The 243793-nt window shown below is 46.4% G+C and overlaps 1 protein-coding gene across 1 annotated transcript; it reads right to left on the bottom strand.

Moving 5' to 3' along the window:
• Positions 1–8048: 8048 nt before the first annotated feature.
• On the bottom strand, positions 8049–196100 carry LOC126518710 (nose resistant to fluoxetine protein 6-like). Its single transcript, XM_050168475.3, has 15 exons — positions 195636–196100; positions 119702–119934; positions 117585–117699; positions 92796–92886; positions 89990–90090; positions 88900–89082; positions 70194–70287; positions 67903–67995; positions 59012–59177; positions 53078–53157; positions 50553–50675; positions 39187–39307; positions 13259–13445; positions 10806–10948; positions 8049–9543 (listed from the first exon to the last, which is right to left on the bottom strand). The coding sequence occupies exons 1-15, from the start codon at positions 196027–196029 to the stop codon at positions 9337–9339; spliced, it is 2331 nt and encodes a 776-aa protein (XP_050024432.1). The 5' UTR covers positions 196030–196100; the 3' UTR covers positions 8049–9336.
• Positions 196101–243793: the final 47693 nt, after the last annotated feature.

Raw genomic sequence — 243793 nt, 5'->3', positions numbered from 1 at the left:
CCAAAATAAAAAAGAGACCTCAAAGGTCACCGTTTTGATTCCATTGCTGAAGTCGAGGGTGAATTTCAGAAGGTGCTCGACTCATCGTACAGGAAACAACAATATAAAATTTACATGATATACTTGGTGTATATCCTCCATTCTGGAGCCAAAGCGCCCCCCCCCCCTCCCCGCGCTGGGGACCGCCGACGATGTGGCAAGGAGGACACCCCCCCCCCCCCCCCCGATGCGCCGGACACTTGATACCCCTCAAACTGCGTGCATTACTGGCGTGCTGATCTACGAACAGCGACCGGCGGTGCGGTGGTGCCTTCGAGGTGTGCAGCGGGTTCTTGCACGTAAGGGGTGCAAGAATGCCGGTTTGGCACGAGGTTTTATGACTTTCCCCTTCTCTTTACTCTTTCCCCTTTTCCATACCTTCTAGTCAAAAATAAAGGAGTCTTCTTGATGCGCTCGAAGCGAACGGGCGTCAGTCATTTTTTCATAAGTTAAAAGTTCTCCGTCTCTTATTCCACTACCTTTTGGTGCCGAAACCGGGGAATAGGGACGTCAACAGATGGATATCGACAGAATCAAGCGAAGAAGGGCCATAGTGCGAACATCTACAACCAAGCTGCTCAACGAAGCATCCACCATGGACGGCAGCGCTTCAATCGGTGAGCTGGAAAAAAAATAAATCTTCTTACTCTTAAAGAGTACTCACTGAAAGAGCTAGATCGGGAGATAGAAAAAGGCGTTGAAGGTGAAGCTTTCGAAGAGGAAGTTGCATGCTCCTAAATGTCCAGAGAAAAGATCAGCGTGGCGAAAAGAAAGGTACAACGCATGCTACGCGACTTTAGCTGCACAAATGCTTCATCAGATCGCACACTAAACTCATCAGATCAAAAAGAATCTAGCGCAAACGATTCGCAAATACGCCCCACCGTAAAGCTGCCGAAACTCGAATTAAAAAATTCAACGGAGAGCTTCGAGACTGGCAAGGGATCTGGAGTCAGTTTGAGTCGAATATCAACGCTAACCAGAACCTCTCAAACGGAGACAAATTCACGTACCTCAACAGCTACTTGATAGGAAAGGCGGCGGCTGCGGTAGCAGGACTACGATGTTGCTCTCTCGCAAGGAAGTATTTATACAAGACCACATGTCACGGCTACTTAACATCAAACCAGTGCGTGAGCCAGGGAATCTTGGTCAACTGCGCAGCCTCGTCGACGAAGTAGACAGGTGCACGCCGCCTCACTTCCTTAGGCGTGAGTGTTGGCACTTATTGAACTTTGTTACTGAACGTAATAAAAAAAGCGGTGCCTGCCGACCTTCGTCTGGAATACCAACGAAAAAACGAGGCTACGAACAAGGGAAGTGAGCTGGAGGACCTCCTGCGTTTTTTGAGTAAAGAGGTTGCGACGCGCGAGATCATACAGCGGGCCGAAGCTCCGAGAGACAACAGTGCCGAATTGGTAAAGGAAAGGCGCAACAGCAACATTAAAGCGGCGAACATGCCTACTGCAGCGGCACTGCACACCACGATCAAGGATAGCATATGATGTCTATTTTGTAATTCGAACGTCCTTGAGACCGGCAACTGCAACGCAAAGATGTCTGTGGCGGATAACAGAGAGGTGCTGAAGCGTGACAATCAGTGTTTCCGGTGCACAACAAGGGGGCACGCGGCAAGAGAATGCCGTAAAGCTAAGTGGCTCCGATGTGCGCATTAGAAGGGCAGACATTTAACGACAATGTGTGACCCTGACTTTAGAAGACACCGCAACACGGATGAAGGGGATGTATCTTCGTCACGGGTGATTGAGCAAGCCACAATGTTGAAGCCCTTATTAGGCACGGGAGATAACTTGATGTGCACTGGAGAGCAGCAGTTTCTCCTACAGACAGCGCGAGCTTGGACAGAGGGTCGACATGAACGCACACTTTTCAGGCTTCTCCTCGATGGTGGCAGTCAGCGAACCTTCATTCACCGCAACCCATCCGAAAAGCTGCAGTTAAAGGTGCTTGGGGAAGAGGACCTTAAAATATTTGCCTTTGGTGAGCAATCAGCCACAACACGCACAAAAATGCGTCGATTGCAGCTGGGGCTCAGAAGGCAGTACGACGGAGAAGGGGTGCGAGTGGAAGCACTGGAAGTTCCTTGCATCTGTGCAGATATCATGGCTACTCCATCAAATTTTGTTCTACTTCCACTTTCAAAATTTCACTTCCAAGTCAAAATATTGACTTTTTCATAGGCGCTGATCATTACTGGGAAATTGTCACAGGATCCACTAAGCGTCTCACCTCCAAACTGATGGCAGTGGAGACTGTATTCGGATGGAACGTCCAGGGCCAGGTCCACACAAGGAAGTCAACAGGAGTCTGCTCCTCGGCTGCTGGTGTGACGCGGATAGGAGAGAGTGAACAAATTGACGAGGAAATATCAGCACAGCTAAAGTTTTTCTGGGAGCTCGAGCACATTGGTATCAAGGAACATGAGCCAGTTTGTCACGAGGACGCAGTCCTTCAGCACTGTAAAGAAACCGCCAACTTTGAGAATGGCCGCTATTAAATTATGGGTTTTACGTGCCAAAACCACTTTCTGATTGTGAGCCACGCCGTAGTGGAGGACTCTGGAAATTTCGACTACCTGGGGTTCTTAACGTGCACCTAAATTTAAGTACATGGGTGTTTTCGCATTTCGCCCCCATCGAAATGCGGCCACCGTGGCCGGGATTCGATCCCACGACCTCGTGCTCAGCAGCCTAACACCATAGCCACTGAGCAACCACAGCGGGTTGAGTGGCCGCTATAAGGTGTCGTTCCCTTGGAATTCCATGGTTTACGAGCTTGGCAACAACTACGAGTGCACAGCAAGGCGTCTTCAAGCACACACAACGCGCCTCTTGAAGAAGATTCGTTGATTAGGCAATACAACGCCTGCAGAAGAGACAACATAAAAAAGGGCTATGCAGAGCCAGCCAGCAAGGATTACGGCACGTCGGAAGGTCCGGTGTACTATATGCCACGTCAAGGAGTTGTTCGTCCCGAAAGCCAGACGACAAAACTGAGGGTAGTCGATGCATCATCAAGTGCTAAAGTCGCCTCTCACTGAACAATGTTTTGGGAAGTGGCCTAAACTGAAACCCAGAGCTCATCGATCTGCTGATCAATTTCCACACTTACAACATGGCCATCGTTGCGGATATTGAAAAGGCCTTTCTCCAAATACCACTATCAGAGGGCGATCGGAACGCTGTGCAGTTCCTCTGGTACGCTATTACGCCAAAGAAACGTTAAGAACTTCCAGCTGTGGTGACCTATCGGAAGACTCGCGTGCCGGTGTCACGTCGAGCCCATTTCTCTTGGCTGCAAAAAGTTGCAGCATCATCTTGAAGGCCTGCTGGAACGGTATGCTGAAACTGCGGGCATCCTCTGTAAGCATCTTTACGTGGGCGATCTTGTACCTGGGGTTGGCAGCCTTGACAAAGGTGGAGTGTTGTGCCAGGAATCAAAAGATATATTATCTCTAGCAGGGATGCGGCTACACAAGTAGATGTCGAACGACCACAATCTCGTCAACTTCTTAGAGAATGGCAATGTGGAAAGAACGAACGCTGATCTGGACATGCTGCAGCTACAAAGGTATTGGGAGTAGGTTGGAATGCTCAGGCTGAGCACTTTGAATACAACCTAACTTCGCTCATCGACTTCCTCTCCGCAAGAGCCGACAACAAGAGATTTGTGCTGCAGGTGTCGGCAAGAATTTTCGACTCTTTTGGATTTACTGAAGTACTATAGCGCCAAACAGACGACACAGGAAGAGACACGGACGAGCGCTTACTGACAACTGATGCTTTAATGACGGAAACACACAATATGTATACGCAAATTTGGCGGCGCGACATGCGCATTGTCAAAACATCACATGGTAACTAGGTAAAAGGCGATAGAACGATTGTGAAGGTGACGTTCGTGAAGATGACACGTGGTGTACAGGGCCATATGACCATAAATGATAATGGTTACGCGATACACAAACACCGCCGTAAGGGAGTACCCCATAAAAACTATAGGATTAGGAATATTCACCAGGCGTGGGCGGCGCAGCAACATGCTCAGATTTAACTAGGGGCTTCTAAAAATGACATCTCACTTTTATAGAGAATTTTCGATGGTTCGCTTACGCATTCAAGGCCCTTCCTTTTAATGTGGAAGGCTTCCTTCAGCTCGCGGGCCACGCTGTCTCGACTTCTGTCCAGAATGATGGTCTCTCTTAGGCGAGGCTTGCACCCGCACTCTTTGCAGTGAATGGCCATATTGGAACCAGTTCCTTTTTCCTGTGACCTTTCGTGTTCTTTCAGCCTTTCATTTAGACACCGCCCCGTTTGTCCTATGTAAACCTTTTTGCATGAGAGCGGAATTTGATATACTACCCCTTCCTTGCAACTGACAAGTGGATTGGTATGCTGGGTTCCGCAGGTCGCGCGTTCTGTTTTTTGGTTGTTAACGCGGGCGCAAAATGTCGCAAGTTTTGAAGGGGCTGAGAAAACAACCGGGACATTGAATTTACTCGCGACCTTTTTCAGGTTGTGGGCTACGCGGTGGGAGTACGGTATAACTACAAGTCTAAGTCTCCTGGTGTGTTCTTGCGTGTTTTTTCTTGCTTTCCCTTTTATCTTCTGGAGCAGGCTCTCTACTACAGAACTTAGAACATCCTGTGGAAACCCCTCCTCCTTTAACCTTTCAATCTGCTGATGGAAGCTGCTCCGTATGCCATGCTTACATGACTTCCTGGTAGCCGATTCCAATGCCCCTGTGGCTATCGCTCTTTTTACGATCTTAGAGTGGGCTAACTCATAAGACAAGAGCTCTTTTTGCGCTCGGGGTTGGTACTTCCAGTGCACTTCAGCTCCCAGGCTGTTGGGCACCAACTAGCCCAACAAAAAGTTCTGCTGGAATATCTTTTGGATTTATTGCTCCCACAATATTATGCGTATAGGTAATGTTCCAGAAGTTGTGGGAGTTGGGAATTGGTTGGACGATCCCTTGCCTGAAACATTGCAGCCTGAGTGGGACTGCTGGTGTAAGGAGCTTCCATACATAGAAGAAGTGTCTATTCCAAGGCTGATAGCGGCAGACTTTAGAAACGATGATACGGAGAAAGTGCTGCATGTTTTCTGTGACGCAAGCCCGAAGGCCTATGGTGCTGTCGCATATATCGTCACCAAGTCTACGTTCGGACTAATAAATGTCAGCTTGGTCATGGACAAATCAAGAGTGGCCCCTTTAAAACGCTTCTCGCTACCCCGATTGGAGCTGATGGAACCCTTGTTGGCGCGCGACTGTGCCACTACGTTGCCAAGGCGTTGGATCTGAAGAACGTGGCTACCATCCCTCTGGACTGACTCTATAGTAGCTATGTACTGGATCAAGGGAAACACTGCCAGATATGGAAGCCCTTAGTGGCAAATCAAGTGTCAGAGTTCCAAGGGCTGACAGATCCCAAGGATTGGAAACACTGCCCAGGTTCAGACAACCCCGCTGACCTAATCACCCGCGGCATTCTGCCATCAGCCCTGCGGGAAAGCAAATTGTTGTGGAAATGACCCCGTTGGCTTCAGGAGGATGACACGCGTTGGCCAACGATAAGTGAGCCGAGCTAGACGGTTCGGGAGCGCCAAATGGAAGAGCGAAAGGTGACGGTGATGCCCATAGTACCATCGCCATCCATGGCAATTTTCAATGTTGAGAATTATAGTTAATTCAACAGAGTCGTTCTGTCAACAACTGCCACACTAAAGAAGGAAATACGATCGGCCCATTACGAGCTGAAGAAGTAATCGCCGCCGAAAAATACTGGTTGGCTAAAGCTTAAGAAGAAGATCATTCAGCGACGAGATTTCAAACCTGAAGAACCGAAGACCACTGCACAAGAGCTCTCCTGTTTTTCCTTTCAACCCGTACTTCGACAAAGAGGGCCTCATGTGAGTTGGTGGACGCTTGCGATTCAGTGATAACAACAAAGAGACTAAGCATCCCAGCGTTCTCCCTGACAATCACCACCTCACGTCACTCCTCATACGGAAGGAACACTTGAGAATTCTGCACACGGGCGTACGCGATACTCCAGAACAGCTGCGAGAATCGTGTTGGATTATCCGAGGACGTCAGGCCATGAAAAAGTTATCAAGCAGTGCCTCGGCTGTCACAATGTTGCCCTCCAGCTACTTAACCAGTAGCACCACTTCCAGCTGACAGAGCGACAAAGGGAAACCCGTTCGACATCGTTGGCATCGATTTTGCAGGGCCCTTGATTTGTCAACAGTCACGCGACAGCAAAAAATGCTACATCGCTATTTTCACCTGTTCTGTGACACGTGCCGTCCACTTTGAGCTCGTCAGCGACCTCTCAGCTACCGGTTTTCCTCTTGGCCTTTCTTTATACGCTTTCTGGCACGCCGTGGAATTCCCTCGACGGCGTATTCGGACAACGCGCTCACATTCAAGCGTGCAGCCAAGGATCTAAAGGCCATGTTCATGCTGTAGCAAGTCGATGAATTGCAGTCGTACTTTGCTGGAAACCCGATCACATGGAAGTTTATTGTTGAACGGGTAGCTGGGTGGGGCGCCTTCTGGGAGAGGATGGTGCGATCTGTCAAAGTAGCATTGCGAAAGGTGTTAGATCGGAGCAGCTTGAGCTTCGAAGAACTGACCACCGTTCTTTATGAGGTGGAGGCCGTGATCAACTCATGCCCGTTGACTTTCATATATGATGATGCTCAAGAGCCAGAACCACTGTCACAGGCGCACTTCCTTGTCGGAAGAAAGTTGACGACCCTTCCTGCACACCTGCTGCCGGACGAAATTCCCGACGGTGGCATGCATCTCTCACGACGCTGGATGTATCGGATTGCCATGACCGATGGTTTCTGGAGACGGTGGCGGAAAGATACTTATTGGAGCTCAGGTCGGCACATATGTGCCAACCGACGACATCGAGTGATCTGAACAAAGGCGCCTTGGTGCTCCTGAGGGAATACCGCTTGATACGCCACATGTGGAAGACCGCCAGAATTAAGGAAACATTTGAGGGTAGAGACGGCAGGGTGCGGTCCTTCAAACTGGTATTAAGTGGGGGAACCGAGGTGAAGCGACCGATACAGCTGCTGTATCCCTTGGAGATTGTGTATCAATGAGCTCAATAATAGTTCGCTCATCCGGGGGAGGTTGTTGTACATCTACCATTCTCGAGCCGAAGCCCCTCCCCCCCACCCGCGCTGGTGGCCGCTGACGATGTGGCAAGGAGGACCCCCCTCCCCTCCAGAGGCGCCGGACACTTGATACCCCTCAAACAGGTGCATTACTGGCGCGCGCGATCGGCGAACCGCGACCGGCGGTGCGGTGGTGCCTTCGAGGTGTGGCGCGGGTTCTTGCACGTGCGGGGTGCAAGAATGCCTGTTTGTCACGGTGTATTATGACTTTCCCCTTCTCTCTACTCTCTTCCCTTTCCCATACCTTCTAGTCAAAAATAAAGGAGTCTTCTTGATGCGTTAGAAGCGAACGAACGTCTGTCATTTTTCCATAAGTTAAAACTTCTCCGTCTCTTATTCCCCAGCTGTCCCAAAATGTCAACATGGTCATTTTCTGACAGTTTAAACAAATAACAAAAAAACATAAGAAATTAAGAGATTTTACGTGTCAAAACTACGATCTGGTTATGAGGGACGTCGTATTGCGGGGATTACGCAAATTTAGGCCACCTGGCGCTCTTCGACGGGCACCTGAAACAAAATACATGGGCGTTTTCGCATTCCGCTCCCATTGAAATGCAGCCTCCGTGGCCAGGATGCCGCGACGTCGTGCTTAGCAGCGCAACCCCATAGCCGCGAAGCAAACGCGCCGGGTCAGTTGAACGCAATGAAACTCCAGCTTTACTACCTCCTCCCTTTCATCCAAATACTGCGTAATCGTGCCAGCGCTTATACAGTTCTGATATGTCTTAGTATCTCGCCACTCCTAAGAAAAAGTGCTTCACGATGAGAAAAGCTAAACTCAGAAAATGCAGTGTAACAATATTTTAATATAATTGAAATGCGACACATACAAACACGTCAGAAGACAAAGATAAGTAAAAATGTCTAGAGAAGCTGTAATTGAGCACGTTATGGCAGCATCAAAAAAAAAAAATTACTCAGCACACTCTTTATTCCTATCCCATCCTGTCGTGTTTTCATGTCAAGTTATAGAAAGCGTGTCGAGTAATATGGAAAGAAACGTGCCTAAGGCAAGTAGATGCGTCCGGCCAAAAAAAGTAGCATACTTTCAGTACAATACTATGCTCGCAAGAAATTTTCTGTTCCCGAGAACCAGTATTATAAATACGGAGGTAAAGATTTCGAATAAGTTTGGAAACGAATAGAAGCATCCCAGTTCGTAACAATAGGTGGTATCGTAAATGCATTGGAATTACAGATGATGTGGCCACTTTAAGTGCTATGTCGTACTGGGTTACGAGCGAGCGCGATTTCTATAGGATATTACTCCACTCAAGGTTATGCAATAGAACACTCGTGGAAAACATGTCACGCACATCTAAACCCTCCATCTGTTCATCGCTACCTCAAAAAGGATTTTACGCGAAGGTATTTGCAAACAAGTTGTCTGCAACTGCGAAGTTTGCACGATATGGTCGAAAATCGTAGGGGTCGTTCGCAGCATCTATGCTGGTGGGATACTTCTGAGTGACGTGAAGGCTTGCGATGCATATTGTCGCGTCTGACGATATGGGGAATAATTTGTGGCACGTTAAAGCCCGATGCACCATCATAGACAACGCCGACTGCACTATAAGTGTTTCGACAACACGGGCCACTCGAAGCGTTATCGCAATCCGTAAAGAGCGGCGTCAGGGGAACTTCGCGTGAGAGATGCTCATCAGCAACTTAAGGGAATACTTCTGCTTGTCAATATTTCAAGGCAGAATGCTATGGCGTGACCGTCTTCTCATACTGTAACCCGTGTTTCCTATAGTTTGAGGTGTGTCAAGCTTTAAGGTGTTCAGTGGGCTTGATGTTGCTGAAGTTCGAAAGGAAATGAAGCAGCGCGCGCACAATACACATATTTGTGAAATGTGGGCATTTGTTGGTGCAGTCTGGAGCATCCGCTTCATTTATTTTTCTTGCTTTTGCTCTAAACACAATGCGATTGGCATGTCGAGTACTTGGCGTCCTAGCACATAGAGGCGTTGTGACGTCCACTGAGAACAAAAAAGGCAAAACCCGAAACATCCACAGTAGCACCACAGCTGCACACTGTTCAAGCACTATTGAGTAGTTGAGAGAATTTCTTCTACACGGGCTCCTTCTTGACACCGTTCGTGGCCGGGCTTGCCGTTTCTTGCGGCGGCTGCTTGGTGACAACGTGCTGGCTGACACGGGGCGGCTTGTGTGAGCCGGTCACGTTGTCCCAGAACCAGACGATGGGCTTTTCGACCACCACAGACGCCACGAAGCCCAGTATTACGGCCACCACGAAGTTGGAGATGGCCGACATGAACTGTACGTTTCAGGAGCCAGGCAAAGAAAAAAAAAAGGAAAAAACATCACACTCTTTCATTTCATGAGCGCTACAGTAGCAGCGTCCTGGACGACCAACTACAATTTCTGGGACGAGTAAAGATTTCCGTGAGCCACACCTTCAACCGCGCATAGCAATATGTTCAAGTCTTCGAATTTAGCTTCAAAACTTACTCCTTCCAAGGCGTAGAGCACACCTCGAAACAACCGTTATCTCTGACTACTTTATGTATTTTGCTTGTTATATCTGCCAAATAAGTGTTCAGAAGGAATTAAATCAATATACAACCCCGGTTTTCTTTCAAGGAGACTGAGCATAAATGTCCCCAAGCTGTGGAATTGGATTTTATATGGCGACGACGTCCACAAATGTGCCGTTGTATGTAAACCTTAAAAACTGACAACACTGCTCTCTCCATATGCTGGAATGCAAGGCGCAGGCAGAATACCTGTGCCATAGGCGCCTAATGCATGTATACTCAGCAGAACTAGCATATCTACACACCAGCTCAATCATACCTGTGCATTTCACAGATTGATATTTCTTTCTTCTCGAGATTAAATGAAATGAAAAACATCGAATTTAATTTCAGAATAACAACGTCTCATATTATGCAACCCAATTTTGGTACAAAGTGTTGTTTGTTTCGGGCGTACTCAAACGGAAATATTCAAACGCCTAATTGTTTGTATATCGACAAAACTCACTCGTAACTGACGGCTATTTCGTAACATTCTTCTTGATAATACTCAGATCAGACACTGAATTCTTCAACAATATTCTCAAAACAGCTTTCGGCATAATTTAGTTGGTCTCCTTGGTGCGGCAAAAGTCATTTCAAGGAACTTACAACAGCGCTTAGGCAACCACAACTTCCTACCCGTGAAAATGCTGTAGGACATCTCACTGTGATATTTGAGATAATCGCGCATGCTTTTGCTATTTAGGAGGATTTAGAACCAATATACTTCATTATAAAGCAATATCAAGCTAAATTTCTATTTCTTAATGCTACGCGGACACTATCGAATGTTGTACCCTGTCGTTTTGTCTGTTTGCACATAGCGCATGACTTTCCTCAGTTACGTTCTTGCATTTTTCATGTCTTTTTCACATTACATTCTGGTGGAATTTGGAACTTCTATTTGTTCTTTTTTATCTTGCCATTTGTTTTGCGCTGCCTGTAGCCCTAACTCATAGTTGAAAGCAACGTCAGTTACGGAGCACAGTTAGGTACTTACCACATGGAAATGGTCGGGGCTTAATCGTTCCCGAATGGTCCACAACTTGAGGTAAATAACGTATATGTGTACAACATAAATAGTGAACGAGATACGGCTAACTGGAACTAGAGGTTTCCAAGAAAGGATGGTGTTGATGATCCCTGCGTAAATAAACAAGAACTATAAATGTTCAAGCATGATGTTCACCCAGCTATGCACTAGCGAAATTGAACATTTTCATGGTGGCATAAGCCCTCCTCGAAAAAATACCTAAAGCTTTTACTTGAGTTCAAGCTGTAAGATCCTTATGAAGAGACCATTTGAAGAAATAGGTAGCAGAATAATGGATAATAACGAGTACGGTGTCTTTTAAGAACAATAACTCTACAGACATTTCTGCCACAAATTACAGCAGTCAGAAAGCAAAAGTTTCGCCTGTATAATATGTGCTTTCAGAAAAACAATATGTTATCCATCACCACAGCTTTAAACTGGTTGTCATCTCTGCAATGCTACAAGGCTTCGAAACGTTACAAGCAAATATGACTTGCAGCTGACTTTGGCAAGGTCGGTCCCGAAACGGCTACCCTAGCACTGAATTGTTTTCTGCAACGAGGTTGTATGGCAGCAGCTGAGAGCGACAGAAAATTTGTCCCGGATAATCCGTTAATAGGCATTCTGAAACCAAGTCAGATTCTCACGTTTGCATAACTTTTATTATATCGCCTACTCATAAAAAAATTACATACATGAAAGACAAACGCTCTGGCTGCTGGAACTACATTGCAGCTTCAAGAAGGGCGCTTTCAGCATCGAATTATAGAGGCTTATTTAATAGATATTTATGGTAATGCGAATTTAGTAAGTTTCATTTAACATCAACAGCACTGTGATTTGGTCGGGAACTGCTTTGAATTTCAGTGCGTTTGCACGACGAAACATTTTAACTTCGTTAAAACTTTAGTATTGTTTGCCGAATAGCTATGCGAACAGTTAAATATTAAAGAAAATACAGAGTATCACATGAAATCTTGACTGGTTTCTCCAATAAAGAATTTCTTGCAGAGTGAACTTGTTGGACTCGTTCATTTCTAACATATACGCGATATTCTTCAATTACTGCTGTTGTTTTCAAACGCTTCAGGATGTCCACTGTACGTCAAAAACGTAGTTGACTTCTGGAATAGATGCATGAAGCGGCAACGAAGCATGAATTAATGTACAGTCGTCAGCAATATAAAAATGAAGAACAATATATTGTCAAGCGCTCGTTCCAACACACATGCTCGCTAGAAAAATGTTCATTGATACTAAATGTTCCAGACGAAAGTAATTGTTATGTATCGAGTTCCCAGATTTTTACTCATGTATTACGAGTTATCGTTCCTTAAAAAAATCACTCTTTTCATTTTGGGTTAACGGAAAGTTTGTTTTATCATAACCATTCTTGGATTCTTTTTCTGGAGAAGCATACTGCATTAACGACAAGTAATAACTGTGTCAGACTAGCATGACAAAAGCTGTGGTCACTTCGTACTACTCGTATATACGCAAGGACGAAGGAGGTTGAACATGTATTTGATACATACATATATATATATATATATATATATATATATATATATATATATATATATATATATATATATGCCATGGTAGCTTAGTGGCTATGGTGTTGGGCTGCTGAGCACGAGGTCACGCGATCGAATGCCGGTCACCGCGGCCGCATTTCGGTGAGGGCGAAATGAGAAAACTCTGTACTTAGATTTAGGTGCACCATTTGCCCGCTTTGGCGTACCTCATAATCAGAAAGTGGTCTGGGCACGTAAAACCCCATAATTTAATGTAATCTATATATATGCATATAGAAGCTAAAGGAAGACACGGCGGTTAACCAGAAGATATCTCCAGGTGGCTACCTTGCACCGGGGAAAGGGGGGTGCGATGGATTTATAAAGTAACAACCTTAACGCTCTCCTCTTCATTCCGTACATTATGCACGCTATATATCTTGCATAAGATTACAATAAAAATTCATAGTAAATACACGTAAATGTTCACTAAAATGCTGTCAAGCGAATTTGTTCTGCTTTGTCCTCAATATTCACACAATATCCACGCACACAGTTTCGCAACACCCGAAAGCTAATTTTCCATAGAAGCTGCCTTAATCCTTGCCGAGACATACTAAACATAGCCGCTTTGCATCGCGCCAATTCAATAATCTTGCCAGTTCAAACAAGAGATTTGTTTTTAGAAAGTTCTTTTAACGGAAGTGCCAGCCAGTCTTTCAATATTGAGTCAGTATTAACAATCACTGGGCATTGATATTGCTCCCCCGCGCCAGTGGCAGTTGAACACATTCAATGCGCGTTGCTGTATTGCAGTTCCTATCTGTCGCCTTTTCACGCATTGAACCACGGGCCGCGCCCGTCCGGCCATCACATGTCGACTTGTTGCGCGCCTCTCACCTCCCCTGCCGATGGCGCACGCGTAGACCACCCAGCCGAGGCAGGCTGCCCACAGCACCCGGTGAAGAGCGGCGTAAGTGCTCGACCACAGAGCACTCGGGTAGCGGCCGTCTTCCCAGGCCACCGTCACCAGGTTGACGTAGGCCCCGGTCGCCACGCACGCTAGCCAGCCCAGAAGCTCCAGCAACTGTGCCGCAAGAGGCAGTTGGCGCAGCGATGACAGCATGCAAGTTCGTCATGAGGCCACACAACAGTCTTGAAAGCTATGCGCCATCCTCTAAAACACCACCGATACTCATTCACAGAAATGCAGCGTCCTCAGTAAGGCACGCGTCCTCGCTCATTATACCAATTCTTGCTATCCTCGGCTTCGCTTTGTACACGCCGTGCAGCGGACAAGAAAGCTCTTCGCGAGGCGCAGGTTGCGTTCATGTCTCTCAACTTGGCGACGCCACCTTGCCGCGATGCATCTCTCTATCGGAAAGCGCGCGTCTTTTCTAGCAGTCGGCAAAAGGAAAGCTCCCGGTGTTATTATGGATTTGATCCTGCGGTGAGCTGCCAATTATAGTGTTCCTGCTGTTGCGTGGCCGTGACACGTCCCTTGTAGAAACAGTTGGAAACGAAATTCAAATACCTTTCGTTTTTTTTTAAGAGAAGCCCGCAAATGCACACAAAGTGGATCGAGCGGCTAGTCGCGCGGCAATGTTTTGCCTTTTGGCGGGCTTATTGCATGCTTGGAGAACACTTTTTGTAGCATTATTGAGCAACAGAAAGCTGTGTCGGGAGGATTTTTCATGTTGCTTAACAATTTTCTCATTGACACTTTTCATCTACTTATAATATTTCAGAAGTTGATTAGCTAAGTAAGACAAATTATGTAATTAGGCGGAATGCAAAAAAAAAAAAGCTGCGTATTTCCACGCGACGGAAAACAACACATGTTGGTTTTGTCCAGCTAAGTGTCATATGCAGATTTTTAAAGTTTGGCTCAAGCTAAGTGGATCCGTGGGACACGCTATATAAGTAAACGAATAGCTTTCTTAGGCCGCGGAATGGTCCATGGATGACTGACATGCAATAGATGTACAAAGGCCATCCATTTGTAATGGGAGGTCCCCTATACAGTCTGTTGACTATGGGACCTCCCTCTGTATATATGTATAATCCCCATTTGCAACCTTATTATTATGCCCAATAAACAACTCTCGAACTCTTCGGGGAAACACACAGGCGCGTGGATGGATGGATCGATGGATGGATGGATGGATGGATGGATGGATGGATGGATGGATGGATGGATGGATGGATGGATGGATGGATGGATGTTATGAGCATCCCCTTAGGAACGGGGCTGTGGGTTGCGCCATCAAGCTCTTTCTATTATACCGCATAATGTCTCACCTAGGTCAAAAAGGAAAGAAAAAAAAACGCACAATGAATTCCCACAACCAAATTTCCTGACCCCCTATTGCGAACTTTCTTTTTGTGCGTCTCCGTCTGCTGTCGTTTTCCTATTTTTCTTCCACCAGTCTTCCAGTCGCCTCTTACTAATCTCTATTGCAAACATGTTTACTTTACCCCTGCTCTCGCTGAACATAAGCGCTTCAAGGAGTCCAGTGGTGCCTAAATTGACCGCTGTGTAGATATCTCCACATTCTAACAAAATATGCTCCATCATTTCCCTGCCGCAGCAAGCACATGCTTCTTCTTATATGTAGCTTTACAGGTGCGTGTTCTAAGGCATCCCGATCTCCCTTCAAAAAGTAATGAGCTTCCCTTTGAGTTAGCACAAATTGCTTCTTTCCTGATTTCGCGAGCGCTCCGTGGCGCGCCGCATGCTGCCGCCAGAAGAACTACTTGCGCAGGCGCGTTGACAGCCAGAGGCGGTGGCGTGTCGTCTGCTACTCTGGCGGCGTACGCAAAGACTCGCATGGTTTATCATCGCGGTGCACGAACGGCCGCTTTTCGTGTAGGCCTTCGTGAAGCACTGAGAAGTGTTTCATGGTACACGGCACAAAATAACTGCTTGATGTGGTGAACAAGTAGTCCGAGGATAACAGCTTTTAATGCGTAAGCATTATAGGGCTTCTTCATTCGCAAATCTGTACTCCCCTCTGTCTGCAACGTGGAACACGATGCGCTCCATAGGTGTACATAGAGTGCTATGAGGGTATATATGCGAATGCCTCATTACTAAGTACCACTACTGAGATTTATGATTATTTTTTATTTTATTTACAGATACTGCAGGCCCTTCTCCGGCCCATGCAGGAGTGGATATTAAGAATACAAACAGCAGAAGTAAATTTACACTAATTACTTGACATAATTGCAAAGATATAATACATACAGAAGTGAAAAAAAAACGGCAGTACACTGGACATAGATGACATGAATGAATACTCGAACAAGGTAATATTATCAACTCAGAGTGTACACCACTTGGACTCGAATTTCAACAAAAGTTGATATTACTAATACATTCAACAAATTATTCAAACGAGGCGGAGTTCGCTGTCTCCTCAGATAACGGATTCCAATAATAAATTGCGCGAGGAAATAAAGACAACTTGCGAACATTGATGTGGCTGACCGGCTGTCTAATAGTTTTACTTTGGTGCGTTCTCTCTGATCACTTGAAAGGATCCTGAAGATATCGTCCCCGTGATAGCTTAAAGTTCTCGTGATAAAGGTGGTAAATAAATGTTAATCTAGATATTATCCAGCGCTGCTCAAGTTTTTGTAGGCTGTCCCTATTACGTAAGTTGCTGACACTAGAGTGACAGGAGTAAACAGAATAAATAAAACGCAAAGCTAGATTCTGCACTCTTTCGATATTGTTAATCAATTATTGCTGACAAGGGCTCCAAATAACCGATGCATACTAGAATTTTGGTCGTATTAGCGCTTTGTATGCATTTAGTTTTACTGCCGGAGGGGTATTACGCAGTTTCCTTTTCAAAAACAACAATTTCTGTAGTGCACCCCGACAGACATTTTCAACATGCGGTTCCCAATCGACTTTACTGGTAAGTGCGATGCCTAAATATTTGACTTTGTCAGTTCTAGTGATGGTAACGTTACCTAAAGAGTAAGTAACGTCAAGGGGCTTCTTTTTGTTGGAAAACGTAATGGAAGATGTTTTCGAAGTGTTCATTCTTAAGCCCCACTTTGCGCACCATGCATCAATGGAGTGTAAAGAATTGTTCAATTTAATTTGGTCATCTCGGTTATTTATGGCTGTGTATACAACACAGTCGTCTGCAAATAGTTTAATCTGAACTGGTGGTTCGACGCAAAGATGAATATCATTAATATATACGAATAAAAGTAGAGGACCGAGCACCGAGTCCTGCGGAACACCTGAGTACACATCCAAATCATCGGAGACACTCCCATTTATGGCAACACGCTGCTTTCTACCTCTTAAGTAAGATTCAATCCATGCGACTACTTTCTGTTCAATGCCAATTGCCTTTAGTTTTCGTAATAAATCTTTATGAGGAACAACATCAAACGCTTTTGAAAAATAAAAAAAATAGCGTCTATATCGCCTTTTATATTGAGTGTACCAATTAATTCATCAGTTATTTCAGCAAGTTGGGTTACAGTAGATAAACCAGATCTAAAGCTATGCTGTTGCGGATAAAGCAAATTATTATTTTCTAAGTTAGTAATGATGGCCTTAAAGATAAGGTGATCGAACATTTTACAACAGGTACTAGTATGCCTATATATATTGAGTACTGAAGAAGTATTAGAAGTAATTAAGGTTCAAGACTAATAAGATTAATTACGAGGAATAGAGACTCCTTTATGGTACTGAGCTGTTGCAATTTGGCAGTTACAACAGGTCGTCGCGATACTTGCAGCACATTGCGTCATACTGAGTAAAAGCTGATCGACTGGAAATCTGAGAAGTTCCCTTGGGGAATTTCTGAAGTAATTTTTATAGAGGTGTTACTTGAATATTTCACAGCACGCCGTATGCATGGCGGGTGCGCCTATGTGCTACTCGTCTGAACTTAACATATGAACTCGTAACAAAAATGAGCACTGTTCACTTTTTGCCAGTAGCGCTATGTGTGAAATGGGGAGAAGCGACGTAGTCGATGACAATTTTCCTGAAGCTAGTCAGTCGCGCACGTAGAACGTGCTAACGTCTAGTTCTGTTTTCACGTTGGGTCGTTTTCCTGCTGAACGCAACTTATCCGTCCGTTCATTAAATCGGCCCTGAACCAATTTTCACCGAAGTCGAGAAATGCATTTCAGGTTAAATTAGACTATTTCACAAATACCTTGCTAGCCAAGACGTTCAGAAGAAGCAGAGTTATAGGCAATCAAAGAATGCGTTCGCGGTGCTTCCGCTCCTTCAATGATTTGCATTGCGCAGGCTACGGCGGCATGCTGCAACGCGGGATGAACGTCACTGTGGTGCGCCATCCAAATGTGATCGTGGACGTTTACGTGGACGCCACTATTTCCTATTTTGGCGCTTCGGACGCGCCAAACGTGCCCGACGCGGTCGTCCTCAGCGAGCCGTAGCGCGCTCAGCCAGTGGACTCATCGCAGCACCTCGCCGCGGTATTTACGGTGCGATGCAGACGGCAGCTGCTTTGTGCACGACAAGGCTGGAGTGCGCGCTTTCGCTCTGGCTCTGCTACGTCGGTTTTGTCCTTTACCACCTTTACCGACGGATAGTAGCCACATCAAACTTGCGCATCTTGAAGCGAGAGGAATAACTCATTGTGAATCCAAGTCTGCCAACGCATCTAACCAGGCAGGAGTCGGCGCGAGCTGGAAAGCGTGCGTGTGGTCTGACCTTAAGAGGACGCTCGGGCCCAACTCCAACGCGGCCTATTCAAATGCATTGACACGCAAAAACGTTTTTCTGAGATAACCTCTGGGCCAATTTTAATGAAATGTGTTGCATTTGAGAGAGAAAGTTAAATTCTAGTGACTGTTGGAAGCGGAATCTCCATTTATGTCTTGAATTTTGTAAAAAAGAAATTCAAAAATTCGAGAGTTTGAAAAACATAGGAGCACGAAGTTTACAAGTTCATAGCTCTGCATCAAGAACAGATCTCGCGGTTCTATAAACGGCATCCATTAGATCATTGAAGGCGGACAAATTTGATACGTCATTTTATATCTTACGTGAATTTTTTACGTCGTTTACAAAGGTTCTGCAGAAGCTTAATTAATTATGGGATTTTACGTGCCAAAACCCCGATTTGATTATGAGGCACGCCGTAGAGGCGGCTCCTGAAATTTGGACCTCCTGGGGTTCTTTAACGTGCACCTAAATCTAAGTACGCGGGTGTTTTCGCATTTCGCCTCCATCGAAATGCGGCCGCCATGGCCGGGATTCGATCCCGCGACCTCGTGCTCAGCAGCCTAACACTATAGCCAATGAGCAACCACGGCGGGTGTCTGCAGAAGCTGTATTTCCATATTACTAACTTTTTGGAGATTCATGTGTAACATACAAATTTTGCCCGTTTTTGATGTACTATTAGTTGCAATTCACGGAATTGTATTATCATTTTCGGTTACTAAGTTACAGAGTTGTAAACTTGATAGTATCGTTTTTTTGAAAATTTTTGATGTTTGCCAATTTTTAATAAAACATTCACGACCTTAAGGAACAATTCGAAACCAGCAGTCACTAGAATTCAAGTTTTCGTTTAAATGCAACGAATCTTGTCAACTTTCGTGCTGTCGTTGCCGAGAAAAACGAATTCTCCTTTTACATGTATTTAGATAGATGCACCCGAGCTAAAGCTTCCTCTTAAGTGGCTCGAGGGTAGCTGAGCGCTCAAAACTTGTCGAAATTAGCGAGGCCTGCTGCAACGCCGATACGCATGGTGACCTAAGTTTATTTTCTACGCCGAGCGTGAGCAGACGACAGTCGGCTCCCTCCGGAAGTACGTAATTATTATCGAAATTCGAGACCAGATTTTAGCTTACTTCAGCCTTTTTATTAAACTGCGTCATGCACAGTAAAAGTAGCAAAAAGCGCACTGAGCCAAGCAACCTTCTTGATTGATATCACCTATTGGCCAATAGCAGCCGCGTATGGGAATCCGCTATATTACGAAATAAAGCGTCCATATAAGAGTGAGGCTTCTGCCGAAAAGAGAGCGTTTGAGAGAAAGGTGACTTCGCGCTCCGCTTCATAGACCCGCACGACTGCAAAATTTGGCTGAGATGTTCAAGGCAGCGTGTGCTATCCGCAGGTTGCGTTTTTTTCACCAAGCCCGAGGGGTGGTTCAGGGCCGCTTTAAGACGGTGTGGTTGCATTGCTATAGCAGCCAAGTTGTGCGCGTTTACGCTTCGTGATTCTACAATAAATGTATTGGTTGAGCAGGAAAAGTATACTAAGCCAAGGATGGCAGCTAGAGCGACCATGCAAGGAAATGGAACAAGGAAAACTTTGTACGAAATACACGCCTCGGCTCCTCTGACTTTGGACGTGTTATTAACACAGTCACAAAAATGCCGTTCCTCATAAATGCACAACACGTCAAAAAGTACGCATTCTGTGAGCACTTGTTCGCTCTTTTTAGCAGTTTGTTCTGCGACGGGCGATAACAGCCAGGGATTTACGTACGGTGCAAAGAACTGCCCGTCGAGCACGCTGCGATGTAAGTGAATTTACGACGCCAGCATCAGGCAAGGTCTCGCGCGCGGCTTCACAGTAGGAGACGACACGCCGTGGGCGCCTCCTTTCGCTATCAAGGCGCATGTGCAAGTTTTCCAGCGGCCACATTTGCATAGCAGTACGACATCATCGTGCCTTTTCGGCGGTCACTTGGCCAAATTTTCGCTGAGGATCGTTTAGGGACGTTTTTTAACACCACGTCGCCGCAAGTGTGGATGAGCCACCGCAGCCGGAGCAGACGCCGCTCTGCGACGTGGGCCTGTCGTCAGCACCGCCCAGGGACGCCTTCCTCCCCCCCAGTAAAGCACGAACGTCTCGTCAATCTCTATCATTGATCCGAACGTCAACGTCCTGAGGTCACGTAGATATTACGTTCTCGTACGTACCTTTTTATAAGGAAACGCGTGGATGTCTATAAGGCGCACTATCTACATGAATAGTAGACTACGAGATAACGTACTATGGATGTACATAGGATATCATTCAAGCACCATAAAATTAATTGCATGGTAGGTCATATATATAGTTTAATGAAATTGGTATATAGCACTCCTACGTTTCCCACATCTCCTACGTTTTGTAGGCGTATATGTCTGTATGTGTGTAGGTAATAAAGCTAAAGCTGTACGTTATTATTATTATTATTATTTATCTCGCGGAAGTTTTATTTAACGAAATGCTTTATTTGCAGAAGCAGCATATAAATACATCATGAAGGTGACATAAAGAATAGAAAAAGAAGGATTCTTATCCTTCTTTTTCTATTCTTTATGTCACCTTGATGATGTATTCATATGCTGCTTCTGCAAATCAAGCACTTGGTTCTCATCCTTCTTTTTCTGTCCTTTATGTCACCTTGATGATGTATTTATATGCTGCTTCTGCAAATCAAGCATTTGGTTGCTAGTCAGCGCTCTGTCCTGTTTACTCGCTCGTCCTGTGTTGTGCTGTTTTTGTTTTTATTCGAAAGATGAACCAACCAGCCCCATTGAACACACTGCTAACGTTCATTTAACACGAAATTACGAAGTGATATGTTTTTTAGATGTTTGAGTAAGCATGGATATATGAAAATTTCAGGCATTATAAATGTGCATATTTGAACTTCAAGGCTAACCTGCAATCCACTTCGAACTGTAAGCATATTCCCCATGCAGCCTCGTAATCTTCGCACACGACGCTACAGGTCTAAACTGCTACAGTGTAATTGCTGTTGTACTACCTTTTATTTCTTCAATTCGATGCATTATTTTATTACGATTACCATGTTATATTTATTTTGTTGCTTTGTTAATGTTTAAATATTGTTGAAAAGGCAACACTTCTTTGAAGTATATCAACAATATTACATAATTCATAACTTCCTTTTATTGGCGTCACCGCCGCTGGGAGGCGGCTCTCAAAAGTCCGGAGCTGGAAGACCAGCTCTGGGCAGTCCGGCAAGATCCCGCCTGAGTACAAGGACTTCGAGCCGCCACCTGAGGCCACCACAGTCAAAACTGCCGGACCAATCCTTTTATTAACGTTTATTTTATTCTTCTTGTTTAGACCCGCGCTATAAATCATTGCGTCGAAAGTTTGCCGTTATCTATTGTGTACCTCAATTCTATAACTTTTGGTTGGTGCACTTGTAGGTTTACAATAGGTATTAGTATTGAGGGAATTCTTTACTTCCTGAAATAACTTTTCCAGCAAATGAATAGAAAACTTCAAATTTTACGCTTATATCCAGAAAACTGTCCTTAACAAAACATGGTGCCGTAAGAGCCCAACAGCATTTAGCTCATATATTTCAAACAAGACGTTGTCACTATGCGTTTTGGTATAAATAATAACATATACAATTTCGTGTAATATTTAAAGATACGAACGTAAACGTAGCAGTAAATAACCAATATGCACCACTATCGTCTACTGGCAGCATAGTTGCGGTCCACAGCTCTACGCCCGGTGGAAGGGGTGCGCGCCCACACAAGCGCCAGCCGAGCGAGTTCCGGGGGCCTCGCGGTCACCCCTCCATCGACAATGCCGCCGTCCGTTGCTCCGCAGACGCTTGGTTTCGCGTTACCGTGCGCCGCTGGTTATTGCAGCCGCGTGGAAGTCGCGCAAGATGTGTCTCCATTCAATCACTCGACGGACGGCTGTGTGCGCCTTTCACCTTCGGCCCTTCAGCTGGCAGAACAGCGCATGTATCTCACTCAAGCTTCGCGGGCTTTGTCAAGTTGTGCGGCTAGCCGCTGTGAGACCTTCTTTGTTTGCTTAACTGTCATCCTCATCGCAACACAGTAATTTAAAAGGTGCTCTGTAATATCTACTTTGTGCTCCGCACACGGAAATCTAATGCTATGCTTATCAAGCATTTAATCAATGGTGAGGTCAGAAACATCAGGCTTTTGAGCATGTTTCCGCAAAACTGCTTCGACTCTCTCCAGCATTTGAAATATGTGAGCAGCCGGGTGCAGCAGCGGGCCTCGTGTCTTGAGGTTGCAGCCTACGATCGCGCGTCGTCTCTCTCGCGCCGGAAATGACAGTGTTTTGACAGTAAGCGGCATGAAACCTTCCGTCTGAATTAGGCGTATGAATAACGAAAAAATCTTTAGGTATGGTTCTTTCAATGCTCACTTAGGTCGTAAATTATCCAAGCTTGCGCCAGCAGAATCGGCGGAGAGCGAGGCCCCCTAAGGTCCCCTGATAATTTGAAAGTACCGCTACACTTGACCTCCTCGCCTCCTCCTCGCCCCTTGCGCGTCCCCCCCCCCCCCCCCCCGCGGAAGCCAGTTTTGCCCCCGTTTTCCTGCACGACTGGTCTCCCTGCCGTTGCCTTTGGAAACGCGCGGACCTTGGGTTTGGCTTGTGTTTTTCTTTTTCGTTCGCGCCATCTTTCTCCTCAGCTCGGCTGGCTCGCCGCTTTAGCTCGGCGTAGCGAACGTCGTACGCGGTGTTTCCTGCTCTATGTGCTAGCGCTATGCCTTGCTGTTCCGCATATAACTGCAGTAAGAAGCCTGAAGGTGGTTATGCCGTTTTTATGATATCACAAGGAAAGTGTGACGGCTTGCGCAGGAAGCAGTGGCTGCATAACATTGGCCGAATTCACTTTGTTCCAACAAAGAACAGCGTTGTTTGCGAGGTGAGAGGTCTTTCTTATTGCTAGTAGCAAAGCATGCCATAATGCTGCGTTCTTTTTTTTTCATTCTTCCGGCCGGATCACCAGCATTTTTGTTGCGCCAATTTGTACATTGCATAAAAATGGGGTTATCCTCAGTATGCTTAATATTCTGCGAGGGCTCCATCACCTGTCACGTCCTCAACTATTCTTATTCAGTCGGAAACGCAGCACTATAGATTGTCCTTTCCGCTGTGAACAATTATGTGGGATGATACAGCCTCTCGATCGCACTTTTAGCGATTGTTAGGATCCGCTGCCTGTTTTACTGAAAATTGAAATAGCGGCTTATAGAGGAGCTATTATTTCTACCTTAGGTCGATCTGTGCGTCAGTGAGATACAATGAATGCAACCCCTGAAAAAATTAGTGGCAAGTATACTCGTGGTATTGCAGGTGATGAGTGCTGGCAAGTCCACATTGCGTTTAGGTTTTAAGGCGAAAGCCTTTAGATCTCTGTTTCAAGGTGGCGCTGTGAACAGAAAATATTACGTGACACAAGGAAGGCAAGAGGCGACCCAAAGCATGTCCTCCCCTGTATAAGACAATGATTAGCCAGGTTAACTAATGATTCATTAACGATTGAATTTAGGAGAATTAGGGACGCTTAAGGTGCATTTGTGGGCATTAAGGAGGATTACAGTGGGTTAAGGAGGATTAAGGAGTATGAAAGAGGATTAAGGTAGATGAAGAAGGATTCAGGCGGATTAGGGTGGATTAAGGTGGATTATGGTTGATGAAGGAGTATTAAGACCGATTAGGATGCATAAACAAGGATTAGAAGGATTAAGGTGTATGAAGGAGGATTAAGGTAGATTAGGGTTGATAAAAGAGGATTAAGACCGATTAGGATAGATCAGGGTATATTAAGGTGGACTAGGTTTGATAGAGATGAATCACGGTTTATTAAGCAGCATTCATCATCTTCATCATCAGCCTGGTTACGCCCACTGCAGGGCAAAGGCCTCTCCCTTACTCCTCCAGCTACCCCGGTCATGTACTAATGGTAGCCATGTTTTCCCTGCAAACTTCTTAATCTCATCCGCCCACCTAACCTTATGCCGACCCCTGCTACGCTTCCCTTCCCTTGGAATCCAGTCCGTAGCCCCTAATGACTATCGGTTATCTTCCCTCCTCATTACATGTCCTGCCCATGCCCATTTATTTTTCTTCATTTCAACTAAGATGTCACTAACTCGCGTTTGTTCCCTCACCCAATCTGCTCTTTTCTTATCCCTTAACGTTACACCTATCATTCTTCTTTCCATAGCTCGCTGCGTCGTCCTCAATTTAAGTACAACCCTTTTCGTAAGCCTCCAGGTTTCTGCCTCGTACGTGAGTACTGGTAAGACACAGCTGTTATACACTTTTCTCTTGCGGCACCCTAATGCTGAGGCACCATAATGAGGCACCCTCATTTGCTGTCTAATCCACACAGCTCTCTTTCTGTCTCGCGATGCTACGCTTAGTATTTCTTTTTAGCTTAGCATTTTTTATGGTAGCTGACTGCCTTTGATGAATTCAAAGCGGTGACTTTGTGTGTGTGCCGCTAAGCCAAAAAATGTAAACAAAATATGCACCTTCCTGCCTCTACCCTGAGATCATAATCTCAACTCTCAAGGGTGTTTAAGTATTTTAATGAGCTACTACTTACAGTTTAACACACTTTAATAAAGGAGTACGGGCATATTACTTAATACATAATACAATCAAAACCATGAACTCAACACTCCTTTAATGTGTAGTGTTACAATGTAGTATTTATCCTGTTCTCCTGTAATAATCTAAAAGATATGCTATTTTTGTTAAACTTTCTTTTTCATATTCAGGAACTGGCTAACAAAGGCAGAACAAATGCGACCACCTGCACAAAAGGAATAATTGTTAATATTAAAAAGTGAATAAATGTTATATGTGAATAATGTTATCTGTGTTATTGTATGTTCCACTCCCCTCAATAATGCCCGCAGGGCCATAAGGGTGTTTGAAATAATTAAATAAATAAATAAATAAATAAATAAATAAATAAATAAATAAATACTACACCATATCATGACAGACTTTTTTTGTTGCCAGTTTTCGTCGCAAGGGAGAAAGGGCAAGCATTCTTTATCTCAGATGAAGCTCTCATCGTGCATTACCTTTAAGTAATTCAGTCTTTCAATATAAGCAGTTGATTATTGAAGCGAAAACATAAAATGGCCTATTGAGCGAAACAGCCGCTATTTCTAGCAGCGAAAGGACACCTAAATTCTCATTAGCTGCAATACCACGGCGGGTGCGTGCCTCAACGGAGTAGAGCGGATGAGAGGTGCCTCACCAGATGTTGCACGAGAGGAGATGTCACGCTACCCTCGCTCTTGCCCTCTCATGCCAGTGTTATCTACGCGTTCCTTGTGCGTGCAAGCTCTCACCGGCGTTCTCACTTTGCCTTGGTAATCGCTATACAGAAAGCAATGTATAAAAACTCAGAATTCGAAAAGTAAAACGTTGGCAATAGTTTCGAACCTACGACCTCACGCTAAACACTTACCCACTCTGCTAAACCAGCGCCTCCTAGGTAGCGGGCCTGTGCACTCTGCTTTATGGCATTGTGCTACGTGAACCGAAATTGTCATTACCAAGCTCCGCGTGACGAATGCGATGACATCAACATCGCCACGGCTCAGCATCCCCATGAGATTGTTGGGCAGTCGCGCAAGGTAGCATGACGTCACGGATCGAAGTGCACCGGCCTTGTGCTGTCTAGGAGGCATAGGCCAAGTGTGTCAACATGCTCGCTTGCCCCTGAAGAGTTCATCATAACTCCAAGGAGCGCTCAACGGCATTGACTTGGACATTAATGCTTTCACATTCACAACTCGTAAGAAGTGCTTAGGTGTCCTCAGAATTTTTTTGTGTGACTCCCGTAGGACCTGTCAATATTTCCGCCTGTAAGAAGTAAAAGCGTGCAGTCTTTATACATACATTCCCTTCCAGGCGTTAGTTCGTATCATGTAAATGGAAGAGCCGGCAACCATACTGTTAAATAAATAGACAAACTCATTTATATTCATTTAAAATTTTATGTCCTAATTCAGTATGCCTCACTTCCATTTGCTAATTTTCGTTAAAATAGTTTTTTATTGCATCTGCAGTTTAATAATGGGACTATATGTAGGTGGAATGCCGTAGGAGTGGCAGATTGCATCATTTGCATAATGTATAGATCAGAGTAATTGGAGTACCACCAAATTCTTTTGTATGATTTTTTTATTGACTTTGTTGTTAGCATAGCTTTATTGTGAGAAAGCGTGAGATATAGTAACTTGCTTACTGCACAAATAAGCAAATGTGTTTGAGTGTGAATAGATTTTTTTTCATATAATGGCAAGATCTTTATGTAACATAGGTTCCGTCCAGACTGGCCATGAGACAAGCGAGTTTGCTGTAGAAACAGCCATCCGGGAGTGGCGGCATCACGCTCCTGCCAGGCACAGAAGTGCCATTGCCAAGGTAATTTGTCTGCATATGTGTCACAATGCTTTAAACAATTTCCTCATTTGAAGCTAGCTATGACAGGAATTCCTACGGTATGAAAGCGGTGTTGAAAATTAACTTTTCCTGCACGCTCACTGCAGCAGCAATGAGGTACTCTCAGCAATAAGGTACCCTCTCAGCCGCATAGCATGAGAGGTGCATCGCACTCAGGCTCCCCAGTATTAAGAGGCAAGCAAGTATCATACAATTGTCTAACAGTAATTCTTTATAGAGTTATATGAAAATAACAGTGTAAGCTTAGCAAAATGCGCACTTATTTAGACTAGGCGCTCTGGAGTAGCCTTGCATTTGAAGAACTTATTTAATGTAGTCTTTCTCGATGAACTTGAAGCGTAGAGAAATATTTGAAGGAGGCTAAGAAATGTGCAGCAAGTTGTAGACTGGACAAGTTTAGTGTCATCATCATCATCATCAGCCCGGTTACGCCCACTGCAGGGCAAAGGCCTCTCCCATACTCCTCCAACTGCCCCGGTCATGTACTAATTGTGGCCATGTTGACCCTCCAAACTTCCTGATCTCATCTGCCCACCTAACTTTCTGTCGCCCCCTGCTACGCTTCCCTTCCCTCGGAATCCAGTCCGTAACCCTTAATGACCATCGGTTATCTTCCCTCATCATTACATGTCCTGCCCATGCCCATTTCTTTTTCTTGATTTCAACTAAGATGTCATTAACGCGCGTTTGTTCCCTCACCCAATCTGCTCTTTTCTTATCCCTTAACGTTACACCTATCATCCTTCTTTCCATAGCTCGTTGCGTCGTCCTCAATTTAAGTAGAACCCTTTTCGTAAGCCTCCAGGTTTCTGCCCCGTACGTGAGTACTGGTAGGACACAGCTGTTATACACTTTTCTCTTGAGGGATAATGGCAACCTGCTGTTCATGATCTGCGAATGCGTGCCAAACGCACCCCAGCCCATTCTTATTCTTCTGATTGTTTCACTCTCATGATCCGGATCAGCAGTCACTACCTCTCCTAAGTAGATGTATTCCCTTACCACTTCCAGTGCCTCGCTACCTATCGTAAACTGCTGTTCCCGTCCGAGACTGCTAAACATTACTTTAGTTTTCTGCAGATTAATTTTTAGTCCCACCCTTCTGCTCTGCCTCTCCAGGTCAGTGAGCATGCATTGCAGTTGGTCCCGAGTTACTAAGCAAGGCAATATCATCAGCGAAGCGCAGGTTACTAAGGTATTCTCCATTTACTCTTATTCCCAATTCTTCCCAATCCAGGTCTCTGAATACCTCCTGTAAACACGCTGTGAATAGCATTGGAGAGATCGTATCTCCCTGCCTGACGCTGTTCTTTATTGGGATTTTGTTGCTTTCTTTATGGAGGACTACAGTGGCTGTGGAGCCGCTATAGATATCTTTCAGTATTTTTACATACGGCTCGTCTACACCCTGATTCCGCAATGCCTCCATGACTGCTGAGGTTCCGACTGAAACAAACGCTTTCTCGTAATCAATGAAAGCTATATATAATGGTTGGTTATATTACGCACATTTCTCTATCACCTGATTAATAGTGTGAATATAGTCTATTGTTGAGTAGCCTTTACGGAATCCTGCCTGGTCCTTTGGTTGACAGAAGTCTAAGGTGTTCCTGATTCTATTTGCAATAACCTTAGTAAATACTTTGTAGGCAACGGACAGTGAGCTGATCGGTCTATAATTTTTCAAGTCTTTGGCATCCCCTTTCTTATGGATTAGGATTATGTTAGCGTTCTTCCAAGATTCCGGTACGCTCGAGGTCATGAGGCATTGTGTATACAGGGTGGCCAGTTTTTCTAGAACAATCTGCCCACCGTCCTTCAACAAATCTGCTGTTACCTGATCCTCCCCAGCTGCCTTCCCCCTTTGCATAGCTCCCAAGGCTTTCCTTACTGCTTCCGGCGTTACTTGTGGAATTTCGAATTCCTCTAGACTATTCTCTCTTCCATTATCATTGTGGGTGCCACTCGTACTGTATAAATCTCTATAGAACTCCTCAGCCACTTGAACTATCTCATCCATATTAGTAATGATATTGCCGGCTTTGTCTCTTAACGCATACATCTGATTCTTGCCTATTGCTAGTTTCTTCTTCACTGCTTTTAGGCTTCCCCCGTTCCTGAGAGCTTGTTCAATTCTATCCATATTATACGTCCTTATGTCGGCTGTCTTACGCTTGTTGAATAACTTCGAAAGTTCTACCAGTTCTATTCTAGCTGTAGGGTTAGAGGCTTTCATACATTGGCGTTTCTTGATCAGATCTTTCGTCTCCTGCGATAGCTTACTGGTATCCTGTCTAACGGAGTTACCGCCGACTTCTATTGCACTCTGCTTAATGATGCCCACAAGATTGTCGTTCATTGCTTCAACACTAAGGTCATCTTCCTGAGTTAAACCCGAATACCTGTTCTGTAGGTTGATCTGGAATTCCTCTATTTTCCCTCTTACCGCTAACTCATTGATCGGCTTCTTATGCACCAGTTTCTTCCGTTCCCTCCTCAGGTGTAGGCTAATTCGAGTTCTTACCATCCTGTGGCCACTGCAGCGCACCTTACCAAGCACGTCTACATCTTGTATGATGCCAGGGTTTGCGGAGAGTATGAGGTCTATTTCATTTCTAGTCTCGCCGTTCGGGCTGCTCCACGTCCACTTTCGGCTATCCCGCTTGCGGAAGAAGGTATTCATTATCCGCATATTATTCTGTTCCGAAAACTCTACTAATAACTCTCCCCTACTATTCCTAGTACCTATGCCATATTCCCCAACTGCCTTGTCTCCAGCCTGTTTCTTGCCAACCTTGGCATTGAAATCGCCCATCAGTATAATGTATTTTGTTTTCACTCTACCCATCGCCGATTCCACGTCTTCATAGAAGCTTTCGACTTCCTGGTCATCATGACTGGATGTAGGGGCGTACGCCTGTACAACCTTCATTTTGTACCTCTTATTAAGTTTCAGAGCAAGACATGCCACCCTCTCGTTAATGCTATAGAATTCCTGTATGTTACCAGCTACATTCTTATTAATCAGGAATCCTACTCCTAGTTCTCGTCTCTCCGCTAAGCCCCGGTAGCAGAGGACATGCCCGCTTCTGAGTACTGTATATGCTTCTTTTGGCCTCCTAACTTCACTGAGCCCTATTATATCCCATTTACTGCCCTCTAATTCTTCCAATAGCACTGCTAGACTCGCCTCACTAGATAACGTTCTAGCGTTAAACGTTGCCAGGTTCATATTCCAATGGCGGCCTGTCCGGAGCCAGGGATTCTTCGCACCCTCTGCTGTGTCGCAGGTCTGACCGCCGCCGTGGTCAGTTGCTTCGCAGCTGCTGGGGACTGAGGGCCGGGGTTTGATTGTTGTTTTCATATAGGAGGTTGTGGCCAAGTACTGCACCAGGGTGGCCAATCCTGCTCTGGTGAGGGAGTGCGTTACCGGTTCTGGTCACCGGGATCAGGCCACACTCCAGGGCCTGTTTATGCAATTTTATCAACACGCGGACTTTTTCTTTAATCCGGTGGAAAATTGCGCGGCACCGGGATTCGAACCACGGACCTCTTGCACGCGAGGCGGGTGTTCTACCTCTACGCCACCGCTGCACCCTTGTGTGGTGTGGTGTGGTGAGTGTGGTGAGACAGAAAGATTGCTTCACCGTATGTGCCAAGGTACACTGTAGTTTATCGGTGAAGTCACAGATGCTTATTTCTGGCCTTTTATTTTTTCCTTTAAATGGAGGTTTTCAAGACTTAAACCCTAGAAAACTCGCAAGCATCATTGTGTCTTGATTAGTATACTGCGTAGCTTTTGCTTCAACCAGCCTCGCCAAAACCAATACTGGTTCTAGAAAATCTATATAGTGCATTATTGAGGGCGCTCTGTGCCTTTCTGGTGTTCTTTCAGGGTCCGGAATCTTCACTTCAAATAAAAAATTGAGTCAACAGTATCCTGTCAATATTTACATACCTGTCAGTGGCATGTAGACAGTGTAGCCGACACATTGCTTACAACACTAATGTTTTGCATGAATGAATTGCAAATAAACTGCACATATAAATGAGTATGTCACGGTATAGATAATTTATTGAGTGGAAATGTTAGCTTTAATTATGAAGCAATAATTTTGAACACACAAATAAAATCTACAAATTGTAGTAGGGTGGTTGCTTGAGCTAGTTGGCAATTCATGATCAAAAATAACGTACAGCGCGAAGGACAAGGACTGCGAAGGCTACATACACAGCGCTGACTTCCAACAATAGTTAATTGCGTTGCCACATCGTGTGTATATATACAAGAAAGGGCATGCGCAGAAAATCAAAGGCAGTCACATGGGGTGCTCTAACAGCAAGTCACTGAACTAAAAGCATGGTCACCAGAAAAATTAAAAGAATTAAAAACGTTACGACTCGCGTTGACCCCTGGTGAAGTCACGTATCTAAACAGATAGAAATCGTAATGTTTTTAATTTTTTAATTTTTCTGGTGACCATGCTCTTAGTTCAGTGACATGCTGTTAGAACACCCCATGTGACTGCCTTTCATTTTCTGCGCATTCCCTTTCTTGTATATATACACACGATGTGGCAATGCAATTAAATATTGTTGGAAGTCAGCGCTGTGCATGTCGTCTTCGCAGTCCTGGTCCTTAGCGCTGTAGGTTATTTTCGACTACAAATTGTACATTTGTTTGCTGACTACTGTATGCGTTTACACTTATGAACTGCCAGCTTTATGTTAAATTTCACGACCTTATGTCCCCATGCTTTCTTCAGAGCCATGCCACTGAATAAACCGGACATGTGTGACAATGGAGTGATGCAGAGACTTGGTCCTCTTGGCCTGCGCTGTGCTTTTACCGATGACCCTTGGCGGCTCCAGTGTGCGAAGTGGTACAATACTTCCAAGTGCTTTACGATGTCGCCAATGTGCCAAGTGCTGCAATACTTTTATGTGCTCCGCTGCTCCTCCAAGTGCTATCCGCGTCTCCAGTATACAAAGTGCCCCATAACGTCTCCATTCGCCAAGTGCTTTACCAAGTCAACAATGTGCCAAATGCTCCAATACTGTGCTATTTGCTCCACCGCTGTGTCAAGTGCTCCCTATGTCTCCACTATACCAGGTGCCCAATCACATCTTCATTTTGCATTTGGGCTAAAATAGTGTCAAATGCTTTACCACGTCTCCGGTGTGTCATGTGCTCCGCTGCTGTGCCAAGAGTATTCATGGTAAATGAGATAATGTCATAATTAACAAGAGTTGTTCAGCAAATACCTCTATTGCAAAACATTATACATACAGGTAGTCTTCACATAGGCTTCCATGTCAGTATGTGCATATATTGTAGAGCTGCGGTCCTGTTCCTGTAAGGTAGACGTGGGTGAACATGTTTTTTTTTCTGTCACTGTCGTTACCTGTGTGCTGTTTCCTATATAAAGCGGCCAGTTTGCTATGAAACTATCGAGACTTCATGCCAGCATGACGCAACCATTTATGTACTCATTGCCAATAAAGCCTTCATAAGAGCACAAGTTCGGACAATATAATATCATCTTTAAATTTTTGCTTCATGCTAATACATAGAGAAGACTGTAGTTCTTTCTATATTTCCACTCCCATTCTGCGGATATCACAAGGACCATGCAGTGCGTTTAATATTTTACTCATACCAGATGTGCCTGCATCACTCTATTGATGTACACCAGTAAGTTTTAATGTGTGTATTTCTAGTCGCATTTTATGGGTTTTACTTCGAACAACTTTCTCATCACATTTCGCAAATTTTACGTAACGTCAATTGATATTCTTGTTTTTACTTGCACTACAACTGCTGGCATTCTGGTAGGTTGTGCCATGTGCTACAATACTGCGTTCTGTGCTCCCTTGCTGTGCCAAGTGTATTCAGTATAAATGTGGTATGTGTCACAAGTAACAAGAGTTCTTGAGCCAATAGCTGTACTGCACAACATTATGCATACAGTCGTCTTCACATAGACTTCTATGTCAGCATGTGCACATACTGTTCGTGCGGCGTTCGTGTTGTCCACTTCTCTTCTCTTGTGTCCTGTCTGCACTCTTCACATTTTTTTGCATAATGAACACATACTGTTAATTTGTGCTACTGTTCCTGTAGAGTAGGTGTGAGTCAACGTGTTTTTTTTTTACTACTCTCGGTACCTTTGTGCTATTTCCTATATCTGTGCAACCGCCATACTGATGCCGTTGTGCAGCTGTCATTTAAATCCTTATTGCCAATACAGCCTTCATAAGAGTACAAGCTCGGACAGTACAATTTTTTTTTAAGTTCTCACTTTATTCTAATGCATAAATAAAATTTTACATTATGTATTTCTACTAACATTCGCAGATATCACAAGGACCGTGTACTGCATTTAATGTTATACTTATGCTAGATGTGTCTGCATCACTTCATTGAAGCACACCAGTAAGTTTGTAGCTTGTGTACTGCTAGTCGAATTTTGCTAATTGTACCTGCATATCAGTTGAGATTGTTGTTTTACTTGCACTTGAATTATCATCTACGTTTTGACAAAGTTACAAATATTTCTGAGAAGATATTTTGTGCTGCCAGATGTAATGGTAGTGTATGTAGAGAAACTTTTGTTAAAGTTCACGCTAGTCATCATTCCGACATTTCAATTGTTGCTGTTCATATTAGTTGTTTGTATGCGATATTTGTGATGTTCATTGGGGGAATTCATTTGGGATGTTTGACATTGCGCTCATTTTGTTAAAAGATCCTCCATAAATCCTTGAGCGACGCTTTGAGAACACACACTGAAAATCGTACTGTTTGTTTTATTTAGTTCTGTTTTTACTATGAAGGGTTACTTTACTGCTACATGAAATATTTATTCTAAAATAAAGTCTTGTTGTGAAAGTAAAATTTCAAGGCTAGCGTAATGTTTCTATCAGGTGAAAAAGACGCTACACTATTCCCCCACATCCTGGGGAATGTGTAAAATTAAATCTTGGTAACGTATTTATAACGCATTTCAGCTCAAAAATAATATCCAAACTAGGTAGGAAAAGTTCGGCAGCGGCATCTATATAATGTCTTTTCAGTGTTTTTACACTGAGGACTTCTGACAGTACCACCTACGTTGGTTTAACTTAAAATTGATCTATTTGAATCTGTACTAGAGGTTTTAAAATATTATTCTGATATATATAATGGACATCCAGGCAATGTTCGTGCTTTACAGGGCTGGTGACTCGCTACTTTCGCTCCGCTGCTCAGGCCCATCGAGACCCACATCTTCGTGCTTCTCCCCTTTGGTCAGCAGAGACGAGAAGCCTGTCACGGTTATTCGCTTCAAAGCCAGATAAAATGCACCTCCTGTAAACCACGAAAGCGCTTCATTGGGTTATACAAAAAGGGTTGCCGTGCTCCGCATACACTTGAGCCGGCAATTAGGTAAATTTGACGCCAGGAGATTGCAATAAAATTACAATCGAATAGATTTGGATTATCGTGGCCCTGTTCCGTGCAGTATTGTTTTTGCTCGTAGGCTTATTATGTTGCTTGCAAATAGCATCTAACATCAGCGCCCCCACACTCCCTGGCTTTCCTTACTGGACTGAATTATATCATTACTCAATATAACATTAGCGCTTGGCCATTGGTCATTAAGGGTTACGGACTGGATTCCGAGGGAAGGGAAGCGTAGCAGGGGGCGACAGAAAGTTAGGTGGGCAGATGAGATTAGGAAGTTTGGAGGGTCAACATGGCCACAATTAGTACATGACCGGGGCAGTTGGAGAAGTATGGGAGAGGCCTTTGCCCTGCAGTGGGCGTAACCAGGCTGATGATGATGATCATGATGATGAACCCGTGGCTAAAGCTCGCTAGCCTGCTTCTTTGTCAGGTTCATGTATTCTGTGAAGCGCAAGTTCACGCTTAAAGGGCCCCTGAAACGGTTCGGAGAAATTTTGTAGACGCGTAGGGTACAGCTTAAGTAGAACATTCGCACCACAATTTCAGTGAAGCGTTACGTATTAATGGAGCTACAAGCGATTACAAGTTACGCTCCTCCCTAGCCATGTTTTTCCTCCTCAACTCGTTCGCCGAGCGATCGGGGCTAAGCTCCGCCTTCTCTGGTTCATCATTTGTTTACCATAAAGTTGGAAAGGTTATCGATCACACGCCCTGGTCAGCCAATCGGATAGCTCGGTCCACAGACATCACATGATTGATTTGCGTCATATGGGTAGGGGCGGCTTAAAATTCCGCCGCGCAGTGTGCTGCGATCGGCAGCAATGTGTATCCTTGAAACCTTATAATAAATTACACGCTTTAGGCGGAGCACTTAGATGCGTGAATTAATGATCAGAAGGACCTACTCTAACGACTCAGTACGTTTGTAGAAAATCGTCAAAGTCGTTTCAGGGTGCCTTCAATTATTAATTAATTAATTAATTGATGGATTAATTAAATAAATAATTAATTAATTAATTATTCGCTTTATTTATTTATTTATTTATTTATTTATTTATTTATTCATTTATTATATACTGCAGACCCTTGGGTCCAAGCAGGTGGGTTGTTTTAAAAACAGTAATAATACAAAAAACGACAATACAAGCTGAATAAATAACAAAGATAATAAAACACGAAATATCAACAATGCAATCTGTTTCAAGATTAGTGCAATAAGATATAATACAACCGAATACAAAACAACAAGGGAATCTGTTTCTAGATTAGTGTTATAATAGCGCTACAATAAAAGATGTGAAATGGTGCAACAGGGATACTTCGGAGTGGTAGGAGAGACTAAGAAGATGTCTGGATTAATTCGCTCCAATGTAAGACCGTGCGTGGAAAATAGGAATACTTATAAGTGTTCGTTCTAGCAAAATAAGGTGTTAAAGAGATAGGCTGATGGTGCCTTGTGGGTCTGGTTAGTAAGGGTGATAGATACGGTGATGGATCTATCGCAATTTGTGGTAAAGAAGCAGTGAAAGGAAGTCGATTCGGAACTATTTTCGACGCGTTTTAAGAGGGGGAATGTTATTGGCTATTGTTATTTCGGATGGAGAGTCAGTTCGTGAGAATTTGTTATAAATAAACCGGACTGCTTTCCTCTGCGTTTTTTCAAGACACTTAACGTTTATATGAGTATACGGGTCCCATGCTGCACTGGCGTATTCTAATATGGGTCTGATTAAGGAATAATAGCATAGTCGTTTAACATTGCTTTGGGTGGTTTGAAGTTTGTGTTTCAGGAAGCACAGCTTTCGAAAGGCGGATGAAAAAATATTGGTAACATGTATATTCCAGGATAAATTAGTTGTTAATGTAACACCTAAGTATTTGTAATTATCGACTTTTTTCAATGACGATGGGCCAAGTCTGTAAGTAAAAGACAGAGGCGTTTTTTTACGTGTTATGGGGAGGAAAACAGTTTTGTCGGTGTTAACAACCATCCCCTAACCTTTGCGCCACTTAAGTATGTTATTGAGGTTGTTATTTAGCTCAATTTGATCATCGGAACAAAAAATTTCTTTGAAAAAAACGTAGTCATCTGCAAACAGCGGGATTCGCACACCAGGAGGTATTACATTTACAATATCGTTAATATAAACCAAGAAGAGCAGGGGGCCCAGTACACTACCCTGCGGTACCCCTGACGTGACTGGGAGACTGCCAGAAAGCTGTCCTCCAATGTCAGTGTGTTGCTTCCTGTTAGTCAGGTATGCAGAAATCCAGTTGACAAAGATTTCAGGGATGCCAAAGCTTCTAAGCTTTAAAATTAGTTTATCCTGCGGGACCTTATCAACAGCTTTACTAAAGTGAAGAAATATTACTTCTATTCGGCCGTTACGGTCAAGAGATGAAGCGAACCAATGAACTACCGTTATCAGCTGGGTTACCGTAGCACGCCCTTTTCGAAAGCCGTGTTGGTACTCGGTTAAAGCAGCATTATGTTCCAAAAATTGGTGTATACAATTTGCATATATATGTTCTACAAGTTTGCAGCATTGGGAGGTTAATGATGTCGGTCGATAATTCTGCATAAGTAACCGGTCGCCTTTCTTAAACACAGGAACAACCCAGGCAGTCTTCCAGTCATTTGGCAATTGCGCTGTCATGAGTGAGACGCGGAATAAAATCGCATGAAATGTGGCAAGAATTTCAGCATATCGCTTGAGAAATACGTTAGGAATTTCGTCCAGAGCACATGAGCTCTTCGTTTTCAAGTTAAGCAGCATATTAAATACACCAGCATAAGATGTAAAATGTACATCTGCTAAATGGGGCAGTGTGACATCGCATGCGCACACCATAGAACCAGAGAACACACTTTGAAAGTAATTGCTGAGAAATGGCACTCCGATCTGTCACTGCCTTCCCGTCAAATGATATTTGCCAAATTGGTTTCTTCTTTTCTTTTATGTACTGCCAGAACTTAGCAGGATCACTTTTTATAAAGTTAGGAAGCGATATCTTGAAATAATAATCTTTCGCGGTGTTAATTGCACGTGCAAGAGTGTCTTGCACCTGTCGTAATTTGTTGCACTGGCCCGCATGCTTCTTTTTAAATATTTTTATTCTGCGTTTCAAATGAATGATATGCCGATTGATCCAAGGCGTTTGTTTGTTAACTTTCCTCAGTTTGCTTTGGACGGAGTTAACCAGACAATAAAAACACATTTCCTTGAACTTGTTCCATATTAACGGAATATTGCTGCTATCGAAATCAACCAAACAGGTTTGCATGTATTCAACAACGCTTGCATTACTGGCATTAGAAAAATCTTTAAAGTAGAGCGCAAAGGGGTGTTTATAGTTATCTAGAGGTACTAGAGGTAGCTATATATTTACGAGATGGTGATCGGAGAGCCCTTTCTCGACTTTCACATTATTATCAGAGAAATCTCGACTGAGAAATACCAAGTCTAACACCGAGCTGGATGCATTTTGTGCCCGACTTGGTTCATGGACTATCTGCATCAAGTTGTATCGTAACATAATTTCAAACACAATGTTCGCATGTTTGTTATGTTGACTACTGGCAATGAGGCGTTCCCATCTACTCCCGGCAGGTTAAAATCACCAAGCAAAACAATCTTGTTTCTTTCATGCATGGACATTTCTATATTCAGTCTCTCTAATATATCTGGCGAGGCATCCGGAGGTCTATAAAAAGCGTATAACGTCAGACTGTGACCCCAGTAAGAGACTTTGACACGCAGGCATTCGAGGTCGATAATGTCGTCCAGCAAAACAGCATGAACCCTATTTTTAAATAAAATCGCTACACCACCACCCCTAGAGTTCTTACGATAAACTTTGTAAGAAGGAAGAAAATATCTCATATTTCCTCGTTCAGCCAGGTTTCTGTTAAAACAGTTACATGAGGATCGTACTTATAGTAGCAAGATCTCCAAGGCCTCGGTTTTGTTTTTGACACTGCGAGCGTTTATATTCAACATTCGGAGACGCTTATAAGCTTCGCAGGCATCGTGTCAATTGCGAGACAATACGGCGGCATTATCTTGCTTACCTTCCACAGGCGTGGATGATGCGTTCTTTTACGGCTTTAACACGTTTGTTAAGCTATTCATCCCAAAAGAAGAATTCCTTGTCAATTCTTGGTCTGTCGTGGATAAGCGAAACCCTTTTTTCCCAGCTGCTTTAAATTTTTTCGCACTTTCCCAGAGCAGTTTCCGTTTTCTTAAAGTTGACGCCGAATAGTCATTTTGGATAAACGTTGTGCTGCCTTTTAACTTTTTTGACATTGGCGAAGATTGCCTTCGTTTCATTGAAATAAGCATGGATGCGAGACGCGCCGTACATCAGCATTGTTCTTCTACTGGCAAATATTTTTTCGTTGTTGCTGTTGCTACGCGCCTGTAACAGGGTGAAATGCAAATGGCTTCAGCCATTTAGAGCTTTATAAGCACTTGCTTTTCTCTTTCTCTATTAATTTATTTAAGACAATATACAGATTCTCTCAGGGGACACAGCTTAAGGCAAACATTTTCATGACTAGGCCGTGCCGCACGTACATTGTTAGCAATATGGCACTGGCAGGCATTCAGGATGCGCACATGAAATTAAAGTAGTACACATTTTTGAACACTTGAGTACGCAATTTACGCAAAAAGAAAGAAAAAAGGTTAATATTACACACTTTTCTAAGCACTTCAAACACACACTTCTCCCATTCACGCGTAACACTTACTCCTCCTATTCCAAGAGAAATAAAGTTGATTGATTGATTGATTGATTGATTGATTGATTGATTGATTGATTGATTGATTGATTGATTGATAACAAGAACATGTACGAAATTTTTTATACTTGTAGTTGAACATTTGTATTAGTCTTCGGATAGTAATAATTATTTTACCGTCTTCTTAAAGCTTTGCTTTGAAATTCCAGAATTCAGCAGGTCCAATACCGTTTTGCACCTGCGGCCCCCAAGTTATCCCTTCGTCCCCTTTCAACTTCTTCTACCTCATGTTTTCTACATTGCATTTAAACGTAACAATTAACTGGGTTAATTGCCGATCATTTCAAAAAGAAAGGCGGTGATGTCGCACTTACGGGTGGGAGGCGGATGTGTTGGCGCTTGAGGTACAGGCAAGCCACCAGTGAGCCTATCAGGTATGGACCAATGTGCACGTAGGGCCGGAAGTAGATCTCCGATAACAGTTCCTTGGAGTATCTGCAGTGCCGTACGCAAATGCCGCCATTTCAGCCTTTCAGATGCCGCCACATCGAAAAGACGGGAATAGCATCAAGAACAAGTGGTCATTGCAAATATTCTCGGAGCAACGGAATCCCAGTGTAGAAGTTACCACCTCCGTATAGTACAGCGGGATGGACGCTTCACTAAGTATGCCACTGATAGGTATACTAAGGATTGTTTGCTTTTTTTATCAAATTGATGAAGGAAACTGTACGTAAAAGCTGTTCTTTGTAGAGGCCCATGTAATTCTTTGTAATGGCCCATGGCCACTTTTGTACAAAGCAGTCAGAAGTGGCAGTTAGCGCATGGGCGCAAGATGAGAAAAGTACAGAAAGAATTTCAGTAATTCGCGTATGGCACGGAAAATACGGAGTACATCTTAGTTTCACAAGCAGACAAAGCACTAAAACAGAAATATAAGGGCGAATACTGAGTCGATGTCATTAGAAACGGAACATGTGCAATTCTCTCAACTTCATCGATATACAGAGTAGAAAATCTATGCCAATTTTCCCAAATTTTTATGTACTGTCGGCAATATCTAGAGCTTTATGTTTTAAATTATTTCTTTACAGGTACCACTTTTCTTCATTCCTTTATACCGTGTGTTTGGTGACGTGACGTTTTGCTGTAGATGAGAATGATCATGCAGAAAATTGCATTTTTTTTCACTTCGCGCATTATCGCTACTGTCAATATAAAATTTCACAGGTTAACAACGATCGGTAAGATTTCAGCCTGTAGAAATAACTCACCGGTGTAAGCATCATATTGCAAAATAAAAAGTATCTTGATATATCTTTTTGGCATCAGATGTAGTGTTCGCAAGTTTGTGAAAGTTGTGGAGCCGAGTAGCAAAGAAGGATAAGAGGGATGCGAATAAAAAGCTAATTTCAACGTAGGAGCGTTACTTTAATTGAGACAACTGTTCCGCAGTTACGTCATACCAGTAACGCGCGATAAACTATTCAACACACTGTCGATGTGGTCGTTCCAAGTAATATTGTTTGAAAACGTAACTTTCACAATTGTAATATTACTTACCATCTGTACTTCTGTAGTGTCATATACAAGATGCAAATTAGCATTTATTGGCTTATTTATTGGCCTGAAGCTTGTCTTTTACTTGACTTTACGCTGAATTTGTTAAAATGTTACCAGTCTCTCAACTTCGCTAGAAGCTGGTTCGTTCTTTCTTGGAGTGCCGCACTATCTTCCGCTGAAACAAATATTCTAACATCATCGGCGTATAGAACGCAAGTAGCATCGGGATAAATGCTCAATACGTCATTTATGTAGGTTATAAAAAGAAGAACCCGCCGCGGTTGTTTAGCGGCTATGGTGTTGCGCTGCCAAGCACCAGGTCACGGGATCAAATCCCGGCCACATTTTTGAAACGCAAAAGACGCCGTGTCCCGTGCATTGGTGGACATGCCAAATACCCCCTGGTGATCAAACTTAATCGAAATCGAATCGTGATTTTGGCACGCAACCCCCCGGAATTCATTTCAATAAAATCAATAGACCTGAAGATACTTTCCTGTCGAACGCTTTTAAAATAGCTTTCAAGTCCGAGCGATTCCTCTCAATCTCGACTAAGTGTTTGCGATATTTCAGATGATATTCCATTAAGGCTAGGGGATGACTACGAACTTGTAGCATTCTGATTTCTGGAACTGCGCAGAATGCTGAATATTATCGAAAGCTTTGCTGAAGTCAACATATATATCGAGCACGAGATGTTTCTTTTGAAACTGGGATAGAATCAAGCCATTTTGCTTCATTAATGCCATTTCTGTAGATCTCTGTTTCGGGAATCCAAAATGAGTAGGTGAAATCACATTACGTTTTTCGCAGAATCGGTAAAGGTAACGGTGTATGACGAAAACACTGGCTCTACAGATATAGGTCTATATTTTTGGATGTTCAGTAAAGTGGAAAGTTGGGCTAGTTGGTGATTGATCATCATACCTTGCTGGTGAAGCAGCACACTGACACGGACACAGAGAAGACACACAAGACGACACACGCTGCAAGTGTTGCCTTGTGTGTCTTCTCTGTGTCCGCTTCAGTGCACTGCTTCACCAGCAAGGTTTTTTTTGACACCATTTTGATCATCTTTTGCAAACAAAACACTGGCTTTCGAGACCTGCATTTTTTTTCGGAAGAAGTGCATTTTAAAAACAAAAGTTAAGTATTTGAGAAACTTAAGGGAGAATAATGTCCAACAATTATTTGATGAGTCTAATCTGCATGCCTTCAACATCCCAAGATCAACTGTTCTTAAGCTCCACAAAAACGAAATCGACGCCTTGTTCAATAACAGGCTCCAAAAACATAGAACCAGAATTCGGATTCGGAAGAAATTAATAAATCCACGAGACATCACAATCTCAGTAGCATTCACCAAGTAGTCGTTAAATGGATTTGCAAGTTCAACTTCTCATATTGTTCTCCCACTGATTGTAATGTTTTCCACACTTTGCCCTGATCTATTCTGGTTTATCAATAAATTCAATTTTATCCATAAGACATATCAGTCTTAACTGCGCTGGCCTCTATTTTCTGTGTGAATAAGTGCAATCCGCACTTTCTAATTTTGTTATTTAATCTATTTCGTAGGTCTTATATTCTTTAATAATTGTAGAATTTCTATTCATGATGATTTTATGATGGAGCTAATTCTATAATAAATCTTCCTTAGCAGAACAAGGGTCATCCAGTGCTTTCGGATCTCTTTACTAAAGTAGATTTATTTTTCTGGAAACTGTCGTTTGTAACCCTTTCAGACTTTTTTATCGTGAGAATGTTGTTTACATTACTACCCAACAACTCGTTTGTAAAAGCTTCTGGACTGGACCTAGATGTAGCTTGAATGCAAACCAGATATTTCTTACGTTCTCGCAAACTGTACTTCTTTAGGGGGTAAATATAGGAAGAAGATTGTTCATGTCTTGCGAGAAAACTCTAACAAAAATATTACTACTGTTGCTGTTGGCAATAACCAAGTCGAGCAAAGTTACACTCTTTCGTGTAATTCTGGTTGGTGAAACAGTAGTGTTAGCAAAACCATTTGATACAATTAGTGTATCCATAACTTGCTGTAGCGCGGAGTGACCTAACGTATCTATGGTAAAGTCTCCCGCAAATACAAAAAATATGCGTTGTCAGACGCAAAATTTGAGAACTTATTATAGAACGAAAAACATCTAGGGTTGCCAGTTGGCTGCCAGTAACATGCAGAAATCAGATATTTACTTGAGCAGTAAATATTTCTAAATCATCACACGTGACACAGAACTCAAGAAGTAATTGACACTGCCTAATTTCTTAAACGGCAACATAACACTGCACCTACGGCGCATTGGACGATTCAAACAGAAAGACTGATCAGAGGTGAAGCTGAGCATGTCATAATTTGCAACACTTTTCAATAGCATTCTGACATCAAACATACGGTTCATTCATACCGCGTATCGGGCCGGAAAATTGTAAGCAACGTCGTTCGTTTCATTTATTAGTATTAATATTATTAGTATTTCATTTTAATTCTGGGTTGTAACATACTTCCAGCGGGTGATGCGATATGGTGCCCGCTGAAAATAAAATGTGAAAATGCCGAGGCGCTAAAAGAAATTGGAAGTGGAACCTACAAAGCAGGTGCACGATGACACTAAGATTTAGGTGAAAACGAGACAACCCTTACAGAAGCAGCAGAGAGTGTCTTGGATAAAAACAATTCAGATATGGCTATATAAAGAATTAACTATGGCCAAATAAAGGTTTTTTCTTTAAAGACAGTACAGACAGTACAGCGAACGTGCCATTTGCAGCCGAATTCTGGGAAGAGGCGGACATGCTTTGCCGCTAATAATGTGACCTTGAGATGGCTAATTAACAAAGCTTTATTAATTATCTTTTCTTTGGTACCTTAGGGGTACGTTTAAATTGCGAATTTGAAGGCACTCACATTTCGCAGCACCCTAATTTTCAGCGGTAAACCCCGGCAACATCGACACCGAGCGGTAGCGCAGCAAAGGCGGCCAGACCGAAACGCCGTGTGGCGGCAGGATGTGGGTGGGCCTGTTTGCTGCAGCATCGTTCAAACTTGGCCCCACGCTTGATCACGGGGCGTTGCCGTCTGGCGCGTTCAGTATCGAGATTGCGTCAACTAAGCTTTGGAATTTGATGATTAGTATCGAGAATTAGGTGCGATCTTGAGGATTCTTTCAAAGAATAGCTGTGCATGAAACTGTCACTGCCTCCAAATTTGGCATTTAGACAACTGCCCCCAAGGCACTGATAAAAGTTAATAATTCTTCTTGTTATTATTGTGAAGCTCATATTGTTATCGGCAAAGTATGTGCGCCTCGCCTAGGAATTCGTCTGCAAAAACGCCACGTTCGCTGCTGCTTTTACTTTCAGAGCGCAGCTCTTGGGCGGCCGTTCCTCCGGCGAGCGTCAGCGTAACTGAGTGAACAGAGGAAGAGCGAGCGTCGAGCGAGGGACGCGAGGCGCAAATCAGAGGGAAAACGGGTGGAGCGTAGGGCGGAGATGGCGCGCATCGTCTGCTGCGGCGTCACCCATCTCGCCATCTCCCGATTAGCGAGGCGGTCGCGCCACCTTTTGCTGCGTTTGGAACGTGCCACGCCAGCCAATATATCGCGAAATGTACATACGTACACAGCCGCGCTTCAATTCTGCGTTAGGGAGTATCGTAATCGTCGGCGATTTTTTTTTTAATAAATAACATCTGTACGGTCTAAAAAAACACTCGGTATAGTTACATATACAGTGTTCTTATTTTTAGTTTTGAACCCTTCAAAGAAAGCCTACAAGCTTTACCCGAATTTCTTGACTACAGATGAATAATCTACCATGGCGGAAATAATTAGCGAGAATAAACTAAGCAATCGGTTCACTAAATAAACTGATAACATTAATTACCTTTTTAGTTACTTACGTTTGTATTGGAAAGTTGAAGGGAATCGTCATAACAGGACCGTTCAGCGTTTATACGTTTCAATATGGCGATATCGACCGAAATAACGCGTCAAATTATTCGTTCAATGTACCTGATTTCGCGCGCGGCTCCGCGAGAGGCGGCTGGCGTCGCAACCCCCCCCCCCCCCGTGTGCCCCTGTGAGCGCAGCCGAGTAGCATAAAATAAGGTTTCGCCATGCTGCGCGATGAAGCGCTCTGCCCCTGCTGCCGCAGTGACTGCGTCCAATCGGCAGTTGCGCCATTCGAAACCAGGTCTTGGAAATGCGACGGAATGTTGGCGACAGTTGGTCAGTTGGCGCTTCACTGTCTTCTTTTCTTCTGTCTCTTTTCAAGAAATCTATTTTGCGCCACAATGTATACCTAGGAAATCTAAGCACCAACTTGCCCAAGAAGAAGTCCTTTTGGACGGCAGCTTCATTTCACGCCGCACTTCTAAGCCACAAAGGGTGGGATGGACAGTCGCACTTCGTGGTACCGGGTGCGTAATTAGGTACATTGAACAAGTAATTGCCGCCAGTTATTGAGGCCTACGTAGCTGTTTTTAAATGTAGAAACACGTAACTATACTCTAATGACCATATTATCCCTGCTTTGTAATATAAACGTGTCCTAAAGTTCGTTGATAAAAACTGAATTACTGCAATTATTGTAATTAGTGAATGATTTATATATTTATTGTTTCGCAGATGTCCGCCTGCACAGAAAATTTAACTGTAGTGACGTAATTGAGATTTCTGTTTTATATTGTTCGAAGTAAAAAAAAGAAAACCGCGGTCCGGCATACTAGCCATATGGCATAATTCTTTGTCCAGCCATACATGGCACAGAAGATAACGAGCCTCTTGGACGTGCCCGCCTGTCCCAGAATGTGATGTCCTCGTAGCCGAAAGGCCGCCTGGCGAGCGCTGCTGCTCACCTGAGGAGCTCACTGTCGGACTTGAGTGAGAGGAACGAAAGTGCTGCAGCGATGCCATGGTTCTGCCTCGACTAATAGCCACTGCACGCGGTTTGTAGCTCGGTGGGCATCTTGGGGTCCTGTAACGCATACCTATTCCTATCTGTTTTATTCCAATCTCCTGACGCCAAATTTACGTAACGCCGACGCAGGTCGAGTGGTGACGTGCGGTGTTGTTTCAACAGTCATGTCAAACGCTCTCCTCGTGTATACGAGGTCACTTTTGTTTGCTTTCAAACGGAATAGAATCACCTACCTTGGAATGTTTTCATTATGTAATTGGTTGACAATAGGCGAGGAGCATGCGGAAGGGGACAGGATTTCAGTGAGGCCTAGGTAGTGCAGTAAAGCAGAAGGAGGAGGCTGGTGCGAGCGTCCATGATTGACCCGGCTCTCCTTGATTAGCTTGCGCGGGCTAGTCAACAATCGTGGCAGCATGCCGGAGAAGGTGAAAATTCCCGTTAAAATGGCGAAGAAGAGTTGACAAAGCAATATTGTATACGTGCCAAAAGAGCTCGACAACGTTATACAGCGAAGGAAATTTTCTTTAACGCGCAAATAATTGCATAATATATCGGCAGCTTCGAGTCGTCAGTGCCATAGAAATCAGCTGGCAGGCATTTTATATTTTTGGGGAAAAAAATACATTTATGTGCCGATATTGTTGCATTTTTACGCCTTCACGTTACTTTGACGCCAGGAGTTCTCATGGTTTTGTGCCGTCGTGTGACAAAAAGGCCGAGTGGACACTACCCGAAAACTTTTGAGCAATAAAGGAGGACTCACCGCGAAAAAGGCTAAGAATTGGAAATAATTATTTTGCTCGGCCTAATCCTCCATAATCAGTTGCACATGTCATATCAGATGGGGAAGTCGTATCATATGTCATATTTATATGTATATACGCACAAATGGATATGTCATAAAAGATGAGATGCGGATCAGATGGAGAGCAGATGGTTCTCGTGGTCTTCGTAAGTCCCGTTACAGAGAGGTGAAGTGCAGTTGGCCCGAAAAATGTTTGGCTAACATTGGAGGGCTGATTGCGGAAATAGAATAGAAACCTTTTAGAATAGCGTTATGTTACCACGCACATGGTGTACGATTACGCCGCGTCCACACCTATTGTTGACGTTTCTTCGCAACTTGACATCACTTTAAGTTTGTCCTGGATATAAGCGTTCCACCAAAATGGGCCCTGAAGGGCATCTTCAACATTTCTATCTGGTAAAGCAATGAAGGGGGCTAGTTGGTGAACGTTCATGGTTGTATTGCGCTCAGTTTTACAAACACGATATTAAGGAAGGACAGGACGTGGACGGATGTAGCGCAAACTACCAACTGTTTAATACTGGTAAAGAACGCGCTTATATACAAGGAGATATGGAGCGGGGGGGGGGGAAGGGTTACATATAAGATATGACAAGGTGACGACGTGTGATCATAGTTCGGGTCAGTCATACATTGTTCACATGCACCCGTTCGCCCTGGCAAACTCGAGCTCAGCTTTGATAAGCGCGATGGACGGAGTGCTTACGCACATCTCTTTTTCTTTAGCTATCGCAAGCGCCTCCCATATTTCTCGCTCCGTTTTTGTTTTTGATGTTCCAATGACTGTGGTGCTTTCTATTAGCGGGGAGCATTTGCATTGTTTGCAATGTGCGGCCAAGTTGCTAGGTGCTGTCAGAAGCTGACACGTGTATTTGTGCTCCCGTAGCCTATCATTTAGACAACGTCCAGTTTGCCCAATGTATACTTTCCCGCAATCTAGTGGGATTTGGTAAACAACTGAAGTAGCGCATTCCACGTACTTTTTCGTGTGCTTAGTCTGACAGACCGTAGCACTAGGGTTGGCCTCTTTGGATCCTGCGTTCACCCTCTTGCACATGCCTTTTAGTTTTTGCGGGGCGGAGAACAGAACTTGAACATCATGGCGTTGGGCTGTCTTTCTTATCCGATGTGACAAGCCATGGATGTAAGGCAACACCACGCGTTTTTTCAATTTTTGCTGTGTTTTCTGCCTTTTCCTGTTGGCTCTGATTTCGGGCAACAAGTTTTCACAGATTTGCACCACCATGCTGTTCGGGTACCCACTGTTTCTTAAGCGGCTTACTTGCAAATCGATGCTCTCCCTCACAGCATGGTGGCATGATTTTTCAATTGCTTGACTGATGCAAGCCTTGGCGATGCCTCTTTTTGCAAGATGCATCGCGGACTACCTTCAGGCTTGCTTGAACTCTTTACCCTTCGACGACCCGTTCTTGATCCGCAACTCTGACGAAGTTATTGCAACACTAAAGAGTAGCCCGCCGACGTCTTGTTTTTCAATCGACGTGAAGGACCTGTTCTACAGTGTCCCGAGGCAAGCGGTGGTACAAGCAGTAGAAGAAGCCATCGACACGTTGGGCTACACCAAATTTCAGGACGTGTGCAAGTGCAGTATTTCTAGTTTTGTGAACTTGTTAAAACTGTATCTACATGGTGCGTTTATCGAATATGGTGACAGTGTGTATGAGCAGAAGGATGGCATCGCTATTGGTTCTTGTATAGCCCCCGTGCTTTCCGACTTATTTTTGAGTGTGGGAGACAGGAAACTTGCCGCCTTGTTTGGAGAAACGAACATAACTACCTGTTTCAGATATGTTGACGATTATTTGGTGTGCATGAAAGAAAACCAAACCGATCCATTTAGCGTAGAAACCGTCATCAGCATGTTCAAAAAAGCGCATGAAGGTTTAGAGTTCACGTACGAGACTCCTACCGAAGGCCGATTGCAGTACCTTGATATAAACATTAGGATCAGAGGCTCCCACATCTGCTGGTGCTACAAAACTAGAGGAGAAAAAGAAATCCTTAGGTATGACTCTGGCCATTCTAAAATCATAAAAAGAGGCATCGCCAAGGCTTGCATCAGTCAAGCAATTGAAAAATCATGCCACCATGCTGTGAGGGAGAGCATCGATTTGCAAGTAAGCCGCTTAAGAAACAGTGGGTACCCGAACAGCATGGTGGTGCAAATCTGTGAAAACTTGTTGCCCGAAATCAGAGCCAACAGGAAAAGGCAGAAAACACAGCAAAAATTGAAAAAACGCGTGGTGTTGCCTTACATCCATGGCTTGTCACATCGGATAAGAAAGACAGCCCAACGCCATGATGTTCAAGTTCTGTTCTCCGCCCCGCAAAAACTAAAAGGCATGTGCAAGAGGGTGAACGCAGGATCCAAAGAGGCCAACCCTAGTGCTACGGTCTGTCAGACTAAGCACACGAAAAAGTACGTGGAATGCGCTACTTCAGTTGTTTACCAAATCCCACTAGATTGCGGGAAAGTATACATTGGGCAAACTGGACGTTGTCTAAATGATAGGCTACGGGAGCACAAATACACGTGTCAGCTTCTGACAGCACCTAGCAACTTGGCCGCACATTGCAAACAATGCAAATGCTCCCCGCTAATAGAAAGCACCACAGTCATTGGAACATCAAAAACAAAAACGGAGCGAGAAATATGGGAGGCGCTTGCGATAGCTAAAGAAAAAGAGATGTGCGTAAGCACTCCGTCCATCGCGCTTATCAAAGCTGAGCTCGAGTTTGCCAGGGCGAACGGGTGCATGTGAACAATGTATGACTGACCCGAACTATGATCACACGTCGTCACCTTGTCATATCTTATATGTAACCCTTCCCCCCCCCCCCGCTCCATATCTCCTTGTATATAAGCGCGTTCTTTACCAGTATTAAACAGTTGGTAGTTTGCGCTACATCCGTCCACGTCCTGTCCTTCCTTAATATCGTGTTTGTAAAACTGAGCGCAATATAACCATGATTTCTATCTGGTATGTGTTAAGGATCTAGTTAATTCTTTGTCTAACTGATCACTACCAATATTGTTTAGAAATAAAAAAAGCGCAGTTTCCTCAAGAATCCCATAACGTGGCAACAATTGTTATTGTTCTCTTTTGTCAATTTATTCTTTCTCTTTGACCTTGATTTTGCTCCCCCCTTATGTAATGCCTTCGGGCCTTTAAGGGAAAAAATAAATGAAATGAAATGAAAATGAAATAGCTCGTGGTCTACTGTGCAAAGCAAAGCTGTCATTCTAACTATACCCAGGAATTCTAGGTATTCACCCTTTGGCAATCTGTCGAATTTCACAGCATTGCACCAACGTACAGGCTTCGTCAATGGAAAGCATTATCAAAAATGCAGTGTTTTCAATAGATCGGCCAAATTTCAACAACTTCCAGTTGGCAACGTCGAGAGACTACTCCCTCTAACATACTCATTTACTTCCCTTTGTTGCAACTTCCCCACTGTGCTATAGCAGTGTTTCTGTGACCAGAACACGGGCAAATAAACAAATCACTATACCTGATGGTTGCAAGACTCTGGTGTACGCAAAACCTTAAGCCCCCCCCCCAAAAAATGGATGTCTCGCAAGTGGCACGTGGCCGAACGCGGTTGTGCTTGAGGCTTAAAATAAAAGCACCAAAGACATTCGTTTTGGGTTTTCGTTAAGCCGATTCACTTTTTATGTGTGTCCGTGCCAGGTTCTTGCGTTGTCAGTAACGGTCCGTTGAACGTCAGAACTTGGTACCTCATTTTCAGTTTTGGGTGTTCCTATGCCTAGCGCTGTAAGGCTTAAATAACATCATACCAACTCGCCCCAAACCTTACTTTGCTGTAGGCTTGGCATTCCTCTGAGGAACTTCCTGTATACATCGACCGAGCCGTGATCCGGAGATAGCATCTGAAACCGCCGTGAGAAGCCGAATTGAACGGCAGGGTTTCCTCTGCACCATACAGACAAAACTGTTTGAGCTGATCTGAAGCTGACGGCGCGCGTATACAGAACAAGAGGGATGCCTATCAAGTTCACACTTCTGCATCTATTAGAATTTCACGGAATACTGTCGTACAAGTTGGCCGCCATGACGGCGCAGATAAAAGACACGCTATGACACAACGTCCCCAATGTTTCCCAGCAAATGTTTGTTTTGCCCTTGTGCAGTCCTTCTCTGCTACGAGAAAAGCGCAGATTGGCGTACGTGTTGGAAGTGGATTACAAACTGAGAGCTTCATGCATGCGCCCATGGTATACGAAAACGCTGCGTTGGAGCAGCTAGTTTTTGTATATTCTAGCACTTGACTGGACCACTCCAATGATAAAACATTTGGTCGAGGAACATCAAGTTCAATCAAGTATAGCTTAGGGACGCGCAATAAGTGAACATGTGTCGGTGGCATGTTAGACGACAGACTCACAGCACGTCCTTGCCGAGTAGCAGGATGGCCGGTGGGTAGCTGTTGACGTAGGTAAGAGCGCCAACGACCACGACGCTTACGACCAGGATGCTGGCTGAGATGATGACGCCTAGCTTGACGTTCCTGCGATGACGCCAAGTACGGCACATGCAAACTCCTGAGCACGGTCACAACCCAAAACACGAAATTGTGATCCTTATCATAGGCTTTTCGCACGCGCAGTGCACAAATGAGGAGCTAGAAAAATGGTAAAAGTTTCGGGGTCAGCACCACAACCCAGAGCCAGTGACATGACGGGTCCAAGGGTTTGTTTACAATACAGACGGCAGCTACTCTACTAACGCGATTTATCACCTGTGTTTGTTTTTTGCTCCTCATTAGAGCTTAAAGAAGCCTGCGGTAGATAGTGCAATTCTTCGACTATGTTCCAAAAGATCTTTCATTATGATCAATCGTATGTATTTTTGTTGAAAAGTTAATTATTACAATATGGATAATCGTAGTCTCATTACTGCTTCAAGTCATTTTAAAATGAGTGCCACTGGGATAACAACACTGCAGGATAAATCGCTTAATAATGGAATCTTACTTAGATTTAAGGGATTTCGAACGCATATTATGAAACACCGTTTATAATGCAATCGGCCGTGTAAAAGCAGAGTATCTTTAGAGAGAATATATTGGAAAACTGATTATATAAGTACGCGGACTTCGAAGAAAAAATTAGGCGGGCTGCAAATGGAGATTTGCGTTTATAATTACGTCAGCGACACTTGCGTTAGTACACATATTAGGCGCATCAAACTCACTATTCCTGCAATACCCCTTAACTAAGGACCTTTGAGATAACAAAGTTGTACGTAAATAACTGATAATTGCAGCTGCGAAGGCAACAAGGGCCTTAACGTTCTTCGGTAGTACAATCGCCGAAGAGGCGATGCACTCGCTGTATTGCCATGCACTAGCAGGTGCTGCCACAGAATGGATTTTCCCTCCACTGGTCCGAAGTGGAGAACGCGTGGATGGCTTTTGTGGCTCGCATTGGGAACGTTCTAGCTCAATCTACCTTTCCGTTCCCAGATTTTTTTAGCAAGTGAAGCGGTAACGCACCTGCACACTCTTTCGTGCCTTTACTCATGTAATTACAACCAATTATTCGCGAAAAAAATTAATGGCTATTAAACCAATAGTTAATTAATAGCAAGCCTAATCGCTCACTTGCCCAGCCCCGGTTGTAACGTTTAAACAGACCCTGCAAGACGCCTCGCCGATGCAGCTCATTCTTTACTTTCTCATGCACTTTTATTCTGCTTTTCTCATTTTGAATACGCTCCATGATGCCTTCGGCAACCTCCGGCCACATTCCGTGAGCCTTGCATGCTGCATCTAGCTTTTTTTTCTCACCAGTCGTCCAGTTAACGTGTTCTGCTGTCCAGTTTAAGTAAACCTGCTACTAGTGGCTTTTAATGTGCCACGCTGCACTCTTGCTCATACCGACGACTAAAGGCGACATAAAACCGCGTTGAACGCAAATGCAGGGAAGCGCGAGTAAAGTTTTTGTGCAGCCCTTCAACAAACGCAAATCACCCGTTTAAAGATGAACAGTGATTTAGTTTCTTTCCTATAATTGTCCTCTGGCACTGGCGCATTTTCAGTGTTAATAGTGTGCTAGCTACGCTTCTAGCCTGAGAATATGGGCAACTTCAGCCGGTGCAAAAAAAATGAGCTGAAAAAGAAATTACCATCAATCAATTAATCGAGTCTCCATTTATGGACTGGAGGTAGCGTTTCTTCTGTACGGGCACGTTCGTACACATGCTACAGTTACTCTAGAGCATGATAAGTTCAAGAGGCGCTAAAGCGTAGCAAACATTTGAAAAAACTATTCCCAGAACTAAACAGCATAGGCAAACGCAGTAGCCGCAGCACAGTATTCGAGTACTCAAAATGATATATTGAAACCCACGCTATTGAGTGTAGTGCAATAGCGTTTGCTGTCAAACTTGCCACACCTCAGGGCCACCTTTAAGGCGCATCTTGGTGTCAGTCACGATGGCTCAGCGTCTTCGGCCTACTCCGGCCGAACACGATGTGACGGGTTTGATTTTCAACATTTCGATGTTGGCGGAATGCGAAACGCTCGAATACCAAGCACTGCGTCTTGTTAGAGAAAAACCAGTGCTCTAAATAATCAGGAGCCCTCTACTACGGTGTCTCTTAGCCCCAGTGATATTTTTGAAGATTATAAGCCCCATCGAGCCATCCGTATAGCGTAGTGATTCTGTCCTCCCAATTCCTTTCTCATCATCCAGCACTCACGAACGGCCGCGCGGTGATTCTATAATCGTTACGTTATCCGGGATCAACATGGAATCTCAATATTAGTGTCACCCTCTTCTAGTTCGCTCCATATTGGTACAAGTATTAGGGCTCGAAAAAAAAAAAAAACGGAGACGACGAGACACATGAACAGGACAAGTATTCTATGGCATCGCAGTAGTCGTAATATGGACGCTTGGACCCACCTGCCCATAAGTATAGATGTCACAAGCACCACAGGAAATATCTGTAGGTCAGCGCTGATGTACCAGTAGTGGGGTTGACACTGCAAACCAAAAGGGGTAATGAAAGAATACGTTATCATAATAAGGCGGAATAAATGCCGGTAAATGAATATGCCATTGCGACAAAAAATTATCCACCTAAACATCGTACATTGTATTCATCAGAAACAACAAATAGCGCTGTTCAAAGTCTGTCTGTATACCTAATAACGGCCGAGTACATATTCGTCTATTTTTGAAGCGCGGAGGTGGGACGACATAAATGACGATATGGACTATATGGAGTTGAACATGCTGCAATCATACCTAACACTTGGTGCTGGTAAGTTTCACGTCGGAGAGGCATCGGCAGTGGTGACAGACAATAATATGCCACATCCCTTTCACAGTAACGAACGTTCGTGACTTATCTATGGCGCACGTACGCGGCATACACGCGAGTTCCCGAGCACAAATGCGCTGTGGCATAAAGTGAACCTGCGTTACAACAAAGCGAAAAAAAGACGCTTTTCCCGCAAGAGCAAAGAAAGACACGGAAGCCTTTAGTTATGTAAGAAAGAGAAACCGGGAAAGAAAGGCAGAGACGCAAACTGCCCCCACGTCCACACTGCCACCCTGCACAGTGAGAACAGGATCACTGGATGAATGATGGAGGAGAAAACTGCGCGCGCAGCTGGACGTGAAATCTATGCCGGCTGCCATGGTGGCCACTTCAGGAACTGCATTGATGCGAGTGCCGCTTCCATAGCTAGCGACCGAGGTAAGCCGCAATCTAAGCACCCTTGGTGCAGTGAATGTCGTCGAGTCCAGGTGGCCTAACGCTGTCTCGAGGATAAGGCGACGGTCGTGTAAAGCAGCGGGAACAGAGATGTTCGAAGGACGCTCACGCCTGTGGATCAAATGTGTGTAGCCCCTTGAAATAAGCAACCAAGAAGCCTTTTGTGAGTGCTGCTCCCGTCCAGAAGAAACAAAATGTGGCACATCAGCGAGAGACAATTTGTTGTAGCTGCAGCTTCGGATAGATATAGAATACACAGCTCGAGAGATAGCGGTAATTACAGTCAGTTCGTGTGACTTTAGCAGCCGGTGTACCGAGTTCTCTGGCAGCGTCTACTCTACCTAGACAAAAGGTGTCAAATGTGTCCAAGTACCATCCTGGGATGACTGCGTGCCACGCGCATACAAATATGCCGCGTGACCTGGAAGCCTCCAAAAACCAAAGTTGTGTCTTTTATCAAGAGCACAATTGTGAGGCTCTCAAAAGTTCGGATAATAACAGTTCATAATTTTCATACCAGAATGTGGAAGTCTAATTTTTAATCGCGTAAGGCTGTCCATTTTTCGGCGGTCTCCACATGTGGACAGACGGCCGGCAAGCTCAACGCCGTTGATGTTATGTGAGACACTGTCAAGTTCGGAAAGATTCGATGCGCTTTGTAGAGGATCACAAGGAAGAAGACAGGAGAGGCGTAAGCTAACAACTGAGGTTTATTCGAGGGAAATACTTACATATCAAATCATGCCAGCGCACGCGCAATCTTTCCAAATACAATGAACCAACTTGCCCAGCAACGCATTCTGCTAAACTGTCAAGTTTGTATTGTCTAACTTAGCCAGCCAGATAATGGCGCCAGAGCATGTGGGCGAAACTACGTCTGTGTAATTATGCATGAAGTGTCCATACGCCGCTTGCAGCACAGGTAATCTCAGGCGCATTGTATGCTGTGCGAGACACAACAAGGAAAGGAACTAGTCTTGCCGAGAGTGAGTAGTTATTCGCTAGAGAACATGAGGATCTGCCGTGAGACGAGAAAATCTTGCGCGGTATCTCTTCATTAGCAAGGAAAGTAGATAAATGGGTGCTTTGCCTTTAGGAGATCGCTAACGTTGCATTCTCGAGAGTGGGCGCTTGTCGTAGTCTTTGGCAATGCCTATCATAGCAGCCGTTATTGCGCACCGAGCGAACGTGCACGAGTCCCGATAGCCGGGTCAATGTCAAGAGTGAAAAGATTGGACTTTCACGTTTCTTACAACACTGGAAAGCTCTGCCATAAAATGTGATAACGAGCATAAAATTGCGCACAAATGCGGTACCGAATTGACTGGCATAAACCATGTTTTAGCGACAAAGAAGTTGGCCAGGAAGGAGGTCCTGCTTGTCTGGTATGCTTATAAGAAATCAATAATTTGCTCCTTCGCTTTCTCTTTTCCCTTTTCTTCCCTTTCCCATTCCCCAACGCTGAGCCTAGAACAATGTAGTTCAGGCCGACCTCTTAGCTTTTCACCCATAATGAATCTCTCTCCCTCTAAGAGAGTGATCGTCAATCGACCATCGAGAAACAATGAGTCCTGTCACATTATTTGACTTCCCTTACGGCTATCATGGTCTTGGCAGTAAACGCCACAAGCGCCCACCTTTCAAAATAGATACGCTGGCCTCATTGGCCGAGAGAGTGTGACATCAACGTGGCAGCCCGTTGAGGTGGTGCGCGCACCTGAAGAAGAGGTAAAGCAGAGGTTTAGAGGCAGATATTGTCTTGGCGTATCGAAAACTGCAATGTGAAAGAGAAAGTCCTTGAAAGTCCGATGAGGACAAGTTTCAGTAATGTGGTGCTGATGGCATGCCTTAGTCAGGAGGTTCACTAGAACTATCCGCAATATCCACAAAGAAGCCGTGATTGCTCAAGTACTTATCCACTTGAACATTGGCACACCAGTTCACACAGGTTTTGGCGTGGTCCAGTAACATAGAATCAAAATGGAAAGTAGAGAGAGAGATTTATTATGATGATGCAAAAAATAAGAGGTCCGCCTTGATTGAAGTTTTGACCTACAACACGGAATTCTAGAAGGCAAATGCAAGTAAAAAGAGAAAGAGAAAACAGTGGTCATCATGAGGACGAATGCACTGGTTCTAATGAACCAAAACAGCAAAGTCCATTAGGAAACTCAAATGGAGATTATTTCGGGCAGCAATATCTCGACATCTTTTATGGTACTTCGCCGACGGGAATGGGCTGGTCAGAGTCCCAAGACAAATGTTCCCAATAAAGGTAGATTGCTGAAATTTTACCTATGCTGTGCTACTGATTGTCTTTCCAGTTTGTGCCGCAGGCACATGCACAATGCTTAAGTTAAATATACAAAAACACGCAACTCTATATTCGAGAAGGTGCACGGTTGATTTCTCAGTGCTTCCACTTGCATTGTTTTTGCAGAATAATATCATTATGAACAAATTAATTAAATAAATGTATTAAAATAAAAGCTCCTAACGTATATCTATACAGGCATATTTTACTTTTACTCACAGGTGTTGATGTGTTGTTTTATTTGTTTTATATGTGTTATTATTTTTATTACCCAGTACGTTACAATAGGTGAACATAGCTCGGCCACTCTCCCAGTCACATCAGGGGTGCCCCAAGGTAGTGTCTTGGGGCCTTTACTGTTTTTAATGTATATAAAGGACATTGTTAAAACCTTAACTCCTGGTGTGCAAATTAGACTGTTTGCCGATGATTGTATTTTGTACAGTGATATAACTTGTCAGAATGATCAGACTGCCCTCGAAAAGAATTTAAATAACATATTAAAGTGGTGTAATGAATGGGGTATGTTTATTAACGCTGATAAATCCGTATTTCTTCGTGTTACTCGTAAAAAAAGCCCACTAACTTTTTTCTTATACGCTAGGTTATTCAGCTCTGCGTGAAACTAACAATTACAATTACTTAGGTGTTACTTTGACTTCCACATTCTCATGTAACATGCACATTAATGATATTTGTTCTTCTGCTTTCCGCAAACTCTGTTTCCTAAGACACAAACTGAAAAATGCCCCTCTTAATGTGAAATTACTGTGTTATTTTACATTTATTAGACAAAAGTTAGAGTATGCATGTATATCATGGGATCCTTACACTAAATCAAATATCGTGCGTCTTGAAAAAATAGAAAGAAAGGCAGTCAGGTTTATATTTAATAAATTCGCAAGACTGGACTCTCCCTCTAAAATTATGACAGAAAACTCCATACCGACTCTTGAATCACGCCGAAAACTGCTAAGACTTGAATTCCTTTCCCTTCATCTCAACAACAGGCTTGAAATTAAACCATCGACTTATATAACGCCTGCGATAACACGGCAAACAAGACAGCATCATCCGGATTCACTAACACCCTATTATGCTCGAACTGACACGTTTAAATTTTATTTTTTTCCCAGAACAGTATCAGACTGGAACGTTAGTTTACAGACACAGTGTGACTAAAATTTGTACAAATTTGTATTTGTTTGTTCTTAATTTGTTCTCTTTTGTTTGTATACGTTCTATTGCCCCTCTGCTTGGACCGAAAGGTCTGCAGTATGTACTAAATAAATAAATAAAATAAATAAATATACTGCTAAAATATTTCTTCAATATAGGTTGATAACTGTAATTGCGCTTACTTTTTTTTTCCGAATCGGCTGTTGTGAAGTATTTTGTTCTTATTTGCACTAATACAAGCTAAATATATTTATACCCCCTTCTAGCCACTCCCTATGCATCTAAACGTATTTTCTCTATTCTGTCATATAAATAGAAAGAATAAAATTGAATTGTATTACAGCACACACACATATATGTATAGTACCTTACTTACACAGCTGCTTGCACTGATTTCCGTGGGGCCTTCCTGTACAAGGAGTGCTTCAAAGAAAACAATGCCACTACCAGCAGTTATAACAGCTCCGTTTATGCGCATCGAACGCTTGCAGTCATTGTGTGTCGTGCGGCTCCACAGAGTATTGAAGCTATCTCGCACGGTAGTAAACGTTGAAGAAACCAAGCTACAGAGTAGGAGCTCACGGCTCTGTGTCAGAATCATGGCTCCTCTTCAGATTGGCACTATTTGGGGCGTATGCGCGAAACGTTCAAAAGAAGAAAACTGACCGCTGTACTACGTAGAGGTGCACAAGAAAAGGCAGAAAAAAAGGTAAAATAGGCGCACGCGATCGCTCAGCGCCAAGGAGAAGCTCTCGGCGCTATGCCGCAAAGTTAGCAAGGAAGGCCCCAGAAAAGTAAACTGTGTGAAAAAAAAAAAACAGAACACTTTTTGTTGACTGCGCCTACGCAGTCGTTTTAAAATTCCGTTCACGTGGGAGCGTTGCTAAGTTGACCAAACAGGCCGATGCTTGAGCGACCGGCTGAGAGAGCATGCGTACTCATTAAAGGGTCATTACCCAGTCATTCAGCCTAGCACCGCAAGAAATGCGGCTGCCATCCTACCTTGCATAAATGCACAATATTAGGTAAATATAAAGAGAAAAAAGCACGTGAGATTTGCAAAGCATTTTTTATAAAATCGCACGGAAACTCATGACGCTGTTTCCCTGCATTGTTGGGAGATTATCTATTTGTTAAAAACGTGACAGCCTGCTTTGACGTCACACGTGGTGTGATTTTAATCCTATCCCTGCGAAGATACCGTGTTTGTGTTGGTCTTCTCCGCTGAGCCAGTGTTTTGTGTATATTACATTCCCCGCAATTAACCAGTGGCCCAGAGCACTAGTCTGTCATCATCACTTCGTCCCCTCCAAGCGATGTTTGTTCCCGTCCTAATGATGTACCAATCAGCACACTCCAGCACACTCCTAAAACTAGCATCATGTGTCCCTAAAATGCTCGACAACGTTTCCCCTTGCTTCTTAAATCTCATTACCGCTCTCATGCATTCTTGCTCGTTTCGCTTTCAGCACAGCTGCAACGTCTGAGGGCAATACTGCGCACTTACAGGACAACGCTTGTCCACCTTTTACAGCGCTTAAAAAAACTTTATACGTGACTGGTTTTCCACTACACCCTGAAGCTCAGTGTTAGGGAGCCAGGGAAAAGCTGACGCATAGCATACCGATTCCTCGTAGGAGTAGAAATTGTGTATGTTGAGCAGCACGGACCACCAGGAGCGGTGGCAGTTGCCAATGGCCCGTGCCACCTTCTCGTTCCAGATGGGACCAGACGCCAGCTCCGGAAGCAGAAACAGCACCGTCATGCAAACCGCAGCCACCGGCACCAACCTGTGAGAGCGCCTCCTTGCACTTTGCTGCTATGCAGTCTCTCCAATGATGGAAAAAGAGCAAAATATACAAAAGACTGCCCGCGCACTTGCAAACTGACCGCGTTTTCTGCGCGTTCTGTTCTTTGAATATTGTTCTTTCTTTATTTATTTATTTCCTTGAAGACCCCACGCGGGGGTATTACATAAGGGGTGGGATTACAACAATAGTTAAAACATTGTTAGTTAGGGTGAGAGAAGCGATGACACTTCTTCCGTGAATGCAGATGAACTGGTCATGGCAGCAATGTGGTAAGGAAGGCCGTTCCGGTCTACAACTTCAGGAGGGAAAAACAAGGACAAAATGTGACAGTGCGCGTTTTGGAGCGAGCGACACTTAATGAATGACCACTACGACGTGATGTTCCTGCCGGCGGTGAAATGTATGGTGCGATGGCGAGCGGACTGTAAAAAAAAATTGTGAAATAATGAGAAGCCGGCGATGCGACGGTGATACGAAAGACTTGGTAAACTGGAGTCTGCTTTTAAGGATGATACGGTGATGTCGTAAGAATATGCTGAGTCAATGAACCTGGCAGCGCGATTCTGAACGGCTTCAAGGGCGTCAATAAGGTAAATTTCATGCGGGCACCAGGTAGCAGAAGCGTATTCAAGTTAGGTCTGATGAACGATTTGTATGCTAGTAGTTTTACGTGGGGAGGAGCTTCTCGTAAGTGGCATTTAAAAAAACGAACTTTTTGTTAGCAGATGTTATAACGTTATCCACATGCGAACACCAGTCAAGGTCGTGAGAAATAGTGATGCCTAAGTATTGGAAACGTTTAACTCGTTCAATAGGCTTGTTTTCTAGTAGGATTAGCCAGTCATCACATGAATTTTCAATATTATTTAGGTCGTTCTGAAGCAATACTTGGTCACTGATGTTAGGTATGGTGCGGTAGACAGCACAATCATCAGCAAATACGCGGATGTAACTAGAGACATTAAGTGGTAGATCATTAATATATATTAAGAAAAGGAGGAGTCCTAGCACAGAGCCCTGTGGAACGCCTCATGTTACAGGAAGTGGGTTAGAAGCACCATTATTGATTTGCACAAACTGTGAGCGATTAGTAAGAAATCCTTGTATCCATCTTAGAACGTCAGGGAGAATATTCAACTGTGAAAGTGTTAGAATCAAGCGTTGGTGAGCTACTTTGTCAAAGGCTTTTGCGAAATCGAGGAAAATTTCGTCAGTCTGTGCATCAGAATCGAGGTTTGAAAGCAGATCACGAAGACAGATGGCCAACCTGGTTTCACAAGAAAATCGCTTGCGCAAACCATGCTGTGATGAATGAAAAAAATCGTTTCAGTCGAGAAAGTCCAATAATTGTGAGAAAATTACATGTGCCATGATTTTGCAAAGGACGCTTGTTCTGGAAATCAGGCGGTAGTTTAGTGGTGAGTTCCTATTGCGTGATTTGTATACCAGAACGACCTTGCTCATTTTCCATTTGATCGGTAGGTTACCTGTCGGTAATGATTGTGGAAACAGCAAGATTAAAAAGGAAGCAGAAAAATTTTAGCGTTTTATAGGAGATTTTTTCAGGGCCAACAGACGATGACATCTCGAGGTTTTCTGTTATGCTGCAGATACCGTTTGATGAAAAATTGATGGCAGGAATTTATGGCATGGCAGGAGCAGAAATGCTTTGAATGGGCGTATCGGATTCCATGGTGAAAACTGAAGAAAACGTTGTGTTAGAAATGTTAGCGCAGTCTGCGTCTGATAAAGGTTAACCCATTTCGTTTTAAATGCTGATAATACGGGGTGTGCGAGGATTAACGATGCGGCACAAATTTTTCCGGGTTACCGGTTATCATGCGGTGAAGGTCGTTCCGATAGAACGAGTGTTGATGTCTGCGGATAGCGTCCAACTAGACACGTTCAGACTCGTAGTATCTTTCCCAAGCGCGGGGGCTTGATTTCATTTTTGCAGATCGAAAAAGATGTTTCTATTTATTCTCGAGGGTTTTAAGTGTTTTGTTAAACTATGGCTGATGTCGGTTAGCGCGAACGGTTATAGTTAGAATGTACCTCTCTGCTTCGGCGTCAAGTTCATTCTGAAGGAGAGACCAGTTGTTTTCCACAGAGCGCAAATGAAAACTTGATTCGAAATTTTCATAAAAGCCGTGTAGTTCTTGATTCATTTGAGTGTAGTTGCCTTTGTCATAGAGGCGGATAGCCTTTTTGTAATAATGGTGTAAGCTGGGAATAAAGGTGAAGGTGGCATGGAATACTTTATGATCGCTAATTTTGCGGAGGTAGTTATTGGTTGACAGACTTTCGGGATGACTGGTTAGTATGAGATCTAAAATGTTCTCATTAGCCTGTGTTACGCATGTTGGTTTAGTTACTAACGGCGTTAAGTTAAAGTTAAGGCAGACGTCTAGGAATTCCTTAGCACCTACGTGGTTTGAACGTAGTTGCGCAGAAGGCCAGTCAATGTTTAGATACTTGAAAACTCCGAAGAGCAAAATACATGCATTCGAGTACTTTTTCGCTAAGTGAACCACGATATTGTTACGTCTGAGAGGAAAATCAGCAGGACTGTTCGGGGGCCGATAATACACACCGAGAAGCAGCAGCTCTGGATTACATTGAATTTTAGCCATATGATTTCTAATTCAGATGTTACGTCAATCACACAGTCGGATAGCTGCTCATTCACAGAAATAAGAATACCTCCCCCTCTAGACCTCTGCCTATCTTTGCGGATCACAGAAAACTTAGGAAAGTCGGTGAGGATTTCTACGTCAGAAACGTCATCAAAAAGCCATGTTTCGGTGAGTACGAGAAGATTACTTTCAGATGACGGCAGAAGGTTTGATATGATAATACATTTAGGAAGAGAACTGCGTATGTTAGAAAAAATGACTGATAAAGAAAAGGGCGGTTCAGGAATAGGTGTTGAACGTTGAACTGTCTGTCGGTTGTTGCGCTGTCGCGATAATTCCTTGACTTGTTGGGACGATTCGTCAAAAAAGAATCACTTGGGCCCGATATGCAAGGTTTTATATCGAAGTGAAAAAGGTACGGCTTTGCATATCTGATGTGCATATGTGATATGTGATTTGCTTTTCGCATATGGGTTGAGGTGCTTGCGTGCGGCATGAGTTTATTTGGAAAAATCTTCGCCATTGCTGAATGCTGTACCCTTCAACTTTCGGCGGTTTGCCAAAATTGCGTCTTTGTCTAAAAATTACAAAATCTAATGATAATGGGACGGTTTCGGCCGGGAATTTGGCGTCTAAGGCCAAATTCCCGTGCTCAGCAAAGTGAAGCGAACAGTGTTCGCTTCACTTTGCTGAGCACTTGTAGCTTGAGCCTTATTGGGGTATGAGCCACTGCATTTGTTTGATTGCTTACGGAGGTATGAAAATTAGGAGGTATGACATGGTATAAGCAATTGCGTACGGGGGAGTGATCCATTGCATTTTTGCTTTCTTGGGAGGTTATGAGCCATTGCTGATGATTTTAGATGCTTGTTATGCGCTTGTTCTTCATTTAAACGCACGCTGTTCTGCAGGCTGTATGCATGATTCCAATGAAAGTATGCACTGTTCGCTTAACTTTGCTGAGTGCTTGTAGCGTCTGCATTACGACAGGGATGAGCCATTGCAATTTCACTTCCTTGAGGGGGTACAAGCAATTGATGAGGATGATAATTTCTGCTCGCGGACGAACAAGAAAAATGCCGACCACCCAAAGGCTAACAGCTTCGCTGTAAAGTAGGACAGTACGTTTGTTACGTACCATATGGCTCTTCACGCGTTGCATACCTTTTGAGTGTCTTTGTAAAGAATGCGCAAGAAATTGCGTGACCACGCCCAGCAATAAGTTCTTCTTTTTAAGAGCATTGAAGTTCAGTATACTAGAACCTCTGCAATTTTTTTGGAACATTACTTTTGTCCAGTTTGACCTCCGGGCGTAATCGAGTGCTTGCACGCGTGTGACGCACAAAAAGGCCGTCTTTTATGCGAAGAGTATAGAAAGCGATGCATGCATTTTATTCTCTTTAGTATTGTTATAAGGCGCAGCGCTGTCGTAGAGGTAGAGCATCTACCTCACATGCAAGAGCACTGTGGTTCGAATCCCGGTGCCGCGCAATTTTCCACCGTGTTAAAAAAAATCCTCGTGTTAAAATTGCATAAACAGGCCTGCAGTGCGGCCTGATCCCGGTGACCAGAACCGGCAATGCACTCCCTCACCAGAGCAGGATTGGCCACCCTGGTGCAGTACTTCGCCACAACCTCCTATATGAATACAACAATAAAACCACGGCACTCAGTGCCCAGCAGCTGCGAAGCAACTGAGCACGGCGGTGGTCAGGCCTGTGACGCAGCAGATGGTGGTAAGAATCGCTGGGTCCGAACAGGCCGTCATTGGAATTTGAACCTGGCGACGTTTAACGCTAGAAAGTTATCTAGTGAGAGCAAGCTTAGCAATGCAATTGGGGGAATTAGCGGGCAGTAAATCGGATATAATAGGGCTAAGTGAGGTTAGGAGGACAAAAGACGCATATACGGTGCTAAAATGCGGGCACGTCCTGTGCTACCAGGGCTTGGTGGAGAGACGAGAATTACAAGTTGGATTCCTCATTCATAAGGATATAGCTAGTACCGTACATGAATTCTATAGCATTAACGAGAGGGTGGCAGGTCTTGATGTGAAACTTAATAACAGTTACCAATTGAAGGTCGTACAAGCCTACGCCCCTAAACCCAGCCAAGCTGATCAGGAAGTTGAAAGCTTCTACGAAGACGTGGAATCGGCGAGGGATAAAGTCAAAATACAGTATACTGATGGGCGACTTCTACGCCAGGGTAGGCAAGAGGCAGGCTGGAGACAAGTCAGTGGGGGAATATTGCATAGGCCCTAGGAATAGCAGGGGAGAGTTATTAGTATAGTTTCCGGAACAGAATAATATGCGGATAATGAATATCTTCTTCCGCAAGCGGGATAGCCGAAAGTGGACGTGGAGGAGCCCGAATGGCGAGACTAGAAATGAAACAGAACTTATACTCTGCGCTAACCCTGGCATTATATAATATGTGGACATGCTCGGCACGGTGCGCTACAGTGACGATAGGATGAGAAAAACTCGAATTAGCTTAGACCTGAAGAGGGAACGGAAGTAACTGGTACATCAGAAGCCGATCAATGAGTTAGCGGTAAGAGGGAAAATAGAGGAATTCCGGATCTAGCTACAGGTATTCGGCTTTAACTCAGGAAGGGGACCCTAGTCTTGAAGCAATGAACGACGACCTTATGGGTATCATAAAGGAGTGTACAATAGAAGTGGGTGGTAACTCCACTTGACAGGATACCAGTAAACTATCACAGGTGACGAAAGATCTGATCAAGAAACGCCAATGTATGAAAGTCTGTAACCCTAGATTTAGAATAGAACTGGCAAAACTTTCCAAGTTAGTCAACAAGCTTAAGACAGCTGACATATGAAGTATAATATGGATAGAATTGAACATACTCTCAGGAACGGAGGAAGCTTAAAAGCAGTGAAGAAGAAACAACAAATAGGCAAAAATCAGATGTATGCGTTAAGAGGCAAAGCCGGCAATATCATTACTAATATGGATGAGATAGTTGAAGTGGCTGAGGAGTTCTATAGTAATTTATACAGTACCAGTGGCACCCACGACGATAATGGAAGAGAGAATAGTCCAGAGGAATTTGATATCCCACAAGTAACGCTGAAAGAAGTAAAGAAAGCCTTGAGAGCTATGCAAAGACAGCTGGGGCGGATCAGGTAATAGCAGATTTGTTGAAGGATGGTGGGCAGAAGATTCCACAAGAACTGGCCACCATGTATACGCAATGCCTCATGATCTCGAGCGTACCGGAATCTTGGAAGAACCTTAAGAAAATCCGAATCCATAAGAAAGGGGACGCCAAAGACTTGAAAAATTATAGAACGATCAGCTTACTGTCCGTTGCCTACAAAGTATTTACTAAGGCAATCGCAAATAGAATCAGGAACACCTTAGACTTCTGTCAACCAAAGCACCATGCAGGATTTCGTAAATCCTACTCAACAATAGACCATATTCACACTATCAATCAGGAAATAGAGAAATGTGCGGAATATAACCAACCGTTATATATAGCTTTCATTGATTACGAGAAAGCGTTTGATTCAGTCGAAACCTCAGCAGTCATGGAGGCATTGCGCATTCAGGGTGTAGACGAACCGTATGTAAAGATACTGAAAGATATCTATGGCGGCTCCATAGCTACCGTAGTCCTCAATAAAGAAAGCAACAAAATCCCAATAAAGAAAGGCGTCAGGCAGGGAGATACGATCTCTCCAATGCTATTTACAGCGTGCTTACAGGAGCTATTCAGAGACCTGGATTGGGAAGAACTGGGCATAAGAGTTAATGGAGAATACGTTAGTAACTTGCGATTCGCTAATGATATTGCCTTGCTTAGTAACTCAGGGGACCAATTGCCATGCATGCTTACTGACCTGAAGAGGCAAAGCAGAAGGGTGGGTGTAAAAATTAATCTTCGAAAAACTAAAGTAATGTTTAACAGTCTCCGAAGAGAACAGCAGTTTGCGATAGGTTGCGAGGCACTGGAAGTGGTAAGGGAAAATGTCTACTTAGGGCAGGTAGTGATCACTTATCCGGATTATGAGACTGAAATAATCAGAAGAATAAGAATGGGCTTGGGTGCGTTTGGCAGGCATTCTCAGATCATGAACATCAGGTTGCCATTATCCCTCAAAACAAACGTTTATAACCGCTGTGTCTTACCAGTACTCACGTACGGGGCAGAAACCTGAACACTTACGAAAAGGGTTCTACTTAAATTGAGGACGACGCAGTGAGCTATGGAAAGAAGAATGATGGGTGTAACGTTACGGGATAAGAAAAGAGCAGATTCGGTGAGGGAACAAACGCGACTTAATCACATCTTAGTTGAAATCAAGAAAGAGAAATGGGCATGGGCAGGACATGTAATGAGGAGGGAAGATAACGAATGGTCATTACGGGTTACGGGCTGGATTCCAAGGGAAGGGAAGCGTAGCAGGGGTCTGGCAGAAAGTTAGGCGGGTGGATGAGATTAACAAGTTTGCTGGGACAACATGGCCACAATCGGTACATGACTGGGGTAGTTGGAGAAGTATGGGAGAGGCCTTTGCCCTGCAGTGGGCGTAACCAGGCTGATGATGATGATGATGATGATGCGCATCTTGTAACTGGCTTGAATGTGCCAAACGCTGCATTAAGGGATGCACATCAGCGATGACAACATAGTGTGTCCCATCGGCTGAAGAAGGCCGCGAGCAGAGTACGCTTGTCACTTTCCACTGTAAGCAAACTGAACGCCTTATGTGGAATCGTCCACCAGGACGACCTTCCGAACAGAGAACATGAAAACAGTTATCAGGTAGCCTTCACCAGCTGCATCACGAGGTTCGTTTGTGACATCCCACTGAGCTGTGGCCAATTCTATGTGGGGCAGACCGGGCCTTGCCTCGACTATCGCCTTCAAGAGCCTTGCACTGTCGGTCATGCGGGTGCACGGCAAAACAGGCCCGGCGATAAGCGCAAGATCATCGAGGCATTTACGACTGTCCAGCGCGGCGCTTCGTGCCTCAGCATGTCATTCATTCAACTACTCGATAAGGAGGTTGAGTGCCTACAATATTACGTCTTCCTCTCCCGCGTACAAATAATCCCCTAGTCACTAATGTAATAAGTTTTCGGCCCGTGCTTTGTTTTTTTTCATCTTCGGCAACGTTTTTCTCTACTATATATTTCGCCATTGCGCAATAAACATTACTTGGGGGCTGTCGTCCCTTCCCTTATTCTTATGTCCCGTTTACGCGCAGTTTGCTGTATTATGCCTGGTTACGCGTTAGCTTAGTTAAACGTTAGCAGATGTGTCCCGGTGTATGGTTGCACCAGGTGAGTACTATTTGTACACTGCCTCTTGCTTCGTTGCCTCTACCTATTTCCCATCCTATCTGAAGGCCGAAAATGGTAACGTCGAGCAACTTTTCTCACGACCCCTGCGTCATGTCTCATTTTACGTTCAATCACTATACATGGGAAGCCAAAACCTTGAGTTAGGCAAGTCTCTTGTTCCGTGATGGCATAAGGAATGAGCGTTTCTGACGAAAGAAAGAGTGATATGGAAAACGAATGCATGCAATGTAATGTAGGGAAGGTGATGGGTGACACTACTATAGCTGCATTCAAGTCTAGTGACGTATTTTAAATTAGCATAAGTAATTTGGAGATATTATTACCGCTTTATTTATAGGAAGTGTTATTTTGAAAACGTTTCTTCTGGTTTTTTCATTTGCAAGCTAGACAACTATTTTACAGTCCAAGTGGTCCTCAATGTAAAACCGCCAACTGTGAATCATATTTCTGCAAGAAGAAACAGAAAACGCTTTCACTACATAAACATTTTTTTCTTCCTTCTGTTATTCCTATTTTCGTAACTTCGAAGTCACCGCTATCCAGAAAACCCGGTAAATGTTGTCGTGAAAAAGGCTACGTTAAACCCAACAGCTTCCCGTGAGAGGAATTACTTCTAAGCCACACATACGCATATTTCTGAATTGTAGACTGAAAATGTCTTTCAATTTCTCTAGGCTATGTCGTCCTTTTTATGTGGGTGCCTTAGATGTAGAGCCTGCGTTACTGACCTCCAGTAACGAGCCAGAAGTTTACCAAGAAAGTCAACGACGGGTGCCGTCCTGACGGGGATCTTGCACTGGTTGAAAGTGAGGAGGAATCCACTGGAAAGAAAAAAGCCAGAATAACCTGACCACCAGAAACCACTGATTTGCTTATACTGTTACGACATAGCGTACTATCGTTCCTAAATCTGGGTGCATAGGGAACGGCACCATTCTCAGCTATTATTATTTCCACACCTAAGATATGCTATCTAGAAGTGTACTCCCATATCATTACCGCGGTATACGGGTCGTCTAGCAAAAATCTAAAGTCGCGGGATATGAATTTCAACATACGGTATGCCACAATATCTACTTTCATGACAAGTAGGGGATATATTCATTTCTTTAATGTATTTTCGATTCATCGCGTAAGAACAGCCCGAAGAACATTAAAAACCTTCGGGGCCAGCCTAGAGAAACGGAGCCAGACTTAATGACGTTCACTTAAGTACGTGATGCCTTTCAACAAGTTGTCTCTGTTCTATACGAAAGCGTCTCTGGATTCCTTACGATCTTTCACCTAGGTCAGATCTGGAAAGGACAATTACGGTCTTGCACTTTGCGACTACCATTGCCGTATAACGCAAATAATTTGGACTGAATGAACTAGTAGATATGCCTATTTTGTTCACATGCCATTTCACGTCCTGGAGCGCTATAACGTAAAACTATTCGAAACGTTTCTATTCCGATTCTGCAATCAGCCCTCCGCGATTGGCCGAAAACCTTTTTGTGCCAGCCGCACTTCGCCTGTCTGTCACGCGACGTCACGAAAACCGCGATAGCTCCCCGTCTGATATGACGTGCACACACTGATTGGACCGAACAAAAGAAAAATAGTCATTTCTGATTCGACGGCTGTTCGCCCTTAGCCCGCGGCTATTGGTCAAACGTTTTCGGACAGCACATACTTCGCCTGCCTGTCACGCGACATTACAAAGCTGCGAAAACTCACCTCGTCGAAGGGCGTGCAGGCGTTAAAGATGCATTAATATGCCGAATAAAAGATGGCTGCCGCCGACGATTGCTCAGGCACTGGCTGCTCGCAAGTGTCGGAGAGCATTTGCGTAGAATAAAACCTTTTGCGTGGCCGTGTAGCGTTTTCGAGCATTTTCGGCACGTTTACGACCTGCCAACCCTTCTTTGCTGAGGATGCGTTTTAGCGGCATTTCTAACCTTGCGTTGCATTCCGTCGCATGTCGCCGCGATTTTCGACCAGCCACCGCAAGCTATGTAAGGGAAAGCGGACCAATCGCAGACGCCGGCACTACCCTCTTCATTCGGCTATCGATTTTCAACGCACTGGCTCGGCCCCATCCCTCTCCACTTGAGCGTGCTCTTCACTTCTTGTCTGCCAATTAGATAAGACAAGCCGCTCAGTGTAGGCAATGTTATTCGTTTTCAAAGACAAGAAAAGTAACGTTCTATAAACGGGGAGAGAGTTTGATTGGCCTGTTTAGACAACCCAGTGGGTCACCGCCCGATGCTTGCGGCGGTGGTTATGCAATTTTGACGCCAGGAGATTGGAATAAAAACGTATTGGAATAGTTTTACGTAATAAGGCCCCTGCTTGCTAGACTGCTGAAGTAGATAGCATGTACCAACAAGCCATCCTCGATACACTCGTGAGAAAAATAACAACGTCCAAACTTTATTTAACCTGTCGCTGCAGCTAAGGGGCTATGCCGCTGCACTGATGCAAAGGAGACCACATGTTTGATGACCCCACCTCCCCCGCTCCCCTAATTACTGCGTGTCTCAAAGCCAATCTGTTGATTTGGGTCGCTAAACTCATTCAAGTAATCAGCAAACACTTATCTGCACGAAGTGTTTTTTTTTTTTGTGTATGCTGGATATTATTCAAAAAGCAGAGCACTCTCAGGTAGCACACTCGCGACACTAAATTACGCGTACGAATACGAATGCGAGCCCAATATAATGGAGTCGAAGAAATGCAAACTTCAAGAGAACAGACTAGTTGGTACTGCATAAATTGAGGCAAAGCGCAAAATAGGGCGTAGCAGAACAGAAGGGAACGAAGACATAGCGATGTGTCTTCGTTCCCTTCTGTTGTCCTACGTCCTATTTTGCGCTTTGTCTCAAGAAATGCAAACGTGTCTCTTTCTTTCTGTCTGTCAGTGGATGACAATATCGCGACACTCAGAAAATCTAGAGGCGCTAGCTTCCGGCGTTATGCAATGTAGTTGAAGTAGAAGGCTGTCGAAGGTAACCCGTGACGGTGTTAAACAGCTTACCTAAGAAAAAAGAATGAGTCGACACAGAGGAATGAGTTGATCACGGGCTGGAACAGCACATTTCCAGCCATACTCAGAATGTTATTTCCAGAGCCTGCGCATGAAAAAAAAAAGTCGCACAATACAAGAGGGGGAGGCACTTGTTTTCAATTGTTTCCATCCGAATCACGTAAGAAAGGAAATTGAAAATTTCCATTGTTTTTATATTTTCAAAGGGTCAAGAGAATTCGTACAGTGTAAAGAGAATGGTCCTTTGCAAGTGTGTCCCCAGGCTTACTGAAATGTTCTTTGTCTCGGCAAGGGCCAACATTTGATGGTTGGCCCCTGTTGGGTGTCCAAGTTGTTAAAAGGGACACACCAACACGGGAAGTTTTCTGCGACACTAAGGTAGGCCTCACAAGCATAGAAAACGTGATGTTGCGTGGACCCAACTAACATCTGGTCTCGGATATTCCGTGAACTTATAACCACATGCACAAGGGATGCAACGTACTTTTTCATTATGCAAAAAAAGGTGAGGCGTGCAGACAGGACATAAGAGAAGTGGACAACGCGAACGCTCTGCTCCATTTCTCTTGTGTCCTGTCTGCACGCCTCACTTTTTTGCATAATGAAGCCTTACCAACTAGCTCAGCTTTCTGTCGTTCTTTTTCAATGGCTTCCGGCATAGGCGCCGACTACGGGGGGGGGGGGGGGGGCAGGGGCTCCGGGGAGGGGAGCAGATCTTCTCCCCGGGCGATGCCGAATCGAAGCTTCCCCCCCCCCCCGGAGACACGCCTAAAGTGCCATTACCAAAGCTTTGTCACCTACATCATTTGAGGTTTCCTTTGACTTTCCTGAACCTATTCACTTGAAATTTTATTGTGGCTGATAGATACGACATTTAGTTCATACATTGGTATTATTTCTGCAAATCCTGACAATAGAAGGACACGCGCATTAAAAGCACTAGCAACGGCTGCCTCATCGATATTTTCTCACTTCGACATTGTTTTAAATTTCCACATAAACACCATGCACACACAAGATATTTAAATATACACACAGGACAAAGTTTATTATATTTTTGATAAAGTTCGAGGTAGCCTATTAAAATTATATTTATAAATGTATGGATACCCTATGCCTAGAGAATGATTATGTTGCTGCATGTTCACCACGCTTCAAATTGCTTTGCTTGCTTTTTGGCCATGATAAAAGCCTATAGACTTCAGTGACCTCTTCGGCAGACTTTTATCAATGGCGTGTGAATTGCACGTGAATGTTGTGTTTCTCAGTACTGTTTCTCTTTCCAGTAAGCAATGCTAACGACTCATAAAAAACTCTTGTAATAATTTACAACATTTATCAGGAATGGAAACATCGTTAGTTGCATGCAAAGATAATATAATATACAGGGCGTCCAAATTAACTATCATGCACCAAGATTTAAAAAGACAGTAATGCGTTACTCGAAGAAAACCTAGTGCATATTGTTTATAGTATACTGGAGTAGCTGGCAGCAATTGTTTCGTTACAGAGATTTAATTAGGTAATCGTAATTAATTAATTTAGAAATTACAAAAAGGGATATTATGTCTCAATTAACAAGGAGCTTGAACTATTCTTGGATGGCAGCATTCCAACATTTTTCGATCGTACAGTGGAAGAAAACTGGATTTCCTTTAAAAATAAAGTTACAAGTCTCATTAACAAACACATACCGTTACAAAAAATATCAGGTAGACAACGGGCACCTTGGTTTAACACAACGTTAAAGAGGCTACAGTAGAAAAAACAGTGTCTTTTGCGTTTTGCGAAGTCTACAAACAGTCTTGCTCGCTGGCGTGTATATCGTGATAGTCTGAGCTCCTATCGCATTGCTATCGAACAGGCAAAAGATTGCTTTCTGGAGAGCACACTGCCTTCTGTTCTTTCCACCAACCCTTCCAAGTTCTGGAACTTTGTTAAACCTGCACAAAGCCGTGCCATTTCTCTTGTTGACTCTGCTGGGCACGTGCTGCGCAATGAGAAATGTTGCACTGTCCTGAATGACGCCTTCGCGGGTGTGTTTACAAAGACAACTGCTGTTGTCACGCCGCAGCTTCATAATCGCGACTTCTTTCCCATGGATGCAATTGTAGTCAACATTGAGGGAATAGCTAAATTAATTGAGAAACTAAAGCTTTCGTCTTCATGTGGTGATGATGAAATTAATGCGAAGTTTCTGAAGAACACGAAAGTTTAATCTTGAGTTTTCCTGTTATACCTCTTCACACAGTCCATTGAATCTAGTACGCTGCCATCAGATTGCAAGGTCGGGGAAAGTGGTGCCACTCTTTAAATCCGGGAACACGCATTCTCCTCTCAATTATCGACCAAGTTCTTTAACTAGCATCCCATGCAAACATTTAGAAGATGTAATTTACTCTAATCTAATCTCATATCTTGAATTAAATGACTGTTTTACCTCCTGCCGACATGGATTCCGCAAACACTATTCCTGTGAAACACAGCTTCTGTTATTTACTAATCACACCGCAGCAGCTCTATACCGAGGCTCCTTTCCTCATAATGTTCTTCCTGACTTTTCTAAGGCTTTCGACAAAGTACCTTATCAACTACTTTTACTAAAAATCAGCACTTTGAAAATTTACCCAAACATCCTCAAATGGACGAAATGCTTTTTATCTAACCGAACCCAATATGTTAGCGCTAACAATCACGCTTCCTCTCCTTGTCCTGTTGAATCCTTGTCCTGTTGTGGGCATGGAAGTACAAGCAGGATGACAGTCTCATACCGTATCTTCCTATTTGTGCAGTTTCTGGCGGTGTGCACCGATTGCGGTGGGAATCCTGCAGCCCCCGTCGGTGTCTTCAGCAGCATTTTCTCGACGAACACAGTTTCCAGGCGCGTCAACGGGGTGCAGTCGCACCCACCTATCCGTGAGCATCTTGGCTTTGCCACTTGGAGCGCGCCTGACGCCCTTCCCGGACACTGCCAGCACCGCCACCTAGGCAGAGTGACGTCAACCCAGATATCGCCAAGCATAAAAGCCAACATCTCCCGTGTCGTCACCAGTGGGCATGGAAGTACAAGCAGGATGACAGTCTCATGCCGTATCTTCCTATTTGTGCAGTTTCTGGCGGTGTTCACCGATTGCGGTGGGAATCCTGCAGCCCCCGTCGGTGTCTTCAGCAGCATTTTCTCGACGAACACAGTTTCCAGGCGCGTCAACGGGGTGCAGTCGCACCCACCTATCCGTGAGCATCTTGGCTTTACCACTTGGAGCGCGCCTGACGCCCTTCCCGGACACTGCCAGCACCGCCACCTAGGCAGAGTGACGTCAACCCAGATATCGCCAAGCATAAAAGCCAACATCTCCCGTGTCGTCACCAGTGGGCATGGAAGTACAAGCAGGATGACAGTCTCATGCCGTATCTTCCTATTTGTGCAGTTTCTGGCGGTGTTCACCGATTGCGGTGGGAATCCTGCAGCCCCCGTCGGTGTCTTCAGCAGCATTTTCTCGACGAACACAGTTTCCAGGCGCGTCAACGGGGTGCAGTCGCACCCACCTATCCGTGAGCATCTTGGCTTTGCCACTTGGAGCGCGCCTGACGCCCTTCCCGGACACTGCCAGCACCGCCACCTAGGCAGAGTGACGTCAACCCAGATATCGCCAAGCATAAAAGCCAACATCTCCCGTGTCGTCACCAGTGGGCATGGAAGTACAAGCAGGATGACAGTCTCATACCGTATCTTCCTATTTGTGCAGGTCGGTCATTTTTCTATGCTGCCTACTAAATGTTTCAGGTCTGAAGACGGCTTTATAATTGTGCTTCCATGCCCAGAAGCAGTGTGTGGTTCTTTTTGCAAATTACTGCTGTTGTTGAGTGCCGACATAGAGCAAAACCCTGGTCCCGATGATAACGTTATGGCCGAATTGCTTAAAACTGTAAAAGAAACAAACGCGCGTTGTATTCGCATTGAAACAAACCAATCCAGTATGTCACAGGCGATAGAAGAGCTTAAACTTTCACAGCAGTCCATCACACTTAGCATCACTGATATGAATGAACGCCTGCAAGCTCTAGAATGTCAGACTGCTGGCTTTGAGACGTTGCAGCAAGAAATGAGTGACACGTGTCAAAATATAAAACGCGTGCAGCGAGAAACCGCCACGCTTCGTGGGCGACTTGACGATGCCGAAGACAGGTCACGACGAGAAAATCTCATATTCTTCAGGATAACCGATAGCCCGTCTGAGAATGCACGTCAGTGCGAAGAAACAATTATCTCCATCGCCTCAGACAAACTGGATATACGTTTACCACTTGATAGTATAGAGCGTTCACATAGAATCGGGAAATTTGCCAGCGGCAAAAATAGGCCTCTAGTGGTGAAGTTTACCACATTCAAGACAAAAGAGCTGGTGTTTTCCAAACGGTCGTCTTTCGCGGGAACATGCATCGGCGTAAGCGAAGACTTTGGCGAAGCCACGCGTCACGCCCGGAAGAAACTTTAGGAATTCGGTAGAGCCTTGAAAACTAACTTCAAGTTAAGCTACAAAAGACTATTTTCGGAAGGAAAGTGCTACATGTTCAATGCCGACGAAAATTCCGGTATTGAAGTCAATACTGGCAGACAAACGAGCAATGCTGTGGCCATGTCCCCAGGAGCAACGCGTTCTGGACCTGTCTATGCGGGAAATAAATAGGCTTACGCGAGGGGTGGAGGCCCATCGGCAACAGCATCCGTAATCTTTACTAATATTCGGAGCGTTTTTCCTAAAAGAGATAGTTTGAACAGTTTAATTAACGATACTGGAGCTGATATTGTTGTACTAACAGAAACCTGGCTCTCTGACAAAATAGAGACAGGCGAGCTCTTTCAATGCAACAAGAAATTTACAGTATATCGGCTAGACCGCACCGATAGAATAGGCGGTGGTGTTTTAATAGCTATTAACTCTAGTTTTGAATCATTCCTTTTGAGTGTAACTACTAAGTTGGAATTACTCTGGTGCTGCCTATCTATCGGTTTCAAAAAAATAATCATAGTGGTCTGTTATCGTCCCCCTAATCCCAATTGTGATTTTGCAGAAAATATTCATGACACCCTAAGCGAAATATCCGTTCGATTTCCTGGATCGCCTATGTTTCGTTTAGGAGACTTTAATTTCCCAACTATCGACTGGTCGCGTTCCTGCCCCTTTTCTAATCCGACATCTGCAGAGGCTACAGGATTTCTTAACGTTTGCGTAGATTTTAACCTTGCACAGCTCGTTATCAAACCAACACGTGTCACATCTACTACAAGTTCGTTGCTCGACTTGATTCTGACTACTCATGCTGATAAGGTTTCACCAGGGACCCACGTGCCTGGCCTAAGCGACCATGACATCTTACACTATAACATTTCCATCCCGCCTACAAAAGTAAAGAAACACACCAAATATATTAGGGACTACAAAAAGGCTAACTTTAACGCTATAAAGTCTGAGCTATCGGCCTTTCTTGATTACTTCCTTATGACACATGTAGACTTATCAGTTCAAGAAATGTGGTTGTCTTTTAAAACTACAGTAATGCATCTTATCTACAAATATATTCCACTTAGAATAATTAATCAATCTTCTAACGCCCCTTGGTACAATAACCATCTGAAAAGATTATCCAACAAAAAATGCAGACTTTTTCGTTCCGCCATAAGGTCATTAAACGCTGATCGATGGTTAGCATATACATCCGCTGCGAAAGCCTATACAAGCGCTTTAGACACTTCCAAATTTACCTTCTTTAACTCAACCCTACCGTCTCTGATAAAAACTAGCCTAAAACGCTTTTGGAACGTTATGAAATGTACCAAAGGTAGCGTTATAAGTCTCGTAAACGATTCAGGCGATCAAGTTCCGAATCATCTTTGTGCTTCTGTACTAAACAACACGTTTGCCCAATCATTCTGCACAGAAAATTTAAGTGAATATCCCCCTTTTACACCCGTTAACATTCCGGCGATGGATCCCATTACCCTAGACCCAGCAGGTATCCGAGCCAGAATTTTTAAGATAAAACGGTCATCATCATGTGGTATTGACGGTATTAATTCCAAGTTTCTCCAAAACACTGCAGAATACAGCTCCATCATACTTACCTTTATTTTTACTAGATCACTTAACGACAGTGCCCTACCCATTGATTGGAAAACCGGTAAGGTTACCCCGCTTTTGAAATCGGGAAACCCACATCACGCTTTGAATTACAGACCCATCTCATTAACTTCGGTACCCTGCAAAATTTTTGAGCACATCATTTTCACTCACCTTGTAAACTTTCTTGAATCAAACAATTTTTTTAGCCCTTATCGGCACGGTTTCAAAAAATCTTTTTCTTGTGAAACACAACTAATAACATTCACCAATGACTTGCATGCGTTGTTGGACTCGGGTTTTGCGACGGACTGTATTATTTTAGACTTTTCTAAAGCCTTTGATAAAGTTAATCACCAATTACTTATCTATAAGCTAAGCCTTCTAAATATTGACCCTTTAATATTCAAATGGATTTGCAGCTTTCTTTGTAATCGTACCCAATATGTAACCATCAATGACAATGACTCACCAGAGGTGCCAGTACAATCGGGTGTACCTCAAGGCTCTGTGTTGGCGCCTTTACTTTTCCTCATTTATATTAACGACCTGCCTAATCATATCACTAGCTCTATTTGTTTGTTTGCCGACGATTGCGTAATTCACCGAAAATTAACTAATGATTCTGATATGGTTACATTACAATCAGACCTTGATAACGTTACAACCTGGTGCTACCGCTGGCACATGAATCTTAACACTTCAAAATGTAAATTCATGATAATCTCACGCAGCCAAGTATCTTTTTATAACTACCATCTTAACAACATCCCACTTGAATCAGTATCTTGTTATAAATACCTCGGAGTGCACATTACAAATAATCTCTCATGGAAACGACATATCGAACACATTACATCAAAATCTAGCCGCATGCTGGGCTATCTTAAACGAAATTTTTCACTCGCACCTTCATCCCTGAAAAAACAGTTATATGTCACCTACATTCGGCCTAATATAGAGTATGCATCCTCAATATGGGACCCTCATCAATTAACATTAATTAACAGCTTAGAAGCTGTGCAGAATCGGTCCGTTCGTTTTATTCTTAACAATTACCAGCGCACAGCAAGCGTAACTAGCATCAGACTTGCCCTCAACATATCTCTCCTTTCCAAACGCAGAAAAATCGCTCGCTTTTGTCCCATAAAATATACCACTTAATTACTACACTCAAGTCGCGCTTTATCGAACCAGCCTCTTTTACTTCTGCACGCTTGGACCATGGTCATAAGGTGAACATCCCATTCCACAAAACGTCTACTTATGGTAATTCATTTCTTCCAAAATCATGCCAGGAATGGAATTACCTACCGGAGCCACTAGTCTATATAACTAACACAGATAACTTCCGTAAGGCACTTACTAATATTATCTAGCATGCCTTGATGTGAATGTATAACGAAGCAATTCCGTTTTCTCCTGATCAGTATTGTTCATAAGTTTTCTTTTTTATTATCTACCTAATCTACAAACGGTGTATTTTGTATTATGCTTTATTTTCTATCATTCTGTGCTTATTGTCTCACCCTAACTTGTCCTATATACCATGTATGTATATTTAATCTGTATTACCAAAGTTTTCCGTTTTTCTTTGTACAATTATTTTTTACCGTAATATGCTTTTTTGTGTCGCTCTCGCGTTATTTTTACATTGCACCATGCATTGTCATCTGATTAGTACTTGTGTTTTTCTTTCTCCTTTCTTGCATATTTATCTGTATTTGTTAGCCCCTCTCCTCTGTAATGCTTCATTGTAAGCCCTGAGGGTACTATAAATAAATAAATAAAATAAATAAAATCTGGCGTCCTTCAGGGTTCCGTTTTAGGTCCACTACTATCCCTAATCTACATAAATTATCGTCCAGATAACATTACCTCTACTATAAAGCTATTTGCAGACGACTGCGTTATCTATTGCGAAATAAATATCCCTAATGATACGCTTGTCCTTCAATCTGACCTAAATAAAGTATCTGAATGGTGCAATAAATGGTTGATGACCCTTAACATCAGTAAAGACAAGCACATGACATCGTCACGAAGCACTAATGCCTCAATGTCTTCAGAATACAGAATTAATGGCATCTGACTGGAGCGCGCGTCTGCATACAAGTATCTCGGTGTCTACATATGTGATGACTTGTCAATGACATTGACTACATCATAGGTTGTGCAAATCGCACTCTCGGCTATTTCCGACGCAATTTTTTTCAAGCTCCACAGCGCCTAAAATGAATGCTGTATCAAACTTTCGTTCGTCCGAAACTCGAACACGCGTGTGCAGTTTGGGATCCGGGACACCACACTCTCATTCAATCCATAGAATCCCTTCAGAATCGATCAGCTCATTTTAATATGTCGGAACTATTCACGTACCGCTAGTGCCTCGCAGATGAAACTGTCACTTACCCTTCCTGACCATCAAACTCGGCTCAACATCTCGCGCCTTTGTTTATTCCACAAAGTGTTCCCTCACCGTTTATTGAATCAGCAACTCATTTCGCAGCCAGTGTACTTATCCTCCCGTATCGATCACAGCAATAAGGTAGCTGTTCCTCTTTGTGGCACTGACATGTTCCTGCATTCTTTTATGCCGAAAACCTGTTCTGAGTGCAACCGCCTTTCCTTTTCTATCACTACCTTAGCCGATGCGTCGTTATTCAAGTCCACTGCGACAGATCATTTTTTTAAAATGACTCGAATTTTGCTGTTTTTTTTCTTTTTCTTTCGCTGCTCTTACTGTCTGTCCTTCTTGTCCTTGTCCTTATAGGCTTGAATGCTTTTTGTTTGTAAACCATGTACCCACCCCCTCTGTAATGCCCATTGGGCCCTGAGTGTATGATAATAAATAAATAAATAAATATAACTCGAGACGTACTATTCTAATTATCAGTCTCAATGAGGCATTTGAAGGCACAGCCAATGTATATCTAAATGCGGTATTTTCAGCCACGTACTCATTGCGTACTAATTTGTTTCCGACTGATAGATTAACCCCGCAAAATATGGAGAATACCACGTGACTCCGCTCCCACCCGGATCATAAAGCAGCGCCCTCCAACAGGCTCCCTCTGAGTTATCCAGAACGAAATAAAGCAAATAAAGAAAAACATCGTGATCGAGCCAGTGCCTCATCTACAGCGCTCCGGCCAAAGTAACACGTCGCGTTTGGTGCTAGTTAGAAACAAGCTGTGATAGCTGTTGCCTTAGCGTAGATAAAGTGCGCGGATGTTTTTTTTTTTTTTTTGCCAGAAAACCTATCACCACAAAAGCGAATAGACCACGTTAGTGCAAAGGTTTAAAGATGTGTTTTGTTTCGTCCCAGTCGCAATGTCTTTCTCTGAAGAGCAGGAGGGATACATGATCCTTGCTTTGGGATCTGCAAATGGCAACCAGACGAAGGCCGCAAATATATATATCAGTCATGAAAGTGTGACAGTAGACCAAACGCATAGAATGCCATCAGAAATTATGAAAACCTGAGACAAACCGGCAGCTTCAAGAAACAGCGGCGGATGACTCCATCTTTGAGTCCTAGCCTATACACACGGATGTTCTAGCATTTATGGCCTCAAACCTCATGGTAGCGTGCGGGGACGTAGCCGCCCAGGTATCACTTTCCAAGTCATCAGTTTGGAGGATTCTAAACGACGGATTTTCACCCGTACCACCTTAACCAGCACCAATGCATAGAAGATAGGCACTTGTAGAAATGTCTAGATTTCTCGAATTGGGTCCTCACACAAGCCGATGAGTCAACGGATTTTTTTAGCAACATCATGCGCACAGACGAAGCGAATTTTTGCAGAAACGCCTAGGCACACTTACATAATGCACGCTATTGGAGGGACTCCAATCTACATTGGGTAAAGCGCAGTCGGCACCAGTACCAGCGGTCGCTCAATGTGCCGTTCGGAATTTTTATTGCCGCTGCTATAATCGGTTCCATCTTCTTCGATCACACACTGAATAGAGCATTATGTGAACGAAATCCTTGAATGAGCGCTCGATAATTTACTCAGGAAAGTCCCGCCTCTGAGCAGTCCTGGACGTTTTTCGTCGAGCCGGTCTGCAACTCAACGCATCGAAGTGCCAATTCGGCCGTCGCCAGATTACCGTCCTTGGGCATCTCGTTGACGCGAACGGAGTGCAACCGGACCCAGGCACGATCCATGCTGTTACGCACTTTCCTGTTCCGAAGTGTGTCAAGGATGTGCGCAGCTTCATCGGCCTTTGTTCGTACTTCCTTCGTTTCGTGAAAAATTTCGCCGCCATAGCACCACCATTAACGGAGCTTTTGAGAAAAGACGCCCCTTTCCAGTGGGGCGATAACGAGGCCTCTGCATTCTCGCATCTAATCGACCTTCTCACAACGCATCCCGTTCTGGCCCGTTTCGATCCTTCTGCGCCTACCGAAGTCCGTACTGATGCCAGCGGTCGCAGAATTGGCGCAGTACTGGCACAACACCAGCGCGGCCACGACCGTGTTATCGCTTACGCCAGCAGGCTCCTCTCACCCGCGGAGCGCAACTATTCCATTCTGAGCGTGAGTGTCTGGCCCTAGTTTGGGCGGTTGCGAAATTCCACCCATACTTATATGGCCGACCATTTTCCGTTGTCACAGACCATCACGCGTTTTGCTGGTTATGCTCACTGAAAGTTCCTACAGGAAGACTTCAAGAATATTCGTTCTCTGCCACCTACAAATTTGGCCGACTACACAAGGACGCTGACTGCCTGTCTCGCTACCCGGTAGACGAGCCTGACGACGCCGACAGTAGTACCGCCATTGGCATTTTCACTGTCTGCCTTCGCTAACATCGCCGATGAGCAGTACCGAGACCTATCGCTGCGAGTAATCATCGAGCGTCTGCGCTCTACACGTACCGACGCATCCGTTTGCCGATATGTCCTCCAGGGCGGCATTCTGTACCAAAAGGACTTCCTCCCTGATGGCCCTGATCTTCTTCTCGTGCCAAAACATCAACGACAGACTGTGCTCTTTGAGATGCATGACGCACCCACTGCAGGACATCTTGGCGTAACCCGCACATGCGACCGCGTCCGCCGCCGCTTCTATTGTCCTTGTCTCGCTCTCTCCGTCCGACGATATGTTGCTGCCTGTGATCCCTGCCAGCGTCGCAAAACACCTCAGGTGCTACCTGCCGGTCATCTCCAGCCGATCACCGTCCCTGTGGAACCGTTCTTTCGTGTTGGATTAAACCTCCTCGGTCCCCTTCCCACGTCATCCTCTGGCAACAAGTGGGTAGCCGTTGCAACTGATTACGCCACCCGATACGCTATCACGCGGGCTCTCCCTACCAGTTGCGCCACTGACGTCGCGGAGTTTCTCTTGCGTGACATTATCTTGCTTCATGGTGCCCCGCGACAGCTTTACTGACCGTGGTCCAAACTTCCTCTCGAAAGTTATCGCCGACATTGTGCGTTCCTGCTCCATTCAACACAAGCTGACTACCTCATACCATCCTCAAACCAATGGCCTGACAGAGCGGTTACACCGTACTCTTGCCGATATGCTGTCCAAGTACATTTCCAAGGACCACCACGACTGGGGCATTGCCCTTCCTTACGTAACATTTGCGTACAATTCATCCCGGCACGACACCACCGGATTTTCGCCATTTTATCTACTGTACGGTTGCGAACCTACCTTGCCCCTAGACACGGCACTTCCTCCTGCTGCGATCTCAAAAAGCGCGTATGTGCGCGACGCCATCGCCCTCGCCGACCATGCACGCCAGCTTCCCGTGCTCGACTGACGGCATCACAAACCACTCAGCAGTGTCAGTACAACGCCCGCCATCGTGACGTACAGTTTTTGCCTGGTGCGCTCGTGCTCCTATGGTCGCCCTCTCGTCACGTCGGACTTTCAGAGAAGCTCCTTTCGCGATACACAGGGCCCTACCGCGTGCTGCGCCAGATGACGGCTGTGACGTACGAAATTGCTCTTGTGGCTTCATCCTCGTCCTCTCCTCTGGCATCTAGTGATGTTGTCCATGTCAGTAGGCTCAAGGCCTACTACACTGCTTCCGAGTCAGGCCTTTAGTCGCTCCGGGACGGCGCTTTTGCCGCCGGGGGTAGTGCTACGGAACAGTACTTGCGATCACGAAGAGGCGAGCACTGTGAAGACGACGACGACGATTAGAGGCTAGTGCGGGCTGTTGCCTCTTGGCCAAGCGCGGCGTATTTTCTTGTAAATATACTTGTATATAGCTTTTCATCTGCGTTTCCCTACGTATCAATATTGCTACGGAACAGCCGCCACAGTGTCGCTGCACTGACGAGAAAGAAGACGACGTGGGCCCGCTTGATATAGCGTCGCCATTTTGGCGTTCCGTTAGCTTCCCTGTAAATAAACTGTATTGGGCTTCAGCTACACGTAACATTAATTTGGTGGAGGTGGACGTTCCCCGTACCCGTCATAGCGCTTTGCAGCGGTCGCAACGGCGACAGTGCAACTTCGGCTCCTGCTGGCGGCACTTCATCTACGCAACCGTCACCGCCTGCAGCCCCGACGTACGTCGCCGTTGCCCCCCTCGGGATCCTGGTGTTTTCAACGGAGTCGGCAGTCCTGATGTTGACGACTGGCTCCGCTTATAGGAACGTGTCAGCACCAGTCACAGGTGGGATCCGATTATTATGCTTGCTAACGTTCTTTTCTACCTCGACGGAGCTCCACTTGCATGGTTCCAGACTCACGAAGAGGAGATATCGAGCTGGGATCTCCTCAAAGAGAAGCTCCGCGACCTTTTTGGCAATCTTTTCGGTCGCCAAGTCAATGCCAAGAAAGCCCCTGCCACACGTGTACAGACGTTGACCGAGTCCTACGTGTCGTACTTTCTCGACGTCTTGGCCCTTTGTGCCAAGGCTGACCCGACCATGTCTGAGGAGGATAAGGCTAATCACGTCCTCAAAGGCATTGCTGACGACGCCTTCAATTTACTGGTGTTTGCGAACGTCAGCAGCATCGATACGATCCTCAACGAGTGCCGCCGTCTTGAGCATGCTAAAAGCCGCCGGGTATCCCAGCCCATCACGCGACTTCCCAACACAGCTGCTACGTCATCCTGCGACGACCTCTTCCACCAGCCGTCACGATGTGACAACTTCACCCACATCATTCGTCGTGAAGTCGAAGCGGCACAAACAGCGGCCCCTTCATTCCCGTCACCTGATCATTCTCCGGTGACAGTCTCCTTGATCCAGGCGGTCGTCCGTCAAGAGTTGTCCAACGTCGGCCTACAATCCATTCGATCCATAGGCTCGGAAGCTCTTTCTCCACGCACGCCCCCATCACGCTCTTCTTGCTCCTCTTATCGACAGCGCAACCCCTCTGAATGGCGAACCATGCACGACAAGCCGATCTGTTTTAACTGGCGACGCATAGGACATGTCGCTGGCCACTGCCGCAGCCGCTGGACTTCTCCGATGCACAATTTTCCTGATTACCACCCTTGCCCCTCTAGCGCGTCCTTTTCCTTCGCCCCTTCTATGCCCGCCCCATCATCTGACCCTGCGACACCTTTGACACGACGCCGCTACTCCCGCTCGCCTTCTCCCTCCCGTCGTTAATTTCGTTCGCCCCCGTCATGCGGTGCTCCTTCTCCGACCTACTCGCCGCACCCCCAACCAGAAAATTAGACACTGCAGCTTCTGGAGGTGAAGCTGCAATGACGAAATTGGCACAAAATACTCGCTTCACCTTGCCCACGAACAAGAATCTTTTGGACGTTCTCGTCGACGATGCTCCTGTGTGCGCGTTGATTGCAACCGGGGTGCATGTGCCCATTATGAGTGCTGCTCTTCGCCGTCGGCTCAAGAACGTTTTGACGCCCGCCCCGAAACGAGTTGTACAAGTCACCGACGGAGGGACTGTCGCTATTGTTGGCATGTGCTCTGCTCGACTCACCATTGCTGAGAGACACACCGTCGTTCTCTTCACCATCATCGAGCATTGCTGGATCGGTCTGGATTGCTCGGTCTGGATTTCCTTGCCAATCATTCTGCCCTCATTGACTGTTCGGCCGGCTCACTTCGCCTTGACTTGCCCCTTCTTGCCTACCATGTGGGCCCGCTTCCGAGCCGTTTGAGCTGCATGGATTTTATTCGCCTACTGCCTCAATCTGTGACACACGTCGACTTGTTGTCCTCACCAGCTGTACCTGACGGTAATTACGTGGACGCACCAATTCCAGCAGTTATACTTACACATGGTGTTACCGTGCCGCACACTGTGCTGACAATTACTGGTAACCGCACCTGCCTTCCGCTTGTCAATTTCGCGCTAACCGCGCAAGTTCTGCCTCAGGGGATTTCCCTGGCCATAATTAGTGCTTTGCAGGATGATGAGATCGAGCCATTCACAGAGGAAAATCGTCACAGCTCAACCCATGCCGTGACGTCATCGCACGGTACTGACGTCGACATTGAGAAGAATGATTTCCTCTGACCTTACACCTGTTCAAGCTGAAGCTCTTTGCCGCGTTCTTGAAGGCTATCGCGATATTTTTGACTTTGACAATCGACCCTTAAGTCAAACGTCCGTCGTGACCCATCGCATAAACACTGGCGATGCGAACCCTATTCACCAACGTCAATATCGTGTTTCTGCGTCCGAACGAGCTGTTATTCAACAGGAAGTCAAAAAGATGCTTGCAAAGAACATGATCGAGCCTTCCTGTAGTCCCTGGGCTTCTCCCGTCGTACTTGTCAAAAAGAAGGATGGCACGTGGCGTTTTTGTATAGAATATCGCCACCTCAACAAAATCACAAAAAAGGACGTGTACCCTTTGCCACGTATTTATGACGCTCGACTGCCTGTACGGTGCCACCTATTTTACTTCTATCGACTTACGGTCCGGCTATTGGCAGATATCCGTCGACGACATGGACCGAGAGAAGACGGCATTTGTTACCCCTGACGGCCTTTATCAGTTCAAGGTGATGCCTTTCGGTCTCTGTAACGCACCCGCCACCTTCGAACGAATGATGGACTCTTTGCTTCAGGGGTTCAAGTAGTCCACCTGTTTGTGCTATATGGACGACGTCATCGTTTATTCGCCCACATTTGACACGCATCTAGACCGTCTTTCAGCGATTCTTGACGTGTTACGCCGCGCCGGTCTCCAGTTGAACTCGTCAAAATGTCACTTCGCTCGCCGCCAAATCACCGTCCTTGGACATCTCGTGGACGCCAGAGGCGTGTGACCTGATCCGGACAAAATTTGCGCCGTTACAAACTTTCCTGTTCGGAAGTCTACCAAGGACGTTCGTAGTTTCGTATGGCTGTGCTCTTATTTCCGACGCCTTGTGAAGGATTTTGCGACCATCGCACGTCCCCTTACCGACCTCTTGAAGAAAGACGGCCTATTTTTTGGGGGACCTGACCATGCAGGATATTTTTCGCAGCTCGCTACTCTCCTTACCAGGCCTCCAATTCTGGCCCACTTTGACCCGTCTGTCTCAACGGAAGTTCGAACTGATGCCAGTGGTCACGGCATCGGAGCAGTGTTAGCACAACGCCAGCGTGGACATGATCGCGTTATAGCCTATGCCAGCCGACTTCTATCACCCGCCGAGCGCAATTATTCAATCACAGAGCGCGAGTGCCTTGCTCTTGTGTGGGCTGCTGCGAAGTTTCGTCCATACTTGTACGGACGCCCCTTCTGTGTCATCACTGATCACCACGCGCTCTGCTGGCTATCCTCGCTCAAGGGCCCCACGGGACGACTCGCTCACTGGGCGTTACGCCTGCAATATATCTTCTCCGTGGTATATAAGACGGAACGCTTTCACCAGGATGCCAATTGTTTGTCCCGCTACCCCGTCGACGAACCGGCTGATGCGGACGCCATCGCTTGCGTTTTCTCTGTGTCCCAGTTGCTTCAAATCGGCAACGAGCAACGCCGCGATCCTTCATTACGAGCCCTCTTCGACCATCTGGAGTCAACACCTGGCGACGCCTCTCTCTGGATGTTTCTCCTTAAGGAGGGGACATTATACCGCCGCAATCTCGATCCACACCGCCTTGACCTTCTGCTCGTAATTCCATCACACCTGCGTTCGACTGTCCTCCAACGACTTCACGACGCTCCCTTGGCTGGACACTTGGCGTCTCGCGCACATACGACCGTGTACGCCGTCGATTCTTTTGGCCTGGTCTCGCCCGCTCCGTGCGGCGCTACGTTGCCGCTTGTGAGCCCTGTCAGCGCCGGAAGCCGCCCTCCAGACCTCCAGCTGGATGTCTCCAGCCGATCGACATCCCACCGGAACCCTGTTTCCGTGTTGGTCTGGACCTTCTTGGACCGTTTCCTCTCTCGGGCTCCGGAAATAAATGGGTCGCCGTCGCTACTGATTATGCTACGTGGTACGCAAACACCAGAGCCCTTCCGACAAGTTGTGCTACTGACGTTGCTGACTTTTTGCTCTATGACATCATTTTAGTGCATGGTGCTCCGCGCCAATTACTCACTGACCGTGGCCGCAGCTTTCTGTCGGCAGTCGTCGAGGACATCCTCCGCTCGTGCTCGACAAAGCACAAGTTGAGCACGTCCTACCACCCACAGACCAACGGCCTCACGGAGCACCTCAACCGGACCATCACCGACATGCTTTCAAAGTACGTTGCGACCGACCACCCCGACTGGGATCTTCATTTACCATATGTGACGTTCGCGTATAATTCATCGCATCACGACACCGCCGGCTATTCACCATTCTATCTCCTATATGGCCGAGAGCCCGCATTGCCCGTGGACACTTTGTTGCCCTCGGCCACACGTTCAGCCACTGAATACGCCCGCGACGCGATCGCACACGCCGACCACGCGCCCAGCTCGCCCGCACCCGTCTCGAGGCCTCGCAGGAGCATCACAGACGCCTCTATGATTGCCACCATCGCGACGTGCACTTTACTCCGGGTCCTCTGGTGCTTCTCTGGTCACCCATTCGACGTGTGGGCCTTTCCAAAAAGCTGCTGTCGCGCTACACTGGCCCATACCGTGTGGTGCGACAAGTGACCGATGTCACGTATGAAGTCATCCCCGCCTACCTCTCAGCGTCATCGTCGGCTGCAAGTGACATCGTTCACGTGGCGAGACTAAAACCATACCACACACCTTTCACCGTGGCAAGGTGTGTGGTTTTTAATAAAAAAATAATGACCTAACTCAAAATATCGAAAGCAATAGTCACTATATTTTAAGTTTTTTTTCTTTTAACTGCAGCGAATCTCGTCAAATTTCGTGCAGTGGTTGCCGAAAACACGAATTCTGCTTTTACATGTATTTAGATGGGAGCATCCAAGCTTCCTCTTAAAGCTGCCTTCCTTGGCATCAAATTCCGCTGACGAGCATGACTCCGCTCAGTGCTGCCGAATCATGCCGCACGCAAGGGCACGACAGACGGCCTGCTTGCGGCGCATTTATTCGCAGCGCAACCACCTCGCTGCGGACTGATTCATCGAGCAGTTCCGTTATGCGAATCCAGCTTAAACAGAGATCCTCACGCATCTTGGAGCTGCGTACGAAAGAAGTCTCTATGGGACTGCACCGTTTTCCGCGAATAACTAAACACAAAATTAAAGACCAAGAAGTTTCACGAGAAATAAAGATGTGACATGAGGAGCTGGCAGTCAACACATGGGCGCTACACCATATCTTGTTTCGCCACCGAAAAGCTTTACGTGTTCATCAGGGTCTTAAATTGTCGGAGCTAACAGAAAGCGCTAAAGTACGGAGTCATTTTTGAAGAGATAAAGTATTTTCAAAATAATACCGCACGACCGGGACTTATTTACTGGTTTCATGAAGTTGTCCAGTAGGGCAGGCCAGCTTGATAAAATGTCCTGCAGGTCAGTCAAGTACTTGGCTGGCATGCATGGTAGCGGCTAATAAACACAAAAAGTGAGGAATCTGGTGAAGCAACTAAGGCGGACGCCGTAACACACCGGCATCTGCTTAAAGGGCAGGTTGGTAGGAGGAGTTTGAAGATCATCACTTAAAAATTGTGCTTATTTCGGGTGCCTTAGAAACATTTTCGAAGTTTTTTCTTCCAAACTTGATTATCCTAATAACACTGGTACGGAAGAGCGCTATTGAAGAACAGCAAGCCTACCATGCTCTTGAAGACGACGACGATACAACCTTGCGCGTTCGAGTAACACGCATGCGCCTGTAAATACATCAAGTCTTTCGCTTGCCTCTTTTAAGAAGCAAGCTTTACTAAGGTTATGCATAAGCAATTTTCTGGACTACATTGTGCTAACATTTACCTACACGCCAATAAATTGTTCACGAATCCCGAAGATTTGCACTTGACTATGCCCCTATAGTGGCGATGATTATGGCACGTGACCGTAAGGACAAGCGCTGAGGAAAAAGTACCGGGGAGAACGAAAAAAAAAAAGTGTTTATGGCGCCAAGCGCTTATGGCTAATCTCGATGCCTGCCTTGCGACTGGGAGCCATCGAAGCCTGTTTTGAGCACTTGAAGAAGAGAAAGATTTCTCGCTTGCAAGGAGCTTAATGTGGGAATAAAATAAGGGTGATGTCGTACGGTATGTGATCTGCTCGGCGAAGGCATAGGTGTGCCCGACGACAATCCAGAAGACGTTGAACGTGCGGATACCGTGAACAGCCTGCAGGTTCCTGTTGTGGAGGTCATCAGGGGTGTTTACTGTAAGCAGCTTCTGGGTGGCTCTCAGGAGGGACATGTCCACCAGCGACTGTACCATCGGCTCTGAAACAATACATTAAAACGCTTTGCTATGGAGTCAACATCCGAGCGCTACCGTTCCACACCTTCAAGGCGTCATCTATGCATAGGGCTAACGCGAAAGCTCAGCTGATAGCGAAGAAGGATGGTAGTTTTTATCATACATGCTGAAGAATTTTATTGTGTGGAAATAATTTTCCATTCATCTACCGCTCCCGCACATTATTAACAAAAATATAGAATGAAGCTATGTTATTGTTCTCTCACTGGGAGAAGGTGTGCATCACTAAAGTGTTACACGTATTGCGCGGAATTACTATTTGCTGGTAATTACGCACTACCGTGATTTTGATAGCTCTCAGCAGACTTTTCGGTGAGAGAACGTAGTAGCTTAAGTGTCAGGCGAACGAAGTGGGCTATTATGCACCTGAATGAGCACAATAACTGGCCATAACAAGAACGTGCACTCTTAAAATGTCTACATCCTTTGGGTAGTACGTTGTCCCACAACAATAATCGTCATCTGCCTTGCCTGCCTTTCCTTTCTTTAACGTTGCGAGCCTGGTACTTCCCAGTCACGAACGGCTTGCGCGTTATCAGCGGGACATTGCATTCTCTACAGAAAAGTAGCGAGCGCTGAGTTGTCAAGAATGGAAACGAAAGCAAGGCAGATGACCATTATAGCTGTAGGACAAGATAAGCCCCAAAGGTTGTAAATATTTGTAAGAGTGTGGGACAAAAGAGCAGCTTTCAACGATTAGGTTAGCTCATTAGGGTAACAACAATCAGGGTAACACACAGCGCCAACACTATAGGCTGTCTTGTGTGCCTTGTGTGTCCGTACCGTTCTGCGTACGCTAAAACAAATTAGTAGTTGGCAACGTTTGGCTTGGGTAAAAAGAAACAGCAAGGGACCGCTGCGCGGACTTACTTTTCATATAAGCGTGGCATCTCCAGTTTTCGAACAGCCGGTAGCCGATGTCGGCCATGGTGGCCAGGAAGATTATCACGACGAAGAAGCCAATAATCGCTCTGTGTAAAGAAGAATCCAGGAGAAAAGACGAGAGCGCTGACTCAACACTGACCGCAAATGCACTTTTTTTTTTGTTCAGTTAAGAGTTGACTACGCGGAAAGCATATGTGAAGGCACTGTTTTCTTGAAAAAAAAATTAAATTCATATCTTACGCAAGGGCATACTGTGGAATTGGATACACTTCTCTTCTATTTTTGATTGATGAAATCTTCTTTTAAAGTAAATATTATCGGAATGATTTCTTTACGACTGATAGCAGGAATAGTAGACTGCTTTGCCATGCATGAATGACCCGCTAAGTTACATTCACTGATGCTTTAGTGCTGTTCTCACATCAGATTAAGTCGGACATTTGTGCTGTAAGAAAGAAGGAGGCAAGATTTGTTAAGCACTGATAACTTCGAGTACTTAAATGATATTGCGCGACAAAAAACGACACGGACGTGAGAGAAGACGACACACCAAGCGCAAACTTTCAACTAAGTTTATTGTGCGACTGCGTCGGTTTTATACATAGCCAAGCAGCGTAGATCGCGCATGCGCTTACAAGGAAATGAAGTGCGAATTCATGTAACATGGTTACGAGTCATGTGATGCCGCGTCCAAGAAACTTAATTCTTTTTCTGTGAGAGCCAGAGACGGGAAGCTAACACACCTGTCACCCAATTTCGCGATCATCCGCGCTTCAGATATTTCGCGGATGAGCTGCGTGCTGCCACGTGAAACAATCGTGCATTGATCCTCAAGAGGCTTGCATCATTGATGGCGACAGTGGATCGCCAAGAAACCACCAGAGCCGTTTTTTACATTGTTGCTGTGTTCGCGGAGCCGATCATTGAGGCAACGCCCAGTTTGTCCGATATATTTCTTCCCACATGAAAGCGGGAGGTTATACACTACCCGGTGGACACACTCGACAAACTTTTTGCCGTGATGCTTTCTGCACTTATCAGAAGGGACGGCATTTGGATCCGTCAGCCTGCAAAGCTTGCCGAGCTTGTTGGGAGCAGAAAAAACAACTCTTACGTTCGCCCTTTGGGCCATCTTTTTCAAGTGGGATATCCCGTGCATGTAAGGTATGACACTTAATTTAGGGCGCGTGCCGGGAGGGGCATCGGCAACTGACTTCTGCGTACTGGATCGCGCTTCTCTTAAAATGCGTTCCGCGACAGACACTAGCACCACCCTAGGATATCCAGCCAAGGACAAACGTAAAGTTTGCGTTTCAAAGCTTACGTCCACAACATGACAGCAAGACTTGCTAAGGGCATTCTTGAAGCACAAACTGATAATGGCCCGTAACGGAACACCGGGTTTATGCGTTTTGGCACTGAAGAAATCTTGCAGATGATCTCGCTTGCTGTTTTCAAAGGCCTTGGTTAATTTTTCCAGATTGTCTGTTGCACATGCGCTTTGCGTATGTGCAACATACGTAAGCGTAACAGACGTAAGCTTTGAAACGCTAACTTTACGTTTTACCTTGGCTGGATATCCTAGGGTGGTGCTAGTGTCTGTCGTGGAACGCATCTTAAGAGAAGCGCGATCCAGTAGGCAGAAGTCAATTGCCGATGCCCCTCCCGGCACACGCCCTAAAGTAAGTGTCATACCTTACATGCACGGGATATCTCACAACTTGAAAAAGATTGCCCAAAGGGCGAACGTAAGAGCTGTTTTTTCTGCTCCCAACAAGCTCGGCAGGCTTTGCAGGCTGACGGATCCAAATGCCGTCCCTTCTGATAAGTGCAGAAAGCATCACCGCAAAACGTTTGTCGAGTATGTCCACCGGGCAGTGTGTAACCTCCCGCTTTCATTTGCGAAGAAATATATCGGACAAACTGGGCGTTGCCTCAATGATCGGCTCCGCGAACACAGCAACAATGTAAAAAACGGCTCTGGTGGTTTCTTGGCGATCCACTGTCGCCATCAATGATGAAAGCCTCTTGAGGATCAATGCACGATTGTTTCACGTGGCAGCACGCAGCTCATCCGTGAAATATCTGAAACGCAGATGATCGCGAAATTGGGTGACAGGTGTGTTAGCTTCCCGTCTCTGGCTCTCACAGAAAAAGAATTAAGTTTCTTGGACGCGGCATCACATGACTCGTAACCATGTTAGATGAATTCGCACTTCATTTCCTTGTAAGCGCATGCGCGATCTACGCTGCCTGCTATTTATAAAACCGACGCAGTGGCACAATAAACTTAGTTGAAAGTTTGCGCTTGGTGTGTCGTCTTCTCTCACATCCGTGTCGTTTTTTGTCGCGCAATATCATTTAAGTAATGGATTACCAACTTGCCCAGAATGCTGCTCTCATTAACTTCGAGTACGAGTGGACACAAAATGAGCAACTAGCCTGCTTGTTTATGTTATATGTTGGAAATAGCTTCTCACTCGGTACAAAATGTGCTCAGTGACGAATTAATATTGCTTATCTGTGAAGTGTTTAGACAGAAAATACACAAATCCAGCAGAAATAAAATTATCTAGTTTCCAGTTTACAGACTCAAGACCAACAACATTCTAGCCGGCTCTCAGGGTAATTCGAACGCGGAAAAAGTAACTTCTTTTTTATGCTGAAACGGTCCTGAGCATGTGTATGGAGGAAAAACAATTTTAGCTGTCAAAAGCTTGTTTCAATCATGGAACACATTTGAAAGCAGTCAGAGAAATATACACTGACAAAGCAGAACGCATCCGCTTACATTGCGGCTACCTGGTCTTTGTTCATCTTGTGGTTGTCTTCTCTAACTTGGCAGTTCAGCACCGTGGCGTTGAGGTGAAGGTATGTCTTAACTGCAAAAATGGCCATTTTTATTTCACCCGAGGCAACAACGGGAAAGGTTTATGAAGTTTCTCTCAAACATATGTCATTTAGTGCACCGGCTCTGGTACGATGAAAACGTTTTGAGAGTAGCATTGATATTTTATGAGCGAAGCGGAATGGAGCGGAGTTTAACCGATAAGAGTATGCAAAAATAAATAAACAGGGGCCCAAAATAAAGAGGGGCCCCAAGGTGTTGTGAGAAAACAATTCTCTCGTCAGTGAGTAGTCGAGAAGAATTTGGGAACCGAACAAGACGCAAGTGCTGATCTAAAAAAAATGATGAATATGCTAGATACAAAGTTGCAGGGTACATGCTGCTGAATGCAACAAGGATAAGTGCACGCAAGTTGAACGCAATAAGATTGATTTTCTGTCATAGAGGCTGCATATAGTCTATAAACAGTGAGAGAAGAAAAAATAAACAGGTACTGAATATCTACAGGAGTTACCTTTGGTCGAAATAAACTAAGACCACCCTCTCCACTCCACCACTTCCGTTATAACGTAAGATTGTCACATTGGACTTAGTCTACCGAGCGAAGTCGATCGATGAATGAATGAATGAATGAATGAATGAATGAATGTCGATCAAGGAATGTATCAACACAATCTAAGTATTCATTGAAAAAGTAATCTGGTGCTAAAAATAATTGAATTTAGCAAGCATTCTACACCACCCTATTTTTGTACACAACGGCGAACCCTTCATCTAAGCAAAAACTTATATTTATTCAATAAATTTATCCATCTATCAATTGTCTATTCAAAGTACCTGAGGGTATGAATGCTGGCGCGCAGGTACAGCAACAAAGTTTAATTAAAACAAGAACACCTGGGAGAGACATTATAGAGAAGAAAAAACTAAATTCGAAAAGATGAATTGGGCATAATACGAGAAAAAGAAAACAATGTATATAAAAGTACAATTATGGGATAAGCACCTTACCTTCAACAAAACGCATGGCAAGTTCACTACAAAAACAAGGAAAGTTTAAAAAGACATGGGAAAGTTCCTAAGATGCAACAATGCGAAGCTCGGAAGCTGAGAATGACAGCATGTCCTAAAGATATCTGGATTAACAAAACAAGTATTACAAAATTGACTGCCATCCCGGCCCTGCGAAAGTAGATATCCAGCGAACCTGCTGAAAACGACTACTACAAGTGCTCAGCGGGGTATGGGAATGCTTTATTGCTTTGGAGTAATGGTATGGTAATTGTCATTTACAGTAATGGTACTAATCGTAATTTTGACAGTACACCGCCGCCCATAGCGGTGCTGCAACAACGCTGAAATCAGTTCTTAGGCTCGTTCTTTGCATACGTTCCAAGAAACGTATGCTGGGACCGCTACGTGCTTCGCATCGTTATCAGGAGCGCCTTATCCCCAATTATGTAGTTCGGTTGATTGTTGTGTGCTTGCTCTTTATTGAAACGTATGTTGTTCTACATGTTTTATGTGTGATTCCAAAGAATGTATGCAGTGTTCGCTTCGCTTTGCTGATTGCTTGAAGCCTCACCCCCCTCGGGGGTAGGAGCCACTGATTATGACCCTGTACTGCCGCCGTGATCGGCCCACATTTTAACGCGACAGTGTTAAGGAGCTCGTGTCGCAGAAAAGCCGGTGTCGTCGGCGTCGGTGTCGGCGTCAGCGGCGTTGACCGTGAGCGATATATCCCAGAAGGCACTTCATAAATAAAAACATCTTGCTAGATCGGCTGGTGGGAATCGAACCAGGGTCTCCGGAGTGTGAGACGGAGACGCTACCACTCAGCCACGAGTTCGTTCCTTCAAAACGGGACAAAATCGCCTCTAGTGAATGCGGTGTTGCCTTAAAAGCGTGCCGTAGAAAGTTATACTGCGGTCTACATCGGTAATTATGACCATGTAACTTACAGAAGTCGCAGTTTCACGAGTAGCGAAATACGTTTCCGCTACATTTCTTCTGCGCTCTGCGCACACGCAGAGCCATCTTGCGGCAAACATAGAACACCCCCTTCTCGCAATGTGTGGCGCTGCCCCGGCACGTGGCGCACCACGCACGCATTGGGGCTGTGCGGGGAGCGGTGCGAGGCGCATCGCGGCCCGGACTCCCTCTCCCCTGACGACGCTTCGCCGTGCTCCCCCACGGGTTGCAGAATCAAGCGTCCTTCCTTTCTTTAGATCACTATCTGTCTATCTCTCGGCCCGTGCCGATCACGACGTTTGGCTGGCGTACATCGTTTCCCCCTCCGAGACACCGAGTTCTTTGGTTCGTTCCGCTTGCTCAGGCGCACTTTCGTTGCCGCGCCGAACGCTGCGTTGCTCGACGCTCACCGCGTGATTGGTGGGTGCAAAGTCCGATGCGGGGCGCCTCGTAAGTGATCGCTGCGCCATAGCGCATTGTCTTACACCCCTTCGCGGGTCGACGGCAACGCTGTCGCGTTCCACTCTGAAGCCGAAGCTCAAGCGTCCTCCAATTTTTTTGCTGACGGACGCGAACACGAGTAATACCGATCAACTAGAGGCTAATAGCTCCACTGTAACAGAATTGATATTTTATGCACAGTTTAGTATTGGCTACGGAATTTATTAATGTAGAGAGGCCTATGCCCCGCGGTATTCTTACACGAAAGTCGAAGCCCTATATAACTGAAGAATTCGGGGCAGGCAAGGATACCACGAAGCTTGAACACAAATAGGAGATCAGCGTGGTTACATCGGCAACAAGGTGATGATAGTGGTGATAATTTAACAATGCTAGAAGAAGATGCAGGGGCGGTGTTTATAAGGCGAAGATGGTAGATGCTAAGAAAGCTTTTCAGGATACATTTTGTGGTGTGACTATAGGATTTAAACGTGCCGGCCATTCTAGATCAATGACTTGTATTCGACTTGAAAAGATAGATTCTTGTGTAAAATTTGAGGACTGGCATTGTAGAAGTGAATTCTCTTGATTGTCTGCAAACAGAACCGAGATGGAGTAGAACCCACACCGCAACGTGTTTAGTGTGAGCAGAAAAGTGTAAGGTTGTATCAAAGAGTACACCGAGATCAGTGATCTTAAAGAATTTGCGGAACAGAACACTTGCTGTTTCGCGAGTGAAAGTTATAACTGGGGCTTACGTATGCATGAGGTGAGACCGTTCTCTTCGCACCATTCAGAAAAAGAAAGCAGATTGGACTGCAGGATGGGACACTCATCAACAGTTTCGACATTTTTAAAGGATATGTGAACGGCACATTAAAGGAAAATATAGAATTCGTAACATACAAAGAAGCACCATTAAAAGAAATAAAAAGAAGTGGTCCTGATACTGACTCTTCAGAGAAGCACCTTGTCGTGTGCTAAGAAGATCTTTGGCCATTGACGTTCACATAACATGATATATCAAGAAGATAGCTGGGCAAGAGATTTGACAACTCAAAAGTCAACACGAGAGTACGTAAACTTAACCAGAAGGACTGAGGGAAATTTCGCTGAGGTCGCATTAAGTTGTGTCAACTTTCCCCTCTGAAGCACCAGGGAAGACATCTGTGGCATTAAACTTAAAGAATAATAACATACCTAAAGGTACTTTAACGTATTTAAAGAATAATAAACTGAACTGAGCTGAAAAAAAGCTTGCGGCATTTCTGATAGTTAAGTGATCTTAGCGAAATTCCCATACTCACACGGAATCGAAAAGCTCTTTGTAATGAAAGATATTAGTATGTTGTGAAGTGCAAGCTAAAAAATCTTAGATGTGCCACAGAGAAGAGAAATGACACGATGATTCGAGATATTGATTTTACACTCGGACTTAGGCATAGTGAGAACACGAGCATTTTTTTACATGAGAACGAAAGTGTAAGTACACACAAAGTTATTATATGTGGATCTCAAAGCCAAGGCAAATATATCGTGCATTTTTTTTTTAAATTCGAGCGATTTAAGAAAAAGTACCACATTTACGCGAATCACGCCACTGCATATGAATTATCGGTCCAGGCGGACATCATTTGCTACACAAACAAATCAATTAACTAATTAAACTAATTACAATAGCAAACGTTTTAGTTGCAAGTTTTACGGCACATGTTTGAATTTTGAGGTTTCAAGTTTATTTTAAATCAATTTACATTTATTCAGATAGACATCTTCCAGGACCCAACAATATTGTTTCAGGGCCCAAATCAAAATAAGTGAAAAGCAACAAAATTGTGTTTATATGGGAAAGCTGGATCGAAGCGTCATAAATATCTAGTTAGTTAGTAATGTTTGTATGTATGTCATAAATATCTAGTTAGTTAGTTATGTTTGTCCATTGCACAATGACAATGTACACCGAAATAAATGACACCGAATTATTCCTTAAACTTATCTAATTCCTCACGCGCTAAGCGTGCTCGCCGTGCGATCACCCGGTGACGTAGCACCTTTCCTCCGGCAAATCGTGCGATAAAGCGGCGCGTCACGCCCTAGCTGCTGCAGTGGCAATGCATCCAATTGTTGAACGCGGCAATCGGAATGATATCGCGGGAAGTGCGCCGGCAGCTTCATTTCACGCCACAATTCTACGTCACATGAGGTTTAAACAGACAGCTGCGCTTCGTGGTGCCGCGTGCGTAATCAGATAAACTAAACGAATGATTTGATGCCAGCTATTTTTGTTTACCATGGTCACGTGCACATGCCGAAACACGTAGCTAGACTTTCATGCTGACTCGTTGAAACTTTGTAGGATAAAGATGCGCCGGTTAGTTTGCGACTAAGAAGTTAATAATGCAATTAGTTTAATTAGCGAATGTATTGCTTTCGTTTTTCTTGCAAATGATGTCCGTCTGGGCAGGTATTTCATCTGTACTGAGGTAAACCAAGTAAGATTTACTGTTTCTCTTCAATTGTGTTCGAAGTAAAATAGAACAAACACTGAAAACTGCCAAAATATTTTTTTACACTGGTGGAGGGGAAGGCCATCTGTGCGGTAGGATATTATAATGATAATAAAGCAATAAATAATTTATTTAATGCGCCCAGGAACAACACCGACGTCATGACGCTTGTTCAGAGAAAACAAAAGCCCTAAAAAGGTAGAATTGTAGAAATACGATTAAATCTTGTAGGATGAACAAATGGAATGAGAAAACAGAAACAAGAATTGAATAAACAGTTACAAAAGTAAACAACAATACAACACTAACGCACAATTGAGAGACGGAGATCATGTCAGGAAGGAGAGAGAAACTATGCCAAGTCAGAATAGGAGCGCAGCTAGAAAGAAGGCTGAAGAGAAAGTGCGAAGCTCGGAATGTAGACAACACGTTCTGAAAGCTGTCAAAGTGGAGAAGATGACAGCTCTAAAGATTTTGCATTCTCAGGAGAAGCGAGTGTCTCCTGAAAAAGGCAGGAACCTGGAAGGGCCTATGTTCCCTGGTATTATTCTGCGTAACCAGCAGTAAAACAGAAGCAAGTAGATTCGCATATGTAATAATTGCATGAATTAATTTGTACAAACGTCGGAACGTTCGCAGCCGAGTGACGGAAGTGTAGGGTGATTATTGTTTCTTGAAAGGCTGTGGTGCGTGAGGTCAGAGAACGATACTTATATATATTACCGCGACAAAGTTGGTGACATTCAAGTTGCGCGCCCTTTGTATTGGACACTGTCTGCGCCGTACCGTGGTGTTGTTCAGCAACAACAGGCAGCGATCTTCATGGCACGGGCAGCCGGTTGGACCCGGCTCGCATGCGCCACGCGCACGAGGTGTCACGTGAAAAGAAAGAGGAAGACGGTTCGAGGACAGTTTTGAGAACGCGACTGCCAGGGATTTCTTCACGACCGCAGTGACTTTTACTTGTGGGCACAACTTCGCCCTTAATAAATATCGTTGTTTTAACGCGACTGCATTAAGGAGCTCGTGTCGCAGAAAAGCCGGTGTCGTCGGCGTCGGTGTCGACGTCAGCGGCGTTGGCCATGAGCGATAAATCCCAGAAGTCACTTCATAAATAAAAAAACATCTTGCAAGATGGCTTGGTGGGAATACAGGGTCTCCGGAGTGTGAGACGGAGACGCTACCACTCAGCCACGAGTTCGTTCCTTCAAAATCGGACAAAATCGCCTCTAGTGAATGCGGTGTTGCCTTAGAAACGTGCCGTAGAAAGTTGTACTGCGGTGTATATCGGCAAATATGACCACGTAACTTACAGAAGTCGCAGTTTCACGAGTAGCGAAGTACGTTTCCGCTAAATGTCTTCTGCTGCACTCTGCGCACACGCAGAGCCATCTTGCAGCAAACAAAGAAGACCCCTCCTCGAAATGTACGGCGCTGCCCCGACACGTGGCGCGCCACTCGCCCCATGATCGCGTCCGCCTTCATGGCGCGTCGGGGCCCGGCTATCTGTGCCGATGGCGACGTTTGGCTGGCGTAGCGCGTTTGAGTAGGCGGTGCGAACGGGGTGCGATAACGCTATCGCGTTCCACTCTTGAAGGCGAAGCTTAAGCGTCCTCCAATTTTTTTATTAACATCGTTACATTTCTGGTGGAGGTGCGGGGTCTGAGTCGAAGCCCCACGAACGGAAGTCATCGCAGTCCCGACAACGAGCGAGTCCATCCCGTGGAACTGAGACCTGTACACCAGCGGACCAGCCGCCGTCTTCGAGGTGACTCGCTCGAATTGAGCCCTCTTCTCTTCATGCCAAGAGAAACTCGGACAACGGCCGCCGCCACAATGACTAGCCAGGTAACACCGGCACAGCTATTCGTAAGCCAACCTCGCAAGCAGCCAACGTTCCGTGGTGGCTCGTTCGAAGACGTGGAAGACTGGTTGGAACTGTTCGAGAGAGTGGCGAGTTTTAATGAACGGGATGAGAGACAGAAACTCCGTAACGTATATTTGGCCTTGGAGGACTTCGCAAAAACGTGGTATGAAAACCACGCACCCTCTTTGTCCTCTTGGGAGGAATTTCGACGACAACTACTAGCAACATATGCCAGCACTAATCATAAAGAAAAGGCGGAGATGGCACTTCAAGCTAGGAACCAGCTCACAAACGAGAACGTGGCGATGTACATCGAGGACATGTCCCGCCTGCTCAAGCGTGCTGATACAAACATGAGTGAAGATACGAAGCTGCACCATCTCACGCGTGGAGTAAAGCAGGAACTCTTCGTAGTTCTCGTCCGCAACCCACCGACGGTCGCCGAGTTCAGATACGAAGCAACGACCATCGAAAAGACGCTGGAACAGCGGGCTCGGCAATGCAACCGTCAAGCAAGCTGTGCACCTGCCCATGTCTTGCCTAGAGGCGTGCCTTGAAGCCTTGAAGCCCTGCGACCTTAAAGCCCTGCGGGAGCTCGTCTGGTCAGTGAACAGGGAAGGGCTCAACAAGTTGCAGACATCTCAGGCTCCAACTGCACTATCTTTCGTCGACGTTATCCGGGACGAACTCAGGAACGTCATACGGGATCGAGAGCGTGAGCCACAGCCGATGCGGCGCACCCCAACGTACGCCGACGTACTCAGGCAACCCGCGGTACACAGTAGTGGAGCAGTTGCGACGACCGTTCCCTACCCGCCGACAGTACGCAGTGCACCTCGTCTGCTGGAACCACCGGCTGCCTATCCGCCTTCAGCACATAGTGCACCTCGTTTTGTGGAACAAAAGCCCCGAAAAAGTGACGTCTGGCGTGACCACGAGCGCAGGCCTCTGTGTTTTCACTGCGGAGAAGCGGGTCACCTGTATAGGTTCTGCCCGTACCGTCAAGCTGGATTAAGGGGTTTTCCCTTAAGTGCACTATGCCCCCGAAATGGTGAACAGCCAGCAGAGATCGAAGAATATTTGTCCACGCGCCAAAGCCCCACTACTCCTCGCCAACATCAACCACGGTCACCGTCGCCCATGCGCTACCGATCGCCTAGCCCACGCGCGTCTTCAAGATCGCCTAGGCGTCGTTCACCAAGCCCACACCAGGAAAACTGAAGCAAGCAACTTGTGGAGGTGAGGCCGCTGTTAACCAGAGTTACGAAGATCCTCCAACGCGGTTCCAGTGCGAGGACGAGATAATTCCAGTAAACAGGTACAGGAACGAAACGATTACATCAGATTTGCGGTTGACAATAAATGGATGCGAGCTGAATGCCTTAGTCGACACTGGCGGTGATTGTTCGGTAATAAGTTTCAAGATGGCCAAGCACCTGAAAAAAGTTGTGACGCAGTGGACTGGACCGCAGATATGCACGGCAGGCGGTGATGTTATTACGCCCCTCGGCCGATGCACCGCAAGACTTACGATAAAAGGCTTCACTTACGTTTCTGACTTTATTGTACTGCCAGAATGTTCACCGGAACTTATATTGCGAATAGATTTTCTACAAGCTAAGGGCGCCATGATTAACCTACGTAGGTCCAGTGTGCCTTTCTCGACAAAACAAGCTATACCTGCGGAAGCATCGGAGGAGCGACGTCTTGCTGCACTGCGCGTCGTTGATGATGATGTAAATGTGCTGCCACGTTGCAGTATAATGGTTCTTGCGGAGAATGAAAGATTTGCGACCTCGAAGGCATAGCGGATGGAAACATAGAGCTCCTTTTCTACAAAGGTATTTGCGTGGCTCGGGGTCTTGTTCACTTAAGCGATGGCCGTGCAAATGTCGCACTTCCGAATTTCGGAAATGAATTCCAACGCATCGCACAAGGAACAGCTATTGCCTGTTTCCACGAGTTCTGTGTAGCGACCGAATTATGCAGCCTAACGACAACGTCAACTGCCCTACCAGGAATCTGCAGTGTCGACAGATCAATTACCGTCAACCCGAGACTCACGGAAGCCCGAAAGAAACAGACATATGCCCTGATCAAGGATTTTTCCGACTGGTTCTCCACTTCCTCGAAGGTACGGCGCACGTCTGTTGCAAAGCACAGCATCATAACAGAGGACGCCACAAGACCGGTATGCCAGCACCCATATCGAGTTTCACCAAAAGAAAGGGCGATCATCAAGAAGCAAGTCGAGGAGATGCTTTCAGATGACCTTATCCAGCCTTCCAGCAGTCCATGGGCATCTCCCGTAGTGCTCGTTAAGAAAAAAGATAAAACACTTAGATTCTGCGTCGGCTACCGTAAATTGAACAGCGTAACTAAGCGGGATGTATACCCCCTTCCGCGTATCGACGATACGTTAGATCGGCTCCGATGTGCAAAGTTTTTCTCCTCCCTGGATCTCAAGAGTGGATATAGGCAAATAGAGGTGGATGAGCGGGACCGTGCAAAGACAGCATTCGTAACCCCTGATGGCCTCTACGAATTTAAAGCGCTTCCATTCGGCCTCTGTTCCGCGCCCGCAACGTTCCAGCGAATGATGCACTCTGTGCTCGCAGGATTGAAATGGCAGTCGTGCTTAGTGTATTTGGATGATGTGGTCGTATTTTCCACCACATTTGACCAACATCTAGAGCGCCTGCGACTAGTTATATAAGCTATTCGCGCAGCAGACTTGACAATTAAGCCGGAAAAATGTCAATTCGGCTTCGATGAACTTCGGTTTCTCGGACACGTCATCAGTGCTGACGGCGTTCGGCCAGATCCCGAAAAGACAGCAGCTGTTGCGAGGTTCCCGACACCCACAGACAAAAATCTGTGCGACGAAGAAGATTTCTGGAAAGATTTTCAAAGATTGCTAAGCCCCTTACAATACTAACAAGAGAAGATGAACCTTTTATGTAGAAAAGCGAACAAGACGCCTTTGACGAGTTAAGGAAACGCCTGCAAGCTTCTCCAATCCTTGCCCATTTTGATGACACAGCCGACACTGAAGTTCATACCGGTGCGAGTAACGTCGGCCTCGGTGCTATAGTAGTGCAGTGGCATAACGACCAGGAGAAAGTAATAGCTTACGCCAGCCGTAAGCTCTAGAAAGCAGAGGCAAGCTACTCAGCAACCGAAAAAGAGTGTCTCGCAGTCATTTGGGCAATATGTAAATTTCGACGCTACCTCTATGGTAGACCATACAGAGCCGTCACTGATCACCATTGGCTTTGCTGGCTGGCGAATCTCAAGGATACATCTGGACGACTAGCAAGATGGAGCCTTAGGCTTGAAGAGTATGACATTACTGTCGTATACCGTTCCGGGAGGAAACACAGCGATGCCGACTGCTTGTCACGCGCACCCGTCGAGACAACTGTGTCAGAAGCGGAGGATTTCCCGTTCCTTGGCATTGTTGACGCGTCACAAAGTGCTCAACAACAACGCGATGACCCGGAATTGCTTCCACTTATACAGCACCTGCAGGGACTCGACGTTCAACTCCCGCGTATTTTAACGCGACAGCGTTAAGGCCAGAATACATGGAGCGAACGTTCACGACGAAGTTCGGGCGGCAGAAAATCTGCCGCGGCGCGACGCCGTATGTTCGTCGGGCTGCGCTACATGGAGCCAAGCCGCGGCGGCCACCGCCGGCGAGTCGCTGCGTTGTTATCAGTGTGGCTAAACGAGGCGAATGCGCTGTAGTGAAACACATGACACAAAAAAAACTTTAACGACAACTATTATCGCTTTTGAATTGCGGAATACTATAAAAACACGTTACATTTTGTTTAGAAATGATTTCTAGTGTTTTTTATGTGTTTGAGACATTCAGGTGCCGATGTAGTTTAAAGGAAGCGGCGATGCTATGCGTTCTGGCAACACTGGGCGGGTAAACAACTTTCGGCTCCTCCAACTCCGCGGCTCTGTACTGTACTGTGGCTCAACGTGCGCGCGGCCGAAGCAAGCAGACCCGAAAGTAGCGCACTTGAGATTGTCTAACCACGGCTGTTATTAACTTGTCGTTAAATTCAAGTCGCGCCGCTTCGGATGCCATGAATACGAAAAGCGGGAGACCGGCGTGAACAATAACGGACAAGCGGGGAAGCCTAGACGGAAGTCGGGGTGGATAGTGAGACCTGATTGGCTCGCTTTGGGGCGCCGCTCGTTTGCCGCTTCCGGTATCGTCGACGCCCGACGAACTTTCCTGCGCCAGCTAGATCGGCGGCGAACGACGTTTTCTCCGCCGCCGCGCGTACGCCGCAGGGCGTCGAACGCCGACTATTCGTCACATATTCGCACCATGTATTCTGGCCTTTAAGGAGCTCGTGTCGCAGAAAAGCCGGTGTCGTTGGTGTAGGTGTCGGCGGCGTTGGCCGTGAGCGATAAATACCGGGAGGCACTTCATAAATAAAAAACAACTTGCAAGATGGGCTGGGTGGCAATCGAACCGGGGTCTCCGGAGTGTCAAACGGAGACGCTACCACTCAGCCACGATTTCGATGCGCCAAAAGCGGTACAAAAGCGCCTCTAGTGAATGCGGTGTTGCCTCAGAAACGTGCCGTAGAAAGTTATACTGCGGTGTATATCGGTAATTATGAGCATGTAACTTACAGAAGTCGTAGTTACGCGAGTAGCGAAGTACGTTTCCGCTACATTTCTTCTGCTGCGCTCTGCGCACACGCAGAGCCATCTTGCGGCAAACACAGAAGACCACTACTCGCAATGTGCGGCGCTGCCCCGACGCGTGGCGCGCCACTCGCCCGCTTCTCCCCTTCGGGCCGTGCGGGGACCGGTACGAGGATGCCCCACTACCCTCGCCTTTAATAGGTTTTCTCGCTCTCTCCCCTTCTAACTTCCAGCGTGCATCACTCGAACCCTCGTGTTTAGGCGACGCGGCTCCTCTTTCCGCTCACAGCGCGATTCCTATGTGCAGCGTCCGATGCGGGACGCCTCTGACGTGATCGCTGTGCCGTAGAGCGTCTGGTGGAAAAGCGTCCCCTGTGATGTGTGCCGAGCTGCTTCGGAGGAGTCATGCGTCTGTGTGATGCTCCCAAGCGAGATAGAGGACGATCCCATCCAGGTGTCAGGCCCATCGTTTGGCTCGCGTAGATCGTTTCTCCCTCAGAGACACCGAGTTATTTGGTTCGTTCCGCTTGCTCAGGCGCACGTTTCGTTGCCGCGCCGAACGGTGCGTTGCTCGGCGCTCACCGCGTGATTGGTGGGTGCAAAGTCCGATGCGGGGCGCCTCATAAGTGATCGCTGCGCCGTAGCGCATTGTCTTACACGCCTTGGCGGGTCGACGGGAACGCTTTCGCGTTCCACTCTTGAAGGCGAAGCTTAAGCGTCCTCCAATATTTCTCTAGAGGGCTATCCTCGTTCTGTCTGCGAGGAAGTGTCCTCTACAAGAGAAACTTCGAGAGCAGCGAGACAGTTTTTACTTGTCATACCGACATCTTTGCGAGAAGAAATTTTGCAGGCATGTCACGATGAACCGACATCTGGACACATGGGCGTGAGCCGTACATTCGCCATGATTCGTCTGAAATACTACTGGCCCAAGTTATTAGCATCAGTGCAGCACTATGTCAAGACTTGCCGCGATTGTCAAAGGCGCAAGACTCCATCCGTAAAACCGGCAGGCCTCCTCCAGCCAATAGAGCCACCAAATGCCCCATTCCAACAAGTCGGTATGGACCTCCTTGGACCCTTCCCAACGTCATCTTTAGGCAAAAAGTGGATAGTTGTGGCCACGGGCTTTCTGACCCGTTACGCAGAAACGGATTCCTTGTACAGTGCAACGGCTGTCGAAGTTGACAAATTCTTTGTCCAGAATATCGTGCTCAGGCATGGTGCTCGCACAGTTGTTATTACCGATCGTGGAACGGCCTTTACGACGGACCTAATGAAATGCTTAAGCATTACTGCGAGTCGGCCTAGTTGGAACAGATTCCTCTTAAAACATTTTGTGCGCAAAACAAACAGGGACGAAGAATAGAAGAAACACAAGGAAGAGCGCTTTCTAACAACTCGTTTTATTTGTGAAGAACCACCTGCTTAAATACCCACAGATCTACGCGATCTAGTCAACAGAGCACGCCTATAGCGCATATAATACACACAGATCTGCGCTGTCAAGTCAAGAGTATACGTCTATAGTACATCTAACATTTGTGATAAAAAGACGTGGACCAAAGCCACCCGGTCAACATAAAAACAGCAAGGTGCATAAAAACAACCACTTACGATAAAATGCTTAAAGATGTGATGATAGCAGTGAATTTTGTTTATCCAACAATGAAACAGAAGGACGGCTGATGAATTTTTCTTGTTGTTTTTCAATCACGTGTGCTTCCACAATTTCCCTTGCGGTTTGATTCATATGCCTATACAAAATGAGGGTGCTACTAAGACAAGGTGAGCAATCATGTTCTTGGCAATGCATTGCCAAATGCGTACTAGGGCGACCTTTCAGACTGGACAAGTGTTCCATTAGCCACGTGTTAATGCATCTCTGTGATGCATTAACATCTCGCTCGCTGTGATGCTGGCGTCGTGCGCTAGACTAATGAAACATTTTACCAGGATAAAGGACAATGCAAAAAAGAATCAAAGACGGAAGGATGTAGCTTCCAAGATTTCAGTGACTCCGTAAGGGCACGGAGTTTCACACAGACTTAAAGAGGTGGCTGGTAGTTACGCAGTATAAGTGGTATTTTCGGCAAAAAACAAAATAGGTAGTGTGTGCTCTAACGTTAAAAATAAGTTCGAAAGAAAGGATGATGTAAAAAAAGAATGTAGTGTTAAACATCCGCGCAAGAACCAATTTGTTGATTGCGCGAAGAACGTTGTTTATCAGATCACTATGACGTGCGGCCATGTGTACGTAGGTCAGACTGCGAGATGCATTAACACGAGGCTAAGGGAACACTTGTCCAGTCTGAAAGGTCGCCCTAGTACGCATTTGGCAATGCATTGCCAAGAACATGATTGCTCACCGTGTCTTAGTGGCACCGTCATTTTGTATAGGCACAGGAATCAACCCACGAGGGAAATTGTGGAAGCACACGTGATTCAAAAACAACAAGAAAAATGCATCATCCATCCTTCTGTTTCATTGTTGGATAAAGAAAATTCACTTCTATCATCACATCTTTAAGCATTTTATCGTAAGTGGTTGTTTTCATGCACCTTGCTGTTTTTATGGTGACCGGGTGGCTTTGGTCCACGTCTTTTTATCACAAGTGTTATACGTACTATAGACGCGCTCTCTTGACTTGACAGCGCAGATCTGTGAACACGAGTCGCCCCGTTTGAACTTGTATTCGGCCGAGCAGTAACCACTACTTTGGATGCTATGTTGCCCTTAGATGAAGAAAACAACTCATCTGACCTAGATGATTTCTTGCAAAGAGCCGAGGAGGCACGACAGATGGCAAGGTACCGAATACGCCGCCCACAACGCATCGACTCCAGCTGGTACAACCAGCGCCGTAGTGCAGCTGATTACCAGCCCGGTGACGAGGTGTGGGTATGGACCCCAGTGCGACGCCGTGGACTGTCTGAAAAGCTTCTGTGCCGATACTTTGGCCCTTACGAAATACTTCGTCGTATAAAGTGACGTCACTTACGAAGTGAAATCCGCTGGACACGAGAGCCCAAGAAGGCGCAACTCCACGGAAGTTGTGCCTGTTGTCAGCATGAAACCCTACCAGGAGAGGTCATGAAAAAAAAAAAAGTGAGACCACACAGGAACCCTTACTTCCTCTCACGCATCGGGCCGATGCGGTAAAGAGGGGGATAATGGCACGACAAACTTGGTGACATTCAAGTTGCGTGCCCTTTGTATTGGAAACTGTGCGCGCCGTACCGTGTTGTTGTTCAGCAACAACAGGCAGCGATCTTCATGGCACGGGCAGCCGGTTGGACCCGGCTCGCATGCGCCACGCGCACGAAGTGTCACGTGAGAAGAAAGAGGAAGACGGTTCGAGGCCCGTTTTGAGAACGCGACTGCCAGCGATTGCTTCACGACCGCAGTGACATTTACTTGTCGGCACAAGTTCGCCCTTAATACATATCGTGGTTTTATGAACATCGTTACAATATATATATATATATATATATATATATATATATATATACTCATGACCTTTCTCTTTGCCCGCTCAATTAAAATGCTACTTCAATTGCTTGTGTCATCCCACACCACTGATATATATTAAATGATGTGAGACAAATGGCTGTCAATAAATTGGGGAAGGAAAGTAAGATACGGAAGTCTGCAGGCGGAACTGAGCGCGCGCTGGCCTCGTGATGCTACGCGCTTAGAGTGGACGGAGAAGCTTAACATACAATCAGAAAGCACACTAAGGTCGTTCGTTGCAACTCTCGTCAACACTGGATGACCAAGAGATTAACTTGAGACCGTATGATGGGCTTTTACGTCAATATGAGAAACTTATTGGTTTCGAGGATGTAAGATCGAATGAGCCCATTTACTCGAATGCGTTCACCGAATTCAGATAATAAGGATATATAGGTCGGACTGCAGAGCACGAAACTCCTCGATACTGTATTTCTCCTTAAATATTTTAGTGTCGTCAGTTTAGACAAGAAATGAAGACAGCTGGGTTGCTGAAGAACCTTCACTGATGAAAATTAAAGAAGAAAAGCGGACTTGAAAGGAATACTTGGGGCACCACGACAAGTTACCATAAAATCAAAATAAGATTAATCATTGACGCGCACGAATAAGGACCTATAGAGGAGAAACTGGCATAGTAGAGCTACCATAGTATCTTCAACAGTGCAGTGCGCAGGGTTCTCAAGCAGCAGGGGATAATCGACTAAGTCAAAGGCTTCGCTGAGGTCGCCGTACACCGCATCAACTTACCCCCCTTGCGTGAAGGGCGTGGAAACTATCATAAAGCTGACAAGGTTGGTGGTTGTTGAAAGGCCAGAAAGAAATTCATGCTGGCTTGGAAAATGAATTTCTACACAGAACAACAGTACATTGTGAATGGCAAATTCGAAAATCTTGGAAATGGCACAGAGAATAAAAATTGCCCGATAGTATGTGACATCCGTTTTTATGCCGGGTTTAAACACAGGAAAAATGCGAGCGGTTTTTCAAGAATGCGGGAAAGGGAAATTAATCAAACAGTTATTAAGGATTGGTATCAGCACATGTACAATGATACTGCCCTAGTTCCTGATAATGACAGCCGGGGTGCCATCTGCGAAGCAGGGAAAAGAGGGTTTCAGACGCCTGAGGCATTCGCTGATGAGATTCTCGCCAAAGAGTACCGAGCAGAAATTCCAGCATCAGAGCGCTGGTGGTGGACAGTGCTTTCAGGTGTCGGTTTATAGGTAGGTGAAAAGTACCAGCGAAAGAACCAGCGACTGCTCGTACTTCACAACAAGAGCCGAGCAGACGGATACAATCTACACGTTTACTGGAGCGCATATAAAAGTGGGTTCAAATGTCCAATGGCCAGTTAGAGGCGCGGTTCTCTAATGAAGTTGGCAAATGGCCAAGTAAAGGGTGCGAATATAGTGAGCTTCTAAGTGTAATAACGACAGAAATACGGAAATATAAACAACATGTTGGTTGGAAACGAATAAAAAAACCAAAAAGCTGGTGGAACAGGGACACACGAGAAGCGATCGCCGAAGGACAGAGAGCATACCGAGAGCACAGGCAGGCAAATAAGGCGCAGTTGCCGCAGGATGAAGTAAACAATAAACCGGAAATATACCGGGAAAAAAGTCTATAGTTCAAATACTGGTGCAAGCAAAGATAAAAGGTGAAAGTGAACGTTGGTTTTCAGAAATACGTGAGAAAAAGAAGGCCGCACCTAGAATATTTTGGAACCACATAAAATTATTAGGCAGGAACTCAACAACAATACAACAACATATCCTAGACAAAGATGAAAACAGACTGGTAGGAGAAGCAGCAATAAATTGCATCCAAAAAGTAACAGCCGAATCTTTCCAAGGCAAGGACGAGGTTGTATTTGAAGAAAAAAAGAGCATGAAAGAGACCCAAGTGGAAAAGGAGCTGGTGCTGACAAATTTAGACTGGAAGAAAGCGGAAGAGAAAATTCCTAAGCGCACAGCCACAGGGCTAGACGAGGTTCCCGTTAAGCTGATATATGAACTATGACCAAAAAGTAAGGAAGCTCTGGTTAAAACAGTGGAAAAAACTTTGGAAGATAGGCGCATACCATACAGTCGGCGACAAAGTAGAATGAATTTAATTTATAAATGTAAGGAGGAGAAATGCAGAATTCACTCGTACAAACCGTTGACCATTACACCGGTAATATGCCGGCTAGCAATAGAGGCAATCAAATTAAAGCTGCAAGCATGGGCAGAGAATAATGGCATTTTGGTAGAACTTTAGAATTGCTTCAGAATAAGTAGGCGTTTGGATGATAATTTATTTGTTCTTACTCAGTGAATTGAAATATCAAGAGTAGAAAGCAGAGCGTTCTATGTGGCCTTTTTAGGCATTACAGGAGCGTAGACAACGTAGACCGCAAGATTTTGTCGGATATTCGCAAAGGAATGGCTTAGGTGACGATTGTCTACAGCTTTTGAGAGAGCTTTACCTAGAAAATACCATTTGCGTTGAATGCATCCCTATTGCAAAACCCAGTGCCACTGGGACCCAGTGCGCCCGATTATGGGCCCAGTGCAGCGCGCTGCATGCTGGGGCGCTGGGAAGGCGCGGCGTACTGGGAGGCACTGGCTACTCGTGCCAAAAACAGCTCGAGCGCGTTAAATATCCGGTGCCTGGACACCGCATATATTTTTTGAATACAGAAAGCAACAAAGAACGTTTTAGTACAATACAAAAAAGAAGAAAACACGTAAACATAAAATGGCGCCGACCAGGATTCGATCGACCGACCTACATATCCCAAGCCCGGCACTGTATAACGCTACGCCAGCCAGCAGATGAACATAAACGGACAATTTGCCATGTCAAAATCCAGAAGCAGTTTTACGTCTCGCACAGACATGGTAGATGCGCTATCGCCCAGCAACTAAAACTCATGCCTGTACTACAAAGAAAAGGTTGCTGTTCGTATTCAGTAGCATGCTCGGAAGTGCCATAACATCGATTTTTCCTTGCGATTGGTATTTTAACTTCCAAAAAAGTCCTAAATGAACCGCCCACCCGGGACGCTGTATGGGCTGTTACTGCCGATTTCGGTAGCCGTTTCTTGTTCTTCACGCGATGGATATGCAACGTTTTCTTAGTTCAGTGATGCCTTTCAGTCAACACGCCTGTCTAGTCACATAACTTCGCCAGAGAAGCGCAGGCTAGTGCTGGGAGCCTTCGGCGATAGCACATTACCTCTGCCCATGACGCGTCACATCGGCAGTTCTTGTGCTGGCACTGTAGACATGAAAAAATTGTTTATTTAAGAACACGGATGCGAAAGCTGAAATATAGAGTGATTTACCCTTGTTAGCCTTCTTGGTTCGTGAGTCTAGACGCGCCGATAGCGTGAAGACGGACTCGGCGGATACGCTAGGCCAAGCTTCGGTGGGGACCGATCTCGGCGCGGGTAGTTGGCGAAAGCTAAAATGTGTGTATTTGAGCCTCAGAACTTTTTTTTAGTACAATAGGGAAAGTGGAAGCGCCCGAATCGCCTCAGCTTTGTTATCGGTGCGATAATATCAATCAGTGGTAGGCTTCGAACACGGGGTCCATTCAAGCGCGTCTTAACGACTTCTGGATTTCATGTCCACTCCACAACACTGCGATTACGGTGACAACTCCCAGTCATATATATGTTACGTGCGAACTACTAAAAACGCGGCGTCTTCTGCGGTTGCGTGGTTTCGTTCAAGAATTTAGCTATCCGCCCAGCGAAAAGGGAGAATGAAAAAAAGCGATAGTGATCTTCAGTGTCAAATGTCCATGAATAAACAGCGCAGCTCACGCACTTCTACGCCAACTTCGACATTAAATAGGGTTTTATGAGCCGAAGATATAGCGTTATTTAGGACAAGCGATGAAATTGTATACAGCACTTATTATTTAGCAGCGCTCGTCCTTGCGTACTGGAACCAGCACGGCACAAACACAACCAGCGCAGTTTCCAGTGCGAACAAGCGAACCAACCAACTGGAGAGAGAACCAGGGCCTGTATAGCACAAACCAGTGCGCCCCAGCGTCATGGCAGTGGAACCAGCGTTTCTTCCAGTGTGACTTAGCCTTTATCCAGCGTTCTCACTGGTGTCCCAGTGAGTCCCAGCAAGCACCAGCGTACCCAGTGCGACCAAGTGCCAAAAAACGCGCTCGTTTCACATTGGGAGACGCTGGTTTGGGCGAGTTGGCGCTCACTCTGTTTAGCGCTCACTCTGTTTTCCGTTCCCTTTGATTACCCCTACCTCCTTCCATTTTTGCTCGTCCTGAGCTGCGCTACAAGCCTAAAACAGTCTTACCAGCAAGTATGCGGCCTGTAGGGTGGGCAGCACAGCAACAAATAACGTCAAGCGGAAAGTCAGAGAGGCTGAAATAATCTCATGGGTGGTGGCAATGGAAAAGAAACCTACCCAGAGTAACTACTTAAGAGGGAAAAACGAAATCGCGAAAGAAACAATTTATGATAACTCAAATGGAAGCTCATTACTTTTCGAAGCGAGATCGGGATGCCTTAGAACACGCACCTATAAAGCGAGATATAAGAAGGAAGAAGAAGCATGTGCTTGCTGCGGTAAAGCTAGGGAAACGATGTGAAGACGCCTGCCCAGCGGTCGATTTAGCCACCACTGGTCTCCTTGAATCCCCTGCGATCAGCGAGAGCAGGGAAAAAGTAAACATATCCGCAACAGAGATTAGTAAGAGCCGATTCGAAGATTGGTGCAAGAAAAGTAGGGAAACGACAAAAAACTGAGACGTACATAAGCAAAGTTCGCAATAGGAGGTCAGAAAATTTGGTTGTGGGAGTTCATAGTGTTTTTTTTTTATTTTTTTATTTTTTAACCTAGGTAGGACATTAGGCAGTAGAATAGCAAGAGCTTGGTGGCGCAAACCACCGCTCCGTTCTAAAAGGGACGCTCATAACATCCATCCATCCATCCATCCATGTAAGACTTGTGAACCCTCTTATATAGACGATTACAGAGGCACCGCAAGAGGCGAAATTTTCCTATTCATCTGTTAGAACTTTTGGATTTTCTGTGGGCACGCTCTTTACGCTTTGGAGCAGTTCTAACTTGCGCAGAGAATCCATGGGGAAACGTGCATCGCTTGTAGTGGGATATGTGGCCACGAATACCATCCAGAACGAGATCGCGATAAACCGACAGACCTTTTCGTCGACGTCGCATGTATTGTTCACGAGAGACCAATAAGCTGCAGATAAAAACTTTAAAAAGCCACCACAGTCATTAGACCTTGAAAGCAAAGCGACGAAATTTATTGAGCGCAAGGCTGTCAAGAACACGGATATCTTAAGTGGGGGATGAAACTTGTCAGGATGAACAAGGGAAATGTGAGAGGTCGACAGTGTCACATTCTGTACATTTGAAAGGCACGGGTCTAAAATATTACCGCGAAAATTTTCAGGTATATTTTACTGATGAATGGAGTTAAAAGCCACGAAATGTCCCCGCAAGCTAATAGTAGTAATAAGTTAATAATAATAATAATAATATTAATAATAATAATAAATTTTACGTCCCAAAAATGCAAACTGCGTATGTCATAGGTGTTGGTGGGGCGCACGAGAATAATTCCTGCCATTCTCTAACATGTAGCTAGATAAGAGTGGGCACAAGCTTTTTGTATTTCACTCGCTCCGGAAGGCGGCCGCTGTTGCCGAGATGGCCGAGGTTAATTCAATCCTGCGACATCGTTCTCAACGGCATAGGCGCTGCGACACCACCACTTGTAACGTTATTTTTAGCACACTGCACTCGCAGTGCAGTGGGCCGCTGCGATGGCGTAGAGGTAGAGCCTCCGCGTCTCGTGCAAGAGGACCATGGCTCAAATCCCGGTGCCGCGCAATTTTCCACCAAATAAAAAAAAAGCGCGTGTTGATAAAATTGCATAAACAGGTCTGGAGTGCGGCCCGATCCCGGTAAACCAGAACCGGTAACGGACTCCCTCAGTAGAGCAGGATTCGCCACCCTGGTGCAGCACTTGGCCACAACCTCCTATATGAACCCGACAATCAAACCCCGGCCCTCATTCCCCAGCAGCTGCGAAGCAACTGACCACGGCGGCGGTCGCGCCTGTGACGCAGCAGAGTGTGCTCAGAATCTCTGGATCGGGACAGGCCGCCATTCCAGTCTGAACTTGCCAACGTTTCACGCTAGAACGCCATCTAGTTAGGCGATTCTAGAAGTGCTATAGGAGGAATCAGCGGGCATTCAATGGGATATAACAGGGCTCACTGAGGTTAGGAGGATAAATGAAGCATATACAATGCTAAAAAGCGGGCACGTCCTGTGCTACCGCGGGTTAGCGGAGAGACAGGGACTAGGATTAGGATTCGTGATCAATAATGATATAGCTGGTAACATAGGGGAACTCTGTAGCATTAACGAGATGGTGGCAGGCCTTGTTGTGAAACTTAATAAGAGGTACAAATATAAGGTCGTAAAGGCCTACGCTCCTACATTCAGTCATAAATACTGGAAGTCGAAAGCAAGTCGAAAGCTTCTATGAAGACGCGGAATCGGCGATGGGTAAAGTCAAAACAGAATACACTATACTGATGGGCGACTTCAATGCCACGGTAGGCAAGAAGCAGGCTGGAGACAAGTCAGTGGGGGAATATGGCATAGGTTATAGGAATAGCAGGGGAGAGTTATTAGTTGAGTTTGCAGACGTAATATTTTGTGGATAATGAATACCTGCTTCCGCAAGCGCGGTAACCTAAAGTGGACGTGAACGAGCCCAAATGGCAAGATTAGAAATGTAATAGACCTCATACTCAGCGCGAACCCTGACATCATACAAAATGTGCACGTGCTCGGCAAGGTGAGCTGCATTGACCATAGGATTGTAAGGTCTCGAGTTAACCTAGACTTGAGGGGGGAACCGAAGACACTGGTACATAAGAAACCAATCAATGAGTTAGCGGTAAGATGCAAAATAGAAGAATTAGAAATAGAAGAAATAGAAAGAAGGGCGTCAGGCAGGGAGATACGATCTCTCCAATGCTATTCACAGCCTGTTTACAGGAGGTATTCAGAAACCTGGTTTGGCAAGAATTGGGGATAAGAGTTAACGGAGAATATCTTAGTAACTTGAGATTCGCTGATGATATTGCCTTTCTTAGTAACTCAGGGGACAAATTGCAATGCATGCTCACCTACCTGGACAGGCAAAGCTACAGGACAGGTATTCGGCTTATACTCAGGAAGAGGACCTTGGTGTTGAAGCAATGAAGGGAAATCTTATGGGCATCAATAAGGAGTGTGCAATAGAAGTCGGTGGTAACTTCGTGAGACAAGATACCGGTAAGCTATCGCAGGAGATGAAAGATCTCATTAAGAAACGCCAATGTATGAAAGCCTCTAATCCTACAGCTAGAATAGAACTGGCAAAACTTTCGAAGTTAATCAATAAGCGTAATATAGCTGACCTAAGGAAGTATAATATGGATAGAATTGAGCATACTCTCAGGAACGGAGGAAGCCTAAAAGCAGTGAAGAAGAAACTAGTAATAGGCAAGAATCAGGTGTATGCGTTAAGAGTCAAAGCCAGCAATATCATTACTAATATGGATAAGATAGTTCAAGTGGCTGAGGAGTTCTATAGAGATTTATACAGTACCAGTGGCACGCACGACGATAATGTAAGAGGGGATGATCTAGAGGAATTTGACATCCCACAAGTAACGCCGGAAGAAGTAAAGAAAGCCTTGGGAGATATGCAAAGGGGGAATGGAGCAGGGGAGGATCAGGTAAAAGCAGATTTGTTGAAGGATGATGAGCAGATTGCTCTAGAAACACTGTCCACCCTGTATACACAATGCCTCATGACCTCGAGCGTACCGGAATCTTGGAAGACCCCCACATAATCCATAAGAAAGGGGATGCTAAAGACGTGAAAAAATATAGACCGATTAGCTTACTCTCCGTTGCCTAAAAAGTATCAACTAATGTAATCGCAAATAGAATCACGAACACCTTAGACTTCTGTCCACCAAAGGACCAGGCAGAATTTCGTCAAGGCTTCTCAACAACAGACCATATTCACACTATCAATCAGGTAATAGAGAAGTGTGCGAAATATAACCAACCCTTATATATAGCTTTCATTGATTACGAGAAAGCGTCTGATTCAGTCGAAACCTCAGCAGTCATGGATGCATTACGAAATCAGGGTGTAGACAAGCCGTATGCAAAAATAGTGAAAGATATCTATAGCGGCTCCTTAGCCACCGTAGTCCACCATAAAGAAAGAAACAAAACCCCAATAAAGAAGGGCGTCAGGCAGGGAGATACGATCTCTCCAATGCTATTCACAGCTTGTTTACAGGAGGTATTCAGAAACCTGGTTTGGCAAGAATTGGGGATAAGAGTTAACGGAGAATATCTTAGTAACTTGAGATTCGCTGATGATATTGCCTTTCTTAGTAACTCAGGGGACCAATTGCAATGCATGCTCACCTACCTGGACAGGCAAAGCAGAAGGGTGGGTCTAAACATCAATGTGCATAAAATTAAGTAATGTTTAAGTCTCGGAAGAGAACAGCAGTTTACGATAGGTAGCGAGGCACTGGAAGTGGTATGCAAATACATCTACTTTGGGCAAGTAGTGACCGCGGATGCGGATCATGGGACTGAAATAATCAGAACAATAAGAATGGGCTGGAGTGCGTGTGGCAGGCATTCTCAGATCATGAACAGCAAGTTGCCATTACCCGCCAAGAGAAAAGTGTATAACAGCTGTATCGTACCAGTACTCACGTACGGGGCAGAAACTTGGAGTCTTACGAAAAGGGTTCTATTTAAATCGAGGACGGCGCAACGAGCTATGGAAACAAGAATGATGGGTGTAACGCTAAGGAGAAAAGAAGAGAGCAGATTGGGTGAAGGTACAAACGCGAGTCAATGACACCTTAGTTGAAATCAAGAAAAAGAAATGGGCATGGGCAGGACATGTAGTGAGGAGGGAAGATAACCGATGGTCATTAAGGGTTACGGACTGGATTCCAAGAGAAGGGAAGCGTAGCAGGGGGCGGCAGAAAGTTAGGTGGACGGATGAGATTAAGAAGTTTGCAGGGACAACATAGCCACAATTAGCACGTGACCGGTGTAGTTGGAGAAGTATGGGAGAGGCCTTTGCCCTGCAGTGGGCGTGGCCAGGCTGCTGCTGATGATGATGATGACACTGAACTGGGACGTCCGCTACCGAAAATGTGCAGTTTTGTGGAAAAAAGCAGGCCACGCCGATCATGTATTACCAAGGCTGCGTTTTCGCCGCGTGCCTCTGAAACATCACGTGTATGGAGGGTGAATTTCTCCCTGTGCTTCCTGCACTCCATTTCGTTGGAGCGTTGCCAACAAGGAGCCTGGCTTCGTCACCCCAAAGGCAGCCTTGGTCATGCGGACACTAACCTAGGAAATATACATTTTTTTTTCGCTTTAAATACGGCAGATGAGCGTACGTTGGCGGTGACATCGAAGCACTAGATCTGAAGCATGCTACATAGCGTGTAGCACTTGCACTGCAATGAAGTCACAATTTCTTTAAATGACGGATGACGTTACACCGTTAGTCAGCCGCTACCTTGATGGCGCAGGAGGCTGTCTATACGCCAGAGCAGAATTTTTGCATATGAGGACACAAATACAAACAACGTGTGCACGCATTAACGGTATAGCTTGCAAAGGGAGGCAATTCTGTACTGGAATGCTTACTTGGACTGATGAGTTTTTGTACATCCTCTTCTGTGCAATGACTAGGAAGGCAGAGGCCTAAGCGGATGAAAGTGTGATACAGGGTGTAGGACTTGCGGGCCAGGTACTTGATAACCTGATTTGAGAGGAAATCACGAAAAGTCACGTGAACTAGTAAGGCAACACAGCCATGCTCAAGTTAAATAGGAGCAAATTAAAGACGATAACAGCACTTGACAAGCCCTACACGCCTTTGTTGTTGAACACCGTTATAGTGGGTCTCGCAGTCATTTTCTCTCTCAGAACTTTAATCACAGAAAACAAAAAAAAAAGAAAAGACGCGGTGTCGCACGTCAAGTTTACGCAGAACTGGGCTTATTGAAGAATACTATACAGAGTCTTCGCAGTGAAACTAATTTTAATAAAAACACTATGCTAGCTACGGAAAATCTGTTTGCATGGCGGTTTACTCGCGTTGGAGGACACAACTTTCGCGAAAAATTTGTGAGCGAACAGAAACTTAGCGAAGACTTCGTCATTATTTTCTCTTTGCTCTCACGATTATAATATATACTTATAATTGAAATGCTAACAAAATCGTATTTGAACACAACTTCACTTTGATTACCCTTGAGTGCTTCTGTTCCGAAACATTCATCATCAAATTTGACAGTGAGTCAGCTAATTTAGTCATTCACGTGCGTGGATTTCGGCGCAGCACCAAGCCCCCATTGTGACGTAACTTACAGCGTGGGGCATATTGTTCGCAAGCTAGGAGAAGCAGCTAACAGATGCACTCTTAACACGCCACGACTGAAACAAACAACGACTGACTCTACCTCTCGCGTCGTCGTTCGCTCACAGCTTTACGTTTTGTCCAGATCCACGCCCCTAATGTGAAGTTAGCTGACTGAGTGTTAAATTAGATGACGAAAACCTCGGAACACAAACATTCCAGGAGAATCAAATAAAGTTGTCATGCTCAAATACCATTGTCTTAAAGTTTTAAATATAAACACGTACAACCATCGTGATAGTAAAAACGTTTAATCAATAAGCTTTGCTTAATTACGCGTTCGATGATTCTAAACGTGTGCGAACCATGTATCCCTCAAAACCCGCAAACCGCCAGTACAAGCGCAGTTTGTGTAGCTAGCTTCGCGTTTTTATTAAAATTAGCGTTAGTCGAACATTCAAGACCCCTCATACTTGTTGACGCGCAGTTTTTCTAGTCTGTGAGAGGCAAATATACTATGAATTTCTCGTGGTCATCTTGATTTATAAAATCATTCTCACTGGTGCTGCGTAGGCTGAACAGTTCATCCGTGTCGAGAACTTTTGCTCTTCGTGTGGAAGACTCCCCACGAAGGTCAGTGTAAGCAGTTGATACGCACAGATGTAATGGTACAACCTAAAACTTTTTTGTGCGCAAACAAACAGGGACGAAGAATAGAAGAAACACAAGGACGAGCGCTTTTCCTTGCGTTTCTTCTATTCTTCATGCCTGTTTGTTTGCGCACAAAAAGTTTTAAGATGAATCTGTTCCAACTTGGCCGACTCGCAGTTATGCTTTGGTACAACCTAAATATAACCTTACCTCATCCATGAACTGTTGTTCTTAATTTTTCCACGTTAACCAGAATTTTTCAAGTAATTTTCATCCCTCTTATTGCCTTAGCCGATATACCAATGAAATGGAGTAGCCAGAAGCAGGTGCTTTCAACTACTCCACGTGATCTCCCAGCTAAATTAGTCCACATAAAACCATTCTCGGTCCTCATCATTCTTCGCGCACCGCATTCTTGCCTTCAATGAAAGTTGAGTTATCGGCGCTCTTAAGATAAAGGTTGATCTGCCAGAGTTTTGTCGACATTTGCATGGTAGAAATAACTGTGGCATACTTTACTGAATCACAATGAATGGAAATGTGTGCTCAGCTACATATGATGAAACGTTACCACATCGTTACAATGGGAAGCATAGGGCGCTGGTTCAAGTAATGGTAGCGATTTTGATAATAAAATTGTATATGTAAACTTAAATAAACATGCTTTCTTTTAGTTGAAACTCGCATATCAATGTTTTTCCTCATCTTCTAGCCAATGCTAAGCTCGAAGGCGAAGGTGACGGGCACTCACGCTGGTGTCGGGAAAGCCAGCGGGATTCACAATGACGGCGCCGTGTCGAATGACCTCGGGCTTCTCGGGCAGCGGGAATCGAACAGCTACCCCGCAGTACTGTCCTCGGAAGTCTTCCAACTGGTTCTCGAAGCGGTTGGGGAAGCTCAGGTCCAAACAGGTGTCGTAATCGCCTAGGTCCGTTACCGTGCCCTCCAGAATGCCAGCGGGAAGCTTGCTGGACGAATCTAGCACTGTAAACGGGAAGAGACCACACGCGGAGAGGCAACACGTTTTTAATAAACATCAGAACAAGGGGCGAGTCAGCTCAGTATCAGCACATCACTGGTGTATCGTCATCGGAGTGGTGCTACAAAGCAGCACTGCATTAATATATGGCGATAAATGACACAATAGAGAAGGCATGCAGGAATGGGCTTCATTTATTTCATTCCATTTTCGGAATGGTCAAAGAACAAAAAACAGCGGAATGAAGTGAGCATGGATGTTATGCCTTAAAGTGACAAGCGTTGAAATCGGTTTTCAAATCTGCCATGTAAAATCTCACATACAGTATGAGATGTAGTGTACGAGCAAGTCCTAAAATTTACCATAATGATCCGAGAAGAGCGGTGTGCTACAGCACCAGAGTGGAATAATTCAGCTTTTCGTGCGTAGCCATGAATTCTTATTTCCTGTTGCAAATTTCCTGGTTACGCCCCGTCAGGTGTTGAAAATCCGACTGATGACGTAACGAGGCGCCGTGTACCTACTCTCCCTGTCTTTACTGTACATTGTCGCGCTGTAGTGACGGTGCCAAACCTAGTAGCAGAATTGTGGATCACGAAAATAACTTTTATTAGGCTGACCTGTGTCCAGAAAAAGGACACTCGAAGCGCAACGATAGCGGCGAGCACAGTCCGCGATCGTCGAAATCCGATTCTGCAGGTCAAGCGCGTCGGCTTTTATACAGGAATCGTCCAAGGTTCCAGAGTAATTGCTGGTACCGGCGTGCGTTATAGAAAGTACTACACAATTCGCCTCGCTCATACAAGCAGATTACACGAGGTCAGGTGACAGCACACAACGGGTAGAACCAGCGATAGCATTCCAGAAACTTTGGATACAGAAAGGCGCGCCTCTGTGGTGGGATTGAACATTTCTTGATTTGAAAGTTTGTTGGCCGGTTAAAGACGGTCACCCAGAGACGGTAATAAGTACACGCGCTAGTATAAATAATACTACCTGAGCCTAACCCGCCTGAATGAGCTATAGGAAGCGCCATCATTTTATCTGGCCACATGGGCCTTTAAGAAAGAGCTGGAAGGGAGGTCTGCGCCTCTCTATTGGTCGAATAAAGTCAAGTAAAAAAAAAAAAAAAAAAAAAAAAGAGACCATGCGGGCATGTGCGCGGCTTTCCTTTTTTTTTGAATTCTTAGTTTGATTGTCTCGGCGCCATGACTTTCTCGGATGGATGGACGGATGGATGGATGGATGGATGTTATGAGCGTCCCCTTTGGCGGTGGGTTGCGCCACCAAGCTCTTGCTACTATACTGCCTAATATCCTACCTAGGTTAAACAATGAAAAAAAAACACTGTGAACTACCACGCCCAAATTTTCTGATCCCCTATTGCGAACTGTGCGTTTGTACGTCTCCATCTTTTGTCGTTTCCCTACTTTTCTTCCCCCAAACCTCCAATCGCCTCTGACTAATGTCTCTTGCGGACATGTTTGCTTTACCACTGCTCCCGCTGAGCCCAACGGCTTCAAGGAGGCCAGTGGTGCCTAAATCGACCACTGGGTAGACGTCTTCACATGCTAATAAAACATGCTCCGTGGTTTCCCTAGCTTTACCGCAGCAAGCACATGCTTCTTCTTCCTTCTTATATCTCGCTTTATAGGTGCGTGTTCTAAGGCATCCCGATCTCGCTTCGAAAAGTAATGAGCTTCCCTTTGAGTTATCATAAATGGTTTCTTTCCTGATTTCGTTTTTTCCTCTTAAGTAGTTACTCATGACAGGTTTCTTTTCCATTGCCGCCACCCATGAGGTTAATTCAGCCTCTCTGACTTTCCGCTTGACCTTCTTTGTTGCTGTGTTGCCCACCCTACAGGCCGCATACTTGCTGGTAAGCTTCCTAGTTCTTTTCCTCCACTGTGAATGAATGCTTTTCCTGTACAGATACCTGAACACTCTCCCAGCCCATTTAGTTTCTTCCATATTCCTCAGCCGTCCTTCATACTCAATTTTACTGCGATCTTCCCTCCCTTTAAAACTAGTCCAGCCCATATCACCCTGCACCGCTTCATTTGTAGTCTTCCCGTGAGCGCCCAACGCGAGGCGACCCGTCGATTCCTGATTATACCCCTGATTTAAAGCAAACAACCACATTTCCAAAAGTAAGTCCTGGAACCATTACACCTTTCCACATACCTCGGACGACCTCGTACCTATTGCATCCCCATAGCGCTCTGTGCTTCATTATGGCTGCATTTATCTTCCCCCTTATTGTTATGATTTTTTCCTGTGTTTCCATATATCCATTGCCTTCGTTTATCCGTATACCAAGGCATTTATATTCTCTTACCCGAGGTATTTCTTGGCCCTGTACCTCCACTGTGTGTTCAATGTTTTCATTGAATACCATAACACCTGATTTTCCAACACTAAATTTAAAACCTAAATTGTTGCCTTCCTGTCCACAGATATTAGCCAGACGTTGCAAATCACTTTGCTTGTTGGCTAGCAACACAATGTCGTAAGCATAAAATAAACCTCGGAGTTGCTGCTCCATTACTGTACCCGCCTGTTTGTATGAGAGATTAAACCCGATATTACTTCCTTCTAGCGCCCTCTCCATCCTCACCATGTACATCATAAACAGCAGCGGGGATGAAGGGCACCCCTGCCTCAGTCCCTTGTTGATATGAACTTTCTCCTCGCTCCTCATCTCTTCCTATTCAACGCAAACGGTATTTTCTAGGTAAATCTCTCTCAAAAGCTGTAGACAATCGTTACCTAAGCCTTCCCCTTCCAGAATATTACACAAAATGTTGCGCTCTACGTTGTCGTAGGCTCCTGTAATGTCTAAAAAGGCCACATACAACGGTCTGCTTTCTGCTTTTGATATTTCAATACACTGAATAAGAACAAACAAGTTATCATCCAAACGCCTACCTATTCTGAAGCCATTCTGAAGCTCTCCCAAAATGCCATTATTCTCTGCCCATGCTTGAAGATTTAATTTGATTGCCTGCATTGCTAGCCTGTATATTACCGATGTAATGGTCAACGGTCTATACGAGTGAATTCTATCTTTCTCCCCCTGACATTCATAAAATAAATTAATTCTATTTTGTTCCCAACTGTCTGGTATTCGTCAATCTTTCGAAGTTTTTTCCACAGCTTTCACCAGAGCTTCCTTACTTTTTGGTCCTGGTTCATTTATCAGCCTAACGGGAATCTCGTCTAGTCCTGTGGCTGTGTGCTTGGGAATTTTCACTTCCGCTTTTATCCAGTTTAAATTTGTCAGAACCAGCTCCTTTTCCTGGGTCTCTTTCATGCTCTTTTTTTTATTCAAATACAACCTCGTCATTGCGTTGGAAATATTCGGCTGTTACTTTTGGATGTAATTTATTGCCGCTTCTCCTTCCGGTCTCTTTTCATCTTCGTCTAGGATATGTTGTTGTATTTTTGGTGACTTCCTGCCTAATAATTTTATGTGATTCCAAAATATTCTAGGTGCGGCCTTCTTTTTCTCACGTATTTCCTACAACCAACGTTCACTTTCACCTTTTAATTTTGCTTGCACCAGTATTCGAACCATAGACTTTTTCTGCCGGTATATTTTCCATTTACTAGTTACTTCATTCTGTGACAACTGCGCCTTCTTTGCCTGCCTGTGCTCTCGAGATGCTTTCTGTCGTTCGGCGATCGCTTCTCGTATCTCCTTGTTCCACCGGCTTTTAGGTTTCTTTTTTCCTTTCCAACGAACATGTTGTTTCTCTTTCCGTATTTCTTTCGTTATTACACTTAGAACCTCAACACATTTCCACTCTTTACTTGGCCATTTGCCAAGTTCTTCCTCCACACTAGTGACAATATTTGCTATTTGTTCAGCGTTCAAATTTGGACTGGCCATTTTGTTCTCCTTGCTCTCTTTCCCAACTACATATCCCATTTTGAAAATGATGCGTTTATGGTCACTCCCTATGCTGCTAAACCCTTCCTCATCGATGACCATTTCTCTCAACTTATCATGAATTCCTTCTGTCATCAAACAGTAATCAATGATCGATTGGCGGTTTCCCACTTCCTACGAGATCTGTCCTTCACACTTAGGCCCTGAATTCACGATCACGAGGTTATGCTGCTCACAAAGGTCTAGCATTGACTTCCCGTTATTGTCGGTATAGCCATCTAAATCCTGTATGTGGGCATTCATGTCACCTAATAGGACAATTTCAGCACCATTCCCGAAACCCTTAATATCAGCGCTTATGCATTCCACTAACTCTTTATTCTTCTCTGTGCAGTTTTTTCCGGTCCACAAATACGTAACGCCCAGCCAAGTTTCTTTCCCATTCATTGTACCTGATAACCAATGATGCTCTTGACATTGTGAACTTACTCTTTTCCATTTGGCTCCCTGATGGATGAGCGTTCCGACTCCCCCTCCCTTTCTTTCCGACTTAGTTCTGTTGCACCCTTCCCAAACATAATTCTCAATAACTGGCGGCTCTTCTGAGTCTCTCAGGTGCGTTTCTGTAACCGCATACACCCCTATTTGTTCTCTATGTAACTGCTCCTCAATCTCTGCCCACTTTTCCTTTCTTCTGCCGCCCTGCATGTTTATGTAGCCTATTGCATGGTGAGCTCTTTTTCTCGCTTTCCTCCTTTTTCTGTTATCGACGGCGATGCTCTTCTGATGTTCCGCTAGGGGACCTTCTTCATTACTATCTACTCTGACCTCCTGAGCGCCCGCGGGCCCCTTAAAAAAGCAACAGCGCGACCCCCAAGTCGCCAGGCGACTTCTCGTGCTAGCCTGTAATTGAAGTGGATCCCGTCTCGTTTAAAACCACCACAACTTCTCACTTCCCTGTTTACTTCTACAATCTCGAAGCCTTTCTCTCGGCTCATTTTCCATATTGTCTCATTAGCAGCCACTACGGCTCTTTGTACGTGACTGTCACGCACAGGCACCTCCGGCACCATGCACACCACGATCTGCACCTAAGGGGATAGCTCACGCAAGTCGTCCACCCCCTTCGCCAAGCGCTGGGCTAGTCCTGGCCCTTTCCTGCTTAGGACGTCATTTAGCCGTCCTGCTACTATGACAAGTTTGCGCATGTGGGCATTTTCCGCGAGCTTTTCTTTTGCTCGCTCCAAGACAAAACCCAGTGTCCGCCCCGGAAATGTCCCTCCCGCCACTCTTTTGTCGCCTTGCACCCTCTCCACAATTGCTTTTGAGCACCCAGCCAGGTTTGAGTCGCCAGCAATAATCACCCTTTCACTCTCTTCTACCTCTCCCTGCTTCCCTTTGTCCTTTTCCGCGTGATTCGGACTCGACAAGGGACATTGTCCCCTGGGCTCCTGCTTTTTCCGCGTGGCGGCCTCAAGGTAGGTGCCCCTCTTTCCAGCTAACCCTTCATCACCCTGCAGGCCTTCTAAGTATTTCGCTGACCCTCCCTCGCCTGTCGCGTAGGGGGTCTGCGTTCCATTGTCACGCACATTTTCGGTCACAATGGCGGCCCTGTTCAGCTTTTCCTCGGCTGCTTCAAGTCTCTTTTCAACTACCTTCCGTGCATCACGCTCCCTGTTTAGCTCATTTTTCAGGTCTTGCACCTGTTTGAGAAGCTTTTCCTGGGAAGCCTCCATTTTCTGCAGCCTAGTATCGACATCACATTGTGTGCCGGTTGATTCGACGCCCTCTCCATTCTCATCCGCCTCCTCATGTGCCTTGAGGGACTCCCCGCGTACTGCCTGCTTTACCGGCTTTCTCGCCATGTATAGCACGGCTTTTTGCTAATACTATAATACTGTAATAATGCTACTACTGATGCAAATACTATAACACTATTTCAATGCAGAGCACGTGCCTTTTAGCAAAAGCCGATACGCACAGGATCCAAATCCTCAAAATGTCGCAAAGCAACTCTCACCACTGTTTCAAAAACAATCAATGCCGCGGAGACCGAAGATATGACACGCTCTCGCACGCGCTCAACCACGCGGCCACGCTCTCACTTTTCTACCAAAACACGCACAGTAAAACAACTAATAGCTATTCGTCTTGCCGCTTCCAAGCTACCATTTAAAGACTACAAACACTCAACGTCCCACCCGGCTGCACGTGTTGGAGCACGTGGCACGAAAGTACGCTCTAACCATCCTGCAAAACAAATGTACACGAACTACACCCCCGCACCCGAAATACGAGAGACAAAAAAAAATGAAAAAGAAAACCACCCAATTACTATTTAAAGGCAAAAAACCAGCAAATTAAAAACAGAAGCAAGCTCAAAGCATCCACAAAAAGTTATGATTTCGTCGCCGCCACGGAGCCCCGAAAAGCACGTCTATTCGCCACAAGATCCAAACCAATCTCGTAGCCTCCGTACAGCGCCATACGAGGTAACTTATATACCCTTCTCATGGCGATTTCGTGGGTGTAGCCATGTTTGATCACGTGCACGGTGAGGCGCCCACTACTTGCCTCGGTGACTGGGTGGCAGACCCGAAGCTTTGGCCCCAGCTTGATGACGATTATTGTTGTGTGGCAGAAGGGGCACTACAAAGGGTGCAACTTTGCCTAAGAATGTAGCAACTGATTTAATTTGTGCTAAGATAGCGCTATGGAAAGGCCACGCATAGTTAGGACTGCCCAAAAGCAGCGTGAACACGATGAGGGGCGACGGCAACAGCAGCGTCAATATACACAACGCCGCCGCACTCAGGCTCGGCAGGACCCAGTTCAAGGCTACGTCACGTTGGTCTACCGGATCAGGTGTGAGCACAGCTTCGCAGGCAAAATACCTACCCAGCCTACTACCTGGATTGCAAACTTCTTAATCTCATCCGCCCACCTAACCTTCTGCCGTCCCCTGCTACGCTTCTCGTCCCTTGGAATCCAGTCCGCAGCCCTTAATGACCATCGGTTATCTTCCCTCCTCATCACATGTCCTGCCTGTGCCCATTTCTTTTTCTTGATTTCAACTAAGATGCTATTAACTCGCGTTTGTTCCCTCACCCAATCGGCTCTTTTCTTATCCCTTAACGTTACACATGTCATTCTTCTTTCCATAGCTCGTTGCGTCGTCCTCAACTTAAGTAGAACCCTTTTCGTAAGCCTCCAGGTTTCTGCCCCGTACGTGAGTACTGGTAAGACGCAGCTGTTATACACTTTTCTCTTGAGGCATAATGGCAACCTGCTGTTCATGATCTGAGAATGCCTGCCACCGCAGCCCATTCTTATTCTTCTGATTTGCAACTGCAGCATCATATTATGCTAATTTCTGTAACTTTCGATCTCTTTGTAAACTTTAGCGCGAACGAGACGCTGACAGAAAATAATATATGAACGTTTTTTTTTTATTCTTGTGACAGAGGTCCATTTCTGGAAGGGACAGAAACTGCCTGCATTATAAAAATTGCGTTAAGGTAGTAATTAAAGATATTCCCTAATTAGCTGTGTAATGACCCACTTTAAGGTAAATGTTGGTACTTCAGACTTTAAGCTAATAAGGTTATACCCACTGGACAGAAATTCCGGAGACTAGCACCCGTTAGCGCAACAAGATGTTAAATAGATGCGTTGGTATTGCCGCTAATGTTGCGAATCGCATGAAGAATTATTTGGGGAAGATTAATAGCAGGATCTTCAATGTATTTTGGCACCAATTTTGTAAAAAAAATCATGGGGTTTTACGGGCCAAAACCACAATCTGATTATGAGGCACGCCGTAGTGGGCCACTCTGAACCACCTGGGGTTATTTAAAATGCATCTAAATCTAAGTACGCGGGTGTTTTCGCATTTGGGCCCCATCGAAACGCGGACGCCGGAGCCGGCACTTGACCCGTGACCTCGTGCTTAGCAGCTCGACCTCATAGTCACTAAGCAGGCACGGCAGGTGATTTGGCACCAATATTAAAGGCGTATTTTTTTTTAAACTGATGCTCACCACGAGATTTAATTTCTGCTATATGAATGATACTTCGCTACTGCTCGCCTTCAATGCCGAAATTGACGCACCGGCCCTAAGCGAAAAAGTGAGAAAATTAATTATTGAAATGTTGCCATTTAGCTGACGTCACCAATTGCTGAGCACTTAATGGCCGCCATTTTCGGTAATCTACTTAATCATATATATTGCACAGTATATTGCCGGTGAACTTTTAAAAATTCATTTCGAATATAGAAAAACATGTATAATATAGACGGAGGAAGCTACTTCCAACTCTTGAGTTGAAGGTAGTGCCATGGGTACGGGTTTTATTCTCAATACTTGGTTCAAGCTAGCGTTCACAACTGCATAAATCACCAACTCGCCAAAACCGTGACTCTCGTTTCCATCTTTTTCTTCCTCCTGGCACCCTCTTTCTTTTTTTTATTCTGTGAAATTGCAGATATGTCGTTTAACCGTAAAGAAATTTACGAAAATTATTTCGCGAGCTCCGTCTGGAGCATCGTTTTCCTAAATATCAGTATCGTTTGGCTTGTTCACAACTGCACCGTGCGCCACATCGGTCAGCAAGGTATTTTATGCGGGTAGAGCTTTGTCATTGGCAGAAACCAAACGCAGATGGGCGACGACTGTGTCCAACGCGAAGATGGACACAAAACGTCAGAGTGAGCACATGTGTGCACAACGGGTCACCGAAAACTTCGCGTCCCTAATCTAAGCTATCACGAGTTGTTAAAGAACGGTGTCCCGAAAAAAAGAGGGAAAAAAAAAACTCGCGGTGGCGCAGTCACGGAAAAGAACCAGTTGACTACGGCTGAGGAGGCCAGACGTGTGTAGCATTCCTGGAAACAAGCACCGCGTCCAGCCTAGGAAACTCGGCCGCTCCAGTGGATGGATGTTATGAGCGTCCCCTTTGAACGGGGCGGTGGGTTGCGCCACCAAGCTCTTGCTATTATAGTGTCTAATGTCCTACCTCGGTTAAACAATAAAAAAAAACACTATGAACTACCACACCCAAATTTTCTGATCCCCTATTGCGAACTGTGCTTTTGCACGTCTCTATCTTTTGTCGTTTCCCTACTTTTCTTCCACCAGTCCTCCAATCGCCTCTTACTAATTCCTATTGGGGACATCTTCACTTTACCACGGCTCCCGCTGAACCCAAGGCCTTCAAGGACGTCTTCACATTCTAATAAAACATGCTCCATAGTTTCCCTAGCTTTACCGCAGCAAGCACATGCTTAGTCTTCCTTCTTATGTCTCACTTTATAGGTCTGTTTTTTTTTAAGGCAGAGGCGGTGACAGAGGTCATTGGTGGCGGTAATTCTAAGGCGGAGGCAGTGCTAATTGGCGCCATCCATCGGGAGCGCGTGAAAGCAAATCCGCTTCCCTTTTACGACCTGCTATAGATCGGCGAGAGAGAGAGAGAGAGTAAAACATCTTTATTAATAATATTTGAATGGCGAGAGAAGTGTGGGAGGAACCCTTAGTCCAGGTTCCCTAAGATGATTCCGGCGATGCTTCGGGCCCGTTGTATCACAGCTCGGAGGACCTCGGGAGGTCCGTCGCGGAGGGCATCTTCCCACAGCTCTTTGTTGCGTAGGGGGTAAAGGAGAGTTGGCAAGGAAGGAAAGAGGTTTGCAGTGCACTCAATCGTGACGTGGAAGATTGTGGGTGAGCTGCCACAGCCAGGGCAACGATCTGCATAACAGTGTGGGTAGAATTTATTGAGAGAGACAAGATTCAGAAAAGTTGCGGTCTGTAACTGGCGTAATGCCACTGCTTCCTCCCGCGAGAAGGACGGCGGTGGTGCGGCGTGGGTGCGACGAATGCGTGTATAATGACGGAGTATGTCTTTGTAACGGAGCAAAAGATCCTCCCACTCTGAACTAGTCGCCTCACCACGCCGAGTCGCCCGAAGGGAAATTTCTCGGGCAACCGCATGTGCGCGTTCGTTACCCGGCAGCGAGGTATGACCTGGGGTCCAGTGTAAGTGGATGCGGTGAGGTGTGGTTGGTGTATTTTGCGGGATTTGTTTGAGAATTTGGTGCGCCGCTCTCGGGATGCCGTGTCCTGATAGGAACGCCCGGCATGCCTGTTGCGAGTCCATCAATATATAGACTTCCTCAGGAACACGGATGGCGTATCAAACTGCAAGAGCAACACCGAGAATTTCTCCGTAAGCGGTATTTCTTACGCGCATTGCAGCAGAGTCTCTCAGGGATTCGGTGCCATCAAAAACTACCGAGGTATAGCCCTCTTGAGTGCGTGATGTGTCCGTGTATAAAGTATGTGTTTCCGGGATGTTTGCAAGCATGCGGCCAATGTATCGTACACGGGCTTTGCGCCGCCCTTTGTCATGCTCGGGGTGCATATTACGTGGCGATGGATGAATACTTAGTGCTTGGCGTATCGCTGACGACAAGATCGTTGGACGGGTTTCAGACTCAAGGGGTGGGACAGAGTATCCTAGCTGTGTGAGAAGATGGCGGCCAGTAGGAGTGAGTAGGAGGCGCTTGCGATGGCTGACCCAATGTGCCTCTAGCAGCACGCCTAGTGTGTTATGTGTCCCTAGGTTAAGGAGAGGGCGTTTCGAAGTATAATTGGAGAGGCCATGGGCCAGCTTCGTCGCTTTGCGAATCATTGCGTCTATGCGAAGTTGTTGCGCTTGGGTCAACCGCTGAAATGGGAGATGGAATGTAAGGCGGCTGATCACGTATGCCTCCACCAAGCGCAGCAAGTCCTCTTCTCGAAGGCCCGAGCGCCTGTTGGAGACCCTCCGGATCATGGCCAGAATTTGCTCAATCTGTCTGGATAGAAGGGAAACAGTGTAGTTTGACCTGCCATCCGCTTGGACGTGTAGGCCGAGGATACGAGCACGATTAACCTGTGGTATCGGTGTGCCATCCACGTGCACAGTGATAGGGGGAGTAGAGGAACGGCTCCGGGGGCGAATGATTATGAGCTCCGACTTTTCCGGAGCACATCTTAAGCTGCATTTCTCGCGTACTCGGAAACTGTATCGACTGCTTGCTGCAGTCGGTCCTGGATGGCATACTCCTGAGATTCGCGTGTAATTTGATCTATACGTTTCCTAAGTTTTCGGTTGAGGCGTTGTCGTTTCCATCGTCGTGTCAACCCTCTGCGGGCGTTCCAAAGATGAAGTAAATGCGGGTCTATGTCTGGTGTCTCGGTTGTGGTGCGCAGTGTGCTCGTGGTGGCCTCTAGATCTTGTGCGAGAGAGTCAAGCCAGCATTCGTACCCTTGGCGCTCAGGTGGGTCCTGGCGACGTTCCCTGAATTTCGCCCAATCCGTTATACGCACATTTCGCTCGGGCCAGCGCGCACCCTGTAATGACAAGGTGGTCGCCACAATGTAGTGGTCACTACCAAGGCGCTCCTCTAAAGGCCCGTGCGCAACGACTGGGCCAGTATTGCGCACGAAGGTAAGGTCAGGACAGGTGTCACGAGATACGCTGTTGCATATCCGAGTGGGCTGCTCTGGGTCGGTAAGCAGTGTGTATATCATGTTACAGATGGCATTCCATAAGCGGGTCCCTTTAGCCTGCGATTTAACGTAACCCCATGCAGTATGCGGAGCGTTTGAGTCGCCGGCCACCACACAAACCCGTCCAAACCTATCAAATTCTGTTAGTAGGTGCTGAAAACTGCGTTCGCGAACGGGTGGAGCTGTATGCATTGAGTATAAACAAACTCTCGCTGCGTTTACCTTGCGTAATTATTTCCAATATTTGGTGAGGAATGTCAATGTTAGTGGTATGCATGCGACATTTAACATGTTTCGGAAACTAAGGTTCCCACAAGAGGAGAGACACCCGAGAGCGTGCTGTAGCCGGATAAAGAAGGGGTGCAATTGACTTCCTGTAAGAGGATGACATCGGGAGGGTTCGTGGATGTGGCGATACACTGCTGTAGGGAACCTCGTTTTCGGCGGATTCCCCTACAATTCCACTGCCACACCACTAGTTGCTCCGCGTTACGCGGCGCCGTCATCATCGCGAGAGGACCGAATTTGACCGAACAAAGCAAAATGAGTTATTTCTCATTCGACGCCTTTTGCCCTCGGTTATTGGTCAAAAGTTTTCGGGCTACACCCACTTCACCTGCCTGTCACACGACGTCACAAAACTACAAAAACTTATCGCGTCAAAGTGACGCGTACGCATTAAAGATGCATTAATATACCGAACTAAACTGAATTTTCTTCTGAATAGCCGCAGGCTACCCCGAAAAAAAATGGAATAAAAGATAGAATAAAAGGAATTAAAGATGGCTGCCGCCGATCGCTCAAGCACTGGCTACTGGCACCTGCCGGAGAGCATGGCTTTATTTTCGTATAATAAAGCTTTCTGCGTGGCCGTGTAACGTTTTCGACAACGTTCGGCACGTTTACCACCTCGTTCCGCCAACTCTTCTTTACTGAGGATCCGTTTTAGCGTCATTCTTGCTTCCGTTGCATGCCGCCGCGATTGTCGGGGAGCCACCGCAAGCTAAGTAAAACAAAGCAGACCAATCGCAGACGCCGGCACCACCCTTTTCATCCGGTCATCGATATTCAGTGCAGTGGCTCGGCCCCATCGAATCCCTCTCCACTTGAGCATGCTCCTTGCCTCTTATGAGCCAATTAGATAAGACAAGCCGCTTAGTGCAAAAAAATGTTATTTGTTTTTCAAGCAAACAAAAGTGACCTTCTATGAACAAAGGGGGCATTTGATTGGTTTGTTCGGACAACCCTGCGGGTGACCGCCCGATGCTTGCGTCGGCGGTTATGCAAATTTGACGCCAGGAGATTGGAATAAAAACATATTGGAATAGTTTTACGTTATACGACCCCAAGCGTCCTAAATTCATATTTTTGCCGTTCGTATTTATTACACAAGGAGTGCCCAGTAGGTACGACTTAGCGCCTTAAGCCACGTAATTTTACTGCTAACCATTGCATTCGGGGTGAAAGAAAAGTCGTGTTGTTGGCTTAATTTACCTCGTTTTTGATTGAGGAATAGGCCTTTCTGCGAATCTTTTCAATGTGCTGCTGCAAAAGCCGACTACCTTCTGTTCCCCCTTGCCACCGTTACTCAAGTTGTGGCGAAGTGCGAAATAATGTGACAATGTGTATTTCCGTTTTTAGTACAATGTTATTTTTCTTCTGCCGTGTCTTTTTGATTTTGTTCAGTAGTAATTGACATGTCACTCGTTTCATATACTTTAGTGTAGGTTTATAAGTAAGCTCGTTTTTTTTTTTTTTGGTATGGCTGTCAATCAAACAATCTTGGCATTCCTTTCTATTTTTAGGTATTTTGCGTGTCATTGCTTTCGTCATTACTAGTGAATTTTCCCTTTCTTTAGTTGTCATGACTATGTCATGCACGACGTCCAGTTAGTATATCAGAAGCTCTTCTACACTTTGTTCTTTAGGGCATTATATAAAAATATTTTATATGTGTGTACGTGAAACGGCCTTCGCGTTTTCGTGAGTTTTATATATATATATATATATTTTGCTATTTCACTCTCTGAACTTTTGTGTTGTTTAGTAATAATGTATAGCCGGCAGGCAAAATAAGCCGGGGCACGCGAGCGGCGGCCGAAATCAAGACATCGCGGTGCGCGTCCTTTCAGGCTCGCAGCCATGACCTTTTACTCGCTCGCCGCGTACTAGCTGACTACATGTAGCGTTTGGCGGTAGGGCTCGCTTTCTTTATTTAATCCGTCGCGCACTCACTCCGACGGGTGCATGTTGGGGGCGTAGCGGTGGGTGTGAAGCCTACACTGCTCGCTTTGCCCCGACCAGACAGATAACGCATAGCAGCCAGACCTCTTTTTCTTTAGCGTGCTATCGTTCACCGCTGCTGGCACGTGTTTTTGTTAATTTATGTAACCCCGCGGAACGCGTTGTGACTTCCATGCTTGCTATAAGCGATCACAATGCCTGAAGGAGCGCTATGACATAACATAGTAAGAAGAATTGCATCGTTAGACCTCCTGTCCGAAAGCTTGCAGATCAGTTTTTGAGTTTCACCACGCGAAGTAACGGTTTGTCTGCTTTCAATGACAACTCAATGCAGCGTCAAGTATTGAAGGGGACGATTGTTCTATCAGCGTCCGCCGGCGGCCTAGTCGTTATGGTGCTTGGCTGCTGACCCGAAAGACGCAGGTTCGATCCTGACCACGGCGGTCGCATTTTCGATGTAGGGGAAAATGCCAGAGGCCCGTGTACTGTGCGTTGTCAGTGCACGTCAAAGAAGGGGTGAAACGTTTCCCTGCACTACTGCGTCCCTAATAATCATATTGTGGTTTTGGCACGTAAATCCCTATCAGTCATTAGTTTTCTCTTATTGGGCGCATGTATCGCACTAAATATCTGAAGGCGACGTTAGTCTGCCCGTCTGTTTTATGTCGCTGTGTACTAATAAGGAGGCGATAAAAAAATATGAAAAGCTAGCCAGAGGGGCACCGCACGAACATAAAGATTTATCTACATAGTGAATGAGCTGATGTTCAGTGGTTCGACTAGAAATCGGCTGTCACGCGATTTCTTTATTCTTACCCGCTCGTCATGTGTTCTGGCTTCTCATTGACCAGACAGACAGACAGACAGACAGACAGACAATGAACTTTATTTGATCCTGAGGAGCTTCAGCGGGGGCCCCTATCGGGGACCCGCGGAAGCCGCTGGCCGCGTTCAAGTCGGGGCAGGATTACCGTGATGTACCGCCCTTTCTCGGGCCCTTTGGATTGCCTCTAGTTGTGTCTGGAGCGATTGGCTCCGGAGTGCCTCTTCCCCGTCGGCTTCGCTGGATAGAGGGCCGTTAGGTAACGCGGGACATTGCCAGAGCATGTGCGCTAAGGAACAATAAATTTCATTACAGTCCGGACAGCTTGAATCGACATCTGTGTAGATACGGCTGAGAAAGCCCAGCGAGGGGAATGAGCCTTTCTGGAGCATTCTAAGTGAAACTGACTAAGACCTGTCTAACTTCGGGTGAAGAAGAGGATAGGCCCTTCTACTAAGCCGATAGTGAGATGTTATCTCGTGAAAAGTAAGGAGCGGATCGTTCTGCTGGATTTCATCCTATCCCCATAAAGCCTCCATGCCGCCGCGGCGCGTTAGATCTCGCGCACGGTCATGGGCAAGCTCGTTGAGGTTAGGTATGTTCTGATGCACGTCCGCACCCACATGGGCGGGAAACCAAGAGATGAGTGGTTTGTTCTCTTTTCCAGAATGGAGGCAGCCTCTTGGGCTAGGTTACCCGATTCGAAAGCTTCGATGGCCGCTCGTGAGTCGGCGAAAACGTTGGTGCGCGAGGGGTCGGTCATGGCCAGGGCTATGGCGACCTGTTCCGCGACTCCGCTCGTAACTAACCTAACCGAGGCCGAGGAGCGTAATTCCCCTTTGCCGTCAGTGATTGCCAACGCGAACGTGCTAGAGTTACCGTACTGAGCCGCGTCGACAAAGGCAGTCGAATCTTGATTCTCGCTGGCCTCCTGTAAAATCGCCCGTGCTCGGGCTTTTCGCCTCCCTACATTGTATTGCGGGGGCATATTCCGAGGGCTGACCACAAAGGTTGCCCGTGCCTCCCTGGATAAGGTGATTTTCCGTTCATTGAGTATTCTTGGAGCCATGCAGGCCTCGTCTAGGATGCGTCTCCCTGCCCTGGTGGTTGACGAGAGCCTGACTACCTGAGCGGTGACCTGCACTTCGATCACTGCATCAATGTCGTTGTGCATGCCGAGTCTGCTTAACCTATCCGAGCAAGTGGTTACTGATAACCCCAGTACCTTTTTGATGCTCTTGCGCATGATACGCCAGCAATACCTTTTAATGGTTTCGAAATGCGGAGCGCCGAACAAAGGCACCGCGTGTCGCAGTTCAAGAACGGAAGCTCATCGGCAGCTTTTTCGTAGAGCGTGCACCGCAGAGAGAGATTTGCCAAAGAACTCGCAGGTCGAAGACATCGGTGAGCAGAACTGTCCAGGCCTTTTGAGACGAAGGAACACTTGTGGATGCCAAGAGCCGCCCAAGAGCCACGACGCATAACGACGACATATTGATTGTGGCCGCATCTGTAGTGGACCCTTTCCTCAGTGCTAAAGAAATCCGCGACGAGCTGTCACTGGATATTTCTCCTTCGACAGTTCGCCGTCGTTTAAAAGCCGCTGGAATTTCAAATTGTGCTGCGGAGCAAAAGCTATTCCTTACTGAGCGACCACGCCTGGACTTAGCTCTGGACCACGAGCACTGGAGCACAGCAGAGTGGCACAACGTAGTTTTCTTTCTGACGAGTCGACTTAGTGCACTCGTTGGGGTCAAAGAAGTAGAGTGTGGCGGCCCTTGAATTCCAGGTAACGAATGCCTTCACTTTATTGCCGTGTTAACATATTTTGCTCCTTCGCATATGCGGAAATTTCGCTTGGCTGTAATAATACTGAGGAGTTGTCAAATTATCCCCACGGGTGAAATTATCTGCTAATCTCAATTGAGAAATAAATACACGGCAAGTAACATAAATGTCCATAGGTAATTTCTGTTAGCAGCACCTCGAATCAACGTGTTTCGTTATTTGCACGATGCTATGGTTTCAAGGTGTACGTAGCACCACCACCTGTATTGTCACTTTTCTGCATATTTTTTTTCTGTCCATTCTGGTTCTTTTACAATTGAAACTGTCACCCTGGTTATACTCAGAGCGTTCTTTCAAGAGGCCGGTGTGCAGCTTCCGTGTGGGGTGCCATGAGCAAATATGGGCGTCTTGTCCGCATTGATGGGAAATTCACGGCATCATCTTACAGTTTTCTGCTTCGAGACACCCATAAGTGCTGGATGAACCCCGACGGTTGTTTTCTTTTTCAGCTGGACAAAAGCGCCGTGCGCATGGCTCGTCAGGTGACCAACGTGCTTGAGAACCTTGGCGTGCGCACGTCGCTGTGGCCTCCGAATGGCGGGTACGCAAACCCCATCGAAAATGAGTGGGCGCGCATCAAGTCGGCTCTGTCCAAACACAACTTGTCCAGGGCGGACGCACAGTGGAACGCCATTCGGGAGGATCTCCTTCGATCTGTCAGCGAATACGTCGCCTCGCTTTACAGTTCGATGCCAAGGCGGATGTCAGAGATAATTTCCGCGGGCGGTCACTTCACCCACTACTAAATTTGTGCAGCAATGTCGGGGGCGCAGATAATACATTTCGCCGATGCTATATTTTGCGTGCCCTCAGGCTAAGGAGCTTTCATTTTTGTTATTTGGTGGCCAACCTATGAGTGCGCCGATATCTGGTAGCGTTATTTTTTACTCGTCCACTTGCCTATTTTTTTGTTGACCTGCCTGTCTCGTTTCATTTGATTTAAATAAACTGATTCCTTCGGCTCAATGCCTCTTTATTTTCTGTGCCCTCGTTCGTATTTCATTATCACACGGGGCGTTTCAATCAAACAGAAAACACAAACAGGCGAATTAACGCTGTATGTGGCACCGTTTGTCACCGAGACAAGATGCATTGTCTGCTCTAGCAGCGGACGCTTCACCCTCACCGTGGCCCCGTCAGGCTGACCGCTTCACGGATTGCATAAAAAGCGCGACCCCTACCGCGAAGCACTGCATGTGATCAGCTAGTAGGCGGCGAGCGAGTAAGAGGTCATGGCTGCGAGCGAAAAAGGACGCGCACGCGTATTCTGATGTTTCGGCACCAGACGCTCGACGTCAGATGGCGCGGCGATGCCGTTTTATCTGATTTGGGCCGTCGCTCGCGTTCCCTGGCTTATTTTGCTGCCGGGTGCACAGGCGCCGACAAAAGTGGTGCACTCCACGCAGCGGGGTCCGGAGCAACGGCAAACTGCATCGCAACGCCATCTACAGGCAGCGTCTGGGATCGACACAGCCAATGGGTGCCCTTCATTATCTTCAGGCATGTCGCTTGACTCGTGTCAATGTAGATGGCGTCGTGATGCAGTGTGCCGCTGTTCCGGCTCCCACTGCGTGGAGTATACCACTTTTGTCGGCGCCAGCACATGTCATGTATTTTTCACCTTTGTTTACTTTGTGAGCGTATATCATACCACGTTATGCGAAAATATTTATTTTCGGAAACGAAAGTCAGTAAAATGAGGCCACAGAACTGTTGTGTTGGAAGTGGAATTTATATATATTCTGGCATATGCTGGCATACTCAAAGTATGGACAGCAATGCGTGCGTGCTAGCGCATAAAGAACCCACGGTGCACCACGCGCCAGTTCACAAACTATCCTGGGGTAGCGCACGCGCGCGATAAGAATACGCGCCGCAGACAGGCAAAAAGAAAGCAAAAGTAAAGGCGCGCGGGGCATGAGGAAGGGTGGAGAGGGAGCCGATCGGGTCGTCATAATAAAAACAAAGAAAAAACGCAGAGCGCTAGGGTGAGGACGTGCCGCGCGCCTGCTGTTTCTGTTCCCATGACAACGTAAACAATCGTGTGCGCCGCCATTTTGCCAAATTATCGCCCTCTTGCTGGGGCCGTAACTGAAGTCCCGGGACCTTGGCGCTAGCGTCGAAAGAGCGTGTGCTCAAAAACAGCCAATGGCAGCCATTCACCCCTGAGACCGCGTAGCCCAAAGAGGAAAGGAACGAGCGCAACGCGCATGGCACAATGGGCCAACTACTTGCCGACCCAGCCAGCTCAGCACGTTGTATTTGTTGACAGGCTGGACTATGGCGTAAATGATGACACCAACATCCGGCTGTTTGTTAGGCTTTGCATTCTTTAATTCGGAAAGCTGGGCCAGTTCTGAGTAGTTTGACATATTTAGAGCGCTGAAAGAAGCGGAAACACATGACACATGAACGCGTCATACAAAACGTTCTGTCTTTTTTTTTTTTCTTAAGAGCAGTAAATATGCAGTATCCGCTCTTGCTCCTTTATTGGGCAGGATGTCAGAGATCTGTCCATTACGACTAAGGAATTGCGCGCCGCCCTGCATATAATGGACCGACAGTCGAATTCCCCCCTTATAGGATGCATTGTTGACCACAGCCAAGCTCAGACTCGTGTATCTGGAAGTAACGTCATGACACAACCAGTGACGCATGATACTGCGTTCGACCCAGGAATGAGTCACCAATGCGGCGGAAAAGTAACTGAACCAGCGAACTCACATTCGCCGTATCAGAAAACGACGCCGGAACGGCACATAAGGAAAGATTCCTTCCGCTCTTTTCTTCCTTATCATTCACCACTCATGACCGGCCGGTGCCCGCGATAACGCTGTCGGAGCCCTGCTTTGATCACTGATGAGGCTCGTGAATAGGAAAATAGAATTGAATCGTTACATTATGCTGCACCTGCCGCAGTCCAAGTCGCTCGGCTAGCGATCGTCAGACGGGTTTATATGGACATTTCCGCTATATATACATGCGAGACTACGTTTTGAAAACTGCGCTTCAGGAGGCGTGATAATTGAATTTTTTTAATTGAATTTTATTCCGCAAGAAGAAAAAGTTACGAAGACGACAGGTAAAAGCTGCAAAAACAGCTTGAGGAGCCCTGACTACCTATCACACGGGGAAGCATAAATGTGTGCGGCTAAGGGAGTACGACCTACTAAGAGGAAAACACTTACAGGAGTTATAAAACGTCACTTGAAAAGGGGATTATACAGTAGTCAAAGAAATAGAAGATCATCGTATCACATCATTATAAAATATTAAGCGCAGTTGTTTTGGTGATGTATTAGATATGTCACTCTTATTTTGTTTTACTATGTGGTTTAGAAGTGTAGGCAATTGAAATTTTAACATTTGATCTCCGTAATTGGTTCTACACTTGGCGACGCACCACACTTCAGGATGGCGCACATTATAAGCAAGAAAGTTTTTCTCTAGCCTTGCTAGGTTTGTCATGACATCATTATTTTTCAGCAAACCGTGTTTATATAAACGGAATAGCTTGTGATCATACATTGATGGAACCTGAATGATCTTGTGCTTCTTAAACAATTCTGCACTGTGGTAGCCAAATGGGACTTTACAGGCTAGGCGTAGAGCACTTTTTTGCAAGACGAAAAGTTTTCTAATGTTTGAAGCTGTTCTTGTTGACCATACAAAAACGTGTAATTCCAGAATTACAGAATCCACTTTATTTCCAACACATTAGTTGGGGGCCCCCAGGCAAAAAGCTGTCGCAGACAGCTTGACGGGACCTGGGGGCCTACAGAGAGCAGCAGGCAGTTGATTTCACAAATTCCAACAATTGTAAATACATACAGACATTATAAAGAAGAAATGAACTTGTTTCATACAGATGCAGCCTACAAGGTGGACACTATCACATAATGCATAAACAGTGCAGGAAATGTAGCAGCCAGGGGAAAACAGAAAAAGTTCATTGCTTCATCAGATAATCACGCACCTCTGATTTAAACGTGCAGAGTGGGGCACTGAAATTAATGTCGTTTTTTGAGAGGTTGTATAGTGTTGGTATGCAGTAGTCCAGCCTAGATCTACCGTAATTTGTACGTGTACGCGGCACTGGTATTAGCCTGTTACGTATGCTGTAGTCATACGGGGAATGTTCTGTATAGTGTGGGAGTTTATTTTTATACATATAGAGAGATAGTTTATAGTCATATGACTTAGACGCTTTAAGCATATTATGTTTAATGAATAGGGGACCAGTGGATAATAGGCTGGCGTGTTCATTAAAGTTCTCAAAAATTCTTAATACCTTCTTTTGGAGCCGCTACAGTTTGTTATAGTTGGTGGTTGTTGTAGTGCCCCAAACTAAAGTGCAATATGTAAGACGTGAGTAAAAATTAGCATAATATATTGCATTCTTTAGTCTAATTGGAATTAATTCCCTCAGTCTGTAGAGGCAACCAACTGCTTTGCCTAATTTAATCGTGAGCTTAGTAACGTGCATGTTCCAAGACATTGTTTCTTCGAACCAAACCCCCAAAAATTTTTCAGATGCAACGCGCTGCAGGGCCATTTCTTGAAAGTTTAGGGTGAGTTCGAAACCGCTTTGTTTGTTTAGAGGTTTAGAAACAATATATTTAGTTTTTTTTTAATATTTAGGGTAATCTGTTAGAGTTGAACCACTGTTCAAGGTTAATTAGGTAATTGTTTATTGTTGTGTTTAGTTGGGCTAAAGTTGGTGCGGTAAAGAAACTATTAGTATCATCAGCATACATGACCAGTTTGGGAGAATCAGGCACATCACATAAGTCATTGATGTAAAGTATAAACAATGAGGGCCCTAGAATCGACCCCTGAGGCACTCCATGTTTTACCACAGTAGTCGGAGATGACAAGCTATCGACTTTCACACACTGTTTTCTATTGTAAAGATAGTTCTTTATGAGATCCTGGGCGACGCCACAAATGCCGCAGTCATGCAGTTTTGACAGCAGAATATTATGATTTACACAATAAAATGCTTTTCTTTAATCAATGAACAATCCCACAGTAAAAAGTCTGTTTTCTATGTTGCTAAGAATTTCATTTTGATTAGTAATAACGCCATTTCGGTAGATTTCTCTTTCTGGAAGCCGTATTGTGAATCATTCACAAAGCGGTGTTTAGTGAGAAAGTTTTTGAGCCGTGTATGAATGACATTCTCAAAAACTTTGGACAAGATGGGCAGAACAGATATTGGTCGGTAGTTTGCTGTATCACTGACGGCTCCACCTTTGTGAACAGGGGTTATACGTGCCAGTTTAAGGTCAGCGGGAAATATACCAGTCTCTAACATTTGATTAATTATGAATGTCAGCGGTAAGGCTATAATAGACGCCACATGCTTAATAGGGACAGCGCTCAGGCCATCCAATCCGGCGGCGACGTTGTGTTTAATTCTGGAAATGAAATTTGTGACTTCTTGTGCAGTAACCGGTGAAAGAATAATTGAATTAGCCAGTATTGTACGTGCAAACTGTGGCGTTTTAGTACAATCACTATGGCTATTCGGAGACACGTAGTCGCCAACATCGGAAAAAAATTCGTTCATTTCTATTAGGGTGTCTTCATCCATCTTGCCTTGAGCAAAAGCTGGAATATTAATTGAGCAGTAAACCTTAGAGTTATTAGACAAATTATGGATTTCCTGCCATAATTTTCTTGGACTGTTGTATATTTTAGCAAACAGGGACTGATAGAAGGAGATCTTAGCCTTTCTTAAATCAGGGTTTAATTTATTACGATATGACTTGAATTCTGTGAGCAAGGCAGCATCACGTGGCTGAACGAATCTATTGTACATTTTATTTTTGGCTTTTATTCTTTTATGCAAGCTGTTTGTAATCCAAGGCTTGCGTATTCTTTTGCTTCGTTTTGTGTTATGTATCAAAGGGAAATCTTTTTCATAGTAGGCTATGATTTTCTTCAGAAGGATACGGTAGGCCTGATCGGGATCACTTTCGTCGTAAGCATTGTCCCATGCTATCAGTTCAGTATCAGCATAAAAATTCTTGGGCGAAGCGGAGTTAATGTCGCGATAACTTGAGTTGTTATTTTTGTGCTTTTTGGGAGCTACTGGTATAAACGTTAAAATCGGGAGATGATCACTGATATCGAGGGAAAAAACACCTGTTAAGTACTGGTCGCGAGGAAGGCTGGCGATACTGATATCAAGAAGTGTGGCGCTAGTTCCAGTAATACGCGTAGGTAACGTAATCAGATTTGCGCAGGCAAAATGATTACTTTACAATAGACAATAGAGAAGAAAATAAAGAGTTATATATGATTATGTTAACAGAGGTAGGAAAATAGTAGCAGTGGCGGCGCATAATGCCGGTTGTCCTAGATAGTTTATTAATAATGTAGTTCACGTGATCAGCCCATGTCAAGTTTTGTGAAAAATACACGCCCAGTTTGAAGCTTTTTACCACTTCAATTTTAGAGTTATTTAACGAAATGGTGGGTAACTGGACATATGTGTGGCAGAGGTGAAATAAAACAGCCTTCATTTTTTTAATGTTTATTTTTAGGGAGTTCATTTGAGCCCAATGCATTTATTTCAGACATAATGCACTCTATATAGAAGCGCTTCATGAAAGGCAGAAGAACAAACGAAGAAAAAGTAAAACTGAAAGCAGGCCCCTAAACTTCGCCTATATCCTCTGAAAACCCACACCGTGAAGCAACTTTAAAAATTAATCTTTTCTGCTCGATCTATGACTTTGTTCCACCCTTAAAAAATTTGTAATGTGTGTTTTTAGCAAGTTTTTTTGAATTTTTTCTATACAACTCTATTGTGTTTATTTTGATTGCCTACAGAATTTTCCAATAGAGTTCCAAAAATTTTCGCCATCGCATTCTTATAGGAACTTTAAAGACACATTTCTATAGAACATTTCTATCGAGAAGAGTACGCATTTGGGCTGGTTGGTTAATAATTACGAGCAGTAAAACAGCGCTAAACAACAGGAAGAGGGGAGGGACACAGACACCAGCGCTGTGTCCTGAATACTTTGTGGTGGCAGCACCATTTTTTTTTGCCACTGCATTTACTATACTCCTTAATGCCTACAGTCCAGTTCTCTAGAACTTTGGTAAATTGCAAGCACTTTACACACATCGGCCTAGCTCCTATAGGCCTAGCCTCGTCCTGTTGTTTAGTGCTGTTTTACTGCTCGTAATTTCTATCGAGTTGCTTTAGAGATGCTAAAGAGAAATTTCTATAGAATATTTCTAACCAGTTCCTTTAGAGATACTAAAGACAAATTTCTATAGAATATTTCTATCGAGTTGCTTTAGAGATGCTAAAGACAAATTTTTCTAGAATATTTCTATCCAATTGCTTTAGAGATGCTAAAAACAAATTTCTATAGAATATTTCTATCGAGTTGCTTTAGAGATGCTAAAGAGAAATTTCTATAGAATATTTCTATGGAGTTGCTGTGAAGGTGCTAAAGACAAATCTCTATAGAACATTTCTATCGAGTTGCTTTAGAGACGCTAAAGACATATTTCTATAGAATATTTCTATGCAGTTGCTTTCGAGTCCCTACAAGCAAATACCCATAGAAGCTAGGCCGATGAGTTTAAAGTGCTTGCAATTTACCAAAGTTCTAGTGAACTGTACTGTAGGCAATAAGGACTGCAGTAAATGCAGTGGCAAAGAAATTGGTTCTACAACCACAAAGTATTCAGTTTGAAACGTTTATTGCACTTCAGACTAGATACATGCTTCATATATGTTACATACATCCTTCAGACTAGAACTTGCGACACGAAAACTGTAGCTGCCTTCATGCTTCTAGGGTCAAGCTGGTGGTGCAAACGTACGAAACATGAGGTGAAAAAATCAGCGGCAGACTTGATTACAGGTGATACCTCGCAATAAGAGGCTTGACTAGGATAAGAAACCTTTCCATTAACACTGCAAGAGGACTGCCTGTTACAGCAATGAACATTAAATGGTTGGATACTAAAGCCTGAAAATAGACTGATATGAATGTGCACTGCAATGTTGCGTCAGGCCGACGAAACCACACATAATTTTAGTGTTTAAGTGCAAAAATACCACTGGCAGTCTCTGCAAAAATTTGGCAAATAGTGGTCTTCATAGAGAAGTACACCATATATCGCACAAAGTTTAAAAGCTTGAATTTCGACGTAAGGGAAACAATTTTGAGATCAGAGCCAATATTCTAAAATTAGGGTGAGAAATACAAACCAGACCGACACACGCAATGCCTAAAAATGATTTAGCTTGGGAGCTCCTATGAACAGTAAAATCGTTTTTCGCGGCAACTATGGGACCAACATTGATGAGGTTTGATACATTTAAAAATTTTTAAATCATAGTTTTTACATTACGCCATCAAATTTTATAAAGGATTGCTGAAAATAGCAAAACTTGAAGGAAAAGAACTGACTCAGTTTGCACCTGTAAATTTAAAAAAAGAACTAGCACAATTCCGCTAATTCTGTAAGTTTCCCTACTAAATGCATCCAAAACACAGAAATGCGTTTGAGACAACCACAGAACTAATTTGAATTAAGTTTGTGGCATTTCAGAAAGTTAAATTGTACTCGTTACAGGAAGAACTATTTGGCAAGCTTAAGAAAAATAACACAACGAAGCTTAATAATCCGCGTCTCTGTGCCAGAAACATATCGCAGTTCTGCAGACTCCATCTGCTATGTCTAAAGTCAACAAATATGATATATAAATTTACAGCTTGCATGAAATTGTTGTAATGTTTGAGAGTTCTGCGCATCTAGTCACAAATTAGTGATTGTATACTAGAGCAGCATATGGTATCTCAAATTTGCCGGAATAAATTATGGTATTAGGTCCTATAGAAATGTGATCTCCTTTTTTTACTTATGGGTAAGATTTGTTAACCTTACATCTTTGTTTCTTCAAATTTGCAGTCATCATTAATTCGTATCAAAAGCAGACTAGTTGTCTACAAACGTTTCATTATGGTAGTGTGCTACGTGAATTATGATTTTTCTAATAACATGTTCACTTTGACGCAACGACATTTCTTTATTTTACCTGATTCCTTGGTGGAAACCTGTAAAGCATTCATGATATATGAATAGATAAATATTAAGTGAATAAGTAAACAAATAAATCTTGCGGTTTGTCTTAACATTACACCACCACCATGACCTGTATGGAGCTTTGGCTACTGCTCACATGTTGCAAGTTCATTCTTACATGATCACCTGCTATTATACTTCCAAGGAAAAGAACGCGGAAAGGCAAGTTTTTGGCCTCATTTGGTCCGTCTAGTAATCGGCGACCATGGAGCCTGGAAAATACAATTGAAATTAATTTTCAAAAAGTGTATTAAACATTTAGCCATAATGTATTAGCAGGCACAAACATGCCACAAATATATATATAGTTGTAGCACTATGCTAAGTTTTATTTCAGTATTTCAGAAAAAATTATAACAGAAAAGTGGCAGAACGCCCCACCTGCCTCACCACTCTGGCAAACAGGGGCAGTTCTTTTGAGAATCACTTTTGAGAATACTTTTACTTTCCCAAGATTCTGTGACATCAGGACTGAGCCAATGTGCCTGGCACTATAATATCATTGCTAATGACAAAAAGTACCTCCAAACGACAACAGCCTAGTCACACATTAATCTCATCTTGCAGTGACAACACATTCCCATTTAACACATAAGCAAGCGGGAACACCCATGAGCTAAGAGTCCTATATAGACGCCACACTATGCATAGCAAACAAATTTTTTCAAAAAAAAGGGAATGATCTACTGGCTTCTATTGTTGAGCGGTAGACTAAATTATTATTTCATCTACTGTTAGCCTTAGTTGTATGTAGTATGCTTAATATGCCAATAATAAATTTCTCACATGGAGCTTGAGATTGAGCAAACATGATGCATGTAAGTATCCAGTGCCTGGGGAGCAATAACGCTTTAAGTTGTTTTCGCAAATTATGTTGAACTGCCAAATTGTGGTATTTGGAACACAGTCGCAGTGTCACTGTCAGATACAATGGGCACAGCATATTTGTGCTTTTTGAGTTATCGAAACAATTAGCGTCTAATCTAGTACGGGTATGTTGATGTGTATCTTAAACGCAATGATAAGACTTCTCAATTGTAATCGAAAAGTTAATTCAGTTTTAGTTAAAAATTGTCCCTCTTGCAACATAGCATGTCAAAAACAGAAAACAAAGATTATGCTCAGGAATTACATGGCTTTGAAAATTTATTCCATAACTGCTCTATAGGTCAAGCAGAAGATTTGACAAGAATTAAGGTGGCTGAAAGTAGTTGCAACAAACAAATTTGTTACTACGGAGGTTGTGGACAATTGAGTAAACAGATTGTGACCCAGTTTTTTTACGTGGCATTCCTCAGTGATTTTGTTGGTCAGTTGGTTGACGTAGGTGAACAAAACAGATGAACAGTCTAAATCTGGTGCGCAGCCCCGGTCCCATCAGTGCATGGTCAAGTGGGACGAACGTACTGGTCTGGTGAGTGAGTACGGTAGCGCGATTAAAAGACGGGACAAAAGAAGACACATAGGGATACACACAGTGCTACCGTCTTTAAATCGCGCTACCGTACTCCCCTTGAAGATGCATTACCAACAAGCCCACATTCCAACCCTGGTGAGTGAAATGGGGTGCTCTCTTAAGCACGTGTTGAGGCACCGTCCAGTCTGCTGCATGCGCATTTGACGAAATATACACAAGATCACAGGAATAGACTGCACGACCTCTGACAGACACAAGAAAAATATAGTGGTTTCTAGCAAGCCTTTCTTGTCAGGGTGCCTATATATCCAGTGAAAAAGAAAGTATGCAGCATATGCACAGCAGTGTGCAAGTGAATTGAGAAAAGCAAGCAGGCAAGGGAGGCTTGCTCGGTGAAAGATAGCACCAAATTTGTCGTGTGTGTCACAGGCAGTGTACTGTATCCCTTTCACATGTGGTCAAGCGTACTGTGGGCAAACTGGCCGGAATCTTATCCTGTGTATAAGAGACCACCATATTACTTCAAAAGACTATTATGGCCGTCCAACTTGGCCGTACATTTCCACAACGGGGCTTCATGTTGGATTAAAATTGTTCATCTGTTTTCATCCACTGTAAAAATTTACCAGTGAAATCGATGAGGCATACCACATATATAGCAAGACATGTGGGCGAGCCCCCATTTTGAATGCAACAAAAAAAAAAGGCATCCTGTGCAGGTCACAAGGGATGGAAATCAGTCTGTGCCTATTTACTACTGAGGTAAATGCAGCACAGGAATAACTGACCTTCACAGTTATTTTCAAGAAATTCAAGCTCATCAAATGTGTATTTGCCAGTGGCTGTTACTATGGGAACAGAGAAGTAACTGTAAAGATATCAATGATAAACAATGGTGTTCACACTACGTGCTTAGACCTGTGACATATTTAGTCCACTACACTTCGAATTCCTACATGCACAGAAAAGTACACGATATTGTAGCACAAACAGAAAAAATATGCAAATAATGGGTACAGCATAGGAAATAGTTTTCAAAGAATGAAACCACAATAAAAAGTCATAAATATACTACGTACAAAGCAAAATTAAAATTTAACTTGCAGGTAAGTAACTTATGCAAAAGAAATGCTAAACATCAGGGAAGGTTAGGTACAGTTTTATACAGAACACGATAATGTGTGCATACCTATTATGCCTATGCACACAAATAAGCAGCAAGGTCATTAAAGTTTCAGTTTCAGTTTATTATTCTTTAAATACAATGCATTGGTAAGATACAAGTTACAGACGAGGGTCCCAAAGTCAAAGACTGCAACGGGACCCTCGGTTAATAGTAACAATGTAGAGATGTATAAAGAAGAGCCAGCTAACTAAAACAAATGAACACAATCGAGAAAATACAACATAGAAAAATAATATAAATGAAAACAAATTGTATTATATAAGCCTGTAGTGCATAAGAAAACTGTGAATACATACAAATGACAAATATAGTGTAATGAATGACGTAAACTTAGTTACACATATAAAACAGCTTAACAGCATGAGTAAATGTATGAAAGGATGAAGATTTAATGCTAACGGGTAAACCAATCCACAGTTTTATAGCAGCGAATGATGATGTCATTTTTCCATAGTTAGAATGAACCATAGGTAGTAGAAAATTATAGTTATGTGCAAACCTGGTATTATTGTTATTCATGAGCTTCCTGGAATCAATGAATTGGTATGAGAGCTATTTAGTAAGTAATTTATGAAACATAAATACTAGATGATATTTGAACAAGTTCGTTACAACAAGGATGTTATTTTCACGAAGTAGAGGAGTAGCACTCTTAAAAAATTTGCATAAATGTTTAGTCTCTTTAGTAAGCTGCGTTAAGTAATGTGTTGAGTAACTTCTCCATGAATGATACCAAGCCCACTTTTTGGAACACGTAGATTTCATACACACCTTACACGACCATCCAGATCACACGCCATGCTGCTGCAGCCATATTCCCACGGGGTCTGCATTTCTGCGGGCTCGTCGATATTGTGGTTTATGTTGTGGGTCACGTACTCACCACGACAAAATGAGTTCTACGTTAGCTTATGGTAGTTGCACAATAAAGCTGTGATATCGTGAAAACATGCAACCAGCACCAAAAGAGTCATGAAAACAATGTCTGCATATTGTGGAAAGCGAGCAAATGCTTGAAATCATCGAATGTCATGATAATAGAGACCTCTTGAACAAATAAAATTTTGGACACGCCGCAGCAGCTGATTACAATGTAATCTTGTTTTTTTTTTCCATTACTTAGTTTAAGCAACTTCCCCCTGTCATGTTTAGTTAAGTTAAAGTTATGTCAACACATCTTGTCTTGAAAATAAAGCTGTACTAGCAGCAAACTGTGATTGGATTACATTTTTTCCCTAGCACTGTTCGTTAACTGAGAGCGTCGTAAGCAGAGATTGTACACAACGTCGAAGCATTTATAAGCGAGGAAACGTCATTGAAGAAAGAATCGGTGAAGTGGTAAACGGGTGGTTCATATGCAACTTTAGCACAAGGTGAACACGACTTCCGAAACCTTTCTCAGCGGAAGGAAACGCTTATCATGATTATCAATTCCGCACTGTGGCAATATAGTTACGTACACAATTCTGACAACCAGCGCGCAGCAAGTATCAGCACAGGTTTCACTCTTGTCGTGGATGTTCCACTTGCTACGTTCGCAAGGCACTCTGTACACACAAGGGAAGCACACACAACATGCATGAACGCATGTGTAGTTGGCGAGCACGTTTGCTTACCGTTTCAACAGTACGACGAGGTCAAAAGGCGCTCTCCAAATTCCCAGTGCTGCGTCTGCGGTGTTACTTGCAGCATACAAGCCGCTGCGTAGTGGACGAGCTGAGGCACGCTAAAAATACGCATTACTTCTTTGCGACGTCCACCAAACTTTCCCCGACAACCAGCGGAGACAAAGGGAACGCACTCCACGGCATGAACATCGTTCGTCTACATTTAGCTGGCGCGCCACGCATACGGCATGTTTACAGCGAGACGCAAGCCATCTTCTCGCACTTTTGTGCTCGCGAACTACGTGTCATTTCATGGCAGCGAACCTAATAACCCACCATCAAACAAACACATCGAAGCGGCTTGCACTATACCGATTGAAGATGGAGCTATCATAGATTTTCTCACTGTATTACCTAGAGGGAAATGTGGTGCTGCTGCGTTGTGGTATGCATGGGAATGCCGGTATATTGTGACTTCGGATTGGCATCGTCCACGGAGAGCCAGACAAGCACCGTTCCGTCTGTCACAATGAATAATTTCCTACTAAAACAGCACGTAAAAGCTGTTTTAGCTTTATTATTACACGAAAACATGTTTTGTTTAACTATGAGAACTTCTTATTGCATGTACAATTATCTGATACGTAAAAAGTATCAGCGGGCAGCTGAAGTTGGAAAACAGACGACAAGATTGGCGCTCGCTTGGAAAGAGTTTGCCGAGTGTTCTTGCTTTTCTTCGGTTGGTCATGCATTGTAGGTGAGTACAGATGTACTATGCAGAATGGAAACATTTTATGAAGATTTTGCTTTAATAACGTGTTATTTGTTTAGCCTTATCCACGTTCTAGACGAAGCCTCTTACAACTACAGCCAACACGAGCCTCGCAGACACATATACCATCATTCCCATGACGACACGGCGCCCCTTAAGAAACTCCCATAGACGGTGGCGCCAGATTTCCCTCTAGGTGTTATAGTGAGAAATTCTATGGGAGCAGTAACAACACGCCGTATTTTCGTATTCAACTGGTCGCGTAGAATACGAAAATACCGGCGCCGCCAGCGCCGTCGGTATAATTGTGCGGCCGTTGTGGCCTCCGCGATTCATACAATAATTAGCACTACAGCAGGTTTTGTGCCATTTTGGGCCGAACTACATACACATGTTGCCAGACAGGAAGAAACATTGACATGCTCATATTGTATGCTATAGTTTAGGGCAGAAATAAATTACATGCAGTATTCTTGCTTTTGAATCGCTTTTGCCGCATGCAGCCAGCAAAAGCATGGCCTTCAAGATCTGAACAATTTACCCTTAGAAAGCTATCGCTGCGGTATGATTTTAACAATTTCAACTTCGGTCACTGGCCTTAAAGCTAAAATGGCGCTATGCGCAGGCGTTACCTGCACTACCTGCGCCGCCACTTCGTTTCTCATTGAAGTAACTTCCCGCTGTCGTTTACATGTAGCCCAGAAATTGTCGAGACAACCTCGGAGCTACACGTGTGCAGTGTGTGATGTTTCCGTGCGCTTTCTAACTGTGTCGGTCGCACATCAACAGATAAACGATGATTTTTAATTTTACCCGTGAAGCGCAGGTTACGCTTATGTGTTGCGTATCTTCCTTTCGTGGCGGTGTTCTTATTGTGAGCGGATCGCGCTCATGTCGTCCGTGCCTTCTCTATTCATAATGTGACCCGCGAAGATTCCTCGAAAAAAAAAAAAAACTTCACGTTTCTGCAGTGTGCATTTGTCGCATTTGAGTGGTGTGTGCCAGAAATATGCGGCGGCGTTCGATGTGTTCCCGCCCCAAGTGCTGCAGTCACTGCATTCCAGCAAATAGATATGACGCGGCTGCTAAAGCGCAGGTTTGCTTAGTGTTTCTTGGTTATCTTTGTGATTTACCTGCATATGCGATAGAAACCACAATGCGCGCTTCCATTATATTACTTTGGTTTTTCTCATTTCGATTAGGGTTATGTTCGCCTTCGTCAATGAGTGTCTTTTTAATGATGCTCTTGCTTTATAGTAAAGAACTTATGAAATGGGGTTGAAATAATCTGGCTTTTGATTCCTCAAAAAGCGCGTGAGTAGTAATTTTACAATAACTTAGCGATACAGCTCTGTACATCGAACTAAAAAACAATATGTCTAAACGTCTTACAGTGCGTGAATGATTTGTCAATAACTCAGTACGCTCTCAGTGCTAGCTGTGGGCCCATAGCGCTGAGACACAGCCCATATTTGCCGTTCATGTGGTGCGAAGCTGGCCTCGCGCCACGTTAACGGCAGATGCAATTGTTCAATTCTCTCTAAAGTAATGTACATGACTTTTTCATATCATTTGTTCCATGTACAAAATTTTCCATGGGTGCACTGTTGCGTTCACAAGTTAGGAAGACACTTTGAGAGTCTGACAACAGTATTCAACACCTTCTGTCAAATGTTTATAGAGTGCAAATATAGAGCCGTTCTTATACAGGACGCTCTTTAGCTTCTTTATATGTCCTATAAACGTTCCTTTATATAATTCAGTACATATGTCATATGATGGCACATATTTAGAACGGGAATGGAGAGCCAGTCTATAAGCAGGTAGTATTAGAAGTTCTGAAAACGTTCTATCAACATTTTTCTATAGAATTTGGTACATAAGATGTCAGTACGACCTCTATAGAACGTTTATGGATTGTGGATGTAGAGCCATTCTGTACACGGGCCGCATTAGAACTTCTGAAAACGTTCTATAAATATTCTTCTGTAGAATGTTGTACATATGATGACAATAAACCCTCCACAGACCGCTTATAGAGGGTGAATGGAGAGTCAGCCTATAGACAAGCCGCATTAGAAGTGTTAAAAACTTTCTACAGACATTATTTTATAGAGTGTTGTACATATGATGACAATAAACCCTCTACAGACCGCTTATAGAGGGTGAATGGAGAGTCAGCCTTTAGACAAGCCGCATTAGAAGTGTTAAAAGCTTTCTACAGAGATTATTTTATAGAATTTAGTACATATGATATCAATACATCCTCTATAGAACATTTATAGAGGGCAAATTGAGAGCCATTCTATGCACAGGTCGCGTTAGAAGGTTTAAAGACATTCTATAAAAATTACTTTATAGAATTCAGTACATGTGACGTCAATACACACTATTGCACATCTAGTGTGTGTGAAATGACTTGTTTCTATAGACAGGTTTCTTTGGACTTCTTATAGAGATTCTGTGCAGACGACTCTATAGATCGCGATTTCCTATAGAGTCCCTTTCGACTTAATAGGAGCTCATTAGGAGTTCTAAAGGAACTCTAACTCCATTTTCATAAGGGCAAGCCTTCCATGATTCAAGCTTTGCAACCACTCAGACTACAAATGAGCCACATAAACAGTGCCGCTGAACACATGACACGCTCACTACAGGAGCATAAAGCGTGAGACACATGGTGTGATATTGGGTGCGATCCGTCGTACGACCGCATCGCATCTACAGCCGCACTCAAAGGTTCTCAACACAATCCGCCGCATGGGGCGCCGAATCACACGCCGCGTATACGACCAACTTGCTGAGTCACGGCCGGGCTCGACTGCCGCGCGAAATAACTTATAGAATGAAGGGACCTCGAAAGAGTGCGTGTTATAAAACGTTGTGCGAAATAGCAAATCATTGGCGTGATTTCTACTCCGAAGCGGTCAGCTCGCCTGACTGGCGTGTCTAATAATCCCTACTAAAGGCATCGGGAAAACTGATAGTGTTTCCACTTAGGAGCAACATAAATATGCAGACATTGATTGTGCTGACCAATTTAGGCGCTTTGTTACGAGCTGCGGACGCATCGCAAGGGCTCTCGTCCCCGGATAGACGGCAGGCGACCTAGAGCTGCACCGTCTCCCAGCGATCGCAAGCTTGCCTGGCATGTTCGTTCGCTTCCGTCGGCGCCGATGAAATCAAATGTACTGCAATTTAAGCGTGACATAACTGTGTACACAATATGCCGACTAACATGAGCGCTTCGTTATACGAGCTGCAAGCGATCGTGTCACAAGCGCCACCAGTGTCGGATTAGTTGGCCGAGCGAGCTATGCCTGCCGGCTCCTAGCCATCGGCGGCTGTCAACGGAGCCGATCCTTCGAACGCGGCCTTGCGGAAACACGTCTGTGGTGTTCGCTTGTCATCGTTTGTTTAAAACAACAGAGCTGCGCAAACACGTTTGCTTTCACTTTCTGTTCGAAGTAACCCAGCATTTCGAGCTTCCACCCAGGGGCGCCGCTTCCGGGCGGAGCTCATTCGTTCCGCGTCCGAAATCGCCGCATGCGGCAGGTCGCACACGACGCGCCGTATGACAGATCGCGCGGAAAATCACACCATGTGCTTCGCGCATAACAAGTACTTTTTGGGCTACAGTCTATTGTGCTGCGTCTCTTATTAGGTATCCAGAAAAGGCGGCGTTCTTCCAAGATTGCGGCAGCTGAGGACGGCTGTTTTTGATGTCAGTGACTTCTACCGCTATTAAATGAAGTCACGGAACTCTACAGCTTTGCCTGCATACTTCTACTCCGCACGTCAAACTACGTGCGCATGTAGCTGCTTACTGTCCAATACAAACGAAAAAAAAGCTTCTATTTTTCACTACATGCAGGAGTTGACGCTGCGAGAACGCAGAAGCACACGTGGGTCTTATAGTGGAGCTGAAATAAGAACACTCATGCAGTGATGCGCGCGTACGCGATATTTAACGGGCGCTTCCAGCGAAGCTCAACATTAGGGATCATGTGATAAGGCGAATCACGCTCGCTTGCAACCTGAATGTCCAACGAGACATTCAGTAGGGGACATTCAGGTTTGGCGCATATTCCGTCTTCCTTGGGCATTCCGGCTCGTTTTACTTCCTATTTGTCTCTCTCTTTGACATTTCGTCTTGCTGTACAGTTCATCGCGCCGGTTATGTCACCCGTTGGGTATTCAGGCTCTGAATCAGTCACGCTATGCCTTTCAATTCACTGTTGAGCGTGTGAAGCACAAAATATCACTATAGGCTATATCACTCGACCTAACGACGAAACGCAAATCCAGCTGCTCTTTCCTAAAAACTGGATCGTCTGATTATTTGCCCGAGCAGGGAGATTCTCTTTTTCAGATCTGTTGAGAAGGCGGCGCCGGTGAACAGTCAATTTAGACTTTCGTGAGGGCTCTCAGCAGGGGAAAGTGCTTCATTTCTCAATATACCGTGAACTTTCGCATACAAGCCGTATCCAGGAATATATTACGTGAAATAATTTATACGTTGCAAATGAAAAAAAAAATGTATGTTTATATACATTAACACTCAAAAGCTATGGTGTTTTAATATGTATTACGCGAATCGTATTTCACTGGACCCAAATCCAGTGGCAAACCTAACAGACATAACAAGTTCAATACTTAGAGTAATAAAGAGTGGTGGAATAAAGGTACGGGTAAGTTACCTCACCCTTGCCTTACTCTTGCTTATCCCCCTCACCCTTGGGGTGACAGTATGTAAAGGCTGCCAAGCCTGCCGCCCTGACAAGTGGGAACGTCGGTTCTAGCCTAACGCTTCGCTTGCTCGCCCGGCGTTAATAAGATCGAAGTTTCGCAATGCAAGCGGGATTTTAAAATACCCCGCCCCACAGGAAGAGTGGTGAGTCTCGAGCGAACGGAGCCGCACTCAGCCTCGAACCGCATCGGACGGATGCTCGAGCCATCTTCCTCGCTACGCGTGCCCTACCCCGAACATTTACGACGACAAAACTGACGCCGACACAGGTGGCTGTTGGAAGACAGTCATACATAAGCGACGCATCCGTCAAACGCACGCTAAGACGCAACCCTCCGAGAACATCTTGGGCATTCCGGACGCCTCCCAGCCTACCGTACGCAAGCGCAGTGGGAATCAGAACCTGCCTCAACTTCCTTTGCATGACGAAAAGATAATTCTGCGGCCCCACGGAGGACTTTGCCTCGATAAGTGGACGCGCCCAGAACTCGGCAGTGCTCTATGGAGTGCAGCCGGCTTGACCACTGGCGATCGTCAGGACATCCTATTCCGAATGCGACCTCAGAAGAACTTGGCATTCATCAGCACACCCCAGTCACACGTAGCCGACGTCTTGTACAAGGTGAGGGAGCTGAACCTTGGTCAGCGGGTCTATCCCATCACAACATATTTTGCGGCCCCAGACAACTCATGCACGGGAATTGTTCCTGGTCTTTTGCCCGGTACACCGACTTCCAAGCTAGTGGACGAGCTTTTGGCTCCTGGAACTCAAATACTTCAAGCACGAATGATGGGTCAAACCAACGTTGCGTTAGTAACAATTGAAGGACTTAAAGTGCCTCGCTACGTGCGTTTCTATGGTGCAGAACTCCGCTGCTACCCCCATCGACCCCGCCAACTGGTCTGCAAAATATGTCACAAGCTCGGCCATTGGGCTGATTACTGTCCTACGCCGCACGTGGTCATTTGCGCGACGTGCTGGACTGACAACCCCACCCCGTCACATCCGTGCACCCCACACTGCAGATCCTGTGACGGGACCCACCCTACAGCGGATCCAAACTGCCCGCGGCGTGCTAGGCAGACACTGAACAAAGCTTGGGTGCGGAAAGCTCTCGAGAAAGAGCAGCGTGAACTCCAACCCTCCAGCGACCCGACCACTACCACAGGTACGGCGGAGACCCGAACGTCGCGCGCCCCAACGAAGGAGACCAGACAAGACCGGTTGGAGACCCGTTCGAGATCCCGTCGCAAGTTCTGCACCCGCTCCAAGTCTCGGTCCCGATCCCGCGAGGCATCGGCGCGCCTCCCAGAGAGGCGCCCTCCTTCGCCATCTTCCCAACAACCCTACGAGAAGGCCCTGCAGACCAACGCCCCAGCCAAAATTACCCCGGTCCCTTCAGGGGTGCAGCGGACCCCGGAGAAGAAAACAGCAATGGAGGCGCCTCGGGAGGTAGGTCGGGCGGAGGGTCCCCCACAGCTCGCTCCGCCCCGTAAATCTCTCCCTACCCCTTCCCCTGTTACCAATTCGCTATCAAATCCCGATCCTCTAATAGAAATAGCCCGCCTACGTCGTGATATGGAGGCGCGCTGTGAGCGCCTGCAAAAACAAATGGACGCGCTGGTGGCAGACATGAGCACTAGTATGCAGGCGGCTCTGAACAGGATAGAACGCCAAATGGAGGCCCATCAAATAGGGATTACGGAGCAAGTGAAATCGTGTATAGAGTGCACTTTCGCACGCATGCAAGTTCCTGAGCTTAACGGTGACAACAAAAGCGCGCTTTCCGACCAAGGCTCTCCGCCGCAACCTTCAAATGTGGGCACCCGGCGCCAGCATCCCTATGCACGACCGCCTGCTTCCTCTCGCGATGATGATGGCGCCGCGTAACGCGGAGCAACTAGTGGTGTGGCAGTGGAATTATAGGGAATTACGCCGAAAACGAGGTTCTCTGCAGCAGTATATCGCCACATCCACGAACCCTCCCGATGTCATCCTCTTACAGGAAGTCAATTGCACCCCTTCTTTATCCGGCTACAGCACGCTCTCGGGTGACTCTCCTCTTGTGGGAGCCTTAGTTTCGAAACATGTTACATGTCGCATGCACACCACTAACATTGACATTCCTCACCAAATATTGGAAATAATTACGCAAGGTAAACTCAGCGAGAGTCTGTTTATACTCAAGGCATACAGTTCCCCCCATTCGCGAACGCACTGTTTTCAGCACCTACTAAGAGAATTTGGTAGGTTTGGACGAGTTTGTGTGGTGGCCGGCGACTTTAACGCTCCGCATACTCCATGGGGTTACGTTAAATCGCAGGCTAAAGGGACCCGCTTATGGAATGCCATCTGTAACATGAGATACACACTGCTTACCGACCCAGAGCACCCCACTCGGATAGGCAACAGCGTATCTCGTGACACCTGCCCTGACCTTACCTTCGTGCGCAATACTGGCCCAGTCGTTGCGCACGGGCCCTTAGAGGAGCACCTTGGTAGTGACCACTACATGGTGGCGACCACCTTGTCATTACGGGGTGCGCGCAGGCCCGAGCGAAATGTGCGTATAACGGATTGGGCGAAATTCAGGGAACGTCGCCAGGACTCACCTGAGCGCCAAGGGTACGAACGCTGGCTTGACTCGCTCGCACAAGATCTAGAGGCCACCACGAGCACACTGCGCACCACAACCGAGACACCAGACATAGACCCGGATTTACTTCAGCTTTGGAACGCCCGCAGAGGGTTGACATGACGATGGAAACGACAACGCCTCAACCGAAAACTTAGGAAACGTACAGATCAAATTACACGGGAATCTCACGAGTATGCAGAGATCCTTACGAGGAATAACTGGCGAGGATTTTGCGATCGCCTCTCAGGCACATTGAGCACAGTAAAAACGTGGTCGATTCTTCGCTCACTCACAGATCCCACCACAACAAAGAGAGAAACATTTCAACAGCTGCACATCCTAATGCACGATTACAGGGACGATGTCTCGACACTCCTCATAGAGCTAGAGAAGCATTTCATACCCACAGGCCCGCCGCCGCAGTACCCTGACTATCCTTATGTAGGCGAGGCGAACGGATTGCTCGATGCAGACATCACATCTGACGAGGTGCGGGTGGTCCTACAAGACCTACGCCGCAACACGGCACCGGGAGCCGATCACATCCGATTCGCCACCCTTCGTAACCTCAGCAACGCGGATATTAACCGCCTCACCCACATCTTCAATGATTGCTGGCGCAAGGGCATTCTTTCCCAAGCATGGCGACACGCCGACATCACACTGATCCCCAAACCGGGCAACCCTGTTAAGGTTGAAAACTTACGACCCATCTCCCTAACATCCTGCGTTGGTAAGCTCATGGAGCATGTACTCTTGCGGCGTCTGCAGCCCTTTCTCGAAGAAAAATCATTCTTTTCTAACTCTCAATTCGCATATCGGGCTCATCTGTCTGCCAATGATGTGCTTTTACAAGTGCGAGAGGAAGTCATAGGACCTCCGTCGACCGCCCAAACGAGTGCACACATCGGTTTAGACCTAAAAGGGGCATTCAATAATGTTGAACATGACCTCATCCTTCGCAATGTTGCACATTCACACTGTGGAATTCGTATGTACAACTATATCCGCGCATTTCTTCAAGATCGCACAGCCACCGTAGGAATGGGACCGCATCGATCCGGTACGATTCGCCTTGTAGGACGTGGGACACCCCAGGGCTCAGTTCTTTCCCCTACTCTATTCAATATCGCGCTCGCAGGGCTCCCCCGGCTACTCGACCGGATCCCTGATGTCGCCCACGCTATTGATGCGGACGACATTACTATCTGGTCGACACGGGGTTCCAACGGAGCCATCCAGGACCGACTGCAGCAAGCAGTCGTTACAATTTCCGAGTACGCGAGAAAATGGGGCTTAAGATGTGCTCCGGAAAAGTCGGAGCTCATAATCATTCGCCCCCGGAGCCGTTCCTCTACCCCCCTGTCACTGTGCACGTGAATGGCACACCGATACCACAGGTTAATCGTGCTCGTGTCCTCGGCCTACACGTCCAAGCGAATGGCAGGTCAAACTACACTGTTTCCCTTGTATCCAGACAGAGTGAGCAAATTCTGGCCATGATCCGGAGGGTCTCCAACAGGCGCTCGGGCCTTCGAGAAGAGGACCTGCTGCGCTTGGTGGAGGCATGCGTGATCAGCCGCCTTACATACCATCTCCCATTTCAGCGGTTGACTCAAGCGCAACAACTTCGCATAGACGCAATGATTCGCAAAGCGACGAAGCTGGCCCATGGCCTCCCGAATTATACTTCCACACGCCCTCTCCTTAACTTAGGGACATATAACACACTAGGCGAACTGCTAGAGGCACATTGGGTCAGCCATCGCCAGTGCCTCCTACTCACTCCTGCTGGCCGCCACCTTCTCACACGGCTAGGATACTCTGTCCCACCCCTTGAGACTGAAACCCCTCCAACGATCTTGTCGTCAGCGATACGCCAAGCACTAAGTATTCATCCATTGCCACGTAATATGCACCCTGAGCATGACAAAGGGCGGCGCAAAGCCCGTGTACGATACATTGGCCGTATGCTTGCAAACATCCCGGAAACACATACTTTATACACGGACACATCACGCACTCAAGAGGGCTATACCTCGGTAGTTTTTGATGGCACCGAATCCCTGACAGACTCTGCTGCAATGCGCGGAACAAATACCACCACTTACGGAGAAATTATCGGTGTTGCTCTTGCAATTCGATACGCCATCCGTGTTCCTGAGGAAGTGTATATATTGACGGACTCGCAACAGGCATGACGGGCGTTCCTATCAGGAAATGGCGTCCCGAGAGCGGCGCACCAAATTCTCAAACAGATCCCGCAAAATACACCAACCACATCTCCCCGTATCCACTTACTCTGGACCCCTGGTCATACCTCGCTGCCGGGTAGCGAACGCGCACATGCGGTTGCCCGAGAAATTTCCCTCCGGGCGACTCGGCGTGGTGAGGCGACTAGTTCAGAGTGGGGTGATCCCTTGCTCCGTTACAAAGCCGTACTACGTCATTATATACGCATTCGTCGCACCCACGCCGCGCCACCGCCGCCCTTCTCGCGGGAGGAAGCAGTTGCATTACGCCAGTTACAAACCGCAGCTTTTCCAAATCTTGTCTCTCTCAATAAATTCTACCCACGGTTACGCAGATCGTTGCCCTGGCTGTGGCAGCTCGCCCACAATCTTCCACGTGACGATTGAGTGCAGTGCAAACCTCTTTCCTCCCTTGCCAACTCTCTTTTACCCCCTACGCAACAAAGAGCTGTGGGACGATGCCCTCAGCGACGGACCTCCCCAGGTCCTCCGAGCTGTGATACAACGGGCTCGAAACATCGCTTAAAAGAGCGCTTACTTTTGCCAAAACAATTGACACTGTACACTTATGTCGCCCATAATTAAATACAATTGGTTTACTCGACGTAGTCGTTGCGAAGGGCAAACGTGCAAGCGAAGCGAGTAGCCTCGCTGACGGTCGGTGTGTGCTGTCTGCCCGCGAAATGCCGTCGCGTCGCGGCTCCCGATCTCGCCAGTAGCTTGGTGCTAGTGTACTAGGCGCTGTTTTGCATAACAGGCACACGTTCGAAATAATTTTACTGAACTGGTAACTATTTCGTGTCGGAAACAAACTGCAGCAGGCAAGGAAAAAAAAAAAGACTGTGAGAAACCGGCCAGCCAGCGGCGCCTCCGTGGAGGGAACGTCAGAGAACATAACATTCCAGCCACGCTGTCATTGGCTGCGGCCAAACGACGGTGCGGTTGTCGGACGATGAAATTCTGCCCAGTTTGTCTCACGCCGGACGTCCGATCCGTCGCTTCGGCACGGCAAAATGCCCCAACCACTGGCACGCGCCGGAAAGCTTCGGCGCGCGCCGACGAGTCAAATGCGTCAAAAGCTTCGGTCGGGAACACGGCGAAGCGGAACGTCGCGCAGCGATTATGTCTACTGCCGATGCTAGAAGTTTGCCGACGCGCGGCGAAGCTGCCCCGGCGTGCACCAATGCACCAATGCACCAACAATGCACCAACACCTCGCACCAACACCAACAATGCACCAACACCTCGATTCCGGCTGCCGTTCCGGCGCGTCGGACGCCGGATCGGACACCGAATCGGACCGTGTGTCGCGTCGTCTGCGTCGCAAGAGGAACAGGTCTCTCTCTACATAACACAGAGACGTAGCCGCTGCCACTCGTTTTCGTCGCTTCAATAGCTTTCAGTTCACGAGTATAGCGGTCCCTCAGCCGCTTCCATAGTTTCAGGCACTATTCGACTGAAGCAGGTAAAACAAGACAAACAAACAGGCGCTGACTGCACAGCATATCCGGAGACGCATACACGCACGTGCGTAGCATTCGGTTTGTTCGATTCAGAAAAAGGTGCACGGCACCTCAAACGAAAAAGTGCAGGGGGTGCCGGGCTGCACCCACCCGCTGCAAGGTTCAAGGGTGCAGTGCAGCGCGGCGGCACCTTGCATTGCACCCCGTTCAATCGAGCACGGGGGTGCAGGGTGCACTGCTGCACCTTGGGGAATCGAGGGTCTAGGTGCAGTGCACCGTGAATAGGTGCAGAAGGTGCAGAGAAACTTGGCTGAATCGAATAGACCTATTGACGCTCCTGTTGAGAGGCCCGAGTACATGTGTATCTGCTCCCGCGCGTTGTTTTCCCGCTCCGCATCCCAGTAGTCCATTCTTTTGGTGTCGTAGACACAAGAGTGTTGCTGGACGACGTCCAGAAACATTTCGATTTTGGAGTCGCACAGGTCGGGCACGCTTTCTTGCGAAGAGGCCATCTCGTTCTGGCTCAGCCTGCCGACTAGTGACCGGCTCCCCAGCTCCGGAGAGACGCTCAGCCGTCGAGCTAAGCCTCACTCGGACTCCGCCGGCGACGCCAGCCGTTAACATGGAAGTAACGGTTGAAGGCCACACCGTAACCGCACAAGAGCTCCAGTCAGACGATTGGACACCAGTTCTATATAAAGCCTATGCCTCCCGACCGGCCATTTCGCCGAAACCACCTCAACGCTCAGACAACGCTACCTCCGAGGCAGCAAACCCGAACGCCAGAAACGCGGCGACCGACGCAGCAGCCGCAACTAGCAGCAGCAAGACGCCGGCCCGCCTACCACCTGCGACCAAGGAGGCTCGCCTCACAGTGCAACGCAGCAAGCAACTGCCGCCACTCCCACCCAACGCTATTAGAGTGGTCGTTCGCCCGCGAGGTGAAGTGCGACTCCTAGACATCCCAACACCTCGACTCAGTAAGGCAGTGCAGACCCAGCTCCAAATCACTCTACCGGACGACTTCTGCCTTGGCAACAACATGGCAACAACACATTTACCAACAGCCGAGACTCTGAAGACGCTGACCTCCCTCACCATTGGAGACCGAACCTACCCGTGCGCAGCTTACGTGGCAGCCCCACCGGGGGCTACCAGAGGAGTCATCACAAACGCCTATGACGACGAGACCCCAATGCAACTCTACCAAGACCTGGTCAGAAGAAATCCAGAGCACACCATATTAGCAGCCCGACGCATGGGAAAGACGCACTCCATCCTAATCACCTTCGACGCAAGCGCAGTCCCGAACTCCATCAAATACATGGGAGCCATCCACCGCTGCACCCAATACCGCGGCAGTCCGGAAGCCTGCACAAATTGCAGACAACCGGGTCACCGTCATGACGTATGCCCAAGCCCCAAGACCAATCTTTGTCCCCGCTGTGGAATACAACATCCGCAACAAGAACCTCCTTGCACGCCTAATTGCATTCTGTGCGAGGGCCCTCACCTTACCGGCACGGGATCCTGCAAGGGACGAAACCTTCACCAGACACGGAAACAGCCGAGCCACCCACAAACGCGGCATCAAGAATTGATCACATCCGGGGACAATTTTCCCCAGTTGTCGCCCAACCAACACAAGCAAGCCTGGACAGCGCCGTTGAAGCAAGCCTGGGACACTCCCCTCTCTTCTCACAAGCACATGCCATCCATGACAGCGACTCCCAATCTACAACATGCCCTTGCAAAATCCCAGGAGGAGGCAGCGGCGGCCAAAGCAGAAGCTACAGCAGCCCGGAAAGAAGCCGCCGCCTTTCATCAACATATCGCCAAACTGGAAACCCAGATAAGTGCTCTTGCCTCTGGATCTCCCATTCCACCTGCCCCCGCTCCTGCCGCATCCGAGCCTCCCACCCCCAACCCACCCATCGCCCATACCTTATCCAGTCACTCCAACCCTACTTCCTCTCCTGATTCGCTAGCAATGGAAGCTGACACCGAACCCTCCGCAAATTCAACTCCATGCACAGCACCCACCTCCTCCACCGCTACCTCACGAGACGACATTCCAACTCTGCTTGAGTCCTTCGCTGCTCGCTTTGAGGCAAAATTGCAGGCCGCTATTACTCACATCAAAGCAACCCTCAAAAACGCGGTAATCCACATAACACAAGACAATACTGCTTTTAACCAACGATTAGACGTGCTAACCCAATGCTTCTCTGACCGATGTAGCGATCTTGAGTCCCAGCTCAATTCTTACTCAACCGCCCTCCCGATGCGGGACCCCACCCCAAATAGACGCAAGAAGGCTAAAGCAACGGAGGGAAACGACAACCCTATGCCAGTCATAGCTCACGACTCCCACCCCCCTGTTATTCCTTCCCCTGCTATCGACCCTCATGATGGCAGCTCCAAACCATAATCTTACACTCTGGCAGTGGAACTGCCGGGGCTTTCGCCAGAAGCGTCATGTGGTCCACCAACTGCTGTCCTGCGCTACGGGGCCCGACATCCTTGCCCTGCAGGAACCCTCCAACCCACTTACCCTCCCTGGCTATACTCTTATTCTGCCCACATCCCCCCTAACCTCCCGGGTAGCGTTTCTAGTTAGTCGCTCAATCACCACCATCTCCCATACCCTACCGATTCAAGACATTGATCACCTTCTAATTGAGCTTGTGCCGCAACACGCTCGAGCGAACAGTCTCTTCATCCTAAATGTATATAGCCATCCAAAGTGCCTACAAAGCAACTTCGAACGCCTCTTTACACTTGCGAAGCGCATAGCAAACAAGTGCCCCTTACTCGTTGTAGGAGACTTTAATGCCCCGCATACGGCCTGGGGTTACCCACATGACACACCGAAAGGCCGTCGTGTGTGGTTAGCAGCGCAACAAGCTGGTCGCTCTCTACTCACCGACCCTACCTCTCCTACACGCACGGGAACCAGCGTCTGTAGAGACACTACGCCAGACCTTACGTTCGCACATCGCCTCCCTCACGCCACATGGTGCAACAGACAAGAGAATTTGGGTAGTGACCATTGCATCATCGAAATTCTCTTAAACATTCAACTACCCCGCAGACCTCCCAGAGGCTCCACTTTCACGAAGTGGGCTTCTTTCCGATCATATAGAGCAGCCCGCACCTCCGCCCCCATCAAGGACATCACCGAATGGACCAAACAACTACAAAGTGATGTCCGACTCGTAACTCGTCCCCTATGGGAGGACTACCCCACCGACACAGTTGACTCCCACCTCCTACATTTATGGGAAGCTAAAGCAAGCCTAGAACGACGCTGGCAAAGGCAGCGTTGGAACTGGACACTTAAACGCCGCCTCGCCCGTCTCAACAAAGAGATAGAGACACACGCAGCGACTCTTTCACGACAAAACTGGGAGTCACTATGCAACAAGCTAGATGGCAATATGAGTTTACCTCAGACCTGGAACCTCTTTAGACACTTAATAGACTCCACACAGTCTAAGACTACCCAAAGACACAACCTCACCATACTCATACATACTTCCGATACACCTCCATTGGAACTCCTCCAAGAACTTCGAAATCTGTACTTCCCCACACGCCCTCCTTTAACACACACCGACTATGCAGGCCCCCCTAACGACTTCCTCGACCAACCCATTACAGAAGCAGAAGTCCAGGCTGAACTCCAGAGACTTAACACGTGCTCAACCCCCGGTCCGGACGGGGTACATAACAAGGCACTCCGGAATCTCGACGCTGAATCCATTGCGGCGCTTATCGAATACTTTAACGGGTGCTGGCAAAAGGGCACCCTCCCATCGCAATGGAAAGAGGCCAAAGTCGTCTTCATACCTAAACCCGGGAAACCTCTGCTCACTTCTAACCTCAGACCCATCTCTCTGACATCTTCGGTGGGCAAACTGATGGAACACGTACTCCAGACCAGGCTCTGCCGTTACCTAGAAAGCAATGATCTGATGCCCACCTGCATGTTTGGATTTCGTCTTGGACTTTCCACACAGGACGTCTTCCTACAGCTAAAACATCACATTCTAGATTCCCAAACCAACGACACCAAAGCTATTCTAGGTGTGGTTCTTACTAAGGCATTTGACAACGTTACACACTCAGCTATTCTACAAAACCTTACAACCTTGGGAGTCGGAGCCAGGATGTACAACTACATCCGAGACTTCCTCAGCCACCGCACAGCCACACTTACTTTCGGTGACCACAGCCTCCCAGGTATTGCACTCGGGGCACAAGGTATGCCCCAGGGAGCCGTCCTTTCCCCTATATTATTCAATATAGCACTCCTTCACCTACCCCAACGACTAGCTCAAATTCCCGACATCCATTTTAGCCTCTACGCCGACGACATCACTGTCTGGACAAACCGAGGCAGTAACGCCGAAATAGAACAACACCTACAATTGGCACTAACCACCATCGACACATATGTACGAGAGCGTGGCCTGACCTGCTCCCCATCAAAATCGGAGCTCTTTCTATACCGCCACAAGCAACACGATTCAGTCGTTCCTCCCATCGCCCTTACGCTAGGTACTCACCCCATCCCACTAGTATGAAAAATCCGAGTGCTAGGGCTAGTTATAAACTCTCATGGCGCGCACGGAGAAGTCATAAAAACTCTCCAAACACACGCTCAACAGACCACCCGACTTATTCGCCGCATAGCGAACCGCCGGGCTGGCTTACGCGAGGAAAACACGCTTCGCCTCACCCAGGCTTACATAATAAGCCGCACCGCATATGGTCTTCCTTACCTACCCCTTGGACAGAAGGAGAGAGATCGAGTAAACGCGCTCCTACGGAGTTGCACGAAAGCAGCTCTACGCCTTCCTCCCAGCACATCCAATGACCGACTCCTCAAACTCGGTGTCCACAACACCTTTGAGGAACTCAGAGAAGCTACCTTTACGGCACAAATATCCCGTCTGTCTAACTCAGAGCCCGGCCGCACTCTGTTATCCCAATTAAGCCTAACCCCAATTACACACCCTACCGAGAGGGTCCCCCTTTCTCCTATCCTCCGCTCTAACCTCAACATACCCCCTGTCCCCAAGAACATGAACCCTGAGCGAGACGGGAACCGCCGAATAGCAAGGGCTCGGGCCCTCCACAAACAGTATGGCGAGGACCATGAGGTGGTCTACGTGGACGCAGCGGAATATACGTCAGGCTCCCGTATGGCACTAGCGGTAGCCGACAATCGAGCAAAGCTTCTAACCTCCAGGGTGCCCCCTCATAGTAAGGGAGCCCTCAAGTGCCATGTAGGGGGCTTCGCCCCCACCATTCATATCATTGGCAATAAATGTTTCTACCACCACCATTCGTTAACATCATGTCTAGGGAAGACAATGGAGCATGTCATATTGAACAGGTTAACGAAATATGTGGAGGACAATGACATCCTACCGTACAATCTGATTGGTTTCAGATATCAGGCTTGTCCACACAAGATGCCATGTTGTTAATCAAACATCAACTGCTATTGGCTAAACCAAAAAACACTCGAGCTCTCTTGGGGTTGGATGTCGAAAAAGCTTTTGACAGAATTAAGCATAGAGCAATACTTGAAGTGATTTCCGAACTGGGATTGGGGAGAAAACTCTATGAAGTGGTCAAAGCCTTTCTTGGCAATCGTTCAGCTCACCTTCGGTTCGGGGATATTAAATCAAAGAAGATTGATCTCGGTGACAGAGGGACACCACAAGGGTCGGTCTTGTCACCTATGCTTTTCAACCTGGCCATGTCAAAAGTGGCAAAGGGACTCAAAGGGATAGAGGGCATTCACTTTACCATTTATGCAGACGATGTGACTATATGGACCGCTGAAGGAAGTATGGGACATGCGGAAAGCAGACTTCAGAAGAGCATTTATGAGGTAGAGTCTATTTTAGAAGACATGGGACTCAAATGCTCTGCTAATAAGTCTGAACTCCTTGTACTCAAGAACAGAAGAAGGGGTAGAAAACCGAGGGGATACGTTCCCGAGGAAGAACCCAGGTTAGTACTAACCACGAAGGCAGGCGAATCTATTAAGCAAGTAGAATCCATAAGAGTCTTAGGGTTATTCCTGGAGGCAAACGGGGCAAATGGAAGAACAATACGACACATCACTAGCAAGACTGTGGAGGTAATAAGACTTCTAAGGAGAATCAGTAACAGACACAGAGGGCTGGGAGAGGAGAGCGCCATGAGATTGGTCCACGCTTTCGCCTTGTGCCACTTCTCATATGTAGCTGGGATGCTCAGTTGGACACAGACAGAGCTAAACAAGTTGAACAGATTAATTAAAAGGCTAGTCAAAACAACAGTGGGGTTACCGATTAACACCCCGGATAACAAATTAATGAAACTGGGGCTCCACAACACAATAGACGAGATAATAGAAGCTCAGCAAATTGCCCACAGAGAGAGGCTCTCTGGAACAAGGCCAGGTAGAGCAATACTAGAAGAGGTAGGATGGTGTCCAACCGAATCCAAAATGTCAGGTGAAGGCACAGTAGAACTAAAAGATAGCATAAGAGAGATAATCAAGACGACTCCTTTCCCCAGAAATATGCACCCGGTGCACAACCTGGAAAGACGAAAGGCAAGGGCCAAAGCTCTCCTGCAAGAGATAGAACACGACATAGAACATGCGGCATTTGTAGATGCTGCGTGGGTCAGAGGAAAGAAAGCCTTTACGGCAGTAGTAGTAGATGCAGATGGTCTCACTCGGGATGCTATTACAATCATGACTAAAGACACGACAGTCGCGGAACAAGTAGCGATAGCATTGGCTTTAAGGAATAATAAGTGGACGAAGATTTACAGTGACTCTAAGATGGCTATTAGACACTTTACCAATGGCTTTGTAACCAAAAGGGCTGCCCAGCTGATCGGTGAGTTCGACAGCCAAGAGATCGAAATCCGCTGGTTTCCTGCGCACATGGGGTCTGTCGATCCATCTCGGAAGAACTTAAACGAGATGGCTAACGCAGCTGCACGAGGACTTACTATCCGTGCACTACGCGACCAGGACCTTAATAATATACAGGAGGAGAACAGGGACCAATTACTTACATATAATGAAATCACGAGGCATTACTACATGAACAGAAGGGAATTCCCAGTGCCACACACTCAGCTCAATAGAGCTCAAGCGGTGACTCTGAGATTGTTGCAAACAAGAACTTATCCAAGTCCAAACTTTATTAACAAGATATATCCTAAAAGAGAGATACCAATCAATTGCGAGAAGTGTAATGGCATCATTACTCTGGATCACATGCTTTGGCAGTGTCCTGTGACTTTCACAGACTGTGTCAAGGAGAGAGACTGGTGGCGGCGAGTCCTACACAGTGGAGTTCTTTCCGATCAAGTACAGGCCGTCCAGAAGGCCCATGATAGGGCGGTAAGGTTAAACCTTACTGTCCCGACGTGGGAGCCGCCTGCGTCAACCTAAGGGTTGATCTTCAGGACATTAAATGAAGTTCATCATACCATACCATACCATACCACCATGCCGACTAGTGAGTCTCTACCTCGACGAGAGAGGGCGCTAGGCGCTAACTTGCTCGGCGCGGTCGGAGCGAAATGCAGTGGGTAGCATTCGGCGCCGGACCAGGCCCCGCACACTCTCAAGTTCAACAAATGGCCACAGAGGGCGAAAAATCAATCGAGGCGCGTTTCAGCGTAAGCGCGCAAGTGGAGCTACTGTAATTTGGTCGCATACTTTAATTTGTGCTTTCTCTGCTAGGGGCGCTGAACATGCTGAATTTTTTACTTTACCCAAACTATTGACATAAACAATCGAGGCGTCTAAGGATGTTTATTTTACCTCAGGCAAATAGGCAGTAGATTTTTTTTAATTTGATTGTTGAAGCTGCTTTTTAGTCATAGCGTCAAGGTTTTTGTACTTGATTAACCACCGACAGTCGACAGCCTATTGGTATCGATGTGTTTCCTGGCCGTTGGCGTTCTAATACTACGGCGGTAAAACATTTCCGAAAAGCATGCTGGTTTCGTCTGCGAGTCATTACATAGAGTTGCTATAAAGAGGTCTACTCTTAGCAAAAGATAGTGCCGCATTCTGTTTAGGCGTTGATTATCATAATGAATGCGGCGGAGGTTGAGGGAGTACGCTTGAAGGTACGTTTTTATGCCGTTGATCTCTATAAGACCGTAAGTACGCAAACCGATGTCACAGAACACCCGATGCATCATTGTGTGTTCTCCGTCATCGCTTGTTTGCTGTACGCCTACTAATTCATTTCTTCTTCAAGTGTTGTATCCTCTTTTTGTCCTTGTTCTCTTGTGCTTCACTTACAGTATATCGTTCCGTCAGCTGTAATGCGCATTTGCAAAACCAATACATATTTGATAAGACGCAGTGGTTATCATAAATTCACTACACATGTATTAAGCTGGCACATATGGTTCAGATACAGATACCTGTATGCGGACTTGCACGACGTTGATACGGAGATTAGGATAATTATAAGTGGAGACGCACATGGTTGCACAGTTTTAAATGACCGCGTTGTATAAAACTAATAATGTGTGTGTAACAAGGTGCAACAGCCACAGAATAAAGAAAGCAGAGAGTCATTCACCTTCACTGTCGAAGTGCGAAGTAACGGTGCATATGTGTGCCCGAAGAAGAAAAAATGCCTGGGACAGGCGCACTTCGCGCTGCAGCTTACCACACTATATATATAAAAAAAATCGGCTTGTATCGGACTATATAGAGTGATTGTTGATGGAAGAGGACTCTGGTTTCTGCCTCCCAAGTGGGGGCACGGCTCAATGACTAGTATCGGACTATAGCTGTTGCGACCACGGCCGAGAAATTCGATCCGGATCGGGCTCGATCGCGATCAAAAGTGCGCCGTATGACACCCGTAAAGAAGAGGCAGCTGACGGCCGTAAGCTATTGCGTTCTTTCCGCCAAACTACCCGGCCTGGTAGTGCTCCAAAGATGCTGTATAAAAGTGACACGTGGTGACAGGGACATTTTATACTTAACAGCCAACCGTACGTTTTATAGCTTAGGTCTTCTTTCTTGTGCGTTTGTGCTACCCTTATTAATGAGACATTTCTTGACAATGTTCTTGACTATGTAACCGCGTTTGTTTGTGTGGGTGCGTAGACATGCGGTTTTTGTCTTGTAAAATGCAAATAAAATATTTTCAAGCTTACTAAATCATTGGTGTCGTGTGCCCTTATTCCAGTCGAGGCCATCGTGCCACCTGGAAACCGCATTCTGTAAGTAGCCCTACATGAAATGTAACAGCTGGAGCTCGGCGGAACAACTCGGGGTAACGGCGGCGTAATAAACGAAAAACCGCTCGGGATGCCCTTAAAAGTCAGTTCACAGTGTGCCTGAACTCGATATGACTCAGCGCTAGATATATATGTAGGCGCTACGTTTGCCACACAGCAACCTAACAGGCGGGAGCACAATCGAGGTGCAGCAGCCAGAAACCCAGTAAAGCGGCCATACTGTGGAAAACCCCGTTTCCGTTTCCTGTTGTACAGCGCCACCTGTGGTCGCATACTTTAGTTCACGACGCCACCGCTACGCTTATTTCCGTTGCACTGTGGAAGGTACAGTTTCCCTTCTCTAAGTTTGTATAGGTGTTCCGTGGCCGGACGACGTCCGAGCACGCTGAATGCCGCCGGTCGCGTCGGCGCCTGATGCCGTCGGACTGTAGAGGGTCGTGTTTTCGCCAACGTAACGTCGCCATGATGAGCGCGCGCGTTACGTCGGAGTGTATTGCCCCCTTTAGCCCCTTCACAACTGTCATTATCCGTGGCTCCCCACAGAAGCTTTGCAGAAACTGCAGCGCTTCCCTTTCTACTAACGTGCGAGGTCAGAGGGCACGCAGATAGAACTGTAGAGAGGAGAAGAAGGTAAGGGAGAAGATCTGCGTATTTTTGCTGCCAATCGCAGCCAAGCACGGGGAATGCGACGATTCAACCCGTGCAACGTTTCCTCTCGGAGGCAGGGCGACTGCACGCGTCAGGGCCGTCGGGCACCGATCAGGTGTGCACGCCTCCGTGGAAGCACGTCTGAGTTCGTCAGTGGGCTAAGCTGCCGTACAATCTAATTGCCGCTCGCGTTGTTGCCGCATGCAAAGCTTTGGAATATTACTGTGATAACGTGCGGTGCATGGAAACTGCGCCGATACTATCTGATGTGTTACATCACACCTGCCTATAAAATGTATGCGCTTGTGAATAAAGTGTTCTTGCTTTCTGGCCACTAGGTCATATCAACTGGTGACGAGGATGCTTAAACCCCGTAGGCAAAGGCGGCGAATGAACCGGACGGCAGAAAATTAGACGCGTTTTGGCGACTGAAAAGGCCTTCTTGTCGAGTACGTGCTTTGGGAGTATGACACCGCAGCTTGCAACGTGCGACAGTCTGCAGCGAGGCACGAGCAACGCCCCTGCACATGCGTCAACCGAAGCCGACATGAATGCAGCCAGCGGAGCTACATGCTGAGGGCTACGGAGCGCGACCTAAGCGGAGAACGATATCGAAGCTTCAGGCAACGGGTCCTGCGGACGCGGGGCAGACCGGCAAGGTGCAACGTAGCACAACCAGTCTGCAACAACGACCACAACGGGAACAGCACAGAGGTGGCGCTACGGTTCCTACTCACGGACAGAAATATCGCGCGTAGGCAAGATCGCAGAGTTTGATCCTAAGTTGCAGAATTCTGAATCTTACTTAGACCGATTTGAACTGTTTGAGCAAGCGAATGACATAAAGGAGGAAAATACGCTACCGGTATTCTTGACGGTGATAGGAGCCGAAGCTTATGAAGCCTTGAAGAACATTGTCGTGCCAGCTTCTCCAAGCGAGACAACATACGTGGAAGCCAAGCGTTTGCTAAAAGAGCATTACAGTCCACGAAGCTCGGTGATTGCTGAGCGCTGTAGATTTAATAAGCGGACGCAGCACGAAGGGGAAAGCGTAGAAAATTTCCTAGTGGAGTTAAAACGCTTGGCTAGAAAATGCAGCTATGGCGACTTCCTACAGGATGCTCTCCGCGACAGGCTCATGGTAGGGGTACGGAATGAGATCCAGCGCACCTTGTTCACGGAAGAGAAGCTGACCTTTGAAAGCGCCTGCAAGATTGCCTTGGACCGAGAAGTGGCGGAAAGAGAGGCGGCGCTTATGAAAGGAAGGGACAAGGAAGAGTCGTTAAATGCAGGTAGGAGCCATTCGAAGAAATGGACTAAAAAGGCGTAAATGAGCCACGTACCTAAGAGAGAGCGATGTGAAAGATGCGGCAGAGGGCATTCTGCAAGCGTGTGCTTGTACAAAAATTGCGTGTGCCGTAACTGCTCATAAGTAGGACACTTGAGAAAAATGTGCACAGCAGCGCAGTCAAAGAGAGCAAATGCAGTAGAATGTCCTGATGAGGATTACGAGCACGAAGTGTATTATTTTGTAAATATGACGCACTCGTCTTTTGATGTCTATATTCAGGTGGAAGGTAAACAGCTTAACATGCTACGGAGCGGCTATGCATGTAGTACCAGAGCACATGTACGATTCACATTTTGCCCATATCGCATGTCAGCCCATCAAAGTTAAACTTCGCACGTACGCAGGAGAACAAATGATACTTAAATGGTAGTGTGAAGTATCGGTAGTATACAAAGATCAGAGCATGATGCTGCAAATAGTAGTAGTTAAAGATAACGGACGGAAACTACCAGCATTCTTTGGACGGAATTGGCTTGAACGTCTTAAGCTAGACTGGGGTGAAATTGGTCAGGTAACTGCAGAGGACAGAGTTGTTTCATTGCAGAAAAAGTACCCTGCAGTGTTTTCTCAGATACTAGGCACTGTGAAAAATTTTGATGCAAGAATAGCCCTGAATGCAAACGCTGTGCCAGTATTTTGTCGTGCCAGGTCTGTTCCATTTGCACTTAAAGAGAACGTGGAAAAACAACTCTACGATATGGTGGAAACAGGCATGCTACGACAAGTACCGCATAGCGACTCGGCAACCCCGCTAGTGGCAGTGCCCAAGAATAACGGCAGACCTAGTCTCTGCGGAGAGTACAAAATTACAATTAATCCAGTGTTAAAAAAAATTGGCTGATGGCTTAGCTTGGTTAAGCCTGGAAGATTGCGAAAGCAATACGCTTGGCTGCGCCTTGGTTCGGCTGATGGTGTGGACATGGTTGCCCTTTGTTAAACTTATGGCTATACATCATCCGACATAGCGCAAGGCAGCGCGCCGACCACTGCAACGTTACTAGACTAGCTTCAGTTTTAAAACTCGGCGCCGTTGCGCGGAACCGCCACCCGCCCGCGCCTTCGTGGCGCTGCAGTCGCGCCCGGCTTCACTTCCTCATGACTACCTCACTAGCCGACTACGCGGGCAGGCCGGACTAAGCACGCGGTGCAGCGTTGATGTATTCTGTGGTTCGTTGTTGAGAGCGAATTTCGCAAGCATGTCATCCTTGGAACTGTAGCCTTCGCCGAGTTTCTTAAGAATATCAGCAGACGATGCCGCCGTGCTGCGTACCTGGCTGCATAGGCCGCTATCGGAACGATGTCAACAGTTCGGTGCACCGCTTTTTCTCTGCTCCCAGCAAAGCGACGCTTCGCTCGGCGTGAAACAGAGCGATTCCTCGTACCGACCGGGAACTCTCTGCGAAATCAACGGCACGCGCTCGTGCCACTGTTCCCGCTTTCGTCGTCGTCTTCCACAGCTGGCTGCGTGGCCGTTCATCTTTCCAGCGTAGAATTTCACTTCACTTTTGTCGTCGTAATGGGGAGGCCGCGTTTACGGGGGTATGAGCCACTCATGGTCTTACGGAACGGAAAGATTTAATTTTGAAGAAATTTAATTTCGAAGAATTACAAGCGGCAAGTCGCAGGCGAAGGCTGCTAACCACGCCGCCGAGCAAACTCGAGACATCGAACGCAAGCGGCAACTGCGGACTGCGGGCATACCGTCAGTGACGTCGTTCTCTCTCGTAGCTGATTGTGTGTGTAACCTCATAACTGAGAAATACTTTAATGAACCCTCAACCCAGTGATAAACACAGGGGCCGCACGTTTCAGTTTCGCTGATTAAGCATCTTCACGGAATGAAAAATCTGATTTCTTTCTTTTCCTTTTCTTTTCTTTTTTTTTTTGTGGCTTGTGTGTACAAAGACCGACCTCATCTTTCTTTTTGTAGCGCTTCTTTGGCGTGGTGAGAAGCTTCGGTGGGGATGAAGATCATCCTACAATCACGCACTTAGGCCAGATATTCAGGCTCGTGAGCCTAAACTGCGCGAAACGTTAAGACGACAGGAAGAAACACACGACATTTAGAAACGCAGCTTGTGCGCTTCGCTGTATGCGTTTCTTCCTTTCGTGCAGTTTACCCTTCTTTCAGTATTAACGAACTGGCGCGATAAATCTTATTGCTGTAGGTGGATACCGCTTTCTCTAGGTATCACTAATTCGGACAAGGGAGAACGCCAGCGAGCGCGAAACACGCGCAAACTGCCCGTCCGCACGAGCTCAAGGCTGTGACGAGGCGTCTGCAGTGGAGCCCGATGGAACAGCGTTGCCCTCTGGCGGCTGTCACAGAAGTGGCGACAGCGGCTGTAAGCGCGCGGGCGGGGAGTTTTACAACTGAAGCTAGTCTAGTAACGTTGGACCACTGTGAGGAGCCGAGCTGTAGCCCCATTTATCCTCCTAGCGTGACGTCACACCAGCGAGCGCCCTCTCTCGGTAGCGCCGCAGTAGCGGCGTGCAAGGCTTCGCCTCCACCATCGATGCCGCGAGCTGGGGCCCCGTCTCTCGGTCTGGCGTGACGTCACACGGTCACGTGACGCGCAGCTGTGTAAGGAGGCGCCACGACCACCGATGGGCCAAAAGTGCGAGCAGTATTGCTTTCGCAATAAAACAATAATCCGCTACCCAGGCCAAAAGACCTGTACTCAACAATTGCAGGCGGTAAAGTGTTCTGTGTTCTTGACCTGTCCGCAGCGCCTTCCATGTGTTGTGGCTAGTGCACCCGCAATATTTCAGCCCATGAAGGACGAAGTACTGAAAGACATTCCGCATGTAGGGTGCTATATTGATGATGTGATCGTGGCAGGATCTGACACAGCTACCTGTCGAAAGACGCTAGAGCGGGTCCTTGAAAGGCTACGTCAGTGTAACATCACGTTGAACGCCCACAAATGCCGTTTTTCAAAGAATCGGTGACTTTTTTGGGTCACACAGTGACTGCTGAAGGGATTTTTGCTACGGAAGCAAATGTAAGGGCGATTGTTGATGCACCTGAGCCCACTAACGTCACAGAACTAAAAGCAGCCGACGATTACGTTACTTCCTAATGCGAAATTTGAGCCCAGCAAATAAGCTGTTTCACCCTGACTGTTTGCGAGCCTTTGTTTGCGTTTGGCCTCGGCCTCGGCCGCGCGAACGGTAGAGTCTTCTCTGCGACGGCGATGAGCTTCTGCTTCAGCCTCGCTTACTGCTGGTTGCTCTCGACGGCGGCGATGAGCCTCCGCTTCGGCGGTGCGAACGGCAGGGTCTTCTCGGCGGCGGCGATGAGCTTCTGCTTCAGCCTCGCTTACTGCTGGTTGCTCTCGACGGCGGCGATGAGCCTCCGCTTCGGCGGCGCGAACGGCAGGGTCTTCTCGGCGGCGGCGCTTAGCCTCTGCTTCGGCGACGCGTACTCCTGGATCATCTCGACGGCGGCGACGGTAAGCTTCTGCTTCGGCGGCACGCACCTCTGGATTCTGACGGCGACGGCGCTGGGCCTCTGCTCTGGCAGCTCGTTTAGCAGCAGCAGCAGCAGCAGCAGACGGAGGACTTCCATCGGTCGTCTCGCTCATGGCTCAGAAAGAACTGGCAGATAATTTCGCAGTGGCGAACGGCAGCGGCAATTTCGGCTCGGGCGGTGCACATATACAGATCCACCGCCACCGATCTGGCTCTCTGATTGCCACCGCACAGGGCGAACGGCAGCGGCAATTTCGGCTCGGGCGGTGCACATATACAGATCCGCCGCCACCGATCTGGCTCTGTGATTGCCACCGCACAGGGGTTGCATTGGAGGAGGAGCGAAGAAAGGAATTAAGTTCGAGCCGGCGCTTTGACAACCGGAGACTCGCAGGAAGAGGGGGGAGGGGGGCGGCGTGTACACCCAGCGGCAAACGATGGGGGCAGAAGCGCGCGCAGCAGGCGGACAACACGATAAAGGGAGGAGGGAAGAGATAGCAGCGACTGACTGATGCCGCTGACGCCGATAGTGAGTCAACCCCAGCTGCGGAGTTGGTTTCAGGGACAACGCCGCCGATGCCGACACAAACAATATGATACCCTCGCTTCCGCAGCGCTAAGAACCAGGTCTAGCCGTGGGAAGGTGGTCACGTATTCGTCGACGTGCCGGGGCCTACGTGAAACAACCGGCGCGTCGGCAACTGAAGAGCACCCTATCCGCCACACAAGAACAGGAGGGGGGGGGGACCCTTTCCTCCTCCTTCTGCATGGCGGCGACGGTGTTCTATGCAGTCACGTTATCTTGACTCTCTAGCGGCGTCAGCGGCATCCAGCGGTATCAGTCGGTCGCTGCTAGCGCTGGGGGGATGAAAGGGGGGCGGAGCTGGTTACGAGGCCGACGACAACGCCGACGACGACGCGAAACCCAGGAACGGACGCCAAAGAGCTGCGCTCTAAAAACACATTTGGGTATGCTAAATTTCTACTCAATGTTACTGAGGAACTGTGCAAGCGTCGCTGAGCCACTGTATCGGCTTTTAAAAAAAGATAACAAGTGGTCGTGGAACAAGGAATGCAGCGATGCCTTCGCAGATACAAAACAACTGCTTGGTAGCAGCAAAGTCCTCACGTTCTACGACGTTGACAAACCGATCGGAGTGCTTTGTGACGCGTCGTCCTGTAGCCTAGGCGCAGTCATATTTCATGAAACTGCTGACGGAGAAGAAAGGCCTATCGCGTTTGCTTCGCGAAGCCTCAGCGCAGCGGAAAAAAAGTAGGCGCAGTGGGAACGGGAAGCGTTTGCCTTGATATTTGGACTTAAAATGTTTCACCGTTATCTATATGTGCGGAACTTTACAATATACACCGACCATCAGCCGCTACTTGGTATCTTGGGCGAAGGAAAACCTACACCAGCGTTAGCTACAGCACGCATGCAGCGCTGGGCAATGACCTTTGCAGCCTACTGGTACCGCCTTAAGGACCGTAAGGGAAAGACCATGGATGTGGCTCACGCCTTGTCCAGATTGCCTCAAGTAGTGCCGGCTGAAGAAGAATCGGTAGAATGTTTTTCAGTCTTTCAATGTCTTCCAGTGACAGCCGACGAAATTGCCAAAGCGTTCAGAGGATGTTTGACACTAAGGGCCGGATTCTGATGTGCTCTTAACCTTAGACCGTTTCCCTACTTTCCGCAAGGAGTAATCCATGCTACCTAAACGTTAGGCGCCCTCGGAAGGCCACCGCAAACTTTAAAAGCTTCCTTTCGCCTTCCCTGTGGAAGGAGCGCCTCACCACAGAATGTGTAACGTTAGAGGCTTCTGGTTTAGAGATTACTTACAAAAATGCAAAATATTTGTAATGAATTGCCAAGGTAAAGCGCCGGGACTGTTAAAATTGCATTTCTACTTTAATACCGGGGCATAAATTCCATTTCTTTGGTTAATAACATAAACGTAGTTAAAAAAATGATGCATATGGCAGGAAAGAAAATTCGGTCTAGCAACTGTGGCAGCATCTGAGTTCGGTTGGTCAGGCGCCGCTTTCTTTTTTTGCGTGCGTTTGGTTTCGTGTGTGTATTTGCGAAGAATACCCCTTTCCTGTTTCGGAGGACTTCTGCGTCGTATCCACCGGGACTTTTAATGGGTATATGAGTTCAATCGATGCACCCAGTAACCCCAAGGAAACATGTCATGACTACCCTCGCTTCACTGGCGTTTGGCAGGCGAACGTACTTGGGACACAGACGTAGGCATATCAGTAAAACACGTTGTGGGGCTAGTTGGTGCATAGCTTTCAATTGATTAAGCGCCAAAAGTGACGGCACACAAGAAGAAATACAGACAGGACAAGCGCCTTGTCCTGTCTGTATTTCTTCTTGTGTGCCGTCACTTTTGGCGCTTAATCAATTGAAAGATAGGCATATCAGCTGTGTCACTTCCCAAATACATGGGCACACAGAGGGTTGGGATACACACACAAGGTCGCCTACAACAGTTTGCATGGCACCCGTTCCGTAATAACGCAGTGCGATGAGGTCCTTCAAGAGAGCAGGCAGCGGCTCTCCTTTGTTGTCAGTGTTACAATGCACTTGAAAAAGGGCAGTACTAGCGAAACACAAAAGACGCGCACACAAGGAAACGGTGTTAGACACGGACGGACGCTGGATTTTCAACTGTACTTTATTGAAATTTACATCGCCGCACTTAACCTCGAACGCATGCGCATCTTCAACTCCTTCCAAGACATGTGCACAGAGAACACCTCGAAGATACATTACCATGTGAAAAACAGCCTACGCATGCGCAACTTCTACTCCTCCCAAGACCTGTGCATGAATGTCGGTTTTTTATTGATCATAATTTAACTACTCAATAAGTAAGCATGTTCGTTGTTTGTTAAACACAAAGACGTATCACTGACACAAATTTATTTCTCATTTCCAATGTGAAAAGTTTCTAAGATTTCGCGTTCGTATCTGGTCTTACCCTTCCCCAGAATGGTCACACCATCGAAAAATGGCGCACTTTTTTTGCACTTATTGCAGCCGCGGTAATGAACCACCAAATTGCTTGCTTGGTCGCCGCTTAAGGATAGGTTATATTCTCGTAAGCGCTTGTTAACACACCTACCTGTCTGGTCTATATAGACTTTGCCACAAGCCAAGGGAATGCGGTAAACAACCCCAGTGTTGCACTTGATGAAAGGTGCCACATGTCTAACTTTACAGGCCCCTCTCTTGTTCCCATCGTTTTCAATCGTCCCACATAAGCTAGCCGTCTCTATATTTGTCACGTAATTACTTCTGTTTCTGGAACCAATAAATCTGAATCTGAATCTGAATTTGCAAGGTGCAGAAAACACAACGCTTACACCTTGCCTTCCCGCCACCTTCTGAATGATGTGGGAGATTTTATGAATGTATGGTATTACTTCGAGTTGTTTTCTTCGCTCTGATGTCGGTGACTTCTGGCTTGCTAGACCCTTTAATTTCCGCAAACTGGCTTCAGCAACAGCCTTAATGACAGAGAGGGAAACCTGCTGCAAGCAACCACTCAACCTGCTGTTTCAGGCTATACGCCATGCGGTGGCAGCAGCTCTTCTGCACTGCGTCCAGAAGGCGTCCAACCGCTATACCCCTCTTGACTAGCTTAGACTGATTGGAATCATATGGCATTAGCGCTTTAGTCCGGGGTGAAAACATCGAGCAGACATGGTCATTGTCATGAAAAGTTAGTTGTAAGTCGAGGAATCTAATTCCTTTGTCATCTGGCAGTTCGTAGGTGAAATTTAAACCGCGGGAGAATTCCTTAAAACCAGATAAAATACCCTGTGCTATACTATCTACTATGTCCCCTGGTGAAAGCCTTAAAAAGATCAAAAAATCTTCAACGTATCTAAAGATACATGGTCGTTGTTCAAGGATGTGACAATGAGGTTGTCAATTTTTGCCAAGAAAATACTGCATAGCACAGGGGTAACGCTAGCTGCTGCCACCGCATGGCGTATAGCCTGAAACAGCAGGTTGAGAGGTTGCTTGCAGCAGGTTTCCCTCTCTGTCATTAAGGCTGTTGCTGAAGCCAGTTTGCGGAAATTAAAGGGTCTAGCAAGCCAGAAGTCACCGATATCAGAGCGAAGAAAGCAACTCGAAGTAATACCATACATTCATAAAATCTCCCACATCATTCAGAAGGTGGCGGGAAGGCAAGGTGTAAGCGTTGTTTTCTGCACCTTGTAAATTGGCTAGCTTATGCGGGAGGATTGCAAAAGAGGCGAACAAGAGAGGGGCCTGTAAAGTTAAACATGTGACACCCTTCATCAAGTGCAACACTGGGGTTCTTTATCACATTCTGTTGGCTTGTGGTAAAGCCTATATAGGGCAGACAGGTTGTTAACGTGTTAACGTGTTGTTAACGTGTTAACAAGCGCTTGCAAGAACATAGCCTATCCATAAGCGGAGACCATGCAAGCAATTTGGCGGTTCATTACCGCGGCTGGAATAAGTGCAAAAAAAGGTGCGCCATTGTTCGGTGGTGTGACCATTTTGGCGAAGGGCAAGAACAGATACGAACGCGGAATCTTAGAAGCTTTTCACATTGGAAATGAGAAACAAATTTGTGTCAGTGATACGTCTTTGTATTTAACGAACAAGGAACGTGTTTACTTATCGAGTAGGTAAAATATGATCAATAAGAAAACTGACTTTCATGCACATGTCTTGGGAGGAGTTGAAGATGCGCATGCATTGCTGGTTATGTGCGGTAATGTAAATTTGAATAAAGTACAGTTGAAAAACCAGCGTCCGTCCGTGTCTAACACCTTTTCCTTGTGTGCGCGTCCTTTGTGTTTCACTGGTACCCCCCTTTTTCAAGTTCATCATGCACCAACTGGTCCAAGAGCTCGCACTGTTACAATGAAGTTGCAGCTCTGCCATTATGGCTGTAACAGCTCGCTTGGAAAAACGTTACCGGGCTAGAAAGTCCACTTCGTCGTAGTATTCCAGTGGATTCTTCCTGTCAATCAGACGCCGGGCTGGAGTCAAAGGCAGAGGCTTGTACACAGTCGCGTAAAGTTCATTTGCTCGTCGAAGAAACCGTGCATTGCTTTCAAAGCTATCGTCTACGGATAAATATCGCAAGGCCGTCATTCTCGCCGCTCGCTTTCAGAAAACCAAAGTAAAAAGACATGGCACAAAACGCGGTCTGCGGAAACAAACTGGACGTCAATACACGGCGGCTGGCTACCGTGACCTTGGCTGCGCACGGCATCTATTCTAGCCGAGCGTACCGCGTACAAAGTCGTGCGGAGAAGCATGCGTCCAGTTAGAGGAGCACGGTTAGGAAGCATGAAGGTAGCATTCCGGCTCTCTAAGCGCGGGGAAGCACCAAGGAGACCCTAACTTAGTGCCCCTTACTAAGGTACGTTCCAGAATTGATGCCAGGTCGCCTTACAGCGTGTGAGACATCCTTAGTAAGGAAAGGAGTGTTTCAGAATCCGGGCTTAAGTGGTGTAGCTGACTTTACTCTCAATGGTTGGCCTAGTTGCAGCTCAGAACTCAAGGCGTATTACGTACGCCGAGATAAATTGCCACTGCAGCAGGGCTGCGTAACGTGGGTAGTCCGGGTAGCTATCCCTGAAGTGCTGAGGTATCGCGTGCTCGACCTGTTACACAATGAACATCCTGGCGCAAGTCGCATGAAAATGCTGGCCCCAGTTTTTTTTTTTGGTGGCCTGGAATTGACCAAGCCATAGAAGAGTACGTAAATAAATGTACGATATGCCAGGCAGTGCAACCGCAGTGCGGCCTGTGCCACTTGATCCATGGAGATATCCTATTAGACGCTGGTCACGCGTGCATGTAGACTTTGCTCAAACAAGTGCAAATGTGTTTCTTGTTCTTGTTGACTCGTATTCCAAGTGGGTCGACGTATGGCCAATGTAGTCCACGTATACTGCAAAGACAATTGAAAAGCTTCGAAGTGCTTTTGCAGCTTACGGTTTCCCCGAACCATTGTTAAGCGATAATGGGCGGCAATTTACTGCAGCCGAGTTTGCAGACTTCATTGCCGGCGTGAAACACGGTCGCACTCCTCTTTATCATGCACCTTCAAACGGCGCAGCCAAACGGACTGTGCACACTGTGAAAACGTGCTCTCATAAGCCAAGTCTTGGAAAGCAATTGGTCAGGTGTACATGTTATTCGTTCCAGGAACGTATTGAAAGTTTTTTGATGGCATATCGCAACACACCCAGTAGTGTGACAGGAAAGACACCATCTGAGCTTTTTCTTACGCGACAGCCACGCACGAAACTTGTATTGTTGAAACCAGACTTTTCGAGAGCAATGCTCACCAAGCAGCAAGCACCAAAAGAACAGCGAGATAGGTGTCACGGGAGTGAGTGCTTGTTTGATGTTGGTGGTCAAGTGTTTGCGAAAAGTGTGCGCGGTAAATGTGCCTCGTGGGAGGAAGGTGTTGTGCACCAGGTTGTGAGTGCTGTGACGTATGTTGTAAAAGTGCGCGAACAACTCCGGTTTACGCACGCCTACCACTTGCGGTCACGTCCTGCTGACCCGGCAGCAAGGCTGGACCCGAGTCACAGGACCGGAGTCGAGACTCGGAAATCTTGTGACGCGGCACAGCGACATTGCAGCAGAGAGCACGTCATCGGGCGCAGAAAACGCAGCTTCAACACATCCAGTTCAGCGAGCTCGACAGCCTATTCCACCTGCCGGCCCGCCAACGGCATCTGCGCCCTCGACGTCGCAGCCGGAGGCACGGTTAGCTACACCGCCAGCGGAAAGACAACCGCTGCGGCGCAGCAGCCGCAAGCAACCGGACCGTTCCAAGCACGAGGACTTTGCAAAATAAACAAATAAATGTTATATGGAAGGAAATTTGATAACGCGCGGCGCATGGAAACTGCGCCGATGCTATCTGACGTGTGACGTCACGCCTGCCTATAAAATGTATACGCTTGTGAATAAAGTGTTCTTTGCTTTGGTGGCCACTAGGTCATGTCAATTACGTAAGAAGTTAAACACAAAGGCGAGCTAGTCATGGGCGGACATCATAAAAAGAAGCACAAAAACGGGACGAGAACCAAGATGACGAAGAAATTTCGTATCTTTCGGCTAGACAAAAGGTGGTTTTTTTCGGAAAACTGTATTTTATCTAGCACATTCCCCTCATTCAAGACCTTGCGCTCTTGTATGTTTTGTCGCTTTCTTCTTGTGCAATATATTGCTTTCAGCGCAACAAACACGAGAGTTGAGGTAAGTCGGCATAATAGTTTGGTTACCTGTTTCTGCATATCCACCTGATCATATTAGAGAAAAAGAACTGCCATCATGTCATTCATTTAGTTTACTTCATTACGCACGCGACACTACGAAGCGCAGCTCTCGGTCCAAACCCCACGTGACGCAGAATCATGGCGTAAAATGAAGCTGCCGTCGCACTTCCTAGTTCCCATGACATTATTCCGATAGCCGCTTTGAGGAACCCCCTCAACCCCAATGTAGGGTAGCAAACCGAGTGTTCGTCTGGTTGAGCCTTTCCTGTCCTTGCTCTCATTCTATTCCCCATTTGGACCCACAGCGACTCCCGCACCTCGAGCAGAGAGACTTTGTCGCATGATGTGGCGAAGCACACATTTTTACGTCGCCAAGCCACGGCCCACTGCAACGCGAGCCACGCATATGCCGAGCCCAACTGCAACTACGCGGCCCTTTCAAATACATGTAAAACGCAAAAACGCTTTTCTGAAATAACCCCTGGACAAATCTTGATGATAGTTGTTGCATTTGAGAGAGAAAGTTAAGTTCTAGTGAGTGTTTGAATCACAATTTCTATTTATGGCCTGAAATTTATTAAGATCATTTTCTAAAATTCGCAACTTTCAAAAAATTAGGCACACGAAGTTTATAAATTAATAGCTCGGCATAAAAACAGATATTGCGGTTGTGTAAACGGCAACAATTAGAGACTTTAAAGCGCACAAATTCGGATATCTTAATTTATATCTTTAATGAATTTGTCACGTTGTGTAGAAGAGTTCTGCAAAAGCTGTATTTTCATATTACTCAATGTTTTTTTCCATTTGTGCGTGACATTAATTCTGTCCGCTTTGGATGTTTTATCACCTGCAATTCACATAATTGTGATATCATTTTTTCTTGCTGAGTTAGAGAGTTGTAAGCTTCATAGTTTTGTTTTCTGAAAATTTTCAATTGTTGCAAGTTTTCAATAAAAAATTACCAATCTAAATCGAAAATTGGAAACCAACAGTCACTATATCTTAAGTTTTTCTTTTAAATGCAACAAACCTCGTTAAATTTGATGCAGTAGTTGCCGAGAAAAACTAATTCTCCTTTTACATGTATTTATTTATATAAGAGCACCCGAGCTGAAGCTTTAGCTCGGGCCCAACTCCGACGCGGCCTATTCAAATACATGTAAAAACGCAAAAACGTTTTTGTGAGATAACCCCTGGACCGATTTTGATGAAATTTGTTGCATTTGAAAGAGAAAGTTAAATTCTAGTGATTCTTTGAAGCGGAATTTTGATTTAAGGCTTCAATTTTCTCAAAACTATTTTCAAATATTTGACCGTTTGAAAAAAAATAGAAGCACGAAGTTTACAAATTGATAGCTCTGCATCAAAAACTGATATCGCGGTTCTGTAAACGGCATCCATTGGATCATTCCAAGCGGACATATTCAATATGTCATTTTACATCTTACGTGAATTGTTACGTTGGTTACAATGGTTTTACAAAAGTTGTATTTCCCTATGACTAAATTTTTTTACATTTATGTGTAAGATATCAATTTTGTCCGCTTTGGATGTACTATTAGATAATATTTACAGAATTGTAGTATCATTTTTTGTTGTTGAGTTACGGAGTTGTGAACTTGATAGTTTCGTTTTTGAAAATTTTCAATTTTTGGCAACTTTTAATAAAAAATTGACAACCTAACTCAAAAGTTCGAAATCAACAGTCACTAGATTTTAAGTTTTTCTTTTAAATGCAAGAAACCTCGTCATATTTGGTGCAGTGGTTGCCGAGAAAAATGAATTCTCCTTTTACATGTATTTAGATAGGAGCACTCGAGCTAAAGCTTCCTCTTAACGGTTCCGCGTGTGTAATTAGGTAAGTTTAACGAATAATTTCACATCAATTATCATGGTCTACATGGAAATTTTGAAACGGACAAAGATGTAACCAGACTTTTGTGACGATTCGCTCTAGCTTTCTCACATAATTGTGCCGTAAAGTACTAAGAAGGTTATCGTTGTATTTAGTTTAAGTAGTAAACTATTTTTTTTTTCAGGCATGAGGTCCTACCCAGCAGACAATTCACCTGTAGTGACGTTACTCGAGTAAATATCTTTTTTTTGTAATTGTTCGAATTAAAAAAAAGAAAGATTACCATCCTAGAACTGGTACAGTGGAACATCCAAAGGAAGAAACAAGCCGAGCCAGCCAGATAAAGGAACAGAGCGCTGACTGCCAACTGCTTTATTGGCCAGTTGCACAAAATATATACCGGCAAGAAAGCATCAGGACCAGTGGCCACAATAGTTCACAAAACCGATAGAAGGCTGCACCATCGTGAGTCGCAGAAGGCGCCATTCTGCTGTGCTAGGTTAAACGGATCATGAAATCTTGCTTCCTGTTGAGATGGGCACAAAGATGGCACGCAACGCACGTGCTGACAGCCCTTGCTATGAGATCAGCTTCAATGATCTCCCGCGTAAGTTGTGATCGCTGCTTTTTTAGCACTTCACACCGATAAAAATTGGGTTTACATCCATAGTCGCGACATTGAATCCTAAGTGTCCTTGTATAGCCCGGTGCACATTGTAATCATGTTCTTTTAGCCTTTCATTAAGGCAGCAACCGGTTGGACCTATAAATCTCTTACCGCATGATAGTGGAATTGAATAAACAACTGCAACAACGCAAGATTGAAAACGATTCTTGTGCATAGTCGAACAGACTGTAGTGCGCGGATGGAACGCATTTACGACAGTACAGAGCCTGCGTAGCGTAATCGGAGCAGAAAACACTACTTCCACCCTTGCGGCCAATCTTTTTTTATCTGTGAGAGACTCCATGCAAATATGGTATGACTATCGGCCTTTTGTGATCATTATTTCTTTGTTGAACTTCCGTGTCACTGTCATTCTTTAGTTGCTTTAATAGCTTATCAGCTATGGCCGACAGTAGTGTGGTCGGGCACACGAAGGCCGATCAACTTGACCTGCAAAGCTGCGCAGCATGGTATCATGACAAGATTTCCTGAGGGCATTTGTAAGAAAAAGATTAGTGATGCTTCGCTTGACCAGCTTAGAATGGGCTGAGTTAAATGATAAAGGAGGTTTCCCGCTTCTTGGTTCGTACATCCAGCATACATGGTCACGTGAAAGAAGTAAATTGAGGTCTAAAAATTGTAAGCTGTTGTCACTGGGCATCTCATGGGTGGACACGAGCGGATGAAAGCAAATGTTATAAGTTTTCACAATTTTGTCTGATGTGGGTGGAAAGCAGCGTTGTCGCGATCAACAAAGACCAAAAAATCATCTATCAAACGGCATACTTTAACGACATTTCGTTTATCTAGCATGCTCAATAGCAGCCGGTGATGATGAGCAAGGTAGATGTCACTTAGGACAGGGGCCAGGCATGAGCCAATGCACAAACCACTGTTTTGAATGCAGGTCCGGTCATTAAAAAATACAAATGTCGATTTTAGGTATAACGATAAAATTTCAGTGAGGCTGCTGTTATGAACACCAGTGAGATTCTGAAAAGCTATTGCACCAAAGGAATCAATGGCATCCTCAACACACTGCAACAACTTGTCGTGCGGTAAAGAAAAATATAAATATTTTATGTCTACTGAATAAGCTTGTAATAAGCTCTTTGAGCTCTGTGAGGAAGTTTGTCAAAGCGTCCGAGTTCCTTATTAAACTAGGGTCGTCAACAGTAAGCAAGTTCAGTTTCTCTTGTAAAAACAATGCCACGGATTTCTGCCACGTCCCTTTTTCTGTTACATAACCCGCAAGGGGTCGTCAATTTTATGTCTTGGCCGTGAAAAACATGTCAAGGCTCAGTTTCTTGCAATCATCGGCTGATTTGGAAAGTTCTCCGAAACCCAACGCGTTGCACAGCATTTTTGCTTCGGATTTAACTTTGGGCAACGAAATTGCAACCACGGGTGGAAAGACAGAATGGATGGCAGTGGTAGCTTTCGTGAGGAACAAAGAATTAGGCAAACCCGCAAATCCACCTTCTTTGTTTGAATCGAAAGAGCAAGGGAGTGCTCTTTAAAGTAACTCACAACGTTCTTGATTAGAAACTTCTTGCTTGGCTGCTTGAAGCGCGAAATCACATCGACAGCCCCCGTGTGACGTCGAAGTGCGGCGTCAAATGAAGCGGCCGTCGCAGCCGCCAATCGGAACTGCGTACAGCTCGCGATTCGACGTCACTGCAGCAGCAGGAGAGAGAGACTGCTTTCTTGAGCGCTATGGCGAAGCCTCATGTTGCGATGTATTTTCACGGCCCAGGGGGTTGTCTAGCTTATATTACAACGTATCCGCTACATCCGCTAAATTTAAAACGTCTGCCATCGTGGTAAAAGCGATCCCGATGAATTCGCTTAGTTATCTCAGCAGAATTTTGACAAGCCGGCTGAAACGCTTCGTAAGTATGCCTGCGGAGTGTATCAGAAAATGCGCGTTCGAAATTCTTTATACTCTACTATTACTATTTTTTTACTATATGGGAAACATTGTTGCCTCGCCGATAGAAAACCCCAATACTGGACACGTTCGTTGACGATCTCTCCCCCCTAATGCGCACAGCCCTACGAATGTACGAGCCGCAAAATACGCCGTTATCAACGCGAGGAAAAGAAACTGTACAGTGACAGCGCAGTTTTACTCCAGAGGTTCCGCCTTGCTTCGCCTGGGTGAGGTCCAGTCACACGATTATGCGCAGAATGTCACGCCGACAACAGCGCAGTGCGGGCGCCCGACAAGCCGCATGATCGCAAAAAGGAAGCCAAGCTCTGTCGTCTTCAGGCTGCAGTAATAACTATCCGGCTGCAAGCAGGATGCCATCGTTCCTTCCTCAAATGTCCAGCAGCAGTTACGCCGTGTTTTAGATTGCAGCGCGCACTGAGTGGGGAGTTAGAAACAGACAGCTGTGCGGTCACTGCCGAGTGCATATTTCCAGTAGTATTAAGAACTGCGGTACCTTTAATCGTTTTTTTACTTGTTTATTATCGTGCTCAAGATCATCACTCTGGTTCACTTTTCTTTTCGTCTTCCATTTACCGTGTATGCTGAATCTCTGGCATTCGCCGAGCGGTACCGAAGCCATCCCACACGTGTACTGCAGGTATGAAGGAAGGAAGGCGCGGGGACGGCGGGGGGTGAGCTCGTCGAAAAGGAAGGAAGGAGCGGTAGGGAGAAAGAGCGAGTTCTTCCAAGCCACTTCCTCGCTTCCTCGGGCGGCCAGAAAGGGCAAAACAGCGCTCTCTCTCTCTGGACGAAACAATATCTGGAGGAAGCCACTGGGTGTCTGCGAGCGTGTTCGATGAAGAAAGTCGTTGCCGCACCATGAGAATACACGCGTTTGCTGCAGCAGAGAGGGCCCCGTTGCGGCGACACTTATACGGGAAGCAGTGCAAGAAAAGCGAAAGTGCCCTCCCCCTCGAGCGGCTAAAAGAGATAACCGCGCCGACTGCTATATATAGAGATTCTCGATGCGTCCGCATACATAGTCCGGCGCAGGATGTTACCAGGGAGAGGAAAAAAAAAGGATTCTGGGAGAGAAGCCCCGCGACGATCTGAGGCGCCCGACCCAGTTTTATTTTGCCATATTTTTTTTTCTATCGGACCCGTTTGTGCGCGTAGATGTCGATCTGCACGGGTGGATGGTTTTTTGTTTCTTTATGTATTAGCCTACCCCCTCCTCCCCCCCCCCCCCCCCGCGACTCTTTCTTGCTGTTCCGATATGCCAGGACAAACCAGCCTATAAATGAACGCGGGCCGATTGGCTTGAGGTCAGGGCAAAACGCACACCGTAGTGAGTGAACCTGGCGAGCTGGTGTGTTGGGCATCGTGCGTGCCGAGTGGGCCTGGAAAAGTACGCCCTCCACCGGGGCGAATAAGCGGCCTCTGGAACAACCGGGCAATATAGGAAAGGAGCAAACGGGACGGGCCGGACGCATTCCGTCAGATTGAAAGCCATGGGACAAGTTCGCGGGCAGTGGGGCGACGCAAGTTCGGAGCCGGTAGACCCTTCCCTCTTTTCTGTGAACGTGAACCAGATCGACCTATCGGTGGTGTCCACCCCACTGATGCCCGGTGTGTAACAGGCGTGTGTGCCTCTCTTCGAGAACATGCCCCATCGTGTGTCCAGAGTCGTCGGTGTGCGCGAGCATTGCTGCTCCGTTACCAATAGAACACTTCTGCGCGAAGCGTTGTCAACTGCATGGATCTCTGGTACTGCCCGCTGTTTGACAGCGCATTCGTACCACATGTAACGCTGTGCGCGTACAGACCAAGGGTTATCAGGAGCAGGAAGGGCAGCGGCTTTTTTCCAAGCCGAGGTGACGGTTGACTCCGCGCTTTCTGACCGTCTTGCATTTTATAGCGGGGAGTGAGTGAGCAAGCTTGTTTTTGCCGCAGACGCATTAGGTTTCGCAGGATTTTCGTGACGTGATATCTGAAATTCGAAGCAACTAACATCACTTTCCTGGCCATATCATGACATCCCATTCGAGAAGGGAAGTCCGCAATTCAACGAAAGACTACATTGAATAAAAGAATCCATAAATTTCAACAGATTTTTGAGGAGAGATGCGTCAAAAAAAGAAAAGCGTGCGTTAAAACTGTTACTCGGAGTCAAACTCGGGTCTGTGGTGCACAGGTGTAGCTGTAGGATGGACGCGCTAACCACTGAAATGGAACCCTGCAACAAGGTTTAATTCCCTGTGGTCATTCTGTTAACGGAAGTTTCATGTGGATGTTGCTGTTTCGTTTTAATTAATTCTAGGCTGGCTTCTTTTTCGTCATCAATACACCAAAAATCACAATACTAAGAACATCGGAATGTAGGAAGATTGAAAAACTCGCCCAGCAGTTCCTGCCAGAACTAGGACCAGAAAAAAAAAGAAAGAAAGAAAGAGAAAACCGAGTCTACTCTGTCGACTCCTTCCTCAACAGCTCGTTCGAAGTGTCGAGCGCGAGCGACGTCGAATCGGAGATTGGTGTGTTCTACGCGCAAACATCAACGGCAGACAGTGTGCTGTCACGGCGATGTCTCTTCGGCTGCTCGAAGCCCGTTAATTTCCCACCGCTTGCGTCCATGAAGGAGATCAAAGATGGAGACATTAAGGACCAGGTCTGTTTGGCTTTTTTTGACACAAAAACGTAGCCAATGAGCGATCGTGGGCACCTACCATTAATTACAATGAAACAGCAGCAGCAATGTGAAGAACGTGCGAGCAGTACAACCTTCTGATCTACGAGCCTCGCGGCAAGCTCTTCCCCATTTCCGCAACGTGTCCAGTGCCATCGCGTAAGTCGCGAAGCCGGTCATGAACCGTGAATTGCAAGACGCGCACGTCAGCAGCTTCGCTTGTTTCCTGGGCAATGATAATGCTGCAGCGGCAATCGTTTCTGAATACTCAGCACACCTGTCGAACACTGATCTGGCTCGGTTAGCTGTGTGTCCCAGGCGCAGCAGTAGAGATCCAATTACATAGGGGTTGGAAAAAGATTCCAGGTCTATCTTACCCCCTCCCCCTCCGCTTCCCCGCACGGGGAAACTTCTCCACGCGAACGGTGGAAGACAAATCGAAGGTGAGATCGCTTGCACTTGCAAGTAAGGTTGCGCATGCTACATGTAAGCATTATATTAATAAGTCGTTTTAGGAATAGTGCGAATCCAGTGCAAACTAAAAGCAAGGGCTGAGGAAGACAGATGTCAATAAAACAAAGCTCTGAGATTTCATATGTGATGTCCACATCCGTAGAAGTGCCTGCGGTGTTTTTAGTGAACATTCAAGCCCTTAAGACAACCAAAAATGAATGAATCAAGTTTTGCAAATAGTGACAGGACTAAGATTATATGACTCTTCCTGGTACTTACCTGGAAAAAAATCAATTATGGCATTTTACATGCCGAAACCACGACCTGATTATGAAGTACGCCGTAGCGGGGGACTTGGGAATCATTTGGACCAGCTGGGATTTTTTTAGCAAGCTTCTGAACCTAAGCACACGGGTACTTTCGCATTTTGCCCCCATCGAACTGCGGCCGCCGTGACCGGGATTGGATCGTGCGAACCGGGCTTAGCAGCCGAACATCATCGCCACTAAGCAATGGGTGTACCTTGGAAGCAGCGCGTGAAACCACTTTGCATAGTTAATTACAGCCTACTTGACGACTAAAATTATAGCTGTTGAAATCACTTTCACGAGTTTGGGCTGGGCGTGAGCGGTTACAACCGCCTGAATTGTAGCTCGATGCGTTGCTACGTCTACACGCTTTTATACGTAGCGGGAGGCAGTGTCGCTCTGAACGGAATACCATTTTAATAGCAAAATTTACTACAGAATGAAAGCTTAGCAACAAACTAAGCTATGTACACAAACAGCACAGTTGTGTTTGATACCAAAAAAAATTTCTTGGGGTAGTTGGTGTGATATTGCACGTAAGTAATGGGCGAGCTGACGGAGACGTAGCGAAGGAACGCACCGTCCTATCTCGTTCCTTGCACAGTCTCCGTCTGCTCGGACCGTACGCGTTTAACCTTTGGTCACACTCTATTCGAGGTGGCATGAACGTCACGTGACCAATACGAGATCGTAGCCGTAGTGTCGTATGAAGTGGCGGCTGTCAGCCTGTCGCTCGGCAGTGCATGCCAGGGCGTCTCTTGGTTGTTCCAACACGCTCAGGCTAGAATACACTGTCGTCAAAAGCGTTCGTGCGCCTAAGTGCGGAAGGCACTTATCGCTCGTGTCAGGAAAGCTGTCCCTGGAGGTACTAAGGAGAGTTTTAGCGTGTCCCGTTTACGCGGTCTGAGCCGTACTGTAATGCGGTAATTTCCTGCTTTGCACTTGCTCCCGTTTAGCCAGGCGGAAAGTGTTAATGTGGAAGGCCACTGGCTTCTCCGTATGGTCGTGCGTCATGGTTTAACGTTGTTGCTCCACCACTGTACATATGCAAAGTGTGTCTAAGAGGGCACAGCTTCTCTTAAGTGTCGTTAGTTCTTACTACCATAATATATGCCCCCCTCCCAACCCCACCCCTCTCTACTTGTCGAAATCATTCTTTCATTCAAGAGAGAAACAGAAAGTTTGCATGCCATGCAGACAATAGCAAGCGGTGGTATAATCAGGCGACTCCTGAAACTGCACAACAGCTCTTCGCGCGTGAAGACGCTCACGTGGCTTCCCCGTGCGCAGCGTCCGCACCCTGAATTGTCACTCCAAAACCTCATGCAACAAAATTTAACAGGGTTACGGCCGAGGACGAAGTTTATCGAACCAAGCAGGACACTTCGGATCAGTTGTCGCCGCAATAAGGTGATAACTGCACGAACTTTCTACGGCATTTCCTACGTAGCTCCGTAGATGTTGCATCTGAGCCCTGCTTAGCTTTTTGGATTTAAGCATTTGTCCACAGTTTGTCACAACGTTGCAGCTGCGTGCTTAAGGCGGCGCGTTTAATTTATTCTTCCTTTCTTTAACCGAACGAAATCGTTTTTTACAAAATTTGACTTGGTGGAGAAGTTGTCACACATTTAAAAGAGCCATTGACCTTCCGGAAACCGCATACAGTACGCATACGAACACAGTTATTGATGTAACATGAGTTTTCCCTCTTGAACCATTACTTATCTTGCCCGTTGTCTTTTATGAGTTTTATTTGCGCCGCGACCCACGCCTCTAGCTATGGGTCTTCGTGCTGTAATGGAGAGGGCGTTGCTGCTGCCGCCTCCCAAATACAAGCAGCAGGCTTCGTCTCTGGGGACGCACAAAGCTTTGGGAACAGCGCGTGTCTTCGGCCTGGATCATCGGCCTCCTGCGCATGCTGCGAGCCATCTTTTCTTTTTCGCAAGCCGCGGAGGATGTACTCGGCAGGAGCGTTTCCACGGATGCGTCGCCCGTGTGTATAGCGCACAGTCTCTTCTGGGCTGGGCCGTGCTACTCACGACTTTGTGAATCCCTCTACATCCGGTTCGTGTGTCTTCTTTCGTGTGAACCAGCAACCTGTGACGGGACTAACATAACCAGGTTGCAGATAAGGCGGCAGCCCCTACTAAAAACGCGCCTGTGGAGAAATTGAGTAAAGAAGTTCAGGTCGGTGCCGACGAGCAGTACCCCCCTCCCCACGATACCCACCTTCTGCGCAAGATTCAACACGTGGTCAAAGACAGCCTTATAACCCCGTGATTCAGCTGAAGCGTATTGTATCGAGATAGACTGCGCCACCTGACGCACAACGCCACTGAACGTTTGGGAAATAAATGTTTCTAAATAAATTTTTTAATCATGTTGCTTGAGCGGCGAGTGTTCTCTCAACATTACACAGTACAGATGCTACAACAACATTACACAGTACAAACTAGCTTACTGGCTGCAAAACAAAGGCACAGCGCACCGTCAACAACTATGGAACAGGAAATGTCACTTTGTATTGATCCTGGAATATTACTTTCTTTTTCCGTATATGTTGGAGTGGTAGTAAGAGACTGAGCATTTGATAGATACAAAAGACCAGACCTTCCACCTACATGCTGAAGCTATTTGATTGTACCGGGTCACTCAGCTAGGTTTGCGATTTGTAGCTAGAAGGCCTGATGGTTTTACCAGCATGGCTTCAACCATGCGGTAACATTTCGCTACTGGGATCTCCTCTAAAAGTATTAATAACTTTCTTTACTGAGAGTGATATTGTATCTAATGCATCAACGCAAAGCATCACCTCGTGTGTGTGCCTTTATTTCATTATTTGCTATTTAATTGACTTGGTTGATTGACATAAGTTTGACTGCAGAAGCGGCAGAACGTGTCATATTGTGCCTGCATTTTTTTTATATTGACTGCTTAGGCTTCTTTTCGAAACGTGGTTTGTTACCAGAAAGTTTTTCATATCAGCTCTGGTTATCATACATTTATAATTGTAGAATTTTCTATTTTGGTGTTGGAGCAGCCTGCAACACAATAATCGCCGATACGTCAATTGTCCAAATACATGACTCATTCACTAACTGTTGTCAGTATATATATATATATATATATATATATATATATATGGCATGCCAGTTTTTCGTGTACAAGGCATAGAATCCACGAAATTTCCGGCAAAAAATATTTCGTAACTGATGGCAGTCTCAAGAGCGCAAGAGAGAGCAATGAGCGGAACGGCATGGAGTTCAGCAGACAAGCGCCCGGTTTTCCACCCAACACTGGGGATAAGGGAAATGGGTAATAGAAAAAGGATATGATCATGCCTAGACAACTGGCCGGTATCAATCTCGTAATTCTAACAAGAATATGATCTGATTACCCAAAATTTTAATTAAAATGTACCTAATTATCTCGCTACTCTGATTATTACGTATTAAGATGATGATCTTTGGCGCTGCAAATAATGCATTGCCGTAAAAAAATTATCTGCATTGCACTGTCCGAAGATAATGCCGGCAGTTCCCGTGTCAATCAGGTGGTATACGTGTACTGTTTTCGATTACATACTCCTGGGTTCGACTGAAGTTGGCTTGGTTAGGCATGAATGGAAACGACTACAAGTGACGTTGTTAACGTGGAAGGCATATGCGGTTTAAGAAAGTTCCATCATCCTATCGAGCGCAAGTCAGAGACAGCAATTATCACTTTTACTCTTCTTCCTTGCCTTGGTAAACCGCACCTACCGCAAGCCACCGTTCGGATGAATGCCGTGACAATCAATCAAATCCAGCTCAAGCATTTTTTGGCAAGAAATACATCCCCTTTGACATCCTGCGACAACACAATTTTACACTCACGCTTGAAGTGCGTAAGAGAATCACCACAAAGGGGCACGAATTTGCATGCACCGGCGCTACAGCATACGTTAGAACTTCTCGCCAGATGCAACGCGAGCATCAAGTATGCAAGAAGTTGCGGCTCGAAGCTGATTGCCGTGCGACCGGCGTTACGTTTTCTTATCTTTTTTTTTTTTTCGAAGTACAGCGTTCTAGAAAAACTTTCTAGAAGATTGTACATCGAAGCCCGCGCAACTACATGGCAACCTTGGCTGCGCCAAATGCAGTTAGACCCTATGAATTCGCGGAATCTAACGTCGCACTTACTTCTTATGCTTTCCAGGTTGAGCTTGCGCAATCCTCCGATGACTCGCAATAGGGAGAGAAAGCAGTCCGTGTTCAGGTCGAGCCCGGCTACTAGCGTCGTCAACTCCGGCAACAGCTGGTCCAGCGCCCCGTTGGTAAGGCTCGAGAGCTTGCGCTCGAGCACTTCCCAGTCGGCCTGGACATCGTAGGCGGCACTGCCGCGGTCCTGTGAGGCCTCACGCGGCTTGGCTTCCGTCACAGCGCCACTGTCGCCGGCGATCGCCTGAGGCGTCGTGGGTGGCGGAGGAGACGCTTCACACACACCACCCGCGAAGACGGACAAAAGCAAGAACGCGACGACGACCGGAGTGGCGGCATCGCCCCGGTTCTGACGGGCGCGCTTAGGACACCGCATCGTGGATCGACGACGACAAGATGCCGCGGCGCGCGGGCATCGGCCCCGGCGTTTCCTTCGTGGTGGGATGCGGCCTGTCTCTCCGTTCGAGTGGGGTGTCGCGGCGTCTGCGGCGGCGCTTTTAAAAGCGCGGCGCCCTTCTTTCCTGCAGATGCGGAAAGCGCTTTTCTTGGTCAAGGTGGTCTTCGCCCCCAAGAGGCCGCCTGCAGCGCGCGTGACTCGGCCAGCGCGACGCGGGCCAAGTGCGCGTCGGCGAGAAGCGCGCCATTCTGAGGAGGAGTGGTCCCGCCCTCTGAACCCGGAGCGATTCTTGGACGCCTTTCGGAACGCTTGCGTCCACACCGGCATCTGTATACGCAGGGCATTTGTGTAACAGCGGCAACAACTGCACTGTAGTTAGGCGCAGTCGATTCGGTCAAAGTTGCCAAATATTTATAACTCATCCGCAATCCAGGGGTGAGTAAATCACTAGAATTTATACATGTTACCCAAATACCCATGTAACGTTAACCTTGGGTTTACCTATAGTTGATTTATCTTGGCCTTAAGACATCGGTGATTTTCTAGCGATACCTCTCTCCATGCCCCTCTCACCACCGCTCACGGCTTGCTGATCCCATTGATAACGCGGGCGTCGTTCTGACGAAGACCGAAAAGTCGCAAGAGAAATAGCATCGAAAGTTCGTCGCTACAAAATCGCGGCCCTGTATTTTATAACATGTCTGCATAAGTGTAAATGACACAAGAAAGTAAAGAAAATAAAAACCAGGGGACGATGAAAAAAAGTGGGCATACAGTAGCACAATATCAACTGAAACTTTAAAGAAAGCACACACATTCACCTTTCTACAAGTCATGACAGCTATTTTTGTTAGCATAATCTGTATGCTGATTCGGAATGGTTGCATTCTCTATCAAAACAAAAACAAACAAAACAAAAAAACTACAGAATCCACGTTCTGTGGGAATCGGTCGAAGCGACGCGGTCGTTGGTGCAAGCGAAGAACTCTGTTCAGCGGCCATTTCCGACGAGGCACACCCGCCACGCCAACCACATTAGTTCCTTGGAAATATTTCAGAATGCCTCTGAAGACGACATTTTTTGCAGTAAAATAACTACAACAGTAACTGCTACGAAAAGTAACTTCCGACTGCCATCAGTTGGCTCTCGCCGCGAGAGAATGCACTTAACTTAAAACGGTAAATTACACGACCCTCACAGGTTTCATGGGAAGGTATGCGCAGCACATTCAACAAACAAAATAGTAATCACGTCGCAATAAATTGTCTCATACGAAGGAAGTCCTTCAAAAGGACGGAATGATGGCCTATATACACAGTCTAGAGCAATCAGAACACGACAGATGACAGAAAAACCAGGCTCATATTTTAACTTTCGTGCTTCGTTTTGCAGCACACTATACACAATTCTTTTAGTTATATTTTGTATTTGAAAAAACGCAACCCTATTCACGTAGATGCTGTAGTTGCTTATGGCAGCCGTTGTGTCAGAGCGATAGGTTCGCATACTTTATGAGCAACTTGTCTGGGCTGCGAGGACATATCGCAATAAATACGGTTGAGAGAAAACTTTCTCTGAGGTATGTGTAAGAACGCTTAATGTACACTAGTGATAATGGCATAAAGAATACAAGTAAAAAATAATCGCTCGAAAATACGGCCACCAGGAGCCATGCTTCTAGTTATTTGTTTTTCTTTTATCATTGCTTTTTGTCTTTCGTCATTACTTGTCCTGAGGTCTCATCATCATTATCGACGCTATATGTATCCCGTGACAGATGCTATGAAATAAATACACAGGTAACGATTGCTTACAGAACGGCTCCCATGTATTCGCAAAAGGCTCTCACGCTACCGTTGTCCCCAAGAGCACACTCGTGCCAGTCCTGATGCCGGATCTTAGCGAAGACCAGGGCACTTGCGAACCGAGAGCTTTGAGAATTTGGCGCCCTTAGCCCGTGTCCAAAAAATATTCCAACGGTAGAACTACTCAATGCTACGGAGCCAAAGTGCGCACGAGTGTAAGAGGGTCGCTGAAACAAAGAATCCCACATTATCATCGGCGTAAAATTAAGCTCAGGAAGAAAGTCTTAATTGTAACAACAAAGTGGGGCAAAATGCACCACTGAGTGTTAAATCTGACTTATTTTCTGCTTTTCCTACCCGCGTTCGGGCGAATGCGAAACTCATGGAAAGCTATACGCTGCTGGCACTATCTGTTCCACGAAACAAGGAGCTCTGTCAGACGGAATGTTTGGCGTATTGTGAGACACGTGCACAAGTTTGGCTTTCCCTGCAGTGCCACATAAAGCTGTCTAGAAATACTTCCGCCTTCTCGTCATGGACAGTTGAGAACACTAGCGACTCCAGTCACGCCGTCCCCCATCCCACGGCGTTTACGACGCGGAGCCATCTCCGATAAAAGTCCCACAGACGCCGTTTGCTTGAACAGAAGCGTGGTTTCTTCTTGAAAACACTGCGACCACATTCTTTGTCGCTCCCCCTGAATGAACGTTTACTGACCCTCACACGTTTTGACTCAAGGTTTGAAGCCCAGGACAAACAAAAACAAAGTAAGAAAGATACGCCCAATTCCTATCCGCAAGGTGTGTTTTATGTCGGTGATCGACGTTACGATACACTCCGCGTGATCGAGCTGCGCTAATAAAGACGAGGAAAGCTCGGCAAATGCACCTACGAATCCAATAACGCAGGGGAGTATTTGGACGCGGTGTTAAGGGAGCGGCAGCCAGGATAGCGAAAGGCTGTGGAGCCTTGAGGATTGCAAATTCGGGAAATCGAAAAAGAAAGAAAGAGGGGGCTCACATTGTGCGACCGCACACGTATGGCTGGAGGCGGAAGCGAATCGCAAAGTGGTTGCACGCCTGAGAATTCCCAGCGCCAAAGGACACGCGGCCTACGGAGCGCTGTCCTCAGACGCGTGTCCTTTCGAAAGGGAAACGAAATTGGCCGTAATTATTTTCATTGCCTTCTCTACGCGCCCGCCGATTGCACACGCGTTCGCTTGCTGCGGGAGGTGACGGGCGGCTGTTCAGTGGGCGCGTTTATACCGCAAGGCTGAACAGGTTGCATGCGCGAGCAGAGAATGCGAACGTGCCTTGCGTAATTTCGTAAACAAAATCCGTTTGTTTAAAGGAAACGCTAGCAGATCGAGGGAATTGATAACGCTACTTGTTTGATAAAGTTTGCGGACTTAAGTCAAAGGGGTCGCCGCGTTACTTATGCTTCGCTGTGAGGTTACGAAACGTTCTGCATGTCCTTCGCTGCAACTCGCAGACGAGAATTGATGCTTATTCCGCTGTTGTTTGCTGCTGCCTCGCAAAGAACGACCGCAGGCAAATAAATGAATTATTATTTTCAGCGTCATTCCCTGCTCCTTGCGTGCACTGATACTTGAGCGCAACACGACAGCCCTGCGCATATAGCTGGGGCGTGTAACTAAACACAGGCCAGGAGAAATGTTGATTCGTCGTCAGCTTTGAAAGACGGATATTAGCGGTCAAAGTTACCATATTAGGACTTAAACAATATATATATATATATACATACACCTCGGGGGGCCAGTCATGCGGCAATTTTCCATGCATTTGCGGGCTTCATTCACGCTCGGAAAAACACTTTTATGTAGCACGTATTGAGCCACAGAAATCTGTCGCGGGAGTTTTTCATGGTGCTCTACAATTTTCTCATTGAAACTTTTAACTTATTCTACAATATTTGAGAACATGAATAATTAATTAGGACTCATCATGTAATTAAGTAGAATGAAAAAAATAATCCATCTCCAAGCGACGGCAAACAACATTACATTGGTTCTGTCCAGCTACGTGGCCTTCCATATTTTTAAACTCTGGCTAAAGTCAGCTGGGACACCCTTTGTATATATATATATATATATATATATGACTTTGACAAAGGCTGGTTAACCCGCCGAAAGTCAGTGCAATATACTGTGCTTATTCAACGTTCGTCGTACTCTTCTTCCTTCATATATATGTATATATATATATATGACCACATAAAACCAACAGACAATCAGGGAAATTAACTGTGGTTGAAATTGGAAAGTACAAAATAACAAGGAAAAAGACAGTGGACGGACAGGTCACCGGTGGGATCCGAAAGCTGCGCATTACGCGTGCGTTGCACTACCAATGGTGCTACGGCGACGGATATGAATTCGTCCACTACGGTGTTTATGTTTACTAGATCTACGCAAGTGTTAGCCAGCACCACTCAGAACCATAGTGGGCGAATGTGTAAAATGCTTTTTAGCCCGATGGCGTCACGCAACACGTGATCTTAGGAGAGCAGAGCCCACGTTGGCTCTGAGTGGCGCTGGCCAACACTCCTACGGCTAGCCTTAGTAAACACAAATACATAAGTTAGTGGACGGATTGATCACCGTCGCCGTAGCGCAATTGGTAGTGTAACGCACGCGTACTGCGGAGGTTGTGGATTCGGATCGCACCGGCCGCACGTCACCTTTTCGTTCACTTTCATTTCCCTTTTCTTCGTTATTTTCTGCATGAGATATATATGTAATATAAAGGGTCTGTTCTGAAAGTAGTAGGCCTGATTTTCTCCAGGAACGCCTCGACCGGAATGCTGTCGAGCTCCCTCGTCACAGCCTGTTGAACTGCCTCTACCGATCCGTGATGCTTTCCCTTGAGCGTCGATTTTATTCTCGCGAATAGAAAAAATCGGCTGAAGGCTTAGCTTGGTTAAGCCTGGAAGAGTGCGAAAGCAATACCCTTGGCTGCGCCTTGGTTCGGCTGATGGTGTGGACATGGTTGCCCTTTGTTAAACTTATGGCTATACATCATCCGACATAGCGCAAGGCAGCGCGCCGACCACTGCGAGGAGCCGAGCTGTAGCAACATTTATCCTCCTAGCGTGACGTCACACCAGCGAGCGCCCTCTCCCGGTAGCGCCGCAGCAGCGGCGCGCAAGGCTTCGCCTCCAAAATGGAGGAAGGAAACTGAGGAGAGGCCCTACCCCCTCCGCGCGCTAGGAGAAAAGTGTGGAGGAAATGACGTAGTAGGTTCTCCTCTTTTTGCTGTTTTTTTTAATTCTTTGCTGTAGCGGCCACGCCTTTCGGGCCACAATGGCGGCTTTGTTATGCTTCTGTGCGCTCACACGTGTTGCTCCGTAGGTTTCGTACCGTGGCAAAGGCGCCGTGCGGGCATGTTTGCGTTGGTCTCCGTGTTTTGTTGCGCTGCGTTATCTGGACCGTGCTCTACCGGATGTTGCTGTGGCCAGGTGAGACAGGAGGAACTAAAGTTCGTGAAATGAACGCGCATGCAACTCTACGCCATGTACCGCGCCACGGCAATGGCTACGGACGAAGAAATATCCGCGGGAAATGTTGCCCTCTTTCACGGAATCATGCTAACGTGCTAACGATTGCTTAGTATTGCTGCGGAGCGCGCCGGTCGAGCAGCACGGTTGCGCGCAGCGCGGCGTGGTTTCGCGAGAAATGTAAACAAGAGAGGAGAGCTGGCCCAATAGGCGCAGCAACGCCATGAGCAACGCCAACTTTCGGCTTCACTTTCGCTTCACAAAGAGTGACGTCAGGCCCTCTCCTTAGTTTCCTTCCTCCCTGGCCTCCACCATCGATGCCGCGAGCTGGGGCCCCGTCTCTCGGTCTGGCGTGACGTCATACGGTCACGTGACGCGCAGCTGTATGGCGCCACGACCACCGATGGGCCGAAAGTGTGAGCAGTATTGCTTTCTCCATAAAACGTCTGGCAGGGCCAAGCCGTGGCTGTAGGGGGACTGAGGCAGCGTGGCCACCATGTGCTGGGCAAGATACTCCCCTACGCGGAACGCTGTGTGGCTCGGCGCGTTGTCACGCTGCAGCCGCCAATTGCTGTCGATGGCTGGGCGGGCACGAACAATGCGTTTTCGCAGTCTTTTGAGGAGTTCCACGTAAAAAACTGCATTAACTGCTTGTCTGGGAAGTACGAACTCTTTCGGGATGACTACATGTCGATCGAAAAAGCAAATGAGCATAGCCTTTTGCTTGGATTGGCTCATTCATGCTTTCTTGTGGCGTGGGGATGAAGGGTTGTGCGATTCTGAGCTCTGCCGCTGCTCTCCGCGTCATAATCAAACATCCACGTCTTGTGACCGGTCACTACATTGTCCAAAAAGTCGCGGTCTTCATTCACATGATGAAGAATATCCTGGCAGATTGCTTTCCAGTGGGCCTTTTGCTCCTCTGGCAACACTCATGGCACAAACTTCACGCACACTTTCCTCACGGCTAAGTTTTCTGTCACGATCTCAAAAACTTTGGTTTGAGGAATGCTCAAGTCATCAGCAATCATTCTGATGCTCATCCTGCCATCACTGTTCAGTAAATCTTTCACTCGCGACACATTTTCGTTGGTCTTGCTGGTCGAAGGGCGTCCGGAGCGGCCGTCGTCTTCCACTCTTTGCCTACCTTCTCGGAACAGCTTGTGCCACTCAAAAACGCCTGATCTATTTATTGCAGCATCGCCGTAGGCCTCCTTAATCATGCCGTGAGTGTCTTTGCCCATTTTACCAAGTTTTACAGAAAATTTTATCGTGTATCGCTTATCCAGTAAACGCTCCAGGATTCTCCGTGACGAGGCGTTTTGACAGAGGTTTACCGTACAAGTGACCTGCTATCTTGAACGGCTGAGAGCCGATTGGCTATTTCCCCCAGCGTTTCCCAACATCCCCCTTCACCCATCCTGACCGCGCAGACCGGCTCTCGTCCGCCCGTTCGGCCTCAATCCTCCATCCACGCACGGCGGCGCGTGGATTGAGGGTTCGCCCAGCGAAAACCTGTCCGAAGTGCTTCTCTGTGGGTCTGTCCTGCTTTCAGAACAGACCCTGTATTATATATACATATATAACTAACACCTGACTGGATGGCGGCGCGCCTTCGCTAATGCCATGTGTAGGATCAGGAGACTGCTTGAAGTTTTCTTTTACGAGGAATTCCAGCGAAAGAGAGTTTTCTTAATACGGGCCATGCAGGTATAAGCATAGGCACGAAATGTGTGTGATGGTCATTACTGGATAAAAAAAAGAAAGAAAGAAAAGAAAAGTAACACCAAGAAAAAGTTGCAGCTGGTCTGAGATGGCTGCTAATACAAGCGCGTTTTTTCTTTCCTTTTTTTTAAAAGTGGGTTGGAGTGAGCAGAGTAGTTAAATTATTTCCACGAGTAGAAACCAAACCGCTTCTATGTAGAGCAACGAACCATACACTCTAAGCACGGAAACGCTTATAGTTCTTTATGCACAGTTTCACAATGTTGGGAAAGCCTTGCTTTTTTACATTACGCCGTCACCTGCTGCGGTGCCGCTAAGCGACTATGGTGTTCTGCAGCTGAGGACGTGAGGTTTCTTTCCTGGGCCGCGGTTGCCGGGTCCCAATATAAAAGAAACACAGTGAAAAAAGAAAAAGAAGGAAAGCCCCTGCTCGGGTCGAACATTGGTTGCACGGTTAAAAACTCCCGAGGTGGTAAAATACAGTCAGTATAGAACTCAACTGCGACGTGTCTCGTAGCTCTGTGTTGTTTCAAAAAACATTAAATACCACAGAGCAATTACTAGATCATGATAGCAGCCATGGGGGCTTGAATATTCGTAAGGTCTTAATGTAGCGTTAGCGTTAATACGAGGATCGTCCAAATCAATCTCGGACTTCTTTTTCTTTCCGGGTTTCAATGCACGCCTACGCTGGAGGTTTTATATGCGGTAGAAACTGGCATCTGTGTCCTGTTACTGCTAGACCGCGCTTATTTCCCGCTTTTCTGGATAGCCTGTTATCCAAGATGGCGGACAACAGTGTCAACGTCTACGTTGAACAGCGTGTTGTGACCAATTTTTTAGTGAACGAGGGCATAAAACCAGCTGAAATTTACAGAAGACTTCAGGATCGGTACGGTGATGAGACACTCAGTCGCAGTAAGACATTTGAATGGATTAAGGGCTTCAAAGATGGCCGTATCTCTATTAGTGACGATCCCGGTCGTGGTGTATCACAGCCCACGGTAATTATTCCTGAGACCATTCAGCGCGGGGAGAGCTGATCGTGGACATTCATCGCATAACCTGTCGTGAAATTGCAAGGGTGTGTAATCTTTCGTTAGGAACAGTGAACACAATAATTCATGATCATTTGTTGTTCCGAAAAGTGACTGCACGCTGTATCCCAAAGCAGCTGTCCGCTTTTGACAGATACAAAATAGTTGAAATCTGTAGAGAACTGAAGGAACGCTACGAAAGGGAAGTCCAGGATTTTTTAAATAACATCATGACATGTGACGAAACATGGGTTCACCATTTCACCCCAGAATCCAAAAGAGCATCGATGCAGTGGAAGCATACGGAATCACCACCTCCCAAGAAATTTCGAACAGTTTCGTCTGCTCGTGAAGTGATGGCAAGTGTATCGTGGGATAAAGAGGGAATTATTCCCGTAGACTTTTTACCTCATGGTGTCACTATCAACTGTGAGTATTACTGCCGTGTGGCGTGATGTGCACAAGAGTTTACGAAAGAAACATCCCGGCTTGATCACAAAGGATGTGGTCTTTTTGCAAGACAATGCATGACCGAATACCACTTAACGCACATTCCGAACAATCCAGGAAGTTGGCTGGGAGATATTACCACACCTCCCCCTATAGTCCTGACTTAGCACTATGTGATTTCCACCTGTTTTGGCCCCCGAGGCCCCAAAAGGAATTTCTTGGAGGAAAACATTTCAGCACTGATGTTGAAGTGAAGAATGGAGTCCTACAATGGTTCCGCCCTAAGAATAAATTTTTCTATGGCGAAGCATTCCAGGCGTTAGTTAAACGCTACGATAAGTGTATACCTATAGCTGGAGGTTATGTGGAAAAATAAATCCACTTTCCACACTTTGAAATCTTTTCTTCCGTTTGTTTTTTTTTAGAAAGCCCCGGATTGACTTGAACGACCCTCGTAAAATTTGCGGGGCAACATAACCACTTAACTACAACTCAACAGCAGAAAATGCCTTTTGCTTTAGTTATGTCCATACCAAAGTAATTTCTTTTCCTAAATTTATCAATGGTAGCACGTTTATGACTAAGCAGTGTAAACCGATATGTTCCATCCTGTACTCACGTAATAAGCATTGCTCTAAGAAGACAAAACATCTCACGCGCATGAATAAATACTCCCGTGGATAGCGATGTGCATTCAAGTTTAGAGCTAGAATCTAAAGTGCTGCTGCCCGAAAAAAAAAAAGAAGGAATAAATAAAGACAAGAAGGTACGAGTGCTTCTAAAAAGAGGTTACTCTGACTTCATGGTCCATTCGCATTGTCGAATTGACCTGCCTCTATCAAATGACCAGAACTCGTGCTATTGATCAGGAGCAAGCGTGGCCACATGCTGGCGAGGGTCAAGGCACCGGTCCTGCGCCAAAGTGGAAAATTCGTGGCCACTTTTTGCCTCCCTTCCTGGAAACGAGTCCGCGCACGTGCCAAAATAAATGAAGCCAGGGAAAAGAAAACAGGGGAAGAAAACACACCAGCTCCTTTCCAACCAGTTCGAACACTCAGGAGCCTTCCTTTGGCCAGGAAATGAAGCTATGGCGGCGCGACAGGCATTCGTTCGCGTCACCAAGAGCGCCATCTCGAATATTCGCCCCTGAGTCGTGCTGCATGTTGCAGCTCACGCCGCTGGCCTCCCACTTGAACTACGCCCCGCCATCCCTCACGCCTTTCTCTTTCCTTGTCACACGCAGTCGCCAGCTGTGGAAGCTGAACGGTTGCATCCTCCTCCGCAAGTAGCTCTCCTCTGCGGTGGATGAGGGCAGCAGGAGAGGCGCGGTGCGAGCGAGAATCACTCATCCCGGCGAGCACGTCAATCATGTCGAGAGTGTCACGTAGACTTGGTTGAGCTTGCTTATTGATTCTTTACGAGTCGCTCTCACCGCCGAGCTACGCGAAGCGTGAAAAGGGAGGATGAGAGGAATGAAGAAGCCGGGGACGAGAGAAGTCTTCTATTCGGGGGAAATATCTACCTCCAGCGCCCGCCCACACCTCTCACACGCACGCACACAAACTGAGCCGCTGCCTTCTTGTTTGTGCACAGTTTGCTGGTCCGTGCGTGCCGATCTGTATGCACACGTGTCGCACGCAGACTGTGGGGTTAATGGTGATAGGCGCCAGAATAGGCTCGAAACTCTACATTTATATTGCCGCTTTGCCATTTGCCAAGAGTTCAGGATCGCCAGTCAGCCTCTAGAGTCGGTGAAGGAGTACCTGGGTAAATTAATCACAGCAAACCCTGATTATGAGAAGGAAATTAATAGAAGAATAAAAATGGCTTCGATCGCGTACGGCAGACATTGTCAGCTCCTGACTGGAAGCTTGCTATTACCATTGAAAAGGAAGGCGTACAATCAATGCATTTTACCGGTGCTGACATATGGGGCAGTGACTTGGAGACTGACAAAGAAGCTTGAGAACAAGGACAGCGCAAAGAGTGATGGAACGAAGAATGCTAGGCATAGCGTTAAGAGATAGAAAGGGAGCGGTTTGGATCTGAGAGCAAACGGGTAAAGCCGATATTTTAATTGTCATTAAGAAGAAAAAAGATGGAGCTGGGCAGGTCATGTAATGCGCAGGTTAAATAACCATTTGACCACTAGGGTTACGGAATGGGTACCTAGAGAAGGGAAAAGCAGTCGAGGACGGCAGAAGACTAGGTGGAGCGATGAAATTAGGAAATTTGCGGGCGCTTGTTGGAATTGGTTGGCACAAGATAGGGCTAATTGGAGATCGCAGGGAGAGGCCTTCGTCCTGCAGTGGACGTGAGATAGGCTGATGATAAGGATGATGATGATGATGATGATGATTTGGTATTGATTCGTGCAACGTGCAGTAACGCTAGTTGGCCTCGGTGGCACAGAGGAAGAATACCCTGAACTGGATCTGTTTTAAGCGGTGCGATTGGCCCTAATACTTCAACATACGGGGTGTTCTCTTTCAGTCTATGAAGAATTTCCCGAAAGCGCCTGTCGCGGATAGCAGAAATCCAGCGGCGCATCAGCGGATGGATGGATGGATGGATGTTATGAGCGTCCCCTTTGAAACGGGGCGTTGAGTTGCGCCACCAAGCTCTTGCTATTAGGCTGCCTAAGGTCCTATCTAGGTTAAAAAAGAAAAAAAGGGCAAGAAAACACTCTGAACTCCCACAACCACATTTTCTGACCCCCTATTCGGAACTTTCATTTTGTACGTCTCCGTTTTTTGTCGTCTCCTTACTTTTCTTCCACCAGTCTTCCAAATGCCTCTTACGCCGTCTTAGCGACGTGCTGGAGACAGCAATGCGCAATGCCAGTGTGCAGCAATGTGCAGTGTGCAATGCCCCTAATAAACTAAGCGGGCTGTGCAAAATAGTCAACAGGGAGGATACTGTCGTGCGCAAAAACTGTTATAAGAATAATGTTTGCGGCTTTATTGAATGTACAACGCACGTCGTATATAAAATCCCGCTTGATTATAAACGTTGCTATATCGGGGAAACGGGGAAGTGCATTAATGATCGCGTTAGCGAGCATGCCGCTTCACTAAAAGGAAACCCGTAGAGCCATCTGGCTGTCCACTGTAACTGGTGTGGTTGCACCCCGATCTTTAAGAAGCGTGAAATAATTGGCAGATATAGTGAAAAGCGTGCGCTGGAAATCTTTGAAGCATTTTGCATATTCAAAAGTGGCGACGCGTGCGTCAGTTCTGCGTCCTTCACACTCTCAATAAAAGAACTGGATTATCTTCGTGGCTGACGCTTATCCTTCGTATCTTTCTTTTTATGCTCTTTGTCACATTCAATGATGTCTTTATATGCTGCTTCTGCAATTAAAGAATTTGGTTGCAAGTCAGCGGTCTGCCCTGTGGTCTTTACTCGCTCGTCCTCTGTTGCGCTGTTCCTGTTTTTATTCTAAAGAACCAACCAGCCCCATTGAACACACTGCTAAGGAGATCTGTTTGGCAAAAACGTTCCCATACCTCGTGGCCCAAGCGTTTATACAATCGGCAAGATAGTAACACTTCTTTTGGGCCTAGTTGGTACATACTTCTGAACTAAACGTAACAGCGCAAACAACTAAGACGAGCCACAAAAAGAAAGACAGGACACACACTGGCGCTGACTAACAACTTCTTTTTTCCTTTCGTCGTCGATGCATATATATACCTAGGCCACGTAATCGCGCAGGCGCAAAGAATATACTACTGACATCTGCCAACTTAACGTATACGTAAACGTAGGAAATCAAATTCTGATTAGTGCAGGGACAACGATGTGTCACTAATGCAATTATTTCCTTGTCTTTTTATGTGATAGGCCTCTAAGGTGCGAATTGTGAGGCGTGATTTGATCGGACGATAATTCTTGGAAAAAGCAAGAATGAACATGCGCGGCTTGCCTTAGAGGCCTATCACATAAAAAGACAAGGAAATAATTGCATTAGTTACACATCGTTGTCCCTGCACCAATCAGAATTTGATTTCCTACGTTTACGTACACGTTAAGTTGGCAGATGTCAGTAGTGTATTCTTTGCGCCTGCGCGATTACGTGGCCTAGGTATATATATGCATCGACGACGAAAGGAAAAAAGAAGTTGTTAGAAAGCGCCAGTGTGTTTCCTGTCTTTCTTTTTGTGGCTCGTCTTAGTTGTTTGCGCTGTTACGTTTAGTTCAGCGGCAAGATAGTGCCCGCAAAGTGTGCGACCAATGTGCCTCTTGATTTGATAGTCGGCGCCTGTGTTGTCATGTCTGTTTCTTATTATCTCCGTGTATGCGCACCTGCGTTTCAGTATCATGAATTCCTGCGAACTTGCTCAACTCCAAGTCCTTTTAAAGTGATTGCAATTCGCTACAACAAGAAGTCGTGGCTGACTGCTTGTTATATTCTATCTGAACATAGGTACATGCACACACATTGTAAAGCCTTTGGGCGAGCGTGGGCATTATATAAATAAATAAATAAATAAATAAATAAATAAATAATTAAAAAAATATTGAACTACCTGCTTCACAGTACGGGCGGCAGTTCTCTCCAACTTTCTCAGTAGATTTGAAAGTGCGGTGAAGAAATGCTCAAAGGTATTGGGGCACAAAACATGCCACGTACTTAACATATTCTCATGTTGCTGCCTCATGTTGCTGCAATTTCAAAAACTCCAGAATCATCAAGGGGAGCACCGCATGTCAAACTTCCAGACGTGGAAATAAAAAAAAAAAAGAAAGTCTCGCTGCTTCGCTAAAAACAAAAGCATACAAAGCGTAAACAAAACTTCGTACGTGCACTTCTCCGCACCCCTCTTTAGGCCAACGAGAAAGGGCGGACCATGCACTAGAGAAGCAAGCAAAGCGCGCGTGCACGATCTGGTGCCACGATCTCTGACACTCTCCCCCATTCCTCGCTATACTTCCCCATGCTTTTCACACGCCCCTCGGCTTCAATACACGACTGCGACCGTGAGGTCAGTGACCTTGCGGTGTAGAATACGTGGGCGAGGGATCGTGCTGACGCAATTTCGCACAACCCGTGGGCGTTGTTGGTTTGTAAAGGTACTGGTGCGTGAAAAAAAATTATGGTATTTTCGCGCGAAAACCACGTTCTGATTATGAGGCACGCCGTAGAGAGGGGCTCCGAGATTATTTGAACCGCTTGGGTCTTTTTAACATGCCCCTAAATCGGGTGTTCTCGCATTTCGCCCCCTTCGAAATGCGGCCGCCGTGGCCCGCATTTCATCCGGCGACCTCGTGCTTAGCGGCCCAACGCCACAGCCACTAAGCAATCATGACGGGGAATACTGGGGCGCGTTACTATTTGTAATTCAAAGCTTGTGCGTTTGTGGAGCTACAAAAGTAACTTTATAGGAATATGCATACCATTTAAAGTTCCGTCGAAGAGGTAGCTACATTCAACTTTGACGCTTCCACGTTAATCTCGCTATTGCACTCCCTGGGTGTATTCTCAGACCAGCGCGGTAAATTGTGAAACGATAGCCGTGACCGGCCAAATATGCTTGAGCATGCTGCCGCTTGTTTGATAACGTTATGCTTTTTTGTCGATGTTCTTTTAGACGTGCCGCCATTTAGACGAGCTCCGGTGTGAGCAAAATGAGTCAATGGATGTATACTTTCTGTCTCTCTGTTTTACGCACTCGTTGCTGTCCAAACGCAAGAGAATCATCAAGTCTTCTAACCCGAGCGCTGGGTGGACAAGAGTGTTTCTGAGAAATGAGACAATGCAGGGAGAAATAGGTATAGCTGTGTAGAGCCGTGGTAAACGAGACGGACGCACGTCTTTTCGGTGACAAGGTCTAGTTTATTCTGTCCAAAAAGAGAATTGAGCGGGCGCGCGCAGCGCGCCGGAAGTGGCGAGGGCTTTAGAGAGAGAGAGGAGAAAAGAGGGAGAAGGAGCATAGAGAAGTGCGGTGCGCGGACCTAGTGTGAAAGGAAAGCAGTAAACAAAGCAATAAGAAAAGGGAGCTCGCGCACGACGTTCGGCACAGTGAGTCGGATCATGTGTCCGTGTGCCTGGTGTCCAACACTCGCGAAGGTCCGCTCACGGGAGGCCCGCCCCGCGGAGTTGTTTATGGCTGCGGGGGTGGTGCGCAGCTCCATCGCCGCGCCGCTACAGCTGTATTCGCTCTTTGCGCCTCAACACTGCTTAAAAAAGGCTCTTTTGCCGTGAGAGGATGCCTGATAAGCCAGAAAGAATGTAAGAACGAATAACAGCTGATGACGCCGCCTTGACGCTCCTGCACCTGCTAGCCGGGACGTCATGGATGATCTTGACGTTGTTTTGTGGGGCCTGGTTAAGTTGTTTTCTAGAAAGTCTTTTGCCAATAAAAGTGGCCTACAAGGAGAAGCCGAAAATCGAACACGGGAAGTGTTAAGAACGCCTACTGAACCACAACGGCCCAAGTATGCATATATTTATATATATATATATATATATTGTAAGACGAGGTTTAGGCAGCCAGTCTCTTCTTTATTCTCTCGAGTGAGAGCCCCACCACCAGGCGTATGTACAGGTGAGAATATGAAGCGTAGGAATAATGCTCACACTAATTTCCCAGCACGCGCAAGCGGCCAGCCAGGCCGTGACTTAGCCAGGAGGGGAAAGCCGAATGAATCGTTTTAGGCGCGAAACGTGAACGATCTCCGAACCACGACAACGATGGTCGGAAGAAACGTCTACACGAGTAACGCGATAGTTCACGGGGGATGTTTGTTCATTAATAATACAGGGTCCAAGGAAGCGGGATTCAAACTTCTCGCACAAACCGGGTGTACGAATGGTCGTCAAAAGGAGCACTTCCTCTCCAGGACGAAAGGAGACGTCGCGACGAGAGATGTCGTAACGTTGCTTGCGATCAAGCTGACTGGCTTCTGTGTTGAAGCGAGCACGTTGACGGCATTCCTCAAGTCTCGATACGAACTGTTCGGGTATACTAATAATATTTGGGGTTTTACGTGCCAAAACCACTTTCTGATTATGAGGCACGCCGTAGTGGAGGACTCCGGAAATTTTCACCACCAGGGTTTTTTTAACGTGCACCTAAATCTAAGCACACGGGTGTTTTCGCATTTCGCCCCCATCGAAATGCGGCCGCCGTGGCCGGGATTCGATCCCGCGACCTCGTGCTCAGCAGCCCAACACCATAGCCACTGAGCAACCACGGCGGGTTGTTCGGGTATACTGGCCGAGGTGTTAGTTGGGGCATTGAAGAAAGCGGCGTCGATGGTGAATGTCGGTGAACGGCCGTAAACTAGGCAGAAAGGTGAGTATCCCGTAGTTCGTTGGATAGCGGTGTTGTCAGCGAAAGTCACGGAAGGCAAGTTTGTCCCAATCGTCGTGGTTTGGCCCGATATACATTGATATCATGTCTATTAGTGTGCGATGAAATCGCTCGGTTAAGCCATTTGTTTGTGGGTGATATGCGGATGTCGTCTTATGAACTGTGCCACAAGCTCCGAGTACTTTTGCGAGCATTGTTGACATGAAAGTCTTGCCGCGGTCGCTTAACAATACACGAGGTGCACCATGGAGCAGCACAATGGCATCTAGAAAGAAGGTGGCAACGTCGGAGGCCGAACTAGAGCGTCAGGGAGCGGTCTCTGCGTAACGTGTGAGCTGGTCTACAGCTGTCACGACCCATCCATGACCCGCTGGCGTTATGGGCAGAGGGCCGACTAGGTCTATCCCAACGATGACAAACGGTGTCTCGGGACATGGGATGGGCTGTAAAAGCCCAGCAGGAGGCGAAGTCGGTCGTTTCCGCCGTTGACACTGAACGCAAGAAGCGACGTACTTGGCCACAAAGGTAGACATGCCTGGCCAAAAGAAACGGCTCCTAACGCGGTGGTATGTTTTGTGGAATCCCAAATGGCCAGCAGATGGGTCGTCGTGCAAGGCTTCAAGGACTTGTGTGCGCATCGAACGTGGAAGAATAGGTACCCAGCGGTGTCCGTCCGAGTTGTGTATGCAGCGGTACAGCACATCGTTGTCAAGCTTAAAGAGTCGCAGTTGTCGACGTAATCTGGCATTTGGTGCAGATGTAGTTCCGCACAGGCGTTGGATAATGCTGTTGCAGTGGGGGTCAGAACGTTGACATGAAGCGAGGTGAGTGACGCGATTGGAAGATAACGTGTCAGTAACCGATAGAGGTAATAACGGTAATAACGGGAGCGACGACTTAGTCTCATCTTCAAGTGGCGAGCAATGGATAGATGTACTCGAAGCTAATAGTGGCAGCGGGCAGCGAGAGAGAGCGTCGGCATCTTGATGCTTTTTCCTAGACTTGTAGACAACGTCAAAATCGTACTCTTGTAAGCGCACCACCCAGCGACCAAGTAGTTCGGACAAATTTTTGATTGACGACAACCAGCATAAGGCGTGGTGGTCGGTTATGACCGTGAAATGGCGTTCGTAAAGATATGGTTAAAATTTTTGCATCGCCCAAACTACTGCGAGACATTCCTGTTCTGTGATCGAGTAATTCTTTTCGGCAACTGTTAGTGCGCGACTGGCATAGGCAACAACTCTCTCTCGTGAGGTGGTATCACGCTGTAAAAGTACAGCACCGATCCCATGGCCACTAGTGTCGGTGTGCAAGCAAGTTGGTGCGTTCTCATCGAAGTGACAGAGGAGAGGGTCGTTGGTTAATGCCTGCTTGAGGGCTTGAAAAGAAAGTTCGCAGTTATCTGTTCAAGGGAAAGCAGTGCCCGACGTGTGCAACTTGTGTAGCGGTGACGCCACGGCCGCAAAATGACTGATGAAGCGGCGGAAGTAGGATGCCAGGCCCAAGAAACTTCTTAATTGCTTTTGATTTTCAGGGCGAGGGAAGCGAAGCACGGCAGCAACCTTTTCGGGATCTGGTCGAACGCCATCTTTGCTAATAAGATGGCCCAACACTTTGATGTTCTTTCTGGCAAAATGGCATTTCTTTGTGTTGAGTTGGAGTCCAGCGTTGGAAATGCATGTGAAAACTTTGTCCAAGCGCTCAAGGTGCTGACGAAAAGTTGTAGAAAAAATAACGATATCGTCTAAATAGCACAGACCACATAAAACTGTGTCGATCATGCGTTCGAATGTTGCAGGGGCATTACATAAACCGAATGGCATGACGTTGAACTCGTAAAGTGCGTCTGGTGTGGCAAAGGCTGTCTTGCCCTTGTCCGCTTCGTCCACGACGATTTGCCAGTATCTGGATCGGAGGTCTAGACTAGAGAAATATTCTGCACCCTGGAGGGAGTCAATGGCATCGTTAATTCTTGGCATCGGATATACGTCTTTGCGCGTGATCTTATTATGGGCTGGATAATCGACGCAGAATCGTACAGAGCCGTCTTTCTTGCGAACCAGCATGACAGGAGACGACCAAGAACTGGAGGATGGCCGAATGATGTCTCTTTTGAGCATGTCATCAACGTTATCCGCAATGATTTTCCGTTCTGCGGAAGACACGCGATACGGGCGGCGGCGTACAACCGAACTGCCTTCGCTGTCGATGCGATGTACTGCGACGAAAGTGCGCCCCAGAAGTTTGGAGTGGACGTCAAATAAGACTCTGTGTTTGTGCAGGAGTGCCAGAAGGTCTTCTTTCTGCGCAGTGGTCAAATCGGGATTTATCGCAGCCGTTAAAGCAGCGGCAGCAGTGTGATAATCAGTTGTAGTAGACAAAGGTGGTGATTCGGTGTGAAGCGGTACCAGCGAAAGAGGTTCGGTGTCAGTAAAGCATGTCACAGTAGAGCCCTGGGAGAGCACAACTGGCGAAGAAGTAGGGTTATGAACAGCGACTAACGCTCTACCGTCTTGAAACCGTACTAGGCTAGGAGTAAGGCTAAGCCCACCAGAAATGCAGTAACCGCTCGGTGCAAGGAACACATCACCATTAATAATAGTGTCGGAAGTCAGTGTCAGAGTATGCTCATTGCCCGCGGGAATGAAACAGTCGGTAGACGTGACAAAACGCAGGCTATGGGCATTGACAGCGGACGAAGATTCAGTGTCCGTCATATGAATAGTTCGCTGACGGCAAGAGATGAAAGCTGAGGCGGAGGACAGGAAGTCCCATCCCAATATCATCGCGTAAGTGCACGATGACAGCACGACGAACTGAATGTGGTGGAGGATGCCATCAATGAAAACGCGCGCAGTGCAAACACCGGAGGGCTGAACAAGAACTGCATTAGCACAACGAAGGGGAGGGCCATCATACGGTGTCTTCACTTTTCGCAATCGAGAACACAAGTCAGCACTAATAACGGAAAGCGATGCACCTGTGTCAACCAAGGCTTCGATTCGGACACCTTCAACACACACCAAAAGTACATTTGACGGGCGCTCCGGAGAAGTTTCACGTTGTCCAAAAGATGCAGCTTTCCCTCCTGAAGCTGCACCACTTTGTTTTCCGGGCGGTGATCGGAGGACGAAGTAGCGGGTTGTAGAGGGGAACAAGAGCGCCGCATCGGTGATGGAGAGCGACGACGCGGGAAACGCAATGAACCGGAAGTGTTGAAGTCCTGTGGATATGGGGAACGTCGTGGATAATAATCGTAGTCAGAACGCCGACGTCGTGGCACAGGGCCAGAAAACTGATCCCTTTCAAAGCCGTCATAGCCACGTCTTTCATCTTGCTGACGGCGTCGGCAAAACCTGGAAATGTGGCCACGGATGCCGCAGTAGTAACAAGCCGGTCGAGGTGGGCTCCATGCGTTATAAGACGGAACAGGCGATGGTCATGCAGTGATAGGATTCAGGTACATGTGCGGTGGAGGTGCCTGTTGTGGTGGCTGCTGGGAGGGTGGCACTATAGAGGCAACCTGAGCGTACGTTGGCGTATGGATAGGGTGCGGGCTCGTGATTTGCGGGCAGGTCACGGCAGCTATCTCTTCCCTCACGATATCGCGTAGGCCGCCACCAGGAGGCGTCAGATGGACCTCAGGAGGGTTTGACGAAGCTTGGGCGTGCAGTTCCTCACGGATGATGGAGCGAATCAAGTCACGTAGCTCGCTGTCGTTGGACGCCTTGAAATCAGATGTGTCAGGGTGTAAGCGGAGCATATGAAGCTCATCGAGACGCTGACACGTACTGATGATGTCAGCGACGGTAGTGGGATTCCGCACTACAAGAGCATTGAATGCCGCAGTCCCCATACCCTTGAGCAGGTGGCGTACACGGTCACTCTTTGCCATCGAGGTGTTCACGCGGCGGCAGAGGGCGAGGACGTCCTCTATGTACGAAGTGTAGGACTCGCCAGAGTGCTGAACACGCTCAGCAAGGTTCTTCTTAGCGATATCGGAGCGGACAGACGAGTTCGCGAAAATCTGGCGTAGATGGTGTTTAAAGATGCTCCAGTTGACCAAATAGAGCTCATGATTGTAAAACCAAGTTTTCGCAACTACGGTTAGGTAGAAGGCGACGTGAGCAAGTTTTGCTGATTCGTTCCAGTGGTTAAAGTCACTCACGCGCTCGTATAGCTCCAACCAGTCTTCAACGTCGTCACCTGGAAGCCCAGCAAATACCGGTGGATCCTTCTGAGGGGTGGTGATTGTCCAAGAAGGGGTTCCCGCAGGAGTAGGCAAGGTGGATGTCGTGGTACTGGTCTGCTGGTCTTGCGACATCATCATCACCATCATCAGCCTGGTTATGCCCACTGCAGGGCAAAGACCTCTCCCATACCTCTCCAACTACCCCGGTCATGTACTAATTATGGCCATGTTGTCCCTGCAAACTTGTTAATCTCATCCGCCCACCTAACTTTCTGCCGCCCTCTACTACGCTTTCTTCCCTTGGAATCCATTCCGTAACTCTTAATGACCATCGGTAATCTTCCCTCCTCATTACGTGTCCTGCCCATGCCCATTTCTTTTTCTTGATTTCAACTAAGATATCATTAACTCGCGTTTGTTCCCTCACCCAATCTGCACTTTTCTTATCCCTTAACGTTACACCTATCATTCTTCTTTCCATAGCTCGTTGCGTCGTCCTCAATTTAAGTAGAACCCTTTTCGTAAGCCTCCAGGTTTCTGCCCGTACGTGAGTACTGGTAAGACACAGCTGTTATAAACTTTTCTCTTGAGGGATAATGGCAACCTGCTGTTCATGATCTGAGAATGCCTGCCAAATGCACCCCAGCCCAATCTTATTCTTCTGATTATTTCAGTCTCACGATCCGGATCCGCAGTCACTACCTGTCTTAAGTAGATGTATTCCCTTACCACTTCCAGTGCCTCACTACCTATTGTAAACTGTTGTTCCCTTCCGAGACTGTTAAACATTAGTTTTCTGCAGATTAACTTTAGACCCACCCTTCGGCTTTGCCTCTCCAGGTCAGTGAGCATGCATTGCAGTTGGTCCCCTGAGTTACTAAGCAAGGCAATATCATCAGCGAATCGAAAGTTACTAAGGTATTCTCCATTAACTCTTATCCCCAATTCCTCCCAATCCAGGTCTCTGAATGCCTCCTGTAAACACGCTGTAAATAGCATCGGAGAGATCGTATCTCCCTGCCTGACGCCTTTCTTTATTGGGATTTTGTTGCTCTCTTTATGAAGGACTACGGTGGCTGTGGAGCCGCTATAGATATCTTTCAGCATTTTTACATACGGTTCGTCTACACCCTGATTCCGCAATGCCTCCATGACTCCTGAGGTTTCGACTGAATCACACGCTTTCTCGTAATCAATGAAAGCTATATATAAAAGTTGATTATATTCCGCACATTTTTCTATCACCTGATTGATAGTGTGAATATGGTCTATTGTTGAGTAGCCTTTACGGAATCCTGCCTGGTCCTTTTGTTGACGGAAGTCTAAGGTGTTCCTGATTCTATTTGCAATTACCTTAGTAAATACTTTGTAGGCAACGGACAGTAAACTGATCGGTCTATAATTTTTCAAGTCTTTGGCGTCCCCTTTCTTATGGATTAGGATTATGTTAGCGTTTTTCCAAGATTCCGGTACGATCGAAGTCCTGAGGCATTGCGTATACAGGGTGGCCAGTTTCTCTAGAACAATCTGCCCACCATCCTTCAACAAATCTGCTGTTACCTGATCTTCCTCAGCTGCCTTCCCGCTTTGCATAGCTCCCAAGGCTTTCTTTACTTCTTCCGGTGTTACCTGTGGGATTTCGAAATCCTCTAGACTATTCTCTCTTGCATGATCGTCGTGGGTGCCACTGGTACTGTATAAATCTCTATAGAACTCCTCAGCCACTTGAACTATCTCATCCAGATTAGTAATGATATTGCCGGCTTTGTCTCTTAACGCATACATCTGATTCTTGCCAATACCTAGTTTCTTCTTCACTGCTTTTAGGCTTCCTCCGTTCCTGAGAGCTTGTTCAATTCTATCCATGTTATACTTCCTTATGTCAGCTGTCTTACGCTTGTTGATTAACTTCGAAAGTTCTGCCAGTTCTATTCTAGCTGTAGGGTTAGAGGCTTTCATACATTGGCGTTTCTTGATCAGATCTTTCGTCTCCTGCGATAGCTTACTGGTATCCTGTCTAACGGAGTTACCACCGACTTCTATTGCACACTCCTTAATGATGCCCACAAGATTATCGTTCATTGCTTCAACACTAAGGTCTTCTTCCTGAGTTAAAGCCGAATACCTGTTCTGTAGTTTGATCCGGAATTCCTCTATTTGCCCTCTTACCGCTAACTCATTGATCGACTTCTTATGTACCAGTTGCTTCCGTTCCCTCCTCAGGTCTAGGCTAATTCGAGTTCTTACCATCCTATGGTCACTGCAGCGCACCTTGCTGAGCACGTCCACATCTTGTATGATGCCAGGATTAGAGCAGAGTATGAAGTCTATTTCATTTCTAGTCTCGCCGTTCGGGCTCCTCCACGTCCATTTTCTGCTATCTCGCTTGCGGAAGAAGGTATTCATTATCCGCATATTATTCTGTTCCGCAAACTCTACTAATACCTCTCCCCTGCTATTCCTAGTGCCTATGCCATATTCCCCCACTGCCTTGTCGCCAGCCTGCTTCTTGCCTACCTTGACATTGAAGTCGCCCATCAGTATACTGTATTTTGTTTTGACTTTACCCATCGCCGATTCCACGTCTTCATAGAAGCTTTCGACTTCCTGGTCATCATGACTGGATGTAGGGGTGTAAACCTGTATAACCTTCATTTTGTACCTCTTATTAAGTTTCACAACAAGACCTGCCACCCTCTCGTTAATGCTATAGAATTCCTGTATGTTACCAGCTATGCTCTTATTAACCAGGAATCCGACTCCTAGTTCTCGTCTCTCCGCTAAGCCCCGGTAGCACAGGACGTGCCCGCTTTTTAGCACTGTATATGCTTCTTTTGGCCTCCTAACTTCACTGAGCCCTATTATATCCCATTTACTGCCCGCTAATTCCTCCAACAGCACTGATAGACTCGCCTCACTAGATGACGTTCTAGCGTTGCGACATGGTTGAGTGCAGTTGGTAGAGGCGGCGACCCGAGCGGAGCTCCAGGAATATAGCGTAGGTGAAGCTGGAGAGAGACCGGGAGCGAGAGGGCGAAGGAACCGGACAGAACCTCCACCACTTGTGAGACGAGGTTTAGGCAGCCAGTCTCTTCTTTATTCACTCGAGTGAGAGCCCCACCACCAGGCCCCAAAACTGTGATGATGAGTATGTACAGGTGAGAATATGAAGCGTATGAATAATGCTCACAATATATATACATATATATATATATATATATATATATATATATATATATATATATATATGTATGTATTATTACGATATCATCGAGTGATGCTCAAGAAACGAGCCGCCACGAGAACGACGATGAAGTTGGTCGGTGCGCTTGGCGCGAGCGAGTGTCGGCCTGGCTGAGTGAGTGAGTGAGTGAATAAACTTTTATTTGGTCCAGCAAAGCGCGATAAAACGCGCACCCGGCTAATCCCACGACGGGACTGACAGATCTAGTCTGCCGGCCCGATCGCGGGCGCGCTGGACGGCCAGGATTTGATCCTCAAAGACAGGACTTCGCAGGAGCGCGTCCCACTCTTCCTTGGTGAACGTCGGGCCCAGCGACCCGCACTCCCAGAGCATATGAGGCAACGTAGCTACCTCACCACAGGCCACGCAAGAACAATTTGGATAAATCTCTGGATATATGCTATTAAGGGACGCCGGATTTGGGTACGAGTTCGTTTGTAGAAGTCTTAGTGTGACCGCCTGCGGCCTGCTTAGCTTGGAGTGAGGCGGGGGGAAAACCCTTCTCTCTAAGTAAAAGAATTTCGTGATTTCGTTGTGTGTGAGAGGAGCGTCTCTGTGTCCGGGGAGAGAGTCGCCCGATCCGAGGGCAGCGCGGTCGGTAAAGCCACGCGCAGCCTCGTGGGCAGACTCGTTGAGGTTCAGAGGAACCCCCTCAATCGCCCCGACATGTGCAGGGAACCAAAGGATCGAGTGCATGGAGGTGTTGCCCTGTTTGGCGCCTTTCAGAATGTGAACTACCTGCCGGGCTACCCGGCCTTTCTGGAATGCCCTGATGGCGGCTTTCGAATCGCTATACACCCTGTCTCTCCGACCGTCTTGCATGGCGAGTGCAATGGCCACTTGCTCGGCCACCTCTGGGTTCGTCGTCCGGACGGAAGCACAGTTGATGACTTTGCCCAGCGTGTCAATGACGGAAACCGCAAAAGCCTTGCCGTCTCGGTATGCAGCTGCGTCCACGAAGCTTGCTGTGATTTTGTCTTTGTTTATTTGCTTTAGTATATTAAGTGCTCTTGCCTTGCGACGACCTGCGTTGTGAACGGGATGAACGTTGCGGGGCAAAGGGGCGACCACGATCTTCTCCCCTATTTCTCTGGGGATTTGGGTGTCTTCAGCCAAGTTCTTGGTTGGTGCGAGTCCGATCTCCTCGAGGATACGCCTGCCGGCTGGCGTGGTGGACAGCCGAGTTAGCTGGGCCCGTTCCTGAGCCTCGGCCATCTCCTCCATGGTGTTGTGTATGCCGAGCCGAAGGAGGTCCTCTGTATGCGTTCTGACGGGCAGCCCGAGGGCTCTCTTGAAGAATTTTCTAATGAGGGCATTAAGCTTTTTCCGCTCGGCTCTGAGCCAGTTGTGCATCGCCACCGTGTAGGTAAAGTGACACAGCACAAAGGCGTTGATGAGCCGAAGCAGGTTGTCCTCCTTGAGGCCACGATGTCTGTTCGTGACCCTTCGGACGAGGCGAAAAGCATTGTCGGTTTTCGCAATTATCTTGCGTAACGCAGTGCCGTTGCCGCCACGTGATTCTATGAACATACCCAGGACTCTGATGGTGTCGACCCTGGGTATCGGGTCACCGCTCCGAGTGAACAGGTGAATGTCACTTTCTGAGACCGGTTTCCAGCCCTTGGGTCTGCGGCCTTTTTCTTTTCTATAAAGGAGAAGCTCAGATTTGGTCGGGGAACATCTGAGTCCGGTGGGTAGCAGGTACTGCTCTGTGACGTCTACCGCCTCTTGCATGGCGCTTTCCACTTGCCCTTCGCTACCGCCGGTGCACCAGATGGTGATGTCGTCTGCGTAGATGGTGTGTTTGATTCCTTCAACTTGGGCCAGATTCCTCGAGAGGCCGATCATGCAAATGTTGAAGAGAGCAGGCGAAATGACCGAGCCTTGCGGCGTGCCCCGTGCGCCCAGGAGCACCTCGTCGGAGACAAAGTCGCCGATCCGCAGCCTCGCTTTCCTCCCCGTCAGGAACGAACGGACGTAGTTATATAGTCTGGGGCCCAGCTTGAGGTCTGCCACGGAGGCCAGAATGTATTCGTGGAGAACGTTGTCAAACGCTTTCTCGAGGTCGAGTCCGAGCAGGGCCCTGGTGTCTCTGGTACTGCCATCGATGATTTGATGTTTGATCATCTTCATGGCGTCCTGCGACGAGAGGCCGGCACGAAAGCCAATCATGTTGTAAGTATAGATGTTGTTCTCTTCGAGATATCTGTTTAGTCTGTTGAGGACGACGTGCTCCGCCACTTTCCCAACGCAGGAGGTGAGAGAGATCGGTCGGAGGTTGTCCACGTTCGGAGCCTTGCCGGGTTTGGGGATCAGGACGACGTTGGCGCTCTTCCATTGCTCTGGGACGCTGCCGTTTTTCCACGTCTCGTTGATCTTCTCGGTGAGGTATGCGATCGAACTGTCGTCAATGTTCCGCAGCATCTTGTTGGTGATTCTGTCGGCACCTGGCGCACACTTCCCCTTGAGCGCGAAAATGGCTTGCCTAATTTCCCCCACGGTGAAGTCTTCGTCCAATTCCGGACGGGCTGGTCCGAGGTAGTCGGGAAACCGGTCTTCCTCGTCGCTATGCTTTATGGGAAGGTATTTCTCCATGAGCTTAGCAACCAGCTCGTCCCCGGAACAGGATATGGTAGCTTCGTGAAAGGCTCTGGCGAGCGTGTGTCTCTGACTGGATCTGGTGCTGCCCTCGTCGAGAAGATGTTTAAGCATGCCCCAGGACTTGCCGTTACGCATCTGCCCGTCGATCGAGTCACAGACCTCGTCCCATTGCTGCTTGCCGAGGGTCCGACAGTGATCTTCGATGGCCTTGTTAAGTTCGGAGATCTTTTTCCTCAGTCTTCGGTTAAACCTTTGTCCCTTCCATCTCAAAAGCAGCGCCTGCTTGGCCTCGATCAGATGGGCCAGCCTACTGTCCATCTTTTCTACCTCCAGGTCGCTGACGATCTTCTTAGTGGATGACTCGGCGTCACTCTTGATTCGCTCGCACCAATCTTCCAGGTCTTTTGGGACGGGTGCGCTGTCGTTGCCGCCGTTGCTGCCGTTGTCGGCCTGGCTGCCTGGCTCCATTGTAAATAGCCTGTAAATAGCCTCTTCTGTCTGTGTCTTTCCACACGCAAGATTCTGGTGGAGGTCAGCGATCCCCGTCTGCACCACGGAACTCAGAAGTGGTCGGCACACCGAGCTTGTCACCATGCCTCCCGGTGACACGCCCACCTCTGCAATGGCTTCGGCTTGTCCCACTGCTCCAATCGTCACGGTCCCCCACATCGCGACCCAGGTGTGTTCTCTGGCCTGGAGGGCCAGGATGATGACGATGTTGACGATGTTGACGAAGGCGATGACGATGACGATGACGATGTTGACGAGGGCCAGGATGTTGACAACGCGGCCAACGTTGATTGTCTCGGCAACCAATACGTGGCAGCGTTATCGACCGATGGTTCTTGCGACCTTAGCAGGCCCCTCGCGCCAGCCTCGGCTGCTGATCCCAATATAAAGAAAATGGTTGCGACGGACCTGTCCTCGGCGCAGGCTGAAGAGCTTTGCCAAGTGTTATCGTCCTACCGGGATATTTTCGACATCGACGATCGCCCTTTAGGTCAGACGCTCGCGGTCAAGCATCGGATTCTTACTAGCGATGCTACGCCTATTCACCGACGACCGTACCGAGTTTCTGCGACGGAACGCCGAGTAATTCAAAAGGAAGTCTACAAAATGTTCGATAAAAACATCATTGAGCCGTCTTCCAGTCCCTGGGCGTCACCTGTAGTGTTGGTTAAGAAGAAAGACGGCACGTGGCGCTACTATGTATACTACCGCCATCTGAACTACATTACTAAGAAGGACGTCTACCTGCTCCCACGTATAGACGACGCCCTTGACTGCCTGAACGATTCCAGCTATTTCTCGTCTATTGATCTTCGTTCGGCATACTGGCAGATTGCTGTTGACGATATGGACCGAGAAAAAACCGCGTTCATCACACCTGATGGCCTATACCAATTTAAAGTAATGCCGTTTGGATTATGCAACGCCCCTGCCACCTTCAAGCGTATGATGGACTCCTTGCTCCAAGGTTTCAAATGGTCCACATGCCTCTGCTACCTCGACGTCGTCATCGTCTCCTCGCCAACGTTCGACACTCACCTTGAACGTCCTCACAAATATACTTGATGTATTTCGAAAGGCAAAGCTGCAACGTAATTCGTGCAAATGTCGTTTTGGCCACCGGCAAATTACTCTTCTGGGCCATCTCGTTGACGCTTCCGCAGTACAGCCTGATCCCGACAAAAATCGCGCTGTCAGAGAGTTTCCAGTTCCGAAGAGAGCCGCAGACGTTCGAAGTTTTGTAGGGCTATGCTCGTACTTTCGTCGTTTTATTCAAGATTTTGCGGCAATTGCAAGACCCCTCACTAATCTTTTGAAGAAAGGTGTACAATTTTCGTGGGGTACTGCAGAAGCCGCCGCCTTCTCTCGTCTCGTCACTCTTCTCTCCTCACCACCCATTCTCGCCCACTTCGACCCTGATGCCCCTACAGAATTGCGTACAGATGCCAGCGGTCATGGCGTAGGTGCCGTCTTAGCCCAGCGGCAGCGTGGCCAGGATCGCGTTATTGCTTATGCGAGCCGCCTCCTCACACCATCGGAGCGCAACTATTCCATTACGGAACGAGAATGCCTTGCTGTAGTCTGGGCGGTTGCGAAGTTTCGTCCTTACCTTTACGGTCGCCCTTTTTCCGTAGTCACTGATCATCATGCTCTCTGCTGGCTCTCTTCGCTAAAAGATCCTACAGGCCGGCTTGGTCGATGGGCTTTGAGGCTACAAGAATTTTCTTATTCCGTGGTGTACAAGTCTGGCCGCCTGCACCAAGACGCTGACAGCTTGTCGCGTTACCCTGTTGACGATTCCCACTCCTCTAATATTGCCAGTGCTTCTTGCGTATTCTCTGTATCACAGCTACTTCATTTCACCGACGAGCAACGCCGTGACGCCTACATCAGAGCACTCATCGACCGTTTTGAGCACTCTCCGGCCGATGCTACTCTACGCCTCTTCGTCCTCCGCGACGGTACTCTGTACCGTCGTAACCTTCATCCGGACGGGTCTGAGTTCCTACTTGTAATACCTAAACACCACCGCTCCACCGTTATACAAGAGCTCCACGACGCACCAGCGGCAGGACATCTCGGCGTATCTCGAACCAATGACCGTGTACGTCGCCGTTTTTTCTGGCCGGGTCTTGCCCGTTCCGTACGACGTTACGTCGCCGCTTGTGAAGTTTGCCAACGACGCAAGAAGCCTTCCCAGCTCCCCGCTGGTTACATGCAGCCGCTCGACATTCCTGCCGAGCCCTTTCATCGTGTCGGCTTAGACCTTCTCCGCCCATTTCCGGAATCTACATCAGGGAACACGTGGGTTGCAGTCGCGGTGGACTACGCGACCCGTTATGCCGTAACCTGTGCTCTTCCGACCAGTTGCGCAACTGATGTTGCGGACTTCCTCCTACATGATATTATTTTGATGCATGGTGCTCCGCGTCAATTGCTAACAGACCGTGGCCGTACGTTTTTGGCCAATGTCATCGAAGACATGACGCGTGCCTGCTCGATACGGCATAAATTTACCACCTCCTACCATCCCCAAACGAACGGCCTCACTAAGCGCTTGAACCGCACCCTTACAGACATGCTATCCAAATACGTTTCCGACGACCACCGTGACTGGGGCCTGGCTCTACCTTACATTACCTTTGCATACAACTCTTCCCGTCTCGAAGCTGCTGGCTTTTCCCCGTTTTACCTCTTGTATGGCCGCGAACCAACGCTACCGCTTGACACTGTGCTTCCGTCCGCCACATCTTCAACTAGCGATTATGTCCATGATGCAATCGCTCATGCTAACCACGCTCGCAAACTTGCGCACGCTCGTCTACAAGTGTCTCAAGACAAGCAGAAGCAACGCTACGACCTCCGTCACCGTAATGTCCATTTTGTGCCCGGCAGCCTCGTGTTGCTTTGGTCACCTTCGCGTAAAGTTGGCCTGTGTGAAAAACTCCTTTCTTGTTGCACAGGTCGATATCGTGTGCTCCGCAATGTGACCGATGTCACCTATGAAATCGTTCTAGCCGCGCCCACTACGTCCTTCGCTGTGACAACCAGTGACATTGTCCACGTCGCCCGACTCACGCCCTACAACTCTCCAGGCGCCTTGGATATTTAACAGCACCGTGACGGTGCTTTTGCCGCCGCGGGGGTAGTATTACTATATCATCGAGCGATGCTCAAGAAACGAGCCGCCACGAGAACGATGAAGTTGGTCGGTGCGCTTGGCGCGAGCGAGTGTCGGCCTGTCTGCCTGCCTCCATTGTAAATAGCCTGTAAATAGCCTCTTCTGTCTGTCTTTCCACAAGCAACAATATATATATATATATATATATATATATATATATATATATATATATATATATATAGATACACGCACACACACTGTGCCATCCCACTGACCACACGTGCCGTGGTTTCAGCGGGAAATCCCAATAAAACCTTGACCATAATTTTCTGTTCTACTAATCAACGTATTGCCACAAAATTAACGGCACTATAGCCTGAAAGAATACTTTATAAATCTTTAAGAGTTTTGTGCTTCTGTTTAGTGTCAATTTAAAAAAAAATAGAGCCTTTCGCTAACGTAACTGGAAAATCGAGGGGGAAGGGAACGCTCCTGTCAAAGAACAGCGACATGTATCAGGTGAAATGTGAAATACAAAATTTGGACAATGCGAAGATTGCTTTTCTTTTCAATAAAAATGTCTCCTTGATTGCCATTTCACAAATGTGTTTGTCGTAGTCTATATATATGGAGAAAAGTCCAAATATAGTGCACACATACAGAGAAAATAAAATATTGAAAAAAACTGCGTTAATGTTTAAGTGAACAGGTGAATTTTCATCGCCGATAAGTTGTATTGCTGCGAAGCGTATCTTCCGCATTTCCCTTGCTTCTTCAATTCTTCCGTCTCCAGTCAACTTCAGAACCGCTAACCAGACGTCATCGAGTCTAGCAGAAATCATGTATTTTGAGCTGTCTTGTTAGCTGAAAGGCTTCCACTACATTTAGATGAAACTGTGAAACTATCCGTCAAAAAATCCTGTCCTCATTAATTGAAAGATAACCTTCAATTTCTGCGTATTGGGGATGAGCTCTACTACTGGAAAAGCTGGCGCTACCGTTGGCGTGACGTGGTATGCGTACAAAGCGCGAACATCACGAGAATACAGCGGCCTCGTCGACGGCTTTGCAAGCGCCGAAGCGAGCTGAACTCGAAAGTCTAAATCCCACCTGCGCTGCGGTTCTGAATTCTTGGCAGGTTTTCCCGTTTCAGGTGTGTGCTTGACAACACTTGAAAACCCTATAACAGGTAGTGGCGGCCTTTGAAGGCGTCCAACATGGTAGGCTCGGTGCCACAGTGCACGACGTACGCAACGTCGCCCGGTGTCAGCGCGTACCCGCAGGACAAGAAGCTACGTGAAGCTTGGATCGCGGAAACTTAGAACCAGCGAGTAGCCGTCAGCTACAACTCGGGGGTGCAGCAAGTCCATCAGCGAGTAAGATTTGTGCTACCCTGTCGGGGCTGCGATTTTCGCTGAGTAGCAAAAAGCACGCACCAAGGCCATCGCCCGGCTAATGTCGTGGAGTTTCGGATTATGAACGTGTGGATGCTAGATACTGGCAAGTTTATCGCAATAGAAAGGGACCGGCAAAAAGCACTTTAATAACAGGCGTGACTTATGCTCATGTGTGTTAGCACCAAACAATGAATGTACTGGAATTAAAAAAAGAGCAGCGGGATATTGCTCGCTGAGAAGACCAATAAACATACAGTGCGATGCAGCTTTACGGATAATGGTATTGATATGTGCAAGAATTTAGAAAAAAAGAAGATTGCATTGTCGCGACAGCACATCACAAAGTGCCATAGCGTCGACGTCCCTATATAAGGAAATTGTTTCTGAACAGCTCTTATAACGTCCACGCAACAACGGTTCCTTGTGTACTGTCAAATGACCATATGCTGCGGCCTAAAGCAAACGGCATGGGGCGAAAACGCGCTCGCAGCGAAATTGAAACATTTTGCGCGAACATGCACGCAGGCGCGCACGCGGTCGCTGAGAACCCTGCGATCGCGACATCGAGGCTTCATTATGTTGTGCTCCATTTTCCTATACAGACAACCCAGTATAATAAAATTTTTCACATAGTTTGCTCTCAGCGAATGCCAACCTTTCACGCGAGAAACCGGTTCGGGGGGCTCTATCGCAGGGACCGCGCGCAGTGGGCGTTCACCGTACGTATTCGGTAAAGAGATGTCTGTAAAGCATTCTGTGCTTTAAGTTTGCCCAAAATTATTATTTTGAGAATAAAAGCGGTCGTTTCGAGAGTACCGACAGAATGTCCTCCTGCCTGGTGTTGAGCGCCGACATCAACCTTATGAGGAGTGCGCCGCGTTATCCCTGATACTACGCAAGCGAGGTGCTTCCGACAGGTGGTGAATCCGTAAGTCGTCGCCTCCAATTCTAAATGGCCAGAGTTCGGCTATCTGTCGCCGCTTAAGGGGTTCACTAAATGTATACATCACCCACCGTGGTTGCTCAGTGGCTATGGTATTAGGCTGCTGAGCACGAGGTCGCGGGATCGAATCCCGGCCACGGCGGCCGCATTTCGATGGGGGCGAAAACGCGAAAACACCCGTGTACTTAGATTTAGGTGCACGTTAAAGAACCCCAGGGGGTCGAAATTACCGGAGTCGTGCACTACGGCGTGCCTCATAATCAGAAAGTGGTTTTGGCACGTAAAAGCCGACAATTTAAATGTACACATATATAATTCGTTCAGAAGCCCTCCTTTCTTCTCCATTTTGTTGACATACAGTACGTATTGACCCACAGCATGCCAAACTCCGCCAAGCGCACTATCGTACAATAATTCCAATCCGTCTTTTTTATTTTCGTTTTCTTGTGCCGCGGTTTAGCGCACGCCACGGCGAACGTTTTGGAAGGAGAGCATTCGCCTGTTGGGGATTTGTGTACCTGCACCCATGATGAGGATGCATCGGTTTTATTTATTTATTTATTTATTTATTTATTTATCACAGTACCCACAACGCCAGTTTGGCATTACAGTGGGGGGGAGAAGTACATATATCATTGACAAACAGTAGTTAATATAGAATACATGAAAAAGAAAGATACAGAACAGGGCAAATCTCCGTCACAACAAAAAGAAGAAACAAAGAAGCAGAGCATAACCGTACATGTGCGAAGTGAAACAAAGCGGTTCTGTTGACGCAAGCACAACGTACAGAGAAAAAAAAATTGCAAGTCATACGGCTGAAGCAAAGGCATCATTTGAAGATAGCGATACAACATCGCTGGGCAACCTGTTCCACTCACTGACCGTCTTAGGAAAAAATGACATCTTAAAAAGCTCCGTTCTACATCTATACTCTAAATTTAAGTGGGTGATCGCGCCTGCCAGAAGTGTACTCCGGTGGCCTAATGTAGCTGTCACGATTGAGGCAGGTCTTAGAATGATATATATTGTGCAAAAATTTTAATCTGAATGTTTTTCTACGATTTTGAAGTGTATTCCAGCCTAATGTTTCCTTTGTTTGGGATACGCTAAAATACCGAGTATAATTTTGAACCACGAAACGGGCTGCTAAGTTTTGTACTCTTTCTAGTTTCTTTATGTCTGTCGCAGTCCACGGGTCCCAGATAGTACAAGCATATTCCAGTATTGGTCTTATGTTAGTCTTGTAAAGCAGGTTCCTTGTTCCTAAAGGAAAGCACTTCGCATTTCTACGCAGCATAGCAAGAACTCTATACGCCTTAGCAATTATATAGTTAACATGACGGTGCCAGCATAGTTGAGGGGTCAAGTACACCCCAAGGTATTTATATTCACACACGGATGCAAGATTTGTCCCGTTAATGCTATATGTATATACATTTGGTGACCTTTGTCTCGTAAAGCACATCTGCACAGTTTTGTCAAGATTTATACTCATGCCCCATTTATCGCACCACTCTGCAACCTTGTCTAAATCCTTCGGTAGTTCATTATAATCATCGGGACCTTTCATAACGCGATACAAAACGCAGTCGTCCGCAAACAATCGGATGAAAGATGATATGCCAACGGTAATGTCATTCATGTATAACAAAAACAATAGCGGACCCAAAACTGAACCTTGAGGCACCCCCGCTGACACATCAACACCATGCGACAGCCTACCTCCAACGACTACGCGTTGTGTCCTACAATTTAAGTATTCTTTTATCCATTCAACAACCGTTTTATTTATGTTGTACCACGACAATTTCTCAAGCAGTAAAGAATGGGGCACTAGGTCAAAAGCCTTCCTGAAATCTAAAAAGATGCTATTTACACAGCCCCCTTTGTCAAGAGTGGTTGCTAGGTCGTGCGTTAATTCTGTAAGCTGAGTAATACAAGAAAAACCACTTCGAAATGCGTGTTGCTGAGGGATCAACAAGGAAAACAAATTTAAGTGAGTCATGATATTGCTAAAAAGTACATGCTCAAAGATCTTGCAAGGTACGCTAGTCAAGGACACCGGTCGATAATTAAACACAGATTTTCGAGGTCCTGACTTCGGAATAGGAACAACATTGGCAATTTTCCAGTCTGTAGGCAACATTCCGCATTTCAAGGAGTTGGCAAAGAGCACATAAAGGTATTTAGACAACGGGCCTGCACAAGCGGAAAGCAGATAGTTCGGCAAGCCATCGGGACCGCTGGCACGAGTGGTACTTAAACGCTCAAGCTGTAGTTGAATACCCCTCCTGTCGAATACAATGTCATTCATTGGTTCCCCTCCGATAAGCCCGTAGTAAAACATTGAATCAGTATTAGTTGCGCGCGCAGAAAAAACAGAACCGAAGAACGAGCTAAAACATTCTGCCTTATCTAGACTATCATGCACAAGAGACCCATTGTGTTCGAGCTCAGGAATTGACACTTCGTCTTTTCTATTCTTCTTGATAAACTGCCAGAATTCTCTAGGGTTACTTTTTAACTTAGAATGAAAAGAAGCATAAAAAATACTTTTCGCGCGTGATATTGCGGAATTCGCCTCATAATGGTGGATTACCATTATCTATTAATGGCTTTTTCAGGGCAGAATGTCGTTTCTAGAAGCCTTGTATTACTCACCGACTATCGGGTGAAAACTTGAGAAGCCCTGATTGTGATGTTGTGTTCCGTCTGCCTACGTGGCTGCCTTGTAGTTTCTGTCGCTGATTTCTGGACTTGCAGCTCGCTTTTTGTGTTCTTTTGACACACTCTTTGGACATTTCGCATATTCAAGAAGCCTTGGAGCGCAGCCTTCCGCGTCGAATTTACCAAAGCCGTCCATTTTTTAGCGTTGACATTTACAGTCACAGATTGCGGACAGCTAGCTTAATATATTTTGCAAACGGCGCATCGCTCATATGAAATAATGTCAAAACAGTAACACAACAAGCTGGGCGAGCTGGTGACTGAACATATTCCTAAGGGTTGGCAGCGCAATCCGGACATTCAAAACATTGCAATATATACATATCTGTCCATATAGGCCGCGTTTTTCCACCCTGAGACGAGTCACTGTGTGCGTTTGAGCCCCTTAAACAACGGTGACTGTAAAGCAGATACATATATTCTGGGCTGCATGTCATTGCTGATTCTCGCTTTTTCTTTTACTTCATCATAGTTACACATTGCGTGTTCCGTCAAGTATTATTAGGAAAAGCTATGTTCGCACAAGCGCTCATTTTAGGCCTCTCGTGAAAACGCGGATGCAATCGGCGACACCTTAGGTATAACTGAGCGAGGCGGTTGTTTATGCTGCTCTGACGAATGCACTCTCTTATTTCCCGTTTGACGCAGACGTAAACAGTGCATCTCTTGAACTCAGAAATGTGTCATCAAATCAGCAAGTACAGACCCACCCATCCACGTAGCGAATGCGACCTATACGGGAACGGTGACGTATACAGGTGTTGGCACAGCGCTGTGCCACCGCTTCCCGCGCTTATTGTCAATATGCGCGGCAGTGTGAAGTGAAGAGTAGTCAACTTCAAGTCAAGCTAAGGACCCGCATGAACTATAAAGGTAGTTTCCTTCGTTCTAACTGCTTAAGTACAGCTCCGCGAGTAGCTGGAGCACGAACTCGGCGGCAGCGCTTGGCCTTCGCTGAGCAGGATCAACATCGGCTCAAACTTCGTGTGCGATGCTCAAGAGGGCTGAAGTTTGTTCATTTCAACTTCAAAAGCATGTTTCGACACATTTGACTGCAATTAATTAGATACGAGGTCTGCTAGAAAAGTATTCGCCCACAATTAACACATGACCGGGGTAGTTGGAGAAGTATGGGAGTGGCGTTTGCCCTGCAGTGGGGGTAGCCAGGCTGATGATGATGATGATGGTTATGAAACAAGCGCGCTTGCATCAGCCGACCTTGAACCTTCGTGCGCATGCGTGAATTTTTTCCCGCCTGCCGTTAGCGTCAGGCGCTGAAACGCAGCGTTTCAGTTGGGTAGTGCGCAGTACTCTCGTCGGTTTTTTTATTGCAAAGAAAATGGCGGAGCGACTGGAGCAGCGCAACTGCATAAAATTTTGACAGAAACTGGGCGACCGCCAAGTGGAAACCATTCGGAAGGTTCAGATGACTTTCGGTGACGATGATATGAGCAGCACACAGATTAAGGAGCGGTACAACCGCTATATTGACGGCAGCACATCGATGGAAAGCGAGCCACGCTCCGGTCAGCCGTCATTATGCAGAAATGACCCGCTCATTGCTGAAGTGAACGCTGTGGTGATGCGGGACCCTCGTGTGACTATGCGAGAAATTTGGGAAGAGGTGGGCATCATCACTTTTTCTGCACATGCCATTATGACCGAAGATTTGGCCATGAAGAGAGGCTATACCACAAGAGAGGACATCATGGCTGCAACGACAGCTGAGCTAAACTCTATTCCGAAAGGATATTTCTCGGGATACTTCCAACAATGGCAGCACCACTGGGAGAAGTGTGTGTAGTCCCAAGGAGACTATTTTGAGGATGATTAGGTTTCCAACGCTCCAGTTATGCCAGTTTCTTTTTCTTCGGCCAAAGGTCGGATACTTTTCTAACAGACCTCGCAGAGAAGCGAATTAAGGCATTGCGGCTATCGCGTGCTAGCTTCGGTGGCAGATCATTCGCGGATCGGCCGACGGATTGATGGTCGGTAGGTTGAATTTCTCAGTAGTGTCAACGTGAAAGCCCGTCGCACTATACGACAACTCATGCTCGACGGCTGCGTCGTTGTCAGCCAGGTATCAGCGACACACTGTGCTGAACAGTCGGCGAATCGATGGCCTCTGCTCAGTCTCGTATCGACGCAGTGTCAGCGCCCCTCAAACGAGTACGGCAAGTCGGGCACGCGCTTCCGCGAAGCAGGAAGACAGAGCCGACGCTGCAAGAAGCCTTCGTCAGCAGCGTGACCTTTTTGACGTGTCGATTCAGTGTAAAGTAGAGGTTTCTCGATATGTTTCCTAGCCCCCAATGAAAGGCGGCTACTGCATACGTGGTTCACGGTGCAGTCCCGACGAAGCCCTTGACGCTGTCCATTTTAAACGTGGAATTGCGGTCTTACTTTGCGCACATTTTAGGCTCTGCATCGGCGAATAGCTGCCGGTGGAGTTGAGACGCTGAACACCGCATGAATGTTTGCAGGAGTGCGCAGATCCGCGCCCTTTCCTTTTCTTTCTTCTTTTGTTTTGTTCCGGAGGGCTTGGTTTCGTGATCGGGACGAGCGCGCGACCTTTCCAAAACGTTTCGCGACTAATCTGCTAGAGTAGGGCGAATGCGCAGTCGCGCCGTGAAACAAAAAGGAGGGGGCGGATGCCGCAGTGTTACCTCGGATTCAAAGCGCATCTCCAACATCAGGTAGCCTCAAAGTTATTATGTAATTCGCTTCCTTCACTGTTCTTGACCCATTTGAGGATGGATATTGTAGCGACCTTGACCAACACAGTTTTATAGAATGAACTGTTTATTAATGGGCGAACTTGTCCCTGAGCGGAAGCAAATCCGTGTGATCCCTTAGGCAGCGAAAGTCCGTCGCACTTTGCACCGTCTTGCCACGCCGCTTGCTGCCTCTCTTGATGAGCGCACACGCGTTCGTTGGCAGAGCTCCTCCGCTCGAGGGCTGGCACTCGGGCTGCTCGTGCCGCGCTTGAAGGCAGGGAACTTTTCCTGGCACTATCCTTCCTCACCCCGACGCGTAAAACAATACGGAGTACTTGTTGTGCTTGAGCTAGTGGGGTGGCGAGTGGTCTGGTTGGGTACTCCTGTTATATTGTTTATTTCTCAATACTGCAATCCCCACTGGCGATTTTAGCAGGGTGGGAAATAATACATATGTAAAGAACACTATAGCATAGGCAACGAACACGATACAAATCAGGTCAACAAAGCTTGAACATAGATAGCAATGGCATAGCAAGATAAATTTTTAGTCTATACTTGAAACGAATGCCGAAAGTGATGATTTTAAAACTTGGTCATTGCTTAGATGATTCCATTCAACCACTGTTCGTGGAAGGAATGAATACCTAAAACAAGTATTACGCGTACTAAATGGGGTTGTTGTTCGGCTATGTCGTTGCCTAGTAGCATAACCAGATGAAAAAGCAATTATTCCCGTGAGATCTGCCTTATAATGACTGTTCATAAGTTGAAAAAGGAATTTTAGTCTCGTGATGTACGCTTTCTTTGCAATAATGGTGGCAGTTTCCTTTTGTTAAGAGGTCTGTCACTGAAGTGCGTCCGAAGCTGTTATAAATGAAACGAGCTGCTTTTCTTTGCACCATTTCTATCTTGCTAGTGCCAGCTTTAGTAAAAGGGTCCCAAATTACGCATGCATAGTCTAGCATCGGCAGAATTACAGTTTTATATGCGAGTAGGCGTACAGTGGGAGTAGAAAGTTTCAAGGCCCTCAAAAAAAGCTTCCGGTTAGCATTAGCTACTACATGTTCAAGGTGCTTAGCCCAAGTGAGGTCATTTGTGATCCAGAGTCCGAGATACTTATAATGTGATACTTAGGAAATAATTATGTTATTGATACCGTACGGAAAGGTCATTTTATGCTTCTTATGCGAAATGGACATAAAACTGTTTTCTCGAAATTAATCTACATTTGCCAGGTACCGCACCAGTCGACAATTTGTCGAAAAGCATCGTTCAGCAATCCCTGGTTAGTAATATTGTCTATTCCTGAGTACAATACACAGTCATCAGCATAAAGCTTAACCATAACTGGATTACCATGCATCACATCATTAATGAATAAAAGGAAAAGGAAAGGTCCAAGAACCGACCCCTGGGGAACAGTAGAGTCTACCGGAAGTCCTTGAGAAGAATGATTATTAAAACAACTAATTGTTCTCTGCCATCTAGGTATGCTGTGAGCCAATTAATTAGTCTGGAGTTTTTCAGTATCTTGCTCAATTTGTAAAGTAGTTTTTTGTGAGAGACCCTGTGGAAAGCCTTTGAAAGTTCATGAAAATAGCATCTATTTGTTTCCCGTTGTTAACTTCTTTCACAAAGTCATCATCATCATCAGCCTGGTTACGCCAACTTCAGGGCAAAGGCCCCTCCCATACTTCTCCAACTACCGCGGTAATGTACTAATTGTGGCCATGTTGTCCCTGCAAACTTCTTAATCTCATCCACCCACCTAACTTTCTACCGCCCCCTGCTACGCTTCCCTTTCCTCGGAATCCAGTCCGTAATCCCTAATGACCATCGGTTATCTTCCCTCCTCATTACATGTCCTGCCCATGCCCATTTCTTTTTCATGATTTCAACTAAGATGTCATTAACTCACGTTTGTTCCCTCACCCAATCTGCTCTTTTCTTATCCTTTAACGTTACACCTATCATTGTTCTTTCCATAGCTCGTTGCGTCGTCCTCAATTTGAGTAGAACCCTTTTCGTAAGCCTCCAGGTTTCTGCCCCGTACTTGAGTACTGGTCGCAAAGTCGTGCACTGTTACAACTAATGGGGTAATTGTAGAGTAGCCTTTTCTGAATCCGTGTTGATGCTTTGTTAGTATTTTTTTGTTATCCAAGAATTATGAGATATGATTATGGATTATGCGTTGCAAAAGTTTACATACCGTAGATGTTAAAGAAATTGGGCGGTAGTATTGAATGCGGTGATTTTTTTTCCTGTTTTATGTAGTGGCTTCACTCTGGCTGTCCTCCAGTCACTCGGTACTTGTTCCTCGCGCAATGATCTTGGGAACAGAATGAGAAAGTACTTTGATGTCCATTCTACATACCATCTTAAAAATATGTTTGGAATGTTGTCCGGGCCAGAAGATTTTTTAGTGTTCAGTTGTAAAAGCATTTCAGCATACCTGGTTCGCTTATTTGAACATCGGGTAAAGGCGGCACAGACATTGCGAAAGGTGGCATTACATCATTATCATTTGTACAGACGGACTTAAAGTGTTTCTTAAACGCTTATGCTATTTCTTGGCTTTGGTGAACTGTCTCACTATCAACATGAAATACAACACATTCCTTGGAGGTCGGAGCGATAGAACGCCAAAATTTGTGTGGAGCCGTGGTTATGAAACATGGCAGCGATTCACCATAGTAGCGTTGTTTATCGGCATGCCCTTGAATTTTAAGATGAGAGGAAATGTCGTTCTTTTGTTTTACGAACTGCCTGGACAGTAGCTACGTCATAATGAGATTTCATGCGGACAACGTGTACGCGCTCCGAAGAGTTCCGTCGTCTCGAACGCTCATTTCCGGCAGACTCCACATCACAAATGAAGCTACTAAGTCAGCGAATTACTTCATATGGGCCAATATATCGAGAAAGATGCTTTTCAGGTAGCCCCTAACGTCTTAGTGGGGTTCATATAGCCACACCTTGTCACCTGGCTCGTATCACGTTTCGCTATGTCACCGGATGTAGTAGCGGCCGTGGATCCGTTGCTCGCCAAGTATTCGGCATCTTGAGAACTGACGCGCTCCGTCGGCTTTTCTAAGAACTTATCTGCATACGAGAGGTAATCACTTTGATCTATTGGCAGCATAGTATCTAATGTTGTGGTAACTGCACGGCCGTGCAGAAGTTGAGCTGGTTTGTCTCTGGTTGTCTTTGGTACAATCGTGTTGTGTGTAATAGTGACGCACGATAAATTTCATCCCACATCTTATGCTCAACATAGACAATACACAGACAGCATGTCAGCTAGAGTTCTTTACAGGCGTTCATCAAGGCCATTGGTTTCAGAATGATGAGAGAGAGAGAGAAGGGAGGAAGGAAAGGCAGGGAGAATAACCACACTGAGTCCAGTTTACTACCCTACACATGGCAGTGAACGGGGAAGGAAAACTAAGAGAGATAGAGAAGACATGAGTCTATATCGCACTCCAACATGCAATAAGCTAGCTGCAGTATGTCTACAGTCAGGCACTCAAGTCTGTTGTCTTCAAGTACTAAAGAAGCGCTCGAATGGCTTTATGGGCTGATGAACTGTCAGGCCAGGCATCCAAGATCTTTGTTTCTGAAAATGGCCTGTGGCCCAGTCTATTCAAGGCACACTGGACAGTGTGACGTTAATTATCGAAGCTGCAACAGTGGCACAGAAGATGATTGATCATCTCTTCACACTTTGACTTAGCACACATCGGGTAGTCCGCCATTCAAATACGATAGCTTTAGGAGTTAGTAAATCCTACTCCTACCCACAGCCGGCACAGCAGTGTTGCGTCATGTTGTGAAAGGTTTGCTGCTAATTTCAGTTTCAGTGATGGCTCGAGACTTTATCATAAACGGTTAGAGTTCTGCGGCGCATCATCATTACCATCATCAGCCTGGTTACGCCCACTGCAGGGCAAATGCCTCTCACATGCTTCCTCACCTACCCGGGTCATATACTAATTGTGGCCATGTTGTCCCTGCAAACTTCTTAATCTCATCCGCCCAACTAACTTTCTGCCGCACCCTGCTACGCTTCCCTTCCCTTGGAATCCAGTCCGTAACCCTTAATGACCATCGGTTATCTTCCCTCCTCATTACATGTCCTGCCCATGCCCATTTCTTTTGCATGATTTCAACTAAGATGGCAATAACTCGCGTTTGTACCCTCACCCAATCTGCTTATTTCTTATCTCTTAATGTTACACCTATCATTCTTCTTTCCATAGCTCATTGCGCCGTCCTCAATTTAAGTAGAACCCTTTTCTTAAGCCTCCAGGTTTCTGGCCCGTACGTGAGCACTGGTAAGACACAGCTGTTATACACTTTTCTCTTGAGGGATGATGGCAACCTGCTGTTCATGATCTGAGAATAGCTGCCAAACGCACCCCAGGCCACTCTTATTCATCTGATTATTTCAGTCTCATGATCCGGATCCCCAGTCACTACCTGTCCTAAGTAGATGTATTGTCTTACTACTTCCAGTGCCTCGCTACCTATCGTAAACTGCTGTTCTCTTCCGACACTGTTAAACATTACTTTAGTTTTCCGAAGATTAATTTTTACACCCACCCTTCTGCTTTGCCTCTCTGGTCAGTAAGCATGCATGGCAATTGGTCCCCTGAGTTACTAAGCAAGGCAATATCATCAGCGAATCGCAAGTTACTAAGGTATTCTCCATTAACTCTTATCCCCAATTCTTCCCAATCCAGGTCTCTGAATACCTCCTGTAAACACGCTGTGAATTGCATTGGAGAGATCGTATCTCCCTGCCCGACACCTTTGTTTATTCGGATGTTGTTGCTTTCTTTATGAAGAACTACGGTGGCTGTGCAGCCGCTATAGATATCATTCAGTATTTTTACATACAGCTCGTCTACACCCTGATTCCGTAATGCCTCCAGGACTGCTGAGGGTTCGACTGAATTAAACGCTTTCTCGTAATCAATGAAAACTATATATTGTCACCCAGCTATTACAACTAGAACAGTTCACCACCAACAGATTGGCAAAAAAACGTCTGCCTTTTGCGATGGCTAGTCCTCGGAGAGCGCGCGTGCAACCACGAACTTCGTCGTTCTCGCCTTAAGGGTCCCGTGTCATCACCTGCAAACTTATTTTGCGTCATTGCTCTCCTATCCTCTCTCGACGAAATCTTCAGTGGTGCCATCCCTTGTGGCTCCGTGGTCTACCAGGAGCATGACGTCTAAGGGGGTTGTAACGCGACGTCCGTAAACAAGCTCGAATGGTGTAAACTCGGTGGTATCCTGCACAGCGGTATTGTAAGCAAACTTGACGTATGGCAAAATTTCATCCCATGTTTTGTGTTCCACATCAATGTACATGGAGAGCATGTCGGCTAATGTTCTGTTTAGGCGCTCTGTTAAGCCGTTAGTTTGGGGATGATAGGCTTTGGTCTTTCGGTGTTCAGTGTACGTCAGTGTGAAGACTTGTCGCAATAACTCCGCTGTAAACGATGCACCGCGGTCAGTAACGTAACGCACCGTAACGAAGCACGAAGTTGTGGACGAAGAAGCTGGCGACTTCAGCAGCAGTTCCCCGTGGCACAGCTTTCGTCTCCGCATAGCGAGTTAAATAGTCAGTTGCCACGATTATCCACTTATCTGGCAAAGATGACGTGGGGAACGGCCCAAGAAGGTCCGTTCCCACTTGCTGGAACGGCGCCGGAGGTGGATTCAAAGGCTGAAGGAGGCCGGCAGGCTTGACGGGTGCAACTTTAGTGTCTGACAGTCACAGGACGTTCGCACATAGCGCTGAACCGACGAAAATAGGTGTGGCCAATAGTATTTTTGCCGTATGCGCGCTAATGTCCTCGCGAAGCCTAAGTGGCCGGCACAGGGATCGTCGTGACACGCCTGTAAAACTTCCTCGCGCAGTGCCGTCGGGACGACGAGAAGGAACGTTTCCTGGCTGTTCTCGAAATTTTTCTTGTACAGGACATCGTTTCTCAGGCAATACGACGTCAATCCTCGTGAAAGTGGGCGTGGGACAACAACGTCAGCTCCCTCGAGATATTGGACGGCTCGAAGCAGCTCAGAGTCTGCACATTGATAGTCAGCTGATGGTAGTCAGATAGATTGATAGTCAGTAGAGCTTATGGCCGGATTAGTCGACAACAGTTATGTCGTATTCCTGGAGGCGGAGGCTCCAACGAGCGAGGCGATCTGACGGGTCTCGTAGATTGGCAAGCCAGCAGAGCGAGTGGTGATCACTGATCGCTCGAAATGGCCGGCCGTATAAGTAGGGTCGGAACTTGCTGATGGCCCATACGACTGCTAAGCCGTCTTTTTCGGTCGTTGAATAGTTAGCTTCTGCTTTTGTCAGACTACGGCTCGCATACGCATTTACACGTTCTACGCCATCTTTCCATTGAACCAGAATGGCCCCGAGTCCTACGTTGCTGGCGTCGGTGTGTATTTCAGTTGCCGCAGTGACATCAAAATGCGGCAGCACTGGAGCGGATTGAAGGCGTTTACGCAATTCCGTGAAGGCCTGCTCTTGGTCTTCCATCCACGCAAACGGCACATCTTGTCGCGTCAGTCTCGTGAGTGGTTCAGCAATCCTTGAGAAGCCTTCAACGAAACGACGGTAGTAAGTGCAGAGGCCCAGGAAACGCTGAACAGCCTTTTCGTCTTTAGGACGAGGAAACTCGGCAACGGCAGCGACTTTTTCTGGGTCTTGTCGTACTCCTTGGGAGCTGACCACGTGGCCTAGAAACTTGAGTTCCTGGAACCCAAAGTAACATTTTTCAGGCTTGATGGTGAGGTTGGCCTTGCGTATTGCGGTAAGGACACTTCGAAGCCGGGCGAGATGTTCATCGAACGTGCTGGAAAACACAACAACGTCGTCTAGGTACACTAGACACGTCTGCCACTTTAGTCCAACGAGTACAGTGTCCATCATTCGTTGAAACGTAGCAGGAGCAGAACAGAGACCATGGTGCTTCGTACAGCCCATCGGGAGTCACGAAGGCTTTTTTTTCACGGTCACGCTCGTCCACTTCGATTTGCCAGTAGCCTGAGTTTAGGTCTAACGAAGTAAATAACTGAGCACGACGCAGACGGTCCAAAGAGTCATCGATACGTGGCAGGGAATGAACGTCGCGTTTGGTGACTCAGTTAAGCCGTCTGTAGTCAACGCAGAAGCGGAGTGTGCTGTCTTTCTTTTTTACTAGTACGACAGGCGATGCCCGCGGACTTGTCGACGGCTGGATGACGTCATCATTTAGCATTTCTTTAACTCGACGCTTAATCGCCTCCCGCTCCATAGGTGACACGCGATACGGATGCTGACGAACAGGCAGCGCTGACTCCTCTGTAACGATCCGGTGTTGCGTAACGGAAGTGCGCTGGACTTTGGATTCCGTGAAAAAACAGCCGGAGAATTCTGTCAGTAGGCCCAGCAAATGATCCTTCTGTACATCTGCTAAGCCAGCATTAATGTGGACGCGCGTATTCAGGCTGGCGTGAGTTGCTGCATCCGGTGAAGTCCCTTGTAATGTGCCGATGTCTGAGAAGTCAGCAATACCATTCAGGAATGCCACAGCTGTACCTTGAGGGACGTGCTGATACTCATGGCTGAAGTTTGTCAACAAAACTTGCGAGTACTTATGCTGTATTCGAACAAGGCCCCTGGCGATGCAGATGTGTCTTTCGAGCAGCAGCGGGATATTTGCCGCGGCAACACCCTCATAGCCGTCGAATGCCTCGCAGGTGACGAGGGTCAATACGCTGCTCCTTGGCGGCACCGTGATGTTCTCGTCAACAATCCTCAAGGCGTTGACATACATGTCGTCAGCGCTGCTCCCTGCTAAGGCCTGCGCCGTCGAAAACGTTACCCGCGACTTTTGTAAGTTAATCACAGCTCCATTAGCCTGCAGAAAGTCCATTCCCAGAATTAGGTGCCTCGAACAGCTTGGCAGGATAATGAAATCTCCGAGGTACGTAAACCCACGAATGCTCAGTCGCGCTGTGCATCTACCTACCGGGGTTAGCAGGTGGCCTCCTGCAGTGCGAATCTACCACCCAGTCCACTCGGTAGAAACTTTCTTCAGCTTTCTCGCTCCTTCGGGCCTTGAAATCTTGCCTCCAACGCTAACTCCGCCCTCTCCTTCCTGTCCGTCCTAGCGAAGGCATTGAGAAACTGTCTACGAAATTCTTTCCATGACGTCAGTGTCGCCTCGTGGTTCTCAAACCATGTTTTCGCGGAATCCTCAAGAGCGAAGTACACGTAGCATTGCTTACGCTCGTGGTTCCAGTCGTTGCGGTTGGCAACCCGGTCACAATGGTCAAACCAGTCGTCGGCGTCCTCTGAAGCACTTCCGTGGAACAGATTCGGCGTCCGGATGTGATTGACGACAACGTACGGTGCTGCAGGAGTGGCAGAAGGTGGTTGGTTCGTCATTCTAGTTCATTCGGGTAGCAGACCGTGCAGTGGATGGAGTCCCTGGAGACGTCGGCTGGCACGTACATGCACAGGGGTAAGCTCGGCTGAACTACTCGCCGGGTTTAGGTCTGGGGTATGCTCCGGAGATCTTAACATCGACTGTACCCCGCACCTCCACCAGAAATGTCTCCCAGCTATTACAACTAAACAGTTTACCACCGACAGATTGGCAAAAAAACGTCTGCCTTTTGCGATGGCTGGTCCTCGGAGAGCGCGGGCGCAACCACGAACTTCGTCGTTCTCGCCTTAAGGGTCCCGTGTCATCACGTGCAACTTTATTTTGCGTCAATATAAGGGTTGGTAATATTCCACACATTTCTCTATCACCTGATTGATATTGTGAATATGGTCTATTGTTGAGTAGCTTTTATGGAATCCTGCCTGGTCCTTTGGTTGACGGAAGTCTAAAGTTCTTGATTCTATTTGCAATTATCTTAGTAAATATTTTGAAAGCAACGGACAGTAAGCTGATCTGTCTATAATTTTTCAAGTCATTGGCGTCCCCTTTCTTATGGATTAGGACTATGTTAGCGTTCTTCCAAGATTCCGGTAAGCTCGAAGTCATGAGGCATTGTGTATACACGGTGGCCAGTTCTTTAAGAACAATCTGCCCAGCATCCTTCAACAAATCTGCTGTTACCTGATCCTCCCCAGCTGTCTTCCGCCTTCGCATAGCTCCCAAGACTTTCTTTACTTCTTCCGGCGTTACTTGTGGGATTTCAATTTTCTCTAGACTACTCTCTCTTCCATTATCGTCGTGGGTGCCACAGGTACTGTATAAATCTCTATAGAACCCCTCAGCCACTTGAATGATCTCATCCATATAAGTAAGGATATTGCCGGCTTTGTCTCTTAAAGAATACATCTGATTCTTGCGTATTCCTAGTTTCTTCTTCACTGCTTTTAGGCTTCCTCCGTTCCTGAGAGCATGTTCAATTCTATCCATATTATACTTCCTTATGTCAGCTGTCTTACGCTTGATGATTAACTTGGAAAGTTCTGCCAGTTCTATTCTAGCTGTAGGGTGAGAGACTTTCATACATTAGCGTTTCTTGATCAGACCTTTCGTCTCCTGCGATAGCTTACTGGCGTCCTGTCTAACGGAGTTACCACCGACTTTTATTGCACATTCCTTAATGATGCCCATAAGATTGTCGTTCATATCTTCAACACTAAGGTCCTCTTCCTGAGTTAAGGCCGAATACCTGTTCTGTAGTTTGATCCGGTATTCCTCTATTTTCCCTCTTACCGCTAACTCATTGATCGCTAATTCATTGATGTACCAGTTTCTTCCGTTCCCTCTTCAAGTCTAGGCTAATTCGAGTTCTTACCATCCTATGGTCACTGCAGCGCACCTTGCCGAGAACGTCCATATCTTGTATGATGCCAGGGTTAGCACAGAGTATAAGGTCCATTTCCTTTCTCGCCTCGCCATACTTACTCTTCCACGTCCACTTTCGGCTATCCCACTTGCGGAAGAAGGTATTCGTTATCCGCATAATATTCTGTTCTGCAAACTCTACTAATAACTCCTCCCTGCTATTCCTGACTGACTTGTCTCCAGCCAGCTTCTTGCGTACCCTGGCATTGAAGTCGCCCTTCAGTATAGCGTACTTTGTGTTGATTTTGCCCATCGCCGATTCGACGTCTTCTTAGAAGCTTTTGATTTCTTGGTCATCATGACTGGATGTAAGGGTGCAGACCTGTACGAACTTCAGTTTGTACGTCTTATTAAGTTTCACAGCAAGACCTGCCACCCTCTCGTTAATGCTATAGAATTCCTGTATGTTACCAGTTATATCCTTATTAATCAGGAATCCGACACCTAGTTCTCGTCTCTCCGCTAAGCCACGGTACCGGTAGCACAGGACGTGCCCGCTTTACAGCACTGTATATGCTTATTTCGCCCTCCTAGCTTCACTGAGCCCTATCATAT

This window comes from Dermacentor andersoni, chromosome 1 (assembly GCF_023375885.2).
Source record: "Dermacentor andersoni chromosome 1, qqDerAnde1_hic_scaffold, whole genome shotgun sequence".
NCBI lineage: Eukaryota > Metazoa > Arthropoda > Arachnida > Ixodida > Ixodidae > Dermacentor > Dermacentor andersoni.
Note: the sequence above shows the minus strand (reverse complement) of the source record. Positions and strands in the feature narration are given on the sequence as shown.

Excerpts from the sequence above, each read along its gene's own strand:
- LOC126518710 (XM_050168475.3), bottom strand. The coding sequence starts at position 196,029 with ATGCGGTGTCCTAAGCGCGCCCGTCAGAACCGGGGCGATGCCGCCACT. Across the intron at positions 39,308-50,552 it reads CTACTCGGCAAGGACGTGCT|ATACTCCAAGGAACTGTTAT; the intron begins GTGAGTCTGTCG and ends ACGGCACTGCAG. Across the intron at positions 9,544-10,805 it reads GCCCCGACCATTTCCATGTG|TTCATGTCGGCCATCTCCAA; the intron begins GTAAGTACCTAA and ends TGAAACGTACAG.